We start from the raw sequence: 288,358 nt of genomic DNA, 5'->3' as shown, positions 1-288,358 counted from the left end.
CAATGGGATCCCACCTTATAACTCCTCACATCTTCACTTAAGGCACAAAGTATAGACCCTTAACATTTTGCCAAATAAATAATTGTATTCCAACACTCTACTTTTTGCTCTTATATTCTCATTTCTTCCAGAGCCTCAGTTATCTGAAGCATTTATTCAACTAAAATTTGTTTAAAGTTTTGTAGGACAGAAGAGCATCTCTTTTTTCCTTCTCTCCACAGACTTGTTAAAAGTCATTAACACTTCAGTACAATTTATGAATTAGGGTCCACACGATGCTTAAAATCTATGAATAATGATTTAAAAAGGAAGTGGTGAAAGAAAAAACAAGAGGAAGTCTACCACCAAAACCAAAGTGGACTTAGTATCAGGGGTTTCGTCTATGAGCTTTTCATAAAAAGCATACCTGGAAAAGCTGCAAGAAAGACTGTATTTCACATATTGCATCTGGTTAAGACAAGAGCAATGGGAAAACCATAGTAAAAACTTATCTTTGCAAAGGTGCTTTCTATATATCATCCCATTTAGTCCTCTCAACAACTCCTTATAGAAGGAAAGTCAGAATTATTATTATGATCATCATTTATAATTGAGTTAACTGGCATTCAGAGTTTAAGTGACTGGCTTAAGTTTACATAGCAACCAAGCAATGGTACCAGAACTTCACATAGAGCTAGTGACTCCAAAGGCAATACTCCTTCCGTGACTATACCATCCTGTAGCACAACTACCATCACCTCCGTACCCTCCATGGCCAGAGATGTAACCACAGGTGGACAGAGAGAAACCTGCATTTCCCATGAGGCAACAGCCATTTGAGGATTAACTTCTTAGAGGAAGTTTTCCATTAATTAGCATGCTTTCATCCAACAAACAGATTGAACAGAGCTACCCCAGAGATGCGAGGACTCATTTGTGTGTGGTCTTGAAAAATTTAAACAGTAAAACTCCAGACAGACAAGTGACCATTTTTAACTCCAGTGTGACAGGAAGAGGAATTTTAGGTAGCAAGAAAGAAGAAGAAAATATTGAATAAAGGGCTTCCATAGAAGAGTAGCATTCAGCCCAGGACTTTTCTTTCCCAACAAAAGTCACTACAACACTGGGAAATCAAAGGCACTCATGGGCAGTGATGGTGGACAGGGACAAAGTGATACATCCAGCATTAATATGGATTGTGCAATTAGCAATGAAGAAAACACAAGATCCCTTGGACAAAAAATATGTTTCAGAAACTATGTCTCAACCAAGTTAAGTGGATTTCTTTACCCCAGGAATTCCCAGGAGGAAAATAACTTATGCAGCAATTTAAGATATAGTGAATTCAAGCAATAAAATACAGTCAGTGTCATTTATAACAACTGCAGAGAGAAACAGATCGTTCTGGACAACTAGTTCAGGTATGACAAGTACATGGCTTATTTGCCTTCATTTCTCCCTCCTGCCCCCATGGCAAGCATGGCTAATTAGTCACTGCACTCTGCCACTGATTCCAGATATAGCCCCATAATCTTTAAGACAACACTCCAAAAAGCTGCTACTAGTTAATCATAAATGATCAGCTTTGAAACAAAAAAGTCGGGCATTAACCAGCATGGGATGAAGAAATGGACTAGATATTCTTCAGGGTGCAACAGATGTCCAGGGTCCAGACCAGGAAGACTTGTTAGCTAACTCCCACAGGAGGAGTTAAGGGCCAGGGACCAGATCCCATTTGTCATTGTACCCTCAGCACCTAGCGCAGTGCCTAACATCGTAGACTCTCTATATGTTTGGTGAATCAATGGGTTAACACCAAAATCACATGATAGTGATGGTTTTACATAGTCTGTAGTTACTATATTTGTATATTGGCCATTAGGAAAAATGTATATAATTGTTCCCCTACTATGGATCCAGTTTCTTTCTCAGCTACTCTTTCTGCTATCCTTATAAGGACCCTGATAAAGAACCTCATCCAGTATGCTTTAAAGAAGCACCAGGAACCACAAAGACTATAACACCAACAGCCCTTGGTATGAATTCTGAATCTACATTTATTTGTTATATAACCTTGAGAAAATTACTTAACCTCTCCAAGCCTCAGTGTCTTCAATTGTAAAAAGTGGATAATAATAACTACCTTGTAGTATTGTTATGAGAATTAGGGATTTATTATGCAAAGCACCTAATACAGTTCCTGGATCTTTTTCTACTTATGCCGGTCTCTGTTTCCAAAAGGATTTAAAGTGGTTTAAAAAGTTACCTATTTCTGACTTACTTCACTCTGTATGACAGTCTCTAGATCCATCCACATCTCTACAAATGACCCAATTTCGTTCCTTTTTATGGATGAGTAATAGTCCATTGTATATATGTACCACATCCTCGTCACTCTGTCATACAGAGTGAAATAAGTCGGAAAGAGAAAAACAAATATCGTATATTAACGCATATATGTGGAACCTGGAAATATGGTACAGATGAACTGGTTGCAGGGCAGAAATAGGGACACAGATGTAGAGAACAAACATATGGACACCAAGTGGGGAAAGTGGTGGTGGGGGGATGGTGTGATGAATTGACAGACTGGGATTGACATGTATACACTAATATGTATAAAATAGATAACTAATAAGACCCTGCTGTATAAAAAAAGAAATAAAATTCAAAACTTCAAAAAACAAAGCAAATAGCAACTGAAAAAATATAGATAATAAGAACCTGCTGTATAAAACAATAAATAAAATTCAAGTATTCAGAAAAAGATAACCTAAAACAGTTACCTATGATGAAGTAAATAAATTTAAAATAAAGTGGTGGTGAGGCTGTTCAAGATGGTGAAAGAGTCAGAAGTAGAGATCACCTTCCTCCCCACAAATACATCAGAAATACATCTACATGTGGAACAACTCTTACAGAACACCCACTGAATGCTGGCAGAAGACCTCTGACCTCCCAAAAGGCAAGAAACTCCCCATGTACCTGGGTAGGGCAAAAGAAAAAAGAAAAAACAAAGACAAAAGAATAGGGATAGGACCTGCACCAGTGGGAGGGAGTTGTGAAGGAGGAAAGGTTTCCACAAACTAGGAAGCCCCTTCACTGACAGGGACGGTGGGGGTGGAGGGGAAGCTTCAGAGCCATGGAAGAGAGCGCAGTAACAGGGTGTGCGGAGGGCAAAGCAGAGAGATTCCCGCACAGAGGACTGGTGCCGACCAGCACTCACCAGCCCGAGAGGCTTGTCTGCTCACCCACCAGGGTGGGCAGGGGTTGGGAGCTGAGGCTCAGGCTTCAGTTGGATCCCAGGGAGAGGACTGGGGTTGGCTGCGTGAACACAGCCTGAGGGGGCTAGTGCACCACAGCTAGCCAGGAGGGAGTCTGGGAAAAAGTCTGGAACTGCCTAAGAGGCAAGAGATTTTTCTTGCCTCTTTGTTTCATGGTGCGCAAGAAGAGGGGATTAAGGGCGCCGCCTAAAGGAACTCCAGAGACGGGCATGAGCTGCGGCTATCAGCGCGGACCCCAGAGACGGACATGAGACGCTAAGGCTGCTACTGAAGCCACCAAGAAGCCTTTGTGCAAGCACAGGTCACTTTCCACAACTCCCCTCTCAGAAGCCTGTGCAGCCCGCCACTGCCAGGGTCCCGGGATCCAGGGACAACTTCCCTGGGAGAACGCACGGCACACCTCAGGCTGGTGCAACGTCACGCTGGCCTCTGCCGCCGCAGGCTCACCGCATATCTGTACCCCTCCCTCCTCCCGGCCTGAGTGAGCCAGAGCCCCCTAATTAGCTGCTCCTTTAACCCCGTCCTGTCTGAGCGAAGAACAGATGCCCTCTGGCGACCTACACGCAGAGGTGGGGCCAAATCCAAAGCTGAACCCCAGGAGCTGTGCAAACAAAGAAAACAAAGGGAAATTTCTCCATGAGCCTCAGGAGAAGCAGATTAAATCGCCACAATCAACTTGATGCACCTGCATCTGTGGAATACCTGAATATAAAACGAATCATCCCAAATGGAGGCGGTGGATGGTGGGAGCAACGATAGATATATATTTTTCCTTTTTCTCTTTTTGTGAGTGTGTATGTGTATGCTTCTGTGCGTGATTTTGTCTGTACTGCTTTGCTTTTACCATTTGTCCTAGGGGTCTGTCAGTACATTTTTTTGTTTGTTTTTGTTTCTTTTTTTACTATAGTTTTTAGTGCTTGTTATCATTGGTGGATTTTTTATTTGGTTTGGTTGCTCTCTTCTTTCTTTTTTTTATTACTTAAAAACTTTTTTTTGTTTTTAATAATTATGTTTTATTTTAATAACTTTATTTTATTTTATTTTTTCTTTCTTTCTTTCTTTTTTTCTCCCTTTTATTCTGAGCTGTGTGGATGACAGGGTCTTGGTACTCCGGCCTGGTGTCAGGCCTGTGCCTCTGAGGTGGGAGAGCCAAATTCAGGACACTGGTCCACCAAAGACCTTCCGGCTCCATGTAATATCAAATGGCAAAAGCTCTCCCAGAGATCTCAATCTCAACACCAAGACCCAGCTCCACTCAACGAGCAGCAAACTACAGTGCTACACACCCTATGCCAAACAACTAGCAAGACAGGAACACAACTCCACCCATTAGCAGAGAGGCTGCCTAAAATCATAATAAGGTCACAGACACCCAAAACACACCACCAGATGTGGACCTGCCCACCAGAAAGATAAGATCCATCCTCATCCACCAGAACACAGGCACTAGTCTCCTCTACCAGGAAGCCTACATAACCCACTGAACCAACCTAAGCCACTGGGGGCAGACACCAGAAACAACAGGAACTACGAACCTGCAGCCTGCAAAAAGGAGACCCAAAACACAGTAAGTTAAGCAAAATGAGAAGACAGAGAAATACACAGCAGATGAAGTGCAAGGTAAAAACCAATCAGATCAAACAAATGAAGAGGAAATAGGCAGTCTACCTGAAAAAGAATTCAGAATAATGATAGTAAAGATAACCCAAAATCTTGGAAATAGAATGGAGAAATTACAAGACATGTTTAACAAGGACCTAGAAAAACTGAAGAGCAAATAAATAATGAAAAACAACACAATTCATGAAATTAAAAATACTCTATAAGGAATCAACAGCAGAATAACTGAGGCAGAACAGGTAAGTGACCTGGAAGATAAAATAGTGGAAATAACTACTGCAGAGAAGAATAAAGAAAAAAGAATGAAAAGAATTGAGGACAGTCTCAGAGACCTCTGGGACAACATTAAATACACCAACATTCCTAATTATATGGGTCCCAGAAGAAGAAGAGAAAACTAAAGGGACTGAGAAAATATTTGGAGAGATTATACTTGAAAACTTCCCTAATATAGGAAAGGAAATAGTCAATCAAGTCCAGGAAGCGCAGAGTCCCACAGAGGATAAATCCAAGGAGAAACAGGCCAAGACATATTAATCAGACTATCAAAAATTAAATACAAAGAAAAATATTAAAAGCAGCAAGGGAAAAACAACAAATAACATACAAGGGAATCCCCATAAGGTTAACAGCGGATCTTTCAGCAGAAACTCTGCAAGTCAGAAGGGAGTGGCAGGACTTATTTAAAGTGATGAAGGAAAAAAATCTACAACCAAGATTACTCTATCCAGCAAGGATCTCATTCAGATTTGATGGAGAAATTAAAACCTTTACAGAAAAGCAAAAACTAAGAAAATTCAGCATCACCAAACAGCTTTACAACAAATGCTAAAGGAACATCTCTAGGCAGGAAACATAAGAGAAGTAAATGACTTACAATAATAAACCCAAAACAATTAAGAAAATGGTAATAGGAACATACATATTGATAATTACCTTAAATGAAAATGTATTAAATGCTCCAACCAAAAGACTTAGACTGCCTGAATAGATGGAAAAACAAGACCTGCATATATGCTGTCTACAAGAGATGCACTTGAGACCTAGGGAAACATACAGACTGAAAGTGAGGGGATGGAAAAAGATATTCCAGGCAAATGGAAATCAAAAGAAAGCTGGAGTAGCAATTCTCATATCAGAAAAAATATACTTTAAAATAAAGACTATTACAAGAGACAAAGAAGGACACTACATAATGATCAAGGGATCAATCCAAGAAGAAGATATAATAATTGTAAATATTTATTTTATAGAAGCACCTCAATACATAAGGCAAATGCTAACAGCCATAAAAAGGGAAATTGACAGTAACACAATCATAGTAGGGGAATTTAACACCCCACTTTCACCAATGGACAGATCACCCACAATGAAAATAAATAAGGAAACACAAGCTTTAAATGATACATTAAACAAGATGGACTCAATTGATATTTATAGGACATTCTGTCTAAAAAAAGCAGATTACACTTTCTTCTCAAGTGCTCATGGAACATTCTCCAGGATAGACCATATCTTGGGTCACAAATCAAGCCTTGGTAAATTTAAGAAAATTGAAATCATATTACATATCTTTTCCAACCACAATCCTATAGGCTAGATATCAATTACAGGAAATAATCTGTACAAAATACAAACACATGGAGGCTAAATAATACACGACTAAATAACCAAGAGACCACTGAAGAAATCAAAGAGGAAATCAAAAAATACCTAGAAACAAATGACAATGAAAACACGACAATATAAAACCTATGGGATGCAGCAAAAGCAGTTCTAAGAGGGAAGTTTATAGCAATAAAATCCTACCGTAAGGAACAGGAAACATCTCAAATAAACAACCTAACCTTACATCTAAAGCAATTAGAGAAAGAAGAACAAAAAAACCCCACAGGTAGCAGAAGGAAAGAAATCATAAAGATCATATTGGAAATAAATGAAAAAGAAATGATGGAAACAATAGCAAAGATCAATAAAACTAAAAGCCGGCTCTTTGAGAAGATAAACAAAATTGATAAACCATTAGCCAGACTCAACACGAAAAAAAGGGAGAAGACTTAAATCAATAGAATTAGAAATAAAAAAGGAGAAGTATCAGCTGACACTGCGGAAATACAAAGGATCATGAGAGATCACTACAAGCAACTATATGCCAATAAAATGGACAACCTGGAAGAAATGGACAAATTCTTAGAAAAGCACAACCTTCCGAGACTGAACCAGGAAGAAATAGAAAATATAAACAGACCAATCACAAGCACTGAAATTGAAACTGTGATTAAATACCTTCCAACAAATAGGAACCCAGGACCAGATGGCTTCACAGGCGAATTCTATCAAACATTTAGAGAAGAGCTAAAAACCTATCCTTCTCAAACTCTTCCAAAATATAGCAGAGGGAGGAACACTCCCAAACTCATTCTAGGAGGTCACCATCACCCTGATACCAAAACCAGACAAAGATGTCACAAAAGAAGAAAACTACAGGGGCAAAAACCTCAACAAAATACTAGCAAACAGAATCCAACAGCACATTAAAAGGATCGTACACCATGATCAAGTGGGGTTTATCCCAGGAATGCAAGGATTCTCCAATATACACAAATCAATCAATGTGACATACCATTTTAACAAACTGAACAATAAGACCATATGATCATCTCAATAGATGCAGAAAAAGCTTTCGACATAATTCAACACACATTTATGATTAAAAAAAAACCCTCCAGAAAATAAGACATAGAGGAAACTTACCTCAACATAATAAAGGTCATGTATGACAAACCCACAGCCAATATATCCTCAATGGTGAAAAACTGAAAGCATTTCCACTAAGATCAGGAACAAGACAAGGTTGCCCACTCTCACCACTATTATTCAACATTGTTTTGGAAGTTTTAGCCACAACAATCAGAGAATAAAAAGAAATAAAAGGATTCCAAATTGGAAAAGAAGAAGTAAAGCTGCCACTGTTTGCAGATGACACGATACTATACATAGAGAATCCTAAAAATGCTACCAGAAAACTACTGGAGCTAATCAATGAATTTGGTAAAGTAGCAGGATACAAAATTAATGCACAGAAATCTCTTGCATTCCTATACACTAATGATGAAAAATCTGAAAGAGAAATTAAGGAAACACTCCCATTTACCACTGCAACAAAAAGAATAAAGTACCTAGGAATAAACCTACCTAAGGAGACAAAAGACCTGTATGCAGAAAATTACAAGACACTGATGAAAGAAATTAAAGATGATACAAACAGATGGAGAGATATACCATGTTCTTGGATTGGAAGAATCAACATTGTGAAAATGACTATACTACCCAAAGCAATCTACAGATTCAATGCAATCCCTACCAAACTACCACTAGCATTTTTCACAGAACTAGAACAAAAAATTTCACAATCTGTATGGAAACACAAAAGACCCCGAATAGCAAAAACAATCTTGAGAAAGAAAATCAGAGCTGGAAGAATCAGGCTCCCTGACTTCAGACTATACTACAAAGCTACAGTAATGAAGACAGTATGATACTGGCACAAAAACAGAAATATAGATCAATGGAATAGGATAGAAAGCCCAGAGACAAACCGACAAACTTATGTCACCTTATTTTTGATAAAGGAAGCAAGAATATACCATGGAGAAAAGACAGCCTCTTCAATAAGTGGTGCTGGGAAAACTGGACAGCTACATATAAAAGAATGAAATTAGAACACTCCCTAATACCATACACAAAAGTAAACTCAAAATGGGTTAAAGATTTAAATGTAAGGCCAGACACTATTAAACTCTTAGAGGAAAACATAGGCAGAACACTCTATGACATAAATCACAGCAAGATACTTTTTGACCCACTTCCTAGAGAAATGGAAACAAAAATAAACAAATGGGACCTAATGAACCTGAAAAGATTTTGCACAGCAAAGGAAACCATAAACAAGATGAAAAGACAACCCTCAGAATGGGAGAAAATATTTGCAAATGAAGCAACTGACAAAGGATTAATCTCCAAAATATACAAGCAGCTCATGCAGCTCAATAGCAAAAAACAAACAACCCAATCCAAAAATGGGCAGAAGGCCTAAATAGACATTTCTCCAAAGAAGATATACAGATTGCCAACAAACTCATGAAAGAGTGGTCAACATCATTAATCATTAGAGAAATGCAAATCAGAACTAAAATGAGATATCACCTCACACTGGTCAGAATGGCCATCATCAAAAAATCTACAAAGAATAAGTGCTGGAGAGGGTGTGGATAAAGGCAACCCTCTTGCACTGTTGGTAGGAATGTAAATTGATACAGCCACTATGGCGAACAGTATGGAGGTTCCTTAAAACACTAAAAATAGAACTACCATAGGACCCAGCAGTCCCACTACTTGGCATATACCATGAGAAAACTATAATTCAAAAAGAGTCATGTACCACAATGTTCATTGCAGCTCTATTTACAATAGTCAGGATATGGAAGCAACCTAAGTGTCCATCAACAGATGAATGGATAAAGAAAATGTGGCACATATGTATAATGGAATGTTACACAGCCATAAAAGGCAACGAAATTGAGTTATTTGTAGTGAGATGGATGGACCTAGAGTCTTTTATACAGAGTGAAGTAAGTCAGAAAGAGAAAAACAAATACCGTATTCTAACCCATATATATGAAATCTATTTTAAAAAATGGTCATGAAGAACCTAGGGACAGGATGGGAATAAAGACACATACCTACTAGAGAATGGACTTGAGGACATGGGGAGGGGTAAGGGTAAGCTGTGTCAAAGTGAGAGAGTGGCATATACATATATACACTACCAAATGTAAAACTGAAAGCTTGTGTGAAGCAGCTGCATAGCACAGGGAGATCATTTCGGTGCTTTGTGACCACCTAGAGGGGTGGGATAGGGAGGATGGGAGGGAGATGCCAGAGGGAGGAGATATGGGGATAGATGTATATGTATAGCTGATTCACTTTGTTATAAAGCAGAAACTAACACACCCATCGTAAAGCAATTATACTCCAATAAAGATGTTAAAATAAATAAGTAAAATAAAATAATACGGTAAAAATTTCAAAGCAAAGGGAAAACAGGTATAGTAAAAAACAATAAAAGTAGGAATGTGCCTGCTTGCACACAGTGAGGCATAAAATAAAACATTGGTGTTGGTGGTAACAATCTGTACTAATTATGTTAGTCGTCATTGCTGCTGTCATTATCTTTGCCTGTGGGGTTACAGTCATCCTTCAACTCCCAAGTAGAGACTAGCTCTACTAGATAGTAAACATAACATAAAACCTCAGAAAGTAAAACAGTGTGATACTGGTACACTAATAGACAGACCAATAGAACAAAACAGAATGCATATGAGATTTAGTATATGATAAAGTTGCATGTGTATGTACATAAAGTTTATGATAAAGTTCAGTATATGATAAATTTGCAAAATTTTGAAAACCTCAGATACAGATGTATAAACTAAAGCAATGAGATGTTAAGTAACTTGCCAAGTTCCCACAGCTAGTAAATTATACAACTGTGATTGAATGAAGGCATTCTGATTCCAGAGTCCATTTTATTAACCGCTAAACAATAATATTAAGTTTAAAAAGAAAGTTCAGACAAGTAAATATAATATGCTACCTTTGGGGTAAAAAGGAAGGGAGAAAGAAAAAATTATTTATGTTTGCTTGTGTATGCATTCAAAATTCTGGAAGGACATGAGAAACTAATAGCCATAGTTACATTTGGAGAGCATGGGGATGGGCAGAAGAGAAATGGGGGTTAGGAGAGATATATATATTTATCAATTTATTTTAAAATATATGCATATATATTTGAACTATATGAATGTATAACCTGATTCAAAATTAAATTACAAAAACAGAATGAAATTGCTCACCCTGGGCAAACCTTTTCAGACCCTTTTCCAAACACACTAAGTCCACCCCTCTTCCATGTTCCTCTATCACCTGTGCCTACATTTTTTTCTGACACACATCATGTTGCACTGCCCTAATTTATGCTCCACTTCCCTGCTCACCTAGCCCCCTCAAGCTCTGAACTCTTTGAAGGCAAGGCTCTGTTTCTTTCATTCTTGTATCCCCAGCACATAGTGCAGTCCCTGATGTGTGGCAAGCATGGGGAAGTGAAAGTGGGAAAAGAGAAGAAGGAGGGCAGGCAGACCAGCCAACTTTGTGGCATTAGCACTCTGGAAAGGGGAATCAATGGGGGCCTTCATGTAAAACTGGGAATTTGAAGAGGAAGTGAGGAGAGAGGAAAATACAGCAACCCTTGCAGAAAAGGTGTAGCCTACCCAACTAAGGCAAAGGGGTAAAGGTCACTTTGGGCCAGTGCTAATCAGGGAGGAATGAAGAAGGTGAACTCCAACTAAGGAAGAGATGATAGGTGAGACTGGCCCTGGAAGGGCAGGGAACGGAGAACAAGACTGAGACCCAGAAACGAGTACTCTCAACCACAGGAGGTTCAGCTGAAGACTCCCTAGCCCTCTGATAACTGAAAAGAGGGCAGAGGACACGTGAAAGATTGAGGAGACTGGAGGAGACTCTCAACTTGTATATGCCAACCACACTATGCCAACCACACATTTGATCTGTTGCTTTCTGTTCATTTAAACTCTTTGCATATGCTTACCTGAGGGTTGAAGAGAGATTCAGGGATTGAGTCATGGTTCTATTCTCCCCAGCGGAATAAATCCCAGATTCCATAGGCAGGGGAACTGGCTTACTGCAGTCAGACCATTCCCACTCCTGCAAAACTGGGCTTCTATGGATAACTGTGCATATCCTGATACTATGATCCAGATAAATATTTCATTATTTGATTGTGTTAATCATCAGAACTGCACAGATTCAGTACTCGTTTTTTTTTTGTTTTTTTTTTTTTCTGGCCACACCTTGCAGCTTGCAGGATCTTAGTTCCCCAACCAGGGACTGAACCCAGCCCTGGCAATGAAAGCGTCAAGTTCAAACCACTGGACCGCCAGGTAATTCCCAATAGTCCTTATTTTAGATATAGGCACTGGAAAAGGTAGAAGTGAAGTGAAACAATGTCTGCAATTTGCTTCAAAAAAATAACAAAATAATTTGTAAAATCAGAAGCTTGCATTGTCCAAACAGTAGCCTTTTAGGAAGGGAATGTGTGTTATGCTAAGGATGCTTCCCCTTAGAAGGCAAACCAGTTAAATGAAAAAGTAAACTCCTTCCTAAGTACAGGAAGTGTTTGCAGAAGAAATTTTATTTCATTGCTTCAGCCCTAACTGGTATTAGCAAATACTGCAAAGTAATGAAACAGGTCATTGGGAAGGAACTAGAAATACCCTTTAATGTTATGGGGGGAAAAACCTTAACGTCTTTATTGGAGCATAACTGCTTTACAATGATGTGTTAGTTTCTGCTGTATAACAAAGTGAATCAGTTATACATATACATATATCACCATACCTCCTCCCTCTTGCGTCTCTCTCCCACCCTCCCTATCCCACCCCTCTAGGTGGTCACAAAGCACTGAGCTGATCTCCCTGTGCTATGCGGCTACTTCCCACTAGCTGTTTTACATTTGGTAGTGTATATATGTCCATGCCACTCTCTCACTTTGTCCCAGCTTACCCTTACCCCTCCCCATGTCCTCAAATCCATTCTCTATGTCTACATCTTTATTCCCGTCCTGCCCCTAGTTCTTCAGAACCTTTTTTTTTTTTTAGATTCCATGTATATGTGTTAGTGTAACGGTATTTGTTTTTCTCTTTCTGACTTACTTCACTCTGTATGACATACTCTAGGTCCACCCACCTCACTACAAATAACTCGATTTCGTTTCTTTTTATGGCTGAGTAATATTCCATTGTATATATGTGCCACATCTTCCTTACCCATTCATCTGTTGATGGACACTTAGGTTGCTTCCAAGTCCTGGCTATTGTTAATAGAGCTACAATGAATGTTGTAGTACATGACTCTTTTTGAATTATGAAAACCTGACATCTTAATTATATTCTGCCACCTAGTGACAAAGGAAATTTAACATACTTGCTTAGCCAGGCTCCAAGAGAAGAGAGAACTGACCTCCACCACCTGGAGGCCAGAGCATGGTGTCCCACAAGCGTCTGGTGCACGGCATCCTCTCTGCTTGGGCTCACAGCTCCAGGAGACACTTGCAAATACGTCAACAGCCAAGGGAGCCGTTCAATCTGAGGCTGACAGACTTCACATGGAGCCCAAAGGTCCACCCTCTGCTGTTCAACACGGTCCACTGGCCCCTTTGCTACCTCTTGACAGTTGCCAAAGGTTTCAAGGGAAAACAGCAGAAGACTGAAAAGGCACGCTGAAACTGGCCATTTTCATCCTGAAGTTCCACTGTCAGGAAGGAGAAGTGGAAATACTATTATCTCCTTCCCTTGAATTGCATAACTTTTACTCACAAATCTTTGTGCTCATACAAGATGTGGGCACAAAAACTCCCATTAATTCCGGAATGTAAACTGAAGGAGTGTATGTTTTTTGGCGGTAAACGGGCCTCTCACTGCTGTGGCCTCTCCGGTTGCGGAGCACAGGCTCCAGACACGCAGGCTCGGCGGCCATGGCTCACGGGCCCAGCCGCTCCGCGGCATGTGGGAATCTTCCCGGACCGGGGCACGAATCCGTATCCCCTGCATCGGCAGGCGGACTCTCAACCACTGCGCCACCAGGGAAGCCCGAAGGAGTGTATCTTTTAAAAGGACATTCAGCACACGGCTGTGCACGCAGCTTCTGAGAAGCTTCTTGTCCAGTGAGCTTCGTCCCACAGAAGAGGCGCCCCATAATGCACTGCAAGGCAGGCAGCCGGGTGGGGGCGGGGCCAGGGCCGGAAGTAGAAATGTGGCCCCTCTGGCTGGCTCTGGGACCATAGGGTGTCTGTGCAAGTAACAGAATCTCAGTGTTTTCTCAGAGGTCTTCAGGTTCTGCTGCTATTCCGTTGGCCGTCTCAGTCCATTTGCGGAAGGCCATTGGTGTTACAGCAGTAGCATTTAATAAGGAGCTTGATCCTGTACCGAAACTTTTCATGGACAGGATTAGAGACTATAAATCTATGCAAGCAGCATCTTGAGGACCTTCTTGGCCCAGAGGATCTGCAAAAGCTGGAGAGGGAGCTTTTCTCAGCTTTAACATGTTTAAGGTGAAGTAGACATGAATATGTTCCGTAACTTGAAATCTGAAGATCCCAAATTTGAAAATATCAAAAAGCCCCAGTCCTGAAGAAATAACATAAAATTAATCGTTGCTTATTATGTATGGATTCGTTGTACAACTAATTAGTATCAGACTAAACTTGTAAAAAAAATAGTGCCTCCAAAGTTATTCATCTTGTTTTATTTCTGTCCCCCATCTCACCCCCTCCAAAAGATTTAAAGGACTTAAAGTAAGAACATACATAATGAAATTTCAAATTATAAATTAAAGCAGAAACCAGAACACAAAAGGAGAAACACAACTGAGATACAATTCCACGGTAAGAATCATCTGGGGAGAATTTATTACCAAAATACTATTGATACTCCAGGACCTTGCTGCTCAAATTGTGGTCCCAAGACCACAGCATGGACATCACCTGGGAGCTTTTCAGAACTGCAGAATCTCAGGCCCTACCCCAGACCTGTTGGATCAGAATCTGCCTTTTAACAAGATTCCCAGGTGTATGTATGTAAAGTTTGTGAAGCACTGATCTAGGGTCCCCCCATAAAGACTGAGATTCAGGAGACCTGGAGTAGAGTTTAGGCGCCTGTATGTTTTAAAGCACCCACAGCTGATTCTCATTAGGCTCATTAGGCAAGGTGGGAGTTATTGCTATAGGTGAATATCAAATATAGTTTTCAGCTTCCTAGTATACAAAGTAAAATCAGAAAAAAAGTAAGCATAATTAGTTCCTCAATGGGAAGCCAAGCATTTTAAGAAGTTTTTCCTGTGAGACTTTAAGAATAAAGTACATAATGACCCAGTGGAAAATGTTCTCAATGTCTTCTTTTTGTACCCGTTGTTGCAACAAACAGGATTTGGTTATGTCTTATAAATTAATAAATCTGAAGGTATAGTATCAAAATAAAGCCCCAGTGAAGGCAATTCTAAAATGGGGCTAAGCTAGTAGTCTAAGTCAGAGGTCAGCAAACTTTGTGAACTGCCTTATAAATAGTTTTATTGGAGCACAGCCATCATTCAATTTACATATTGTCTATGAATGCTTTTACACTATAATGGAGGAGATAAGTATTTGCAACAGACCATATTTGCAATATGGTCCACAAAGCCTAAAATATTTACTATCTGCCGTTTATAGAAAAAAGGTTGCCATCCTGTGCTCTATATGCTTACCCCGGGGAGAACACAGCTTTCAGTCTTCCCAAGAACATCACTTCTCCTAGCCGACTTCTGATAGTAATTAGAGATTGTACAGTAATGAAAGCATAAGAATTCATTTTTTGAGTTGGTCGTTGATAAAATGGCACTCAAAAAAAAATTCCACACTTGTTATGTTTTACAATTTCCATGGTATAAATCACACCTCAACCTCAGCACTATTGACATTTTGGGTTAGATAATTCTTTGGGGTTGGGGGGTGTCTTTTGCACAGTAGGATGTTGAACAGCATCCCTGGCTTCTACCCACTAGATGTCAGTATCAACCCCCCAGCTGTGACAACAAAAAATGTCTCTAGAGATTGCCAAGTGTCCCCTAGGGGGCAAAATCACCCTCATTGAGAACCACTGGTGTAATTACTCCTGCTCTGATCAATTTCAAACCACCAACTTGACATCACTGACCATGGATATGAGAAGAGATGTGTACAGTCTCACAAGCCAGTGAGAACCATTTCCAGCATACAACTGCGTGAGAACATACTTGCACAGGTAGTAATGTCCTTGCCTTATTTTAAAAATTGAGGTACCTAGCCAGGATCTCTACCTCAATCAAAAGTTACCCCTTTCCCACAGAGATGAATCTACTGGCAAAATTATTTTTTTCTTCATGAAGTGGTCTGGATCCTGCCACACAAAGTTATGTCCCATAAAGCATGGTTGAGATTATTTTGAAAGAGAAAATATCAAAAGCAGATGTTAACTGTCACCCCAATGCTTATTAAAAACTCTCAATAATATATCAGTGAATCATGTGACTTCCTAGTGGATTTGGCTGAATGAATTAGCCCCAAGAAAACTGAATGGCTGGACTCGTTATATGGACATGGGTCCAGTTTTATTGTGATTATTGGTTTTGTTTTGTTATTTATTTAAATCGATTTTGGGAAATATCTGCTAATGGTAGTGACATTAGCTTTGGAATACTTTGCATCAAAAGCACTGACAGGGCTTCCCTAGTGGCGCAGTGGTTGAGAATCTGCCTGCCAATGCAGGGGACACGAGTTCGAGCCCTGGTCTGGGAGGATCCCACATGCCGCGGAGCAGCTAGGCCCGTGAGCCACAACTACTGAGCCTGCTCATCTGGAGCCTGTGCTCTGCAACAAGAGAGGCCGCGATAGTGAGAGACCTGTGCACAGCGATGAAGAGTGGCCCCCGCTTGCCACAACTAGAGAAAGCCCTCACACAGAAACGAAGACCCAACACAGCAAAAATTAATTAATTAATTAATAAACTCCTATCCCCAACATCTTCTTTAAAAAAAAAAAAAGCACTGACAATGGTTAATTATTCAGAACCAATTACTGAAGTCAATCTTTAGTCATGACACTAAAGCCATATCATCAGCACCCAGGAAGACACTTACCCTCCTGTTCTGGGAGGATAGGCATCCATATTTATCTACAGTTTGAGACTCATTAGGATCTAAGACTATTCCTATCAATTCTGAATTCGTTAGGGGTATTAACATACAGATTTTGTAGAATTAGCCATAATGTATTGTCTGTATTAAGCTCATGATACTTAGAGTGACAGACCAGTTGAAATCAATAATATTATTCTCACCAGATTTCTGCACAATGATCAATGTTACCACCTCTGCAATTTCGTTTCACCTTCCTAGCTGTGGCCTCCCTGGGTTCCCTGGATGATTAAAGAGACCAAGAGCAATTTGGCTCACAGAATCATAAGACTTTTGTCAACTTTGTGATAGCCCCTAGTATCACGTGATTGACAGTGTGACTGATCAAACACATCTCTAAATTCAAGATGCACGTGCATGCACACATATACACACACCACACACATTGAACCATCTACAAATTTGAACTTCACCTCCAGGCTGGAGCTACAACTTTTCAAGGGTCTCATCTGATTGTTTCACCTTCTTGTGGGATCTTGGCCTCTTGTGACATATTGGTAACATCTGCTGACAAGCATCAAAAAGTATCCAGGTAGATTTAGGTGCTCCCAACATCTTCGCCTATAGATATTACTTAGGTATTTGTATCTTCTCCAATAGAGAGCAACAATAAATAAGATAAATGCCAAAATCTATACATCAAATTTGGGAAAACTGAAGAATCCCAGCTTGAATTAGACAATACAACTGCAAAAAATTGAGAAATTCTAATTATCATAAGGTGACCTTTTACAGTGATTTTACATACACACGTAAGATGTAAGAACTATAAATGCACTATAGGTTAGGATATGATTGCAAACGCCCCTTAAGCTGGGTGAGTATAACTCACCTCAAATCCATCGGAAATATCCTTTGAATAGCTTACCTCTAACAAATAATGCAGTAAATATGCCTAAAGCCCATTTGCTCTGCATATAAAATTCTGTCCTGGAAACCCAAACAAGAATTTTCTTTAAAATGAGGCTAGCACAAAGACTAAAGGAAAATACAACAAACCACATAAGTAAAAATGGAATTTTGAGGGCTAGAAGTTTTCCGTTTGTAAAAATCAAATGGCTTCTCTTTTGAGTGTACCTAGATTGAATTGTACTTGAGGAGTTAATGAAAAGTGTTTAATAAGGATCAGAGGTCACAAAGAACAACAGACTTTGAAAATATACAGCAAAATAAAACTTTTATCTAGAGCTTTAAAATGTATTTGAGAGGAATAATTAGCAGATTCTTCCAAAAATGTAGTGCAAGGTCTACGAAACCTGAGGTAGTTGTGAGAATAATTCTTCTAGACATCATTTTAGATTTTTACTTCCACTCTCCCCGTAATTGTGTTCATTATAGATTCTCAAGTCCAAAGTCAAAGTCTTACAGAATTTATAATAATCAATTTTTTGAATGATTGTATCAAGCAGGATAGAATAGGTTTTATGGAGATAACCCCAAAATTTCAGTGACTTAATATTTCTTTCTCACCCACATGACCAAAAGTGGGTTGGTAGGAGGTCTCAGCCACCATAATCACTTAGAAGATAGAAGTTTCATCTCAACGTGTACTTCTACCAACTCCAGAGTAGCAGGAAGAGATCATGCAAATTGCACACAACCTCTTGCAGATTCTGTCTAGAAATGTCCCATGTCACTTCCATTTGCATTCCATTCTTCAAAGGAAATCACATGGCTACATCCAATGTCAAGGGGAGTGATGAGTGAAAGGGGAACTAGAATAATGATAAGCAGCCCTAATGACTACCACAGTGACAAGATGTATTTTAGGAAATAAATGTCATGACTCTTTGAGTCACCTCCTACTACTTCCCCCTTTAGCTATGTAGAATTCTGTGTTTGTATAAGGCAGGCATAAAGACTTTAGATCCCATAAATCCTAATAAACCTCACCAGGAGAACAATTCAAATTGGGCCCCTGTTAAATGTTCTAGGAAATCCAGCACTGAAGTGGAGGGTATTACTCAGGATTCTTTGGGCTCCAAGAGATAGAAATCCAACTCAAACAAGCATGGGCAAAAACGTTAACCAAATTCAAAAAGAGCTAATGACGGACTTCCCTGGTGGTCCAGTGGTTAAGACTCCATGCTTCCAGTGCAGAGGGTGAGGGTTCAATCCCTGGTAGGGGAACTAAGATCCCACATGCCACGTGGTGCAGTCAAAAAAAAAAAAAAAAGAGTTAATGGCATACCAGGCCTCAAAGTGAGACTGGACTTGGGGACTTAAATACTGTTAGTCCTCCCTTGCTGTTTTTCATCTCTGATGCTCTCTGCTTTATCAGCACCTCTTTCTCGAGCCAGCTTCTCCAAGCAAGGGGATGGAGGGGAAATATAACCCTAGGGAGCTCTAGGCTTACAACCAGAAAGGAACTGAGGGCTCCTTCTCACCAGCTCTACTTAGAAAGATCCTAGGGAAACTACTGAAGTTGTGCACAACCAAGTTTGTGATTTTCAAAGATTACTCTGGCTGCTATTAGGAGAATCGGCTGGACAGAAGCAAAAATTCAAGCACCACATGACCTTGCTGGCCAATTCCTTAATAAAATTCTCTCTTCCCTTGATATCTGTGACACAGAAACATTATGGGTCTCTTGTAGAGGCTAAGAAGCCCTTTAGTTTCATTTCTGTTGTTATCACAGATCATCTCTTGGGTTCTTCATGAACTACAGACATTGGGGACAGTAATTCAGCATATTACTATTCTGAGCCTGAGGCCAAAACTCAAGTAGAAAATTTTCACAGACTGATCCTGGGGTATTTCTCCTTTCCATACTTAAATCCTGACCTTATAGTTACAACATGCTTCTCTGCTGAACCTGCTGTTACTAATCTGCTCAAAAACATCCACTGCTTCTTAACATTCATTTATTTCAATAAAAACTTCTCAGGTTCTCCACAATACTGCCGCAATTTACTTTTCCAAGCAGTTTTTTTCCATTTTTACTACCCAAATATAGGTGAACTCCTTTTCACAGAAGACAAAACGTCAGATGTGTACAGAGGAAAATGTGGTAGCCCCCTTCTAGCCAGTTTGGCAGTGAAATGGAGCAGGACCCTATGGTCCTCTTCCCCACCCACCATGTCGTCTGCCTGCCTTTTGTCTGTAGAAAAACTTTAGTCAAAGAATGAATTTAATCAGAGACATGAGAAAATGCAGAAACAAAGAAAAAGCAGTCAAACAGGACAAAATAATATTTTAGTCATTAAGCAAAGTCAAGGACCTTTAGTTCCTCCTCAAGGACCATAGATAATATCCTGAGCCATATCCTTTGAGCTGTTCCGTAGATACAGAAACCCACACCAGATGGAAGAAGTTAACTACATGATGACCAGACTGCAGCCATGACATAATCTGCTCCATCTTGCACAATTCCAAGAACTGGCCTCAAAGAAATAGAAGCAAACCGACCCTGGAACTAAAGGTTAACTGTACTTAAAACAATGAAGATGATGTTGATCAGACCACCTCATGACTAATTGCAAGGTGATTGTCAGAACTGACTGTGCTGTTCTTCACGTGGCCCCCTCCCTATGCCTGTGCACCCCTGAAACTCCCTTTTAAAAGCTCTTACCCAATGATTGTCAGTGGAGAGTCAGCCTTTGGAGAAAAGTTTGCCCTCTCCCCCCTCCCCCAGTTGCTGAGCTCCGAAATAAAGCAAACTTTCCTTTCCACCAACCTCGCCTCGTATTGGCTTTCAAATGGCAAGCAGCCAACCGGACTTTCGGTAACAGCAGGTGTTTTTCCAGTCTCCCTTCGATGCATTTATCCTATATATGTAAGAAAATATGGAAGTCTCGTTCTATAAATATAACAGGAATTATGTAATATGTATTGTTTGGCCAGTTACCAAATACGCTAACACATATGCTATTATTACTTAACATATGCCTTACCTTTCCATTTCAATATGTATAGCTTCCTCATTCTTTTTAAAGACAACTGGTACTCATAAGGTAGATACAGTATGGTAAAGGTCCACAATCCTTTAAATGCAGTTCTAGATTCCAAAACATTCTGAAAACTGAAAGTTTTTGGAAAGTTGGCAGCAAATTCATTTGGTGGTAAAACTTGACCCGAACCGACATGAAGCTTTTTAGAGTCTTTATGTATTTTACTTAATGAATATTCATAATTTTTATTGCAGAAATAATAATGTGTTTGATTAGGGCATGTTGGCCCAGGCTCCACTAGTGATGTTACATAATAAATAACAAATAGTTCTGACATATGAAACATCTACCCCAAGAGTTTCAAATAAATGATTGTGATCCTATAGTATAGGGATTTGGGTCTGTGTGTATGTGTGTTTGCAGTTTCTTAAAAGAGTTTATGAAATATGTAAAACTTACTACTGCTGCTAATTAACATTTACTGCATGTTCATTATATACCATACACTGTTCCAATGTTTTCCCTAAACTAATTAATGCAATCTTCACAACAATACTATAAAGTAAGTATTATTATGATCTCCATTTTACAGATAAGAAAAACTGAGTTCCAGAGAGACTAAGTCATTTGTACAACTTCTACAGTTAGTAATTTACGTAGCCAAAAATGAATCTAAACCAGTTTGGCCCCAGAATTTGTGCATTCAACCCCTTGTGCTATTTTGCCTTTATGCCCTCTGAGAATAATGTAGCAAACACTTAGCCAGATCTTAACATTTTGCCCCATTTGCTTGACGTCGTTTTTTAAAAATGAAACATTACAAATATATTAGAAACCCTTGTATCTCTACCCAATCCCATTCTCCTTCCTTCCAGAGGTAACCACTGTCTTCAATTGCTGTTTATCATTGTATGCATGTTTTTATACTTTTATATAACAACATATAATATTGTTTTACATATTTTAAACTTTCCATATGGTAGGGAGGTGGATGTACCTGAAAAAAAAAAGGCTCATAGGGCTTCAAACTACTAATATTCTATTTCAAACCAGATAGTGACTGTATGTGTTCGTTTCCTTGTCACTCTTTAAACTGCAAATGCATTTGCATTTGGAATTTTATATCTATAATGCTTTTAAATGTTTTTTTAATTCGTATTAATATTAATAATATTGTACTATTAAAAATTATACCCAGTTATTCAATCAAACACTAATCTAGTGTTGCTGGGAAGGTATTCTTTAGATGTGATTACCATCTATAATCGGCTGTCTTTAGTAAAGGACATTATCCTGAATAATCTGGGTGAGTCTTACCCAATCAGTTAAAAAGTTTTGAGAACAGAGCTGAGGTTTCCCTGAGAAAACAATAGATATTTCACCCATGGACTTCAGCATCAGTTCCTGTGCCGGAAGTCCAAGCCTGCCTTTCCTGACAGCCCACCCTGCAAGTCTCAAACTTGCCTAGCAAGCCCCCTCAGTCATGTAAGCCAATATTCCTTGCAATAAAATTTTCTACACACTCATATCCTCCTGATCACATATCCTGCTATATACCCTACTGGTCTGTTTCTCTGGTGGAACCATGACTGACACAGGACAGAAGAAATATTGGAAGATAATGGCCAAAAACTTCCCAAATTTGGTGAAAAACATTAAGTGACAGATCCAAGAATCTCAACAAAACCCAAGTAGGGTAAACAAAAAGAAAACCACACCTAACAGAGTTCAAAGCCAAAGATACAGAAGCACCTTATCAACTCACATTGCTAGGACATACAGAAGAGAATCAGATTTGGAGTGCATTCTGAACTGTCCTGTAGGACTTGGAGTGGCAAGCCCACCTGGAGAGACTTGCAGAAGTCCTAAGGCACTGGTCTAATTTAAATAGTCTAAATCTCTAGAGGTAGTTAGATCCTGAGATAGGTTCAAATCCTGAGAGTCGGTGTCAGGTGCTTCCCCCCACAAGGGAGGAAATTTAGATGTCAAAGGTTTAAATAAAGAAACATACCTTCGGATGGAATCAAGGCTAAGAACTGGTTTTACATGTCAAGATACAATGCACTTTCTACTACTCTCCCCCAGAACTTAACCTACCCATCCAATCACAGAGAAATCTGGACAACTTCTGCTCTCACCCAACACATGCCACCTAAAACCTTACATTGTGGCAAAGAGTAGATAAAGCATGCATTCCCAGTGATCTACTAGTTCAGAAGAGAGAAGAAAAAAATGTGCTAAACCACCATGCTTAGTACCTTTGCCCAAGCTTACCAACCACATAGGTTACTCTCCCTCTCTCAGGAAGAATGAGAAAAGAAATAGAGAGAAATGTTCTACCTTGGTTGTAGAGCAGAAATTTCTTCCCCTGTGTAGAAACATGGGGAGAAATAAATTGGTCTTTTCTCCCAACTAGATTATAAATTTCTTAAAGTCAGAAAACTGACCTTATATAAACTTCTGTGTCTATCACAGTTCCAAGCAGAGAGCTAGACATATAATAGACAGTGAGCAAATATGTATCAGCTTAACCATTCTATATTCAATGTGTGTGCATGTTTTGAAAACTAAATGTAATTTTAATATATTCTAATTTTATATATTATTTGAAGAGTGATCTACAACTTATAAAACATTTATATATACATTATCTCATTAAGTCTTCACAGCAACCAGTATCATGAAGGAGGAGAATGAGGCTCAGAGGGGTGACACAATTTGCTTGAAGTCACACAGCTAATAAGAACCAAAGTCAAGAGTCAAATCCACGTGATCTGACTCTGATCCAATTCCGCCTCCATCATACCATTGCTATTTATTTGTTAAGCATCTTGACGTCCTTTCAGAAGAAAACGATGTTGCCCATGAAGCCCAAGGCAGCAGCTGTATCCCCAGCTGTCAGAAATGCCTCCACCAGGTTTGGCAACAGCTGTCTCAGCTTGACATCTCACTGGGTTGCTGTCAGAGCCCCACCTTGGGGAGTGACAAGTTTAATGAAGAAAAATTCAACCTTCCACCTGAACTCCTAGCTTTGCAAATGCAACTGACATCTGACAAACCTGGAGGCCCTCACTGCAGGGAATGGGGTGACCCCAGCCTCTCAGCTCATCGATTATGTGTTTGGCAGCTTTCTCTGCAATTGGCTGGCAACATGTGTGCCCTCTCCAGATCTTACTTCCTCGTCCCAATGCTCATTTAGATGCAATTCAAACAAACACTTACTGAGTATTTCCTATATGCCAGGTACTGGGGATACATAAAAAGATGAGTAGCACACCATTCCTGCCTTGGGGGCACTCAAAGTGCTACAGAAGACTCAGGAACTTTACATGGCCAGTATTTCTATGGAGAAAATACCTCATTGCCACATTTCTTTTGAAAGAGAAACTCTAATAAGACTGCTTAAAAAATTAAACACCATGTTGACTGTTTCCTTTGGCAAGAACAACAAATTCAGATGTCAGCAAGGATCTCAGAAGGGCAAGGGGGATTCAAGAATGATGGAAGGGGCACTTTGAAATTAGTATATGAGAACCAGAACCACATTTTTTTCATCTTATTAAAATAAGAGAGTGATCAGCATGAGACAAGGCTACATGAAAGCATGTGGTACCTTAGGGGAGAAACAAGCAGGGCCATTTGTTTGGAGGACAGGGTACAGAAGGTGAGATTAGAAGGAGAGGGGTGAAGAGGCTTCAGTATCACACCAACATATTTAGAATATATTCTGAATGGAGCCATAGAAGATTTCTAAGTTGGGATGGGGTTAGCATGATATGATTTAGAATAGCGATGCTAGCACTTAGAGAAACCCACTGGTCAGAACTGAGCCAAAGAGAGAAATAAGATATCTAGTTATGTGATGGGGCAACTATGGAAGGTCTAAACAGAGATGAGGAACCCAGAAGAAGAGGTGGAGAAGGAGAAGTTTTGAGAAGAAATCGCTGAGTTTGGTTTGTGAAGTACATACAACATCCAAGTGAAGACACTTAGTGGACAGACAGAAAGTACAGCCCAGAAACACAGAGCAGGCTCACAGATTAAGCCATGGGAGTGCAGAAGGACCCCCCACACACACACCACCAGGAAGAGAGCGCAGAGAGAAGGAAAACAGGTGAAGGAGAGGACAGGTCCCTTGGGAATCCTAACGTTTGAGAGCCAAGTCAGAAATCAAAAGCAGGAACCCGAGACCAGACGCAGGAGATACAAGGAGACCCAGGAGATCGATAGCAAGGGCAGAGAAGGAAGGGTGAGCCATAGCAGCGAATGTTGCACAGAGATCGTAGAAGATTAGAGCTGAGATGGGACCCCCGGATTCTCTCTGGAAATTGAAAGATCATTAGTTTTAGAAAATAAACAGGAGAGGGAGAGATGAAATAAGATTGGCAAAATGTCAATCATTGTTAAAGCTGGGTCATGAGTACCTGGGTGTTCATTATAATATCTCTACTTGTGTATATGTTCGAAAATTTTTTCCTAATAAAAGATGGAAGATTTAAAAGATACATAAAAATAATAAAATAAGACGTCATTTGCAGCTTCTAAGAACTGGCTTTCAGTTGAATATTGAGTAGCAAATGAGAAACACAGAAGAAGTGCAGCTGGTATCGAATGTCATATTTTGAGCTTTGCTGGCAACGTGATATAATGTTACGGAAGAGCTGGGCCTGGTGCCTATATCATTCACTCAGTGTCACTACAGGAAACAGATGACACTCAAAATAGGGTGGCTCCCCAAGGGCTTAATAAAGGGAGTATTTATGGTGTAAGAGCAGGGTACAGGGAAAGCTCGAGGAATACTGCAGTAACCCTGGTTCCAGGGCCAGTGGGGTGTTGACACCCTTCATCACACCATCTTGGTGGAAAGCAGAGATTAGCATGTGCTTCTCCCAGGCTGTGGGTTGACTGGAGAGCAGCTGGCTCAGCTGGAAGTTCTGCCTCAAGCTGGTGTCCAGCTGGGCTTGGCTTCTCTGCAGATCAAGCTCTGGGCTGTTCCACATGGGTTCATTCTAGGGCCCAGACTGAGGAGGCAGCAGTGCCGAGGGGAAGTTCTTCTCATGGAGATGGCAGAGGCCCAAAAGAGGCACACAGGAACACAAGATGCTTCTAAAGGCCTGGACTTGAAACTGGCATAAACAATTGGTTCCACTCACATTCCATTGACCAAAGCAAGTCACAGAGCCAAGTCCAGGGGCAGGGAGAAATACACCCCTCCTTTTATGAGAGTAACTGCAAAGTCACATCCTGGCAAAGAGAGTGGATACCAGGAGGGACAAAGAATTGGGGCCAATAATTTAATCAATCATATAGCTAGGGTCGAGGAGGGGAGTACTTAGCAGAACTCAGAAAGAATCATGAGACGAGGGCCCCCTTGGGAGAGGCTCCTACCTTCCATCAGAGAGAACCTGAGGAATCCCACAGGGAGGGCACCAGGGGAATAAACATCCTGACCTCCCCAGGTCTCCTGCCTAGGCTTCTCACCGCTGGACCAGCTGGAAGCCAAGAAGCACAGGAGTCCTTTGATGGGGTCCAAACAGGCCCACCTCCCAGGTCAGGGAGGAGTGTGAGGAAGAGTGAGAGTGAGTCTGGAGGGACAAAAAGGGCATCTGTGCACAGCACTGGCCGCTTCTAAAAGAGGACACAGTGAAGGTCGGGGGGAGGCTAGTGGGAGACGCTCTGCACATGAACAAAACCCTCATCTTCCCCCAGTACAGCCCAGGAAAACGAGCAATCTGGGGGCTCAGAAGTTGTAGGAGGTCCTCTGCCACCCTGCACTGCCACCCCGGGCATCTGATCCAGGGGGATGAGCAGGCATCAAGCCCTAAGAAAGAGGTTTTCCCTGCCACAAGACAGAGGCACAGCTGGAGGTGGAAATGGGCAATTAAGACTGATTGTCTGACTCAGCAAAATAATTAGGCTAGGACAGATAATGATAGTCAAGAGGAGGCAAGTTGCTGGTGGCAGGTGAGATCAGGCAATCAGTGTGGAGACTGATTCTTTTTTTTTTTTTTTTTTTTTTTTTTTTTGCGGTATGCGGGCCTCTCACTGTTGTGGCCTCTCCCATTGCGGAGCACAGGCTGCGGACGCGCAGGCTCAGCGGCCATGGCTCACGGGCCCAGCCGCTCCGCGGCATGTGGGATCCTCCCGGACCAGGGCACGAACCCGTGTCTCCTGCATCGGCAGGCGGATTCTCAACCACTGCGCCACCAGGGAAGCCCGAGACTGATTCTTGAAAGGCCCAGAGAAGAGGCTCTGTGTCCAAGGGCTCCAGGGAGACACCTCCCAAAAGGGCACCTTTTACTGGAGCTGACCCTCACTCGCCTGGTGGAACATAGAAAGCTCTGAATGTTTGTGCTGGTTATGTTTCTGGAGACAAATGAATGCCGAATGGAGCCAATGTAATCATAAGAACAATTGACAGCCATTTTCTAAATACAATAGCTGTGTTATTTTATAAGTGAAGAATCCTTAGTATTGGGAGGGGGAAGAAAATGAGTCCCTCAATCTAAGTTCTAGATGTTGTATGTCCAGAGTTCCAAATCAGGGCATACTTGCTTTATTAGACAAAACTTACTTCACAAAAAAATTGAAGTAGTGCCCCAAGCCAGCCCTAGAAAGGCAGGTTGTAGTAATTCAGAGCATGGATTCTGGAGCAAGCTGCCTGGATTCAAAGCCCAGCTCAGCTGCTTGCTCCAACTGTGAACCTGGACAAAAAGACAAGTTACCTAATTCTGTGTCTCAGTTTCTCCATCTGTGAAATGGAGGTGATAATCCGACAACCTAGAGCTGTTGCGAATGTAATGAGTTTATAGATGTGAGCTCTTACTCAAGTGTTGGGCACGTAGTTAGTGCAGTTGGACGATTAACTCTTTTTATTATTGGCACACTCAGGAACCATCCCGTGCCCCAGATACCAACAGCATTCCCTACATCTGCCACTCCACCCTGCGTCACAGGTGGGAGCCTGGGGTAGAGCTTTTCTGCTTCTAATGAGAGCCTAACTCACCTTGATTTCAGCCCAGCTCTGAGCCCCTCTGAGCTAGAAACGCACTCATCACCTAAGGCTGAAACCCAGGGGAAATTTCCTTTCTCGGTTAGAGCTCCCACCATCCCATCCAGCTGCTGACTCAAGGTTGAGGAGAACAATTAGAGGACTGAGAAAGAGGTACTAGCAGCTGGAGGAAATCAGCATTTTAATAACAGACAAAGCAGACCTACAAGAAAGACTTGAGTCCCAGGAAAGGGAGGGTTGGACAAAGACAGCCAGCTCCCCGTGGCAGTGCGTGCGCTTCAGAAGTTGTCAAGTCTCCCTGTCTCCCTGAAGCTTCTGCCCCTGTACTTTTGCAGGCTGGGGTCTCTCCCCTCCCTGTCTCTCTCACTCATTCTTTCTCCTTCACCTTTCCCTCTATCCCTTCTCCCTCAGCTCCCTCTCTCTCCCTTTTTAAAACCTGCTTCCCTAATCCAATAAGACTAGGTCCTTATAAGAAGAGGAAGAGACATCAGGGGTGTGTGTGCACAGAGGTAATGCTACCCAAAAACTGGATTCACCTTCTGGTGGGCGTTGAGCCAAAAGACACAACAAAAGATCAGGAGAAGGAAGGATTTTGTTACTACTTGCAGCCAGTAAGGAGAATATCGGGGATCCTTCCCAAGGAAATGTCTCCCACAATGGCAAATGTGGGAAAGTTTTAAACTAAGAGTACACGCATATTCATGAAGGGGCTTGGGCGGTAGGCAGAGTCCAAGCTTTAGCTGATTGAGGTCACCAGAAAAGGTCAACATCATCCCTTAGGTTCCAGTTATCTGGTGGTGAAGTGCTTCAGGCTAATCTTTATCATTAGAACAGAACTGGGAATCTTTACAACTGATATATTACCTTTGCTATTGTTAACTTCTCTTGCTTGTTCCTGCATTCTTTTGTCTGCTTAAGATGCTTAATTACTGAGATCTGTTCAAGGACAAGCATTGTGGCCAGGCTTAGATCACGAAGTGGCTTAGGCCAAAAATGGCTTATGTCAAGAAAGCCACGCCTGGTTTTCTTTCTTCCGGAGTCCCCTACATTATCTGTTTACAGTAAGGCCAGTGAGAAGGCGGCCGTCTACAAGCCAGGAAGAAAGGTCTCAACAGAAACCAGAAACCAACCCTGCTTGCAACTTTGTTTTGGACTTCCAGCCTCCAGAGCTGTGAGAACATAAAATTCTGTTGTTTGAGCCAAAACAACAACAAACACAAGTGAAAACGTGCTTTGTATTGGTTTTTGGTGTGTTTGGTCCTTGGTTGTCTGTGGATCTGTAGTTCCTAATACACGCAATTTTGTTTTTCCATTCAGTTACAGCACCTGGGATCTATTCCAGCTCTGTCACTAACCCACTGTATGATGTTCAGCAATAATAATAGCAAACACGTATTATGCTTAATGGGTGTCATTGACTCTTCTAAGTGCTTTATGTATAAAATTAACTCATTTAGTTGTCAGGGCAACCCATCAGGTAGGGACTTTTATTATCTTCATCTGTGGTAAATTAGATTACTATCCACCAAATATTTTGGTTTCCCTCTCTGCAGGGCTCTGCCTTATAGCAGACTTAAATATCCCAGCCCTGCCGGACTAAGAGGTGACCATATACAGGATTTTCTTTGGTCAATGAAGTTAGGGCAGAAGTGCCATGTGTCATTTTCAGGAAGAAGCTTTGAATGCCAGTGTGTGCTTTGCCCTGTTCTCTTTTCACTGTGGCATAATGACTGGCAGTGTCCCAAATAGTGGCTGCTCTGTCAGCCTGGGTCTGAGGATGAAAGTGGCGTGGAGCAGAGCCATAGCCAACTCATGAAGGACATGTAGTGAGAACAAGAAGGAACCATTTGTTGTTGTCGGTCATTGAGATTTTTTTGGAGTCATGTGTTATTGCAGCATAACCTAGCCTATCCTGACTGACAATTTCCCATCTTCGGGTTAAGGAAACAGAATCAATTAGAGTGGGTCTGGCAGTCTGGCTCCAGAGTCTGAGCTCCTAACCACTATTTTATATTACCTCCAGGACCCCCAATTCCTGGTTTATGAGGTGGGACACTCTGCATCCTAGTCGAAGACAATGAATGCTGTTTCAGTCTCATTCATTCCATTGGCTGCTTTCTTTTCATCTTTAAACATGTTAGGCATGTGTATTTTAGAGCTGATGCTGGTTAGGTTCAAGGGAACTGGGGAGTTCAGAGTTGCTACTGATGTTCCCATCAGGTTTATAACCAGAGATCCTTCCTCTCCATGTTCCCAGCTCAGGACAACCTGAAGGAGAGAATTCCCAAACCTCTACTTCTCCCTGCCAGGTTTTCTGCCAGGTGGTTTTTTTTTTTTTCGGGGGGGGGGGGTAATGATGATAATAATTGCTATCATTTATTAAGTATTTTCTATGTTCTAACAACTATACAAATATGATTTCTAATTCTTAAAGCCATACTACAAAGCAGGTATAATTCCCATTCTTCTTGAGGAGGAAACTGAAGCTCAGTAACACCAAATAAGGTGCCTAAGGTCACATGTCTACTATGCTTTAGGCTCCTGATTCTACTTCAGAGCCATCTGACACTAAAAGCCTGGGTTATTTCCTACAGGCTGCTTGTTATAGCCAGCACTGCTCCAGATGGCCTTCTGGTGCATTCTCCCATCATTTGTGACCTTGAAGTTATTGGAGTCTTTCAGTATATTCTATGCTCAATAATATTTAAGATGCTTCTGGAGAAGGAAGTAGAGGGGCAGTGAGCTGAATGCTGACAAGTTCCTAGGAAAGCCTTAATGTCACAGAAAAACAAGAGAGACTTGAAAAACAAACTGTCTACGCACCTAGAGGTTTTGTATATAATAAGTGCTGAGGAGTCTTTGATTCAGTGCTTCCTGAGAGCTCAACCAAACCTTAATAAAGCAAACCTCCAAGGGAAGCATCCCAATTAGCCCTATTTTCCAGATGATCAGTCCAGGACCCCTGTCCTATTCCTGTCCCTGATGCTCATCTTGGAACAAAATTATCCCTATTGAGAAGCTATGCACCAAATACCACATGTACAAATAACTGCCTGATTTTTGCAACAGGCTTATGTGGATCCATTGATCGTTACTGTGTTTCAATAAATATTTTTTTCCTGATAATGAGCCAATTTACAATCTAAAGCCAGACATTGTCAGGCCTGGGCTCTTTTTTTAAAAATAAAGTATCATCATAATTATTATTATTTGGTATTGCCATCTGGGTGGCATTTTTAAAAAAAATAAAAGGCTTTCTTGTGTTTCTAGAAACTACTTCTTCTGGAATACTGTGTCCTCAAGACAACCCCTCACAGCATGGCCTCACAAATAGCGAGTCATTGGTGCAGGCTTCTCAGAACACTAACCCCCAAACTGTAATACCTTCTTCTTCACACAGCTGTCTTTTACAGAGCACCTGCACTATGCCAGACCCAATGCCAGATGCTGTGAAGAATGCAGAGCTATACAAGGCATAATCCTGTCCTTAGCACTCAACCTAAAAGGCATTAAACAAAAATTAGTACTATTATGTGATGTTAAAATTTGGAAGCAGTGTAGCGTATTTTACTTTCTAGAGTGAAATCCAGTTCTGTCCACTTTGCCAAGCCTCATTGTCTCCCCACAATCAAGGAAAGAGGTCTTGCTATGAATTGATCAGGTTTATTATTTTGTGGACCATGGTGTCAGGAAGTGGTGCTGTAAGAAGGAAATAAACTAAAATGTTAAGCCCCCCCAGGGCTCTTTCTGGCCTCCCTTTGCAATCTTCTGTCTCCCTAGACTGGAGGCTACTTCCCCTGCAGGAAGGACCTTCTGTTTCCTGGAGTGAAACCAGAGTGGAGCCTATAGGGAAGCCACTTGGCCTATGCAGGCTGGCAAAAATGCTTTACTGTTGTTTCCTACAGTTCCAAAGAGGACATTGGGGTATGATTGTTAAGAAAAATTATCCAAAACATGGTAAGTTTAAGAAAATGCACCTGTCCTTTTAATGTCATACTTAATACTGTTTAACAGACCCATCCAACAATTATTTAATTTCTCATGAGAAGGTACCATTCTATGACATTGCTATTTACTATTAATTAAGGCTCAGGTTCAGTGACATTGCAGTTGACTTGTAGATTTGTAGCTAGCAGAAATGCAAATGATTTCTGACTAGTAGCTACAATAACCCCAAAGGATGTGTTTTTTATTGCCCTGTAGGGCATTAAATCAGTTTTGTATCTAACCCAGTGATCTTATTCTGATGTTCCTTTTTAAAATTGCCTACAATTATCCTGTTCCTCAAATACTCTTTAAAACCAGTTTTACCATCTTACTGGTTCCCTCACTAATGAATAAGTTAAATAAAATCTCTGACATATATTTATTCCATATTTTTAAGAGTCATGTTTTCAACTTTTTAAATTAATATATAATTGATTTACAATATTATATTAGTTTGGGGTATACAACAGAGTGACTCAAAATTTTTATAGATTATACTCCATTTAAAGTTATAAAGTATTGGCTATATTCCCTGTGCTGTACAATATATCCTTGTAGCTTATTTATTTTATACATGGTAGTTTGTACCTCTTGATCCCCTACCCCTGTCTTGCCCCCTCCTCACGTCCCTCTCTCCATGGGCAACTACTAGTTTGTTCTCTATATCTGTGAGTCTGTTTTGTTATATTCAAGCATTTGTTTAATTTTTTAGATTCTACATGTAAGTGATAACATACAGTGTTTGTCCATATCTGTCTGACTTATTTCGCTAAGCATAATACCCTCTAGGTCCATCCATGTTGTCACAAATGGCAAGATTTTCTTTTTTATGGCTGAATAGTATTTCATTGCATATATATACACTACATCTTCTTTTCCTATTCATCTGTTGATGGACACTTAGGTTGCTATTATAAATAACATTGCTATGAACAGTGGGGTGCATGTATCTTTTCAAATTAGTGTTTTCATTTTCTTCAGATATATACCAGGAGTGGAATTGCTGGATCATATGGTCATATGGTAGTTCTATTTTTAGCTTTTTGAGGAAACTCCATACTGTTTTCCGTAGTGACTGTACCAATTCATGTTTTCAACTTTTGAAATTTATACTTTGATAGAGGCCAAAGATCAGTCCAGTGATAGGAAGAATTCCTTTACCTGGCCTTGTCCTCTGGCATTTATGTCCCTTGGCAACCTCAAAGGGGTATGGCTGTGGCAGGAAAGGATTCCAGCTCCTGGCCAAATACCACCCCCAGGTCATAGAATCAAGACCACAAGCAATATATTGTAAAAACAAAACAAAACAAACACATAAGGTTAAAATCAAATTATGTACAACAAAATTTAGATAATAACTTAAAACATAGAATAAATATTCATGAGTTCATATTGATATTAATAAATGATTGAATAAATAAATAAATGGAGAGAAAAGACAATCTCCTGTGCAGAATTCCAAATAAGTACAATATAAAAAGAGTCAATAAAGAGTAACTGTATAATGGAGAAACCTGGAAAACACTAACTCAGCCAGGTGATCTGGATTAACATCAACAGTGAGAGCATACACCCTTGATATGATGTAAAGAAAAGCCCACTTGACCTCTGTGGTCTTCCTCCCCAAAACACATAACCCCAGTCTAATCATGAGAAAACATCAGGTAACTCCCAATTGAGAGACATTCTATAAAATACCTGAACAGTACTCCTCAAAACTTTAAAGTTGATCAAAACCAAGAAAAGTCTGAGAAACTGCCACAACCAAGAGGCTCTTAAGTAGACCTATTAAAGATACTGTGGTATCCTGGATGGGAACCTGAAACAGGTAAAAGGTCCTTAGGGAAAAACTGAGGAAATCTGAACAAACCATGGACTTTAGTTCATAATAGTGTATCAGTACTGGTTTATTAATGTGACAAATGTATCATATGAATGGATGATATTAATCATAGGAAATTCTGGATGTGGGGTATATGGGAACTCTGTATTATCTTCACAGTGTTTCTGTAAATCTAAAAGTATGCTAAAATTAAAAGTTTATTTAAAAATAAATCATAGGGCTTCCCTGGTGGCTCAGTGGTTGAGAATCCGCCTGCCAATGCAGGGGACACGGGTTCGTGCCCTGGTCCGGGAGGAAGATTCCACATGCTACAGAGCGGCTGGGCCCATGAGCCATGGCCGCTGAGCCTGTCCATCCGGAGCCTGTGCTCTGCAACAGGAGAGGCCACAACAGTGAGAGGCCCGCGTACCACAAAAAAATAAAAAATTAAAAATAAAAAATAAAAATAAAAATAAATCATAATACCACATACAGGTTTTTTTTAAAAAAAAAATCAAATTGAATCCCAATTCCCACAGCTTATTGACTGTGACCTTGGATAAGTCACTTAACCTTTCAAGTCTCATCTATAAGAAAATAATATTATCTACCTCACAAGATGGTTATGAGGCTGAAATACAAAAGAACCTGGTTCCATCCACCTTGACTTTAGGTTCTATTAAAATGCATTTGAATGAACCTGGAGCAGAAATGCACTATCATTGGCCTGGAAGCATATCGCCTTTGCACCTTCTTGAAACCCTCTTTAGCAATGCCAGGTGCAGGGCCCACTGAAACCGAGCAGGACCCTGTGGGGTTCCTGGGCGTGGAAGCCTTTCAAATAGTTGCTAATCAGGGAAGGGAGGGTATGCAGAGACAAGGGAGGAGCAGCCAAGAAACAACAGTGCAGGCTTGGGGCAGGGTCCTGGTTCCCCCTCAAGGGATACACATAACAAGATCTTTGAGCTCTTTTTTTTTTTTTAAATAAATGTATTTATTTATGGCTGTGTTGGGTCTTCATTGTGGTGGTGGGCTTCTCATTGCGGTGGCTTCTCTTTCTGCAGAGCATGGGCTCTAGACGGGGAGGCTTCAGTAGTTGTGGCGCACAGGCTTAGTTGCTCCATGGCATGTGGGATCTTCCCAGACCAGGGCTTGAACCCCCGTCCCCTACTGGCAGATGGATTCTTAACCACTGCGCCACCAGGGAAGTCCCTCTTTGAGCTCTTTTACAGAACTAAACCCCCCCCCCAAAATGGAAGATGTTAGCATTCTTCATTCCAGAGAAGGTCACCATTTGATAACCTCCAGAAACTCATCAGGAGACACCCTGAGGCCACATTAAAGGAACCAGAGAAGCTTATCAGGAGCCCACCTGAAGCAGATTAAAGCAGTGCAGGCCCTGCACACACCCTGACCCTTATCAGCAACTCTGCTCTTGAACCATTGCTATAAGACTCCTTGCCAAATCCTCCCAGGTTGGGACACACAGTCTTGAGGGGCACGAGCCCACTGTGTCTTCCTTTGACTGGCAAAACAATAACGCTATTAGTTTCTATTTCACCCAAAACTCTGTCTCTGAGATTCAATTTGACACTGGTGCACAGAGGCCGAGTTTTCGGCATCATCACCCAGCACAAAGCTGAATAAGTGAAACCCCAGCAATTCACAAAATACAGCTCTAGTGCCCCTCCCAGTCTCTGAGTTTCTTGGTCTACTAAGAAGGTCAAAATGTGGTTGAGCTAGCCTGGCTTACAGAGAAGAGCAAAGCCTGAGTGGGTTATGGGGGGAGAGGGTTGTCCTCACTTAGAATAAGCCTGAAGGGATTTGGAAGGTGATTAACTAGGGAGACAACCAAGCTTCTTCCTCCAGGAGCTTTTGTTGGGATGCAGGGTGGGAGGAGTGTCAAACAGCACACATGGGTCTGGAGTTCCAGGGAGCAGGCTGCTGGGTAAAGCGGGGGAGCTCCCAGGCATGCCTCTCTGGACCACAGACTGGACAGGGGGAAGATGTGAATCTTTGATAAGCTGTCCCTTTTCCTTATCCTGTTATTATTAACATGTTATTGTGTGCATTAGGTTTCTCTTTAGGGAACTTTGGAGGTGGTAGAACTGTTCAGCTGGATGTGCTTTACTCTCAAGAGAAGACTCCTGTGCTAGGTTGGCATCAATGTTTCCACGGTCATATTAATCAGGATTGGGACAACGAGATTCTTTCTCAGAAAGGGAAGTTGTACTTACACATTCCTGTTTTACCTGAGATCTACACCAGAGGGCAGTATGGGTGCTCTGTTCTGGAGAAGCCCGTTTTTTCCACGGGTGCCCAGCTGAGTAATGGGTCTTATAGTATTTTCCTGCATAATGAAAGAGGAAGGTAGGTGTATTCATTTTCTATTGCTGTGTAACAAATTAACCCAAACTCAGTAGCTTAAAGCAACACCCATTTGTTAGCTCACAGTTCTGTAGGTCAGAAGTTGATTGCTTTCTCAATCATGGATCAGAGGCAACAGTACAGTGGCTGGCTAGGAGGAGTGATCCAGAAAACTAGGCCATTTCCATTGGAGTCATAAACTTGGTTAGTGAACTCTCTCATGTTACAGCCACTTCAATCAAGGAAAAGAAAAGGACAGGATTCATAGTGCTTGTGAAGAGCCTAAGAGAGCAGCTCAGTTGGGATTTTACTAGATTTACAAACTCTCCTGGGTGTTCCTGAAATCTGACTTTAGATCAAAGTTTCATTTCCTGTGACCAGATAGTTGGGATTGTGTCCAATTTATCAGCACACTGAATTTTTTCTAAGTCTCAAAAAGGAAAAAAACAAAAACAAAACAAAACAAAACACTCCTGATTCTAGAACTTTTCTTCTGTGGTCTAAACCCCCTTGAGGCTGCTCTTTACCTATTCTTTTTTCCAAGCTGAGAAATAATCCCCAAACAGAAAAATGCCAGGTATAAGAAAACATCCTTGGCATTCTTGCCTTTCAAAATTAGAACATCCTAAATGTCCAGTACTAAAGGAATGATCAGTTAAATTATGATCTGCAATGGAGAGAAATGAAATGCAATGGAATACTGTGCAGCCATTTAATGTTTATCTTGAAGGATGTATTGCAGCAAAGAAAAAAAGTTTATGTAATGATAAGTGAAAAAAAGCAAGACAAAAAGTTATATTGTACTGTAATCTACTTATCAGATTGTGTGTCTATACCAGCAGTAAACAGAGGGAAGTGCAAAGTTTGTGTGCCGGATGCACAGTGAGGCCAACAAACCAAAACATCAGAGTTTGGATCAGAGAAATGTTTATTGTAGGGCAAAGTAAGGAGAATGGGTGACTCATGCTCAAAAACCCCGAACTCCCCAGTCCTTTGGGGGTATAGTTTTTATAGGCAAAATCTGGGCAAGGGCTGAAATGTGTGTGACTTTCTTCTGACTGGTTGGTGGTGAGGTAATACGGCGATGCTCCAGGAATCTTATGCTCAACCTGAAATTGCCATCCTCCACCTGGCTGGGAGCCTAAGTTCTGCAGAAGAGCTCAAAGATACGGGTCATGTATATTCCTTGAGGAGAAACCAGGACCCTGCCTCAATGCTGCACTATTGTTTCTTGACTGCTCCTCCCTTGTTTCTGTATTCCCTTCCTTCCAAGGTTAACAACTGTTTGAATCTGTCCTTTGGAACTCAGGGAAGGTCAAGGAGGCTGAATGATGCCTATTTCCTACAGACAAGAAAATGGGGGACATGGAAAGGTTTTGTACCTGGGAGCCCCAAAGAGTTCTGCTCATTTCAGGATGCAGGGGAGTCAGGTCAAGGATAGAACCCTGAAGAACACTGCCATCTATGGCATGTTCCAGGAAGGGGTGCCTTCAAAGGAGACAGAAAAAGTGAAGCAAGAAGAAACCATGAAAAAGAATGAACCAAGAGAGCTTGAGGTCACAGAAGCTAGGAGAAGATGGCACATCCAAGGTGTCAGGCATTTTATATCCATTACTCTACTTAGTTCTCACCCAAAGTGAAAGATCTCATTATAGCTCTTTTGCTATGAGCATTCTTTGAGCAGTTTCAAGAGGAACTTAGCAAGTTGGACAACACCCCACTGAAACGGTGAGATGGGATTTGAGCTGAGATCTCTCCTTAAGCAAAGCTGATGCTCTCTGCTTTACACCAAGCTGCCTCCCTACCCTTTCAGAAATATCTCCTGTGTCCCCCATTTCTTTGATTACAGGAAACAGCTTTCATTCAGCCTCCATCACCTTCCCTGAGTTCCAATGGGCAGATTCAAGCAGTTGTTTATTAGGGAATGGGGGGAGGGATGCAAGACAAGGGAGAAACAACCAGTTAAGAGAAACAATAGTGCAGCCTTGGAGCAAGGTCCTTGTTCCCCATCAACGGACACACACAAAGATATCTTTGAGCTGTTTTGCAGATACTACAAGCCCCTCCAGGTGGGAGAAGTTAACGATGAATGATGGTATGCTGCCCACAAGCACATAGACCCCAGACCAGTTGGAACTTGAAGGTTGATGATGCTGACTCCTACTTACCTCACCACCAACCCATCAGAAGAATGCAAGCCTGTCACTGCCTTGATCTTTATCACCTACCTCTGACCACAAGCCCTGTCTGTAAGACCTCTCCCTATTCCCCAGTGAGGGGGACACAGTTCTTGAGGCACTAGCCTGCTATGTCCCCTCTTTGCCTGGCAAAGAATAAAGGTACTCTCTCTTTCTCCTCCAAAACTTTGTCTCCATATCACATTTTGGCATTGGTGTACAGAGAGCCAAGATTTTGGCATCAGTCATGGTTTAAGAGGGATCAGTCAGTTGTGTTTTCTATTCTGTGTGCAATAGGTTTACACTTCTGATGCAAAGACAGAGGTGGGAGTAGAGGGTGAGCGAATGGACTCCTAGGTGATGGATTATTATGGGGATTGCAAACTCCATTGCCTACAGGACAGGTAAGGTAGAAGCAAAAGCCATGTGGCAAATGGGAGAATGCACACACTGTCTAGAGGAGGCAGGAATATGACCCACAGTTGTCAGATATTTCAGTTTCTTTAGAGGAGCCACAAATCTGTATTTTATCTTTTTCTGTGTAATTTTCCTTTTTTAAAAAAATTTAATTAAATTTATTTATTTATTTATTTTTGGCTGCGTTGGGTCTTCGTTGCTGCGCACAGGCTTTCTCTAATTGCGGTGAGCAGGGGCTACTCTTCATTGCGGTGTGCAGGCTTCTCATTGTGGTGGCTTCTCTTGTTGGGAGCATGGGCTCTAGAGCACAGGCTCAGTAGTTGCAGCACATGGGTTTAGTTGCTCATGGTATGTGGGATCTTCCCAGACCAGGGATCGAACCTGTGTCCCCTGCATTGGTAGGCAGATTCTTAACCACTGCACCACCAGGGAAGTCCCAATTTTCCATTTTTAAATATTAGGACCTAGATAAAAACATTTTTAAACACTATGAAGACTAAATAAATCTGTGGAGTCAATTGGGCCCAGGTTAAGACCACTGACTTAGTGCCTCTGAAGGTAATTTGTCTCCAGGAACTACACCTTGAGTTGTGCTGATTCTATGCAGAGCCATTTGCTAGGCTACAGGAAATCCCTGAGCAGGCCTTGGGTGGAGGCACTTCTCTTTCCATTTCCTTCCCCAGCTGGTCTCATTGGGCCCATCACTCAACTTTCCATGATGAATGCTTTGTTGGTTTCTGTTCCATGGAGTTTAAGGACCATGGAGGGTCTCTCATCACAGCCCTTCTTTTCTAGGAAAATAAATGGCCAACTCCCTGGAGTTGGGGATTTTTTATGCAATGACTTTCCTCTATGAGATTTATTGCAGCAGCTTTGTGAGAGACTTGTAGTAAGTAGTGTTCAGGCTGTAGGTCTTAAATCCTCAATGCCACAGTCATAACTCTCTAGGAAGGAAATGATAGAAGATCACAGTAGCTAATATTGCATTATGATGATACTGTCTCTGCAGAAATGATTGCCATCTTGCTGCTGCTGTCTTACTTAAGAAACGTGAGCTCTTCAAATGTGCTTTGAGATATCTATTCTGGTGGAGCCTTGTGAGATCCAGAAGAACCTGTAAACCAGGGGAAGGAAGCAAACATTTGTTAAATGTCTGTCACTCCCCTTTTCACATATGGGAGACTGAGGCTCAAAGAAATGAAATAATTTTCCCAAGGTCTCTACCTGTAAAACCTCTCTGATTCCAAAGCAGATCTTGTCTACCATCCACACAGAACATATTTTTATATAAGAGGATGTCTAATGAATCAAAGTTGATAGGCATAAATGGTGAAATATTTTTTTATCATTTTTACCTCCACCTATTTCACTTTTAGATTTAATGTACAGTGTATGGGGAGTCCAGAGACAAACAATCTAGATGACATCATGAGGAAACAAGTCAAACAAACCCAGACTGTGGAATAAAGGCAATCATCCCATTCACTTCAAAAAGTCAATCTCGGGGCTTCCCTGGTGGCGCAGTGGTTGAGAGTCCGCCTGCCGATGCAGGCGACGCGGGTTCGTGCCCTGGTCTGGGAAGATCCCACATGACGCGGAGCCGCTGGGCCCGTGAGCCATGGCCGCCGGGCCTGCGCGCCCGGAGCCTGTGCTCTACAAAGGGAGAGGCCACAACAGTGAGAGGCCCGCGTACCGCAAAAAAAAAAAAAGGTCAATCTCATAGTGAAAAATGTCTGGATACTCTTCTGGACTAAGAGACTGAAAGGCAAATTAACAAATGCAATATGTAAACTTAATTGGATGCTAGTTCCAAATGGAACTATATGAGATATTTTGGGAACAACTGAGGAAATGTGAGTATGCACTAGATGGTAGATGATATTAGAGATTATTATTAGTTGTCTTAAGTGTGATATTGTATTGCGGTTATGAGGAAAACAACCTTGTTCTTAGGTTCAAATATGTGCTGAAGTGTTTAGGAGTGAAGTGACATGATGTCTGCCCTTTAATTTCAAATGATTGAGAGAAAAATTATGTGTGTGTATGTGTAAAATATTGACAATTACCGAAGCTAGGTAGTGAGTATATAGGTATTTATTACACTATTCTTTCAACTTTTCTGTACATTTAAGTTTTTTCATAGTATTAAGTGAAAATATACAAATAAAAAAACTGGATTGGATTAAGCTGCCTCAGAATAATGGAGAGGGAGCTGCTCTGAAAAGGGTAAAAGCAGTTTGAAATTCCTTTAGAAGATCAAAACTGTGGACAAACTTACATAGCTTAGATTATGTGTTCATGGGACTTCACTGGAGGTCCAGTGGTTAAGACTCCATGCTTGCGCTGCAGGGGGCATAGGATCAATCCCCGGTCGGGGAAGGAAGATCCTGCATCCTGTGTGGTGCAGCCAAAATATATATATATGTGTTCATTATAGTAAATGTAAAGAATATTTTTAAAAGGATAGGTACGTAATTGCAGCCATGTAAAAATAAGTTTGCAGGTAGACAAGAATTAGAAATGTATCTGTTGGGTTAATGGAACTATAGGTGATCTTTTTTTTTTTTGAAATTACTCTTGCTGTGTCACCTTTTCTATTAACATAATTAACCAAAATTAAGCCCACAGACCAAGATAGAGAAAGGTCACGGCTGTTTGCTATGGTGTGGGGTTACAGATGAATATTTTTCTTTTAAGAATCATACTTCGGGCTTCCCTGGTGGCGCAGTGGTTGAGAGCCCGCCTGACGATGCAGGGGACGCGGGTTCGTGCCCCGGTCCAGGAAGATCCCACATGCCGCGGAGCGGCTGGGCCCGTGAGCCATGGCCGCTGAGCCTGCACATCCGGAGCCTGTGCTCTGCAACGGGAGAGGCCACAACAGTGAGAGGCCCGCATATCACAAAAAGAAAAAACAACAACAACAAAAAAAAAGAATCATACTTGAAGCTCTTTGTAAAAGTGTATTCCGTATTTTTATAAACGGTAAATGCATTAGTTTACTTCATTACTAAAAACAAATCATTGTGGGAGCTCCAGCTCCAAAATTCTAGCATGGTTAAGAAGACTTGGGGAAACTAACCATAAGTGAAAATTAAATAATTAAAAATGCAAAGCAGCTTCGGAAATTTAGAAGTTTTGTTCATGAATGACTGAACAAACAGTTTCATCTATATTATAAGAACAACTGTCCATAAAACAGGGGTCAACCAACACAAGCTGGCCACCTGTCTTTGTAAATAAAGTTTTATTGGAACAAAGCCATGCTTATTGTATTGTCTATGGCTGCTTTAATGATGCATTGGCAAAGGTGAGTGCTTTCAACAGAAACGGTGTGGTTTGCAAAGCCTAAAATACCACTACCTGGTGCTTTATGAAAAAGTTTGCCAAGCCCTAGTCTAAAAGTATATATGTACTATATGAAAAAGGATTAAATAAGAATATGGAAAAATAAAGTTGATTTATTATGGTGGAGGTATTATTGTGATTTTTATTCATAGTTAATAATTTTAAATATTTGTTACAATGCAGTTTGTTCATTAAATAAATATTTTTAAGAAAAAGTAATTGAATGAGACATTACTGTTTTTACAATGCATGAAATTGTGATAGGGAAGCAAATAGCAATACATATCACATAGTTATTAAAGTCTGACATGAAAATTCTAACCCTCAGAGTTGAACCAAAGAAAATAATCAGAAATACAGGAGGAAATTACCAAGATAATTCTCACAAGATTGTTCATAATAATAAAATGTGAAAATAGGGCTTCCCTGGTGGCGCAGTGTTTGAGAATCCGCCTGCCGACTCAGGGGACACGGGTTCGTGCCCCGGTCCGGGAAGATCCCACATGCCGTGGAGCGGCTGGGCCCGTGAGCCATGGCCACTGAGCCTGCGCGTCCGGAGCCTGTGCTCCGCAACGGGAGAGGCCACAACAGTGAGAGGCCTGCGTACCACAAAAAAAAAAAAAAAAAGTGAAAATAATAGGGTAACTATTAAATAAATGATGGTGTCTACATGATGGAATATTACACACTCATAAAAATACTTTTAAAAAAGAATTTATTATTATTTCAAAATCAGAAAAAATAATATAATATTTTTTAAAAGTTGAGGTGTTATCCACTGACGATGGAAAATGTTCATGACATACAGTGAAGTAAAATAAGTTACAGAACATTTAAGAAGATCTACCAACATTATCTATATACACTTATACAGAAAAATGTCTGAAAAGTATAAACTATACCATCAACAGTCATTTAGGAAGTGATAGGTGGGAGGATTTTTTTCTTCCTTTCTAATACAATTCTAGAGCATTTAATTTTTTTCTGAGCATGTATAACAAGAGAAGAAATTATATATGTATATACATCCATCTTTAAAAATAATACTAAAATTTTTTTAATGACCTAGTTAAATGTTATGGAAAGCTGAATACAAAATTACAGAGAAAATATGATCTCAAGTTTAGGAATCAAATGCAGACAAGAATAAAATGTACCAAGAAAATGTCAAAATATTAAGTGTTGCTTCTGGGTGAGGTATCGTGGATGATTCTTGCCTTATCTTTTTATACTTATCTCTTTCTCCCTGATCTTTCTACAATGAACATATATTACTTGGATAATCAGGAAAAAAATTGTAAAGTAAGAATTTGTTAAAATAACTTTTTAAAGGAAAAGAATACTATTATAGCTGTTACCAATCCATATCCCTAGACTTTTGAATCCCTTTATTTCTCTGTCTCTGTCTCTCTCTGTCTCTCTCTCTCTCTCTCACACACACACACACACACACACACACAAACGGTGCACCACACACACACACAAACGGTGCACACAGTAATTCCTGACGGTAGTAATGACTTCTATTATTAAACTCTACCAGGTCCTCCGTTTGTGTTTCACACTTGCTGGCCTCCTTCCCACACAATTCCCCCAAATCTTGTATGTCGCCTGAACTCCACAGGTGAGACAGAAAGGAGGAGGAGGACACGAGCACTTAGGCAAAGCTCCTGACACTATGCAAAGGATAAAATACCCAAGCCCTTACTGTGGCAAACAAGGCACACGTGACCTGCCTCCCCCCGACAACCTCCCCCCAAACTCACACTGCTCTGATCTCATCCTTCACTCTCTCTGTCTCTCTTACATTTCCTTCAGGTTCCTTCTGAAATTTCATCTTACCAGGGACACCTGACTTTGGCCTTCACCAACTCCACTGACTTGGTTTCAGGTCTAATCAAATATGCTTTATGAAACCTGAATAAATTTATCATAAAAATGATAAACCACTGTGCAAGTCAGCTCCCAAGATGGCATCCTGGTAGTCACACCTTTGGAAAGTCCCCTCCCACACTGAATAAGGCTGACCTGTGTGACCATTACGATGCTGCAGACACGAGAGGGGAGCTTCCAAGGCTAGCCATAAAAGGCATTGAGACTTCTGCGTTACTCTCTTGGATCACTTGCTCTGGAGGAAGCCAGCCACCACGCCATGAGGACATTCAAGGAGCCAGACAGGGAGACCCACATAGTGAGGACCTGAGACCTCCTGCCAACAGCCAGCATCAACATGCCTTTTGTGTGTGTAAGCCACCTTGGAAGCAAATTGTCCAGCCCCAGTCAAGCCCTCATATGACTGCAGTCCTGACCAACATCTTGACTATAATTTCATGAATGACCTTGAGCCAGAACTACCCAGCTAAGGTGCTCCTAATTTCCTGACCCACAGATAGATACTATGAGGGATTAAAAAAAAAATCCTTATTGTTGTTTAATCCACTAAGTGTTGGGGGTAGTTTATTACACAGAAATGATAATTAATACGCTCACTAACCTAACTCGTAAGCTCTTTTAATCTATATGGCTCTAATTCCTTCAAGTAACCCCCCCACCGCTCTGACCCACATAAACCAACCCAAACTCAGGCAAAGTAGACCACTGTCCCTGGAACTCATCCAAAGTACCATTCTACACTTGTGGTCCTCTCTTCCTTGCTGTTCCTACTTCCCTGTGTCTCTAAAGCCCACCTGTCTCTACATCTCAGTGAATCACACCCACCTCAGGACTATTATCCTCTTACAGTAGGTTTGGGGCAGATTTCAGCCTCCACTCTCTCCCATAATTCTGTTACTCTCCATCCAGAACCTCACCCTAAAGTCTGGGGTGGAGACATTTCTCATTTTTGCCCCCCACCCTTACCTCAGGATTCAGACAATCGAGGCTGGCCACATGTACCCAGCCCTGCCTGCGGAAGAGGATGGAACCATTTATGTCAGAAGCTTATCTGAATGAGGCTCCCTCAAACTGCTGGGTGGGTAAGATTTTGCAACCCAAAATACTGCTGTGAGAGATGACAGCCACATCTCCATGGAGAAATAATTTCCAGGGGCTTCCCTGGTGGTGCAGTGGTTAAGAATCTCCTACCAACGCAGGGGACAGGGGTTCGAGCCCTGGTCCAGGAATATCCCACATGCCACAGAGCAACGAAGCTCGTGTGCCACAACTACCGAGCCCACGGACCACAACTACTGAAGCTCGCATGCCTAGAGCCCATGCTCTGCAACAAGAGAAACCACCGCAATGAGAAGCCCGCACACTGCAGCGAAGAATATCCCCTGCTCACCTCAACTAGAGAAAGCCTGCACGCTGCAACAAAGACCCAATACAGCCAAAAATAAAATAAATAAATTTATTAAAAATAATAATCATCATCATCATCTCCAGGCCAAGAGGGTCAGTCTTGCCCACTTGCCCTGTTTCATCACTAATGTTCTTTAGTTCTCTCTCAGCACCTTTCTGCCTCTATCAACAATCTCAAGTTTCATCAAGAAACAATCTCAGGATGTATAGTACGAACCCCTAATTCTAAGACACAGCATGTGTGTATATCTGTATGTATGATGTGTACATATGTCTGTATGTATGGGGCATGTATCTGTATATCTCTGTGTGTGTATACTGTATGTGCTGTGTGTTTTGTGTGTGTCTATACACGTGTGTATCTGTATGTGTGTATATCTGCATGTGTGCTTTGTGTGTACATGCTGTGTTTGTATGTATGTTAAATGTACATGTGTGTTCTTCATATCTGTATTATGTTTTGTGTGTGTACCTCTCTGTTATGTGCATGTATGTATGTATGATAGGTATATGTGCTTGTGCACACATCCAGCTTCACCAGCTTGGGATTCATACAATTTCCCTCCACAGAACACCTAAAATACAACAGATGCTTGCTTTTGATAAGTGTACCATAGATGTGTAAGATGGTGGCATTAGGTGAAGCTGGATAAAGCGTACGCAGGGTATACAGGAATGCTTCTGTAAATCTAAAATGTTTAGAAGCTATTGCCTGGATTAGCAGGAAATTTACTCTTCCCCTCTTCCTTAGGTCTAAAACTTCCCAGGGGCATTTATCTTTTGTCCAAGGTACCAACCTGGTTGTGACATCCTCACCAGTGGAGTAGAGTCAGGCATGATGTCTACACAACCACAGCCCAGACCAACAACTCTCTAACTTGCCAAATTGTCATTCCTATTTGCTACGCCTGCAGAGTGATCACCAACAATCTAGATTCCCTTCCAGACTTGTATACTAAAACATTTAAAAGATAAAAATAGGGACTTCGCTGGTGGTCCAGTGGTTAAGAATCTGCCTTCCAATACAGGGGACATGGGTTCCATCCCTGGTTGGGGAGCTAAGATCCCACATGCCATGGGGCAACTAAGCCTGTGTGCTGCAATGAAGAGCCCACGTGCCACAATGAAAGATGCCACAACTAAGACCCAATGCGGCTAAAAATAAATAAATATATTTTCTTTAAAAAGATAAAAATAAAAAATTCTTAGAAAAAGACAGAGGAAGGAAGCAGAAGTTGAAGGGCAAGAAGTAATTTAGGGCAGAACTGCATTTTTAAGGGACCAGGGCAGAAAATGGGTCTTTTGCCTGACTTTGATTGTCCAAAGCTAGGCTGGGTAAAGGTGAGGGCCCAAAGGAGGAGCAGAAAGCTGCTTGCTTAGTGGACTTGGGCCTTAGCTATTCAAATCCTCCCTGAAGCTGTGTGTGTTGCCATGGGCTCAACATTTTACAGATGGCTATTTGGGGTTTAAATATTCTTCCTCCTACCCCCGCCCCACAAGTCAATTAAGATTTCTTCGGAGAATAGTGGGTCTGCCTTGCCCTGCCCTGCCCTTCCCTGCTAGGCTGGAAACAAAGTGCTCAGCTCCTGGGAGGCATGTGGTCCGTCCTTGCTCTCAGCTCACTAAGCAACCTGTTGACGAGCTTATAATTACCAGAACTGTGTGCTGCACAATGAATGCTCTTGGGGATTTTAATGATCGAAGTGAATGAACATGCTTCAACGTTTGGAAACGTGCTTGAGAAGAATAATTGCTTTAAAGTGTTTCATAAATTGTTGCTAGGAAACCATATCAAGATGGGCCTTTTCACTTACAAGTTGAAGTTCAACTGGCAGGAAATTCTTCCATTCAAAACACAGGTAAGCAAACAGAACAATACAAAAAAGAAAGAGAGACAGAGATCTACTAGCTGTCAGAGAAAATCTTTCACCTGAAACAAAATGGAGAACAAGAGGCAGGACAATATTGATGGAAGTGATGGACTTGCATCTCAGCTCATACTAGTTATATGATCTTGGGCAATATATATATATTTTTTGACCTTGCTGAGGGGCTTGCAGGATTTTGGTTCCCTGGCCAGGGATCAAACCTGGGGCCCCCGGCAGTGAGAAAACACAGTCCTAAACACTGGACCACCAGGGAATTCCCTTGGGCAATTCTTTTAATGATTTATTCTCAGTTTCATCAACTGAAAAATAGGGCTATCAATAACTAAAAGCCTGGAGATAAGGAACATATGAAGCTACTCAGCACAGAATTCTCCATATTTTATTTATTTATTTGTACTCATTTGTTCCAAAAGATTTTAAGGTAGCTTACACATTTATTCCCTGTCTTAGTTTCTGTGCCCCCCAAAGCAGCCCTTTACACAAGAAATTGGGAAGAGATGGCTTATTTGGGAAGTAATCTCAGGAAGTTCAAGGGAAACAGTGAAGAATGTAAGACTGGAGAGGGAGAAAAGTCAGTAAAAGGTGCACCAATGAGCAAGAAAGCCCACTATGGATCAATGTCGCTGGGAACCCTCTGAAGGACCATGTAGAACGCATCTCAAAATTCTCCCGCTGAGGATGAGGGGGAAGTCGAGGTATTTATCAATTGATTTTCATCTTTCAGTGGTTGAGGGTTGCTCCCGGGAGCCTTAAATAACCAGCACCTCTGCAATGCCCTGAGCAGTCTGGTAATTTCTGGTGGAGCGAGAAAAAATCTTCAGGAAGAGAAGCAGGGAGCTGCAAGCACGTGAGGTAGGAACCAGCCAGCTCCTAGAACAATCCCCTTCCAGCTCCACCAGTGGGGTGGAGCATCGACAGAATCTGCTACACTTAGGGTTCAACAAGGTAAGATTAACTGATGAAGAAAATGAGGTAAAATAAAAACAGATACTCTGTAAATTTTGCTAAATCTAGCAAAAGATTATTTTTCAGAAAGGCTGGCTGTGATAACTGATAACAATTTTTCTTTTTTCTAGACACAAACTAGCCTGGAACTTGGGCAAGCGTTCCATATTCATGTGGGCAATAAATGGTTGAGCAAATCCTTTATATATGGCATTCCTTCATTGACCAAGGTCTAGGGGATCTGGAACATTCTTATGGGATTCAACTATGGCTAGACTTCAGGCTTCAAACATTAAATTTGAACTTTGGGCACCAAGTTATATTTGGAAATTATATTCCTACTCTGCATGGGTCAGGAAGAAAGTACTACAATTACTTCCCTACCTCTAGCAGTCCATCCCCTGACTGACAGCGGTTTGCCATCTGGATCATTAGCAAGTCAAGCAGGGATCAAATTTGGCACTCCCTAACGTGGAAGAACAAAAGAAGTTCCATGTCATCCTCCGAAGTTTTCTCAGCATGTTTTTTCCCCACCCAGACCTGAGAATATCTTCAGCAGCACCATGATGTCCTGCAGGAATGGAAAGCCATGTTGGCAGCATTGACAGAAAGCAAGGGGATAAGGCAAGGGCAATGCCCCAGGTGGGGACAGAAAAGCTGGCAATCCCCTCCCCCAGAGCCCCAACCTCCAGGTCCATTGCCAGGAAGCAGCAAGATGAGATATGGAAAGGAAAGAAGGAAGGAAGTCAAGAAGGAGGGAAGGGGCTTCCCTGGTGGCGCAGTGGTTAAGAATCTGCCTGCCAATGCAGAGGACATGGGTTCGAGCCCTGATCTGGGAAGATCCCACATGCCGCGGAGCAACTAAGCCCGTGAGCCACAACTACTGAGCCTGCGCGTGTAGAGCCTATGCTCTGCCACAAGAGAAGCCACGACAATGAGAAGCCCGTGCACCGCGATAAAGAGTAGCCCCTGCTCTCCACCACTAGAGAAAGCCTGCAGACAGAAACGAAGACCCAACACAGCCAAAAATAAATAATTTTTTTTTTTAAAGGAGGGGAAAAACAAGCAGGAGAGACACAACCAGACATTATATGCCTCCTGGTGGAAGAATACAACCACACTTATGAAGTAGTCTGGCTAAAAAATTGAGCCTGGGTTTGATCAAGACCCTAGTTTTAACCACCAATGTACAAGAAAGGCATAAGACAGAGCAACATAGGAAATGCCACCACAGGGATGGATGCAAAATCCAGACTGTGAGAAACTCTATAGAACAAACAGCCAGGTTTCAACAAATAAAGAGAAACCTATAGATTAAAAGAAACTTGAAAGGTATACAGGTGACCCTTGACCAATGTGAGAGTTACAGGTTAGGGGCGCTGACGCTTACAGAGTCAAAAATCCACAGTCGGCCCTCCTTGCACGTGTTTCTTCTGTATCTGCTGCTCTCCATCCGCAGATTCAACAAACCTAGGATTCTGTAGCATTATAGTACTTACTATTGAAAATATCTGCCTAAAAGTGGCCCTGCACACTTCAAACCCATCTTTTCTAGGGCCAACTGTATTAATTAATTGCAATATGCAAATCATATTTAAATAATAAGGATGATTTTAATCTTCATTCAAACTATTTTAAAAGTTATGAAGTTATGAGAAAGGACATTTGAATATTGACTGAATATTATGATATTATGAATAATATTATATTGTTAATTACTTAAGTCATGTAATAATGGTATTTTAAAATTTTAAAACTTCTCATCTTTTAAAGATACATAATCAAACATTAATGGTGAAATTATATAAGGTCTGGAATATTCTTTAAAAATATTGAGAGGATATGTATAAAACAGATAACTTATAAGAACCTGCTGTATAAAAAATAAATAAATTAAATTAAATTTTTTTAAAAATTGAGAGAGATTGAGAGTGGGTGGGCGGGCTTGGTCCTGAGCTGATGATGGACATCTGGGGCTTTTAAGCTGTTTTGTCTACTTCTGGGTATGTTTGAGATTCTCCACAATAAAATGGTAAAAATAGAAAACAAAACAACAACAAAACCCAGCAGGGAAGTAGGGTTCCTTCAGGCATGACCAGGAGGCACATGAAATCTCTTTCGGCAGGAAGTGTATTTTAGATCTGGGCATGTGTTCTGCTTGTGAGGAAGCTTTGGTTTTTCAGCTCAGAAAAGGATCAGGGTGAGGTCCAGAGTGAAGGGACAATGCAACTTCTCAGACTGACACGTGATCTTAGGGGATCCAGGTGATTTAGGGGATCCAGCCCCCTGCCAGGTGGCCTTCTGAGGAGACCTTCCTAGGGATTTTCATTAAAATAAGTTTCCTACCCTAAACATGTGAAGTGTCAGGAGTTACTCCTGCAGGCCTGACTACATTCTTTTTTTTTTTGCCGTGTTGGGCAGCTTGTGGGATCTCAGTTCCCTGAGCAGGGCCTGAATATGGGCCACAGCAGTGAAAGCCCGGGATCCTAAGCACTAGGCCACTAGGGAACTCCCCTGACTGCATTCTTGATTATGACTGTAAAGAGGAATTCAGAAAAAAATTTAGAGCCATTTAAGTTTCATTACAGTAGCACTACATCATGAAGCTAAAAAAATTCCCAAGAAACTGGGCTTCCCTGGTGGCGCAGTGGTTGAGAATCCGCCTGCCGATGCAGGAGACACGGGTTCGTGCCCCGATCCGGGAAGATCCCACATGCCGCGGAGCGGCTGGGCCCGTGAGCCATGGCCGCTGCGCCTGCGCGTCCGGAGCCTGTGCTCCGCAACGGGAGAGGCCACAACAGTGAGAGGCCAGCGTACCAAAAAAAAAAAAAAAAAAAAAAAAAAAAAATTCCCAAGAAACTAATATTATAATAATAACCAAAATAATAATGGCAGCTAGCATTGACTGAGAGCTGACTTCAGGCTAGGCACGAAGCTAAACACGTTATATGTATCATTTATCATGACATAGCTCTGATGACTATCTTCATTTCACAGGTAAAGAATGTGAGACAGAGAGATTATGTAACTCACCCAAGTTTGCATAGCTGAGATGCAGCTGAGCCAGAATTCAGACCTGCTATATTAGTTTGCTAGAGCTGCCATAACAAAATGTCACAGACTCAGTGACTTAAACAACAGAAATTAATTTTCTCACAGTTCTGGAGGCTAGAAGTCTGAAAGCAAGGTGTCAGCAGCATTGATTCTTTCCAAGGGCCATGAGGGGAGGGTCTGTTCCAGGCTTCTCTCCTTTCCAGGCAAAGCCTCTTTGATCTTGGAGAACCTCATCTCCTGCCTCAGTCCCCCTGACTCTCAGGCCTCTGCCCTTTGCACAGGCCAACCTCTCTGCCTGGAAGACCTTTCCTCACACATCTGCCTAACTCCTATTTATCTTCCAAAGCTGACAGCAAGAACCACCTCCGTATGGAAGGCTTCCCTACCCTGCCAGATTCTTCTGAGCTTCCTAATGCTGTAGTTTTGCTACTGGACCTAAAGGTCTCTCATCTGGAGAAAGGGGGCAGTGTCTCCATCCCCACAGAATCTCTAACACTGGGCCCGGCATATCACCGTGCTGAGGAAATGTTTGACCATTTGATCCTCAGCCACACTCAAATCCCAGAGCACCGGCAGACCCCAGAGTGGTGATTATTTGCCTGGATTTTGAAAAATCTCTGTGGCCTTGACCCCTAGCCTTTAGAAGTCATTGATTGTTATTGTCTAATCATCCTCTGACTTGTGGCTGCCCAAGCCCTGGGTACCATGGCAATTTCTCCAAGCCCACTCATACCCTCAACCTGTTACAGTATGATAGAATAATCCTCCTATTACCTGCCTCTACCCAGTACTCCTTCTCTATCACCATGGGGAAGGGTAGGACAGTGTGTGTGTATGCTTGTGTGTGTGTGTGTGTGTGTGTGTGTGTGTGTGTGTCTGTGAATGAGAGAGAGAGACAGACAGAGAGAACCAGACTGGCTTAAGCAAAAAAAAGGAATACCTGGGTTTATGAAACTAAAAAACGCAGAAGTAGTGTTCAGCATCAGCCCAGATGCCAAACTCAACCTCTTCACCAATCTCCACAAGATAATCACACATGCTAAACATCTCATTCGTTTAGCATATTTGACCAAAGATCTGTGTATCCCCACAAAGGGTTCCATCGTGCAGCAGACACCTCCGCTGTTGCATTGTGTCTGCACACTCTTCCCTCCACCTCCCTGGCCTCCCCCTTCTCTGCCCTACCCGTTCTCTGCCATCTCTTAGGAGCAACACAATCTGTCTCCTTGTGTCATGCAAAGCAGTTTAGCAGACATCTTTCCTTGATGGACAAGGCCCTTGGGACTTCACCTTCCACCCGGAATGTCATTGCAAAGTATTTCTTCTAATCAAACGGAGAGCTCTCCCTAAGAGGGTTCTGGTGACCAACATTTTCTCTACCTCATTACTCACCAGTCTTCACAGTTCTGCCATTGGCTGTGGATAAAACTTGTATCTCAGGTCCCAAACCAGAAGAGTGCATGATTAACAGAGCAGAGGGCTTACTTATAGGAAAGCATCCCTTGGGCAGGGAGCCTGTCCAATTTACCCCACTGAGTCACCACAGAGCCCAGAACACGCAGAATGGATATCTGATACTGTTTGTGGAATGGAGAGTCATTTGAGTGATTAACCAGCAACTCTCACGAGGCAGGGAAAAGATGATTCACAGCGGCTTGGAGAAAGGCAAGGCCTAGGAGGGCCAGAGGCCAGGCAAGATGTACACAAAGGGAGTCATTTACATTTCCTCCCTTGGGTAGAAGGTGATTTCCTGAACCTAAAATAATGTGTCCATTTCTCTGCATTTGGTGCCTTCTGTAACTACATATTTCCTTTATACCCTTGTTGTTTATTTTGTTATCTGTATTATAATTATATATATCTTTGTTTTTTATTTCATTTGCTTTGGAAATATAAACCCGTTGGAACTATTTCAGGAGAAAATCAAAATGTTCTGAACTGACCCAAACTATTTTGGCCGGTCAGCAACTGCCAGGCTCTTGGGGGTAAATGTCAGTAGCTCTAGTGCACACCGGTGGGTTCCGGCATACATCCTCTACCTTACAACTTCCACACCAGGTGAGGACTCAGACCTAATTCTGCCAAAACTACAAATGTTTACTAGCCAGCAGGTACAAGAAGAGTCCTGTGACTGGTTCTTGAGGCTTTGGGGATCCGTTTACCACAAGCAGCAGACACTACAGGCAATGCAACCACAATCACGTCTCAGGTGGAGTCTGTCCCCTGAGCTTGCTGGAGCTGTATACTCAGCCATGCAGGAGCGGTGGGACTTCTATTTCCTGGTCAACCAAATGCCTTGTTCCAGCACTCATTTTACCTGCTCAAAAATATTTCTAACATTCCTTATAGGAATTAAAAACCAAGGGAGGGTTTCCCTGGTGGCGCAGTGGTTGAGAGCCCGCCTGCCGATGCAGGGGACACGGGTTCGTGCCCCGGTCCGGGAGGATCCCACGTGCCGCGGAGCGGCTGGGCCCGTGAGCCATGGCCGCTGAGCCTGCGCGTCCGGAAACAGCGCTCCGCAACGGGAGAGGCCACAACAGTGAGAGGCCCGCGTACCGCAAAAAAAAAAAAAAAAAACAAAAAATACCAAGGGAGATTTTGATAAGGATATTTGAAGTGTTCCGTAGCCATCTTTGGGGTGTTAATTCCTGGTAAGAGAACTTCAAAAGCTAACTGCCTGTCCCAAGGGTATATATCAGAGTTCATTTGTGCACATATGTATTACAACATGTGTAAAAAGTATTTGTAGAGTAAATGTGATCATTCAGAAGATAACATTAAAAAATAGTGTGTATCCATGATGGGACAGGAGTTGTAGGGTTATAAGGAGAATGTAAAAGGCCCCTTTTGGTAGGGGCAGTAGCAGGAATTCAAGTGGGAGGACTTCAGGGAAAGGGGAAGATGCACAGATGGGCATGGAATCTGGCTGAAGGTTGGTTGATGATCTAGAATTTTCCTCTGTTTAAACATTAAATGACTTGTGTTTTTTTTTTTCATGTTGGAGGCTGTTCCATCCTCCCTGAACTTGAAAGAACTAATTTCAGCCCTCCTTTTACAACTCCCCCTTTTAGAAGGGGCAGTTTATTCTCCTGCTGTCAGCACAAATGTAAAAATTAGAAACACATCTGATTGCACCTGTAGTTACTCACTTGCAGCCCCAATTGGCCATAAGCAGGCTCCAAAAATGGCAAAAGCAGTTGTTGTTGTTTTTTGTTTGTTTGTTTTGTGGTATGTGGGCCTCTCACTGTTGTGGCCTCTCCCGCTGCAGAGCACAGGCTCCGGACGCGCAGGCTCAGCGGCCATGGCTCACGGGCCCGGCCGCTCCGCGGCATGTGGGATCTTCCCAGAATGGGGCACGAACCCGTGTGCCCTGCATCTGCAGGCGGACTCTCAACCACTGTGCCACCAGGGAAGCCCGGCAAAAGCAGTTTAAGCCTGCCTGGGGCACCATTAGGTGCATCCTTACTCACATGAGTAACTTTCATGGTCTCCATGGCTACCTTTTTTTTTTTTTTTTTTTTCGGTATGCGGGCCTCTCACCGTTGTGGCCTCTCCCGTTGCGGAGCACAGGCTCTGGACAGGCTCTGGACGCAGGGTCAGCAGCCATGGCTCACGGGCCCAGCCGCTCCGCGACATGTGGGATCTTCCCGGACCGGAGCACGAACCTGCGTCCCCTGCATCGGCAGGTGGACTCTCAACCACTGCGCCACCAGGTAAGCCCTCCATGCCTACCTTCTGATACTAAATTATCCACCCAACAAGGGAGCACTTGGGCTGAAATCTGACCACACCCCCTCCCATTTTGTGAAAATTGTGTGCTTTTTTTCTAATTACTTCATACAAGTGAATGGGGAATGTTTGCAAATACACACTATTCATGTCAAACCAAAAAGAAATGGTGGTCATCCTGGGTCCTATGTGTTATCTGTTCATCATTTTTTTTTTTTTTTCCGTTTGACAGACAACAAAGCCAAACTAGCTTTTATTTTTCCCTGGAAGAATAACTCACTAGTGGTATCTAGGTGACAATACAATCGTTCATTTGAATATTCTGTACAATAAAGAAGGTTTATTTTATGCCATAGTTACCATTTCCCAACTTGAATATCTGCTACAAATTTTCAGTTGGAGAGCCTTACTGCTTGTTTGAATGGAAATGATTAGATCTTTTTTCCCAGAGGGTTTTAATCTGAAAGGGAAATGGGCCCAGACCTAGGAAGAGAGTTCCTGCTTGGAGAATGATGATCTGTGGAAATGTCATTGAGAAATGTATTCTTAATGAATCACCAGCTTGAGAATGAGATATAAACGTATAATCACATACCAGATCAGAACAGGGTAGAGAGATGCATGTTTTAATTTATATTTATTATATAATTTCAAAATGCTTGATATAACAACAGATTAATCATCCCTTACTAAGTAGCATGTTTCAGATTTACCCATCCCAGAGGTGAGGGTCTAGGACCTATTCATCCCATCTAAGTGTTCAAAAAGTATGGAATAGATGAGTGAACAGCTCATATTTCATCATCTGTCTATTAGCCTCATTTGCCATTTAAAGAGTAGAAAGATTCTATCAGGGATTCTGACCCTAGCAACTTTGGCTAAAGAAGGAAATCTGTCTCTAGAGCAATGCTGTCCATCAGAACTTTCTGTGGTGATATAAATGTACTTTATCTGTGTTGTCCAATCTGGCAGTCACTACCCATATGTGCTTGGAATGAGACTAGAATGACTGAGGAACTGATTTTAAATTTTATTTATTTTCAATTAATTTGAATTTAAGTAGCTACATAAAGCTAGCACCTACCATATTGTACAGTGCAGCTCTTAAGTATATGACTACAGCCAGAAAATGGAATCAACAATGGCTCCTAATATGATTTTTTTTAAATGTGATAAGTGGACAGCAAAGTATTTGAATCCAAAATCCCAGGCCATGGTTTGGGCTTCACCACCTCCTAGCTATATGATCTCCGATAAAACACTTGTTTCCTAGCACAAGTTACCTTTTAAAGGTAGCGTGCTGATGGTAGGGTGGAGATTGGAAAGAAATCAGAGAAGATCACGGTGAGCCAGCTTGTTTTCCTCTTGCTGGATGTGTACGGTCTGTACTAGAGAAGACTGTTCAGGGGAGAACATTGAAGAAGTGAGACAGGAGCTGTTCTTACACAAATTAGGAGCCTCTTGACTACAAGTGGCAGAAAAACCCAACCTAAACCTACCTTAAGCAAAAAGGGATACTATTGGGTCCACATCTTTACTGAGAAATCCAGACCTAGGGCTGGCTTCAGGTAAGTGGATTCAGGTTTCAATTGAAATCATCTAGATTTACTTTCTCTCCAATCTCTTGACTCTGCCTTCCGCTATCTGGTTTCAGCCTTGGGCTTTATATGGTAGCAATATGGCAGCAGCAGGCCAACTCCCTATAAACTCTCAAATCTACCTTCAGTGTAAAGAGTGAGAGTCTCTGCCTTATGTGTCTTGTAAAAATCCTTCATTATGGCTCATTGCCTCTGCAACAACTAACTAGCCATGTCTGAAGTCCATGGTCCCATCTGGAGCTTGGCATTGGCTTAACCTTGCCCAAGCCACAGGGACTGAGAATGAAGGAGGGGGAGCTTCTCAGGGGTAAAGCAGAGTACTTCTAGAGGGAGGGTGAATTGATGCACTGTGGCAGAAAACAATAAATGTCCTTTAGAGTCTTGTTCCCAGGACCTTGAAAGACAAAAACTCTGACCCCTTAATCACAGAAGAAATCAATCCAATTCAATTAAATTTGACTAATTTCAACAAACACACCCTAAGACTACCTGGGAGCCCTCTGCTTCTAAACCCATGCCTGTGGTAGCCATGAAAATGTATTTCAGCCATTTTGGAAATGTATCTGGTCTTCCATCTTTATGCATGATATTGCTTATACAACAGATCAGAGTTAGTATTTTCTACTGGCTGTGCTCCAGGATTTTGTACCCTTTAGGGAGTGTGCTAAGCATGGACAGTAGTTCTTCAGAGATTCAATTTCCACTTGATTGAATTATTTGAGTGGCAGGGGTCCCAAAGGTCATTCATTCATGGTGATACTACTTCTTGGAAACCCCAAACACATTCTGCCAGTTTGCTTTCTTTACTCTCCGCTATGCTAGGGAGAAAAGGAAGAATCAGAGTCGAGTAGCTGTTATTGGTTTATTTATTCATCATATTTATTATGACACTACTATGTGCTAGGAATGGTACTTGGTGCTGAAAGAGCCATTAAAAAGTCAAATATTACAAGAGAGAGTTGCCTGTGAAGAAAGCACTAGCCTTCAAGTCAGAAGACCTCAGTTCAAGTTCTGACTTTGCTAGCAATTATCACTGTGATTTGGAGACAAAGGCCTCATCTGAGAGACTTTGGAAAATCCCTTGAGCTGGAAAACTCTCAGAGGCCATGAAAGGTTAGATCTCCATTAGCATGACTAAGGCTTGCTGCCTGACCTTTGAGAGCTAAAAGAAAAACACTCCCTTCACCCTCAGAATTCAGCACACACACCTCCGGTGGGATTCAAGCTAAGAGGATCAAATTAAAGTAGGAGACACAGAAGGAGCTTTTCATTAACTCTTAGAAATTGTTTCTCTCCTTGGGACCAGCTCATTATGAAAGAATCCCTAGGAGCCGGGCACACCCCTCCTGCAAAGTGGGCTTCAGAGAAAGAAGGGTCTTGCAGAATGAGCAGGAATTTGACAGCTGGAGAGGCATGGTGAAGGACACTCCAAGCCTTTGACAGTCCAGTGGGGCCAGTGGGGCCAGGCAGAACTGGAGCCAGAGGCTGACAGCAGTAGTAGTGATCATTTGTCCCTCTGGAGCCTCAGGCCTGGGAGTGAAGGAGGACTGGCTCCCCAGAGGTGACCACACTTTCCCAGGTTGGTTTTGTGTATCTACAGTCTCAAGTTCTCTGAGTTCCAGAATCCTATATCCAACTGCTTACCTAAGATTTCTGCAAAACCTCCACCCTGCAAGCAAGCTGGAGAAAGAGTTACCCGGTCTCCAGTGTCCTTGGCCTGCCATGCCTTGGATAGAGACTCCACCTATACATGGGTTTTGGTGAAACCGAGCAGGGACCTGTGAGGCTCCTGGGCATGGAGGCCTTTTTGTTCCCTGTTTCTTGTAAGCAGACTAGAGCCTCCATGACCTTCCCTGAGTTCCAAAGGGCAGATTCAAACTGCTCCTAATCAAGGGAGGACCAGCCAAGAAACCACCTGAGGCAAGATTAAAGGGAACAAAAAAAGCTCATCAAGATTAGGAGGCCACCTGAGACCAGATCAAGGGAGTGCAAGCCCCCGCACACACCAGAATCTTGTCAGCAACCCTACCCTTGAACGATTGCTAAGAATCTCTTCATCAAATCCTCCCAGCTTGGGACACGTAGTTTTAGTTTTCCCAAGGGCAGGAGCCTACTGTGTCCCCCTTCGCCTGGCAAAGCAATAAAGCTATTCTTTTCTACTTCACTCAAAACTCTTGTCTCCGAGATTTGAGATTTGATACGGCACCAGTGCAGAGCTTTCGGCCTCACTGGATGGAGGAAGGAAGCCACTCACCTCTCAGCCACACTCCCCAGAGCCGCGGCATGAGAGATGCTGGTGGCCTGCTCCTCCACGTGCCTTGACTGGGAGCTGAGAGGAGAAGGAGCTTCATTTTTCTCCGTGATACCTTCCCAGATCTGAGCTTCTGTCATCAAGCTGTGATGGGAAGCGGGGAGGCAGCAGCTTTGTGCCACAGACTTTTGCCGCTCTGACCAAGATCTACTAAGAGAATTTCTTTAATAAAGGTTTCTTCATTTTGAGACAGGACAGAAAGGGGCAGGACACAAATGCTAGATAATGGAGAAGGGGCTCAGCTGTTGGGATGTGATAAAGACTGGCTGGAACTGGCTGAAACAATGGTGGCTTTGAGAATAGTCCAGTCATTGACATTTAACTCATTATACCGTCATTGTAATAGCAAAAATCACTCCCCCTTATGCCATGACAGTTCCAAGGCAGGCCATAAAAGGCCAAAAAGGGGGTGGTGGTGGCCCAATCCCCACCCTTCCCCAAAATAGCAAGATTATTACTCCCACTTGTTAGCCTATGAGATTACTTAACCCGTAAAAACCTACTCCCCCATGCCTGGGGGCAGCTCTCACTTTCTGAGATGACCCCATGCCCTGGGGCCACTCACATTCTGAGACTGAACCACCTTCAGCCCACGGAATGTGTTTCTCTAAATAAACTTGCTTTCCCTTTACTAAGGCTCGCTCTTCAATGTTTTCCTACACAAAGCCAAAGACCCTCACTTGGTGGTCCGTCCTAAGGACTCCTGTGGGTCCCAGGACATGACATCTCCCTCTCCTGCAACCCTTTACTACATGGCCTTAGGACAATCTCCAGAGATTTTAATGGTTGGTTTATGTATACATATATATAATAAAAAGGTCACTAGTTATGGTTGTTTCCGAGGAGTGGGTCACTGTTCTGCAAGTGGAGCTCCTACAGGTTTTACAGAGGAGTTTTAAGCATTATCAAAACGTTTCCAAGGCTGTTGCCCCAGGATCATGCACCTTTCCCTCCTTCAAATGGAAACCAATTGCTCTTATCTGAGTTTCAGGAGGAAGCTGCAAAGAGAACAAGAACTGGTTAGAACCAACTAGGTCTAAGATGGCAGAAGATTTGACTTCTAGTGGACCTTGAGCCTCATTATATGCTTATTGTAATACATTAGCATGCTAAATGACAGACCCATCAGCGCCATGACAGTTGACAGTTGCCATGACAACTGAAAAGCCCATACAAGGACTGAAAAGGAGTGTTACCTCAGTTCCAGGTCTGAAGCACACCCCTGTTCTTGGATAAGCCAGGAATATTGCTCCCACTCTCTTCAATTCCCTCCTTTGTACCTCCATCCTCCTATATATGTGGTGTCTCCACCAGAATCAAGTTAAGAAGTTAATCTGCGGGGCTTCCCTGGTGGCGCAGTGGTTGGGAGTCCGCCTGCCGATGCAGGGGATGCGGGTTCGTGCCCCGGTCCGGGAGGATCCCACGTGCCGCGGAGCGGCTGGGCCCGTGAGGCCGTGGCCAATGAGCCTGTGCGTCCGGAGCCTGCGCGTCCGGAGCCTGTGCTCCGCGGCGGGAGAGGCCACGGCAGTGAGAGCCCCGCGTACCACACACACACACACACACAAAAAGAAGTTAATCTGCAAACAAGTTCCTGTTTCTCCATTCTTTGGCCATTATAAAGCTTGCCCCGTTTCAGTTTCAGCATCACTCTCGTTATTGGCTATGCAAATCTGAAGAGAAAAAAGAACCTCCCTGGCCAAGACAAGTGGTCTCTGCCCAGGCTAGGACCCAGGCACAGATTCCAGGTGGCCAAATTAGTAACAGAAAGGTTCTTCTGCCTGGATCAAAGGGACATCAGAGTGTAAGCAGAGACGTCAGTGAGGAGATAAAAGGAGTTGCCCAAAAGAGACACGTGGTGATGTGGAGATGGTGAAATGGACAGGGACCATGTCTATCTTTTGTTCATCATTGTAACCCAAGCACCTAGTACACTAGCACATACTCAGTAAATATTTGTTAAATGAGAGAACGAATGAGTGCTCGCAATTTACAGCTTTGGAATTAAATTTATACATTTTCATACTTGCCACCCCTGACTTCTCTTTTATTCTGATTCTGGAATGTGGCAAGACTTGTTTTGTAAAAAACCGTTGAAAAGTTAAAGTAGAAATTCTGGTCTATCACGAAGCCTTTGTTTATACTCATGAGACAAGAAGGGGACAGGGCACAACCTTTAAAAGAATAACAGCCATTGAGGACATGACATAAACTGGTTAAAAACAACTAGGTCCAAGAAGGCAGATGATTGTCTTCCACTTGAACTTGAGCCTCAGTATACGCTCATTGTAATACATCAGCAAGCTAAATGCACACCCCCAGGCACCACGACAGTTCTGAGGTCATTCCATAAGAGTTCAAAAAGTGGGTGATGGCCCAATTCCTGGAAATCCCTGCCCATTACGAAAAATAGTTGGAATAATCCTCCCATTCAGAGGACAGACAGCAGAAGCAAGGAGAACTACAATCCTGCAGCCTGTGAGACAAAAACCACATTCACAGAAAATGAGACAAGATGAAAAGGCAGAGGGCTATGCACCAGATGAAGGAACAAGATAAAACTCCAGAAAAACAACTAAATGAAGTGGAGATCGGCAACCTTCCAGGAAAACAATTCAGAATAATGATAGTGAAGATGATCCACGACCTTGGAAAAAGAATGGAGGCAAAGATCGAGAAGATGCAAGAAATGTTTAACAAAGATCTAGAAGAATAAAAGAACAAACAAACAAAGATGAAAAATACAATAACTGAAATGAAAAATACACTAGAAGGAATCAATATCAGGATAACTGAGGCAGAAGAACGGATAAGTGACCTGGAAGACAGAATGGTGGAATTCACTGCTGCAGAACAGAACAAAGAAAAAGAATGAAAAGAAATGAAGACAGACTAAGAGACCTCTGGGACAACCTTAAGCAAGACAACATTCACATCATAGGGGTCCCAGAAGGAGAAGAGAGAGAAAAAGAACCCAAGAAAATATTTGAAGAGATTATAGCTGAAAACTTCCTTAACATGGAAAGGAAATAGCCACCCAAGTCCAGGAAGCACAGAGAGTCCCATACAGGATAAACCCAAGGAGAAACATGCCAAGGCACATAGTAATCAAATTGGCAAAAATTAAAGACAAAGAAAAATTATTGAAAGCAGCAAGGGAAAAATGACAAATAACATACAAGGGAACTCCCATAAGGTTAACTGCTAATTTCTCAGCAGAAACTCTACAAGCCAGAAGGGAGTATGATGTACTTAAAGTGATGAAAGGGAAGAACCTACAACCAAAATTACTGTACCTGGCAAGGATCTCATCCAGATTCGATGGAGAAATCAAAAGCTTTACAGACCAGCAAAAGCTAAGAGAATTCAGCACCACCAAACCAGCTCTACAACAAATGCTAGAGGAATGTCTATAACTGGGAAACACAAGAGATAAAAAGGACCTACAAAAACAAGCCCAAAACAATCAAGAAAATGGTAATAGGAATATACTTTTTTTTTTTTTTTTTTTTTTTTTTCAGTACGCGGGCCTCTCACTGTTGTGGCCTCTCCCGTTGCGGAGCACAGGCTCCAGACGCGCAGGCTCAGCGGCCACGGCTCACGGGCCCAGCCGCTCTGCGGCACGTGGGATCTTCCCGGACCGGGGCACAAACCCGTGTCCCCTGCATCAGCAGGCGGACTCTCAACCACTGCGCCACCAGGGAAGCCCAGGAATATACATATTGATAATTACCTTAAATGTGAATGGATTAAATGCTCCAACCAAAAGACACAGGCTTACTGAACGGATACAAAAACAAGAACCATATATATGCTGTCTACAAGAGACCCACTTCAGACCTAGGGACACATACAGACTGAAAGTGAAGGGATGGAAAAAGATATTCCATGCAAATGGAAATCAAAACAAAGCTGGAGTAACAATACTCATATCAGATAAAATACTTTAAAATAAAGAATGTTACAAGAGACAAGGAAGGATACTACATAATGATCAAGGGATCAATCCAAGAAGAAGATATAACAATTGTAAATATTTATGCACCCAACATAGGAGAACCCGAATACATAAGGCAACTGCTAACAGCTCTAAAATAGGAAATCAACAGTAACACAATAATAGTGGGGGTCTTTAACACCTCACTTACACCAATGGACAGATCATCCAAACAGAAAATTAATAAGGAAACACAAGTCTTAAATGAAACAATAGACCAGATTGAGTTAATTGATATTTATAGGACATTCCATCAAAAAACAGCAGATTACACTTTCTTCTCAAGTGCGCATGGAACATTCTCCAGGATAGATCACATCTGGGGTCACAAATCAAGCCTCAGTAAATTTTAAAAAATTGAAATCATATCAAGCATCTTTTCTGACCACAATGCTATGAGATTAGAAATGAATTACAGGGAAAAAAACATAAAAACCACAAACACATGGAGGCTAAACAATATGTTACTAAATAACTAAGAGATCACTGAAGAAATCAAAGAGGAAATCAAAAAATACCTAGAGGTGGGCTTCCCTGGTGGTTCAGTGGTTGAGAGTCCGCCTGCCGATGCAGGGGACACGGGTTCGTGCCCCGGTCCGGGAAGATCCCACCTACCGCGGAGCTGCTGGGCCCATGAGCCATGGCCACTGAGCCTGTGTGTCCGGAGCCTGTGCTCCGCAACGGGAGATGCCACAACAGTGAGAAGCCCACATACCGTAACAACAACAACAACAAAATACCTAGAGGCAAATGACAGTGAAAACACCATCCAAAACTTATGGGATGCAGCAAAAGCAATTGTAAGAGGGAAGTTTATAGCTAAATGAGCCTACCTCAAGAAACAAGAAAAATCTCAAAGAAACAATTGAACCTTACATCTAAAGGAACGAGAGGAAGAAGAACAAACAAAACCCAGAGTTAGCAGAAGGAAAGAAATCGTATAAAGCAGAGCAAAAATAAATGAAATAGCAACAAAGAAAACAATAGCAAAGATCAGTAAAACTAAAAGCTGGTTCTATGAGAAGATAAATAAAATTGATAAACCATTAGCCAGACTCATAAAGAAAAAGAGTGAGAAAACTCAAATCAATAAAATTAGAAATGAAAAAGAAGTTACAACACACACTGCAGAAATACAAAGCATCCTAAAAGACTATGACAAGCAACTCTATGCCAATAAAATGGACAACCTGGAAGAAATGGACAAATTCTTAGAAAGGTATAACCATGCAAGACTGAACCAGGAAGAAATAGAAAATATGAACAGACCAATCACAAGTAATGAAATTGAAACTCTGATTAAAAATCTTCCAACAAACAAAAGTCCAGGACCAGATGGCTTCACAGGTGAATTCCATCAAGCATTTAGAGAAGAGCTAACACCCATCCTTCTCAAACTCTTCCAAAAAATTGCAGAGGAAGGAAAACTCCCAAACTCATTCTATGAGGCCACCATCACTCAGATACCAAAAACAGACAAAGATACTACAAAAAAAGAAAATTACAGACCAATATCACCGATGAATATAGATGCAAAAATCCTCAAACAAAATACTAGCAAACATAATCCAACAACACATTAAAAGGGTCATACACCGTGATCAAGTGGGATTTACCCCAGAGATGCAAGGATTCTTCAATATAGGCAAATCAATCAATGTGATACACCATATTAACAAACTGAAGAAGAAAAACCATATGATCATCTCAGTAGATGAAGAAAAGCTTTTGACAAAATTTAACGCCCATTTATGTTAAAAACTCTCCAGAACATGGTCATAGAGGGAATCTACTTCAACATAATAAAAGCCATATAGGACAAACCTACAGAAAACATCATTCTCAATGGTGAAAAACTGAAAGCATTTCCTCTAAGATCAGGAACAAAACAAGGATGTCCACTCTCACCACTATTATTCAACATAGTTTTGGAAGTCCTAGCCACAGCAATCAGAAAAGAAAAAGAAATAAAAGGAATACAAATTGGAATAGAAGAAGTAAAACTGTCACTGTTTGCAGATGACATAATACAATGCATAGAGAATTCTAAAAATGTCACCAGAAAACTACTAGAGCTAATCAATGAATTTGGTAAAGTTGCAGGTTACAAAAGTAATGCACAGAAATCTTGCATTCCTATACACTAATGATGAAAAATATGAAAGAGAAATAAAGGAAACACTCCCATTTACCATTGTAACAAAAAGAATAAAATACCTAGGTATAAACCTACCTAGGGAGACAAAAGACCTGTATGCAGAAAACTATAAGACACTGATGAAAGAAATTAAAGATGATACCAACAGATGGAGAGATATACCATGTTCTTGGATTGGAAGAATCAATATTGTGAAAATGACTATACTACCCAAATCAGTCTACAGATTCAGTGCAATCCCTATCAAATTACCAATGGTGTTTTTTACAGAACTAGAACAAAAAATCTTAAAATTTGTATGGAGACACAAAAGACCCCGAATAGCCAAAGCAGTCTTGAGGGAAAAAAACAGAGCTGGAGGAATCAGACTCCCTGACTTCAGCCTATACTACAAAGCAACAGTAATCAAGCCAATAAGGTACTGGCACAAAAGCAGAAACACAGATCAGTGGAACAAGATAGAAAGCCCAGAGATAAACCCACGCACCTATGGTCAACTAATCTAAGACAAAGGAAGCAAGGATATACAATGGAGAAAAGACAGCCTCTTCAATAAGTGGTGCTGGGGAAACTGGACAGCTACATGTAAAAGAATGAAATTAGAACAGTCCCTAACACCGTACACAAAAATACACTCAAAATGGATTAGAGACCTAAATGTATGACCAGACACTATAAAACTCTTAGAGGAAAACATAGGCAGAACACTCTTTGACATAAATCACAGCAAGATCTTTTTTGATCCACCTCCTAGAGTAAAGGAAATAAAAACAAAAATAAACAAATGGGACCTAATGAAACTTCAAAGCTTTTGCACAGCAAAGGAAACCATAAACAAGACCAAAAGACAACCCTCAAAATGGGAGAAAATATTTGCAAATGAATCAACGGACAAAGGATTAATCTCCAAAATATATAAACAGCTCATGCAGCTCAATATTAAAGAAACAAACAACCCAATCCAAAAATGGGCAGAAGACCTAAATAGACATTTCTCCAAAGAAGACATACAGATGGCCAAGAAGCACATGAAAAGCTGCTCAACATCACTAATTACTAGAGAAATGCAAATCAAAACTCCAGTGAGGTATCACCTCACACCAGTTAGAATGGGCAATCATCAGAAAATCTACAAACAACAAATGCTGGAGAGGGTGTGAAGAAAAGGGAACCCTCTTGTACTGCTGATTGGAATGTAAATTGATACAGCCACTATGGAGAACAGTATGGAGGTTTCTTAAAAAACTAAAAATGGATTTACCATATGACCCAGCAAACCCAGTAGTGGGCATATACCCTGAGAAAACCATAATTCAAAAAGACACATGCACCCCAATATTCATTGCAGCACTATTTACAATAGCCAGGTCATGGAAGGAACCTAAATGCCCATCGAGAAATGAATGGATAAAGAAGTTGTGGTACATATATACAATGGAATATTACTCAGCCATAAAAAGGAAGGAAATTGGGTCATTTGTAGAGACGTGGATGCATCCAGAGACTGTCATACATAGTGAAGTAAGTCGGAAAGAGAAAAACAAATATCGTATATTAACACATGTATGTGGAACCTAGAAAATGGTACAGATGAACCAGTTTGCAAGGCAGAAATTGAGACACAGATGTAGAGAACAAACATATGGACACCAAGCGGGGAACGTGGGGCGTGAGGGGGTGGTGTGAAGAATTGGGAGATTGGGATTGACATGTATACACTGATGAGTATAAAATGGATGACTAATAAGAACCTGTTGTATAAAAAAATAAAGTAAAATTCAAAAAATAAAATAAAATAAGTAAATAAATAAATAAAATGGATAACCAACAAGGACCTACTGTATAGCACAGGGAACTCTGCTCAATATTATGTAACAGCCTAAATGGGAAAAGAATTTGAAAAAGAATGTATATGTATAACTGGATCAGGTTGCTGTACACCTGAAGCTAACACAACATTGTTAATCAATTATACTCCGATTAAAAAAAAATCCACTCATTAGCCTATGAAATTACCCTCCCCTATTAAAGCTGACAACCCCGTACCCTGGTGCCCTCTTGCCTTCTGAGATGGCCCACATTCTGTCTGTGGAGTGTGTTTCTCCCTGAATAAACCTTCTTTCACTTTACTATGGCTCCCTCTTGAATTCTTTCCTGCGTGAAGCCAAGAATCCACACTGAGTGGCTGTCCCAGGAACTTGCCTGTGACCTGGGACGTGACCATCCTCTCCGGCCCCACTTTCTTTCCTGCACCACTCAGATGGCTCATCTCAGCTGAGGCTGCAAAACTTCACAGAAGAGAGGACATTTGATGAGGGTCTTGAAGAGTAACACTGGCAATGCTAGAGGGAAGGGGGGAAATCTCAGACTCTGCTGACTCTTTTTTTTAGAGGAAGGAATCATTTTAAGCAGCAGAAAGCCTCTGGAATATTGGAGCACAAAGGCTCTAGAATTTATAATCCTAGTAAACTTATCTTTGTCATTTCCTCACTGTCCTTAAATGTGAATTAAGGGGGTAAGTGACCTGATCTGCACAGGTCCAGCCAGGTCTAACATTCTAAGAGTCTATACGCACCCATGAATGGAAATCTGCGAGGAATAAATTATGAAGGGAAAATAATGCTCTTCCTACTAGATACTAAACTTGAACTAGGACCAATGCATTTATTTGGAATATACATATGTTGTTTCCCTCTTACCCTTGAACTTCACACACGTGGAACTTTAGCATAGAAGAGAACAGGGAAAATATGGCTTTATTGAGCAAACCATCATTATTTTGGTCATTGGCAGGGATTTTAAAAATTCAGCAACATCTAAATGAATAAACATTAGCCGGATATGCTGCCCTCTTCCTGTACTTGTTAACTTTCTAATGATAATTTGCACTTTCAATTGCTTTTATAAAAAAAATAAATTTATTTATTTTATTTATTTATTTTTGGCTGCTTTGGGTCTTCATTGCTGCACGAGGGCTTTCTCTAGTTGTTGCAAGCGGGGGCTACTCTTTGTTGCAGTGCACCATCTTCTCACTGTGGTGGCTTCTCTTGTTGCAAAGCATGGACTCTAGGCACACGGGCTCAGTAGTTGTGACTCGTGGGCTCTAGAGCGCAGGCTCAGTAATTGTGGCTCACAGGCTTAGTTGCACCGCAGCATGTGGGATCTTCCTGGACCAGGGCTCGAACCCATGTCCCCTGCATTGGCAGGCAGATTCTTAACCACTGCGCCACCAGGGAAGCCCTCAACTGCTTTTTAAACCTGTTTTGGAAGTCAATGAATCCTTTGAAAATCTTAGGAAATTTGTGGGCACCCTCTGACACACACATAACAAAATGCACTTATCTACAAAGTAATGAATGCAACTTGAGAAGGTTCCCCAAACCTTAAGGACCCAGGTTTCCTGAGTGAGATTATGTTGTGACTTGCAATTGATGAGGTACAGGGCAGGCTGTCTCAAGATATACCACTCTGGCACACAGAACTGAAATCAAGCAAGACCCAAAGACTCAGGAAGAACCGTTGAACTCCCCCCTAAGTGCCTAAAAGAATTTAAGAGAGAAGACCTATTCCTGGAAGGAGCTATCACCATAGATAACTATAATAAAGTATGAACTACGTGTGGCCAACAGGGAGGAACCTAGCAAGGCCTACTTATCAAAGTCCTCTCTGTCCCATTGTCTCTACATGGCCCAGCAAACATTTATTTATCAAATACTATTTTCATCTTCCTGTGAATTACCTTATTTCCCTTTGAAGTAAGGAAAGGGAAGACCCCTACCTCATTCTCCTTAGTCCAGAATGACATACATACCTAATCTTACCTTACTGTCTTTGGAATTCATGTTTATGTGAATTCCCCTTTACGTATGTGATAAGTTTGATTTTCTCCTGTTAATCTGCCTTATGTCATTTTCATTGCCAGCAGAAATAACTTAGAGGGTAAAGGGGGGACTATTCCCCTCTCCACGGTTTGCATAGCCAGCAGGATTCAGCTTTACTGGACCCTATTCACATCAAGACAGCTGCCACTAAGAGATCCTGAGAAAACTGACAAAAGCCAGCAGAAGACAAGAATTCTTACCATGTAAGTCAGTCTCCCAGATCTCTGCCCACAGGGTCTGTTGGAAGTGAGAGTGGTAAGAATCCTTTCTCTAGTTTCTAAAATTAGATAAGCAGGAGAAAATATTTGTGCAGCAAGTTCCTTGGATTTAAGCAACTCTGGGCAAATTTGGTAAACTTTTATTTGATTTTTTCTCCTGTTAATCGTCTCATGTCAGTTTAATTCTTAGACCAGCCAGAACTTAGATGGGTAGAGGAAAATTTCTTTCTCCCAACACAATTTACAAAAGGCATTTTAAAATCCTGTTTATCACTTATAACTGTGAGTGAAGCAGTCTCAGCCCCATCTTACATATAAAGAAATTGGACCTTAGAGGAGTTGACTACTCATCCTTTTCCAGGAAGGTAAAAGGAAGCACTGAGGCTGCTTTTTTCCCTAGAGTGTTGATGGCAAGCGTGGGGGAAATCAAAGCCCAGGTCCCATCCAAGAAGGACTCTAAGGAGAAACCTCTTCATCTCAAAGAAAATGGGGCCTCAAAGTATTACACCTCTCTCTGACTTCAGGGGCTATAAGAAAATCGAGTTGTTGCTGAATGAACCCCAGGTCAGGGAGGGAAAGACCAAAAAGTTGTAACAAGTTACACTCAGATTTGCAGCCTACATTCACATCATTGAATTTGCTTGGTCCAAAAAGTTGCAACTTCTGAATTCATTTTATTTTATTTAAAAAATTAATTTATTTATTGAAGTATAGTTGATTTACAATGTTGTTACCTTCAGGTGTACAGCAAAATGACTCAGTTTTATATATATTCATACACATATATCTGTTCTTTTTCAAATTCTTTTCCCATATAGGTTATTACAAAATATTGGGTTCAGTTCCCTGTGCTATACAGTAGTTTATACTTGTGCTATACAGTAGGTTATCCTTTTTGTTTATCCTTGTGTTATACAGTAGGTTATCCTTGTTGTTTATCTATTTACATATAGCAGTGCATATATGTTAATCCCAAGTTCCTAATTTATCCCTTCCCTTCACCCCCGAATTTATTTTTAAATGGTTCCAAATTGTCAACGCCTCTGAGCACCTGGCAAAATCAAATGTATATTCTCCCTAGAGGAAAATACCTCCATCCTAGACCACAAGGGATCCCATATATAATTTTTCAAATGGTGAGCAGCACACAGTCAAATATAATCAAGCACACAAACAAGGCACCATGAGCAAGAACCTTTTAAAACAATAGAACAAATAGACGACATAAAAAGACTTTCACAGATTTCTAACGTCTGAATTATGAGACCCAGGCTAAAAAACAATTATGCCTACTATACTGTTGTTGTTGTTTTAACAGCTGGGTAGAGGTATTAAAAAAAATTCCTGGAGAAAGCTCACTTCCTTTTTTAAAAAAAAATTATTTATTTTATTTATTTATTTTTGGCTACGTTGGGTCTTCGTCGCTGCGCACAGGCTTTCTCTAGTTGTGGTAAGCGGGGACTACTCTTCGTTGTGGTGCGCGGGCTTTTCATTGTGGTGGCTTCTCTTGTTGCGGAGCACAGGCTCTAGGCATGTGGGCTTCAGCAGTTGTGGCTCACAGGCTCAGTACTTGTGGCCCACGGGCTTAGTTGCTCCATGGCATGTGGGATCTTCCCGGATCAGGGCTCAAACCTGTGTCCCTTGTATTGGCAGGTGGATTCTTAACCACTGCGCCATCAGGGAAGCCCGAGAAAGCTCACTTCTGGTTGGAGAAAAGAAAAAATAAGAAACAGGAAACTATTAAAATGCACCTAATATATTTGAAGAAAAAACAAAAAGAATGTCTATGAATAAAAATTGCAATAACCAAAATTAAGTACTCAGTAATAAATTCAATATAATTGAATACAGCATAAATGAACTAGAAATAAGCCAGAAGAAATTACCCAGAATGTCACATGAAAGGTAAAAATATGAAAAATATGAGCATTAAGAGACATGGAGGATAGAAATAAAAGGTCTGATGTATGTTCCATTGAAGCTCCAGAAGAGACAGAATGGTTGATATGCCTCTTATATCTCTTTATTTTTTATTAGAAAATTATTTAAACATACACGAAAGAAAGAAAATAGAGGGAATAGTACTATAAACCCCATATGCCCATCACCCAGATTCCACAATTATCAAGATTTTAACACATTTCTTCATATTCTTTCTTTCTCTTTATGTCTCTCTTTGTTGGTACATTTTTTTCGTGTTTTTTTTTTTTTTTTTTTTTTTTTGCGGTCCGCGGGCCTCTCACTGTTGTGGCCTCTCCCGTTGCAGAGCACAGGCTCCGGATGCGCAGGCTCAGCAGTCATGGCTCACGGGCCCAGCCGCTCCGCGGCATGTGGGATCTTCCCGGACCAGGGCACGAACCGGTGTCCCCTGCATCAGCAGGCGGACTCTCAACCACTGCTCCACCAGGGAAGCCCTGTTGGTACATTTTAAGGCAATTCCCAGAGTTCGTATAATTTTACCCCTAGAGGCAATATTTGAATACTGAGTGGCTGAGAATTTTCCAAAACCAATAAAAGATACCATCCACACAGATTCAAAAACTTCTACCATTCTGAAGCAGGATAAACAAAAAGAAATCCACATCTGAACACTTTGTACAGAAGTTATGGAAGATAAAGACAAAGACAAACTCTGAAAAGCAACCCAGGGATTACATAACTTTCTCAAAGCCATATAGCCTCCTCTAGTTCTAAATTCAGCATCTTTCCTCAATACTACCTTAAGCTTCTATACTCTAAGCCCCTTGCTCAGTCACCATTCAGAGAGGTGATACGTTACATCCTCCTTCAGCACTGGGACCAGAAGAACTAATACCCAGTCTTTACTGGTCTGTTTTTATTTAAGGATTAAGACTAGGCAGAGATTTGAGAGCTCAATGACTTTCTGTCTTCATTTATAGATGAGAAAAGTGAGTCTACAGTGAAGAAATACACTGAGGATCCCACAGCTAACATATTATGCCTGGATATCCAGGAAGCTTATGCTTGTAGTGAAAACTGCTAACCATGTCCAAAATTTCTGGAGAGAGCTTAGCTATGAGGAAGAAATTTTTAAAAGATGGGAAAAAAATATTCCATCTGTTTGGAGAAAGTTAGGCTGTGTAAATATTTCTTTCTTTAATTTCTTAATGAGAGAAAGGAATTGGATGTCTTTTTTAAAAAACAGTTGACACTGTAGAAAAAAAAAAAGGAACAAGCTTGATTTGATGCAAAAGCCATGAGATAACTGGCCCAAAGAAAGTGTGGAGGAAAGAGAAATCCTGGGAATTAGAAAGTAAGTGGGTAACTGTGTACTATTTGGGGAGGAGTGGGTGTGAAACTATGTACCTCAGATTGGGAGTTGAACCCACATGCCAGTACTCAAACCCAGCCAAAACCTTGATTGGGACTTGAACCCACAAGGCTGGGACTTGAACCCGGCCAAAACCCACAGTCTTCCAGCTGAGATCACACACCTGGTTTCAGAACTTAATGAAGCTCAGGTTCTTGATGTCTCATCAAAGAAAGAATTCAGTGAGACAAAGTGCCAGGTAAGAAGTGGATTTATTTAGAGAGAAACACACTCCACAAACAGAGTGTGGGCCATCTCAGAAGGTGAGAAAGGCATGAGGGTATGGGGCTGTCAGTTTTTATAGGGGTGGGTAATTTCATAGGCTAATGAGTGGGAGGAGTATTCCAGCTATTTCAGGAAGGGGTGGGGATTTCCAGGAATTGGGCCACCGCCCACTTTTTGATCCTTATGGTCAGTCTTAGAACTGTCATGGCACCTCTGAGTGTGTCATTTAGCTTGCTGACATGTTACAGTGAGCAGACTGAGGCTCCAGGTCTAGTGGAAGTTGACTTGTCCGCCATCTTGGCCCCGTTTGGTTCTAATCAGTTTATGTCATGTCCTTGGGCTATGTCATTCTTTCAAATGTTGTGCCCTTCCCCCTTCCTGCCTGTTTCATTGGTGGGCACATATTACTTAAATGAGGATCACTGTGTATGAAGAAAGCATTTTAGAAAGCATAAATCATTATTTAGCCTTGCAGTAAATAAATAAAATTATAAAAACATAAAAAGCAGTCAAAGAAGTAAATGAATGCCATCCCCCTGAGAAGGTTAGGAGCAATAAAGAATTGGTAGAATAAAAGCCGCTAACAGCTGAGGATTAAAGGAGATATGAGGGAAGACAACAAAGTGACATTTAATTCCAGCCTAGTACAGGCATTGTTGGAAAGTGTGAGCTGTACAGAACATGTTAATCAAACTTGGTATAAAAGATCAGGATTCAATGATTGACCAGTTGAAGATTCACCAAAAATTTATCAGCATTTTCTAAAGCAACATTTTTTTCAACTTTTTGGAAGTTATACATTCTTATTATAGAAATTTCAGAAAATATTGAAATATATGTACAATAAAATAAGAATCACCAATAGTTCAGTAACAAAGAATTAACCATTGGTGACATATTATTGTTTCCTTCTCATCTTTCTCCCATGTACATAAATATGTGTTTTTAACAGCTATCACTGATAAATGTCCTCAATCATAAGTCTTTGAAAACAATTTTGTTTATTTCCTTTGAATGAATCCCTAGAAGAGAGTTTATAAAGGTATAAAATAACAGAGCTGTTAAGAGATTGGGCTTTTAGTCAAACAGATCTGTATTTGAATCCCAGTTTTGCCACTTATGAGCTTGGGCTTGTAACCTTGGGCTACTTATATAACTTCGCTTCTCTAGGTCTCAACTATTGCTTCTGTTAAAAAAAAAAAAAAAAAAAGAAAACGAAAGAAAAGAAAAGAAAGAAATTTGAAAAAAAAGTGAAAAATGAATCTACTGTCTTAATTCATAGTAAGGATTAGAATAATGGAATGAATGTACATCTCCTGGGATACAGTAAGGGAATCAATAAATGATTGTTATTGTTGTTGTTGTATAACATGACTACAGGGGATTTTATTGCTTTTGTGTGCTTTAAAAAATACTTTTGTATATTTTCTAAATTAAAATGTGTCTATTGTTGTTATTACAGAAGAACATTACTCTTTTTAAAAGATAATGCTACATCTTTAAGTCATATTTCCATGTCTTTGTTTTTCTCTCTCTGCAACACAAAAGTAAGACGCTAGAAATCTTCCTGATTTCAACAGACTTGCATGCTGGGACTTCCCTGGTGGCACAGTGGTTAAGAATCTGCCTGGGGCTTCCCTGGTGGCGCAGTGGTTGAGAATCCGCCTGCCAATGCAAGGGACACGGGTTCGTGCCCCGGTCCGGGAAGATCCCACATGCCGCGGAGCGGCTGGGCCCGTGAGCCATGGCTGCTGAGCCGGTGCGTCCGGAGCCTGTGCTCCGCAACGGGAGAGGCCACAACAGTGAGAGGCCCGCATACCACAAAAAAAAAAAAAAAAAAAGAATCTGCCTGCCAGTGCAGGGGACACGGGTTCAATCCCTGGTCCAGGAAGATCCCACAAGCCGTGGAGCAACTAAGCCCGGGCGCCACAACTACTGAGCCTGCATGCCACACTACTGAAGTCCGTGCACCTAGAGCCCGTGCTCTGCAACAAGAGAAGCCACCGCAATGAGAAGCCTGTGCACTGCAACGAAGAGTAGCCCCTGCTCACTGCAACTATAGAAAGCCTTAGAGCAGCAACGAAGACCCAATGCAGCCAAAAAAATAAATTAATTAAAAAAAAATTTTTTAAAGTATAATATTGTAAAAAGACTTGCGTGCTAAGTATACACTGGAAACTTTGCAGTGGTGTGCCAAGGGTGGGGCAGGGGTAGTGGCTGGCCCTGTTGCAACAATAGAGCATGCACTGTCTGGAGAGAATTTTAAAAACCACTCAAGCCTAGTCTGTCTGCTTTTTATTATCATCATGTGCTCACAATTTTAAACAATGTTGGTGATAAAATGCTCTTCCCTAAAATATCTTTGGTCGGTCTATCTTCTAAATTGCTGAGTTTTAACAATATGTACATATATTATATAATATGTATATATATGTATAATAAACATATACTTATAAATTTATTATATATGTGTATATAATACATATTATATAATATGCATATGTGTCTGTGTATATACATAAACTTCAAATTCTCTTTTTTTTTAGACATGAGTAGTTTCTATTTGTATAACCAATATTAGTATCTTGAAGCACTACCATGTAATTTTGTTTGTGTTCTATGAATCAAATTCATTTATTCATTCATCATTCAAATTGTCTCTTAATCCGCATTGTACTCTACGTGGAAGATAATTCAGAGAACCCCCAGTTATACAGGCCACCCTGATACATGTGGACGCAGCTTCATGGGTTTGCTTCGAGAGTAAGTTCATAATAGCTAGGAATTGTTCAAGTTCACTTAGGGCACTGTTCATGTCTCCAAGCCCTGTGATACAATATATCCCTACATTTAAACAGTAAATATGAATACACAATGATAGCACACTGGTTTTAAAGACAAAGAAACAAAACTGGATTAATTTAATTCAATCAATCTACTGACAATTTGAGTTTTTAATTAAAGTTTAAAACTTTAAACAGCAAAATGTTGAACTGCAAAGTATAATACCTTGTTTAGTAACTGTGTATTTTAGTTCACACAAAATGTACATTTTAGTTCTTAAAAATTAAATTTGTTCTTTTTAATTGTAAATTGTTTTGAAACTAAGGAATAAATTTTAAAAATGAGTATTACTGATAATAATTTTCACATCTACAGGAATGAGTTAAAAATGATCTGTTGCCGGTGTCAAACATGCCAGGTATACACCACTGTAAACTTGCAAAGTTAGATTTTCCTCATTTAATAATCACGGTGCGATGTCACAGATGAGGACACAGGCTCTTAGAGAGCTTATGTAACTTGCACAAGGTTCCATAGCTAGTAATATGCTATGCTGGTTATCAAATCCACATTTGTCTTGACTACAGAGCCCAATACAGCAAGCAGTGTGTCAGGATGTTTGAGTTGCTAACAAGAAAGGGAAAGTAAGAAATAAAAGTTGTTATGCTTCAGGGTCCTTTTGAAAAAGAAACTTGCTTTGGGAAGTTCATTACTTTTGCCATGAACCTTGGAACCAAAAGTTATTAATTATCTCTACCAATACTCTCCTAAACAATCATCCAGGGGACTGAAAGAATCAATGCGCCTTTCCATAGGAAACAATTTACTTTCCTTTCCCAGGAGGAAAGGGCCCAGTAGGTTTCTAAAAAGACATTTTTCCTAACACCTGGTTGCTTTAATAGATGTTTAATTCTTTTTTCTAAGTAACATTAAAATAATATAGAGGACCTATTTTCAGAGTTTAGGAGAGGCTACAATGGTGAACCAAATGAGTTTTCTCAGTAGGTTAATACCTGAAGGCACTGGTGCTTGCTCTACATTAATACGCCTTGACATTTACTTCCTAAAGAGGCTCCAACATTTCCACTGTTTTTAAACGTGAAACTGCTCTCAAGCCACAACTTTTAATTTCACTGTGACATTATCCTTTTCTTTTACCTGAAGTCATGAATGAATTGTGCTTGGCAACACATGAAGGAAATTGCTGATGTCAGGAAAAGGACTGGTAACAGAATCAGAACTTTAATGCTGGAAGTGTTTTCCATCAGGTTACTGAAGGCTTTCCTCTGGCAAAATTTCAACTACAACTTTCAGCGAAAGCTCTTACTATGGAAGGACTTACACCCTAGGAAGGCACTTGCGTGACAGAAAGAGGGACAAGAAGACCATTCGTTGAGAGAGTGTTACAGGTCACGAAGGTCTCATGCTTTTAACTTCACAGTGATTTAATGAGTTTTAGTCACTTCTATTTTACAGATGGGAAACCTGCTCTTAGCAGAGAGGCTAAGGGGCTTGCCCAAGACCTCACAACTAGGAAGTGGCAAAATGGTTAGGCAGACCCACCTGTCACAAGTCCAGGGATCTTCCTACTATGCTATATTTGTTTCCTATGCAATGGCTACTTCTATCCTCCAAATGGCATTATGAAGTGATGAAAGTACAATGGTTGAGACTCCAGAGCCTGGTGGTCCAGTGGGTAAGACTCCACACTCCCAGTGGAGGGGGCCCAGGTTCAATCCCTGGTCAGGGAACTAGATCCTGCATGCATGCTGCAACTAAGAGTCCACATGTCACAGCGAAGATCCTGCATGCAGCAACTAAGACCTGGTGTGGCCTAAATAAATAAATAAATAATTTTTTTTTAAAAAAAAGAAAAGAAAATACAATGGTTAAGAGCATGGGCTTTGGGGTGAGACAGCTTAGATCTGGATGACAATCCTGCCATCTAATAGCTATGGGATGGTGGACAAATTATTACCTTATAAAGCAGTGACAGTAGTGCTTACCAAATATTCCATTTCTTCTCCAGTTCCTCCCTCTTACTGTTATGTGAGACATATGACTAGTACTAGTTAATGAAATGCACCCAGTGCAATGTAAGCCATTTCTGGGCAGAAGCAGTGAAACATCCATGGATAATTATCCAGTTCTTTCTTATCTCTGAGAGATTGAAAGACTTCAAGTTAAACAGGTTGCAGTGACAATACCTTGGAGCCTCTATAAGCCTGGGTACCTGAATGACTATATGGAATAGACGCTACCACTTATCTCTCTCCAGCCAGGCTAATTTTTGTGCCATACAAACTGTGAAGGAGAAATAAACCCTTCTTCTATGAAACCACTTAGATTTGAGGGTAAATTCTGTAGCAGCATAACCCAGTCTATCAAGACTAGTTTTTTCGTACCTCATTTTCCTAAACTCTAAAATAGTGATAACAATTTTGACTTAATAGAATTATTGTGAGGATGAAATGAGACTTTTCAGGCTACACCTGAATACATTGTCAAACTAGCAAGAGGCAGGAGGAAAGAATGGGATGTGTGGCAATCTTGGTGAATCACTGTCTCTCTGTTTTTTCCAAAAATAAAGGAAAGTAGACTGCATGATCTCCAGACTTTCCTTGCCACCAACTAGGATGTTCTGCTATTTCTCACACCTAAATTTCTCTCTAACCTCAGAATTCAGTCATTCAATTGTTTGACCCAAATTTGTTGGTGCCTATTCTGTTGTCAAATGCCATGCTAGGAGCTGGCCTCAGGAGCAGATCTTGTGAAGGGGCAATGTGGATTTTCTCTAAATCCAGACTGAGGACAGGGCATACACTTTCTGGAGATGGTCTGGAGAACCTTAGCAGAGTCTCTCTTTCCTACTTATGAAAAAGCCATAAATGAAACACTCCAGAAGTGAGCGTGGGGAGACTGTGAGAGCTGTAAGACGGCGGCCCTTCGGGAGGGGAACTGCATGTCATTTTTGCTTTAGTACTCTCTTTAAATGTCTTTCTACATCCCTGCAACTAGCTGAGGGGAAGTAAGAGAGCAAAGCTGTCAGACCAGCAGCATCTTAATTATGGAGATTAGAAATATTTTATGCAATTGACACAGCCTCTTCTAAATTACACAGTATTAGGGAAAATGACTCTGTCTAATGCCAATGAGAAAGGAAGAAAGGAGCTCTGAGAAAAAGAACGGGTGGATTCTGACAGTTTGTCCAATAAAATAATAATAGTTGGGGGAAAAAAACTTTAAAAACCAGACTAATGCTACAATTTTCATTGCCTGACACAAAACTCTTTACAGGACTTGAGGGAAGCTGGGAATGATGGTAGCTGAGCTTCCAATTGCTAGTCCAGCCAGACCTCACAGCCTGTCCCCTCCCCTTTTCCTTCATTTTATTCTTCAGCACCACACTAGGAGACAAACTATTGGAACACTTGGGAAGTGAGCGAGTCGGTGGTCAAATCAGGCTTCATTCCCAGGTAGTATATGTCCTTTGCTCAGTGGGAGAAATACCAGTTAGTATCCCCGAAGTGGTACCTTGGTATTCGCAAAAAGTTCAATTACTTCCCATGGCCTAGTAATTTCCTGCCAGGCATAGGAAGATCTGGTTCTGTAAGAACTGAGGCCCATTGAGAGCATCCTGAAGACTGAAGGCTTTGGTAAGAATATGGAGGACTCCTGTCAATCATATTTAGGCATCATTTTGCTGAATTGAGCAGGGGAGTTGATGAGTAGGGCCAACAGCTTTAGCACCCACTGTTTTTATTTAATCTCTCCTTCCTCTAGACCTCCTTGTAAGATATCATCACAGTGATCTTTGTAAAGCAAAAAGATCCCTCTATGGGCTTCCCTGGTGGCGCAGTGGTTGAGAGTCCGCCTGCCGATGCAGGGGACGCGGGTTCGTGCCCCGGTCCGGGAAGATCCCACATGTCGCGGAGTGGCTGGGCCTGTGCGTCAGGGCCCTGTGCTCCACAATGGGAGAGGCCACAGCAGTGAGAGGCCCGCGTACCACAAAAAGCTCCCTTTATTACCTTTTTGCTCCAAATTCCCTGCTCCTTTTGTCTGTAGGAAGTACAAACTCCAAGGCTTATGGGTGCCAGTGGGTAATGTAGATGGGAGAAGCTGACTCCTGTCAGAAGAGACTTGAGAGAGTGTTGAGAACCATAATAAATTGGAGAGCTCCTGGCACTGCTTCCCAGCTTCCCATCCCACATGCTCTCCTTACAATGTGACATTGACATTTCTTCAGTTGGGGGTAGGGTGGTGGTGGCATCTATAGTTTCTTCCCTTGAATCTGAATGGACCTGTGACTATAGCAAAAGTTATGCTATCAGCTGTCTGAGGTTAGGTTATAAAAGGTAATGCAGTGTCAGCCTGGTTCTCTTGGGATGCTCACTCTTGGAACCCAGCCACATGCTGCAAGGCAACCCAGGTCACACGGTAAGTATTCTGGCTGACAGCCAACAGCCAGCATCAGCTATACCAGACATGTGAGTGAGAAGACTTTGAAATGACTCCTGCCCTGTCCACTGTCTGATTGCAACCACGAGAGCTGCCCAAGAGAGAACTGCCTAGCAGAGCCCACTCAGTCCCCAGAACTATGAGAGGTGATCATAAATCATTGTTGTTTTAAGTCACCAAGTTTTAGTTTGGTTTGTGATGCAACAATGGATAGCTGGAACAGCCAACAGATCTCATGTATTTATTTATTTATTTATTTATTGGCTATGCCATGAGACTTGTGGGATTTTAGTTCCCTGACCAGGGATCAAACCCAGACCCTCAGCAGTGACAGCTCAGAGTCCTAACCACTGGACCACCAGGGAATTCCCAGATCTTATTTCTAAACCTGTACTTTCACTTAAGTCATTTTGTGCCTTTGAACCTACCTACTGTTCAAGGACCAGCTCAATACCTTTCCTAAACATTGATTAATAGTGATCTGGGGGCTTCCCTGGTGGTGCAGTGGTTGAGAATCCGCCTGCAGATGCAGGGGACACGGGTTCGTGTCCCGGTCCGGGAAGATCCCACATGCCGCGGAGCAGCTGGGCCTGTGAGCCATGGCCGCTGAGCCTGCGCGTCCGGAGCCTGTGCTCCGCAAAGGGAGAGACCACGACAGTGAGAGGCCCTCATACCAAAAAAAAAAAAAAAAAATATATATATATATATAGTGATCTGTTCTTTCTCCATATTTTCTCCATGATTAGTAGGTCATTTGTGAGGATCCCATCCCCCTGCAGTTATTTTATTCAAATATTCTAATATAGTTTAAACAACAATACCTGCTTTTGTCAAAACTACAAATAATACAGAAAACAATAATTCAGAAAGTTATTCTGTTTTGCTCTCTCTCACTCCAGTTTACCCCCATCCCCTCTCCAAAGGTAACAGCTTTAACAGAGTGGTACATATTCCTCACAACCTCTTCTGCAAACACATACACACACGTACAAACTAGTCATATAAACAGGATTCCATCACAATACTGTTTTATAAACTGCTTTTTCAGTTGATGGCATATTTTAGTTATCTTTCTATCAGTAAACACCAATCTATCTCATGCTTTTTAACAGCTGTATAGTATTTCCTATTATTTAACCAATTGTTTAACTAATATTCTCTTTGTAGAAAGTTAGGTTTTCCCAAACTTTTCCTTATTAAAAACAAGAGTATATTGCTGTTGGATACATTCCTGGGAGAAGAATTGCTGAGATTTTTTTAAAAAGCACCTTTTAAGTTTGGTAAAATTCTTAAATTCTTCTTCAGAAAGAGGTAACTATATTCCCATGAATAGTATATGAGAGTACTGTGACTTTCTCTGACACTGGATATTATCAAGCTTTTAAATCTTTGCCAGTGTTTTAGGTGAGGAATAATAGCTCCTAATTTTTTTAACTTACAGTTTTATTATTAGTGAAGTTGAGCAGCATTTCACATTTTATAAGTCCCTGTATTTCTTTCATTGTAGATTTTGTCTGCTATGCCCTTTGCCCATTTTCTTTTCTTTTTTTTTGGTAGGAGTTTTTTTTAGTATTATGGATAATAAATGTCTTAATCCATTCAGGCTGCTCTAACAAAATACCATAGACTGGGTGGCTTATAAAAAATTTCTGTGAGAAACAGAAATTTGTTTCTCACAGTTCTGGATTTTACAAGAGCAAAAACAGGGTGCTGGCATATCAAGTTTTGGCGAAGGTTCTCTTCTGTGTTACAGATCATAACTGTGTCCTCACATGGTGGAAGGGCTGGAGAGCTTTCTGGAACCTCTTTTATAAGGCACTAATTCCATTCATGAGGGTTCCATCCTCATGAACCCAAGCACATCCCAAAGGCCTATACCTCCTACTATCATCTTTGGGGTTAGGATTTCAACACATGAATTTTGGGGGACACATTCAGACCACAGCAGTAAAACATTTACATAAGGCTTTGCAAGTATTACTTATCTGTTTGTTGGTTGTGTTTATTTACAGAACGTTTTGCATCTAGGAGTTTTAAAAGGGTTATGTAATTGATCCTTTCTTTTACTAAGGTGTTAGGCTAAAGTGTCTTCCAAAGAAAGACACTTTCATACTTCTAGTGTTATATAAGTAAATATTTTTTCATTCCAATTGCTTTATAGAAAAAAAAAGCCAAACATTTTAAAAAAGTAATTGTTCAATGTTTCAGATAACCTTTTCTTTGAGACATTCTAGTAGGCATTTAATTTACAAATCTAAATTTCCAGGAACTCATACTGAGACCATTCATTCGTTGAAGAGATATTTATGACACATTCCTGGGTACCAAGCTCTTTTCTAGGCTTACGGTACACAGTGGGAACTTGTCTAGTGGAGGTAAGAAAAAAAGGGGAATGGGAAAAAACATAATGCAGCAATTTTTTATTACAAACAAAATAACCTGTGGCTTCTGAGCTTATATAGCATGTGGACTCATTCTTCTCATTATATTTAAACATAACATACTCTCATTCTTGGCTTAAATGTCTTTCCACCTCACTAAAATATAAAACGACTTAAGGGTGACAAATGTCCTTCATTCATCTTTGAATCCTTGGCATCTAGCTAGTATCTGGCTCATTATAATGGCTCAAGAACTATATTGTTAAATAAATGGATTTCCCTATTTTACAAATTGTCTCTTTCCTTCTCAAATGAATATTCATAATCCTGCCTTCCTTCTCCTCCTTCCTCACCCATCACTCCAAAATAAAAACGAACACTAGTTTTATGTTAGGTCAGATCCCTGGGACTCATGTTTGCATACATGATACTTAAACATGCTAAGCTCATAAGAGGAACTCAATAAAAACAAATTGAATAAATGAATAACTACAGATTTAAAAGAAATGTCTTTCAGAAAAGTAATAGGGAAGTGCCACACCCCTGTGAACACAAGTTCACAGCAAGTATTTTTAGAGAACTTATATGTTGTCTGATCTTGCAAAGGAAATCCAACTGAAAATAAATAAAAGCCAGAGTTATTAATTAACACTGGAGAAACATCAACTTACAAGTGTGGGCAGGAGCAAAGTTGCACAGGTAAGGAATTATAATTCTCACTGGAGTCTTGCTGGGAACAATGTTGTCTTTTTCTGCCACACGCTTGAGTTCAGGGTAGCTCTTTTCAGGGGCTTCTAACTTCAGGGTTTAACTGGGACGCTGGGATACATTTCAGTCTTCTCAAATAGAGACCTGCTCTTGCATCTCTGGTAATGAATGAACAGTTACAGCCCTTCGTTACAATTAGCTTTCACTTTTGGAGCATTTCCCAGGGGTGATATGCGAATAGCTTGAAGGAGGAGGTTGTGAGTCGGACATGGAAGCTAGGGCTCTGCCGACGCAGCTGTGCTCGTGTGGGATGCGGCTGTGAACACAGTATGTGCTAAAATGTAAATAACACAGCCAAAGCACCAAATGCCATGCTTAAAAAAAATGTTTTAAATAGAGGACTCTTCTGAGCAGTTATAGACATACACACATATGGATGCATTTATATTTCTTTTACCCCCAAACCTGAAATCATGTGAACGATGAGTCGGGCTTTATTAAAATCTCCGGAAAGAGCATTAGTTCAGTGTTTTCCCTTGGTGAGTGACCAGCACCAAACCCTCCATTTGAAGCTGGAAACCCTGGAATTCACATGGCCAATTATGCAATAGTAGACCACTGGGAAGCATTTCTGGCTGGCTCAGCTGGTGATCTGATTTTACCCTGCAGCATCAAGATTGATAGACCTTATAATTTTATCCTGGTTAGTGCAGATGCTGTTCTTACATAAGTTTTTTTTTCTTTTAACACCGCTTTTTCTTAAAAGAAAAAGAAAAACAAACCCAAGTCTTACCCAAGTGGTTTGCCTTGATGACACCTCATGGTGGTTAAGATCAGTACCCTCCTGATCACTAGCTAGTGGAAAAAAATTCCCTTTCAGGATTTCTGAATTTGCTGTAATTTAATTTCATTGAATGCTGTGTGTGCTTGTTTATGAGAAAGAATGAAAAGAAGCAGTAATTTGCCCCCCTCTAAATCATTCCTTTTATGAGGCTTCTTTGGGTAGGGGGAGGGGTGGGAAAGAGACTCATTCTTAGAAGGTACAGAACATCAATTTGGGAGCTGTTAGTTTCTTTCATGTGAACGACAAGGTATAACTTAAAAAAATAACATTCATATGCATATATGGTGCATATATACATAATAGTATATTGACAAAGCACCTAGCAGAACCTTAGAACTCTTAGTTCCATTAACCCTTAAAGGGAAAACTGGAATTCAGATCAGTCAAGCACAGTGGAATGTGCTCCCTTTCAATTATATACACTCATCATCTTTGTCGAGGAAAGAGACCTCCCAAAAAAAGTGAAATGCATTTTTTTTTTCTGAAGCACTGTCACAGTCTGTTACGTATTTATCAGTTTTTGCAGTTCTAATTACAAAATAAGCACTAGCTACTACATAGAATAACTACACTAGCCAAAAAGATTTTTATAATCTGAGAGAAATGCTCCCATATTGACTCTGCTAAGAGAAACAACTACCCTTTCCTTGATTATAAAGAAGGAAGACAGATGGCTTCTTGTTCAAGACTGTAATTTTACTTTCAGCCTCCTCCCTCAGTTAAAAACAAGATGTACTTTGAGGCTTTGAGGGAAAATCTCAAGGGAAAGTTTTTTTATTCCTGGATGCATTGAATAATTCAACAAACATTTGAGAGAGCTGAGAAAGATACAAAGGAGAAAATGCTTTCCCTTGTTCTCAGGGAGTTTACAATCTAATTGTGGATTTTACAGTCAGAATTGGGACCAGAGCCATTAAAGTTTTATTCTTTTCACTTCTATTTAATGGCCTAATGGTTACTGGTAACATACTTAGGATTCACCAGCCCAGTGGTATGGTGGACCCTCTGATCAAATTTGAAGGGAACATAAGGAGAATGCAGAGGAAGAATAATCTCAAGCAGTACTTATTAAGTCCTTACCGTCCTACTAGCTACTTTCAGATAGTATTTAATCTTGACAACAACCCTTCCTGGTCATCCTTATTACCCGTTTTTCACAGACCAGGAGAAAGAGGCAGAAGTGATGCATCCCTGGTCACAGACCTAGGAAATGGTATTGAAACACACCAGCTGGGAATTCTTTGGCCTTTTCTTTGGCTGTCCCTAGGTTCCCATCTTGACTTTCCTTTGCTTAGATTCCCTTTCAAGGCATCTGAAGTTAATTTACTCTGTGCTATTTTTTTCCTCTTAGTCTTTGTATAGTCTTTAAAACTTGCTGTCTTTCATTTGGCAAGTCAGGCCTTCTAGAGTCTCCTTTGCAAATACTCTTTCTGTTTTTCTTCTTTTCTAACTGATTCTGTCTTTAAGACAATCTTTGACAGGATGAAAGGAAACATAAAAAGGTGCCTCATAAGTGGTTCTCTTAATATTAAGCAGGATCTTTAGTTTTATTCCTGCCACATTTTAACTGTTCTCATCTCACACGACTTCGCAAGGACTTGGGTTGTAGACTTCTTGAAGGTGGTGACCGCACCTACTGTAACTTGTTGATACTGCATAGTGTATTCATGTATCAACAGGGACTTGTAAGAGAGCAGAAACTTTGGTTCTTTTGTTCACCTCTTTGTTCCCAGTGCCTGTAAATTACTGGAACTTAGTGTGCCCTCAGTATACATATGTTTTAACATGATGAATTAATACTCGCTTGTTTTTTGTGGACTATTCTGTATAAAAAGTTTTGTTTAGATCCAATATGGCTCTGAATTGACAGACCTGTAGAATTTTTTGCCTTTTCCCTATTTTCGGCCCTTTATAACAATTTCGACCTTGGGTGCGTTCCATTAAGCTCTTGGTGCCCTTCAAGGCTCAGTTTCCACATCAGCAAAATGGGGCGAGTAGCAACAGTTGCTTGTTTCTCCTTGTCTTCAATCACCTACTACTTCTCCAGGGGTTTATTGCGTACGCTTTCCCCTGGATAAAATCAGCCACCTGAGAGGTAAGAAACCAGCGGGGTCCTCGGGTTGCGCGCCTACTAGGGATAGCTAGCAGCTCCACAAGCCTCGCCCGTGCCTCCCAGGTCCGGAAGCAACCCGACCCCATTTCGGCTGCGAGCCTGTCCAGCCCTCCGGCGCCCCAGCCTCAGGCGCCCTCTCGCACCGAGGTAGCGCTCTGCCTCGGTGCCACCGCTAAATGGGCTCGGCACCGCGCAGGTTCCGACGCGCGCCGAAGGGCCCAGCCTCGTTTTGGCCGCAGCCGCCCGGCCGCCCGCGCTGCGCTGCACTGGGGGCGGGGAGTCTGATGGGAGACGCGCGCGGCGCTGAGAAGGCGGCGGCCCGGGAGAGGGAGCCGGAGAGGGACTGGGCGCGGGAGGCCGGAGGCGGGGGACAGGGGGAGGCGCCGCCGCCGCCGCCCGCCCCTTTCCGCTGGGGAGCAGCTGCAGCTGCAGGAGCGGAGCAGGAGCCGCGCAGCCACTACCGCCGCCGCCGGGGGATGTGGCCGGCGCCCTCCCCGAGCCGCTCCGCCTCCTGAGTACCCGCCGCCGCCCGAGCCGCCGCCGCCGCTGCCGCCGCCACCGCCGAGCCGTGCGGAGCCAGGCCGCGCCCTCCCCGGGCGCCCGCCGGCTCGCATGCCGAGGGGCTCCGGGGCGTAGCTGCGCGCCCGGCGCCGCCTCCGGGCTCCTCCGGCCCCGCCATGGGCTGCTGCAGCTCCGCCTCCTCAGCCGCGCAGGTGAGGGGCTCCCGCCTCCCGGCCGCCCGCCCGGATGCCTCCCCGCGCCGTGCCGCGGGCGCCCGCAGCCTCCCTCTACCTGCGAGCGTCCCCTCAACCCACCGTGCACTCCAGAGACCCCCACTCCCGCCTCCCTCTCCCGCCTCCCCCTGTCCCGAAGATGCCCCCGCGCTGACTCCCAGGGCTGCCGATTCGCAGGCGCCTCTGCGCGGCCCCCAGGGCGCCCCTAGCTCTGCCCAGCCCCTTGCCGACTTGGCCGCCTCCTCCCAGTCACACCTGAGCGGCCCGTCCCGCCAGCCCGCAGGTAGAGGCAATAAGGGCGTCTGCTCCCTGTCCCTGGTGGCACCCCCCTTCCCTCGTCTTCCGGGCCTGGCTCCTCTCTTCCTACCTCCTTGGAGTCTTCGCCCTCCCCATCCACAGACTATTTTCCGTGCTCCCTGGAGGAGTACCCCCAGTATGGGCTGTTCACCCCTCTCTTAGATATTCTGTCCCTTTTCTCTTGCCTGCCGCCCCCCGTCCAGGTTCAAGTGTTTAAGCGGATCCCGGAAGCCTTCTACGACCCGCTTCCCCGATTCTAGCCGCTCGCCTTCCACCCCATCCCATCCCCCCTTTGTGCCTTGACCCCGGGCACCGCGGCCTCTTCACACCCCGAGGCCCCTGCGGGAGCGCGGGTATTGGGCTGAGGAGATTGGGCACCTAGTGGGTGACGGGATCGTTACGGAGACTCCCTCTTTGTTGCCAGTGTAACAGGAGGAAGAGGTGCCGAATTTAGTTTTTCTGTGTGCACTGGCTGAATGTTGTCGCTGAGGGCTGAGATGCAGAGATTTCTCCCAGCTTCGACCCTGCCCCCATCCAGATTTCGCTAACCTCCCTCTCTTTTGCCGATCCGAGCCCGTAACCTGGATAGAAATGTTTAGACAACTGTATAAGGATCAAACGTAATAGGACTTGACTGCTGGCCACTAATAACTAAGAGGACCTGTTTGTAAATTACCTAATTTAGTGGATTAGTGAGTGTATTTACAAATACGATAAAAAGCAATCAGGAATACTGCATCAAACTGTCTGGCGGTAGTGTATGAAAAATAGGCTCTGACAACGCCTGGGATGTAATCTCACAGTTTCATTAGTGTGGAATGTAACTGTGGTCTTTGATTTGTTTGTTTTGGGGGGATACAAGGGCTCTTGTTTTTAGAAATAAGGGCTGGTCCGTACTTGGTGAAGAAAAATTCTAGTTTGGAAAAAAAAATTCCTTCAGAGATCTAGCATCTGTGATAATGCCAGAAGTGTTTTGCTGCTTCTAAATGACTATATATAACTCAGTTTTAAATAACCTGCATACTTGTTCTGAAAATCTGAGATCTGTTAGAGAGAAAATGACTAGAATTGCAGATGAATGGAGGACATTTATGTTTTATTAAGTATCCATCCTATTTGTCCACTTCTTTTTTGGGTGTTTGCTTACTCCTTTTTTGATTTTTTTTTCTTTTTGTATTAGGATCATAGTCAGACTGACTGATTTAGTTAGTTAAACCTTCCTGTTCAGTTAGAATAACAGAGAAAAACTATATGTAGTGGTGTTAGGAAGGAGAGGTTGATAGACCACAGTTTTCAGATTAACAGAAAAAGGTGTGGAGTCACACAATACCTTTCAACTGGTTAGAGATTTTTGGGGAGAGGGAGGAATCTAGTTGGGTGCTATTCGTCTAATATTTACTTAAATATTATTTTCACCAAAAAGGTATCTTTCCTGTTGCCTTTCTTTTAAGAATTGGGTTATTTTGCATCCTCTTTTGGGGATGAAATGCTTTTAAGACAGTATTGGATCGTTTATGGATGGCTTGTTCAGTGTTTAATCAATTAAATTTGGAAGGGATGGATGGTGGACCAAAACTCTGCTTAACAGGTCTTGCATTTGACTAGCTCCACATCTTACTTTTCAGAATGCTGTCCCATATATTTTCCTTGCTTCTTCCTCCTCTTGCAGCCACTGTTTCCTTCATGCTGTGTTTTACAGACAAGATGCATGTCATGTACTCCGAAGGGTGCATTTTTTTTTCTGTGGATTCCTATAACCAATCAACAGCTGTCACATGCCTTTAAGTTCAGCTTTAGGGACTTGTAGTGTAAGTGGAGCATTGAGGTTTCGTGCCAAAGAGCTGGTCATCATTTTTTCTTTTTTCCTTATTTAAGATTTTGGCATCATTCTTCATTTGTGAAATGTTACCAATCTGCTGCATTTTAATGCTCCTTTCAGGAGCATCACCGGTTAGGATAATATAGTATCTGTATGAGTTGTGTCGAAACAAAATAGGGATGCAGCTGCACATCTTCTCTAAATGTGACCCTCCACATCACTTTGAACTTCTCTTAGAGGCCTTGATTGTATTTTCAGGCAGAATGTTTCTTTCATCCCTTCTACTGAATTGTAAACTTCTTGAGTATAGGAACTGTTTTTATTTTCCACATGTTTGTATCCATTGCAGTGCCTCACTATACCTTGTACATAATAGTTGCTCAGCAGTAGTCAATGAACGGAATATAGATACACAGATTGGAACATTTGGCTGGCGAGTAACATTTAAAATGAATCCAGCCCCTAACTATGTGCTGTTTTACTTCCATGAGCTGGTTGAGTAATTCCACCACACCACCCTCTTCAAAGCTCAAATTTGAACTAAGTTAAAATTCACCTGCTTTTCCCACATTCCTTCCTATTCTGTCAATGGTACCATCAGTTTGCAAAATTGAGCAGGTTTTTTCTTTTCTCCTGGTGCTCTGCTCAGTGTTTATATTTTAGTTGGAGCAGTGGCTATAACATCTTAAAAGAGCTTCTCTGCAAACTCTAATGATAACCTGCACAGCACATCAAAACAATGTGCTTTGAGGTAATCTGCAGTTCAGCTTAGCTTTTCTCAGTGGTATCGTCAGCATCTTTAAAGCCCTGGCAGGTTTTATCAATGTAAATATAGTGTGTTTCCTCTTTGTAGTAGGAATTCACTTTTGAAATACATATAATTTATTTTCCCTCATAGTCTCTTGCTATGTTGTAGACTCTCATAAAGGAGTTTATTGACTTCCAAACTGCTTCATCTCTTGCAGTCTGTTCTGGTATTATTTTCATTTTCTTGGCAGTGTCTGGTTATCATAATTTGCCATCAAAATAATTATCCTGTTTTTGGCTTTAGATAAAAGAAAAGCATCACATTCTATACTTACTTGTATTTTACTGTTGAAGGAGGAAATTATTGGCAAAATTATTTGTGCAGTATCAGATATGTGTTTCTAAGAATCTTAAGAACTCTTAGATATATTTATAGAACTCAGTTATTTTTTTTATTTGTGGCCACTACAAGTTACTTGCTAATATTAGTAAATGGCCAACACAAGCCAATACATGATAGCCTTTGCCTAAAAATCTCTTTGAAGAGAACATAAAAGTGAGATAGTCATGAGTTTCTTTTTACAGCACTAATCCTCCCTAAGATTCTTAAAATTTATTCCCAACTCTCCATAATTCGTTTGTTCTGTTATAACCTGACATAATTTCTATTCTTGTAATGTTAAACTTCAAAGTTCAGTTGTAAATCTTCAGATTTATGAAATGTTCTTTCAAACCAGTTTGAATGAAGGAGGCTTTTGAAAGATTACTTAGCAAATTGCCCAAAGTCTTTGTCGTTAATGGCTAGATCATCATTTCTCACAGCAACGCTTTGGAGGCCAGGAGATTTCGCAAGTGCTCTGAAGTTCTGTGTCCTTTGGTTCTAACCTTAGAAATTGTGAGAGGGATGGAGGAGAATCTTTCTGGTTGAACAAACTGCGCCTCATATCTTTCTGACTTTAGGAGAGATTGATCTTGTCTCTGGTCTCGTCCCATGTCTTCAAATTGAGAGCTAAGTATTTAACTGTGTTTTTCTAGCTCTCATATCTTGTCTCAGGAGTAATGAAAAACAATCAAGTGGTTCACAAATACTGGTTAACTTTTGAGAATGTTAACTGTTCTTTAACAGAATTTTATTAGTACTGTAGTCTCCTTCTGCTTTGTGAACTTTGAAGTCAGAGGGTAAAAATGAAATTTGAAGAGTGTCCAGCAAAGTAAACCTGCTCTAACTGGAATAAAAAAACAGCATGAAGACAATTTATTTTTTTCTTCTTCTTCTGAATGCTATGCTATTAGCATAGAAGATCCATTCCTCCAAATATGTAAATCAATGTTAATATTAAAATTGGATGGAAAGTAATGTAAAAATGGTGAGACTTTTTGTATACCTATTTTTCACAGCCATTTTCATGTTTTAATTTCTCTAGTACTCTGAAGTTGACTTTACTTCCGTTTTACAGGGGAGGCAGTTGAGACTTGGACATTAGTTGAGACTTGGCTGAAGTCTCAGAGCTACTAAGGGATCAATCCAAACTTTACCCCAGGCCTTTTGAATGTGAGTCCTGTGCATTTCTTTCTACGTTCACATACTTGCGTCCCATTATCATAAATTGCAGTTCATTTTATCTTTAGAAAAGGTCCACTCAATAACATTTTGAATTAAGGAATGTCCAAGTTAAAGTCATGCCTTTTTGAACTTGCTGCAGTTACTAGCTGGAGAACGACATAATATAATACAGCAAAACTAGTCCAGTTAGAAAGTTCCCAGGCTTAACAAATACTACCAAATACTATTTGATGTGTTAATCCTATCATTTAGAAATGTTATTGGCTTGGAGGATATTTATTTATAGAAATATATTCTCTATTCTATTACTGGTAATTGGTTAGTAGCTATATTTACTGTCTCCTTCCTCCCCAAACCACCCCCCCACCCCCCAAAAGAAGAAGTAAATATTTCAATTTCATAATTTGGCTCAGATTTTGGGGGCTCTAGTTTATCTCTATTAGAGATAAACTAGGCCTACTATTTCTCTTTTCTGTTGAGCTAAACTAGTATGTAGAGATAAGAAGTAGTCTAAGGTCAGAGAGATACATTATGAGGTAGCTAGGACTAGAAACCTACTTAGTCGCTTAATCTCTTGAGCTTTCTATAGTTAGTATTAATTCTTAATGTCTTAAGTCTTCTTATCTTTGCAACCTTGGCTCCTCATAGGAAACACTTAGATAACTTGAAAAAACACGGATTCCTGGGTCCTCCTTTCAGAGTTTCTGATGTCATTGGTCCAGGGGTATTTTTTAAAGTTCCCCTGGTGATTTTCATGTTCTGCCAAGGTTAAAACCCACTCTTACATACCCTTTCTTTAGATAATTCCATCTCCTTCTATGGTTTCAGTTACGCTCCATATGCTGACAATTCCCAAACTGAACTACTGAACTGAAATCAATTTTTTCCTGGCTTCTGAGCTATAGATCCCCTGATTACTTAGCACTTCCACTAGAATGTCTTCCACTAGAATGGCAACTCAAACTCAGAATGTCAAAACTGAACTCAAAATTTGTAGGCCACATACACACACATCTTTTTCAGTATTTTTGGTTCACTGAATGATACCAATATCCTGGTGTGGAAACTGGAAACCCGAGGCACATAGGAAACCTGCCTCTCATTATTCCATATCTAGTCACCATATCTTGCCTCTTTTACCTGCTAAACTCCACTACCAACCCCCTAGTTTAAGCTTCTGTCATCTCTGGCCAGAACCTTGCTTCCATATCTCCCCATATTCATTCAGGCTTCCTTCTGATTTTTCTCCACACCGCAGTCTTAGTGATCTCTTTGAAAAAATCCAAAGCTGTGTGGGGATTGTGTCCCCCACCTACCTGAAACCCTTTAATGGTTTCTGACTGCTCTTAGGACAAAGACCAGAATCACTGACCCTAGCCAACAATGCTGCATGGACTGGTCTCCATCTCTCTCCAGCATCACTGTCACTTCATACCATGCTTCTCCTTACTCTTTGTGCTCGCTCCAACCTCACAGATTCTTCAGGAGACTGTACTCTTCTTTTAGAGCTTTTGCACATGCTTTTCACTTGTTTGGAAGGCTCTTTGCTTTTCTCCCTGGCCTTTGGCTGCCTGATACTCATCCTTTAACTTTCAGCCTCAGGGTCACTTGTTTGGAAAAGGCTTCCTTGATCCTTCAGACCAGGCCATGTCTCCTCATTAAATTCTCACAGCCTTATGTATTTTCCCTATGAACACCTAAAGCAATATGCAGTTAATGTCTAGACTAGGACTTGGCAAAACTACAGCCCATGGGCCAAATCTGGCCAGCTACCTGTTTTTGTATGGCTTGCAAGCTAAGAATGCTAAAAATGGTATCTATATATTTAAATGGGTGAAAAAAAATCAAAAGATTTTTACATGAGAAATTTATTTCATATAAATTTGAATTTCATTGTCTGCAAAGAAAGTTTTATTGATACAACCACACACATTCATTTATACATTGTCTATAGCTGCTTTTATGCTACAGTGGCAGAGTTGAGTGGATAGTTGTGACAGAGACCTTATGGCCTGCAAATGTAAATATGTATTCTGTGGCTCTTAGGGAAAATGTTTAACAACCCCTGGTCTAGACTGAGTTGATGAGAGGGACCATGACTGCTTTATTCATTGCTGTTATTGTCTGTGCTTAGTTGGTACCTGGTACCTGGTAGGTGCTCATGAAATATTGGAACAAATTAGTGAATTTGTTCAAATCTCTTTCCTTTCATGGATGGATGTGGATAAACTCCAACTGTAGTGACTCTGATGTTTTAAAATTCAATATAGGGACTTCCCTGGTGGTTCAGTGGTAAAGAATCTGCCTTCCAATGCAGGGGACATGGGTTCGATCCCTTCAGGGAACTAAGATTCCACATGCCGGGGGGCAGCTAAGCCCACATGCCACAACTACTGAGCTCGAGCACCTTAAGGAGAGAGCCCACGTGCTGCAAACTACAGAGCCTATTTGCTCTGGAGCCCATGCGCCGCAACTAGAGAGAGAAAACCTGCACACCGCAACTAGAGGGAAGCCCGCACGCTGCAACAAAGACCCTGTGTGCCACAACTAAGACCTGACACAGCCAAAAAAATAAAAAAAATAATTTTTTTAAAAACGAAAAGTAGTTACTTATAAAAAAAAAAAAATTCAATATAAAAATTTTTTAGGGACTTCCCTGGTGGCGCAGTGGTTAAGAATCCGCCTGCCAATGCAGGGGACACGGGTTCGAGCCCTGGGCCCAGAAGATCCCACATGCCATGGAGCAACTAAGCCCATGTGCCACAACTACTGAGCCTGCACTCTAGAACCCGCGAGTCACAACTACTGAGCCCACATGCCACAACTACTGAAGTCCGTGCGCCTGGAGACCGTGCTCCGCAACAAAGAGAAGCCACTGCAATGAGAAGCCCATGTACCGCAACGAAGAGTAGCCCCTACTTGCCGCAACTAGAGAAAGCCAGCATGCAGAAACAAAGACCCAATACAGCCAAAACTAAATAAATTAAAAACAAAAAGGAAAAAAAAAGCCAAGGGCTTCAGTGTAAAAACAATTTTTTAAAGGACAAATACTTTTTTTTTTTTGACGGTGCCTGGCGGCTTTCACGATCCTAGTTCCCCCACCAGGGATTGAACCCAGGCCCAGGCAGTGAAAGCACCGAGTCCTAACCACTGGACCACCAGGGCATTCCATAAAAGGACAAATACTTTCGAAGAAGATTCTCAACAGAAGTTTTAGCAGCTGTCTTAAGCAGCTTGTCTGTTGCAGGTATACGTCTCCTGTGTGAAGCAAGTGCACTTGTAGAGGTGTAAGTTAGGGGGTGTTTTTTTTCCCCTGATGGACTCCTCTCTGATTTCATATCAGCTGTATAGTAAGATTTACTTAAAAAAACATTTGGTTGATAAACTACTGGAATTAAAAAAAAATAACATTGCTTTTTTTTTTAGCTGCTCTCTATAACATCCTGCAATCAAATATTTAGACATTTATTTAGTAAGGAAACTATTAAAAGCTATTTTTATCCTAATTTTTAAGGTTTCGAGATACGCTGAAGATTGCTGAACAGACGTGTTTGATTTCTGAATACACTTGTATAATGTAAAATAAGGAAAGCAGCAAAAAGATGGAAAAATTGAGAATATATGTTTACTTCAAGATGTTCAAGTAGCAGGGAAGGTATTAAAGTTTACTGTTTTTGGTAGAATTATGATAATGGTAATGATAATGATCTTGTAAGATTTTTCATTATGAATCACTTAAGGATGATTCAGCTTTAAGAAATGAAAAACCTTAAATCTAAATAGCTAATACATGAAGGAAAACTTACTATCTCTTGTAAGTTGAGAGGTAGGGTGGCTTCCAGCTTGGTTAATTCAGTGGCTTGATGATGTCAACAAGGACCTGAGTTGTCTCTTTTTGTCATTTAAGGAAGTTAGTTTTTCCCTCACTTAGCTCCGCTTGTGATCCCAAGATGGATGTGACTCTCACAGACTCATGCCGAGCTGCCGATCTCCAGTGCTTTTTCTTTCAGTAGGAGTTAGGGAGGGCTGCATACTCATCCCTAAACAATCTCTAGCAAGGGGGAGGCAAGGGCACCCTAATTGGCTTAGACTAACCAGGATTTCCCTCTGAGTCAAGTGGAGGGTGGAGCAATACCAGAGCGAAATTAGGACTCCGCCACTAAGGCTTGGGGGTGTTGGGGAGAGTGGTGACTGAGTAGGCAGCCAATGGTATCTGCTACATAGTTTTGTCATTTTCTTCTGCCTATAAAATCACACTTGTATGGTGTTTCCTAACATTTTGCTTATAGCTCCATTATAAAACCTCACAGTTTATAGTTGAAAGTCACAATTATCTTCCTATTTCCCCAGTGCTACTGCTCTAGCCACTGCTGAAGCCCCGTCTTTCTCTTTTCCCCACCCCCACTGCTTTCCCATTCTGAGGCAAGCATAGCTTCTGGATAAAGAAGAGCATTTAAGGTTGGGATAATGGTTAAGTAGGTTATCAGTTTTCCCACAACCAGTGGGACTCAAGAGAACCTTGGGGGTTACTATAACCTCTTCCCTTTCAAGCTCTCAATTTCCTTTTCTACCTCTTCTCACTTCTTTGTGTGTTTATCTCTGTCTGATTGTTACTCAATTTTTCTTTCTTTTTCCCCTCCTTTCCCCTAAAGTTTCCTTTTTCATCCCTTTTCTTTCTACCCCTACCTGATGCACTTAAGGGGCCGAAATACTGAGTGGAATATACTAGCATAGAAAAGGAGAAAGAGAGTGTCTTTTTTGCCTCCTGTTTAGTTTTGGGTTTTTTTGTTTTTTGTTATAGCAATAGTAAAACTGAAGATTTACATCATTATTTAGAATACCTCTGATGTAAAGAGCTCTCACAGTATAAAAATTGTCTCTTTACAGAAGGAGAATTAGTAAACTAATATGTAAATACGTTCAGTCTTGCTAATAATCGAAGCAGATTAAGGGTACATAGACAGCACTTTTGTCTGTAACTTTGGTAAAAGTTAACAGAATAATATTAATTGCTCATGTGGTTTCAACTCAAGTATACTTTATTGATTTGCTGAATAAATGGTACGACCCTCTTGGGACACTGTTTGATGACATACATTGAAAGCCATGAAAAAGTTGACACCCTTTAGTAATCCAAAAGTATAGTAAATGCTAGATGACATTACATGTGGCATTATTTGTAATAGCAAAATAGTTTAATTTTAAACATAATATTGCTGATGTAAAATTTTCTTAATATAAAATTCGGTTGAATTCAGTCTGCTATATGTGTCTCACTTCACCATCCCCAACTAAATGATCCTCCCTTAATGGGTAAGTAGCCTTCTGCCATCCTTTAAAGAAATCCTTTCCCTACTGCTGCTCTAAAAGGATATTAGAATCTGAGAATTAAACACCAACTTGTACTGGCAGGAGTGTGGGCTGTATAGCCAGATCGTATGGCTCTGTCACCAGCTGGGTTATTTGGGCCAAATTCTTTAACATTTTGTGCCTCATTTTCCCCAGCTGTAAAATGGGAACAATAATAAAACCTGTCTCACAGGCTTGTAGCAAACTGTACACCTCATGAAAATATCTTAGACATTATGATATTAATGTAAACTAAGGCTCTTAAGATGTTCTCCTACCCTTTAATACCCCCCTAAAAAAATCCTGTGTTTGGGTTTTGGAAAAGGGACCTCGACTTCCAAAAATTTTAAACTGTGTCTGGAAGATGAGTGTTAAGGGTGAAATGAACAGCAATAAGGAGAGGCTAAATTGGGTGGTTAGGAGTTCAGTGGAGAAGTTAAGAAAGGACGGACTAGTTGGAGAGCGGGCTTCCTGAAAATCATCCTTGATTTGGCTTTGAAGGATGGGTTTAGAAAAATGTGGGAGGATAGACAGATTTTAGTATAAAGCAGGGACAAGAGAGGACATTCCAGTGAAAAGAACAGCTTGAACAAAGGCAAGGAAGCCTTTAACTGACTGCGTGTCCGTTTGGAAAGGAGACGTGGCCAGAATAAAGAGAAATGTAACATGTAGGGAAGACTGCTATTCCAAGGGGAGAGAAATGGGCAGCCCTGGAGGGTTTTTCAGAGCAATGTAAGGAGGAGTAATCGGAGCCTTGCCTATGCCTGAAGTGAGAGAAAGGGAGACAGGCCACCCTGGAAACCATTCAGTAACTCGAACCAACAGTGTAAATGGGAAACAGAAGAGACATTATAGAATTGAAATAGGACAGATTCTCCTGACTTAATCTGGATACGTGGGATAACGGAGAGGGATAAAACCAGTTTAGAATACTGTATAATGGAAGAAGTGTATTATAATAGACAGACATGGGAGTTGGGATGGAGACTAGAATATGGGGAGGGGAAGATGAATTTAATTTTGTGTGAACTGAGTTTGAGATGATATTAATACTCCATGTAGCAATTTCCCATAGGCAGTTGAAGATCCAGAACTGGATTTCAGAAAATGTTCTAAGTCATATGCATAAAGGAGATGCTGTAAGGATGGGTGGTCTCCCAGGGGAAGGAAAGGGCATGGAATATGAGAGCAGACCACTGGGTTTTCCCTGCTTTCATTCCCTAGTTGTCTGCCCTCATAGAATAAATTTCATTTTATTCTTGCAACTCTGAGATGGGTATCAGTGTTAGCCCCATTTTACTGATTAAGAAACTGAGGCTTGGGAATTCCCTGGCAGTCCAGTGGTTAGGACTCAGTGCTTCCACTGCCTGGGGCCCGGGTTCAATCCCTATGGAATTCCCTAAGATTCCACAGTGTGGCCAAAAAAGAAAAAAAAACAAAAACAAAAAAATCCTGTGGCTCCATTTGCTGCAACATGGATGGACCTAGAGATTATCATATTAGGTGAAGTAATCAGAGAAAGACAAATATCATGATATCACTTATATGTGGAATCTAGAAAAAAAGTGATACAAATGAACTTATTTACAAACCAGAAATAGACTCACAGACATAGAAAACAAATTTATGGTTACCAAAGGGGAAAGGGGGAGGGGATAAATTAGGAGTATGGGATTAACATATACACACGACTATAAATAAGATATATTAACAACAAGGACCTACTGTATAGCACAGGGAACTATATTCAATATCTTGTAATAAGCTATAATGGAAAAGGATCTGAAAAAGAATATATATATGTGTTCTGAATCACTTTGCTGTACACCTGAAACTGACATAACATTGTAAATCAACTATACTTCAATTGAAAAAAAAAAAAGAGAAACTGAGGCACAGAAGCTTAGGCAGCTTGCCCCAAGGCCCCCAAAGTAGTGTAAAGCCTGGAGTAGTTCAAAATGTGCGTTTCCTGCTGCACTGCATTCCCTTCCTTCTGCTGTACTGAGAACTATATTTAAATAGTATATTACATGTAGCTTAGATACCACTTTTCTGTCACTGAAATTCAGAGACTGTGTGTACTATTTACTCTGGCTTTAAAGTGCATGTGTGTTTGGGTGGGGTGGGTGTTGGTTTTCAGTCAGTGCACCCTAAACCAGAGGTAAGAATGTAACAATTTGCAGCAGGAGCTGTATAAGTGGTGGTTATAAACTTGAAGACTCCTGGGACCCTTAACTGCTGTGCATTTCCTCCTGGGCCCTTCTGCATTTTCTTCTAAGAACTTAAGTATGAACAAGTCTATAATGGCAGTAAGTTTACTAAAAGTGACTACAATTGTGTCCTTTCCCCGTAACTCAGATTCTCAAGAATACAGTTTTAATAAGGAATATATATTTATATATTTAGTCTTTGGAGACCCATGGCCTCTGAAAGGGTTAATGTAATGGATACTAACATTATTTAATAGTATCAGTAAGGCTCATGAGAGCAGTAAGAAAGGAAAGGGTGAAGAAAATGGCCATGGTGAAGTTGGAAGACTGTGGCACAAGTGATTTGCATGCACATGGGGACCTAATTACAAAGGCAGAGATTTTTACCACTGGAGCAAAGCTGGAGTTTTTTGTTTGTTGGTTTGTTTGTTTGAACTAAACTGCGCTTTAAAACCTCAGTTGTTTTCAAACTGATTTTGCATGTGATTTTGTATTTTCATAAATTCTAAAAACATCAAGTGTTGGAAGACAGTTCTGAAAACATCAAGTTTTAAAGTCTAGCATATTAAATATGTTTCGAAACTAGCCCTACTTTTACAGCAAGAAAAACATTTCGGAATGGACATCGGTGGTAGAAGGAGATTTCAGTTATGAAGGTATGGAAATAATATATTTTAATAAGATACTTCATTTTAAAATTAGATGCAATTCTAGTTTTGGTGATAATTTTGAAAGGTTTATAGTTTAATCTGAGAACGTAAACCAAGACCAAGTGGAAACACACGTTTCTGTTGAGGTAGTGACAAGCAAACAGGGTAGGGAGCCTCCTGGGGGAAAGGAACACTTCCTCATAACCTGCTTCTCACTAGGCTCTCTGCTCTGTAGGTGGTGCTCCACATGCCATCCCATTTATGTAAGAATACTGTAAGCAGGGTTTCCCCAAGTATGTGCTCCTGTAGCACCAGGGCTACAAGATGGTACTCCAAGAAGGGGATCTGAGGTCACAAAAGTTTGGGAAGTTCCTGTGCATTCCATACCCACCCCCACTCCCCCAATTTGTGGAGCCACAGTGCTTATCAGCCTGTTTAAAAGCTTCACAAACCCACACCTGAAACCAGTTTAACTTGGCTTAATTGACCTTCAGTCAATTCATTTGTCCTTAAAATTTATTATTTTTCATTGCATCTTGAGGAACTCTTCTCCTATAGGACACACTTTGAGAAACAGTGCTTGAAATATTCCTTCTCAATTTCCTCAAGTGAGAACAAAAGTGAGTGTGGTAGCAAGAATGTTGTTCGTCAGGTAACCCTTAGTAGGAAGTGCTTAGCAGATTTGAAACTGAGTTTGAGCACATCACAAACTTCAACATGTTCTTTACAGTATTGGCACAATAGTGTCGATAAGTATCAAGTCACTCAAGTATATTAGGAGAATGTAAAAGCCCTTCATGTGAATAATCTCTCAGATGTGTAGTTTGAGATTTCCAAGAAGTTGGGAAGGTTAAGGGTTTACAAAAGGATCCTTCAACTTTGGAACTTCAGAATAGAACTGCTGTGAGGCCAGCTGGGCCAACAGCTAGAGAGGGAACCAGCCATCTGCGCCTGGGGTTTTCTTCTCCTTTTGCCTGGGGTCTGCGATAGAGGCTACGGGGTAGTTGTAGTTATTGCCCAGCATTCCAGATGGACATCTGCAGATGGCATCTGCTCATCGAATGCTATCTTTTGTTAGAGAAAGAATCCAGGACAGAGGTGATATTACAGGGGCTGAGCAAATAATAGATCCCAAATAAATGTCTATTGAATATATGTGGTGGGGGCATGGGGTATTCAGAGACTAGAATTTTAGTTTATGATGCTAATGATTCTTGTCAAAATTACTATTAAAACAAAGGTAACCTGTCAACGGAAGGAAATGGGAATGAACCTGAAAATTAAGCCACTATTTGAAATGTTTTAAGTTAATTCTGGTGATTTTGAACCTGACATTGTTAGCATATGTTCCCACATTATAATGAAGTCTTGGTAAAGACATTAATACTAGCCAGTCAGGAAAAAAAAGAGCACATCATAAGCTAGAGACCAGTGGGCCTCATCAGTCCTGGTCAATAGATTTATAAGAACAGAGGCTTACCTTTCCTGCTGCCACCTGTGCCCCCCTTCTTCTTCTTCCTTTCTTTTTTTTTTTTTTTTTTTTTACTGGCCCACAGTACAGGATGTACAGTGAAAGCTCTTTTGTCCCATCTTCTCATGCCTGTCTGGGAGCAGAGTGGGTAGAGCTACAAATCCTGCTTATTTTGTTCAAAGTGCGGCCAGAAGGGTGAAGAGCAGCCTGCAGCAATGACCCTGGTACTCAGGGGTGAGGGGGAAGGCACTGAAAAGAAGAAAAAAAAATCAAGAATGTTAGTAGAATAAAGAGGAGATTCCAGGCTAGTCGTATGCTTTGGTTCGGTTCAGCATTTATTGACCAGTACGCTGCTTAGGGTCCTAAGTACTGGATTCAACCAAGAAGGAGACTTTCCCTCTAGAAACGTGCTGTCAGTTAACGGAGAGAAGGTGGAGGGGCGTCCACAGAGTGTCCGGGCTAACCTGAGTCTCTGTTTCTTAAGTAGCCCAAAGTCACACAGTTTATGGGGTACACAGTGCTGATAATTTCTTGGTAGATTCTAAACTAAGTTTTAAAACTAAGAACTAGAAATACAAAAGTGTCCTGACGGAACGTAGACATTTTTTAAAGTATGATCCATGTCAGCTCTTAACTGGTAAGGATGGAGTTTAGTAAACTTTGGGATAAATTTATTGTCTCTGTAGTCATGACAGTATTTTATTAGACAGAGTGAAAGAAAAAATACTGGCCTTGAGTAGAAAATAACATAAAGCTTCCCTGAAGCCTGTGGACAAGTCACACTCTTGAGGTGGTCCCGTAAGAAAGATGGGACCTATAATGTGTTTAATATTTTAATTTCCACGTTGAAATGACCAACGTTGAAGCTGAGGTGTGATTTTTTTTTTTTCTTTGATAGCACTAGGTTCCAGGAACTTTATTTAAAGTAGAACAAATCAAGTGTCCCTTTGCTGTTCTCTAATCTCAGGTGGCTCTCTTGCAGCTCATCTGCATCTAGTGACTGAACCACAGGTCTCTGCCCTTTCACTCTGCCAGGAAGCCCAGGTGCTCTTGCCATGGCCCCATGGTCTCTTACCTAACTGGGCACTGTGACCTGTTTAATGTCCCACCGCCACCAAACCACAGGACCCAGAGTGGATTCTTCATTTCTTACCACCCATCACACCATCTGTTTGTTTCTCTTCCAGCTTTCTCCCACTCAGACATGCATTTTCTCTTCTACTCTTTTTTTACATCTCATCTGCTTCCAAAATATTTTTTAAAGTTAATTAATTTATTTATTATTTATCGTTGGCTGCATTAGGTCTTTGTTGCTGCGCGTGGGCTTTCTCCAGTTGCGGCGAGTGGAGACTGCTCTTCATTGCGGTGTGCAGACTTCTCATTGCGGTGGCTTCTCTTGTTGCGGAGCATGGGCTCTAGGCACACCGGCTTCAGTAGTTGCAGCATGCGGGCTCAGTAGTTGCGACTGTCGGGCTCTTGAGCACAGGCTCAGTAGTTGTGACGCACGGGCTTAGTTGCACCATGGCATACGGGATCTTCCCGGATCAGGGCTTGAACACATGTCCCCTGCATTGGCAGGCAGATTCTTAACCGTTGCACCACCAGGGAAGTCCCTGATTTGTAATATATCCTAAGTACCTCAGCTGCTTCACCTACCAGTGTTTCTAGTCCCACTTCAGAAGGTATTAATTCAAAGGAGATGATTACCTGGAATCCTTTTACAGAATCCCCCAGCTGGTGGGGACTTAGAGGCCTATATTCCAGCCTACGAGGGTATGACGTCCACTAAGTGGTTTTAATCAGGCTCTTCTTAAATACCTCTGTCAGCAGAGAACTCACTGCTTCCTGAGACAGTTAACTCTACTTTCAGGTAGTTATGAGAAATTTCTTCTTTGCACAGCTGACCTCACTGTCCATGTAACTTTATTGTTGGTTCTGATTCTGCACCCACTATAGATATATAGAATAACTGAATAGCTGAAGGTAAAACAACTGAAATCAGCCTTAATGTGTGCCAAGTTGCATGTGTGTGTTACATTTAAACTTAAAAACCCTTAGTTTATATAACCATTTTTAAGTGTCATGAGTCCAGATCCTGTACTATTCTATCCCTCCCCTTTTTTTTCTTCTTAGGCTTTGATTTTTTTAAGTTTATTTAACTTTTATTTTTATCAAAGCTGTACATGCATATATTTTTAAAGAGTCAAACATTAGTAGCAGGATTGTTATTTTTTTTAAAGCCTTTCCCCCATTTTCTGCTGTCCTGAGGCTATCACTTTTAACTCTTTGAACTAAATCTTTTGCTATTTCCCTCTGTATCGCTAACATGTTTATATTGCTACCACCTGATTCTTCAGTTTTCAACATTAATTTTGGCCTCCACTACGGAAGATGAAGATTGTGCTCTCTTCCAAATGATTCTTTGCCCTGATTCCATGTACATGCTTCCAGTCCCCCTTTTCCTACTGCAGAGATAATAACAGTTTTGTTTGGATTGATGTTCAGTCTTTCCATTATGACTATGTAAATGCTCTTCACAGCTGAGTCATGTAGTATTTCATCATTCCTCCATAATCCCGAGTTGCTCTTGGAGATGATAATTGTCTTGTGTTGCTGTTTACCTAGTTTTCTGTGTACTTATTGAGGACTAATTGACCTCTACATTCTTTCCTGGTTGTGTGAATTTCTTTGAGTCAGCACAGATGCCTTAGATAACCTTTCAAGTTCAGTTTCCTGAGGAGACCTTTCCTACAGCTCCAATCTGGGCTGGCCACTTCTCAGGCCCCCTTCAAAGTTATCAATTTGAGATCTCTCTTCACATCATACCAAGGATTTCCTTTGTCTTTCTTGTGCTGGTGCCCCGATTATCTGGGACCCATGCACTTAGAAAAAAATTTATAAAAAACTTTTATTTTTGGCTGTGTTGGGTCTTTGTTGCTGCGCACAGGCTTTCTCAGAGTTGCGGCGAGCAGGAGCTACTCTTAGTTGTTGCACGGGCTTCTCATTGTGGTGGCTTCTCTGGCGGAGCCCGGGCTCTAGGTGCGCGGGCTTCAGCAGTAGTGGCATGTGGGCTCAGTAGTTGCGGCACATGGGCCCTAGAGCACACAGGCTTCAGTAGTTGTGGTGTGTGGGCTCAGTAGTTATGGCTTGAGGGCTCTAGAGTGCAGGCTCAGTAGTTGTGGCGCAAGGGCTTAGTTGCTTCGTGGCATGTGGGATCTTCCCAGACTAGGGATCGAACCCATGTCCCCTGCAATGGCAGGCACATTCTTAACCACTGCGCCACCAGGGCAGCCCCTAGAAAACTGTTTTTTTAAAAAACTGGCTATGTAGCTTTCTTTATTTTACAAGTCTGTGTAAGGAAAATGAAGGAAAGGAAGGAAGAAAAAACGGTGAAATGGAATTGGAGGAAGAAAACTTGTATTCTGCCTTCAAACTTGAAGGTCTTGCAAGTTCAAAACATCTGTGTTTGGAATGAGACCAGTGAATCTAGTTAACTTGGTGGATTGAACACAGGCACTTATCTCTGCTCCTTCCTCATACTCCTTGGCAGAGCATAAATACAGACTCAGAACACCAGGAATCTAAGGCCCAGGGATCTCTGAGGGCATGGGTGAGAAGAGAGGCTGAAAAACCACAGAACTGGCTGATAGTCTATAACTGGAGTAAGCAGACCCTCAGATCACTTCCGCAGCTAAGCAGCAAGGTGACAGACACACTGCCCTACAATATTCTATTTTCATGTTTGACACTTAGGTCTAGAATCCATTTTGAGTTCATTTTTGGATAAGGTTTGAGGTATAGGTTGGGATCTTGTTTTTTTGTCTCCATATGGTTGTCTAATTATTCCAGTTTCACAGTTTGGTGAAAAGGTTATACTTTTTCCATTGAATTCCCCTTGTACCTTTTCTAAATATCAACCATATATGTGTGGGTCTCTCTCTTTTTTTTTTTTTTTTGGCTGTGCCGTGTGGCATGTGGGATCTTAGTTTTCTCACCAGGGATTGAACCCATGTCCCCTACATTGGGATCACAGGGGTCTTAACCACTGGACTGTCAAGGAAGTCCCTATTTCTGAACTTTCATTGATCTGTTTGTCTTAACTAATACCACGTGGTCTTGATTATGGTAGCTTTATAGTATATATTGAAATCAGGTGGTGTGAATCTAACTTTTATCTTTTTAAAAAACTATTTTGGCTATTCTAGTTCTTTTGCCTTTCCTTAATACATTTTAAAATCAGTTTATCAATATCAACCCCAAAAAGTCCTGCTGGGATTTTGATTTGGCTTGCATTGAAACTATAGATCAATTAGGAAAGAATTTGTCAAATAATATTGAGTTTTCCAATCTTTGAATGTGGTGTCCTCCATTTATTTAGCCTTTGATTTCTTTCATCATTGTTCCTGTCCTGGTGTTTTCTTTCTTGGTTTATTCCCTTAATTTGGTAAAATACCTCCTTTAGTAGGTTCCTGAGAAAGGATACATGTAATTTTTTTGATACCTTGCATATTTTTATTCTTACTTCGTACATATTTAATATTTGGCTGGTTTTAGAATTCTAGATTGGAAATTATTTCCTCAGAATTTAAAATGAGTTTTTCCTTTGTCTTCTTTCTGCTAGGGTGGCAGTTGAAGTCTGATGCCATTCTGATTCTTGCCTTTTTTTTTTGTATTAAACATGTTTAATTCTCTCTGGAACCATTTAGGATCTTCCTTGTGACCCATGTTCTGACATTTTTCAGTGACGTGCCTTTTGTGGATCTGTTTTAATCCATCATGCTGGACACTGTGGGGTCTTTCAATCTGGAAATTTACATTTTGTAGTTGTGAAATTTCTTCCTCAATTCTTCTTTTATTCCTTCCCATGTTTCCCCTGTTCCTTAACTTTCTTATCTTTTCTTTCATTTCTGAACTCCTTATCTTCTAATCCATATTCAGTCAGGTTTCCTCAATTTATCTTTGTCCTTCTATTACATTTTTATTTCTGCTCTGAGTTCTTAATTTCATATGGTATTTTACATTGTTCTCTTCAATATTCTTTTTTAATTTTTGCACTATCTATCTGTTCTTCTCTCTCTGTGCTATGTGTGTGCACTTGTTTTAAGTTCGGTTCTCTCTGTCTGCATCATCTGTTTCTTCCAACTTAGTTTCTTCTGTTTGTCTCTGCATTCATGTTAAAGATTTTCTTAAATGTCTGGTGATCCTTAGCTGTCTGCTCATTATTTAAGTGTTGGGCTCCAAAAGGTTGCTAAAAAGCACTGTATTCATTTGGGGATGGGATTGTTGACTATGGGGTTGACTGCAGGGTGGTCTGGCTGGCCAGTTTCCTTGGGAAACACCCAGGGTAAGTATCTTTTGGTCTTTTCTCTTAGACTGGTCAGATTTCCCCAAAGAAGTCTCATCTAGCCTCCTGGTGGGTATTAGTCTGGCTGCCAGAGTTCTGGGACCCAAGCAGGGAAAGAACACTGGAGCGGAAGTTGGTCTCAGTATTTACTATGTACACGTGCACTTACTCCTTTTGTTTTCTGCCCCCCTGTCTGCAACTTTCTGGGTAGAGGAGGGACAGTTAGTTGCCTACCTGCACAGAGAGTCTCACAGCTCTTAAACAGCCTTTCATGAATCCTCCCATCTGTAGCTCCACTGTCACCTCTAGTTCCAGAGATATCATATACCACTAATTCCTGAAGTTCGGGGGAATTTTGTGGCATAAATTGGTTTACTTCTTGACTTTTCTCACCTAGGCTCTTGTCTTTATTTACATATCGTATCTGACATGTGCCAACATTGCTGCCACCACCCTTGCCGAGTTAGCATCTTGTGCTTGGTCCTTTCTCCACACAGCAGTCTCAGTGATCAAAAAGCAACTCAGATCCCATCTCTCTGAGCTTAGAGCCCTCCAGTAACTTCCAGCACACTTAAATATGATATCCAGACTTCCTCTCTACCTTTATCCGGTTCTGCCTACCTCTTCTCCCTTCTTACCATTGTTTTAATTCATTATGTTTTGTCCAGTTCCTTGTTTGCAGGCTTGTCCTTGTCAGGCCCTTTCTCTTCTCTGGCTCTACCCTCAGATCTTCCAGACTTGCTCCCTTGGTTCGGAAACAGTCCTTCCAGCCCAGCTGTGTCATTTTTTTTCTTTACTTGGCTCTATTTTTCTTTAAGCTGATCATCACCTGAAATCATTAATGTATTTTTATTGGCTTTCTCCTTCCATAATCTCCATGAGCAGGGATTTGTGTATTTTGTTGATTGCTGTATCCCCAGTGCTATACTAGGGCCCGGCACCTAGGAGATAGATGTTCAGTCAGTGTTTGTTGAATTAATGATGCGTTATAGTATCAGTTTACATTGTTTCTTCTACCCTTCCATTTTTAGTTCAAGACCCTTCTGTTGAGAACTTCTGATGAGATAAGCCAGTTTCTGGGCAAAGGCATTCTTCCAGACTTAATCAGGTGCCCTCTGGTAGAGTTAAGTGCTTAATCTTTGCAGTGTCTTAAGATTGTAAAAAACGAAATTCTGTTCTTTTTTTCTTTTTTGGCTGCATTGGGTCTTCGTTGATGTGCACTGGCTTTCTCTAGTTGCGGGGAGCGGGGGCTACTCTTTGTTGTGGTGCATGGGCTTCTCATTGCGATGGCTTCTCTTGTTGCGGAGCACGGGCTCTAGGTGCATGGGCTTCAGTAGTTGCGGCACATGGGCTCAGTAGTTGTGGCTCACGTGCTCTAGAGCACGGGCTCAGTTGTTGTGGCTTAGCTGCTCCGCGGCATGTGGGATCTTCCCAGACCAGGGATTGAACCCGTGTCCCCCGCATTGGCAGACGGATTCTTAACCACTGCGCTACCAGGGAAGTCCTAAATTCTGTTCTTTGATGCCATCCGTGTAATCAATGGTTAACTTTCCATATACTTCTTAGTCCTGTTGGAATAATAGATGAAAATACCAACTGTGGCTTTAAGGCCTTAGGTTTCATAATCCCTAGATACATTTCTCAGATTTCTGCTGCTGGGTTTTTTGTCACTTTTATTATCCCATAACCTTGACAGCTTTCTCTTACCTCTTGGATTCGTCATTCCAGACCTTGTTAGACTTGTTCATTTTCTCTTGTAGCATGGGGTGATGTTTTTCTAGAAGATTCTGACGAATTTTTAGTCTTATAGTTACCTTCTAGCTCCTCTGGTACAGATTTTGCATTCCTTTCCTTTTTTCTGTTTGTTTCCTGGTATCATTTGTTGTTGTTTTAGTCACCTCCCTTAATTCCAGCTTGGTGTGGGAAAGGCTCTGTGAAGCAAATGGAATGGAATTTGGTCTTGAGGATGAATAATAACCTCAGTAGGAGTAAAGGGACTCTAGCCTGAAGGAATGGCGTGAGCAAAAGCACAGAAGCATACAATGCTTAATATGTTTGGCAAAAGTGGTTTGGAATGACTGGAGTATTGTTTATCTATAGTGTGAGATCTGGCTGGAAGGTAGATTGTGACCTTAAATGTTAGGCTCAGGATTATGGAGAGTCTGTACTCTAGTCTCATGATACTTTTGTATTTCTACTGTAGGAATTATTTTTTTTTCTCTGTGCATACAAATACAGTTCACACCGCTAAAAGACAGGATTGGGTGGGAATACCGACATTGGTGTTAGAGATAAAAGTAGTGAATAAAGCTAATAAAAAACAAAGGATCTATCCACTGGTAAGACTTTGCTTATGCTCATTATAGCAAACTCTTATTCGTGCATTCATTAGATAAACCACTAATTCTCATTTTCCTGCATGTTTTCCTATAAGCAGTATGAAGGTTCTCCTTTCCCACTTTTATTCTGTTTAGCACAATATCCTTTATACCAGCATTAGATTCATAGTTCTCTCTCGACTCTGCCCTCGGTTTATTCATCTGGCATTTGTCCACTGAGCAAGAACTGTACTGGAGGGATACTTTTTGAATGAGCATCTTTACTCTGGCCTCCCTGCTTTTACTTATGATTGTCTCCTGTTTGGAATTTTTCTCCTTTCTGTCCAAATCCTATCCTGATGAGCCAACTCATATTCTTTCCTTTCAAGGAGCCTTTCTTTCTTCCTTCTTCCTTTCTTTCTTTCCTTTCCTTCTTTCTTCCTTCCTTTCTTTTCTTTCTTTCTTCCTTTCCCTCCCTTCCTCCTTCCCTCCCTCCCTCCCTCCCTCCTTCCCTCCCTCCCTCTCTCTCTCTCTCTCTCTCTCTTTCTCTCTTTCTTTCTTTCTTTCTTTCTTTCTGCTCTCCCTCCCTCCCTCCTTCCCTCCTTTCTTTCTTTCTTTCTTTTAAAGGTTACAAACTACAATGCTAATTTTTTTTTTTAATTAAAAAATTTTTTTTGACTGCACCAGGTCTTAGTTGCGGCACCCAGGGTCATCCTTGCTGCGTGCAGGAACTTTAGTTGCAGCATGTGAACTCTTAGTTGTGGCATGTGGGATCTAGTTCCCTGACCAGGGATTGAGCCCGGGCCCCCTGCATTGGGAGTGTGGAGCCTTAGCCACTGGACCACCAGGGAAGTCCCCAAGAAGCCTTCTTCTTGGTCAACGCTGATCATTCCCATCCCTGAATACTTAGCACTTAATCATACACCATCCTGGATCTTGTTATCTAAGTGTTTCACGTCATCTACCTGTAGAAATATTGACCCTTTTTAAAGAGGGTCCTGTCATTCTGGGCATGAAACAAGTTCTCATAAGAAACACCTATCAAAAGTTTACTTTGCTATATAGTGCTATGTGTTTTACACATATTATCATTAGTCTCAATGTTACAGATGAGGAATTAAGGACACATTGTTTAAGTGAGTTGCCCCCAAGGTCAGATAGTAGTTTCTTTTTAGTAGAGCCGGGATTTATAAACAGGTTTGTCGAGCTTCAAAATCTATGTTCTTTGTATTCTGTGAAATTCTTGGTATCTATAGTTCAAACATGTGTGTATGTGAACAACTAGGAGAATTAGTAGAAGTCTAAGTTTCTCTGAACACGATTTCCTTCGTTGATAGACACTTACTCAGTTCTGCTACCCCATGGCATTATCATGAGTCCAAGTTATGAAGAATAGTAATTTAGCTGTTCCTGTTCTCAAAGCTCTTGAATCTAATGGGTAATTTAGACATATATATTGTTTCCTACATATAAGGCAAGATGAAATAAGATCTATAAAAGGAAATTAAACAGGCGTGTGGGTCCATGGAAAAGCTTATCACTTCCACCTGGAGGAATTAGGGATGGTAGTAGAAGTTAGCATTTGTTCTGGGACTTGATGGAATGATAGAAGTTGGCAAGAAGATTTTGTTCAGAGTTTGGACTTTGAAACTTAGAGATTGGGGTCCAAGTTCTTACACTACCACCTATTAGCCAGGTAACCTTAGGAAAATTAACTAAAGCTCTGACTTTTTTTCATTTAGTAGTAGCACTTACCCCTAGGGGTTGGTGAGAAGACTATAGGGAAAAAATGACATGTAAATCTCTTAGCATTTTGCTTCGCATAAAATAAGCACTCAGCAAATGTTAGTTAAAGTAGGTAATTTTATTAACGAGAAAGGCATGAACAGAGGCTTGGAGGAAGCTTGATGGTGGGTATTGAGTTTGTGGAAGGGTTTTTTCTTCTTTAGTCAATAGGTAGAGCCATTAGAGTTTCTGTGATTTTGTTTTGACAGAGAAGTGATGTGTTGTAACCTGAATTTTAGGAAAATAGCTTATAAGAATGGAAACAATAGACTGAAGTGCAGTGGAGGAGTATAGGGAGACTGTTGATGCAGTAGACAAGGGGAGAACTGGTCAGAGTGTACACCATTGCAGATAAGAGGGGACAAAAGCGGAGCAAGAGTGTGAGAGCTTGCAGGATCAGAAGTAGCTTTCTGTTATTTTATCTCAGTATCCCGTGGACTAATACCAAAATGTATTATGCTTATTGTTCAGATTTTAAATCTTTATACGGCCATTGTAAAGAAAAGCTTAAAAGTTAAGATAATCCTTTATAATTCCAGCACATAGAAACAACTATATACTTTAGTTCCCTTCCAAATTTACAACGCCCTTCATATCGCACGTTAGTTGAAATAATGTTTTTTTCTAATCTTCATTGTCACTTCAAGTCTATATAAGTGTGATCGGTTTTGTTATTTTGAGGTGGTTTTCTTTTATGTGTCTTTTATATTTTGTTGTGACAGAGCAATGGAACATTTTTTGTTGTTGTTCAGTGAATCTATTTTTGACAACTTGCATATTGAGAGTAGCTGAAATTCCAGATTTCTGTAACCTTCCTGGATTCTGTATCAATAACTTAATGAAACCATCTTTGTGGCATTGGCTTTTTTTTTTAATAGATCACCCTAAAATGGCTAAAAATTTCTGTTGTGTTTCTAGAGTTTTTAATTCTAGAATTAATTTTAATTTTGAAGTAATTTAATTTATTTATTTATGGCCATACTGCATGGCTTGCAGGATTTCAGTCTCTATTCCCCGACCAGGGATTGAACCCAGACGACAGCAGTGAAAGCACAGAATCCTAACCACTAGGCCACCAGGGAACTCCCTTGAAATAATTTTAGATTTACAGAAGAGTTGCAAAGAGTACGAAATGTTCCTGTATTCCCTTCATCCAGCTTCTCCTAATGTTAACATCTTACATGATATAGTACATTTATCAGAACTAAGAAATTAACATTGGTACAATACCACTAACTAAACTACAGCCTTTATTCAGATTCTCCTAATTTTTCCACAATTGTCCTTTTTTTTTTCTATCCTAGGATTTAATTCCAGATCCCATATTGCATTTAGCCATCATGTTTCCTTAGTTAACTCCTTCAGTCTCTGACAGTTTCTCAGGCAGTCCTTATATTTCATTCCCTACTGAAAAGTAAGCACCTATGTTTTTAAAGTAATGAATTACATAATTTGAAATCCATACATGTGTGGGCCCATGTGAAGTTTAAATTCTTAACAGTAATGAAATACAACAGATCTATAATATGATTTCAAAATTAATCAAAGTCAGTTTGAAAAACAGTTGAATAAACTTGTTAATCCCGAAAGTGCAGTTACAGGCCTGGAGCTACTCGTATAGTGTTCTTGGTCTAATAAGAGGAAAGTGACACTTAAGAAACAACCATATTCTGCAACTCTAGGTGGATAGTGAGGCATATTTCAATTTATTATGACTCTAGGTTTACATCACAGATGGTAGCTCCAGGGTTGATTTCAACACTTTCATGAAAAAGAATAGGTTTTTCACAGCATCAGGGATAGAAAACCGAGTTGAGCCCCTGTGAGAAGTTTTAGGATTGTTCTAAGCTTTGCGAATTCATCTTCAGAATGTCATGAATATTGACTTTTTGTTGGTCAGATTGTGCTTTCAGCTCTTGCATTTTGTTGATGAAAATGTGAGCCATGCCAGTGGGACAAATGCGTGATGATTCAAGCGTATCCCCAAGGGATGACCTTCAAAGGCAACCACAGATACTGACAGCATGATTTCTTTTTAAAATGTGTGAATTTCTTTTGAAATTGATTTATAAGATTCTTCAGTTTTTAAATGCAATGATTTCGTTGAGCGTGGGGCTGATCTGCTGTGGACAGTGAATGCAGTCTCCAGCTGCTTGATTCACATGTCCGGTTTTAGTCAGAACGCTCATATTTCCTTGGTCATGTCAGCAGTGCTTCTGGGTTTTTTTTCCCCCTGCAGTCTCAGTTTTGCTGTGTTCAGAAGTCTTGCCACATCATAGAAGAACAATCTTGTGAGTCGCTGGGGTGTCTGACAAGTCGAACCACTCAAAACCCTTTCATTTCAAGTGTCCTTGATCTGAGGAAGGGGCTCAGTAAATCTCTTGAACAAGTTTTCACAACCTAGCCATATGACTGCATTAAAATAAACTTCTGTGCACTGCTCACCTTCTTCCAAGTATTCCTTGAATTTGTGATGGTGAAGGCCATAACCTGGAGTCATCTTTGTCACCTCCTTCATCACACCATGCAGTGAACCTTATTCAGTCACTCCGCAAGTAGTTACTGAGCGAGAACTATTCTAGGTACTGGGGATGCCGCAGAGAACATCAAGCTTCTTTTTTAGTGGACAGGGCAGGTACAGAAATAAGTAAAATACATAGTTTAGCAGATGAAGATACATTCTGCTATGGAGAAAAGTAAGTTAGGGAAGGGGGATAGGGAGTGTGTGTGTATTTGCAGTTTACGATATGGTGGTCAAGAAAAGCCTCTCTGTGGTGATGATGTTTGAGCAAAAACCTAAAGGAAGTGAGGGGGCAAGCCACCTTGATTACCTAGGAGAGGAGCGTTCTAGGCACAGGGAGCAGCAAGTGCATAAGTCAGGAGATGGAAGCAGGCCTGAGAGGCTGGAGAGGCTGCAAGGCCAGAGTGGTTGGAGCAGTGTGTGGAGGGAAAGGAACAGGTCAGAGGTGGTTGGTGCCAGAGCCACTTGGGTCTTGTAGGCCATTATAAAAACTTTGGCTTTTGCTCTGAGTGAGGTTGGAAGACATCGTGGGCTTTCGAGTGGAGGAATAACGTGATCTGGATTTCTGAGGAAAAAGTCCTCATCTTATTGAAACTGGTGTTGAGGGGACAAGGATAGAAGCAGAGAGAAATCTATTGCAGTAACTCAGGTGAGAGATAGTGGTGGTAGCTGTGGAGAAGTGAGGACACATGGTCAGGTTCTGGACATGGTTAGAAGGTTGAGACAGCAGCATTTCATGACCAATGGGGCATATGGCATGAGGGAGAAAGGCCATAATAAGGCTTTTAGTCTGAACGCCTGAGAAGGTGGAATTACTGTTTACAGAGAAGGGGAAGGCTGTTGGTGGAGCAGGTTGTGCAGGAGAATATCAGGAGTTTGGTGACAGATGCGCATTGTAAATGGGACAGTGGAGCCCGAGTGTGGCCAGCCTCTTCATGTGAATATACTTCAGAAATTTGCACACCCTCTCTCTTCACTGCAGGTACTCCATCTGTGAAAAATGATTTAAACTTTTTAATATTTAACTCAATTATCTTAGATTCCTTGATGGCAGGTACTTCGTGTCTATTAGCTGCCTGGGTTAAAAAAAAAAAAATCTCAAATCTCAAGTAGGCTGCACTGTGATAAGTAGGTTGCATTAGACCCAATGGTTCTAGGAGGAATGCAGATGTTTCTCTGCCACCCCATACAGGTGAACCTGGAAAATATGAGAAAACAAAAACAGCAAGATTAAAACCTCAACAACAATTTAAAAATAAAATAAACTCATGTTGTGCAAATTCAGGTGCTAAAAACATCAGGGCTGATGGCGAAATAGAGTTGGGACAGAACACTTAAAACTAAGGAATTTTGTAACCAAGTATAGTCCTAATAGAAGTACAAAGGGAAACAAACAAACAAACAAACAAACAAAAAGCCCAGCACAGTTTACTGGTGTTTGCATCCAGTATCACAGTCAGAAAAATCTTGTAGCCTTCAACCCTGGAGCTAAATGCCCTCCTCTTTGAGAAGTAGGCCTTGTAGGATATTTCCTTCTATCAGAGACCTTTTCATCAGAATTAAATATCTGGTCCAGGACAGAGCCTTCTTAATTAATCCATTGTTTTAATACAGGGAGCAATGTCTCTGCAGCTTTTTCAGCTGCATTTGCACCTTTGCCACGTAGCTTAAAAGAAGGAAGGTGTAATGGTTTTTTCAAAGCCACTAAATCAGCCATCATTTAAAAGTAAGTCACTTTTGTAGATTTTTAAGCTTTTTTCCCCTGCAGAAGGTCTTACGTTGCTAAAGCTTTCTCTTAATAATCATGAGGAAACTTGAATCTGACTACTTGGAAACATTAACATGCTGGGGAAAATTGCACGTGAGCCAAAGTGACTTATCCATTATATTGACATCATTCATCTGTTTGCCAGTTGTGTGTGAGGTAATGCATGACAAAGAAACACACTTTTTGCAGAACAGACCGTACTACTGACCTAGGATGTCTTATAGCTGACATACACACCAGGACCAAACTCAGACCTACCTCCCTATTGGATAGTCTAGAATTTTTCTGTTTCAAATAGGAAGTTGGTAAGAAAAACCCTAAAATTATCTCAGTGGTACGCTCAAAAAAAATGTGAAAGTTCAAAGTCTCCTCCTTTATAAAGCTATTTTAAAGCTAGAAGGTAAAAACTGCATCTTTGATAAGATCCACTGCCTTGAACCAACAGCCAATATTACACTTGACAGTGACACACTAGAGGATTTTCTCTTTACTTTGGTAGCACATAAGCAAGCCTTCTATCACTATTAGCATCGTTCTAGAAGTTCTGACTGATGCAATAAACCACAAAACAAAAGCAAGTATAATGATCAGAAAGGAGACAACATACAAAAACCAAGAAAATCAACTAAAAATTATTACTAAGGGCTATATTTGGTAAGTATACAAAAATCAGTAGCTTTCCCAAGTATCAACAATAACCAGTTGGAAACATATAATGGGAAAAATATCCCATTCACCTTAGTAACAACTAATACAAAATACTTAGAAATAATCCTAACGAGAAATATGTATGATCAAAATGAAGAAAACTATAAAACTTCTCTTGAGATTTATAAGATAAAACTTGAACTGAAGGACTGTACTTTGTTCCTGGAGGCAAAAAATGGAATATTGACATGATGTCATTTTTTCCCAATTAATTTATAAAGTTAACATGGTCTGAGTTAAAAATACATATATTTTTTGAGGGGCTTGGCAAAGCAGTAAACATAAAGGAGAGACCAATATCAGATATAAAAGCTGTAGCAATCAGTAATGTGTTACGTTTAGCAGAGTGGCAGTGAGTTTAGGTGTTGGAGGGAAAGTATTTGGATTTCAGGTTTGCCACTTACCAGACATGTGACCATAGCTCAGTGACTTAATCTCTCCAGGCATGAGGTTCCTCACCTGTAAAGTGTGAGATTAAATGAGATAATATAAAGAACTGAGCAAATTCTGGTACCTGGAAGTACTCAAAAAATGTTAACTACTATTGTTTTGTTGTTGACACAAGAGTAAAATAGGTCAATGGAAGAGTGTAAATGTAAGAGCGTAGTGTAAACAAGAATTTATTATTTGTTAAAGGAGCCATTTTGAATCAACTATTGATTAGCTATGATATTTAGTTAAAAGGTTTTGGATAACTCATACATCAGAGTTAATTTCATGAATCCATAAACAAGTAGAAGAAAACAATATTTATCAAATAATTGAAGAGTTTAAAAGCAGTGAGGAAAGGTCCAAAGTCAAATTTATTTGGCTATGCAAAAACTAATTTCTATATAGAAGAAAAACTCAAATTAGATGACAAACTGAGGCACAGGTAGTGGTGTACTGGTTAATGTTTAACAATCAGCTCTGCAAGGGAAGAAAGAAAATATCCAGATTTGTCACATTTGCTGATTTCCACCGTATAAATACTCCCACCAGGCTACTAACATGAAGTCAGTGAGCAGGAGTTGGGAAGAGATGTGTTTTGCTGATGCTCGGGAGCTGGTGCATGCTGGCTGCAGCAGCCCATACACAGACGTGCCAGAGCATGCTGAGAAACCACCTGGAGACCAACCCCAGGCCAGAGCACATTTCTGCTTGAAGCTGCCTTCCCCAGGAAGCACACAATAGAGACGGTTGGGAATAAACATCCACTGTATTGTACCATGGAGGGTTTCTTGAGCTGGACTTGCACCAGCATGGGGTGCTGGACCTGCAAAGGATCTCTGGGGTGGAAAGATCCCGGTGGGGTGGTTGGGACCTACTCTAGAAGTAGCCCCGTTGGGGCCAAATCATACAATGGCTGAGGACTAAGGGGAGAGGTGTTACTAGCCAAATGCTTAGCAGAAAAAGAAGAGTTGGAGTAGAGCAGAGGGTGTTTGCCCCTTGATTTCTTCTCCTTCTAAAGCCCATGATAGTATTGGCAGTGGTGCATGTGTTTTGCTGTCTCTGCATATTTATATTCTCATCTCTGTTTTTTATTCTCCCTTTGATACTGTTCAATTACTATGACAGTTTTCATAAGTGAAAGCACAAAAGCTTGTGTCTAGACAGTGATAAGATGACCTAAGTGATATTTATAGTACACCAGCAGGCCAAAGATGGGTCTCATTGTGGCCAAGGAGCCATGGTATTGTCAGGACTAGAAGTGGCAAAGTATGGAGACTTGGAGTCCTATCTCATGTTTGTTAGATGGAGGGATTCTATCAGGGGCTTGCACTTTTATCCCACAATGGATTACTAGCTGGTCGTTTTGTAACCCAGTCTTAAATGTACCATCTTAGAATAGGTTGTTTCTTTGTGATCATATCTGTAGTTCGAATAGAAGATTGGTTTATTATAAGGTCGACTTTGTGTAAAGAAGCAGTATTTAACTGGATTTCAGAGAAGTGCATATCTACTGGAGATGGGAGCAGTGTTGTTAGAAGTTGTATAGTTGTTTGAAGCCTGTGATTGAGAATCATTGCTTTGGGCAGTACAGAAAGAACCAATTGACATAGAGATGGGAATAAAGGTGTGGAGAGAGAGAAAAAAAAGTAGTTACTCTTAAGGGGTTAATAAATAATTAATCTTAAGAGAAAAGTAGCTTTAACAGCCACATAGAGGACTGACTGATGGGAAAGATAGTTTGCCAGGACTGGATACAAACCAGTTAAGATATAAATGACATCTGCCTGAGCTTGAGACTTGGCTTTGGAGGTGGACAAAAATGGTTTCTTATGAGTGGGATATTTTAATGACTCATTGGGCATGGAGATTTACAGATGCTCATGTTTTCAGAGCATTTATTTATTCAAGGTTGGTCCATTAACATTCATTATTCTTGGTTGATTTTTTTTTTTTTAAGAGCAAGTTTAGTATCTGTCATTTATAGGGCTATTAATTTGATGATTCAGTGTTCCTCCTCACTTATTTGGGTGTTTTCTAGTCTTTGTGTGAGTTTACTTTAATTACTTTAGGTCTTTAACTGGTTTTCATTAATTCTTTTTCCCCTGGAAACCTTTGCTGATTGTGAAACCATTGTATCTCAGGATTGGAAGGGACTGCAATAGTCTTCTAATCCAACAGTTAATTTAATGCTTGATTGCCTTGTATTGTTCTTTTCCATTTCAGACTTAAATAACTGATAACTTGATCTTGAGTAGCTGGATCTACCTAGAAGTAGGATTTGGGGGCTTCGTGACAGCATAGCGTTAACAGACCCAGTAGTCATTTGGAGGTAACCAATTGGCCATGCTTTGGGGTGGCTGAGGGCCAGCCCTGAGGCCTCAGGCCTCAGCCAGCCTCCCAACCCCCGGCTGGGGATGGGAATGTAGTTGGATTTAGGATCCAGACTCTAGGGCCAGGCTAAACCTAGGACTCATCCTCCGAGGGCTTTCTCTATGATTCTGATCTATTCATACACAGGGAGAGGGTGTTGGTTGGTGGTAGGATAGAACCAGCCTCTTTTCTTTCAAAGTTAGTTGACTAAGGCCAGTCTGCAGTTCAAGGAGCTGCCTATTTGTAAATTATGCTGAAATGCTGGGAAACATTCTCTAGAAGGATTCTACATTATAGCTCTTTAATATTTTCTGCTTATAGAATTTGAATGCAGGGTCCTTGGTGTGGTTCAGGTTTTACCAGGCTGAACCTGGAAGCTTGGCCAAGTATTGTTTTTATTTTATTTTATTTTATTTTTATTATTTTTTGTGTGTGTGTGGTACGCGGGCCTCTCACGGTTGTGGCCTCTCCCGTTGCGGAGCACAGGCTCCGGACGCGCAGGCTCCGCGGCCATGGCTCACGGGCCTAACCGCTCCGCGGCATGTGGGATCTTTCCGGATCAGGGCACGAACCCGTGTACCCTGCATCGGCAGGCGGACTCTCAACCACTGCGCCACCAGGGAAGCCCAAGTATTGTTTTTAGAATTCACCAAGCCCTGGGACTTTGTAGGCTCAGAAACTTGATTTTGCTAGTACATTAAGAGTAGATCCTTTCGTTAATAGTAGATTCATGTAAACCAAGGTCTTAGGACACGTGCCATCGACTCAGGAGGCTAATTTGTTAAACTGACATACAAACCAGAAGATTTTTGTCAGCTTAGCTAGTATTAAGGTAAAGCCAAATTATTATTTAAGAAGTATCATATTTATTCCTAATAGAAAAGTAGTGTGGTTATTAAAAAATCCAATCCACATATGGACATGTATAAGTAGAGAGTCCTTTCTGACCCCACCTCATGAGATAACAATTGTTCACAGCTTAGTCTGTATATATTCTTCCAGACTCTCTGCATATGCAATAACCTCTATTGCTCCACTGCTTTATTTTCTATAGCTCTGTAGTTATGTTTTATATACACTGCTTGTCAACTTGTGGGAAGCCAGAGGACAGTGAGAAGGTCGCCTAACGTCATGGAATCAGATGAAGGGGAATAGGCTGGATGACTAACGGCACAGCAGCTCAGTATCCTGAATTGTCTATTCAGCATTCTAGAGTCTGCTGCCCTGGTACCCCTTCCCCAAGACAGTTTGGAAGGGCAGTGTCAATGTGCATCTTTTAGACCGTTATTTCTCAGTGTAACTGGCCAATTACTGATCCTGGCACCTAAGAGGTGCTAAATAAATAGTAGCTGTGTGTGTACCTTCCCTGTCTGGTCCCTTTTTTCTGACAAGTACATTCTTTCTGTAGCTGTGTTTATACCACAGTCTAGTTTTTGCCTTGGTGTGTGTGTTCTTTGGTCTCTTCAAAAGATGACTTTTCTGTCTCTACTTGGTCTATTTTACCTTTTATTTCATTTTCTGCAACCTTGTTTCTCTTTTCCCCTTATGCTACCTGCAGAGGAATTGAACTATTACATGAAAATCAGCACTTTATCTAGTAATTCTTGTAACTTCTGATTTCTCAGAAAAATGTTTTCTTTCATCAGATTTCATTGTTACCCAACTCTTTACCTTAGTTAAATTGTTCTGCTTTTATCTTGTCTACCTAATGGAACTGTATTAAAAGTGTTTGTATGGAGTCTATAATGAAAGCAGTAGAACTCCATATGTGAGTGGCCAGAATGACCCCCTTTTTGCATGATTTTTCTTATATATATAACAACTTTATTGAGATGTAATTTATATACCATACAATTTACCCATCTAAAGTGTACTATTCAATGGTTTTGATATGTTCACCGAGGTTTCATCATCACTACAATCAATTTTAGAACATTTTCATCATCCCCCAAAGAAACCCCATAGCCATTAGCAGTCATTCCCCATTTCCCCTTAACTCCCATCCAATCCTAGGCAAACACTAATCTATTTTCTGTTTCTACAGATTTACCTATTCTGGACATTTCATATAAATAGAATTATATAATATGTCCACTTTGGCGTCTTTCACTTATAAAGTTTTCAAGGTTCATCCATGTTGTAGTATTGTATCACTACTTCATTCCTTTTTATTCCAAAATATATATTCCATGCTATGGATCTACCACATTGTATGTATCTGTTCATTAGTTGATGGGCGTTTGTATGTGCTTTCCTAATAGCAAAGTAGCATTTTAAGTATTATTACTCTTGAAATCCAAACAGATGTTATGCAAAATATAGATGGAAATTACAGAAGGCTAGGAGGAAACTGGTTTTATCCACCTGTTAAACACCACTGCAGGTGTGTTCTTCAAATATCAACAGTAATATGTGGACATTTGGACATTATTTTTGAAATCAAAATATAAAATATGTTAATAATATCTTATTCTTGGTTATGTCCTATAATTTTCCTGTAAGAAGAAATATTAACCATGTAAAACATCAGTTTAGATAAAATAAGCCACAGAATCCTTATGATTGCTTAATATTCGATTCTCATTTTTAATTATTTTCTATTATAGATAGTTGATTTCTAATATTTTCTCATAATATCACTATATTGGACATCTCATGTGCAGCTATTTTAATGTTTGAGATGATTTCTTTGGGTTTTTTAAATGTATCACCAAATTACTTTCCAAAGTGTTGAACCAATGTACATTGTGTTCAGTTTCAGCATAGTCTTTTTTTTAATTGAGGTATAGTTGATGTACAATATTAAATAAGTTACAGGTGTACAATATAGTGATTCACACTTTTTAAAGGTTGTACTCCATTTATAGTTATTGTAAAATGTTGGCTGTATTCCCTGTTGTACAATATATACTTTAGCTTATTTTATACCTAACCGTTGGTTCCTCTTAATCCCCTACCCCTATATTGCCCCTTCCCCATCCCTCTCCCCACGGGTAACCACTAGTTTGTTCTCTATATCTGTGAGTCTGCTTCTTTTTTGTTACGTTCACTAGTTTGTTGTATTTTCTTATATTCCACATATAAGTGATATCAGTATCTGTCTTTCTCTGTCTGATTTATTTCATTTAGCATTAATGCCCTCCACGTCCATCCATGTTTTTGCAAATGGCAAGGTTTCATTCTTTTTTATGAGTTTCAGCATAGTCTTAAACAGTGCTACCAGCCTTTACTTCTGAAAGTGTTTTTCAGTGGGAGCATCAATCCTAACCATGAACCCTTATGCTCTGGTTTCCAGAAATGTATTGTGGGAGAGGTTGGAACTGTCTGTATTCACGTCTCCCAGTCAGTGTGTGACCAGATACATTTTGGAGAGTCTCACAATAAGGTCTCAGAGAAGTCCTGCTCAAAAGACTAGATTTCAGTAACTAGCATTTCCCAAACGTAGTTAAATCTGGAATTTATTTTTCTTATAGAACCTACTGACCAACATCTTTGGGGAATGTTATACTTTACAATATCTGTGGGAAAAGGAGCCAGGCTGTGATGCAATAGAATGCTTTTTAAGGAAATGGTCTCATGCAGGAGAGGCAGTGAGGATGTTTGCTCTAACATTATGCTACTTGAATGGTAAAAGACCTCACCTTGTTCATTCATCCATTAAATAAATTTGCTGAGAGCCTATTATGTGCTAGACACTGTTCGTCTACTAGGGATATAGCAGTGAATAAAACCCAGCAAGTCCCTGCCCGAAGTAGGCAGTAAGGTAGGAATAATGGCCATTATATGTTCAGCCACTTAGGGTAAGATTCTAGTTTCATGTGGAATAGGCTTTCACTTGAAGAATATTAAGTACTTACTGATCCCTGATTTAAACAAAAAATAGAAACAATATCCTTACCCTCAAAAAGTTCGTAATCTACTGGGGAAGCAAATAATTATAATGTGAAATAATAATTACGGTGATGGTGGTACCTACATAGTGTGTTCTAGGAACACAAAAGAAAGGAATGTAATCTATATTTTTGTAAATTATTTAACTGTAATAAGTATTTGTTCCCTTGAGAGTTCTTAGGCACTGCCACAGAACTGAACATATATTTATTTCTGTGAACAGTTGCTATGGACTAAAAACTCTTCATTGGCAAAGATGAGATCTAATTTTGATTTAAGACATAAATTTACTCATTTCCACTCACCTATTAGCTATATATATGATCAGTGTAGTCTTCATGTTTCTTCTCCATAAGTCATCGTAGTCTTCATAAGTCAGTTCTTAGCCATTCCATCAAGGAAGGGAAGCAAGATTGGAATGACAGTCCTCTTTTGAGTACCTATGAATTCCTGCTTTAAAAGAAAGGGTTACAGTATAGCAAGAAAAATCAGTAAATCCATTAGCTATATGGAAACTGGCTGTACTGTAGCAGGTTGGAGGTGCAAAGTACAATTCTGATCCATTCAGTCTGCCCTTGGTGTCACCAAGTACTGAAGATGTTCTGACACTTTTAGGATGTGATGGGGGGGAGTGAAGCCCATGAAAACTGTATAATTAGAATAAAACCAAATAGTAATTTTAAATTAAAAACATTGCTTACAGATGATTCAGAAGAAAGGCAAGTTAGAAATACTATTAGAGGATTACAGACAAGGCTTATCTGTATAACTTTGATCGTGTTTCATTGGTCATGGAGGTAAAAGATGCTATTAGCTATGTTGCAGGACAGGAGGAACGTGGCCTCTGCCCAGCATTACTTTTTTTTTTTTGCAGTACGCGGGCCTCTCACTGTTGTGGCCTCTCCCGTTGCGGAGCTCAGGCTCTGGACGCGCAGGCTCAGCGGCCGTGGCTCACGGGCCCAGCGGCTCCGCGTCATGTGGGATCTTCCCAGACCAGGGCACGAACCCGTGTCCCCTGCATCGGCAGGCGGGCTCTCAACCACTGCGCCACCAGGGAAGCCCCTCTGCCCAGTATTTATCATTTGCTTGTGTAAGAAAGACAGCCCCTGAGAAGTCTGATGGAAGAAGGACAACTCTAACAGACCCACAGTTAACTTTTTTTAGGGCATTCAGGGAAAGATTGAAGTCATTGGCAACATATCTCCCATGATCTTTCTGTCACTGTGTAAATACATAACTTAGAGCAGCTCTGGTTGTCATTTCCCCCTTTTTCCTTAAATAGATGAATGTTTGTGATTTAGCATAAAGTTCATGAACTAAGAAAAGCAGTTGGACACAGATGCCTGTATCTTTCCACTCAATGTATCTTATTACCTTTAACTGCCTGTTAAAATCACGGCTCTTATTTTTACCTTTCAAATATGAATTGCCATCACCAAGCTTAGCAAATGAAATGGACTACTTATGGTAACTGTAAGTAGTTATGCACTCCAAATCCTTGAGAGAGCTTTCCCAAAGGACAGGCAATGTCTTTCAAAATCCTATTACAAGATTTTAGTTTCAGGTGCTATGAACAGAAAGTTGAAAGCCTCCATGTTTTATTGCTACCCAACTTCATCAGGTCTGCTAACTCTATTCAAGAGTGTGGCAAAAATGATACACATAAGCTCTTTTATTCTTTTGTTACTACTCTGCACAAATAAAAGTATTTTTGGGAATTTAATGAACCAGTATGTTCTTGGAGGGCGCTTTGAAGATTTGGAGTGTATGACTGTTTGTCTTTAATATTGGAGGTTTTTGTGTAAAACAGATGGGCATGAACAAAATGAAGTCCTCACAGATAGCCCAATGCTTGCGACATATGTACTTAGATCACAAATGTCTGTAGCAGTGACCTTGGAGATGCATTCAGTGACTGCTTTAGAGGCTTTCTAGTTGTGCCATGGAGTAGCTGGGAAATGAAAACTAAAGTAGAGCCGCTGGACAAGGTACTAGGTAAATGACAGGGAGCCTGCAGTTCTTTAGCCCATCAGAAATTCCAATTTACAGCAACTCTGGATGTACGCGACAAGATAGTACTTAACTCAGGATTAGTAGGAATCTCACCAATGACATCAACATGAAAATATTATTCTAGTAGCTTAGTTAAATATAGCCCTGCACTAATTGTGCCAGAAAACAAAGGAAGATATGTTTTCTCTTTTCCAAAACTGAAAGGCTCCTTTCTAACTGGAGCAGCCATAAAATGTAGTACAGAGAAAACTAATGGGTACAAAGTGAGGAAAATGGCTGATTTTTTTTTTTTTTTGGTACGCGGACCTCTCACTGCTGCGGCCTCTCCCGCTGCGGAGCACAGGCTCCGGACGCGCAGGCTCAGCGGCCATGGCTCACGGGCCCAGCCGCTCCACGGCACGTGGGATCCTCCCGGACCGGGGCACGAACCCGCGTCCCCTGCATCGGCAGGCGGACTCAACCACTGCGCCACCAGGGAAGCCCTGATTTTTGTTTTTTTAAACCAACATAATGTTCTGTTTGTTTACTGCTAAACATTTCTGAGTGGAATAATTCTTATTTGGCAGTCAATATTTCCCCATCATAACTAGCAAGAATTTTTAGTATGTTTTGGGCACAAAAACACATTCTATTTTAGACAACAGAGGATCATTTTTTAATGTTTGCTTCAGAAGTTTATGAGGTAATTTCAGTAAATCTTGCAAATGTTTGCTTAATGGTTCCCTATCTCTATTCCTGCAGTACTTTTTACACATCTCTATTTTGGCATCACTCACATTATTAATCCTTAGTTTGCCTCTCTTGCTAAACTATAGCTCTGTAAGGGTAGGGGCTATCGTACATGGCTTTGGATCTCAGGTTCTTTGCGTGGTTCTCAGTATTTATTTGAAGAACCAACAGAATGCTTAAGAGTATTACCTGAAAAATTAAGTAACTTTTTAAAAAAATTTTATTTATTTGTGGCTGTGTTGGGTCTTCGTTTCTGTGCGAGGGCTTTTCTCTAGTTGTGGCAAGTGGGGGCCACTCTTCATCGTGGTGCGCGGGCCTTTCACTATTGTGGCCTCTCTTGTTGTGGAGCACAGGCTCCAGATGCGCAGGCTCAGTAATTGTGGCTCACGGGCCTAGTTGGTCCGCAGCATGTGGGATCTTCCCAGACCAGGGCTCGAACCCGTGTCCCCTGCATTGGCAGGCAGATTCTCAATCACTGTGCCACAAGGGAAGCCCAAAGTAACTTCTTAGTATAACTGACAATACCATTTTTTTTTAGCACATTTCTCATTATTTTCAAACCATGTTTACAAAAATCTGGTGTATCAAGGAAAGACTCAGCATTAGGTAATACTGTTACTAGATTACAATAAGAATCTTTTGGGAATCTTTGTATATCTATCTTAATTAGGAGACAGTCATACAGACAGTATGCAGAGTATAAAAATAGGGCAGGGAGCATTTGATTTTTGCCATTAGGTATCACCTGGATCTTCTGACTTCCTGGATTTTGGACCCTACTTGTTTCCATATTTGAGACCTAGCTGACTCTTTTTGTCTTAACTCTGGATTGTTGCTGTTGCCTCTCTGATCCTTTTATATCTTCCTGATCCAACCAGCCCTGCCTACTTCTATGAACTAGATTCACATCTGCCAGACCTTCTCCTACCTGGCTTGGCCCACCCTGCCAGCCCTATTACTGCTGATGCCCTCCAGTGATGCCTGATTTGACTAACTGATTGTAACATATCACTTGTCAAAATCTTTGTGTGTGACTATTATCTAAAAACACACTTACTCAACAACTGTGTCTTCATTAGGAACAACATGGAAATTAAAAAAAAATTTTTATTTATTTATTATTTTATTTTTGGCTGTGTTGGGTCCTTGCTGCTGCGTGCTGGCTTTCTCCAGCTGTGGTGAGTGGGGCTACTGTTTGCTGCGGTGCGTGGGCCTCCCATTGCAGCGGCCACCCCCGTTGTGGAGCACGGGCTCTAGGCACCTGGCCTTCAGTAGTTATGGCATGTGGGCTCCAGAGCACAGGCTCAGCAGTTGTGGCTCACAGGCTCAGGTGCTCCGCGGCATGTGGGATCCTCCCGGACCAGGGACCGAACCCATGTCCCCTGCACTGGCAGGCCGATTCCCAACCACTGCACCACCTGGGACGTCCCAACATGGAAATTTAAGACAAAACTTTTTATAGGTTTATTTCCTAAAAAAATACACCCCCCTATCATATCAAGTTCACCAGAAGGCCTTGGTTTTAGCTATTAGGGTTTATAGTGAATGTGAAGTCTAGGATATATATAGTTGCCTGTACTATGACTTCTGTAAGATACTATGGAAAAAAAATGTTTTTTAGTCTATGATGTAGAAAGTGTAGGAAGCAATGTGAAGATGTTAAATATTGTTCCTCCCTAACTTTAAGGATATGAATATAATACAAACATAAGGCATACATCAGCTGTGGTCTGACTTAGATTTATTTTTTATGGTCTAATACTAGCATTAAAAATTATAATTCTGCTTTCTAGGTTATTAATCTTGTAGAGTGTGCAAGAAGACTGTAATGTTGTTATACATATATATTTACATGCTTATTTTTTAAGTACTTTATTATCAAAAATTTCAAAACTTCATTTTACAAGTCTTTATTTCTTTGTGTATATCCAAGTTTGTCTCATATCATGTTCTTTCGGCCTGAAGAACATTAACACTTTTTGTACTTCAGGTTTGCTGCTGATAAATTCTCTTAGGTTTTCATTGAAAAAGTCTTCATTTTTTTTTTTTTTTTTTTTTGCGGTACACGGGCCTCTCACTGTTGGGGCCTCTCCTGTTGCAGAGCACAGGCTCCAGACGTGCAGGCTCAGCAGCCATGGCTCACGGGCCTAGTCGCTCGGCGGCATGTGGGATTTTCCCAGACCGGGGCACGAACCCGTGTCCCCTGCATCGGCAGGCGGACTCAACCACTGCGCCACCAGGGAAGCCCAAGTCTTCATTTCTGAGAGACATTTTCTCTGGGTATAGAATTCTGAGTTAATAATGTTTTTGTTTTTCTTTTTAATTCTTTCAGTAATTTAAAGATGTCATTCCATGGTTTTTTGCTTTGCACAGTTTCTGATAAGTTGCTTAATCATTGCTTCTCTGTTTATAGTGTGCCTTTTCCTCCCTCTTGCTGCCATCAAGATGATGTCTTTATATTTGGTTTTCAACATTTTGAATATAGTTTGTGTAGGATGTGTTTGTGTGTGTGTATGCAGGCATGTGTGTGTTGTATTTATCCTGCTTGGGATTCTCTGAGCTTCTTGGATCTGTGCTTTGATTTCTTTTGTTAGTTTTGGAAAATTCTCAGTCGTTATTTCTTTATTCATTCCCTATGCTCCCTTTAATCTTCTTTTGGGATTCCAATTACACATATGTTAGACTGTTTGCTATTATCCTGTAGTTCTTGGATGTTCTGTTCTGGGTTTAAAATTTTCATTCTCTTTTTCTTTGTGTTTCACTTTGGGTAATTTCTATTGACCTATCCTTGAATTTATCGATTCTTTCCTTGGCAGTGTCTAGTCTACTGATGAGCCAGACAAAGGCATTTTTCATCTCTGTTACCATGGTTTTTTATTTTTAGCATCTCTTTCTTATAGTTTCCATCTCTCTACTAGAGTTTGAGGACTCAGGTTTCAGTACTGAATTTTCCACTTACTTTCTTTGAACCTTGATTTTCTCTTACAGAGCAGAAAAACTGGGAATATATAATAACAACTAACAGAATTGTTTTGAAGATCAAAACAATTGATCTTGGGCAAGTCAGGCAAGTCCCTTCCTTTCCTTTCCCTAGGTCACTTAAAGGCTGAGACTCTATGATTACTTTGGTCCTATTTAGTTCCTGAATTGTAAGATTCTGTGAATGGAAAGGGACCTAACATTGATTGACAGACTTTATTAACCTCATGTAGAATTTGAGAAAGGGATAAAAATCACATTTAAAAAGTGCTTTTGCAAAACATTTTACTTTTGCTAGGTCTGTGTGGATTTTAATGGGAAGAAACAGACAGCATTAAATCCAGTTACCACTTGGTTAAGTCTGTTAAAGAATCATTAAATTCTTTCAACTGTTGGGTTTCCTGACTTGCTTGAAAAATTTCATGGCTCATAAAACATCTCTCTTTTTCTCTGTGCCTATAGGATTTTAAATTATTGGGTAGGCTCCCAAATTTTGCAGTGTGAGGAAAAACTAATGGAGGTTTTTTTGCTCTTTACTGACGAGTACAAAATGAATGATATTCTCATCAGATTTGGTTTTGTGGCCACAGACCTGGGTTCAAATACTGGTTGCACAGTTGTGAAACCTTGGTCTGATTACTTATCTTATGAGCCTGAGTTTCCTTAGCTGTGAATTAGGGATGATACATACATTAGAGAACTATTTTGAAGGTAATGTGTATAAACCTTTGGGTATAGTGCCTAGTTAATAGTAATCAATAACTGAAAGCATTAAAAACAGTAGCTAAAATGAAAGATGCCACCAGTAAGTCAAAATTTTAGTAATAGAAGGGGAAAAGGTGAATTTAATATTCTTTCTGTCCTTTTAGTGGAAAGGTCCACGTGGTAAAGGGACATTTTTACAATAGCAAGAAGGTTAACTGAAAAGTGAGTATTGATAAATAAGAATTATAACCAAGATTAGTGCTTACTGTGTGACAGATGCTCACATTTAATCCTCAGAATAGCCTATGAGGTAAGCCGCCCCTCCTGGAGAAGCCTTTCTTTATCTGAGTGAGGTGACTACCTCCTTTTTTTGTATTCTTCTATTCCATGTTGTACTCCGTGACTATTTTTTATAAGTAACCCCTACCCCTTCTCCACTTCTCATCCCTAGTGAAAGGTTTTCTATGTATTTGGCCCAGAAGTGGCCCACAGTAAGTTGACTGTTGAGATATTGAATCTTTGTGTTTTTCTGGTCAAAATGAAATTCTACCTTCTTTATGTTATAGGTAAAAATTTAAGCATTAAAAGCTGAATGTTGGTCTGAAGTGAAAATAGTTGTGGATAAAGAAAATGCTCAATCAGTCTGAGGCTCATCCCCCCGCCCCCTGCCTTCCCCTAATACATACTGTTTGTTAAGATAAACAAATATAGTATTTAAAAGTAGCCATTGCTCTGGAAATCACCTTAGAGTAAATGTAATGAATTTCAAAGATGTGTCCAAATTCTGTGTTTGTAAGTAATTTTACTATCATGGGTATTATTCAAGCTTGAAATTATTTAATACAAAGAAACATTCTTTATTCATACTATGAACAACTGTCTTCCAAAACACAGACCACAATGCATGCATTCTTATTTGAATAACACAGGGAATAATGTCAAATTATTTTTGCAGTTTTTTAGTCATTGCACAAATTTTCACAAAACTGCATTCCTGACCATAGATTTTTAGAGTTGGAAGGAACCTAAGAGATTTAATCTGACTTCTTCCTGCCACTCAGGGAGATGAAGCATTTTATCTAAAGTCATGTAGCTAACTAATGACAGAGCCAAGGAGAGGACAGAGTCCTTTATCCATTTGCCATAGTGTTATAGTCCTCTGGAAAACACTGCCTACTCACTCTTGCTTTTTAATGCTAGTTAAGAGTCTTGGCCTGAGGTTTTTTCCATGACTAACTTGTGCTCTTTTGTTTTCTTATGTGGGTGTCTGGGAACAAGCTGTCAAGGGTGGTGGTTTTTGTTGTTGTTTTGTGAAAAACTAACAGTGTATAAGACACTAAAGGAGGGAAAGGCATTTGTCTGGTTAGCATTTAGGGGTCAGGAAGGAGTGGTTGTAGCTCCAGCGCTTTGCCCTCAATGTCCATAGGCAGGTATTTTAACGTTGAGTTTCATAACCTGGGGTGTGAATTCCGTAAACTTTTAAGAAAATTATGCAACTATGTGCTTATCTCCTAAGAAAAGAATCTGTAGCTTTCATCAGGTTGTCAAAGTTCAAAACTGTTTTAGAAGGAGAGAAAGCTAAGCAAACCTGATTAAGACCTGGGTCCCCACTCTTGAACTCTATGTACTAATTATACTAGAGAGCTCTCTTATCTCCTTACCACACCTTGTGCTGGTGTCCTTTCCTACTGACAAGCCTTCTCCGGATAGCTTCCTGGATCTTGTCATGGAAGCCACTGGAGGCCCCGGCCTTGTTTTTGCAGGAACTTTTCCCATAAGTTTCCCAAGGCTACCTTCTCTCCCTTCTCTGCTTACTGTTTCCAGGAAAAGGTGTGAGGCTCAGGGATTTTTGTTCATTAGAAAGCTCAAGCTTATTTCAGTTACATTCTGGTTAAAGGGAATTTGTGACCTGATTTGAGAACCTAAGACTATAGCTGTATGAAAAAAAAGTGCACTCAATTCCAGTCAATACTTTGCAAGTTAACTTTTAGAATGCCTTTAGTTTTTTAGTTAGGGAATCTTTGTGTTTGATCTAAAAACTCTTTACACTTTCTAAAAACAGGATGAAAATTTGTGGATGGTGGTTTAGGAGTTGCCCAGATCTGTCTGTAAAAGTGTTTTAATTTAGTTTTTTGTTCCTGAATTTTATTAGACTTAGAAGAGTCCATCCCTCAATAGGAATTCATAAGTAATCAGCTTCCTTCCTAGATGAGAACATGTAGAAAGCATGTTCTACATTTTTAAGTCTAGCTCTGGACACACAAAGAAAAAGCTACCACCAAGATTGATGTTGGAAGAATCTGTTTGTTTATTAATTTAAAAAAGCCCTTACTGAGTATATACCATGAACCCTCAAGCATCATGTTAGACGCTGGGAAATGAGAAGTGGTCTCTTCCCTTGCAAAGCTCATGCTCTGCTAGGGGCATAGCTCAGTCCATAATAATTCAGCATGCTAACTGTTCTAATAGAGGTACCAAAACAGCATTGGAATCAGTCCTGGCCAGGAAGAGAGGTGGGTGTTAGGGTAAAATTCACAGAAAGGTGAACCTTTGAGTTCAATAGGAATTTGTCAGGAAAAGAAGGGATCTAGGTATCGATGGCATGTTTGCACCTTCCTAACTTTAACTAAAATTCACATTTACCACTCTCTTTGTGTTTTCAATTAGAGCTCCAAACGAGAATGGAAGCCACTGGAGGACCGTAGCTGCACAGACATACCGTGGCTGCTGCTTTTTATCCTGTTCTGCATTGGGATGGTAAGAAACTCACAGATCCTCAGAACCTGAACTCATGATCAGAGGAGATGATGGGGAGTTAGTTTAAAGAGGGAACTTGTTATTTATTTATTTATTTATTTATATTTGTAAATAAATAAATAACCCCTCTTGAATTGCTTATACATGGAAGTCCTAGGATACCATTGAAGCAGGTTATTTTTCCCCATACCAATACCCCAAGGTATTTATTTGGTACCCCTTGACTTTTTTTTTTTTTTTTTGGTTTGCATGAAAACTGTGATCAAAATTAAGGAATAATTGAAACTCTATCTCTTTGACTAGCCCATTTCAGAAAGCCAGGTCATTTGACCAAAATATCCGTGAACTATGATCTTGATGGGGTGGTGAGCAGAGCAGTGGTCATGGAGTCGAGTCCTGAGTATTTATCCAACCCAGTCACACAAACCTGATGGTTATCTTTGTGCCATTCAGTTTCCTTTCAGGGACTTGGTGTTCTTTTCTATAAAATTAGAGGTTTTGCTAGATGATATCTACAATGCTTCCAGTTCTGACATTTTTTAGTTGTTCCTAGAAGGAGGCTGGTTTCTCCCTGCTTCTTCCTCCTTCGACCCATACTAGGCTTCTGCTACCTGCTGTGTCTACTGTAATAAGTGGCATCTCTCAGTCAGAGGTCACGGGAGCTGGTGATTTTCCGATGGGTGTGGAGGATGGAGGAGCAGAGTGCAAAGTGCTGGGGCTGTGCTTACTCAGATTGCGTCCCTGCTCTACCCTGCAGGAGTTTCCACATGGTGTTCAGGGACTTTAGTGTCACTGCCAGTGTGCTGGGCTGGAAAAAAGGTAGAAAGCAGCTGTGTTAGAGCTAGCCGATATTTCGAGCTAGCAAGGACTTAGAAATCCTCATCTGGAGCATCACCCTCATTATATACGTTAAGAACATCAGACCCCAGAGACGATAATGACCATCCCAAGGCCACACTGTTAGTGAAAGGCAGAGTTGGGAACAGAGCCCAGGACTCTTTACCTTCCAGGCCAGTGCTCTTTTCTGCCACTTAGTTTCCTCTCCCTCGAGGGGATCAGGGGATCGGGCAGACAGTACTGTTCTCTCTTTCCTTAGGCTTTGCAGCTGAGAACACAATTATGCCACCTCAGGCACCCTTTTTTTTCACTCAAGTGTGAGTGTATTTAACCTCCTTTTTCCCATACCTTTGTGTGTGTTTTTTTTTTTTTTTTTTTTTTTAGGAATCTTGTTATTTTTTATTTATTACTACTTTTTAGGTAATCTTATTCTGCGTCTCTCTGCGGCTGCCCACCTTGAGAATGTCATTTGAGAAGCACAGAACAACCCTATTCATGGCTAATGGGCATAAGTGTAGGCACCAGTCCAGCTCCTGAATCAAGGAAAAGAAAGCAGTGAACTCTGATGAGATATAATAAATCCAGTAAAATAAAGAGTGCTAGTTTTAAAGATAATAGACGGCTCAGTTTCATCAAATCTAGGCTATTTAGAAAACATCAAAATACCCATTTCCTAACTTAGGACTTGTAAGATGTTGTTCAAGAGTCTACTTAGTTTAATGGAGTAGCAACTGAAATGCAGCATCAGAGTGTGGAGAACGTTCTTTGCTAACAGAACTAGTCCACAACCTCTCCCCACTCCTGAATTTCACCCTGGGACAAAAAGCAGCTGACCTTTCAAAATTATGTTTATAAAAATATGTACCTGCCACCCGAGGTGCTTTTGATTTTCTGTGCTAAAATAGCTCAGGAAAGTGCAATCATTAATGTTAATAGGCTGATTTGGGAGTGACCAGAGTGTAAGGAACTATTTGTTTACTGAACCGTTGTAATGCAATGGTAATTAATATAATGTTAATTTCAGTGTGATGTTAATTAAGACCCACTGTGTGTACTTTTAAATGCAGGCATAGCATTATGTTTTGGAATGATTCTTTCTATGGATTACCATCTTGGAGCTGAGCTAACATCAAATTTTGCCATGTGGAAACTGGAGAAATCTCAAAGTTCTGTTGCACACCTTACTGGCACAACAATAGACCAAAGTTTTTTTTTTTGGTCTTCTGAGTATGTGCTTTGTATATTTTTAAAAAGTTGTATTTTGTTTTTGCCTTTGGATTTCATTCTATAGTACCTTTAAGAGAAACATTCAACAAATATTTTCTGAGGATCATCATGGGCTTGATGCTTTCATATATGTATTTATCTCACTAAATTCTCCTAGTTACACTATGAAATGGGTTTTATCCCCAGTTTACAGGCAAAGTGTAGTGAGATTAAGTATTAGCTTATCTAAGAATATACTGCTGCCCATGAAAGGCAAAATAGAATAGGAACCGGAACTTTCTGCCTATATTCTTTTCACCTAGTGGCCCAGTTGCTTCTGCTTTTATAGTCAATCTTTGCAGCCCATTACTCAAACCATATCTTACTCACTGCCCTTACTTGCAGTTCTTTGCTCACTCCTTGGTCTCTACTCTGTAGTTCTGAAACATTTTAAGATCTTGTCATCTTTCACTCATCTTCACCATTAAATCTTTTTATTTACACATGTTCATCTCATCATAAATACTTGTACTTTTCTTTTATTTCTTCCCTTACTTTTAAGGTTTTCCCATGCTTGAATTGTCTAGAACTTAGGGTATTTTTCAAAGTAAATTGCTATCAGCCTTTGTGAGAGCTGTCGTCTTCCAGATTCGAACTTATTCAATATTTTGAAATTATTGGACATATGCTTAGCCTGTTCTAAAAAATTACATGTAGCATTGTACTTCTAAATTTCTATTTTCCATTAAGATAGTAAATAAGTGGTTCTTAACACTAGCTGCATATTGGAATTAGCTGGTATTAGAATAAAAATACTCATTCCTGGGCCCCACCCCAGTGAATCTGATTTAATCTGTGATTCTAACGTTCAGCCAGTGTTGAGACCCACTGTTGTAGGCACTGATAAACTACTGAAGAGTTTTAAGCAAGAAATGATATGGCTGGGTTTAGAAACATGGCCCTGGTAGCCAAAGTAAATGTAAAGTCATTGTAAAGAGGGAAGAGATTTCAGGCCACCAGTTCAGAGGCTGATGCAACCGTTCAGATGAGTCTAAATAAGAGGTGAAAAATCTGAAATAAGGAAATAGTAAAGGAGAGGAGAGAGATTGAAGGAGTGGGATCAATAATATTTGGTGTCACCAGTGTTGCGGGCAAGTGGGAAACAGATAAAGGATGACTAAGAGATTCTTGTGTTATGGGTTCCGGGTAAGCTTTTTCAGCTCAAATCCTACTCCAGCTCCTTGTAGGTTCCAAACCACAGTTTCTGTGCACATGAAGGAATAAGAGTGGGATGGATAAACAAAGTACTACTTTGTTAGTAGCCAAGCAGTCACTTGGTTATGCCCAGTAAAGAATTCCTTGGTAAACATGACCTGTGGAACGAAGCTTGGCCCACATGGACTCAAGGTTCTTCCCACCTTGAATAGTGTGACTTAATACTGTCCCAAGTAGAGGTATATGTGACAAGAAGAAAGAAAAGAGATCCACCTGGACCAAATCTGCCCAGATCATCTTACCTCAAAAGTCAGGAAAAAGAGGAGTCTGGATGGTCCTAACAGGAGTACGTACCTTGGAAAATAGAAGACATAGATACCTCCTACAACTTACCCCTGATAATTATTGCTGCTTTAATTTTCACAACTGCTCAGTGAAGTAGATACTATTGTTATCATCATTCCCACTTTACAGATAAGGAGGCACAGAGATATGTTGAATAACTTGTCTAAGATTACACAGTGGAGGCAGCATTGAACCCAGGGGAGAAGAGGAAGAAGGCAAGGCCTCAAGAGATAGTCCCTTCTTTGTTGCCCAGAACTGGGAACAACAAAAGAAGCTGCTGTTAAGAACATGGACCTGTAGGACACAGTAACCTCACCTGCCAGTTAAATGTGGTCTAGTCAATATTTCAGACTCTGAGTAAAGAGTTTAGCATTCCTGCTTCCTCTGGTGCAGAGTTCGGACGCTAGAGTCCTCTCACTCCATATCCTAGCTGTGCAGTCTAATCAGGAATGGTGCTGCTAACGGAGATAGGGCATATGCAGGAAGGGGAAGTGGTTTGGGGAAATGTGGAAGGAGGTGAGTTGTGGACATGTACAGTGTGTGGGTAGGGATAAGCAGTTGGAAATACAGAGCTGGAATTTTGGAGAATGATCTGGACTAGAGCTGGATTTAGGAACCATTATAGGTTTGCATAGGTCATCCCTGCAGACTGCTTTCAAGGACCTTTTTTATTTTATAGCCTTAGTCTAGTTCTTAGAGCATAGTGTTTCTACCTCATTAACTATTGTGGAGTATGCAGCACAAAGTGAAAGACTCAAAGACTCACTGCAGTGTCTCGTCACCTGTGTGATGGGCTGTGCTTTGGCAGGATGATAGAATAGAAAAAGAACAGCATGCCAAAAATTACCTTAAGGTCACCTGATCCAAATGACTACCTACTTTCTGTTAAATCTTTTGGTTTTTCTTTTTTTTTAATCATTGTGGTAAAATATACATAACTTAAAATTTATTATTTTAACTATTTTTAAATGTACAGTTCAGTTAAATCCATTTACTTTTAATCTACATCCCCTCCTGCCCCTTCCCCACTCAGTCATTATAGTGGATCAAAAGGGCCTATACTTCTCCCTGGAAGTATACCCTGAAAAAATTTACTCTGTATGTACTTTCCCTTAGAATCATAACATTTTGGAAGTGGAAAGGGCTTTTGAGATTAATCTAGTCCATTCTTAGTGACAGGTAAGGAGACTGAGGCTCAGAGAATTTAAAGTGACTTGTCTGGGATCATGAGTATTTGCAAAAGAGCTGGGTTCAGTCCTCAGGACATATTCTTTGTCTGTGTTTCCTTTTTCATTGCTCGAGCTGCCCATGAAACTGAACCTCTCTGATTTTGCTCCCTCATGCCCCATTATTTTTTTCTTTTGAGAACACTTCCGTTCTTTCAGGGTGAACTTTACATATTATAACCCTTTGTACCTTGCATGGCATCTTGTGTTTTTATGTGCTCAATAAATGCTTATTGAGTGGATATCTCCTAGACTTCCAACCATTCTTGTTTTTTTCCTCTTTCCTCTTTCTTAGAGTAATTGTATCCTATTAAACTTTAAAGAAATCCAGAAATCTGGCAGATTGGCAAAGCTTTTAACTTTGTTTTTGAAATTTGCTTGCATAAGTATTAGTTCTGCATCAGACATTCTAATTCTATCCCATCTGCTGGGTCCTAATAGCCCCCTTGTCTCAGGGTTCTCAGAACAGGAGGAAGAGAAGCCAAGTGTTACTCTGAAGTCTGACAAATTAGTTATTAGCAGACTGATTCCAAGTGTTGAGATAAGAGAGGAAGTCTTTGAGAAAAAAGCCTGGATATATTTTCATTAATCCCCGGGAGAAGGCTGTAAGTCTGAAGTCTTTTTCCCCCATCTTTTTATCTTGAAGCATAATGTCATATTCATACCCCATCCCCACCCCTCATGCATGTTTTGTTGACTTTTTTTTTTCTTCAGAGAGAAACTAAGGCCTCTGCCTTGCTCAGTTGCATGGTAAATGCTCCATGTGTGAAATTCAAACATGCTTGTGAAATAAAATATGTCCCTTTTTTTGACTGATAGTGAATGAAACTAAGGCAAAACTCTTAACTTAAGTTGAACTAAACCTTGTGATGTGAAGGGGAAATGAGTACAGTTCATTAATTAGCAAATTGTCTTTCTCTGACGTAGGCAATAGGTACTTATTAGTTGCCAGATCTTGCCTGTGATCTACCATCCCTGTATCCCTTTATCTGATTTGAGTCACCTCCTGTTTGTTATTAGATTTGTCTGCCCCTTCTCTCTCTCTTCAAATAGCAGTTCTGAAAGCACTTCAATAGCTTAGTCATTTTAAGATTTTAGCCATGATTCTCTTCCTTACTAATAGGCTTACTTTCTCTCTAGTGATTGGTCCCTACTATAGATGTATAAAAGCTTTCCTCATCCCCCTTATCATTTGCTTAGTTAATGTGATTTTCTTCTGTTGAGTATGGCCCCCATCCGCCTCACGGAGCCATTAAATTATTGAGTGCATTCTGTAAAATTTCTCTCAGCCTATTTTAATTTCATGTACCACATTTTTTCTCATTTGAAACTGTATTGCTTCCTGCATTTGGATTTCACATTTTTTTAAAAAGGAGATTGTCTTTTTAATTATATTTGGCCTAGTTCTCCATTGTCACTACTTGTACCATATGGGAAGTCTCTGGAATAACTGTCTTGGTTTCTTTCTATCTCATTAGCTTCCTATTCTCCTTCCTTCTCTGCTGCAGCTTTGCACCCTCTCCACTCTAATGCTTTGGGAAGCTACTAAGAAGTTTAAATGGCCTATGTGAAAATATGTTAGTGTCCCATTTACCATATATATGTAACATTTATATATATATATATATATATATATATATTTTTTTTTTTTTTTTTTTTTTTTTTTTTTTGTGGTACGCGGGTCTCTCACTGTTGTGGCTCTCCCGTTGCAGAGCACAGGCTCCGGACACGCGGGCTCAGCAGCCATGGCTCACGGGCCCAGCCGCTTGGCGGCATGTGGGATCTTCCCAGACTGGGGCACGAACCCATGTCCCCTGCATCGGCAGGCGGATTCTCAACCACTGTGCCACCAGGGAAGCCCAACATTTATAATTTATACTCTGCCTACATCCCAGAGGGATATGAGGTGACTTATGATTTAAAAAAAAAACAACACAAGCACACACACATGCACAAAAACCACATGTCCAACAGTATTGTTAAAAATAGTCATAAAGGGAAATCAGAAGCTATTTAAGGCAATCTGTAACACAAAGTACTTATCAAACATAAGAAGAAAATTTGTATAAAAAGTGAAAGAAGAACATAACCTTTTAATTGTGCAAGGGCTTTCCTATTTTAGACTAGTAGTGAAAGAAGACTGTAATTGTGGTCTGAATGTTTCTGTGTCATAACAAAATGACTGACAATTTTTCTCACTTCCCCTGACCCCTTAGAAAGTCTTGTCTGAAATAGAGAACTGAAGGGGTTTTTGGTTTGTCCCCAATTACTGTTGTCAACCTCTTTAGTCTGACTTTCTCACTAACAGGCACCATATATTGATCACCTGCCATGTACCAGACCAGCTAGAAGTTAGAGATGCATTATCTCATTTAGTCTTCATCATTATGCTGTGAAACAGTTGATATTACTTTGTGTCAGACATGAGGAGGAAACATCTAAGTAGGTAACTGGATCAAAATTATACAGGTAGTAAGTGGTAGAATGAGGGTTTGAATCCAGAACTTTCTGGATTCCCTTCCTATTACTCTGTGATCCTTCTTGTTAAAGAGCTGTATTGGAAAAGTTAGCCATGAAACCTCCAATATTTACCTCCACCTCCAGTTTTGTTTAGTGTAGGGCTTCCTAACTTGAAGTTCAAGGATATGCTTAAAATGGCATGCTGGGAGAGCGGACCCCAGAGAGCCCCAAGCTGTGCCATCGCTGCCGCCGGCCTAGTTACCATCACAGCCCTGGAGGAGCTGCAGCTGCCGCAGGGGGCCCCAGTCACCGTCGCCGCAACCAGGCCGAGACCCGGCAGCCGCCCGCCGCCCTCAGCGCTGCCGGCACCGCGCCCTGCACGACGGGCGGGCGGCGGCGCAGGGCGCGGCAGCCCGGGCGGCCTCACATCGGCGGCGGGGACAACAAAATCATCTCAGCGAAGGTTTGGGGAACAGTAAAATGGTTCAATGTAAGAAACGGGTAAGGCTTCATCAACGGGAATGACACCAAGGAAGATGTATTTGTACGCCAGACTGCCGTAAAGAAGAAGAACCCCAGGAAGTACCTTCGCAGCGTAGGAGACGGAGAGACTGGAGTTTGATGTCGTTGAAGGAGAAGAGGACGCGGAGGCAGCAAATGTTACAGGCCCTGGTGGAGTTCCAGCGCAAGGCAGTAAATATGCAGCAGAACCGTAACCATTATAGACGCTGTCCACGTCGCAGGGGTCCTCCCCGCAATTACCAGCAGAATTACCAAGTCATTGAGAGCGGGGAAAAGGATGAGGGATCGGAGAGTGCTCCCGAAGGCCAGGCCCAACAGCGGCGGCCCTACCGCAGGCGAAGGTGCCCACCTTACTGCGTGCGCAGACCCTATGGACGTCGACCACCGTATTCCAACCCTCCTGTGCAGGGAGAGGTGATGTAGGGTGCTGACAACCAGGGTGCAGGGGAACAAGGTAGACCACTGAGACAGAATATGTATCGGGGTTATAGACCACGATTCCGCAGGGGCCCTCCTCGCCAGAGACAGCCCGGAGAGGACGGCAATGAAGAAGATAAAGAAAATCAAGGACATGAGACCCAAGGTCAGCAGCCACCTCAACGTCGGTACCGCCGCAACTTCAACTACCGACGCAGACGCCCAGAAAACCCTAAACCACAAGGTGGCGAAGAGACAAAAGCAGCCGATGATCCACCAGCTGAGAATTCATCCGCTCATCTGCTCCCAAGGCTGAGCAGGGCGGGGCTGAGTAAATGCCAGTTTGCCATCTCTATGGTCATCTGGTTTAGTCATCCAACAAGAAGAAATGAATACGAAATTCCAGCAATAAGCAGTGAACAAAAGATTGGAGCTGAAGACCTTAAGTGCTTGCTTTTTGCCTGTTGACCAGATAACTAGAGCTATCTGCATTATCTATGCATCATGAGGTTTTTATTATTTTTACCTAAAGACGTATCTTTTTTGGTAATGAGAAACGTGGTTTTTTTTTTTTTTTTTTAAAAAAAAACCCTGGTTTTTCTCAATACACCTTTAAAGGTTTTTAAATTGTTTCATATCTGGTCAAGTTGAGATTTTTAAGAACCTCATTTTTAATTTGTAGTAAGAGTTTACAGCTTGATTTTTTCAAAAAAGTCAGCAAACTGCAAGAACCTGTTAATAAAGGTCTTAAACTTTCTTTTAAAAAATGGCATGCTGATTTGCACATGTATATGTATGTTGGGGAGTATACATATTTTTCTCATATCTTAGTATTGGCTTGAAGTTCTGAGGTGGGACTAATTGCCCTGCAGTCTCCTTGGAGGAGTCAGGAGAGAGGGAGAGGGAAACCAGGGTGAGGGCGAATGAGTGAATACTGACCAGCCTATGCCTAACTCCAGTGCTAGCAGTTAGCTGTGCTTTGAGGCAGAAGGGTACTAACATGTACAGAGACAGACACTTTACATTATTATCTTAGGTACTTGTCACAGCAACCTTAGTGGTAAGTGGTTTTAGCCCCAACTTAGAGATGGGTAAAGTGAGGCATGGAGAATCAAGCAAGTTTTGTCCAAGGTCACCTGAGTAGAAAATGGATTCATCAGTATTCCACAGATCAGTGCAAGTTTATCTGACTCCAAAGCCCATGGTCTTTCCCTTACAATATGTTCTCATTTCTAGCGACTGTAATAGCCAACATTTACTGAGCTCTTACTATGTGCCAAACAAGATTCTTACCCCCTTACTGGATTGTTTCATTTAATCCTTACAGCAGCCTTAAGAGCGACACTCATTATCTTCATTTTACAGGTGAGTAGATTGAGGCACAGAGAATTAAAATAACTTAGCAAAAGAATCTGAGGGTGAGAGGGTAGCAAATCAGGCATAGCCTCTGCTCCAAGTCCACTTTCTTACAAAGCGTAGTTTCAAGACGTTTTTACTAGGTAGACCTACACTCTCTACGCTTCCCACTTCATGTTCCTTACCTGCACGATAAACATAGAGGAGCTATTTAGAAAAAAGAGTTTGTTTGCCTTTTTAGGAAAGTAGGTTTAAGGGGGAAATCCTTTGAGGCATTGCATGTGAGTACAGTATTTACCAGTGTAGACCTGAGCTCTAGCAGGGCTACTTAGGTAAGTACTACTCATGATACTTGGCTATGATGAGTGAAACAGTGATCATCTCTATCTTCATTCGTCACTTTAATAAAGAAAACAAAAAACTCAGCCTTTTTAATGACCGTGTTGCAAGAATATTTCTTAACCCCCGTCCTTTCTCCCAATTCAGTCAGTTTATTAGTAGTGACTCACCTTATTTCCTGTTCTTATGCCCAGTAGCCTGCAGTTGAGTGTAGGGTTTTATTGCTTTGCTTTGGTCAGTGCATCCTCAATTTAGCAAGCATGATGCCATTCTGAAGGAAGTAGTATTTGCCTTTGGCACTGTGGCGAAGCATATTCCCATGAAATGAAGTGACCTTTGCGGCACACGGACCCAGTGCCTCACTCTCCTTGAGTCTCCAGTATTCAGAGCTTGGCGGTGCTTCATGGTATAATTCTTTGGCTTGTATACAACTTTACTGCAGGAAGGGAACAGAAGTGTTGTGTGTACTGAAGTGATAGTAATTCAAAACCCACATACCTATTGTTCTTTGAATTTTTGTCTTTCATCTGTTGCTGTTGTTCATTTAACAGAACTCTTTTACAACCAAATAAAACTAAAGAATGAAGAAACCTGGGTCTGAGTCTATGCTCTGATCTTTACTAGCTTCTATGGCCTTGGGCAACTTATTTATGCTCTCTGGGCCTCAGTTTCCCCATCATCAAGATTAGAGAAAATGTATGGTAAGCATCTGATACAGATCCTGGCATTGAGCAGATAGATGTTCAATACAGAGAAGCTGCTATTATTATTATAAAATGCAAAGACAATCTGATGATGTAAAAGCTTGAGATTTGTTATTGTAGTAAATTGTGTTACCCTGTGGACTGCTTTGTATATAGCTTATGTGAAATCCAAGGAAAACAGTGAAATAGTGTTTGCAAAAGGAAAGATAGCTCTTTGTTCCCTTCAAGGGACAAAAGCAGCTCATTATTGTATCAAGTCGTGACTGTTGCTATTGAAATGGTTTATTTGTATGTTTTTTTCTGTTTTTTTCCCCTAGGGATTTATTTGTGGCTTTTCAGTAGCAACAGGTGCAGCAGCAAGACTAGTGTCAGGATACGACAGCTATGGAAATATCTGTGGGCAGAAAAATGCAAAGTTGGAAGCAATACCAAACAGTGGCATGGACCACACCCACCGGAAGTGAGTAGACTGGCTGAATGGTGAACACTGTAAACTTTGAAGGGGAGGGGGCATCCTGCTTTTCGTGCTGTTATAAAGATAATATCTTATGGAATATTATTTTTATATGCTTCCTGTTGATGTTTTTAATTTTGTTTTCAACTGTCCACTTCAATCATTTCTGGTTTTGGTCTATAAATACATTTTCCAGGAAACAAAATTAGGTACCATGTTAAAATGGGCTACCTTGAGGTTTTAATGAGTAAATGCGTGATTTGAGAGGGTTACTCTTGTACTCTGTTTTCCGACTCACCTTTAGGCTGTACACTAAGTTTTAACACAGAAAATAATATAATGTTTTTCTTCCTAAGAGTGTACTTGATGGAAGACAGAGGGATAATGGATTTTGACACATTAAAGTTACAGTGAAGCATTTTGTGCTGCTTCATTTATAAGTACACATTGATTTCCAATTTTATAAGAGATCTATTTTCTTTGTCAGACTTTGAAATTTCTTTTGGGTTCTCCAGGTTCAGCTTTTGGATTTCATGAAATTCCTGACTTAATCGCCTCTTTTCTTCAAAAGAGCTATTTTTTCATTTTTAATGTCTATGGGGAAAATATATTTCATCAAACATTTTATGTATGATAGTATGTTTGTTCAAACTGTGTATTTATGCCCCATCAAACTTTATTAGATAGGTCTAATAAATAAATACAGGTCTTCAGAATTAACCGAATTAATTTTAAGGTAACAGCTTAACCACTTCCATTAATGAACTTTATAGGAAAAGGCTAAAGCGGATAAAAACATTTTTTTAGACTGTAGTTCTACTATATTTGGGGGATATAATAACTATATTTATTGTTAGATAAATCTGTTGGTTAAATCTGGGCCCCTACTTGAGTAGAAGATTCATTTGATAAATGCAAAGACTTGAAAAAAATCCAAATAGTTCATCATATCTTAGAGATATTCCTCCATTTAATGAAGGAATAATGCAGTTCAAATAAGTAATTCTAAGTAATGATAATGAATACTTGTATAGTATGCCATAGTCAAAAAGTATATAATACCAACCTGTGGGGTAGGTGTAGCAGAGGCTTGGAGAGATTGAAATGACTTCCCCAAAAGTCTGGTGGGCAGTGGATGTCCAAGACAGACCATGGGCTTTTCTCTTGATAGGTACCTGCATCCCTTAACAGAAGAAGTGAAAATTGGACTCTTAGAGCATAATTTGGAGAATTGTTTCATTTGTCCTTCTTTTTGATTGCTTCATGAAATTAACACAAATTTTAGGCTTTGTGTTATTTGTTGTAGCAAATCTACCCATACTTCTTATTTTGAAATAATTTTAGACTCATAGAGAAGTTACAAAAATGGTACAGAGTTCTGCATTATATATATATTTTTGAAGGTAGCGTCAAATATTTGTAACTCTTTAGTGCTGTTGACATGTACCAAACATAAAATATTACCATTTAGATAATTGAGGAGACAGGAGGAAAAGGACTCTACTTCCTCAGGTCTACTGTTGAGAGGAGGTCATGATCTTTCTTATGGCTCCCTTTTTAACTTGCTGATAACTCCAAGCATATTCTTACCATAAAGTTTGTGTAACTGTCACTTCATCCTTAAGCTTATGGAGGTTCATTTGGTCAGTTTTTAATTTCACATCCTCGGATTATTCCATGTACATTTTGGCCTCTTGCAAAGAAAGCCTGCTTATTTTTCCGAAAAAGTGGTTCCCTTTCCTTGAATGCTTAGCACAGTTGAGACACATTCATGGATAGCTGTAGGGTAGTGTCCCAAGTATAGCTATGCCTTAACTCATGTATATATGTTTAAAATTTATTTTTGATCTCTACTTCTTCTCTGCATATGAACGCTTTAGCGCTGAGCCATCTAAGTATTTCTATCTATAAGTAGTAATTTTTTAAATAAATGAATGGTATTGTTTTGAACGTATCTTTCTCAGGTAAGTCTATACTATTTGGATTTGAGAGGAGGTAGAAAATCTTTGTGTTTGTTACCTATACGCCGTCCTTTTTTTTTTTTTTTATTGCCAAATGCATTGGTTTCCTCCTTTTTCACACATACATCTTTGGCTTTATTATGAATACCATGCCCTTCCATTCCTACAGAAATTTTTATACCTGTTTTGTCTGCTGTTACCTCAACTTGACCTTGATCATTTTCTCCCATCCCTTATCCTCAGCCCCTAGTTCCTTGTACTTACTAGAACCTCCGTACATAGTTATTGATAAGTTAATGAATGAATCCTCTAAAATCTTGAATACAGCTCTTTCTTGCCTTCATGAATATTGTTTCCTCTATCAGAAAAAAAAATCCTCTTATTCTTCATGTGGCTAAATTCTATTCATCCTTCAGCTCTCAGTATAAATGTTACTTCCCAGAAAGGTCTTTTGTAAGCTCATAATTTGTCTCATTTTATCCTATAATATGTGTAATTATACATTTATTTTGTGATTATTTGTTAAATGTTGGTCTCTTCTAAGTTCCATGAAAGCAGAGGTGAGGTCTGTTTTGTTCACTGCTGTATCCTCAGTACCTGGAATATAGTAGGCCCTCAATTAAACATTTGTTGACTGAGTAAATAAATTTATTTATTTTTTTGAATATGTTCTCAAAGTGAATTACTGAGTCTGAGGATCTGAATATTTTAAGATTATTAATGCATATCACTAAGTGCCTTTCCATACAGTCTGTTCCTTTTACATTCCCACCAACAAAGTGTCTGAGATTGCTTTATCTTTGCTAGTGTTATTAGTTTTTGTACTAATCTGATCAACCACAAAGTGGTGTTTTATAGTTTTAATTTGCATGTCTTTGATTATTTATGAGTGTGAAACCCCCCCTGGTGCTGCCCTCCCCCACACCCACCAATGTTTGTTGGCCTCTCATGAAGACTGTTGTGCCAACATATCTATTCTTGGTCTTCTTATCTCTAATCTTCTCTATCCTTTATACTGTGATAGGATTAAGTTCTTTGAAGCACTTTTTACTGTCATTTCCCTGCTCTAGAACCTTTCCTTTTGTGTGATTACCTACAGTATTGAAAATGAGCCCACTTAGCCCTACCGTGACCTAGACCCAATGTACCTCTTCAGTCTTAGCTCACTGTTTCTCAGTGTAGCGATACTATTGTCCATAGTATTCAGTTTATTCTACCTCTGTGCTGTCCCTCTACCTCTCTGCCAATCTGAATTCTTGAAAGAATGTGGGTCTCATACCCTCTCTATGGAATATTTCAAAGCTAACTTTATCCCAGAACTTTATGCTTGGATTTCTGTTTCCTTTAAGTTGTTCTCTAATTATACTGTGCTTCTTATTTGCTTGTATTAATGATCAGTTGCTAGGTAACAATATTTCCATAAACTTAGTGGCTTACGACAGGAGACATTATGTCACAGTTCCTGTGGGTCAGGAATCTGGATTTGCCTTAGCTGGACTCCTGCTTCAGAGTCTCTCAGAAGGCTGCAATCAAGGTGTTGGTCAGAGCTGGCATTCTACTGGGGAAGTTCCCCTTCCAAGCTCAGGTGGTTGTTTCAGCACATCCCCCTTGAGGATTGTTAGACTGAGAGCCTTAGCTCTTTACTGGCTGTCAGCCAGAGGCCACCTTCATTGCATGCTACGTGGGCCTCTCCACATGGCAGCTTACTTCAAAGCCAACGAGGAGGGAGTCAATACAGAGAGTCTGCTAGCAAGTTGGAAGTTACAGTCTTATGTAATGTAACTATGCAAGTAAGATCCTGTCACCTTTGCCATATTCTGCTGGTTAGAAACAAGTCACAGGTCCCACCCAAACTTAAAGGGAGCGGTCTGAATTATAGGAGGTAGGGATAATTAGGGCATCTTAGAGTCTCAGTGCCACATTGCCCAACTCTGTCTCCCTGGAGCACCATGTTTTGTATGACTTCCAAATTTCAGAAACCAAGAGTTGTGTCATAAGGGCTTATTGAATTGCAATAAAATAGGAAGGAGGTAAGTCAAGAGAGTCATGGGAAGGGAAATGTCTTTGACCTGTTCTAACCAGAAAATTTAAGATACTGAGACGACTGTAAGAATTCTATAGTAGTAAAGAAAAGTCTGTTTATTTTTTTAATCATTCTAATTATAATGTGTTCTTTTTCTGCAAATAATATTTACTGTAGTAATAAAGATGTATAGGAACATGGCAGACAATATTTTATGAGATACTGGAAGGCCTCAACTTCAAGTGGATTATATTCCCAAAGTTGATTTTTAAGTCAGTTGCTTGAGATGTATAAAACTTTTCTGCATAGAAACAATGCTGTAAATAAAGTTCTGACGCTAGGTCAACGTAGAAAAGCTCATTTATCTTAGAACCATAAAGTGCCAGAGATGAAAGGCATCTTGAAGATTATCTAATAGGTAACCTCCTTAAAGCATTGCATCAAATATTTGTGAGTGCCACCTAAGGCCCGGAGAAGAAAATGACTTGTATTTATAGCTGAGCTATGGTATTGATGTTACTGTAGAGCATGGGTGTGGCTTATAGCCATTTTTTTTTGGTAGTGGGGATTGGGATGGTAATAATATATTTTGAACTCTGATTGGCAGTTCCAAAAACATATCTCTTCTGCCACATTCTAGATTGCCAATCATTTTCAAAACCATAAAGCTAGTCTTAGGGCTTCCCTGGTGGCACAGTGGTTAGGAATCTGCCTGCCAATGCAGGGGACATGGGTTTGAGCCCTGGTCCAGGAAGATCCCACATGATGGGGAGCAACTAAGCCTGTGCGCCACAACTACTGAGCCTGTGCTCTAGAGCCTGCGAGCCACAACTACTGAACCCATGTGCCACAACTACTGAAGCCCATGTGCCTAGAGCCCGTGCTCCACAACAAGAGAAGTCACTGCAATGAGAAGCCTGCGCACCTCAACGAAGAGTAGGCCCCACTCACTGCAACTAGAGAAAGCCAGCATGCAGCAATGAAGACCCAACACAGCCAAAAATAAATAAATTTTTTAAAAAACAAAAAATAAATAAAATAAAGTTAGTCTTAGACTGTATGTGTCAATTTTTAGACAGAGAATCATTATTATTATAGAAATTGTTCCCAGAAAAGAAGCCCCATCTATTTTTATTTTATTTAAAATTTATATTTATTTATTTATTTTTACAGTAGGTCCTTGTTGGTTATCTTTTAAATATAGCAGTGTGTACATGTCAATCCCAAACTCCTAATCTATTCCTCCCTCCTTCCTTCCCCCCTGGTAACCATAAGTTCATTCTCTAAGTCTGTGAATCTGTTTCTGTTTTGTAAATAAGTTCATTTGTATAATTTTTTTTTAGATTCCGCATATAAGTGATATCATATGACATTTGTCTTTCTCAGTCTGACTTACTTCACTTAATATGATAATCTCCAAGTCCATCCGTGTTGCTGCAAATGGCATTATTTCATTCTTTATATGGCTGAGTAGTATTCCATTGTGTATATATATATATATATATACCACATCTTCTTTATCCATTCGTCTGTCGATGGACATTTAGGTTGCTTCCATGTCTTGGCTATTGTAAACAGTACTGCAGTGAACATTGGGGCACATGTATCCTTTTGAACTATGTTTTTCTCTAGATATATGCCCAGGAGTGGGATTGCTGGATCATATGGCAACTCTATTTTTAGTTTTTTAAGGAACCTCCATACTGTTCTCCATAGTGACTGTACCAATTTACATTCCCACTAACCATGTAGAGGGTTACCTTTTCTCCACACCCTCTCCAGCATTTATTGTTTGTAGATTTTTTGGTGATGGCCATTCTGACTGGTGTGAGGTGATATTATAGTTTTGATTTGTAAATCATCAAATTATTTATCAAATCTCTGCTTTATCCTTATCAATTTGGATAAAGCAGAAATGCTTCTAGTTCTAAGATACCTGAATTAGTGTATATGAGAACTACATGGGGGCAAAGCATCTAGCTCTGTTGACCCCTGGTAAGACGATTGGAGGAGGGGAGGTACTGTGTTTCCTCCATGGTTAGTCCCTTTTTCTGGTTGCTTGGGATGGGAGAGGCTAAGTTAAGGTGGCAGTGGCTCTTAGTATACATAGACTATCATAAAGCCGGGTGAGGGTATGTAGGGAACTGCTTTTAATCATTTTGATATAGGCATTATATTATTAATAGAACTCTGTTCTCCATTCTGCAAACAATCCTAACACACAGCTTAGTGTCCACTTTCTTTGTTGCTCTAAGAAATTTTCTCAGCTTATCTCACTTATCAATATTGATCTTTCTGCAGAGGTTCTGAAGGTACCTTTAATATGCAAATTTTTTTGTGTTTTTTTTTTTTTTTAACAAATCTAGTGTTCTTCTTTATCTTTTTGGCTTTTCTCTAAGGAAGCCATTAAAGTCCCAATCACTGATAAAGGCTCTGTGGCCCTAAAATGCCTCTCAGATTTCAGATAAATCAGTGTCAACAAGATGTACAGGAAGTAGTGGTCTGAGGAGGTTGATGGCATGCATGTGTGAGTAAAATCCATAGGGGGCATTTTATTTGAGACCTTTTTCAGTTACCTTCATAATCTTTAGCAGGGTATCTAGTGTGAGTTTTACTTCTTTTCTTTAACTGTCTCATTCCCCAGAAATCCACAGCTTAGAATGTTTGTGCTAGAAGGGCCCTTGAGATCACTGAGCCCCTTCATTTTATAGGTGAAGAAACTGGGGTCTAGGAGACATCAGTGACTTGACAAAGACAATGATACTAGGACTAGCTCTCCATTCTCCATGCTTAGTATAGTGCTCTTTGCATTATATGCTATACTGTCTCTGGTAAGCTACACAGTGATTCTAGTTTCTCACCTTTTTCGCTTTTGGGGCATCTCCCTTCCAACATTTAAAGATGAAAGAAACTTTTAGTAGAACATGCAAAGAAGAAAGGGCAGGTTATATAAATCAATAAAGTTATGACTAAAGAAACTGCGTAAGGAACCAAAGCACCTGTACAATCTCTGAAGCCTTTGAATAATTTGGAGGTGATCTTGTGTGTTTCTTTCTCTGTAAGATAAAGAATATGAGTTTTAATGATGAAATGCATTATTCTCATTTCACATTTGTATATTTTTACCATTTGTATGTGTTAAATATTCATTGAAAAACGTGTAGCTTAAAACTGGCAATGTTACTTTCTTAGTAAGATCATTAATTGTTTAATAGGCAATAGTCTTGTTTTAAAGAAACTGTCTATTTTTATAATCTCTACATGGATACAGAATAGGACTTCAGGGACTTCCCTGGTTAAGACTCCACGCTTGCAGTGCAGGGGCCTGGGTTTGATCACTGGTCAGGGAACTAGATCCCGCATGCTGCAACTAAGACCTGGCATAGCCAAATAAATAAATAAATAAATAAAATATTTTAAAAACAAAAAAAAGAATAGGACTTTAGTGGCTACTGAATCTCAGAATTCTGTAGGTTTAGTGTCTGGTTCAGTCTATCCCATGATTGCTAATTACCTTATTAACTTTTTTCCACTGGTTTCTTTTTTTAAAAATTGAAGTATAATTGATGTACATAAAGCTTATTAACTTTTATGATGTCTTATTTATTATTTAGGGGGTTGGTAGTGATATTATACCCATATGAAGAATGTGTTCACATTTTAAACTACTCATGACCAGATTGCCAAGCTTTCTGGGCCTATACTATGCCATATAACCATATATTTTAGGAAGAACTTAAAAAAATAAATTAGTTATCATATAAAACATAGACCTCTTTTGAAGACTTTTAAAAGAGTTATCAAATCTTGTTGACTATGCATACCTGTCTCTGTTTGAAAAAAAAGAAAGACTAGAAAAGTAAAGATAAAATTTGCTAGAATATTCACTTTGAGGATCCTTTTATCAGCTATTTACAGTTCTTCATGTTTACATCACTAGGGCTTATTCCTCTTCCTCCCAATGACTTAAAGCAAATTATTGCCTACTGAATGACTATCCTTCACGATTCTTTAAAATTCTGTTTATTATTTTATTTAGTCATCAGCAAACATTTATTGAAAATCTACTGTGTGCTAAAAACCTCTATTAAGAATAACAAAATAGGAAACAACCTAAATGACTGAAAAAAGAGGTTTGCTTTAATTAATTAATTCATTCATGAATTATATTTCTTGCCATCTTCTTTGGGTTAGGCATTGGAGATTATACTCCTGAGAAAAATAGGCACACTCTTTTTTTTTTTTTTTTTTTTGTGGTATGCGGGCCTCTCACTGTTGTGGCCTCTCCCGCCGCGGAGCACAGGCGCCGGACGCACAGGCCCAGCGGCCATGGCTCACGGGCCCAGCCGCTCCGCAGCATGTGGGATCTTCCCGGACCCGGGCACGAACCCGTGTCCCCTGCATTGGCAGGCGGACTTTCAACCACTGTGCCACCAGGGAAGCCCAGGCACACTCTTTTATCTCATGGAAATTACAATCTGGTGGAGAAAACAGAACTTAATAATATCATCATACAATCACAAATGTTATTACAGCTGTCAAAAGTGTTATGAAGGGCGAGATATAAGGGCACCAGAGTGGTTATAACAGGAGGACCTGGCCCAGTCTGAATACTATGGAATGGTAAAAATGATGGTTTAGAATTACATCCATTGACGTGGAATATCCACATAACATTATTAAGGGGAAAATAAAGTTATAAATTAGTATATATAGTGTGATTTTTATTTATATATATGAAAAATACATGTACATAATAAAGTATAGAATGACATGAAAATATTAACAGTGTGGTTAACTGTTGAATTATGGGTCATTTAAATTTTCTTTTATGCTTCTTTTTTTCCTAAGTTTTCTACCATCAGTGTATATTATTTGGGCAATGAAAAAAAATTAGAGTTTAAAAAAAAGGAATTCACAGTCCCTGTCCTTGAAGAGCTTGCGTTCTAGTGAAGAAGACAAACTACACAGATAAACTATGACAGTGCAGTGTGGGGCATCCTTTAAAAGTGTTGTATATTGAAAGCTGGGTGACTCCAGTTTCCTGGGTTCCTAACTGCAGGCTGGTGGGGACAGGAAAAAAAAGGCAATTTGGTGGTAGCACTGGGAGCACTATTGTGTTCAGTTCTACTGCTTCTTTAACAAATTGCCACAAACTAAGTGCCTTAAAACAACAAAGTTTTGTAAATCAGAATTCTGGGCACAGCATGGCTCAGCTGGTTCCCTGCTCCAGGTTTCACAGGGCTGACATCAGAGGGTTGGCAGGGCTGTGTTCCTTACTAGAGGCTCTGGGGAATGAATCTTCTTCCAAGTTCATTCAGGCTGTTGGCAGAGTTCAGTTCCATGTGGCTGTAGGATGAACTTCCATTTCCTTGCTGGCTATCAGCCAGGGGTCATTCTCAGCTTCTAGAGGTAACCTGTGTATTCTGTAGCCTATATATTCTGTGGCTTATGGTCTCTTTCCTTCAACAACAGTGGGTCAAATCCTTCTCAGGCTTCAATGTTTTTGACCTCCCCTTCTTTACGGTTGCCTCTTAGTTCTAGATTGTCCATGTGGTTTAGAGAATCTCTCAGCCAATGACTCGGGGTTCAGGAACAGAGTCATTCAAAGTAGGGTTTATTTAGAGCCCCAGTTAGGTGAGTTGGGGGTTCAGAGCAGAACTTGCATTCTAGCAGGGGAAAAATCAAATAAAGTAGATCTGTGGAAGGAGGGCACACATAGTGATGATGGTGCAGGAGGGAGCTGATGATGGGGTGGTCATGTGGGTTCTTGGGCCAAGAGGCGGCTCCAAGAGCCCACCTGTAGTGAGGAGGAGATTCCAATTAGAATGCTAAACTTGGTTCTTGTTGGCTGAAGAACATCATCTACAGGTTGGAGTTCTGCAGGCCAGCCTAAAGCCTGATGAAAACTGGTGCACACAGTAAGGAGCTCCCAACTCTGTCTTGTGGAGTTGTAGAAACTTAGGAGAACAGAAGTAGCACATTTATCCGTTGTGCTGGGTTTTACGGAGTGTCCCGGGTATTCTTCAGAGCAGCCCAGTAGATATATGCTCATTCCCACACTTAGGGATAAGTTTGAACAAATGGAGATACTTTGAGCCTTTGTTGAGTTTGCCTTTGCTTTGAGGGAAAGCACTCTCCTCTGTGCCCTCCTGTCAAATACTCTCTGACTGCAACATTAACCTACCACCTGTCCTAGTTTGGCTTGACACAGAAAAGAGCAGCCTAGATAGATACTTCACTTGAACTTACATTTGTGGACTCATTTGCCCACAAATTTACAAGCATTTGGAAACAGTAATATTTATGATGTTCTATGGAAACTTACTGTATTATTTATGCAATGTTTTCCTTATTTTTCATTTTTCTCGTGGCAGTTGTGAAAATGATAGTTAAATTTTCAGAAAGCAGATTTATGATGGCATCTTTGGAAAATAGTTTTTCTCATTTCATGATTACACCCTCTTTATGCTAAGTTTTTAAAACACTTTTTACGAAGTAAGGTCTGTATTGCTAGTGAAATTCTTCCTTTAGGAAAATACTTGCTCTGGATAATACTGCTAGCAATTTGAAAGAAGAGATCCAACTGCATGCCATAGGAAATTCAGGACTTGAAAGTCAAATGTTGAGGAGATTCTAAATAAAGAAGTAAAAAGCCACTCAACAGAATTAGATGATAGGCCTACACCTAGGCAAGGGAGGGATGATTGGTTTCTCTGTGTTACCTGCCTAGGTTGTATACTTGACATATCTAAGTTAAACAACTGATTGCACATCCTCAACCCAGAGTCTTACTACTTGGGTTGGTTCCAGGTTAACCAGACAGCTGTAAAAGTTCTTTGTTATTTTGTCATTGTACATAAGCGTATGGATATGACCTTTGTAATATACTTTAGGTTATTATGAGCCACTTCAACTATGAGTTTTATAGTCATCAATTTGCAACCTTCTTATGTTTATCTGGATGTGAGATTTGAGGGCAACTGAGAAGTTAGAGGGTATACAGTCCACACATGACCACACTCACTTCTGATACCAAATGCAAGTTCACGGGTCCACAAGACCACCCTTAGTTTCAGTAATTTTCCAGAAGCCATCACAGAACTTACTGAAGTCCATTACACTCACAGTTACAGTTTATTACAAGGAAAAGCAAACAGATGTAAGGAGATGCTAACAAGAGAAGCTGTACTGTTGTTCTCTCCCCCTGGAGTCAGGGCATGTTACTTGCTTGGCATTGATGTGTGATAAGATGCATGGAGTATTGCCACCTGGGAAGCTCAGCCAAGCGTCAGCATTCAGAATTTTTATTAGGGCTCCATTATGCAAGCATGATTCATTACCCATGTGGCTGACTCAGTCTCAGCCCCTTCTGGTCAGGCTAATACCATATGATCCAAAACTCCTGGTCTATATGACATTGCTGATCTTTCTAAGGGTGGTCAACTTCCCCCCTAAATCCTATCTGGTGAGGCCCACCTCCAACCTTCACATTGTTGACTACCTGCCATAACCTAAATCCCCAGGCAAATAAAGACACTCCTACAAAGTTTAGAGATTAACTCCCAAAAGCCCAGGGCAAAGTCCAGACCTCTTTCTGAGTAGGTTAAATTTGTTACTACCCACTGGGACTCTTTAGATTAAGTTGGATTTTGTAAACTGCATTTTCAAGATGAAATTTAAAATATCTTATAGTCTTATTGAGGTGTAACTTACTTATAATAATTTGTCCATTTTTAAGTGTACAGTTTTGGTAACTATACAGTCATGTGCTCCCCATCATAATCCATACTTCTTTTACCCCCAGAAAATTACCTCATGCTCATTTGCAGTCAATCCATGCCCCATCCTTGTCCCCAAATAACCACTGATCTGCTTTCTGTCAGTATAGTTTTGCCTTTTCTAGAATTTCATATATATACATGGAGTCATACAGTGTGTAGTATTTTCTCACTTTTTTTCACATAGCATAATATCATCCATGTTGTTAAATATATCAGTAGTTTGTTCCTTTTAAATTCCTGAGTAGTAGTATTTCATTGTGTGTATATATCACGTTTTATCTGGTCACCAGTTTTTGGATGTGTGTGTGTGTGTTTCCCACGCTTAACATTTTTCTCTATTGTGAATAACACCGCTTTGAAAATGTGTGTATATGATGTTGTATGAAGGTCTGTTTCATTACCCTTGGGTAGATACCTAAGATTGGGATTGCCAAGTCATACGGTGAGGTTATGTTTAACTTTATAAGATATTACCAAACTGTTTTGCATTCCCACTAGGAAAGGAGGAGAGTTACAGCTGCTCCATCTCCTCACTAACATTTCATATTATCAGGCTTTTTAATCTTAACTATTCTAGTACATGTGTAGTGGTATCTTAATGTGGTTTTAATTTTCATATGTCTAGTGACTGATGTTGTTGAGCATCTTAAGTGCTAGTTGACCATCCATGTATCTTCTTTTGCAAAGTATTTAAGTCATTTACACATTTTAAAATAAATTGGTTTGTTTGTTTTAATAAGTTATGAGTTCTTTATGTGTACTAGATAAAAGACCTTTGTCAGGCATGTTCTATAAATATTTCTCTAATATGAGGTTTTCCTTTTCATTTTCTTGATGGTATCTTTTGACAAATGAAAGTTTTTAATTTTGATGAAGTTTAATTTATCCATGAGATAAATTTTTAAAACATCACACAAAAATGTGTCTTTTTAATGGTTCATGCCTTTTGTGTTCTAAGAAATCATTGCTGTACCCCAAAGTCACAAAGATTTTTTTGTTTTCTTCCGGAAGTTTTTTTATTTAGCACTTATGTTTAATGTTTGTGTACAGTGCGAAGAGGTCAAGGTTTGTTTGTTTTTCCCATATAAAAATCTAGTTATTTCCACAGCATTTATTGAAAAGGTTATCTTCCCCATTGAATTACCTTGGCACTTCTGTCAGAAATAGATTTCATTTTAAGTCTGAGGGCATGAGGGAAGTTTATGGAGTTTATAGAAGTGGCAGGTACCAGTGTTATGGAGAAATAGTCTATTTAAAATTAAACATAATAAGGATGTCACCTTTTTTATAGTATTATTTTAAGTAAATAGTTGCAACAAATCATATAAAAGAGATAAGTGAAATGTGTGTAGATCAATAGAGAGAAAAATAATTCTATTTGTCAATGACAAGAGACTGTATCCTGAATGTTTAGGAGATTCAATAAAAACATGTCTTGAAATGAGATGCTTAAATCATGGGTTATAAAAATATGCCTAACTGAATTCAGTCATTTATTTTGTCAGTAGACAAAACGTAATGAAAAAGATAATACTTGTTTTATTAAAAAATCTAACAAGATATAGGGCCAAATACAGAGAATTATAATACTTCAATAGGAAAAAAACACAAAATAGTAAGAGAAATATAGTCTACTCCTGGTTGAGTGGTCTTAATATGATGAAGACGACAATACTAACAAAGTTAATTTATAGATTTAATATAATACTAGTTAAGATCCCAATAGGATGTTGAATTGAATTTGAGTGATCGTATAAATCACACAGTAAAGGAGCAGGCAAGAACTTCAGGGGGCAAATGTTTTTAAAAATTATTCTTGTTCATAAAATTATTTGAGAGGGTTAGAATTAGGTGCATATATTTTAAGATAATTAAATGAAGATAAAGATCAGGAGATGTACCATGAAAGTAGAGAAAAGATTAGACCAACAATCTAGGTTAAGTGTGGTTACTGAAGTTGTTCATCAAATTAACTGTGAACTTTCTGGCTTTGAAGGCAGAAAAGGGAAACTCATAGGTTTTACCAGAAGTTGCAATTCAAAGGGCTTTAGTCAGACAATGTTAGTCAGGTGGCCTAGGAATAAGACAACAGGGAATGTTGGACACTTTGAACTTTATATATGTGTGCCCATATGAAGGAGGGGAGGTAGTGGCTGATTGGTTCTAGCTGACTCTTAGCATGTGGGTACATGGGCCCAGTGATACTAATTTTTCAAGAGAAGCCAGAAATTTATAGGCACGCTTATGACCTAATCACCTCCCACAGGCCCCTATACCTCCTAATACCATCACCATTGGGGGTTAGAATTCAACATGTGAATTTTGGGGAGACACATTCAGACCATAGCACCTATCATCTACTGATTTTTATTTTATTTATTTTACTTAATTTACTTAATTTATTTATCTTTGGCTGCATTGGGTTTTTGTCGCTGAGCGCGCGCTTTCTCTAATTGCAGTGAGCGGAGGCTACTCTTACTTGCAGTGTGCGGGCTTCTCGTTGCAGTGGCTTCTCTCATTGTGGAGCACGGGCTCTAGGTGCGCGGGCTTCAGTAGTTGTGGCACATGGGCTCAGTAGTTGTGGCTCACGAGCTATAGAGTGCAAGCTCAGTAGTTGTGGCACACGGGCTTAGTTGCTCTGCAGCATGTGGGATCTTCCTGGACCAGGGCTTGAACCCATGTCACCTGCATTGGCAGGTGGATTCTTTTTTTTTTTTTTTTTTTTGCGGTATGCGGGCCTCTCACTGTTGTGGCCTCTCCCGTTGCGGAGCACAGGCTCCGGACGCACAGGCCCAGCAGCCATGGCTCACGGGCTTAGTTGCTCCGCGGCATGTGGGATCCTCCCGGACCAGGGCACGAACCCGTGTCTCCTGCATCGGCAGGCGGATTCTCAACCACTGCGCCACCAGGGAAGCCCTGGCAGGTGGATTCTTAACCACTGCACTGCCAGGGAAGCCCTACTGATCTTTAAATACTGGCAATTAGTGTACTGGCCAGACAAAATGTGTAGCGGGGAGGGCTTACTCATTGTCTGAGTAAGGGTTATGTGTATATAGTTGTCATTATCTAATTAAGGATTGTGTAGCTTAGAGAGGAACAAAGGGAGTTTTGCCATTCAAGACCAAAACCTATTCCAAAGTATATTAACAAGACTACCTGAGTGTGTTTATAATAGTGATGGAAACAAAATAGAAATATTAGAAATAAACTCATAGTGGTTTAATATATGAGAAAAGCGATCAGTGTTTAATAAAAAAAACATTGTTGAATGATAATATGGAGAAAACTGCATTTAGCTCTATCTTAATCTCATACCATGTGGAATAAATCCCAGATGAGTTAAATATTTTTAAACAAACATTATGTACTTACCTTTGTTATGGAGAGATCATTTATACATTGTTGAAGTGATAAAGAAATAAAATAGTACCAAGGTAGGCATGTTTGATTATCAAAAATTTTGATTCTCTGATATAAAGAAAAAATCAATGCAGTGAGAATAGTATTTGTAGTTTTTCTCTGATAGGTAAGATTTTCCATGAAATTGGGATGTATCTGTAAGTAGGCAGGTAACCAGTTATGGTTTACACTGTAACCAAGGATGGTTTGCACTAGAGAGAAAAACATGAATATGTTTGGCTTAAATATCTTCATTTGTAAAGTGAAGATAATAGTAGTACCTACTTCCTAGGGTGTTTTGGAGGAATGAGTATGATAAATGATGTCTACTCCTTTGCACATTGCCTGGAACCATAAATGTTAACTGCTATTTATTATAATCATCTTCATTATTACCATTTTCCAAAACAAGTTTCAAAGTTATTTATCAAAGCTTTTAACCCAGTTGGGGAAAACACAGTTATTTTAACCAACCTTACATTTGTGTAGTTTACCAAGCACTTTCACATCTTCTATCTCACTGATTCTCACCCTAGACGTGGGAACTGTTTTAATTTCTTCCCAGTGGGGGTTTTCAGGATTCACTGTTCTGTAGTCACAGCTTCATCTTCATCATCACCCTTAAATCAGTTCAACCTGATTCAAGAATTCCCCATTCTGACCACAGCCTTCTCTCCTTCCAGCTTGGGTGTTCTTCTTTGCCCACTGGAATCATTCTTTCACTTCTAGTCCTTTGACTCCTGTACTTTCTAAACACTCTTCCTTCACTACTTTTATCCTTATTTTTTCTTCTAATATAGTTTTTTCATAATGTTGTGATAGTATCTAGTACCTTTCTCTGCCTTACTCTGTCTTTCTCAAAGATTAAAAAGAATTCTGTGATGGGCAAAGGATTTGAATGGATATGTCTCCATAGAGGAGAGATCAATGACCAATAAGCACATGAAAAGATGCTCAACATCATTTGTCATCAAGGAAATGCAAATCAAAACCACAGTGAGTTACCACTTCACATCCACTAGAATAGTTATAATAAAAAAGACATACAGTTAAATGTTGGCAAGAATGTGGAAAAATTGGATCCCTCTTACATTGCTGGTGGGAACAAAAAAGGTACAGCTACTCTGGGAAATAGTCTGGCAGTTCCTCAAAATATTAAACATGGAGTTACCATATGACCTAGCAATTCCACTCCTTGGTAACTACCCAAAAGAAATAAAAACATATGTCCACACAAAGACTTGTATACAGGTATCCATAGCAGCATTATTCATAATAGCCAAAAAGGGAAAACAACACAAATGTGCACCAGCTGATGAATGGATAAATAAAATGTGGTATATCCATACAAAGGAATATTATTTAGCTATCAAAAGGCATGAAGTACAGATGTATGCTACAACATGGACAAACCTCAAAAACACTGTGCTAAGTCAAAGAAGCCAACTACAAAAGACCACATATTACATGATTACATTCATATGAAATGTTCAGAATAGGCAAATCTATGAAATGAAAATAGATTAGTGGTTGCCTAGGACTGGGGGTTAGGGAGTGTGGGGGGATTGGAAGTGACTGCTAATGGATATAAGGTTTCTTTTGAGGGTGACAGTGTTCTAAAATTAGATTGTGGTGATGGATGAACAACTTGGTAAAATGCACTTTAAAACATTGAATTGAATTGTACAGTTTACAGGTGAATTTTATGGTAAGCAAATTATATCTCAATAAAGCTTAAAACTAAAAAGAAAAATAAATTTCTGGCCTTTGGCTCTTAGCAGATAGGATTTATTTTGAGTACTGGAACATGATGATTTTGAGAATCATCCCTTTGTGTAGTGTTGACCATGAACTTGGGTTTAGGGATATTCTTTTAGTTAACTAGATTAAATAGAAAACTTTTTCTTGTAGCTCTTATGAAATATTTTTAAAAGGCTGTTTTAATTTGCTTTCTGTCTTAGTTTAGTATAAGGAACACAATATGATATCTGACTCTTGGTTACCATTCTTGCAATTGTTTCTCCCTTTAATGGACAAGTATAAGGAGGAGACAGACACTGTAGCTAAACGGGAGAATCATTTTTTCCCCATGGTTTCCAATTCCATGCCTTTGTTTTGCAATGTTGGTACCTCTTTTGGCTCTTTGCTCATCTTACTTTACTCTTAGTTTTAATCTCTTTGGGGGCTTTTGACAATCTGTTCAAAACTATGAACTATGAAGTCTCTCTTCAGAAAACTACACGTGAACTTGTACCAAATTTTGCTTACAATTTCAGGAGGGTCACAGATTTCACTTAGGATAAGAATCTTTACCCCATACACTCACTTTAGTGATCTCAAGCACTCCTAGGGGTGAGGTTATCATTTATATGCTGATAATTCCAAAATCTCTGTCTATTGTACAGATTTCTCTGCTAGAACACTACAGCCAACTGTCTAGGTCCACTCGGACACCCCACAGATGCCCTGACTCAAATTGTCTAAAGCTGGAACATGGTCTTTTTTCCTCCTTACTGTCCTCCTCCTCCTGAGTTCTCTGTCTTACTGAACAGAACAAGAGCCCAAACCAAGGATGCCTTAGCTGCCCTGGCCTAAATCAGATGCTAAGCATCCTTCTTAATTTCTTCCTTTCCTTCTCTATATATAGTCATCGGGTTTTCTTAATTAAGCCTATGTGCTCTTGAAATCTCCTTTTCATTGCCTTTCTTACCCTAGTCCAAGTCATCCTTTCTTGGTAGAGATTCAGTAGCCTCCTGACCAGTCTCCTTACTTTCTCTCTTGCTCATCTTTAATTCAGTCTCCCCATGGCAGCTGATGAACTCTCAATGACTTCCTAGTGTCTTTAGAATGAACTCCAAACTTTCTGACATCTTTAATACCACTTGCAAGGCCCTATGTGATCTAGTTCTAGCTGGCCAGTCCAGCCATCTGGCTCTTGCATCACTGTCCATATCAACCATCCCGACCTTTTCCATTTTCTCAGTAATGCCATGCTGTCTCTCACCTCATAAGCCTTTACGTGCTCTCTTCCCTCCCTGCTCCCACCCCTCTTCCTCTACACCTTGCTAACTCTTACTCACTCTTTAGGTTCTGGCTGTAGATTTTCTTTCTTCTGGACTCCTATTCTGACTCTCCATTCATAGGGCCCTTTGTTGCATCATCTGCTATCCTCTTTTCTCCGTTAAAGCATTTACACACAGCTTTGTCATTGCCTCCCTACTCTCTGGGCTATAAATGCTGGGAAGGGAGACACGGGCTTGCGTTGGTCTTATTTTTCACTGTATCACTAGTGCTTATTTAGCCCTGCACCTGGCAAAGTGTTCAGTAAATTTCTGTTGAATGAATGAGAGTTGTCTCTTTTTACCTAAAATATCTTCTTCCTTACTTTCCCTCTACTCTTGCCACACTTGGTAAAATCTTACACACTTACCACCCATTTATTCAACAAATAAGAATGAAGCTCTTTTCTTATTCCAAGCACTATTTTAGACACTGAGCATATAGTGATGAATTAAACAGTTAAATATCTCTGCCTTCTGGGAGCTAATACTCTACCAATGGAGAAAGATAATAAACAGATAAATAAGTAAAATATACATTGTCTTACTGAGTGTAAGTGTTGAGGAGAAACAAGGCAAGAAAGATGGATAAGGTGCATCAGAGTAGAGAGACGGCATTTTAGATAGGGTGGTCAGGGAAGGCTTCTTTGAGAAAGTGACTTTTAAGTGAAGGCTCGAAGCCAAGTGGAGGAGCTAACAATAGCCATGCTGCTATCTGAGCAAAGAACATTCCAGGCAGACAGAGGTGCAAAGGCCTCATGTGAGAGTGTGCCGGGCTGTTTGAGGACAGACTGGAGTCCCAGGGGGAGTGAGGTCAGGGAGGTATTTATTCTCTGAATATCAGTTGCTGCCTCAATCCTGTCCCTGGGCTTCCTCCATAGTTTTAAGTTTTTCCCAGCTCTCAGTGCTCTGAGTTTCCCAGGAAGGACTCTGAAAATTTCTCTTCTTAGCAGTGACCTGTGAATCAAGGGCCGTGGTGGTGCTGGTGTAGAAAGCTGCCGTGCTGGTGAGGGTTCAGGTGCTTCTTTGGAGGTTGGTGAGGTGCATGCTTAGGCGTTTCTTTAACGAGAACTAGCTCTTTCTCAGGATGGTTTCACCATTTTCTCATTGGGATTGCGGGGGCAGTGGGACACCACTGTCATAGCCTCATGTGTTGGGCTCCCCACAGTTCACCTCAGTCCTTTTCTGTTCTCTCGTCTGTCTTCGTGGAGTCTCGGGGGCTTTATAAAAATTGTACAACTCTGTCATACACTATTGGGAGTTACAAATTTGAAGTCCAGTGGCTGCTCTCAGCTTGTTTCTCTCTCTCCCCTTAGTTTTGTCCCAGTCAAGTTGTAGTTAATTATGTGTTGCACTTAGTTGTGTTGGGCTAGGTTGGGTTTCACCGACATTAGTGTGCTGGCCCGGTAGCGCTATTCTTGTATAACACAGCTCTTCGTGGGGTAATTGGGTCCCACCCCGGCTGGGGTGACTGGATTTGCCGTGCTGGCACCCCGCACAGGAAGTAAGAAGCCTCCTCTGGGCGGAATTCCTCTGTGAGTGGAGTACAGACCCAGGGTTCTCTGCAGTCTATATTTAGCAGTAGCAGAAGCCTCTGCTAGGCTGTCGTGTTTTCCTTTTGGTGTGACTCACTAATGGCAGCATACTCTGTGGAAAGGGGCTATAAATTGTAAATTGATATGAGGTAATAATTGGGGAAATGATCAGACTCCATTTTTATTCCCCTCTGGGGAAAACACGTGTCAGGAATCACTAAAGCAGAAGGCGGCGGAGGGATTTTTCAGCCGGCTTTCCAGTTTTAGTGCTGCAGGGCTTCCATCCTGATTAGAGAGGAGAGAAGCCAAATTTGGCAGGAGGCGGCCAGCAGACCCAGTATCTGCTTGCCACCTTTTGCTCCAAAAAGCCTTGCTGCAGGGAGTTGCCATGGCAGCGAGAGGCAATTTAATGGCAAAGGCTCATCTCTGGGGCGGCGCGCTGCTGGTACTGTAGCCTTCCCCTCGCTGGCCTTCAACCCAAGAGGCTGGTTATACTAGGGCATCACTGTGTCGTGGCCATTTGAAAGCAAGTTGTCTAATGGAGTAGAATTGAAAGTTGCTCCCAAGTCTAGGGATGGCTATTTCTTCCAGCGCCTGCCTCTCCTTGGAGCATAGCCCTTTGATGTCCCATCCTGTAGTCCACTTTCTCAAGTTATTTGCTATTCCTTAAATATGCTCTTTCATGCTTCTGTGCTTTTACATATGTAGTTTCCTCTGCCTAGAATGCTCCCTTCCCCATCTGTCTGGAAAATTCCTACTCACTTTCAAAATGTGGCTTAGCTACTACCTCCTGCTCTGTAATGCTTCCTCTAACCCCATATCCTCTGCGGAATTACACTGCTTCCTCTGCCATCCAAACCCTGCCGCATATCATGTGATTTTGAGATGACTGTATTTTTCTTTTCTTCTCTAGTTACTTGCATTCAAGAATTGTTTTTTTGGTTCTTTTTGTGTGTGAATTTTTAAAAAATTTTTATTTGTTTATTTATTTTTTGGCTGCATTGGGTCTTCTGGGCTGAGCACAGGCTTTCTCTAGTTGCAGCGAGTGGGGGCTACTCTTTGTTACGGTGCACAGGCTTCTTGTTGCGGTGGCTTCTCTTGTTGTGGAGCACAGGCTCTAGGTGCACAGGCTTCAGTAGTTGTGGCACGGGGGCTCAGTAGCTGTGGTACGCGGGCTCTAGAGCGCAGGCTCAGTAGTTGTGGCACACAGGCTTAGTTGCTCCCCGGCATGTGGGATCTTCCCAGATCAGGGCTTGAACCTGTGTCCCCTACATTGGCAGGCGGATTCTTAACCACTGCGCCACCAGGGAAGTCCCTGTTTTTTTGTGAATTTCATATCCCCAGGACCTAGCCCAGGAGTGGGCACATAGTAAACACTTATAATGTTTGTTGAATGAATGAATTGTTTTCATATCAACCTATTTAATCCTTGTCATGGGGGTGTTGCATACCACGTAGCGGACAACACTGTCATGTCCAAGTAGGGGTTCATCTGTTCTGGGATTCCCAGAGGATTGACCCATCTTAATTCACTGAATTGATTGCTCTGTAACTCATTTTCCATTGCATGTATTCTCACTTTCCAATTTGAATTGGAATAGCAGTGGTGGAAAGAGCAACCCTTGGTTGGGAGTCCGTCTCCCCAGGGCTCGTGTCTGTGTAGCCTTTGGTTAGTTGCCCAGCTTGTAAGCCTCAGTTCTCTCTGTTGAATTAGGATGTGTGAGGACAGCGCCGACATGCTTTGTGGCCCAAAGTAAGTTCTTGGTAAATCTTACTGTTTTTTACCTTGCCCTATCTTCCATGAGGAAAGTGACAGCAAAATAGAAGTTTAAACTAGGTTTGAACCTTCTCTGGCACCTTTATCTGCATCAGATTGTTCACTGTTCATCTTTTTGGCTCTGAGCATAGCTTTGAAAGTCACCCCTTTCTGTGCCTCTTGTCACTTTTCTTGAGCTTCCCTGTGTTAGTGCCCCTCCCTTTGCCTCATAGCCCTGTTTTCATCTTTGGTGCATCTGTCCCCTTGAGTTCACTGTGTAGATAGATATTTCATTTAGATATCTCTCCTTTCCTCCCCTTTTGGGGATACCTTGCTATTGCATTTCAAGAATTTCAGTTTTGGGCTTCCCTGGTGGTGCAGTGTTTGAGAGTCCGCCTGCCGATGCAGGGGACGCAGGTTTGTGCCCCTGTTCGGGAGGATCCTACATGCCGCGGAGTGGCTGGGCCCGTGAGCCATGGCCGCTGAGCGTGCACGTCCAGAGCCTGTGCTCTGCAATGGGAGAGGCCACAACAGTGAGAGGCCCGTGTACCACAAAAAAAAAAAAAAAAAAAAAAAGAATTTCAGTTTTAAATGAATTTATCTTTTTCTCTCCATCGATAATTCCCAGAAACCACTTCGACCATAATATATATTTATCTGTCTTAACTGCTATCCTCTCTAATGTTTGCATTACAGTTTGGTTTGAACATTTTTCTCCCTTCCCCTAACTTTTTAAGTTCAAAGCTCGCTTCGGTTGCTTTATGATTCTCTTTGCAAATGTGTACTTCTCAGGATCATGCTGTGTGCGTGTTGTATAGGCCAGTGCCTGCAGGTGTCTGGGCTGTTTCATTTGTGGAGTATTTTTCTCTTGGTGCTTCTCTTCTCTCATTCCCACTTTTGCTATTTTAGTCATTCTAGTTCCTCTAAAGAATGGGAAGCTTATATCAAGCTGTTTTTAAGTTATTACTAGGTCTAGTAAAAGATTCACTGAGGATAGCAATGAAAATTTGCTTTAAACTTAGGTTTATAAATTATCTGTGACAGTGGTTCTCTGCCCTGAAAGGATGGGGCATAGGAGCCAAGGCGTGTAATTAGAGTTGCCTAAGATGCTTTCTCAAAATTCATCTGCCCCATCCCTTTCCCATCCATTTGCCTGGTGGCAGAGTGGAAGTAGGATGTTTTAAGAAATCTTTCTAGAATATTTTATAGCTTTTTACCCAGTATCTGTTGCCTCCTCTCAGTTAAAAAAACACTCATCTGTTGATTTGTTATTAAAATCTGCCAATGCCATGATTATTTGAGAGTTGGTTATTTGTTTCATTTCAAAAAAATAAAATTGCCACATATAGTTCATTTTGTTTGAAGTGAAAACTGAAACTAATCTAAGGATTTATTTACTAGGCTAAGGGCATTTTCAAATCAAAAGGCAAGCAAGTGCAGTTTTAATGAATCCTAAATTTGTCTGTTTAATAGAAGCACTTTTCCTACTCTGTAAATATTCAGTTAAATACCAATTAGTTAAAATATAATTACTTATAGACATGTTGCCATGGATTGGATGAATTTCAGAATGCTGGAAACAATATTCAGAGTTAATATAGAACAGTTAAAATTATTAATTGTATTTGTGGGAAATATTTTAAGAATAGAGCCGATTGGAAATAGAGTGAAACTCAGAATCAGAAGGACTAGGTTTGATTTCATAACTCTGACACCTACCTACTAGCTCTCTTAGGCCATGTAGTTAGTCCCTACTACAAAACTGAGTTCATCTCTGTTTTGTCCTCTGTGGAAGGTTAAGACCTCCATCTCATAAAGTTGTTGTGAGGATCAAATAAAGTCATTAGTGTGACAGTTCCCAGCACCCAGACATTCAGTAAATGTTGATAGAATCTAAATCTAAGGCCTACAAATTATTTTAAACATTGTGTGTGTCCACAGGTGTGGACACATGTACATTTGTGGACATGTGTATGTATATGTGTGGACATATGATGTATATATGATGTGTGGACATCATATACATTTGAATATGGGAAATGTGTAGGGAATTAAGTTTATTGTGTTCTTAGACTGTGGAGTTGGGTGACTTTTGAGTTTAATGACGTGTATGTATATGAGTGTAATTCCTGAAGATACCACTTAAAGTTATTTTTGTAGTTCTATTGAAGCAGATTCTTCTGAACCATATACACAGGGTAAAAAAATGTGCAGTGTTTTACAGTATTATAGTCATTGTAGAATTCTTCTTTCCCTCTTAATATTGTTTGCCTTGTGCTAGAACAGTTCTGGAGACCTGCTTAGTTCTTATCAAGGCTAATGCCCTAACAGTCATGACTACACCTACACAGATTTTTTCCTCCAAATAAAAGCTAAACACTAATATTATAGTCCTGTTTTATGTCCATATCAGAAGGTGTTGAATTTAGTGCCTTACTGTGAAATGTAAATTTTGTGAAAGGCAAGTCAGTTTCTTTTCTTTTCTTTTTTAAAAATTATTTATTTATTTATTTATTTATTTTTGGCTGTGTTGGATCTTCATTTCTGTTTGAGGGCTTTCTCTAGTTGTGGCAAGCGGGGGCACTCTTTATCACGGTGTGCGGGCCTCTCACTATCGCAGCCTCTCTTGTTGAGGAGCACAGGCTCCAGACACACAGGCTCAGTAGTTGTGGCTCACAGGCCCAGTTGCTCCGCGGCATGTGGGATCTTCCCAGACCAGGGCTCGAACCCGTGTCCCCTGCACTGGCAGGCGGATTCTCAACCACTGTGCCACCAGGGAAGCCCAAGTCAGTTTCTTAATGATGTAAATCACTGAGTATATACTGCCTGTTAGATGTTTTATGTACATTGTCAATAGCATCACAACAAATAAAGTAGGTGGTATGCAGTTTTACAGGTAAGGAAACTGAGGCTCAGAAGGATAAATATATTCCCCAAGGCCAGAGGACTATTAAGAAAGAGAATCAGAAAGCAAGCTCAGATTGGTCTGACCCAGGTGTGGTATAAGGCAGCTGCCCAGTCACTAGTATAAATCAAGGAAGTGTGCTTTAAGATACAAAAAAAGGGGAACTAAAGTGAGGGCACTCCTGGCCTTGGAGGGGGCAGAAGCTTGCAGGACAATCAGACAAGACATCTGTTCTCAGGAAGCTGTAAAAGGCACTGTCATTGATCCAGCCCAGGACCAGCTCTCTGCAAGACCCTGGAAACCTCTGGCTTTCTCTCCTTTTCCCCAAGCATGTTTTTTGTTTTTTTTTAAACTGTCATGAGATTCTCCAGATACTTCTTAAGGTGTTGCTCATCACAGTTAACTCCTGTACCCCGCCCCAGTTCTGCTGTCCACACCCTTCCCACTCCAAGCACATATCTAGAAACACACACAGGATTGTTATGAAGATCAATGAGTTAATATGTATAAAGGGTTTAATACAGTGTCCGGTACATAGTAAGTACTCAATAAATGTTGGCTACCATTATTTTCATTGTTAATAGTATTATTATTAGTGGTGGTGGTGGTAAATGATTCAGTGGTTCTAGGACACCTTCCTCAAAGACCACCATGTTCCCTGCCTAGTGGCTGGCTTGAGCGGTTCATTGTACAAGATCCCAGGCATGGGCATGCCCACTAAGATGCGCAGGATAGATGGAGGGAGAGTTAGTAAGGGAATGATTGTTTCCACACAAAGGGTACCAGAAAGTTTTCTCTGTGCCCTAGATCCTTTGTTATCAGTGAATCCACTTCCAAACCACATCTTCCTGCCTGACTTCTTTCCTTTCCTTTTATCTACGTAGAACATTAATGGTATTGGAGTCACTAACAGAGTTACAAAAAATTCATTTTTTTTAGTTTGGTGGTTTGTAGCTTATACTTGGCCTGCATGCTGGGTTCCTGGTCCCCAGCTCCATTGAAGTGTTCAGTGGTTACTCCACCTGTAAAGGCCTTCCTGGTCTGTCATAGCCACCACTCCCAACTTTTTATTTTCTGTTTAATTTTTTCCCTGATATCCCTTTATATGATCCATCTGAGCACATATATTGACTTTATCTTTTTGCTTTTCCGTTTTCTCACCTAATTCTTGTATTCAGTTATATTTCCTGATTTGAATCGTATTTTGTAAAGGAACAGAGTTTAACAGTGTGAGAAAGGTATTGGAAGATACATTATTTTATGAAACTTTCCATGGACCCAGTAGAGTAGAACCCAGGGCTTGAGGTTCTTTAACTCTTATCTTGGGAGAAAGTATCCCTACTTGTACCCTCTTCCTGGATCAATAATATTAGACTTTGTTTATCTCAGTTAAGAGTGTTTGGCTCTTACCTTCTCTTTGGGTGAATGATAACATCTGCAACCTTTGTCATCTCTTCTACCTTATAACATTAAAAAAATGTTTTAGTGTAATTTCTAATTAATTTTCTCTTTCCTAAAATATAAATGTACAGGAAACCAAAGGATAATTTAGGATTTGGGGAGTTTTTTTCTTTTTTAAATTTTATTTATTTTTGGCTGCATTGGGTCTTCGTTGCTGTGCTCAGGCTTTCTGTAGTTGCGGTGAGCGGGGGCTACTCTTCGTTGCGGTGCACGGGCTTCTCACTGCAGTGGCTTCTCTTGTTGTGGAGCACAGGCTCTAGGCATGCGGGCTTCACTAGTTGTGGCGTGTGGGCTCAGTAGTTGTGGCTCATGAGCTCTAGAGCACAGGCTCAGTAGTTGTGGTGCACGGGCTTAGTTGCTCTGCAGCATGTGGGATCTTCCCGGACCAGGGATCGAACCCATGTCCCCTGCATTGGCAGGCGGATTCTTAACCACGGCGCCACCAGGGAAGCCCCTTGGGGAGTATTTTGTTTATATGAAATGGACATTTTTAGAAAACAACATTTATTATTATAGTCATCTCAACTCAAAAGTAATTGGCACTCATTCTAGAAAGTAAGAATTCTTTTTTTTAACATCTTTATTGGAGTATAATTGCTTTACAGTGTTGTGTTAGTTCTGCTGTATAACAAAATGAATCAGCTATATGCATACGTATATCCCCATATCCCCTCCATCTTGCATGTCCCTCCCACCCTCCTTATCCTACCCTCTAGGTGGTCGCAAAGCACAGAGCTGATCTCCCTGTGCTATGCAGCTGCTTCCCACTAGCTATCTGTTTTACATTTGGTAGTGTATATGTGTCAGTGCTACTCTCTCACTTCATCCCAGCTTACCCTTCCCGCTTCCTGTGTCCTCAAGTCCATTCTTTAGTTCTGTGTCTTTATTCCTGTCCTGCCCCTAAAAGTAGAAGAAAAAAATTAAAATCACTTTATTCTAACATCCAGAGATGACTGTAGTTGAACTGGTGGTGTATTTTCCTCTAGTCTATATTCAACTTTATATATTAAATTTTATACAATTTTATAATGCATTTTTATAATTATATATTCATTAGCTCAAGTTTATATGTCCTTTTATCAGGTTTTTTTTACTAACACCAGAACATTCAGATGAATCAATGAAACAAAATAGAGAACATAAACCCATATCCTCTAGTGTAGAAGAGTGACAACATGCTATGAACAGGAAATAATATTTTTAAAATAGCACTAGGATAATCGGTTAATTACTTAGAAAATTAAAATAACATCTTTTCTCTCTTTTCTGTACACCAAATTGTATCTATAAAACATTTGATATGAGAATGGGGAGCTACTTTTTGAAGCATAAAAAAGTAGTGAACTAATTACAAAAATAAAACAGAAAAGATTTGATGACAAAAATAGAAAACTATTTCAAAGTGACAGTTGGCAAATCATGAAAATACTTGTATCAGCCTTAACAAAAATTTATTACCCTTAATATACAAAGTTTTTATGATTCAGCAAGTAGCAGAACACCTCAATTTTATTTTTTTTTGAACACCTCAATTTTAAAAACAAGCAAAAGATACAAAAAAATTTGAAAATACAAATGAACAATATATGAAGTAATGTTCAAACTCATCAAAAACGCAACTAAAACAGAAGATATTATTTTTTACCCATTAATTTTTTTTTTTTTTTTTTTTTTTTTTTTGGCCCTGCTGCATACCTTGTTGGGATCTTAGTTCCTTGACCAGGGATTGAACCTGGGCTCTCGGCAGTGAAAGTGCAGTGTCCTAACCACTGGACTACCAGGGAATTCCTTTTTTTTTTTCTTTTCTTAATTGAAGTGTAATTGACATACAACACAATGTTAATTCCAGGTGCACAGCATAGTGACTTGATATTTCTATATATTACAAAATGAACACCATGATAAGTAGTTACCATCTATCACCTGTACAAAGATATTACAATAATATTAACTCTGTTCCCCATGCTGTATGTTTTGTTCCTGTGACTCATTTATTTTGTAACTGCAAGTTTGTACCTTTTAATCTCCCTCACCTATCTCACCCATCCCCCACCTCCCCCAGCCCCTCTGGAAAGCACATGTTTGTTCCCTGTATCTATGAGTCTGTTTCTGTTTTGTTATGTTTGTTCAATTGTTTTGTTTCGTAGATTCCACATATGGAATCATATGTGTATTTGTCTTTCACTCTGACTTATTTCACTTAGCATAGTACTCTCTAGGTCCATCTATGTTGTCACAGCTGGCAAGATTTCATTCTTTTTTATGGTTGAGTAATATTCCATTATACATACATGTATATAACACATCTTTTTTATCCATTTATCCATCAATGGGCACTTAGGTTGCTTCCATATCTTGGCTACTGTGAATAATGCTGCAAATGAACATAGGGGTGCATATACCTTTTTGAATTAAGTGTTTTATTAGTTTTCTTTGGAAAAATACTCAGAAGTGGAATTGCAGGATCGTATGATAGCTCTATTTTTAATTTTTTTAGGAACATCAGTACTATTTTCCATTGTGGCTGTACCAATTTATATTCCCAATAACTGTACATGAGGGTTCCCTTTTCTCCACATCCTTGCCAACACTTACTACTTGTCATTTTGAGGATAGCCATTTTGACAGGTGTGAGGTGATATCTTATGGTTTTGGTTTGCATCTCACTGATGATTAGTGATGTTGAGCATCTTTTCATATCCCTGTTGGCCATCTGTATGTCTTCTTGGGAAATTGTCTGTTCAGGTCCTCTTCCTATTTTTTAATTGGGTTGTTTGTTTTTTCTGATGTTGAGTTATATAAGTTTTTTGTATATTTTGGATATTAACTCCTTATTGGACATATCACTTGCAAATATCTTCTGCCATTCAGTAGGCAGCCTTTTCATTTTTTTGATAGTTCCTTTGCCGTGTAAAAGCTTTTTCGTTTGATGTAGTCCCATTTGTTTATTTTTGTTTTTGTTTCCCTTGAGGAGACAGATCCAAAAAATTTGCTAAGACCAATGTCTAATAGCATTTTTTAAACATCTTTATTGGAGTATAATTGCTTTACAATGGTGTGTTAGTTTCTGCTTTATAACAAAGTGAATCAGTTATACATATACATATGTTCCCATATCTCTTCCCTCTTGCATCTCCCTCCCTCCCACCCTCCCTATCCCACCCCTCTAGGTGGTCACAAAGCACTGAGCTGATCTCCCTGTGCTATGCTGCTGCTTCCCACTAGCTATCTGTTTTACGTTTGGTAGTGTATATATGTCCATGCCACTCTCTCACTTTACCTGTGTTATCTTCTAGGAGTTTTATGGTGTCAGATCTTACATTTAATCTTTAATCCATTTTGAGTTTATTTTTGTATATGGTATGAGAAAGTAGTCCAGTTTGATTCTTTAGCATGTGGCTGGCTGGTTTTCCTAACACCGTTTATTGAAGAGGCTGTCTTTTCCCCAGTGTATATTCTTGTCTTCTTTGTCATAGATTAACTGATCATAAGTGCATGGGTTAACTTCTGGGCTCTATGTTTTGTTCCATTTTTCTGTTTGTCTGTTTTTGTGCAAGTACCACACTGTTTTGACTACTGTAGCTTTGTAGTACAGTTTGCAAGGAGGGAGCATGATACCTCCAGCTTGTTCTTCTTTCTCAGATTGTTTTGCCTATTTGTGGCCTTCTGTGTTTCCATACAAATTTTAGAATTATTTGTTGTAATTCTATGAAAAATGCCATTGATATTTTGAAAGGGATTGCATTGACTCTGTGGATTGTGTTGGGGAGTATGGTAATTTTAACAGTATGAATTCTTCCAGTCCATGAGTATGGTGTATCTTTCCATTTGTGTCATCTTCAGTTTCTTTCATCAGTGTCTTAGAGTTTTCTGAGTGTAGGTTTCTAACCTCCTTGGGTTAGATTTATTCCTAGGCCTTTTCTTTGTTTTTGATGCAATTGTAAATGAGATGTTTTCTTAATTTCTCATTGTGATAGTTTGTTGTTAGTATATAGAAACATAACAGATTTCTGTATATTAATTTTCTTATCCTGCAACTTTACTGAATTCATTGATGAGTTCTAATATTGATAGTTTTTGGTGGCGTCTTTAGGATTTTCTGTATATAGTATCAAGTCATCTGATATCAGTGATAGTTTTACTTCTTCTTTTACAATTTAGATTCCTTTTATTTCTTTTTCTTGTCTGATTTCTGTAGCTAGGCCTTCCAATACTGTGTTGAATAAAGTGGCAAGAGTGGGCACCCTTGTCTTATTCCTGATTTTAGAGGAAATGCTTTCAGCTTTTCACCTTTGAGTATGATGTTAACTGTGGGCTTGTCATTTATGGCCTTTATTATATTGAGGTATATTCCTTCTATGCCCACTTTGTTAACAGTTTTTATCACAAATGGATGGTGAACTTTGCCAAAAGTTTTTTTCCACATCTATTGAGATGACCATGTGATTTTTATTTTTCAGTTTGTTAATGTAGTGTATCACATTGATTGATTTAGAGATGTTAATCATCCTTGCATCCCTGGAATAAATGCCATTTGATCATAGTGTATGATCCTTTTAACATCTTATATTCGGTTTGCTGATGTTTTGTTGAGAATTTTTGCATCTATGTTCATCGGTGATATTGGTCTGTAATTTTCTTTTCCTTTGACGTCTTTGTCTAGTTTTGGTATCAGGGTGATGCTGGCCTCATAGAATGAGTTTGGAAGCATTCCTTCCATTTCAATTTTTTGGTATAGTTTGAGAAGGATAGGTGTTAATTCTTCTTTAAGTGTTTGGTAGAATTCACCTGTGAAGCTCTCTGGTCCTGGACTTTGGTTTGTTGGGAGTTTTTTGATTACTGATTCAATTTCCTTACTGGTAATCAGTGTATACATATTTTCTGTTTCTTCCTGATTCAGTCTTGGAAGATCATATGTTTCTAGGAATTTATTAATTTCTTCTAGGTTGTCCATTTTGTTGGCATATAATTGTTCATAGTAATCTCTTGTGACGCTTTGAATTTCTGTGGTGTTGGTTGTAACTTCTCTTTCATTTCTGATTTTCTCTATTTGGGCCTTCTCTTTGTCTCTTGATGAGTCTGGCTAAAGGCTTATCAATTTTGTTTGTCTTTTCAAAAAACCGACTCTTAGTTTCATTGATCTTTTCTGTCATTTTTTGGTCACTATTTCATTTTATTTTTGCTCTGGTCTTTATTATTTCTTTCCTTTTATTAACTTTGGGTTTTGTTTGTTCTTCTTTTCCCAGTTCCTTTAGATGTATGGTTAGGTTTTTTATTTGAGATTTTTCTTGTTTCCTGAGGTAAACTTGATCACTATAAACTTTCCTCCTAGAACTGCTTTTGCTGCATGTCATAGATTTTGCATTGTTGTATTTCTGTTCTCTTTTGTCTCCAGGTATTTTTTGATTTCCTCTGTGATTTCTTTAGTGACCCATTGCTTGTTTAGTAGCATATTGTTTACCCTTCACATGTTTGTGGCTTTTGCAGTTTTTTTCCTTATAGTTGATTTCAACCAACTATGGTCTCATATCATTGAGGTCAGAAAAGATGCTTCATGTGATTTCAGTATTCTTAAATTTATTGCGATTTGTTTTGTGGCCTAGGATGTGATCTATACTGGACAGTGTTCTATGAGCACTTGAAAAGAATGTGTATTCTGCTGCTTTGGATGGGGTGTTCTCTATATATCAATTAAGTCCATCTGATTTAATGTGTCATTTAAGGTCAGTGTTTCCTTATTGATTTTCTGTCCATTAATGTAAGTGGGGTGTTAAAGTCCCCTACTATTCTTGTGTTAATAATACAATCAGCAATTAACAATTAATAATACAAGAAACTGTGTCAGTTTCTCCCTTTGTCTGCTAATATTTGCTTTATGTGTTTAAGTGCTCCTGTGTTGGGTACATATGTATTTACAATTGTTATATCTGCTTCTTGGATCAATCCCTTGGTCATTATATGATATGCTTCTTTGTTTCTTGTTACAGTCTTTGTTTTAAAGTATATTTTCTCTGTTCTAAGTATTGCTACCCCAGCTTCTGTTTTGTTTCCACTTGTATAGGATACCTTTTTCCATCCCCCCCCACTTTCAGTCTGTATCTGTCTTTAGATCTGAAGTGTGTCTCTTGTAGGCAGCATATAGATGGGTTTCATTTTTTTATTGATTCAGCCACTCTGTCTTTTGATTAGAGAATTTAGTCCATTCACATTTAAACAATTATTAATAGGTGTGTACTTATTCCCATTTTGTTAATTGTTTTCTGGTTGTTTTTGTAGTTCTGTTTTGTTCCTTTCTTCTTCGTTTGCTGTCTTCCCTTGTGATTTGATGACTATCTTTAGTGTTATGTTTGGATTCCTTTCTCTTTTTTGTGTATCTATTATAGATCATTGATTTGTGGTTATTTTGAGGTTCATATATAACAACTTATATTTATACATGATTATTTTAAGTTGATAATCTCTTAAGTTCAAAGACATTCTAACAGGAGGGGGCAATTTTAACACCCTCTTTCCCCTGCAATGTTTAATGTTTTTGGTGGATGGACGTGGGTCCTGGCGTGGCTGACAGTGGGTTCCAGGGGCTCCAGGGCTAATGTCAGTCTGCTGGTGGGCAGGGCTGGTTCCCAGCATGGGTGGCTGCAAAGTTTGGTGAGTCCTGGGGCGGGTGCTAGCCTGCTGGTGGATAAGCCTGTGTCCCAGCATAGCTTACAGTAGGTCTTGGCCCACTGGTGAGTGGGAGTAGGTCCTGGGGTAGCTCTCCATGGTGCCTGGGGCTGGTGTTGGCCCACTGGATGGTGAGATTGGGTCCCTCCATGGCTGGCTGCTTGTCCTGGGTAGGGGGGTGTCCTGTGCCTGGGATAACCAGCTGGTGGGCGGGTAAGCCCCTGGTGCTGATAGATTAGAGGGAGGACTCCAAAATGGCTCTTGTCAGCACCAGTGTCCTTGTGGTAGAACAAGTTCCCCAAAATGGCTGTGACCAACAATCATGTCCCCAGGTGGGTTGAAATTGCTTCCTACCTGTCTAGGAGGCTCTCCCAAGATCAGCAAGTGGGTCTGACCCAGACTCATTTCAAATTAACTATATCTGTGCTGGGTTTTGGAGCATGTGAGATTTTGTGTGTGTCCTTTAAGAGTGGAGTCTCTGTTTCCTACTGCCCTCAGACTCTCCAGTGTGCAAACCCTGCTGACCTTCAAAGTCAGATGTTCTGGAGGCTTGTCTTCCTGGTTCAGGGTCCCAGGGCTGGGGGCCCATATGGGGCACAGATCCCTCTCTCCATGGGGAGAGCCTCTGCAATTGTGATTATCCTCCCATTTGTGGGTTGTCTACCCAGAGGTGTGGATCTATCTTGTACCATGTCTCCACCCAACTATTCATCTAATTGTGATTCCTTCTTTATATCTTTAGTTGTGGGAAATCTTTTCTGCTAGTCTTCAGATCATTCTCATCAATAGTTGCTCCTGTAATTTTGGTGTGCCCAGAGGAGGAGATAAGCTCAGGGTCTTCCTACTCAGCCATCTTGGCTACACCTTGTATATATCAATATATGTTCATTTTTATAATGATATACTTTATATATGATTATGTATTCATTAAAGTTTATGTTTAAATTATAATTCATGTTATATAACAGTATTTCAGTAATTTGGGGGATACAACTTTGTCAAAAAAATAAAACTGAAGTTAGTTATTTTTAAAAAAACTAAAATAGACAATTTTGATTATAAAATATACATTGCAAAATTTTAAATATTAGAAAAATAGATCATGAAAAATATGAGTCCGTATTTCCTCCATCCCCACTGTTAACAGTATATTTATAAGCAATTATTTTTTAAAAAATTCATGTTTGATTAGATTTGTGAAATGTTTGTTCCTCTATGATTAAATTTGTGAAGGGGAAATGAGATGTTCTTTGCTCTTAGGTTTATTCAAATATGCAGTGAACCAGACTGTATTTTGTGAAATAATATCTCAATATTTTTCTTCATGCTTTAGGTACGTATTCTTTTTGGATCCATGCAATCTGGACTTGATAAACCGGAAGATCAAGTCTGTAGCACTGTGTGTAGCAGCATGTCCAAGACAAGAACTGAAAACCCTAAGTGATGTTCAGAAGTTTGCAGAGATAAATGGTGAGACAGTAGGCCATCCAAGTCTACAGTCCAGTCACTGTTAAATATTGTGTTTGCCTTTCAATATAAATTTGTCCTAGCATTAAATAAATCATCAAAGAACCTTAGAAAGAAAAAGAGAAGTGAAGGTGCTTTTGGACTTCCTTGATATAAATTATTATAGTCACCTAGGGAACTTGTTGAAACTCCAGATTCCTAGGCCCCACCCAGGGAAATTCTGACTGTGTAGGTCTTTGGGCTCTGGAAATTTGTATTTTTTACAAATGTTCCAGGTGATTTTGATGTAGCCTGTTTGAGTATTTGGGAATTATTAGACTACTCTATGGGAAATTTGTGGGTTTTTCCCCCTCTTCCTAAGTATAGGTTAAAAGTATTTCAATTAGTTTATTTCATTTTTACCCCTGGCTGCATTATATGTCTATGATAGGAAATTTGAAAAGTTCTGGAAAAAGTAAATGAAGTAAAAAGGAAAATTCCAGCATTTTTCAAATTTTGTGTTTTCCTTTTTTAATTAGACATTATGTCTTAACCATTTTTCGAAGAAATAAGTTTTGAGAAACTGAGGTTAAACATATGGGAATTCCCTGAGAAAACAAGCATAGTCAATTTCCTGAACTCTAGCTCTCTTCTCTTGGGTTGCTAATCTCCAGATCCTATCCTCAGCTCCATATGATTCCCAGCATTTATCTTCAGAGAATTTTTTTTTTTAACCTCTCTTCGTGGAGGTCTGCATAGTGATAGTCCTTCAAGCCTGTATTTTTCCATGGGGTTACACGTTTGTATTTTGTGTATAAGGATCCTCAGAGCTGCCTCAGTCCTGCCCAAACTCACAGGCTAGTTCTAGCCTTGGAGCAAGGGCTGACTCAGGCATCTACCTGGTGTAACTTCTGGCTGGGTGGAGAAACACCCCAGGGACATAACTATATACATACCAGCATGGCTCCAGAGTGTTTCAGATGGGGGTGCTAACCTTCTGAAGGCAGAAGGACTGCAGCTTTTCAGACTGTCAGTATTCCTGTCCCATTGCTACATGCCCTCCACATAAGATAGTAGGATGAACATGGGATTGATTTGGATCTGGATTCTACTTCTGCTTCTGTCACTGATGGGCTGTATAATGAGGGACAGGAGGTATAGCCTCTCTGAGCCTAGATTTCCTCAACTGAAAAAAGGTGGATTTAGAATAATGCCCCTCTCTTAGGTTGGTGTGAGGATTAAATGAGATGATGCATGAAGAATACTGGGCACTTGGTGGGCATTGAATAGAGAGGTACCAACTATTCTTTAAGATCTCATTTTCTAGTCCCACATGCTATCCTCACATGTGTTGATTTGCTGAGTCTAGTACCAGAACTATCAGCTCTGTCATTATCAGGTTTCAGGGATGGATGAGTTATTCCTTAAGTGTTTTCCTAAAATATTAGACAATGTGAGCATATGTAATGTACTCTGAGAAATGGTATCACTGAGTGGTTAATAGTAGAGACTCTGGAACTAGATAATCTGGGTTCAAATGTTGCTCCTTCTACTTAATATCTGTGAGACCCTGGGCAAGTTACTTAATCTCTCCATGCCTCAATTTCCCCATCTATGAAATAGGGATAATATTTTTACCTAAAGTACCTCATAGAGTTGTTATGAGGAATTAATACATGAAAAAATCATTAGAACAATGTTTGGCTAATATAAGTTGTTAAAAAAAAGTGTGGGCTACTGCTGTTACATCATCATCATCATCATCATCATTATTATTATTATTCTACCAATGAAATGTAATACTCTTCCTGTCTCCAGTCTCTAACTTCTAGTGCCCTTACATACTGCTGCCATATTAATATTCCTAGAGCTTCAATCATGTTAATCTCTTATTAAGAAATCAGTGGTAATAAAATAAAGTAAAAGTCTATATGTCTTACCTGGCATTCAAAACTATGATCTAGTATTGAACTAACTTCTAACAAGTTCTCTTGGATGTACCAGATGTGTCTTGGTCCCTTGAACCTGACATATCATCTGGAAGGCCAGAAAAGAGCTAGTTCCTTGTTGGCTGTATTGCCTGCTCTGATGATCCACTGGGGAGAAATGCTCCATGCTGCCCTGCTTTTATGCTTTGTTTCCAGGCCCCTATCCTGGGTGAATATGATACCGAGTATGGCCTTAATAGGCCCTGATAAGAAGCCCCTTCTGGTGAGTTTTGCAGCTTTGTATTACCCATAGTATCTTGCACAAAGTGGGTGTTCAGGAGTATTAATGAATAAACATTATTTCAGAAAACAGACCTCTTAGATTGGTGCCTAGTAACAAAGGCACCCTTAGGCTTTTGAGGCAGCTGTTTGCAAACTAAGTTAACAGATTAGACATTTTAAAAGATAATAATAATGGCAGCATCAAAAGGCATGGCAATGGAGGATGGAGAAGATAATAATTTTAAAAAGCAAATAGAAAACTATAAAATTGTAATAGAGAGAGAGCCTTTGGTGTAGGGGCCTAAACACTTTAATTTTAACAGCAACCCTAAGTTGAAATTTCTGAATTTCTCAAAAGAATCTATATTGTTTTTTGGATTGGTGACTTAAAACTGGAGGTACAAATTGATTTGGAAGGAGCAGATAATTTTTATTGTTATCTGTGTCCATTTGTTGTTACAGCTATATTTCTGTTAGAAAATACACAGTTCTTTGACCTCAAATATATAGGTCTCAGTCATTAATTTCAGAGAGGTATATCTTTAAAAGATAATTTAGGTTTAAGTGGGAACTTTCCAAATCTGGAAGAGAATTGTTAAACGTCCATGAAAGAACCCTAATGCATGAGAAAACTGCAAAGCTTCAAAAAGGAAATATAAGGGAAAGTTTCCTGATATTGGATTTGGCAATAATTTCTTGGATGTGAACCAAAAGCACAGGCAACAAAAGAAAATGTAGATAAATTGAACTCATCAAAATTTTAAACTTCTGTGAGTCAAACACAATCAACAGAGTGAAAGGCAACCCATGGAATGGGAGAAAATGTTTGCAAATCTTTGTATCTGGTAAGGGGTTAATATCCAGAATATATAAAGAACTCTACAACTCAACAGCAAGTAGACACCTACAACCTAATTTAAAAATGGGCAAAGGACTTGAGTAGACATTTCTCCAACAAAGATATATGAATGGCCAATAATGATATGAAAAGATGCTGAACATCACTAATCATAAGGGAAATGCAGATTAAAACCACAGTGAGATACCACCTCACACCCATTGGGATGGCTACAATAAAAATTAAAAAATAGAATGTAACAAGTGTTGGTGAGGATATGGAGAAATTGGAATCCTTGTGCACTGTTGGTTGGAATATAAAATGGTGTGTCTGCTATGGAAAACCTTATGAGGTCCCTCAAAAATTAAAAAATGGAATTACCAAGAGGATTTCTAGGGCAGTGAAAATACTTTGTATGATACTATAATAATGGATACATGTCATTATACATTTGTCCATGCCCATAGAATGTACAGCACCAAGAATGACCCCTAATGTAAACTGTGGACTTTGGGTGATTATCATTGGTCCTTGTAGTTTTATCAGTTGTATCAAACATACCACTCTGGGGCGAGAATGTTGATAATGGTGGAGGCTGTGCATATGTGGGGGTATGAGGTATACAGGAAATCTTGTACCTTTTTCTCAGTTTTGCTGTGAACCTAAAACTGCTCAAAAAAAAATTAAGTCTTAGGAAAAAAAATAGATTGCTATATGACCCAGAAATCCCACTTTTAGAAGAAATGACAACAGGATTTCAAAGAGATATTTTCACACTCATGTTCATTGCAGCATTATTCTGCCAAGAGGTAGAAGCAACCTAAATGTCCATTGATGGATGAATGGATAAAGAAAATGTGGTATATATCAATACACACAATGGAATATTAGTCAGTCTTAAAAAATAAGGAAATCCTGTCATATACTATAACAGGATGAACCTTGAGGATATTATGCTAGGTGAAGTAAGCCAGTCACAAAAAGACAAACACTGCATGATTACACTTATATGAGGTATCTAAAGTAGTCAGATTCTTTAAAGGTAGAATGGTGGTTGCCAGGGGCTGGGGGGGGAAGGGGAAATGGGAAGATGGTGTTCAATGGGTATAGAGTTTCAGTGTTGCAAGGTGAAAAAATTCTGGAGATGAGTTGCACAACAATATACATATAGGTAAGACTGCCATACACTTTAAAAAATGCTTAAGATGGTACGTTTTATGTTATGTGTTTTTACCACAACTTTTTAAAATAGAATGAAATTCTGACCCATGCTACAATATGGTTGGACTTTGAAGATATTATGTTAAATGAAATAAGCCAGACACAGAAGGACAAATGTTGTATGATTCCCCTTATATGAGATACTTAGAGAAGTCAAATTCACAGAGACGGAAAGTGGAATGGTCATTTCCAGGGGCTATGGGGAGAGACTAATGGGAAGTTACTGTTTTATATATAAAGAGTTTCAATTTTGCAAGATGAAGAGTTCTGGAGATGGATTATGGTGATTGTTGCACAACAGTGTGAAGGTACTTAGTGCAACTGAACTGTACACTTAGAAATGGTTAAGATAGTAAATTTTTTGTTATGTGTATTGTACCACAATTTAAAAGTTCATGAAAGAGAAGGATCCTGTTTGGGGTAGTAAATTTTTTTTCTTTAATTAATTAATTTATTTTTGGCTGCATTGGGTCTTCTCTGCTGTGCATGGGCTTTCTCTACTTGCGGTGAGCAGGGGCTACTCTTCGTTGTGGTGGTGTGAGAGCTTCTCATTGCAGTGGCTTCTCTTGTTGCGAAGCATGGGTTCTAGGTGTGCAGGCTTCAGTAGTTGTGGCGTGCATGCTCAGTAGTTGTGGAGCATGGGCTTAGTTCTCCGTGGCATGTGGGAACTTCATCGACCAGGGCTCGAACCTGTGTCCCCTGCATTGGCAAGCAGATTCTCAACCACTGTGTCACCAGGGAAGTCCCTGGGGTAGTAACTTTTTAAATGATAATTTTAAACCTTATTTTAAAATGCAAGGTAAAATAACATTTTTCTTGCCAGAATGAAAAGATAATATAAATCCTTTCCAGAGTTTTAAGTTTCCATGACAACGTTTGAAGGTACTTTTTAGCACTTAACCATCCATTCATGTGAACTTTTATTACCTTTACAAACTATTTAAAATCTTTATAAGGAAAAGCTCTTAGTTCCTGTAGTAATATAAGAAATGCATTTATTAGACAAATAATATTTCCTCAATTCTGTGTCTCTTTTGGACAAGAAAGAGGAGATGTTTTCTTGGACACTTAAGTTCGTGGAATGCTTCTGTCAAATATGTCTGACTAGAATAGAAAGCTTGGAAGAAATAGCTGGAAATTAGATTAGTTATGTGAAGATGCTGCTATTTTACAAGGAGCTTTAAAAGACAGGCAGAAGATTTCAGATGAATATAAAAGTATAAGTTTTAGTACATGAATTGAGTGGTAGGTGTATAAATGTGCATTTTATTATTTTGGTTCGTAGTTTATATAGACACAAATCATAAATATATGATGCTAGAGAATAAAACAATTTAACAATTGCCTTTAAAAAATTAGAGTTGCCAAATACCATAAGGACTCAATATTAAACTTCTTTGGTTCTTTGTTTATCATCTTGCTGCTGTGGTGCATGCGTTTCCTGGGGGCAGGATCATGCTCTATTCATCTCTGAATATCTAAGCCCTAATATAGGACCTCACATAGCAACTATTCATGTTTTTTGAAAGAATAATAGACTGAATTTCCCTCTTCATCTCTATTGCCACTTAATAATTTCTCATTCTCTTAACATACTAACCTTTGCTCAATTCTGTATCCATGTGAGTTGCCACCAGCAGGCAAGTTGTTTAGCTTCAGTCTAACTAGAATTGCTGTGAAATCAGTTCTTTTCATTCATCTCCAAATAATTCATCTTATTCATTCATTTATCTCTCTTATACATACTCTCCAAGGATTATTCAAGCCTTTTATTCTCTTAAGCTCTCTTGTTCTTCCTCTTTCCTAACCTTATGCCCTACAGAGGAAACTAAAACCATCTGGTGAGAGCTCCCATCTGAGTTCTTATTTTCAGCAGAGCATGAACCCAGCAATGTTTCTTCCCTCCGGTTTCTGATGAAGAAGTTTCTTTCCTTCTTTATTATCATTATTTTTGAAAACTCAATAATGTATACGTTGTAGGGGGGAAAGGAATCACCCTCCCTCTGAAACTAACTCCAGCTTTACATGAGACTTTCATCTCAGCCCAGCCAGACCATGACAGGTGGTAAAGGGAAGGGAAGATAATGCCTGCTCAGATGTTCTTCCCCTTCCTCTCCCCCTTCCCTAATTCTGGCCCTACCACCACCTCTGGCCTGTAGTCCACCCTTCACTTTATTCCACTGTCTCCATTGTTCAGCATGGGCATCTGAGTCTGAATAGGTAAATCAGACTTAAGCCCTGCGTTTTGTTTCAACATACCATTTATTGGTACCTACTTCGTGTCATGCACTGGGGCAGATGCTTTACATGTCATTTTATTCTTTCCACATGCAGTCTAAATTCTAAACAAAAGTTTAGAAATGAGAATAACCTGTAGGTTGGGGGCTGGCTGCATGTTCTCAGTTGGTGCTAATATTTTACATGGAATTCCTTATTTTCTTTTGTATTACTCTTACCAAACTGTTGTATCAATATTTATTTTGTTTTCCCTAACACAGTAGTAAGATGACAGAATTCTTATTTTCCTTTTGTCTGTGTCCCATTTATAGCACTTCTATTTAAGAGTGCTTCTTCAGTGTACTGTATTTTGTATAAATCCTGAGAGCTTTATGACCTGCCAATTGGACCATGTTCACATTTTGAGTAGAGACATGCAGCTTGGTGCTTTCTCAGTGATCAATGCTGAAAATCATGAAAGATTATGTGATCCATTTGTATAAGATTTACGAATACTAACAAGCCTTTTGGTTAACGTTATCTGGTTGGTAAGTGTAGAGTTAGTATGAATGGATGATCAGATTATTACCCTCTTTTTTTACCTGGCAGTAACACTATAACTTAAACCACAGACAGTATGTATTCTTTTTGGCCACAGTGAATCGAAGGATTGGTCTTGATATAATTTATAAATGAATGAAATATACAACCATAGCAACTGATTTAATTGCCTCCAAGTCAGAGACCAGCAAGGGAAACTTGATTGTTGAAAAGGGGAGGAAAAAATCCTTAAATTTAGTAATGCAATTTTAACTAATTCCTTTATTCAACAAATAACTAATTATGTGCCAGAGAGACAAAAGCAAGGTACAGTCTTCCCCATGTTTAAGAAGCTTGCATTAGAGTAGGCAGTCGAACTTCTCTTTGTCCTCCACAATACCTAGTAGAAGTCTTGTACATAGATGACCAACGTTAATTCACTCAGCAAATATTTCTTGTGTGCCTACTATGTGCCAATAGTGATTGACAGGTGATGTCATATCTCCAGCTGGTTAGTGGTGCTTCTTGGGAATTGCAAATATGTCCATCCTTTTCACTGGTTACTAGAATTGGAAAATTGTCTTGTTTTCTTCTGGCATATAAATATATAATGCTTTCCTAATTAGAGAGAAAGGGGTTAAATTCATTAAACTTCTCATAGCAATGTAATTTGTTTTTCTTAATGAAAACTGTTCTGCATCAAAAGATTTTCTTTTTAATTTTATTGATTGATTGATTGTTGGCTGCATTGGGTCTTTGTTGCTGCGTGCAGGCTTTCTCTAGTTGAGGCAAGGTGGGGCTGCTCTTTGTTGCAGTGCATGGGCTTCTCATTGCAGTGGCTTCTCCCATTGTGGAGCACGGGTTCTAAGCACACGGGCTTCAGTAGTTGTGGCACATGGGCTTAGTTGCTCTGCGGCATGTGGGATCTTCCCGGACCAGGGCTTGAACCCGTGTCCCCTGCATCGGCAGGTGGACTCTCAACCACTGCACCACCAGGGAAGCCCAGGAGACATTTTTGGTTGTCACAGCTGGGTGAGAGGTTACAGGGAGGCTGCTGGCATCAAGTGGATAGAGACCAGGGATGCTGCTAAACATCCTGCAAATGCACATGACAGCCCCACACAACCAAGAATTGCCCAAGAATTGTATTAATACCATGGTTTAGAAATCCTCTTTCAGATCGTGTACTTTGTAGTCAATGTTGAAAAGCATATATCATTATATATAACATGTAACACCAAAATATAAGAGATTAAAAGTAGTTATTTCTGTCTGTTTTATTTAGCAGATGGCTTTTGAGTGCTGTCTGTATGCCAGGAGATAGGAGTTCCAGATATTTTGAAGGCATAAGGTCCCAGTTCTCAAAGACCTCACATTCTAAAGATAGAGATGATATATAAACTAAAACATTATAAAATAATATGCTAAGTTTTATAATAGAGCTAAGAAGTAAATAGATTTGTTTGGGTGCATCAGAGAAGACTTGACAGAGGAGGTAAAGCTTGAGTAGTTTGTAGAAATTCTGCTCAAACTTGGAACACTCATTCAGATGCTAGTTAGGAAAGGACAGCCCAAGCAGAGGGAACAGCATGTGGAAAAGCCTGGAAGTTTGTGAAACAGCAAGAATTATAAGTAGTTTATTATGCTTAAATGAGGCTGGAGTTTTAGGAAGAGACCTGCCTTAGGAGGGCCTTGAAGCCAAGGAGTTTGGAATTTTCCTGAGGGCAGGGATGTAATACAACTAATGCCCAGTTTACAGAAATCATTCTGAAGGTTTTACACAGGATGGAGTTAAGAAACCCTCTGAGAGAATAGTTTAACTGACCCAATAAGAGATCATGATGGTCTGAAGTAACACAGAAAGATCTGATTGTTGGGACTTGGTATCTTGAATGTCTTGAATAGTTTGGGAAGACGTAGATGGAAGATGTAGTTTAAGAAGATATAGGATGACTTCCGCACTTCATCTTGGGGATTTTATGGGTGATGGAGCCATTAACCAAGGTAGAATTAACACAGGAGGAGACAGCAGATTTAGAGAGTGGGTGATGGAAAAAAACGTTTTCAAACATGTTATCTTTGCAGTATCTGTGGACCATATGTTTTTTGCCCAGGAGCTTATTGAATACGTGTCTGATTATGATTATTAGAAAAGACACAGAAGAAGCATTGTAGCCTACGAGTAAAGAATTCTGTTTCTTAGTTTGCCAGTGATTGCTTAAAAGGCCTTGGAAGTATGACTTATTTTTTTCATCTGAATGTTTGGAGCATGGCGATGGAAACATACCTCTTAGGGGTGTTGTTATAAGTGATATTGAGCTAAAGAATAAATAATTGACTATTAAAAGGCATTTGATATATTGTAGTAGTTAAACATTCTGGGGACTATAGCAACCGTTTACCAAGATAAATGTTTATATACCCAAGTTAGGTTCCTAAGATCACTCATTCTAATGGCCTTTGAATAACACTGGCTGAATTGCGTGGATTGCCTCTGGTGTGGTTTAGATAAGCTTTTTTTTTTTTTTTTTGCGGTACGCGGGCCTCTCACTGTTGTGGCCTCTCCTGTTGCGGAGCACAGGCTCTGGATGCGCAGGCTCAGCGGCCATGGCTCACGGGCCTAGCTGCTCCGCGGCATGTGGGATCTTCCCGGACCAGGGCACGAACCCGCGTCCCCTGCATCGGCAGGCAGACTCTCAACCACTGCGCCACCAGGGAAGCCCTAGATAAGCTTTTGTTTTTTGTTTTAGACTTTTCATTACTCTAGCATGGTTTTTCCCTGCTTTTTGCATTAGAAGAAAAACGTTGTCTTGCTGTTTATAACCAAACATCGTATGTTTATACTTCTACTATTAAAAATAAATAAAATAGATACAACCTTAAAAGAGTTCACTAAAAATGCATTACCGGGCTTCCCTGGTGGCGCAGTGGTTGAGAATCCGCCTGCCGATGCAGGGGACACGGGTTCGTGCCCCGGTCCGGGAAGATCCCACATGCCGCGGAGTGGCTGGGCCCGTGAGCCATGGCCACTGAGCCTGCGCGTCCGGAGCCTGTGCTCCGCAACGGGAAAGGCCACAACAGTGAGAGGCCCGCGTACCGCAAAAAAACAAAAAACAAAAAAAAAAAACAACAACAACAAAAAAAAATGCATTACCTAATAATCATGAAAAGAAAAACAATTGTAAAACATTGGCCATTTCTGGGTTGTTTTAATGTTCTTCATTGAGGCTTCTCTGTCCATGAACCCTTTGAGCAGGAAGCAATATAAGGTTTCTTCTGATTGTTACTACTAACACATTGTAAAGATCTTTTTTCTTTAATCTATTTAGTACAGGATCTATTTAGTACTGCCCTCTGTCCCAGAATACCATAAGCGATAAGGCTATTATCCTTTCATTGAACATTGTCCTGAGAAAGTCTTTATAAAATTGAACTCTGTTGCACCTGCTGACCTCCTTTTTTAAATGAAAAAAGGGTGGGGATGGAGGTTATGTTCACTGAGTTCAGATGGAGCAGTGCGTTTGACAGCACTGACACAATATGCTTTAATTAGGGCCTTTTATATTGTGCAAATCAATTCCATCTTGGACTCTGAAAGAAGTAAGTTGACAATTCAGATCAGGAAGTTGATGTTCACGTTGGGTGCTATGCAGTTATTGGCACAGTTGCTATTTTTTCATGAGCAATTCTATAATAGGACTCCCAGTTATTTTAGAATTAATCTAAGATGTTTGCTTGCCATTGCTGTCATATTTTCTCTAAAATTGCTATAAATAGTATCTAGTTGCATTATCTTTAAACACAAAAGCCTAATTTTAGAAGAGTTAGATGCATAATATTCATGTTTAACTTAAAAAAAAGAAAGTCATTAAAATGGAAGAGAATGATCAAAAACAATTTCAGAAACTTAGTTTTCTATTGAGTCTATCTTAAGAGCTGAAGAAACTTGAAGAACAGTGCCATGTAACTTTCAAGTATCTCTTTAAAAATATTTTACACACGGGGCTTCCCTGGTGGCGCAGTGGTTGAGAGTCCACCTGCCGATGAAAGGGACACGGGTTCGTGCCCCGCTCCGGGAAGATCCCACATGCTGTGGACCGGCTCGACCCGTGAGCCATGGCCACAGAGCCTGCGCTTCCGGAGCCTGTGCTTCGCAACGGGAGAGGCCACAACAGTGAGAGGCCCGCGTACCGCAAAAAAAAAAAAAAAAAAAAAAAATTTTACACTGTCAAATTACTTGAATTATTTTTATATAAAGTAGATGCTACATGTATTTATGTAAATGTGCTCTTAAGACCCACGTATTCAAACACTTAGCAAGTTGGTTGCTGGTTTAGGGGCAGCATTACTGAATTAAATGCAGGTTTGTGGCTTTCTAAAAGTGCTTTTGATTGAAAGGACCAGATATAAATGAAACAAATCTCCCAATTTTGTTGTCCCAACAAATCTTTTTTTCTATATTCCCTTCTAGTTCTTTCTCACATCCTCACATGATGTTTCCATAATTAATCCAATGTTAACTACCTTCACATTATAATTTAAACATTTTCCATGGTGATACAGTGCAAAATCTCATTATTGCTATAATATAAATGCAAAGCTATTCTATTTGTATTTAATAATGAAGTATTTGACCAAATTAGTAACCTTGTAAGTACTTCAATTAATGAAATACAAACAGTTTACGTGATATAATGTAGTAGGTCTCAGCAAAATTAGAACTAAAGCCTAGATCTCCTTAGTTAACAATATCTGTTGTACAATGAATCTTACAGTATTCTAGTTGCTATGTTATAAAATTAGCAGGTCAGTTAAATAAGACTTATCAAAGATAGGGTGTACTGTATCCATTTGAATTTTATGTATTATTTAGATATATATTAGCCATATAGTCAGAGAATAACTGACCTAGGACTGAATTTAAGCTGTTTTAAACTATCTGAAAACAGGGAATCCTTTGATCAATTTATTTATTTTATCAATTAATTCAGTTTATTTACAGTTACTGTTTCCTGCCTTTTAAATAAGGAAAAAGTAATATATTATCTGAATGCATATGTGCTATATGCAATGATTTTAAATATTTAGTAATGGTTAGCATCAGAAGGAGAGATGGCATATGTAGTTGAAGATGGGTTTTGTAGTCAAAGAGATCTAGGGTTTAACCCCAGCATTACTGGCTTAGCAGCTGTGTCACCCTGAACAAGTTATTTACCTTGTCTCTTAGCCTCTATTTTCTCCTCCATCAAGTGGGCTTAAAAAGGCCTGCCTAGGGCTTCCCTGGTGGCGCAGTGGTTGAGAATCCGCCTGCCGATGCAGGAGACACGGGTTCGTGCCCTGGTCCGGGAGGATCCCACATGCCGCGGAGCGACTGAGCCCGTGAGCCATGGCCGCTAGGCCTGCGCGTCCGGAGCCTGTGCTCCGCAACGGGAGAGGCCACAACAGTGAGAGGCCCGCATACCGCAAAAAAAAAAAAAAAAAAAAAAAAAAGGCCTGCCTAATGGAGTTATAGTAAATGATATAATTTATATATATGATGAGAGGAGAGGCTCACCCCACTGCATAATAGGAGGAAAGGCCAGGTCCTCCTCTATCTATCCCAGCCCTCCTCTTGGTGTGGAGAAGAGAACCAGCCTCAGGAAGGGGCTGCTTTCAGTCTAACCCTCAGAAGCACTGGGGCTGGCAAAAACTCTTGGTTTCTTCAAGAGGATATTTTTATCATGTTTCTTTGGTTCTGTTGTTTGAAGACCTTCCTAGACACAGTTTGGTCAGTTACAATGAAAAGTTGACTCTTTATTTTTAAAAAAATATGTGTATATGTATGTCATCTTGTATAGGGCCTGATGTATGGCACTCAATAAAAGTAGCTCTAGTACTTATTGTTATTACCCTTAATATTATTAATTCAAATTTGTATATAAGTTACCAGAGAAAAATCTGTTTCAAATGATTGAGAATTGATACTATAGACCAAATCAGACTTTTATTAATTCTATAATGTTTGAAAGTTGTATATGTGGAGTGAATATTAACCTATAAAGTAAAATTAAAGTGAATTAGTACAAGAATTTATTCGGACTCTGTTCTACTAGCTAACATATAGCTTTTCTTTCAACAGGCTCAGCGCTATGCAGCTACAACCTAAAGCCTTCTGAATATACTACATCATCAAAAGCTTCTGTTCTTTGCCCCAAACTACCTGTTCCAGCGAGGTAAATTTTACTGTATTTTGTTAACTTGTGACTTCTGTTTTTGTAGGTAGATTTTAAGCTGTATGTTTTTCTGAAAAAAGAGTCACTTGATGATACTGTTGCCTAGTTTCAGTACTTTTACAACAAAATTTTAAAAGTAGTAATAGAAATGACATTGTGGATTTCACATCATTTTAAAACACACACAAACACACAGGCAAACAACTTTTCTCATTCTCAGATATTTTAAATTTCTTTTGGTGGCTCACTTTTTTTTCCTCTTAACTCCATAGTTTTTAAGTATACAAAGCTGCTGAATCATTATAAAACCCACAACAAAATTGGAAGCCAAGTCTCACACTCTCCGAAGATTCTTTGAAGTTGGTCATACTTACTGGTATTATTTTAAAATTTTCTTTGTAAGTTTAAAAAATATGCCAGTGATTATTCTCCATAGTTTATTTCAGGCTATATATCCTTTAGGTACATTCTCTATAGTAAGCTGTTTGTCTTAATCAACAAACATTTATTGTTAAGTACCTGCTACATGTAATGGGTGCAAGGATGAAACAAGTAATGTTCTTTGTTTGGAAGGATCTCACAGTATTTTTTTTTTTTTTTTTTTTTTGTGGTACGCGGGCCTCTCACTGCTGTGGCCTCTCCCATTGCGGGGCACAGGCTCCGGACGCTCAGGCTCAGCGGCCATGGCTCATGGGCCCAGCCGCTCCGCGGCATGTGGGATCTTCCCGGACCGGGGCACGAACCCGTGTCCCCTGCATCGGCAGGTGGACTCTCAACCACTGCGCCACCAGGGAAGCCCTTCACAGTAGTTTTAAGTAAAGCGAATTTTAAAATTATAAATTGATTTTTTTTTAAAAAGGAAATAAATTCTCAAGCATTGTGGAATATATCCTCAGAATTAGGTATATAGTTTTTGGAGCATGTCTGATCTTGAGAACCTTAGCATATATCACTAACCATGTATGACATGAGTATTTCCCAAGAGTATTGAATCAAAACCACTTTTTACTGTATCTCAGTATGTTATAGCAAGCTATTAGTTAAAATTCTTATCTTATGTCTCCTTTCCTTCAACTTGCTTTGGGTGTTACTTGTGCTTTATTAACTTGAATTTGAAATTTTCTGTTGAAAAGTCGACAAAGGATGTATCAGTTTAATTGATTTCCAGCTCTTTTAGTCCTGTCAAGTTGCTATTGAAATTAAAATTTAAAGCCTACAGACATAAAAATAATGGGACTGTTTTAAAAGATACTAAGTAGGAGGGACCTACAAATTATGGGCTTAGACCAGTAGGCAGGGAAACTCCATTCATGAAAATTGAGAATATTAGGGAGGCTGAGACAGTAAAGAAAGGAGGTTCTTTGAATAGAGAAAATTATCAATGTAAAAACAAGAAAAGCTCTGTTCTCTGTTCAACTGCTAAAGCCTATTTTAAATGCATCCTTTGAGTATAGAGTCACTATTTTAAGGCGTAAGTATATTATAAAAGGATAACCAGAAAGCCGTGGTATGAGAATGAGGTTTGCTCTGCTCTAGCGTAATATGGGTGGGCAGTTCATACTGAAAATCCTCCGGCACCTCTGACCTCTGACTCTGCCATGTTGAGGACTGCCTGTTCCTGGTTATACTGGGTGATCCAGTCTTGGCTGCACACTCGTGGACATCTCACATACAGCATCCTAAGGGTATTCACTAGGAGACAAAACATAGCATGAGGGGCTTGGGTTTTAGAGATGGACAGCCTCGGCTTCTAACAAGGTTATCCACTAATGTTTTAGTAATCCAAGATGCAATGATGAACTTAAACCATGTGAAAACCGGCTATATACTATATTTATACTGTATTTAAAGATCCTCACATTTTACTTTTCTTAGTAGTTCACAGTCTGTCACTTTTGTCTGAACTCACATTGTTGGAAGGTAAAAGAGAAGCAACAGTTGATAGATGGAAGGCAAATCAAGATCTTGTAAATATCATCATCTGGTATTTGGCAAAGTGAAAGGATCAAAACACGAGAATAAATTTGTTTTAATAAAAAACTTAGAGCACTACCCTGTTTCACACACAGTATTAGATTAGATACCAAATCTCCAAAGATGAGTAAGATCTAGTCTCTGTCCTTAAGAAACTCTGTCCTTAAAGAGAGTAGGGACTATGCTTTGATGGACTTTTCTATATGCACCAGAAGACCAGCACTAGGCAAACCTGTGATGCAGGCAGATGGCCCTCAGCATCTTTTATGTCTCCTTTGCTGTCCCTCTGAGAGCACAGCAGTGGGACAGAAAGAACTGAACTTTGAGTCCAGATAGGCCTGGGGCTGAATTCTGTGCTACCACTTTCTATTTGTCAGCTTAAGCAAGTGTGTTAAGCCCTCAGTAAACCAAGTTTTCTCATGTGTAAAATGGGAATATCAATGCCTCTCCCATGGAATTATTATAAGAATTAAGTAAGATAATATGTGTTAAATATTCGTTATTGTGCTTGGCATTTGGCTTAGGGACTGTTATTTGTCTCAACTTCTAGAGCCTTCCAACCTTCCTGGGTACCCAGGAACCTTCTGCTGCTGAAGGTGCCTGTTTTTAAAGAAAAGCAGTTGTAAACTAATTTGCAATAAAACATTAGTGCCACATAATTGCCAAATGGTTACTATTCCTAAGAGCTTTTGAATTTTAAAAGCAAATGCCTAGAAAGGGCCATATTGTATCCAAATTCAGAACTCTACTGGTGACATGCTAAACATAGTAGCAACAGGGAGTCTAGCCAGCCCTTATACTTACAGTGCTTAAAGGTTTGGGTATAGCTAGAAAAAAATTGCAATACTAGAAACAGATTTCATAAGTTCAGTTTATTCATCAAACATTTATTTTGGTACTTCCAGATGCCAGAAAGGATACTTGGTGTTGAGGAATTAACATGATATGGAAATAAGAAAATAATAGCCAAGAAAAAAATATTATCTATCTACATTTTTTTAAGTGAAGGATTCAAGGTGAATTAACATTTATAAATCATCTATTGGATGCCAAGTACCATATTATGTTTCTCATGTGTACTATCTCACTTAACCCTCACAAAAGCCTATAAGGATATTGTCCCTAATTTATAGATGAGGAAATAGAAGATAAGAGGTTACATGGGTTGCCCAAGGCCACACAACTAATTGTTGGGAATCAGAATTTGAATCTAAGATCTTGTAAAGTCTATACCACAGTTAGTTTGAAGGGAAAAAAGGGAGTATAGGAATGAAGGAGGAGAGAAAAGGAATAAAATGAAATGTGTGAAAATCACTGCACATTGCCATTAGATTCTTGATTCCTTACTTTCTGCCTTTGCTGTGCTACAGAGATCTTGCCAAAACCCTTTATTTTTATTCTTTCTTAAATAAAACGTTTAATTAGAAGTCTTGTGTAATTGCTTATTTATAACCTGAAGTTTTAAAATAATTGTGTGAAGTGCAAACTCCTATCTTCTCTTACAAAGGCATATGGACAAGATATTAGGCATTGTTTGTCATCATACTTTGAGGGAGCTCATTAACTGTGATAGTCTGGACTTAAAGGCAAATGGGCAATATGTTTGCCAAGGTAAGATACAATTTTCCTATGAGTGGCTAATTTTAAAAAAATCTTTAAAAGACTCATAAATTCATTTTGTTTTTGTTGACTAATGTTTCAATAAAGTGAAACAGCATCAGTTCCTAATGGGACAGCACTGACTTCTTAAAGATTCAATATTTTGTAGGCTTCAAAAGGTAGAAAAACTGACTGTAAATAGAATACTTTATGCTTGTTCTCTTAATTAAGAAGCACAGAGTGTGTCATTTAGGTTAGACACTAAAGTAGAAGTGATCTCATATACTAGGTTCTCAGAAGGGTTATTTTCTGAGAGGTATATGAAATCAGGTAACATCTTAAATTCATCATATCACATGGGATTTAAATGGTAAAATATAAGATAAACCATTTCAATGCCATGATTACTAAAATTTTTTAAAATAATAAAATAAAATAATTCAAGCAAAATAATTCATGACCAGTCAAGTTGTTTCTGTTTGGGAAAGAGTCGAGAAAAAGAATGACAAGGGAATCTAGTACTTTTTACTTTAAAGTTAAGTATTTAATTTCATTTTTGCTGTTGTGTCCAAATATTATCTTCAGTTTTGTTTGCCTTCTATTTGTTTTTCCTTACCACTAAGAGCAACTTTTGACCATTTTGACCATCAGCTAAACAGTGTAGTTAATCAGCTTGTGCTATTTTTATACCTTTAAATTTAGAGCTGTCAGGTTTGTTTAACTGACATAGATTGAATTAAAAGGCAAGGGACTGTTATTTTATTCCAGTTCTTTGAAAGATACTTGTACAAGTACTCTTTCTAATTGGCCAAGTGTTTATATACAGTATACAAATGACTTGAAAGCGTAAGTTCAAAACTGATATTACTCAGCTTTTCCTCTTAAATACAAATGAAGGATTATAATTTTAAGACTATAATCCTTCCCTTTTCAAATCAGCTATCCTCATTGTAAGTATGAAAAGCAGAAAAATACTAAAGCTACTGGGCATCCTGCTTCTACTAATTTAGAATCATTGATTTATGGGTGGACATTATTATTATTATTAATGTGAAAAGACTTCTAGAGGACTTACTTCTACCCTTTCAGCTAACAGAAGGAGGGACTGAGAAAGAGAGATGAAGTGACCTGTGTAATGTTAGGAGAATCACCCAGGGCTTTTGAACCCCCATCCAGTTTTCTTTTCTTTTTTTTTTTTTTTGCGGTATGCGGGCCTCTCACTGTTGTGGCCTCTCCCATTGCGGAGCACAGGCTCCGGACGCGCAGGCTCAGCGGCCATGGCTCACGGGCTTAGTTGCTCCGCGGCATGTGGGATCTTCCCGGGCCAGGGCACGAACCCGTGTCTCCTGCATCGGCAGGCGGATTCTCAACCACTGTGCCACCAGGGAAGCCCCAGTTTTCTTTTCTTTATCACAAGTTCCACTCTCTTTTGGAAATGATGTATATTTCTCTCTGAGTATAAAAATACATCAACATCCTGTTAGGATATAGGAGATTTAAGTGGAGCCATCTCTGGACAGAGGATAAAGTTTACAGTTATGTGACAGGAAAAAGGAAACAGGGGAGCAGGACCCAAAAAATTGTTTAAAATCATTAGTAAAACAACGTTTGGTCAAAAAATATTGAGTCACATACCTGTAATTCAAGCATTACTCAGAATGCTCTGGCTTTCTGCACTTTGTGACAAAATATCAAATCTTTGGTATTATCTTTCACCAACACCATTTTGGAGGTGTATACAAATATACCCACACATCACAAGAGGCAATTTTTAAAAAATGAACATGCATGTCATCATCATCTTTGGATACATTTTACTTTAGAGCATAACTAAGGTAAGGCTAGATCTTTAAAATTATTTTATTGCTCCATGAAGTTTAATGTCACGGAAGATGTTGCTTATTCTTACTCCCAACGGTGCTCATGTATCAACATTTAAGGAAAATCAATATATTCTTACTTGAAAAGAAATATTCTAATTGTTTTTTGAGGAAGGAAACAAAGGTAGTGTTTTGCTTTGGGTTATACAAAGTTGCTATGCTGAGATTAGAAACCTTGGGATTTTATTTGGTATTCAACCATGTAATCTAATTCACTAATTTGACCAAAATACAGTGCCAGTCAAGAATGAGAACACACTTATTTCAGTCCAGTCAAAAGTGTTATGTTAGACTGTGACTGATAGTCCTACAAATAATTCTGACAATGTGGGATTCATGTTAGTAATGACTAAATTTTAACAATGCACACGTAAATGTGTGTTTGTGCATAGGCGCATGTATGGGCTCTTTTAGAATCCAAATAAGTCACAACTGAGGGCATGTTCATAGAGCTTTGCTTAAAATCTCTCATTGATTAGTGCATACATGTTCTCAGAAGCTAAAATAGAACCATGTTATAACAAGCTATATTTATGTCACGGTTTATACATAGCTATATATATTGTTTATACATAGCTATATTGTTCCTTCACAAGTGAAAGCTGCAGTCAGTATAAACCTGATATCATTGATTCCCTCTTTTTTTGGACACAAATAATCTCAGAATAATAATAACATACAAAAAGAAAAGAAAATGGCCCAGAATCCCATGACCCTAACAAATCAGAGATTTTTCATTTCTTTATATTTTTTCCTGTTCTCATTCTTATGTATATATCTTTTATACAGAGATGTAATCATCACATTAGATATCAATTTTGGTTTATTTTTCCTTGTACTATTAAATCATAAGTTCTTCCATACATTAGTATTCAAAGTTATTGTTTCAAACAGCTGCATATTATGCTGTATGTTGATGTCTTGGTATGACTACTTTTTTTAAGCTTGTGCCCCAAATACCTTTCTTAATCTAAGGTTTTGTATGCTGTTCTGAGAGAAGAAATACTCTATTAATGGTGGCATGTTTCAAGAAAAAGTATGTTTGTTTTTATTTTTAGATAGCTTATGGCAAAAGTTCATTTTCACTTCAATGAAGTATATGTTTGTAAGTTTTGCTATCTGCCCCTTGATTGATAGATGTGTAGGCTGAGGAGTTTAAGTGTTTGGTTTTGCTTTTAGTAGTTGTGTATGTGTGTATGTGTGTGCATATGTGTGTGTGTTTCTTTTCAGAAGGGGAGGGTAATGTCTTCTGTTGGAATATGCACTCCACCCTCTTTGATAAGGCTTGTGGTAAGATGTACATCATGCCCCATGACAGTCATCTTCATAGCATTAAGCTCACAGCTCTTAGCTCCCATATGATGTGTGGAGGGTGGACTGTATTGCAGTCATATTCACCTTTCATTTGTGTGTTTGATGTGGCATTTATATTAAGTAGGAGTAATTTTTTTTCTGATTTTTTTTTTCTTGTGTCACCAGTGCACCTATTCCATTCTTCCATCGCTGTGCTCCTGTGAACATTTCCTGCTATGCCAAGTTTGCAGAGGCCCTGATCACCTTTGTCAGTGACAATAGTGTCTTACACAGGCTGATTAGTGGAGTAATGACCAGCAAAGAAATTATATTGGGACTTTGCTTGTTATCACTAGGTAATTGTTTTTCTCATTATTAGCTATTGCATAGTACTGCAGTAGAAGACTGTTCTTTTAACCAAAATATGAATACTGCTGGGGATACTTGTAAATTGTTCAACTTCCCATAGCCAACATATTTGTTTCAGAATATATATAGTTATAAATAGATACATATTTTAAAAAGAATATAATATATCTGAAACTCATTTCCCTTCTTTTTCTCTCATTGGAGAAAACTGGTGTATTCCCAAACTTTGATTAAAAGTCTATAATAACCTTTAATATGATAATAGGAGGTTTCTATTATCAGCATCCCTTTGTTTTTAGTTTTGATTCCAAAAGGCTTACTTGCTTATAAAAAGAGGCTACATATTCTCTTTTATATTTCCATCAAAGAGCATAGATTTCTGATATATTATGTTTGGATTATATAATTTTTTTCATTGCTACAATTAATATCTGTATTGCTTGAAAAAGTAGGAAATCTCCACTTGTTAGCCATTTAGTTTTTTGGTCAATAAATAGATAATAAAACAAATAAAAGCAAATAAATGTTATTTTCAAGATGTAAATTCCCTATATTATCCTAGAACTATATGTAGCCATATCAGAATTTATAGACTTTTTTAGTTGGGAGAAGTAAACTGTAGTGGGAACCAAACAACTATTTTGTTATATAAGTAAAATGAGTGTTTATGCCTGTTAACACCAATTATAGTCATTGAGAAGTCTAGCTATATTTCTGTCTTGTCATTAGAGAGTATTTTCTTTTTGCGTAGGTAGTACTTGACTCAGTTGAAATAATGCTGTCCATATGAAAAGCTATTTCTGTGATATTTGAAACGCTCCCATCTGTTTTTGGTTCCTGTACATTTATTGCAAATGTGAGTACCTTAATAATGTTATCTAGTCACAGATCCCAACCATTTATTTGGCTTTGCAAATGGTCCAAGGAAACTTGATTATTAGTCTAGCTTTATATAAAAATTTTTTGATTTCTGAAATAGTTGAATACTTGAACCAAGAAAAAAAAATCCAAACCTAAAAATAGTGTTAATAATGTTGTTAAGCCATTGGAATTCCATTTTTTATTAGAATGGTTTTCTTTTGAGGTTTAAGATCTTTATTCATTTGTTTGTGAAATGGGACTTTAGATAATTAAAGATGAACAAATTATGATTTCAGAAATGAGTTTCCCCATGCAAGGGTTAAATCTTCTCAGTTTCTTTTGAGATTTTCACTCAAGATTTTGGAATGTTGGAATTTAGCTTGGGGTGGGTAGAGGAGTTGGTTAAATAACTCAAACTAAGCTTTGCTCCTTTTTTGAAGAGCTTCTTAGTCAGGACCCCTGACCTCAGTTGAGAAGTAATGTCAGAGGAATTTTGGCTTCAGTAGTTTTCAGGATATTATTCTGTCGGGTCAGACCATCTCTTGGAGTTTTAGAGGAGAAACAACTAGAAAAAGATAATATACCATCGGGCTTGTTGACCGAACATCAGAGAAGTTGGTCCTGAAATGCATAGGTGACTCAAGGCAGTGTAGCACCTAATTTAACTGATCTCTGTCTACATGTGGTAATTTTTCCGGTCACCAACATGGCATGTCATTCTCTACACTTTGTGTGTTGGCATCTATGTTTGCATGTGAGTTCTGATGTTTTCCTGTGGCAAATCCACAACAGTTCTGTCATGTTTTTGAGTCACCATATGCATTTGCATGTATTCTTTTCTGTCATTTATAAACCCAGTTAGGTGCCTTTGGTTTTAATGATGCTGTTCAAGTGGTACAAGTACCAAAGTCAAAGTACAAAAGCAGCCAGTTTCCTTTCTCACCTAAATTGGAGTCATGAATTTGTCAATAGCAACAAATTATTTCCCCAGGAGAAAACAATTGAAAGAGTTTCTCTTTATATTTTCTAAAGTTTTCAAATGATATTCTGTGTGTTCTTTATCTTCCCTGCAGTTCTGTCCATGATTCTGATGGTGATAATCAGGTATATATCAAGAATACTTGTGTGGATCTTAACATTTCTGCTCATCCTGGGTTCACTTGGTAAGCTGCTTATTCCTTTGTTTTTTAGTAATTAGAATTGAGAGTTAAAGTTTGCCTTTAACAATCCCTCAGTTCAGAACTATTTTGGTTATCTTAAATAATTTTCCTCTTGTAAGGCCTGTGAATTCATTGATAAAATATAAAGACAGGTGAGTGGATTACATTTAAGTTAGTTCACTGTGAGATCACTAAATCAAATAAAATGGGAAGGTCAGTGGCTTTAGGAATAAGAGCAAGTGAGATATTTTTAAAAGGGGACTAACGTTTTTCTGTCAATATCAGTTTGAGGGGGAGAGTACAATTGAAAACAAAGGAATTGAGCCTCTGTTCTGCTCCTGCTTTTGAATTTTCACTTGATTCTTCCAGTGCTCCCTGCCTGGCAAGTGAAGGGACCCTTTCTTTTTATCTTGCGCTTTTTTAAGGCCTGAATCAGCCATTCTAAGGTGTTGAAATTCTTTCTGGTTGAAAAGTGTTCCTGGCAGGATAACTGTCGGGGGTGTGTGTACGTGTGTGTGTTTAAAATTTTGTTACTCATTTTTCTGTCTATTGACATTCTATTTTGTTTTTATTTTAGTGTTTCTAATGAAACCTTCTGGGTTTTCTGTGTTTATTGTCTTAAAAAAAAATTTCCCCCTCCCAGTTATAAATGTCATACCTACTCATGGTATCTAACTACTTCCATGGTAGAAAATAGAAATATAGGAAAGAAAATAAAAGTTTTATTTCACATGCTACATCTTCTCTTTAAAGAGTATTTACTTTTGCCTTTAAAAATGTCATAATTATAGGGACCCACCTTCAGTTCACCAGTGTTAGCATTTGGAATCCAGACCTTGATATTCATATATATATATATGTATGCATGTGTGTGTGTGTGTATATGTATATAGTATAAAAACGTTTTAACCCAGTATGAAACTCTTTCAGTAGGAGAATTTGCCACCATTACGTTTACCTTATGTTTGGTCTTACTGATGTCATCTGTTTTATGTTTTCCTTAAATTTATGCTTCCTTATTTTGTTTTTCCTATCTTTGCTGTATGGAATTGTGTTTTCTTTGGTTATTTTCACCCTTGCTTTGGATGGTATAATTTTATTTTCACTTCTTCAGTTGGTAACCTATACATTTTCAGAAAATATTCTTCAGTCTAGAATTCTATAATTATTAAAGGCTGAAATGAAACAATATTTGTTGAGGTCCCCCCCCACTTTAAATTTAACATAAACTTTCCTTCCTGTCTAATCCTACTCTCTTCTTACCACTCGCACTTTTTAGCTCTTGTTAAATATTCTGAGTGTTCATATTCAGGTTATTTTTAAACTTAAAATATTATTTGTTGTACTATATCTTTTCAAAGAATTTTGCTTACCTTTGCCTTGAGAAGTTTCATAATTATATTTAAGTTTATTTAAGTTCTCCTGTCCTGACTTTAGTGAGAACTACTGGTCCTGTTTTTATTTTTATTTAATTTTTATTTTATATTGGAGTATAGTTGATTTACAATATTGTGTTAGTTTCAGGTGTACAGCAAAGTGATTCAGTTATACTGGTCCTGTTTTTATAAAAGTTCATTCTTTTTTTTTTTTTTATGCGGTACACGGGCCTGTCACTGTTGTGGCTTCTCCCGTTGCGGAGCACAGGCCCCAGACGTGCAGGCTCAGCAGCCATGGCTGGGGAATCTTTTTCAACTTTGAAAAGTTTACTTTATTTCTATACTTCTTTATTGTTTCCATCCTGGTGGTTTTCTCTTTAAGATCCTTGTTACTCTCCTGCTATCATCTTCTAAATTATCATTTTAATCCTTTTGTCATTTTCTTTACATTCAGGAAGAACTCTTCAAGTTTATCTACCATATCACTGATTTTGGTTTTTTGGTGTCAGTCTGTACTTGACTACTTAATTTCGTTATTCCAATTTCATCTTATTTGTAGGTCTTCCTTCTCTCAGCCATCTTCCTTTTCATTTCAGTTTGTAGCCTTCAAATCTAATTCTGTGTTTAGATGATGTCTTAGTCAGTTTGGGCTGCTGTAACAAAGTACCACAGACTGGATGCCTTATAAACAACAAACATTTATTTCTCACGGTCCTGGAGGCTGGGGAGTCTAAGATCAAGGCACCATCAGATTTGGCATCTGGTGAGGGCCAACTTCCTGTTTCCGGCCATCGGATTGCTGTGTCCTCACATAGCAGAAGGGAGAAGGAGCTTTCTGGGGTCTCTTTTATAAGGGCACTAATCCCATTCATGAGGGCTCCACATTTATGGCCCCATCATCTTCTAAAGGCCCCACCTCCAAATACACCATATTGGGGATTAGGCTTTCAGTAGATGGGTTTTGGGGAGACACAGCATTCAGTTCGTAACACATGGATAGCTTTATAATAAAAGTAGATTTGAATCCCAGCTCTCCCACTTACCAAGTATGTGACATTTGGCATGCTGCTGAAATTTCCAAAATTTCAATTTCATCATTTGCAAAGTGGAGCTAATAATACCCACTTAATAGCATTGTGTTTAAATGTGGTTGCATCTATTTGTGCTAATTCCTGGCACAAGTTTAAATGTTTAATTAATGAAATCTACTGTGGATGTTATGAACAATGCCCTTGATGTCATCATTATTATCTCATTCTGTTTTCCTTGAACTTCAGGCTTTCTCTCAACTTTTTATTTCTGTTTGTAGAGAACGTATTTTATTCCATTTTTTTGAGGATATTAAACAGTTTTCCAGACAATTTTCTTGTACCTTCAAGATTCCAAAATGGAAGTAGCCTTTCCCTTTCTCTGAAATATTCTTCATAGATTCCTGGTTGTTTTGGTCTGTTTAATCATCTTCCATAGAAGAAAAATTCATGCTTAATATTTGCCAACAGGTAGTTGGAATTTCCCTTTGACACTATCCACTCTTGATTTGAGTGCACATGGAGGTCGGGATGATTTGCATAGATCTCAGCCCAGTTGCTTCTCTCCCAGGCATTCGTCTCATCCACCTATACATACACATCTCTACTCTGAATCTTCCATTTCCTAACCATGGCCAACAAGGCCTTGCAGTATGATCTGGTGCCCAGCTCCCTCTCTGCACACATCTCTTACTGCTTTCCCCATTGCTCATTGCTGTAGCTATAGTGGCCTCCTCTTTTCTTGCCTGCCAGGCATGGCCCATATCAGCATCTTAGAACTTGCTGTTTCCTCTTGCCTGGAACACTCTTAGATAGTTTCATAGATTGCTTTCTCCCTGTCTTTGATTCTTTTGCTCAAATATCATCTCACCCCAGTGAGGCCTTGCTTATATAAAATTGTAATGCTTTCCCAGCCCTAGCACTTTCTATCCCTTACTGGCAGCTTTTTTCTTAGATTTAATATACTCTATTTTCACTTGTTTCCTTGGTTTTTTTTGTTTTCCCATTACTATGTACACTGCATGAGAGTTGATGTTGGTTTTTCACCACTCTATCCCCAGCCCCTAGAACAGTAGGTGCTGTAGGCACTCAAAGTGTTTGTCGAATGGATTGAATGAAGGTGTCCAATGCAGCTCTCTTATATGGAGGCGGGTCTGCCTCCCTCTTCAATCTAGACCCCAGAATCTCTGAACCAGTCATGGAGATAAAAATTCCCATCCCTAGTGTCCACCGCTATCCAGCTATCAAAGATTTCCTACCTTTGGTGGGAACTACTCGTTTGATCTTCATTTATTCATAGTACAAATAATTTCATCAACTGCATGAATGTATCCTCACTAGGCACTGGGGTTACTTACTGTACAACAGAGAAGATCTTTGCCTTCCTCAGCTTCCTTGCTGATTTCTGTAACCCTTACTTGTTTCCCACAGGCTCCTTAGTTTAAACAGGCACTGAGACTCTCTTCGTGACCAGTTCCTCTCAGGGGTATCTGTCCTTGCTGGCTCTCTCTTAGCTTCAGAGTTGATAATAAATACAGTTAAAGGAAGTTTATTTGATACAGTGAGAGATTTGTAAGTGCCTAATGTGCAAGATGTAAGTGAAGTCATTGGAGTTCCCCTTATGCTGGCAAAAAGTTACAGCCACGTGCCTCCCAGCCAAATGGATTGTTGCTGTGTCAGTCCATGCTGATGTATAGGAAGGGTCCAGAAAATTGAGGATTTATGTTACACATTTTCTTGTGCCAATTATTGCAAAAACAATTGGTTTTTTTTTGTCTCCAGGTGGCACAGGTGTATTATGGTGGCTATACGCAAAGCAAAGAAAGTCTCCCAAAGAAACAGTTATCCCTGAACAGCTTCAGGTAGCTGAAGACAATCTTCGGGCCCTCCTCATCTATGCCATTTCAGCTACAGTGTTCACAGTGAGTACAGGCCTTGGTGTATCTTTCAGGTTTATGTTTTTATTTATAGATCATTAATGAAGCAGAAACTCACGCTTAGCCATTACATGCCTAACCATGATCCCTATTGGATAACATCTCTGCCCCACAGTGTATGACATACTCAGAAGGCTTCAGAAGGCTCCCCTAAATGATGAGTGCTATTTTATGTGACATTTTGTGCTGTACTGCCTGCTTTTGGAGAGGGAATTTCCACCTAGAATATTAATTATCATTTTCTAGTAAGAACATACATCTTATTGTCATGAGATAGTGTAATTATTTTTAAAAAACTGTTCTCTTTACTATTGAAAAGTCTATTAAGAAATAGGCTACCGGGGCTTCCCTGGTGGCGCAGTGGTTGGGAGTCCGCCTGCCGATGCAGGGGACACGGGTTCGTGCCCCAGTCTGGGAAGATCCCACATGCCGCGGAGCGGCTGGGCCCGTGAGCCATGGCCACTGGGCCTGCGCGTCCGGAGCCTGTGCTTCGCAATGGGAGAGGCCACAACAGTGAGAGGCCTGCGTACCACACACACAAAAAAAGAAATAGGCTACCTAGTGTCATTCCATCTACTTATTCACTAATTATTTTCGCATTTTTCCCTTTTAAACTTTTAACAACATCATTTTAAAAAGAGAGGTGAACTTCACTAACTAGTATAATTATTATAATAATTGTAGTAAAATTATTCAGTAACATGTGGTTCAATAATCTATATTTATATCTTTGGTTCATCTCCTTCTCCTCTCTGAAAAAAGGGGAAAAAAAAAATCTCAGTCCACTTCTTGGAGCAATCCCAAGCTTTCCATTGAGCATTAGAAACTAAAAATAAAGCCATCGTAAAACCATTGGTGCCAAAAGATTTTTGTTTGCTATCATTGTACAAATATTTATTAATCATCTTTTATGTACAGTTCTCTGTGCCAGGTGCCAGGGCAGAGTGGGGAGTGACAAAGGATAAATTTGACATGGACCCTGCTTGTAAGGTGCTCTTGGTCCAACAAGAGAGATGAGGTATAAGTTCTCTGTGCTTTTGTGGTCATAGCATATCGTCTTTTCCCCTATTTTCAGAGTGGCAAGCATGTATCTATTTAAATAAATTAAGAGTCCCATCCTGATGACAAACAACACGTTTTGATTCATAACGAGTGGAAAAAGGGAAAGTAGAAGACTTAATACACCTAGGATGTATTAATAAATTGAGAAACTCTTTTATGTTTAGCTTTAAAAGACATTTTCAAAATATAATGAAAAATAAGGGCTGCAAGAGAGATACAGACTGTTAAAGTGTTATTGGGATTCAGAGAATTATACATCCCCATTTTGGAATGAAGGATTATGTTAAGAATTTTCCACCGTTGTTCAGTTTCTGTTTTTACTGCTTAAAACAGTAGCTGGAATCTTTCCATCTGTTCTCTCCTACAGGTTATCTTGTTCTTCATAATGTTAGTCATGCGCAAACGGGTTGCTCTCACCATCGCCTTGTTCCACGTGGCTGGCAAGGTCTTCATTCACTTGCCACTGCTAGTCTTCCAACCCTTTTGGACTTTCTTTGCTCTTGTCCTGTTTTGGGTGTATTGGATCATGACACTTCTCTTTCTTGGCACTACCGGTAAGAAGACATGTTACTGCTTTCTTTTAGTAATGAAACTGATTTGCATTAAAATACTTTAAAACATCAGAGAGATATAATTCTTAAGACATTTATAGACTAAGGTCTAACAACCATCAGAACTAGCAATGGTTATGGCTCTTCAATAACATATTCCCCGTTCATGATTTTTAGAACATCCCAGCAAAGTAAGTCTAAACCAGGTAGGGCCTGAAATCATATCCAGTTTCAAGATGGTTATGGATTTGAAGTAAGTTCCTGTACTGACTCAGACATTTGGATTCATTTCTAAGATGAACTAATGAATGCAGTGCTCCTCTGGAATTGCCTCAAACTCCAGTTATAGCCAAAGATCAACTTGCTTCCTTGGGACTTTCTAGTTTGGAAATGACCTGAACCTGTGTAGAGCTATTAGTGATACAGTTCACAGTTAGACTCTCAGACTTGCTTGTAGCCATACTTAATATCAAAGGTTATGTATGTCTAAATGGAATTAATTATGAGGAATGGTATAAGGATAGTAAGCTTATATGTAACTTCTTTGGCCATTCAGCACACCATCACCAATTGAAAATAATATTAATTTCTGTACTTTGCTAATAATTTAGGTCTATAATTATTGGACAGGTAATACCTCTAAAAAAAATTGAAGTGTTTGAAAACTCATGCCTACATTAAATAACTGATAATGTGGTAAGAACTATATTCAGGGACTTCCCTGTTGGTCCAGTGGCTAAGACTCTGAGCTCCCAATGCAGGGGGCCCAGGTTCGATCCCTGATCAGAGAACTAGATCCCTCAACTAAAGATCCTGCACGCAGCAACGAAGATCCTATGTGCCGTAATTAAGACCCAGTGCAGCCAAACAGATAAATAAATAAATATTTTTTAAAAAACTATATTCAAATAAAACAACTTTTAAAAGCTATATATGATGCCTTTGAGGAAAACAAATGCTTAATTGTACAGAGTTTGTCTTTACAAGTTCTTAAGTGATAATTACTTTTGTCCCTTAATGTACTAGCACTGTGATCATGAAGTCAGTGGTTTGGGGATAGGGATATATTGTTGGAAATTAGATTAATCTCTTAGATTTAATAGCCATACTTATTGGTTTATGCTTTATGTGCTTCTTCTTTCCTTCTTTGATATTTTCCTAGGCAGCGCTGTTCAGAATGACCAAGGCTTTGTGGAGTTCAGAGTTTCTGGGCCTCTGCAATACATGTGGTGGTACCATGTGGTGGGCCTGATTTGGATCAGTGAATTTATTCTAGCCTGTCAACAGATGACTGTGGCAGGAGCTGTGGTAACATACTATTTTACTAGGTGAGAATTTATACTTGTCAGAAAAATTAACTTGTAACTACATGGATGGTCCCAGAGGGTATTATGCTAAGTGAAATAAGTCAGGAAGAGAAAGATAATAACCTTGTATAGTGACCGATGATAACTAGACTTATTGTGGTGATCATTTTGTAATGTATAGAAATATTGAATCACTATGTTGTACACCCAGAACTAACATAGTGTTGTAGCTCAATTATACTTCAATTAAAAAAAGAAAGAAAGAAAGAAAACCTAAGATCATCTAAGTGATTGTGTCTAAAGGAAATGGAACTGAGACCGGTAAGAGTTCCATTTCTTTAAAAAGTAATTGGAAGTGAATATAACAAAATGTGTAGTTGCTCTTTCTGTGAGGTAGGAAAATGGGAGGTTATTATTTTATTCTTTATACTCTTCTGTAGCTTTCTCAAAAAATTAATTAGAACCGCAGGTCATGCTACACTTAAATTACATTTAGCAGAAGAACAAATCTTGTAATAGTGTCTTATGTACTTTTGCTTTATATAAACGTCCATCAAAGTATAACAAGTCTTTTTAATTTGTATGGATCAGAACAAGTATTGTGACTTCCTTTCCTAACTTCATAGCTGAATATACACTACAATAGGCCTTATAGTTTTCTATTATAATGAGGTGCCAGGTCTAACATCTTTTTAAGTTCCATTATCTGATTCTACAATTAACCCCATCACTATTTACTAATAAGAGCTTTCAAAGCACAGTTTTATTTAACTTAAAGTATTACAGCATAAGAACCCCGTGAAACCACCATAAAGAAATGAAACATTAATTTTACATGGTACATCTGTAGCATTTATATTACTTTGCCATTTGTCATAGAGCTAGAATAAGAAAAATGAACTAATTTTTCACTCTTTTGGACTCTAAACCATTTCTGTGTTTCCATCTTGGTCTTTTATACAGGGATAAAAGGAATTTGCCATTTACACCTATTTTGGCATCAGTGAATCGCCTTATTCGTTATCACCTTGGTACTGTGGCGAAAGGATCTTTCATTATCACATTAGTCAAAATTCCACGAATGATCCTTATGTACATTCACAGTCAGCTCAAAGGAAAGGTAAGGAAAAACCCTTTTCTGGACTTTCTGTGGGCGAATTCAAGAACTTCAGTTCTGCATGTAGCAAAGTTCCCAGCAATATTAAATCCAAGTGCAAATGTTTTTTCAAAGTCCTTGCCTAGTAGAATCTAATTTTTTCCCTTTGTCTCCCACTCTTGCACTCTGTACTTTCCCCAAATGTCCTGTGCTTCTCTTCCTCTGTGTGGACTCAACACGCTTTCTTCCTTGGAACCTCCTTCTGTCCTTGACTGCAGAAATACTATGCATTTCTACATAGCTTAGCTCAAATGCCCCCTCTTCCTAGAAGCCTCCCCTGAGTCCTCTCACCTCCCCAAGTGATGTCTTCTCTCTCTCTTCTCCACTCTCATAGCACTAGTATCTGTATCATATTCTGATTCTAATTGTTGTTATGTTTAGCGCTTTTTTTTCTCCTATTAGATTATAAGTTCCTTGTTGGTCTTATATACCTTATATCTTGTATGCAGTAGGTACTAAGTAAATGTTGAATTGAGCTGATTAAAAATAATTCAGCCATTACATTTTGAGCAAAAAAAGGGTGAATGTGGAGGCTTTGAAGCATAGGTTGTGATTTTTCTTAATTTTTATTTTTCTAAAATTTAGAATATTCTATATGATATGGTTTGATTCCTTGGTCTTTAATTATTTCCATTTTTCATTCTTTCCAGGAAAATGCTTGTGCTCGATGTGTGCTGAAATCTTGCATTTGTTGCCTTTGGTGTCTTGAAAAGTGCCTAAATTATTTAAATCAGGTAAAATGTTTTTTTGGTTTTTATTTTTTGTTTTTAATTGTCATATCCTTTCTATGTTTCTTTTTTTAAAATTGGGGTATAGTTGTTTTACAACGTTGTGTTAATTTCTACTGTACAGCGGAGTTCCCTGTGCTATACAGCAGGTCCTTATTAGTTATCTGTTTTATACATATTAGTGTATATATGCCAATCCCAATCTCCCAATTCATCCCCCACCAGGCCCCGAGGTAAAATGTTTTAAAAATACATTTAACATTCACTTTCAAAGATAGCTTCATTGTTTCTTCTTCCAATATAAAGTTATTGAGCTTAAGTGAAAGATGTTTTGTTTTTCTCATGGTGTTATACATTGTGCCTTCATCAAGTATAACTGTTTCAATCATATTCTTGTTTTTAAACATAATATATGTTCTTACCAAGGCTTATTATTAATTGATTGCAGTACATTGATAAAATATCATTAGGGTCCATCTTTCAGGAAAGACATTTATCTCTTATCCCTTAATTCACATCCTTTCATCTTTGATTTTCTCTGAGAATCTGTCTACTCTAGCCATAGTTCTTTAATTCTTTTAATGCTTTTTGAAAGCTTTAGTGAAAAGCTGTTGTGACACTTGCTCCTTTTTGTAACTGTCTACTATTGTTCAAAACTAGCATGCTCTGTATGCCATGGGTTTTTTTTTTTCGTTTTTGTTTTTTGTCTAACTGCTGAAGACTATGATACTGGCCTGGAAAATATTATCAAAGGAAGTGCTATTTCTAAGGTCAAATGGAGGGATTGATACTTATGGGGTAACAGTTCTTAGCAGAGTGGGTCTTTCTGTATCTGAGCATGTAGGACTCTCTTTGTGAAGTACTCTGTTCCTCTGGGTTGTTTGTTTTTTTTTTTTTTTTTTTTTAACCACTTTTCTCCAGTCACTGAAAATCAATTCTAATGTACTGATGCCCTCATCTAATAGACCAAAGATAAAAATTGACTTTCTCACCATTTACATTTAAGTGATTGCAGGGTAGCATTGCACTTTCCATTCACTCACGGGTAGTCAAAGGGCAGGAGTCCTATGGTGATGGTGTTGAGCTTGCCTGGAGTTTGCTTTATTTGAGTTTTATGATTAATATGATAAAGTAGGTATGACATTTCATTAGCAAAATACATTCTTGTAGCTCATCATACTCTACGGATGTAAAGCATTTGGAAGGTTATTATTAAAATAATTAGTAACAACTACAACATTCTGAAAAATGATGTCCTTTAAAATTTGGTTTGGGACCAAGTCATCTTCATCAAAAAAGTTGATGGATGCACTAAAGACAATCATCATTACATTTTGTATCTGTCTCTAAATACTTTATTCTCAGAGATATGTGCTAACCTCAGCTCTCTGTTTTCAGTTCCCACAGGCACCTTTTGCTCTCGCAGTTTCCAAAATGTGCAGGGAATAACTTCCTTCCAATGCTTGACTAACTCCTACTGATCCTTAATGATTCTGCCAGAGCATCACCTCTAAGGAACTTTCCCTCATTACCCCAGCCTCTCCTCTGACTTTCCACAGCACCAGTTCATACCTCTGTGAAAACACTAAGAACACTATATGGGAGCTGTATGTTCACTTCTTCATCTCATCCTTTAGACTTTTACATCCTTAAAGGCAAGATCTTATATTTGTCTCTCCAGAAACTATCACAGTGCCTAGTATACAGTAGGTGGTCTTTAAATGTTTTCTGAATGAATGATTAGTTAATCAATGAATATTTGGACTAAAAAAGACTGAGACAGTGATAAAACTCTAAGAATCTCAAAAAGGATATGTGCAGTTATACTACAGGAAGAAAACCAATCACATCATGTCAAGATGGTCAGTAACCAGGTGCAAACATCCAAAGTTTTCAGCTCATTCCAAGCTAAACATTAGTCAGCAGTTTAGTCCCAGCAGTCCTGAGATGTATATCCAAACTACAAGTTGGTCTTTCTTTTACAGGTTTTGTCCATTTTGCATCCTCATTAGGTAGGCATGATGTCTGAAGATTCAAGGGAAGCATCAAAATAGTAGTAAATCAAATATGGGAGCAGAGGTTTAGGGAGAGTGATTCTGAACTCATACCTGGTAGTTCTCTTTGGGAATATGAAGCGTTGTGATATGGGAACTGGTTACCACTGGAGCTTCATGTCTCTTGTTTTCATAGGAATTTTATTTGAAATGAGGTCAACATATTGAAGACATTAGAATACTTCCTGCCATGACAGGTTAAGCATAAGTACCAGTTACCAGTGGAATTTTTAAACCCTTGTTCCTGTGAAATGTTTCAGAGCTGGATGGGCACCCATCTGTTTGAAGTGTTTAAGATGATAGGGGTCACGGTGGTACTGAATAAATGAGCTCCAGAGACTTTTCTAAACTTTGAGCAAACAGGATATAAGAGTATGATCTACTAGTGCAAGAAGGGACATTTTTAGTGCTATCACACACATTCAGCAGTTGTAAGCTTAGTGCTCTGCTAGAGATGAAGCCATAGCTGGCACCAAGATGGAGTCGACCCACACCTTTCGTTTTGTCTCCTGTATTTTATTTATCATTGCTTTCTGAAAATGAAGTTCCTTTTCCCATACACATAGGATTGAGCCCACACTTTTATAGCCTTGTTGGAGAAGGTACAGTGGATAATTGGGGGGAGGCCCAATAAAGAGAGCCCAGATGTTGAAGACGTGTTTCAATCCCCAGCAGTGTAACTGTTTGGCAAGCTCAGTGAAAGCTCTGAGTCTCAGTTTTCTTCTTCAGTAAGTTGAGAAAAATATACCTGTCCTCACAGGCTTTAGGTTAGGTTGAAATATAATGCAGATAAATCAGCTCTTACACTGTCTAACTCTTGGTAGATACCTAGTAAGTGTTGTTATCGCTCTCCCTCCACCGCATTTTATTTTTTTATAAAGAACTCCCTATGTTTTACTCTAAGATAACAGAGCTATGACAAAGAAAATTCAAAAGGTAGTTCTACAGATGAATCTATTTTCTCTAAAAATAAATGTAATGTAAGATACTGAAGAGTTTGGAAAACCAAGACAAGAACAAAACATCACCCATGATCTCACCATGCTAACATAACACTTTTTTTACCGGCCAAACGGCAATTCCTCTGTCCTGGACCTCCCGAAGGAGAGAACTCAGTCGAGAGTCATAGAGCAGTTTTAAGCAGCAAAAGTTTTATTAAGCAAAGTGAGAATATACTCCCAAGAGAGAGAAGGGGAGCAGGCCGTCTGGAAACCAGAAACAGCCCGCAATGGGCATAGGGCTGGTTTTTCAGAGTGGTGGAAAGTCCCTCCTTGTGTCATTTGACTGCCGAGGTGATTGACAGCTTTAGGTTATATGACTTTTCTCTTTGTGCGCAGGCACTTACCCACAGGCACCCAAGCAAAACCCCGGGGGACATGGGCAAAAACCGCAATGCTAATTTATTATAAATACGGCATAATGAACCCCGGGTTTTACTCTGAGGCACCTTTTCGGTCTTGGTGGGCCTGCGTCAACCTGTGCTGGGGGGTTCGTCTTGTTTGGTCTCCATAAGGCTGGAATCCTAGCGGTCCTTGACCGCAAAAAGGGAAGATCCCTGGGCATGTTCTGATCGCCCGTATCCAGGTCGGGAAGGGAAAGAGGACCCCGTCCAGGACAGGGCGAGAAGCTGCTCGTGTCTAACTACCTACCACTTTCATTAAAATACTTATCATTAGCTTTGAGAAAAAGTTTGCAGTATTTCACTTCAATTAATGTCTGATAAGCTCTAAACCTCATATGTAAAATGGGCCTAATAAGAGTATCTGTAGTGAGACTTCCCTGGTGGCACAGTGGTTAAGAATCCGCCTGCCAGTGCAGAGGACACGGGTTTGAGCCCTGGTCTGGGAAGATCCCACAGGCCACGGAGCAACTAAGCCCATGTGCCACAACTACTGAGCCTGTGCTCTAGAGCCCGCGAGCCACAACTACTGAGCCCGCATGCTGCAACTGCTGAAGCCCGCGCGCCTAGAGCCCGTGCTCCACAGCAGGAGAAGCCACCGCAGTGAGAAGCCCGCACACCGCAACGAAGAGTAGCCCCCACTCACCACAACTACAGAAAGCCCGTGCGCAGCAACAAAGACCCAACGCAGCCCCCAAAATAAATAAATTAATTAAATAAATTTAAAGAACAAAAGAGTATCTGTAGTGCCTGTTACTGTGAGGATGAAGAGAGTCTACAGTGCTCTAAGCATGTGCTCAGTGAGTGGTGAATCTTACTCTATAGTACTGTCCACAGTTAATTTCTTTTACATTTTTATAATGTGCAGTAGTTATATTTTTTATTTTCTCTTGTCAGTTCTGTTCAACTTTTCTTTCATGGTTTCTTACTTGGCTTTTATACTTAGAAAAGTTTTCCCCACCTCAAGATCAAATAATTATTCTAGCAATTTTTTCTTATAGTCCTTTAGAGATTCCCCTTTTTTTTAAGGGGAAAAAAAAATTTAGTTTATCTGGGATTTAATCAGTTGTCCCAGGACCAGTTAGTGATGAATCTATCCTTTCTTCTGCTGTGAAATGTCAATTTGATCGTGTATTAAACTCTTACATATCATACTTGAGTCTGTCTTTGGGCTTTCTTTTCTGACCTGTTCTTCTACTGGCACTGTTTGTTTGTTTTTAATTTAAAAAAAATTTTGAAATATAGTTGATGTGCAGTATTGTATAAGTTACAGGTGTACAGTACTGGAATATTTAATTATACTTCATTATATATCTCAAGTATCCTGTGATGCAAATCTCTCATTCTTATTTTTCAAAGATTTCTTGTCAAGTCACCTGTTTATTCTCTGAGGTTATCTTTAGAGTATTCAATAGAATAAATACATTGAAGGCATAATACTAATTATAATGCCAGCTAACACTTACTGAGCACTTACCATGTGCCATGCACTGTGGCTCACGCTTCACATGCAGAGTCTCTCAGTTGGAGTTCTGTTTTGTGTAGTACTCTCTGGAAATGGTTTACAATGAGTTAGTTAATGTCCCTTTGCATCATTTTCCTCCTATCCTTTCTTCTGCTGTCAACTCCTGATGTCAGCATGCAACCCACAGTCAAAAGCCTGGAGCAGGACTGGACAACACAAACCCCTGCAGAGCCAGTTGAAGTCTGTTACATCACTTCTGTAAGTGAGTGCAGCAGCCAGGGTCTAAAGCAATAGGGAACAGTAGAGAGTGGTCAACTGAGGAGCTTATTTTCCATCCAAAGAGGGCCATCACTACTTAGCTGTGGGGTACTGTTTGCCATATGAGAATTTATAGACAGTTTCTAACTCTTCCAGTTTTCTAAGAGAAGCCAGAATTCTGGATGTTTGCATTTTATCTCCTGCTATTAAAATGTTGACAACTAATAAAGAAAAGAATAACTGAGTGAGCCAAAGCAAACACGGTGTTGTCTTTGGACCGCACAATGTCAGTTGCCCATAGGCCACCAGTTTGTTGCCACTGCCTTAGAGGATGTAGAGGAGTGTTTACATGGAGGCAGGGTAGACCAGAGTCATTGTGCAGCTCACTATGAAATTCCATAATCCCAAACCATGCTTCAATGCTAAACAGTGTGGAAAAAACAGCTGACTTCAAAAAAAGAGCTTTAGATTTTTTAAATAAGCTATTAAATATTTACAGCATAGTTGCTAGAGTTTTGCAGATAAACAGAGTGAACTGTGAACTGCTCTTTGTTTCTGCAGGTGCTTATCTTAAAGTGACAGGAAAGTTATGGTACATCTAATCTAACCTATAGAATTCACTTTAGGTAGAAAGATTGTTACAACTAGAATCTGTTACATTTGGGCATTGGATTACTCAGGCCTTGATTTACTTTGACTCCACTTGAAGATAGTACATTTAACACTGGAGGGTATCTGCTCTCTGGCTGATAAGCTCTTAAGATTATAAAGCTTTTCTCTACATAGTATGAGTGGAAGTTATTTTTTGAGCACCTACTTAAATCCTTGATAGTATACAAAGCACTTCATATATATTATCACTTTCTCTACACAACTCTGAAAGGAAGGCACATTTCCTCTGTTATACATGAGAAAATTGAGCCTGGAACCTTGTGGCAGATCACATGACCTAGAGGTGGAGGAAGTTTTCTAATCTAAGTTTACCTAGATCTTAACATGACAATGCACAATGTCCTACAGTTGACCCTTGAACAACATAGTTTTAAATTGTGTGGGTCCATCACAGATGAACTTCTCGCCCATCTGGCGAGAGGAATTTCATTTTAAAAGGAGGAGGAGAGAGGCTAATGATGGGGAGGCACATGCATTAGTCTACCAAGCAAGGGACAGGGCTTTTTCGAGGGAGTGGGGTGCCACCCCCTTTTTATCCCGTTTTGGTCCTTAATGTACAGTACTGGCATGGGTAGGTGTGTCGTTTAATATGCTAATGTACTAAAATAAACATATAATGAAAAACAAGTTGTGCAGGTCCACTTATATGCAAATTTTAAAAAATAACTACTACAGTACTGCACAATTCACTGTTGGTTGAATCCATGGATGCTGGAACCACAGAAAACATAGACTATAAAGTTATATGCGGATCTTCGACTGTGAGGGGCACTTGACACCCCAGCCCCTGCGTTGATCAAGGGCCGACTGCATATACATTTTTGTGAAACTTTAAAGTATAGTTTATTATAGAGAATATGCAAACATCTCAAAGTTTCATGTTTCATGCTGTAAACTAAGATAAAGTGATGGTTTTAAAGACAGTCTATTTAAATTAAGATTTGCAACGTATTTTTAATTCTTTTGCCCCTTAAAATAATATTTGCAACCAAACTGAATGAAATGTATAGATTGGACTTTGTGCCCCTTCCATTCCCTCACCCAAAATAAGAAAGGGATCATTTTACTTACATTTCCCTTATTTAATGTATAATGATCCACAAAGTTGTACATAACTGTTCCCCTTTTCTTACCATTGCTGTCTAGCTTGCCCCTATTAGGTGAGTTATTATGTAAAGATTTTAAACTTTAAGAGAATTTCTAGGTCCTTCAGTGAACAAAGAAAGAATGTATAAAAATGTAGAAGCTGTTCTCTGACCGGTGGCCAGGCAGGCCTGGATTACCTGCCCGGCGATCCTCTGCCCTAACATATTTTCTTCCACATGACCAGTACTTTTTCACAAAAATGCACACACCAGGGACCACTTGGACTAACAGGCATCCTTTTAAAAAGATTCCTGGATGGTGATCATCTTTTATCTTGCTTCTGAGAATTGAATAGTCTCTAAGCCTGGGTCCTGCCTGAGCAGATGTTGTGCACAGGCTAAATGTTAATCATTATGCCTGTCTGTGGGCAGTTTGGCCCAAGATCAGGAAGGTGGTCTGGGAAGCAGGTGGGTGGGCTCTAAAAATCTTAACTAAGTGGTCTACAGAAAGCTCAGAGAACAGTTATTAGGGAAAGCTACAAAGGACTCAGAATCTCTTGAGAACCTTAGCATGAATCCTTTAGACTAAGAGGTATAGAAGCAGAGGGAAATTTCAATGGCCTGGTGTGATCTTTAGCACATTATTCTTCCTGAAGAGGCCATCTTGACCTTTGTGTACCACATGCCACTCATCTTCCTGCCTTGAGAGAGGGAAAAAGTTTATAAAATATCCACCTACTTTTTTCAGTTAGGTTGAATATGAAGGAGTTACACAGATCTGTAGGAATATTGCCAAGAAGCCTAAACTTCTATGAGCATATCCAACCCTGAACTGAGGAGTGGAGAAAAGAAATCATTGCTGCCTCCTTTCATGTCTACAAATAGCCTTTTGCTCTAAAAGTAGATGGACTGGGTGGAACTGGGTGGAGGAGAGAAGAAAGAAGCAGCAGAGGAAGAATAATTGTCAAATCAACTGAAGCTTCTGAAAATTAATGAGAGCAAAAAAAATTTTTGTAGTTTAGTTTTGAAGTGTTGGGTCTGCTCCTAGACTCAGCTGATCTGATGGTAACAGAGAAGAGAGATTGGAGGTGTGTGGAACCTCTCTTGCTTCTGTCTCTTCTTTCAAGGAAAGTTATGTTCAAACTGGAAAGGGGAGAACAGCGTAGTTAAGAGTTGTTGGTCCTCACTGAGGGGGTGGGATTTAAGACAACACCTAGCTGATTTAAATAGGTCATCCAATATCCTTGATTCTAGATATTATAATGATGCTTTTTTATATCAGCATTAATAATATATATGTATATATATGTGTATACATATATATAGTATGTATATAGTTAATATGGTAGGGTATTTCCCTCTGAAGACCTTTTATTAAATAACTGGCTTATTAGCCTCTGGATCATATCTTAGAATAGGGGACATAAGTTTTTCTTTTCAGGGAAATTGTATCTCAGATCACCAAGGACATTTGTCAATTGTTGAACTGAAGAATTATAGTAAAAAATGCTACAAGTCTGGAAGTTGTGGAAAAAGGTACTAATAGACTGGAAATGAGCAAATGTGGTTTGTATTTCGAAAGGGATGAGAAGGTGTGTTCCCTAGACTGTAAGTGAGGTTGGTATTGATTCTTGGCGTTACTCTAGAGCTGGGGTCAGCAAAGTTTTTCTGCAAAGGACCAGACAGTGAATATGTTTGGCTTTGTGGGCCATATAGTCCCTGCCACAATTGCTCAGTTCTGCCATCATAACATGAAAACAGCCAAAACAGTTTGTAAACAAATGAACATGGCTGTTTTCCAATAAAACTTATGTACAGAAGTACAGATTTAGCCCACAGGTGGTAGTTTGAAAACCTCTGCTCTATAATAAATTGTTAAATAGGGTTTTTTCATGAGTACGTAGGGAACTGGTGAGAACTGGGAACTAATCTGGGTTCTATGAGAACAGATCAGGCTTGGGAAGTTCTTTATCATTTTTCAGCCAAGTTACTGTTATACAAAATCAAAAGTATAGTTTATTTCAATGTCATGAGGCCTTTGGCAGAATGTTTCAAAAGAAGCTTTGTAGAAGATGAAAACTGTGAACCACTGCAGTTAGGTGCCTGCTGCCTTTTAACTGATAGGAAACACTGGCAGATGACAGTATAAGTGAACAAGCAGCAAATGAATGCTGCCAGGACAATTTAATAGTATGATTTCCTTAAAATGTTGCATATATTAGCTTTCAAGATAAGAAGACCTGCAAACATGATATAGTAATATATTGTGATGTTATGCCAATTTGTATGATGGAATTTCATATATCAAAATCATACTATATTTCTCAAAGAGCAACATAATTTCTTGCTGCTCCTTTACTGAAAAAAGGTTATGAACGACAAGTAGTGACCTACTCAGTACAGTACTCTCTCCTTGGCCCTGAAAAGTTCTGCATTTTTAACCAATAAAATTAAGCATATAATGGCAAGCTAAATTTTTGATAACTCAAACTTCATCTTCATACCAGTTTCTTAATAACTAACACGCATACAGTTGGAACATTCATAAATTAACGACTATCTCTCCTGGGCTCAATGTTTAAAACTTTTCAGACAACACAGTGTAAAGTAAGCTCTTTGTGTCCTGCAGTTTTCCAACAACTTCCATATTTTGGACTCACCAACAATTTCTTAAGTCAGCACAAAACCAAAAATTTCTCAGGACTGTAAGATTTTCTTTTTTTTTTTTTTTTGTCAAAAGGAAATTATTATTAAAATGATGAAAAATACCAAATCCATAAATCACGAAATGTGTATACATAAATATATATACATCATTGTATTTTTTTTCACATTTTTTTCATTCAAACAGAAAGTCACAAAAATTATAATCATCCTCATCAGTTCACTCAGTCCCATGTAATTTTTTTTTCATCTTGATCTTTTGTTAGCACTTTTATGAATTCATCAGTTTTCCATTAGATTTCTGAAAATGCTAATTCATTCCGTTCAGCAGTACAGTCAGTTACCAGAAACCTGTACTTGTCAGAGTCTTTTCCATGAATTCCTTGAAGATGAAGCCCTCTTATAGGAACATTTTTGCAAAAGCATCAGAGTACACCCAGAACTGTATGTAAATGACAAAAGACTTAAAAATGACCACGGTTAAAGGTTTGATGAAACTTCATAATAATGCAGTTGACAAGAAAATTTAGTTATTTCTGAGATATACATTTTAAAGTAATAACTAGAATTATGACTTATTATACCAGAACATATAAGATTTTTAGGAATCTCATGTAATGTCTGAAACATTTATATTAACATATTTCCATACAAATAACCCAAAGAAAGTTTAGTATTAACTTTTTGGGGTTTTTTGAATTTAATTTAATTTATTTTTTTATACAGCAGGTTTATATTAGTCATCAATTTTATACACATCAGTGTATACATGTCAATCCCAATCGCCCAATTCATCACACCCCCATCCCCACCCCCACGTGGAGTTCCCCCCTTGGTGTCCATACATTTGTTCTCTACATCTGTGTGTCAACTTCTGCCCTGCAAACTGGTTCATCTGTACCGTTTTTCTAGGTTCCACATACATGTGTTAATATACGATATTTGTTTTTCTCTTTCTGACTTAGAGAGTCTCTAGATCCATCCATGTCTCAACAAACGACTCAATTTGGTTCCTTTTTATGGCTGAGTAATATTCCATTGTATATGTGTACCACAACTTCTTTATCCATTCGTCTGTCAATGGGCATTTAGGTTGCTTCCATGACATGGCTATTGTAAATAGTGCTGCAATGAACATTGGGGTGCACGTGTCTTTTTGAACTATGGTTTTCTCAGGGTATATGCCCAGAAGTGGGATTGCTGGATCATATGGTAATCCTATTTTTAGTTTTTTAAGGAACCTCCATACTGTTCTCCATAGTGGCTGTATCAATTTACATTCCCACCAACAGTGCAAGAAGGTTCCCTTTTCTCCACACCCTCTCCAGCATTTGTTGTTTGTAGATTTTCTGATGATGCCCATTCTAACTGGTGTGAGGTGATACCTCATTGGAGTTTTGATTTGCATTTCTCTAGTAATTAGTGATGTTGAGCAGCTTTTCATGTGCTTCTTGGCCATCTGTATGTCTTCTTTCGAGAAATGTCTATTTAGGTCTTCTGCCCATTTTTGGATTGGGTTGTTTGTTTCTTTAATATTGAGCTGCATGAGCTGTTTATATATTTTAGAGATTAATCCTTTGTCCGTTGATTCATTTGCAAATATTTTCTCCCATTCTGAGGGTTGTCTTTTGGTCTTGTTTATGGTATCCTTTGCTGTGCAAAAGCTTTGAAGTTTCATTAGGTCCCATTTGTTTATTTTTCTTTTTATTTCCATTACTCTAGGAGGTGGTTCAAAAATGATCTTGCTGTGATTTATGTCAAAGAGTGTTCTTCCTATGTTTTCCTCTAAGAGTTTTATAGTGTCTGGTCTTACATTTAGGTCTCAAATCCATTTTGAGTTTATTTTTGTGTATGGTGTTAGGGACTGTTCTAATTTCATTCTTTTATATGTAGCTGTCCAGTTTCCCCAGCACCACTTATTGAAGAGACTGTCTTTGTATATCCTTGCCTCCTTTGTCATAGATTAGTTGACCATAGGTGTTTGGGTTTATCTCTGGGCTTTCTATCTTGTTCCATTGATCTATGTTTCTGTTTTTGTGCCAGTACCATATTGTCTGTCTTTTTAAAAAAAATTTTATTTATTTATTTATTTTTGGCTGTGTTGGGTCTTCATTTCTGTGCATGGGCTTTCTCTAGCTGTGGTGAGTGGGGGCCACTCTTCATCATGTTGCACAGGCCTCTCACTGTCGCGGCCTCTCTTGTTGCAGAGCACAAGCTCCAGATGCGCAGGTTCAGTAGTTGTGGCTGACAGGCCTAGTTGCTCCGTTGCATGTGGGATCTTCCCAGACCAGGGCTCCAACCCTTGTCCCCTGCATTGGCAGGCAGATTCTCAACCACTGCACCACCAGGGAAGCCCTACCATATTGTCTTGATTATTGTAGCTTTATAGTATAGTCTGAAGTCAGGGAGTCTGATTCCTCCATCTCCTTTTTTTTCCCCTCAAGACTGCTTTGACTGTTCACGGTCTTTTGTGTCTCCATACAAATTTTAAGAATATTTCTTCTGGTTCCTTAAAAAAAATGCCATTGGTAATTTGATAGAGATTGCATTGAATCTGTAGATTGCTTTGGGTAGTATAGTCATTTTCACAATATTGATTCTTCCAATGCAAGAACATGGTATATCTCTCCATATGTTGGTATCATCTTTAATTTCTTTCAGCAGTGTCTTATAGTTTTCTGTATACAGGTATTTTGTCTCCCTAGGTAGGTTTATTCCTAGGTATTTTATTCTTTTTGTTGCAATGGTAAATGGGAGTGTTTCCTTAATTTCTCTTTCAGAGTTTTCATCATTAGTGTGTAGGAATGCAAGAGATTCCTGTGCATTAATTTTGTATCCTGCAACTTTACCAAATTCATTGATTAGCTCTAGTAGTTTTCTGGTGGCATTTTTAGGATTCTCTATGTATAGTATCATGTCATCTGCAAACAGTGACAGTTTTACTTCTTCTTTTCTAATTTGGATTCCTTTTATTTCTTTTTCTTCTCTGATTGCCATGGCTGGGGCTTCCAAAACTATGTTGAATAATAGTGGTGAGAGTGGGCAACCCTATCTTGTTCCTGATCTTAGTGAAATGCTTTCAGTTTTTCAACATTGAGAATGATGTTTGCTGTGGGTTTGTCATATATGGCCCTTATTTTGTTGAGGTAGGTTCCCTCTATGCCCATTTTCTGGACAGTTTTTATGATAAATGGGTGTTGAATTTTGTCAAAAGCTTTTCTTCATCTACTGAGATGATCATATGGTTTTTCTTCTTCAGTTTTTGTCAAAAGCTTTTTTGGCATCTATTGAGATGATTATGTGGTTTTTATTCTTCAATTTGTTAATGTGGTGTATCACATTGACTGATTTGCATATATTGAAGAATCCTTGCATCCCTGGGGTAAATCCCACTTGATCTTGGTATATGATCCTTTTAATGTGTTGTTGGATTCTGTTTGCTAGTATTTTGTTGAGGATTTTTGCATCTATATTCATCAGTGATATTGGTCTGTAATTTTCTTTTTTTTTGTAGTATCTTTTTCTGGTTTTGGTATCAGGTTGAGGGTAGCCTCATAGAATGAGTTTGGAAGCATTCCTTCCTCTGCAATTTTTTGGAAGAGTTTAAGAAGAATGGGTGTTAGCTTTTCTCTAAATGTTTGTTAGAATTCACCTGTGAAGCCATCTGGTCCTGAACTTTTGTTTCTTGGAAGATTTTTAATCACAGTTTCAATTTCATTCCTTGTGATTGGTCTGTTCCTATTTTCTATTTCTTCCTGGTTCAGTCTTGGAAGGTTATACCATTCTAAGAATTTGTCCATTTCTTCCAGGTTGCCCATTTTGTTGGCATAGAGTTGTTTATAGTAGTCTCTTAGGATGCTTTGTATTTCTGCTGTGTCTGTTGTACCTTTCCGTTTTCATTTCTAATTTTATTAATTTGAGTCCTCGCCCTCTTTTCCTTGATGAGTCTGGCTAATGGTTTATCAATTTTGTTTATCTTCTCAAAGAACCAACTTTTAGTTTTCTTGATCTTTGCTATTGTTTTCTTTGTCTCTATTTCATTTATTTCTTCTCTGATCTTTATTATTTCTTTCCTTCTGCTAACTTTGGGTTTTGTTTGTTCTTCTTTCTCTAGTTCCTTTAGGTGTAAGGTTCGATAGTTTATTTGAGATTTTTCTTGTTTCTTGAGGTAGACTTGTATAGCTATAAACTTCCCACTTAGAACTGCTTTTGCTGCATCCCTTAGGTTTTGGATCATCGTGTTTTCATTGTCATTTGTCTCTAAGTACTTTTTGATTTCCTCTCTGATTTCTTCAGTGATCTCTTGGTTATTTAGTAACGTATTGTTTAGCCTCCATGTGTTTGTGTTTTTTACGTTTTTTTACCCGTAATTCATTTCTAATCTGATAGCATTATGGTCAGAAAAGATGCTTGAAATAATTTCAGTTTTTTTTAACTTACTGAGGCTTGATTTGTGACCCAAGATGTGATCTATCCTGGAGAATGTTCCGTGCACACTTGAGAAGAAAGTGTAACCTGCTGTTTTTTGATGGAATGTCCTATAAATATCAATTAAATCTATCTGGTCTTTTGTGTCATTTAAGGCTTGTATTTCCTTATTAATTTCCTGTTTAGATGATCTGTCCTTTGGTGTAAGTGTGGTGTTAAAGTTCCCCACTATTATTGTGTTACTGTCGATTTCCTTTTTTAGAGCTGTTACCAATTGTCTTATGTATGGAGGTGCTCCTATGTTGGGTGCATATTTATTTATAATTGTTATATCTTCTTCTTGGATTGATCCCTGATCATTATGTAGTGTCCTTCCTTGTCTCTTGTAACATTCTTTATTTTAAAGTCTATTTTATTCGATATGAGTATTGCTACTCTAGCTTTCTTTTGATTTCCATTTGCATGGAATATCTTTTTCCATCTCCTCACTTTCAGTCTATATGTGTCCCTAGGTTTGAAGTGGGTCTCTTGTACACAGCATATATATGGGTCTTGATTTTGCATCCATTCAGCAAGTCTGTGTCTTTTGGTTAGAGCATTTAATCCATTCACATTTAAGGTAATTATCGATATGTATGTTCCTATGACCATTTTCTTAATTGTTTTGGGTTTGTTTTTGTAGGTCCTTTTCTTCTCTTGTGTTTCCCACTTAGAGAAGTTCCTTTAGCATTTTTTGTAGAGCTGGTTTGGTGGTGCTGAATTCTCTTAGCTTTTGCTTGTGTAAAGCTTTTGATTTCTCCATCAAATCTGAATGAGATCCTTGCTGGGTAGAGTAATCTTGGTTGTAGGTTCTTCCCTTTCATCACTTTAAGTATACCATGCCACTCCCTTCTGGCTTGTAGAGTTTCTGCTGAGAAATCAGCTGTTAACCTTATGGGAGTTCCCTTGTATGTAATTTGTCATTTTTCCCTTGCTGCTTTCAATAATTTTTCTTTGTCTTTAATTTTTGCCAGTTTGATTACTATGTGTCTCCGTGTGTTTCTCCTTGTGTTTGTCTTGTATGGGACTCACTGTGCTTCCTGGAGTGGCTATTTCCTTTCCCATGTTAGGGAAATTTTCGACTATAATGTCTTCAAATATTTTCTCGGGTCCTTTCTCTCTCTATTCTCCTCCTGGGACCACTATAATGCAAATGTTGTTGCATTTAATGTTGTCCCAGAGGTCTCTGAGACTGTCCTCAGTTGTTTTCATTCCTTTTTCTTTATTCTGCTCTGCAGTAGTTATTTCTACTATTTTATCTTCCAGGTCACTTATCCGTTCTTATGCCTCAGTTATTCTGCTATTGATTCCTTCTAGTGTATTTTTCATTTCAGTTATCATATTGTTCATCTCTGTTTCTTTGTTCTTTAATTCTTCTAGGTCTTTGTTAAACATTTCTTGCATCTTCTCAATCTTTGCCTCCATTCTTTTTCCGAGGTCATGGATCATCTTCACTATCATTATTCTGAATTGTTTTTCTGGAAGGTTGCCTGTTTCCACTTCATTTAGTTGTTTTTCTGGAGTTTTATCTTGTTCTTCATTGGGCACATAGCCCTCTGCCTTTTCATCTTGTCTATCTTTCTGTGAATGTGGTTTTTGTTCCTCGGGCCACAGGATTGTACTTCTTCTTGCTTCTGCTGTCTGCCCTCTGGTGGATGAGGCTATTTAAGAGACTTATATAAGTTTCCTGATGGGAGGGACTGGTGGTGGGTAGAGCTGACTGTTGCTCTGGTGGGCAGAGCTCAGTAAAACTTTAATCCTCTTGACTGTTGATAGGTGGGGCTGGGTTCCTTCCCTCTTGGTTAGAACCCTAAGTTTTATTTACAAAGTATGTATACGTTCCCTTCTAAGACTCAGACATATTTCATGTTATGTTACTTATTCACATTTCCCAGAAAATGCTAATGCTTTTCTAGAATGCAGTGTAAAAAAGAAGGAAAAAGTCTGAGTGGTCAAAGAAAACATGGGGCAGCAGAAGCAGGTATGACTTAATAAAAGTATGTCAGCTGGGGACTCAGTACTACAAGGGACAGAAAACCAACTCATTCTGGCCTAAAAAAGAGCAAGAGTGAGAAGGGGATGAGGGGGAGTGGAGAAGGGAGAGATTCTTAGCAATTTATTAGCTTCAATAACTAAGAAGTCCAGAATCTGGCTAGTTCCTAATCATGCAAACATTGTCACCCAATGCGAGTACCTGGTTCCTCTCTCTGGTCTGACTTCCATTATGTTGGCAAAACAGCCATGGCAATTTGTACCCTCACAACTTGCTGTCCAGAAAAATGAGAGAGCTGCTCTGTCAGGAACACCTATGGAAGAGAAAGGAAACTTCTTATTATCCCTCCGGAAGCCCCAGGGAACATCTTTTAGTTTCATAGGCTCTGATTAGTTTATGTACCAATCCCTGAATCAGTCGTTATAGGTAGACCATGTTGATTGGCTTACATCAACCAAGACCCACCCCAAGAGCTGGAGGTAGTGTCAGTCTCACTCAGACTCCAAGAGAATGGGGAAGGTCTGTTTTCTTCAAGGGGATTTAGGATCCTGCCCCAGGAGGGAGGGGTATAAGATGGGCAACAAACAGCTGTCTATTGCAAGAACTATGAGATAAGACAGCATAGAAGAAAGTACCAAGGAGGAGGTGTTCCAGATAAAACAGCACAGCAATCTGATTCCTTTGTGTGTGTGTGTGTGTGTGTGCGCGCGTGCGCAGCTTTTAAAGCATCACTGAAGTGGTAATAATGCATCACTGATATGCATGGTAATGAACCCAAGATATCTAGGAAAGTTTAAATTATGGTTTGATTTACTAATATGTGGAAGAAGTTAATGGATATTGGAAAGGTTTATGTGTGTTTTAATAAATATCAATGTTTTTAAAGGACCTAAACTAGGCCAAATGAGAAGCTCTTGTTACCATATCAGGTTTTTTTTTAATGTCTCATATTTCCTTGTGCTTAATCTAAATCTGTACCTCACCAAAACTGTGGGTTTAACTGTGAAATAGTTTTACAAACTATGCTTTAACTATGTTTGGTTTAAATCTTAAAGATTGCATTTACTGATGAAATATTGTTTTTGCTTTTGTCCAGAATGCATACACAGCCACAGCTATCAACAGCACCAACTTCTGCACCTCAGCAAAGGATGCCTTTGTCATTCTTGTGGAGAATGCTTTGCGAGTAGCTGCCATCAACACAGTGGGGGATTTCATGTTATTCCTAGGCAAGGTAATAAGACCAAGTATATTATCTGAGACAGACAGTAAATTTTTGCATATGCATATAGTTGCTCTTTAATTTCAAAAATATATGTAGCCCACAAAAAAACTACAAGTCACATAATATACAGCAAGCACTTACGAAACCCTTAATATGTGTCAAGCACTGTTCTAAGTACTTTACATGTATTTTGCTCATTTAATCCTGATAATAAATTTGTAAAGGAAGTACTGTTATTATCTTCATGTTACAGATGGAGAAACTGAGGCACGGAGCAGTTAAGTCATTTGCCCATTACATATTTTGAATTAAGAAACAGTTCGTGTAGTGGTTAGGGGCACTGCATCTGGAGCCTGACTGCCTGGATTTAAATCCTGGCCTGACTAGCTGTGTGACCTGAGGCAGTGTATATAACCACTCTGTGCCTCGGTTTGTCCATTTGTGAAATTGGGGTAATAATAGTGCCAAACCCCTAAAACTGTGAGGGTTAGACTGATTAATACATGTAGGGTACCTAAGATAGTGCTTGACACATTGCAAGTTCTTGATGAATATTAGCAGTCATCGTTACTATATATAAACCCCTTAAAATAGAGCTGTTAGGGAGTGAGACCTAACTGTCCTCAAAAGTGTTTTTCTATTCTGTGCTATTAAAATCTGCAAAATATTAGATAACATTATAACTGAGAACTCACTTTATCTTTGTATCTATATTTCAAACCATAAAATACTCAGAAAATTTGAAAAATTGAGTTAAGAAAATGGCACCACCACTATAACCTAATAACTTATTTTTATATTCCCTCCCTGTGTTTTTTTCACAGGCTTATATTTCTATAGTATAACAATCCTAGTATACATAGCTATTTCTTCTGCTATTTTCACTTCATATTCTATCATATACATTTTTTGTATTACTTTGATAATCTTCATAATTACTCATTATCATGATGGCCACTGTTCCATCAAATGCTATTTTCTTACTGCTGATCACTTAAGTTACTCCAACCACTGTGCCTTTAAAATGTTTTTGAAAGGGAATTAAATATTTGATGTAGAAAGGCATTGATTAGCACTGTGTAATGTAGTTTTAAGTTCTTAGGCAATTGTCATCTAAAAAGAATTATAAAACCATACAGATAATTATTTTGAAAATTTGTAATTAAACGTACATTATGACTCCTGGATTTGTTTTTGTCATGTTTTAACAATAAGAGGAAAATTTTTATAGTAAAAATTGAATGAGTTAATTCATGTTAACGAATGAGTACAGGTCTGACCCTGTCAGTAACCATTGCTATTATTTATGTGCTTTAAGACTAACTCAGGAAGCCTTCAGATTTTTTGTTCAGTTTTTATATATTTATAATTGGCCCCTACTGCTAAGAAAGATATGAAGCAACTTAAAATAAAAACATATATAATGCAGAGCAATTAAAATAAAAGAGAAATAAGAAGACATATAAAGAATAAGGGAGAAAATTATACCAAGTGGCAACATTTGATCACGATGATGATTTTAGTAACTCTGATGGAGACACTTGCTGGGTACCAGGTACTGAGGGCAGTGCTTTATGTGAAGTGTTATATTTGGTCCTCCCCTGTAAGGAGACCTACTACTATTATCTACATTTTACAGCAAAGGAAACCAAAGTTTAGAGAGCTAAGTAGGTTGTCCAAATTTAGAAAACTCGAATGTGGCAGAGCTGGAGTTCAGACTCAGGTCTGTCTGACTTCAAAGTTTTTAATCACTGTGTGCTATAATTGCCTCAACTGACATTAATTTTGTCCCTGGGCCTTTTTTTTTTTTTTTCCCCTAAAGCCTTTTGATTCTGATGATGGTAAACTACTGGAGATAAGTCTAAATACAGCATTGCTTATAGTAGTGACTAATTGTAAACAATCTACTGCCTGACAGTAAAGGTTGGAAATAATAATTAACAGACTATTCACCTCTTAAACCCTGTTTTTTTATTTTATTTTTTTAACTTTTTAAATTTTTTTTGGCCACGCCATGTGGCTTGTAGGATCTTAGTTCCCCAACCAGGGATTGAACCCGGGCCCATGGCAGTGAAAACGCCAAGTCCTAACCACTGGACCACCAAGGAATTCCCTAAACCATGTTTTTTATTGAGTTCATAATGTGGTAATGTGTATAATAAGTGGAAAAGCTGAGTAAAACTATTAGACCATCACAGAACCATTTTTAAATGTGCATAAAAATGTGTGTAAGAAAGAGAAAGAAAATTAATATCTCAAAATATTTTTAATAACGATTGCTTTGGGATATTGAAAATGAGTGATTCCAAGCACCTCCCCCCACTTTATCATATAATGGTAAAGTTTCTATGATATGATAGAAACTTGGATAAAGTTGATAAACTTTATGATATAATAAAGTTTCTATATTAAGTATGCATTTCTTTTATAATGGAAAAATATATACAAGATAAAATACAGTGTTTTAAAATTGGCTTTGACTTTTTCAGCAACCTAGTGACCTGTCAGAATTTTTTCTTTAGGTTTATCATAACCTTTTAGTCATTCAACAAGTATTTATAAAGTGCCTACTGGTAATGTACTAGGGGCTATTTTGGGTGCTTCTTATATACTAGTCAATAAAGATAATTGAAAATCTGGTAGAAAAGGAAGTTTTGTATCCCTTTTTTCACTTCGTGTTATATTATGAGCATTTCTCATTTTATTAAAAATGGCTATATAGTTGTGGTATCATTTATTTAACAAAGCCTCTGGGTTTTTTTGGTTTTTTTACAGTTGAACTTTTCTCAACTTTTTACTATTATAAAGTAAAACTTTTGTATACCAGTTCTTGCCCACATTAATATTTATTTCCTGAGGCCAGAATCCTAGAAGTGGAATTAATGAGTTCAAATACATAATAGGATTTTTGATACATATTTAAAAGTTGCTTTCCAGAAAAATAATTTTGAATAACATAATATTTCTAACGTTGTAAAAACAAGACTTTTAAAACCATGAAAGGTAAACACTTTTTAAATTGAGAAATCAAAAAAGGAGAAAGATAGAGGAAAAAACAACTTCTGGGTTTCCAACATACTAAGATAAATTCTTGTTTTCCATTTCCAAAAATATAGTTCTGATCACAGAATACAATAAATCTTTTAAAGAGTTTCTTTCATTACAAGTAATGAATTTAATGGCTACTAGTATGCAGAAATAGTTTTTGATCAGATAGTTCAACTAGGTAGAACATAAACATTATGAAAGTGTCAGGAACAAACTACTAGTATATGGAACAACTTGGATGAATCTTGAGGGAATTATGCTGAGTGAAAAATGCCAATTCCAGAAGATGAAGTGCTGTATGATTCCATTTATATCACATTCTTGAAATGACAATATTATATCAATAGAAATGGAGACCATATAGGTGGTCACCCAGTTAGTGATAGGGGAGGGGGGAAGTAGGAATATCTATAAAAGGTTAAAGCGAAGGATGCTTGTAGTGATGGAAATGTTCTGTATCTTTGTCGTATCAGTATGAATATCTGGGTTGTGATTTTGTACTATAATTTTGCAAGGTGTTACCATTGAAGGGAACCGGGTAATGGGTACATGGAATCGTTCTGTTACTTTTTATAACTGCACGTGAATTCATAATATCTCAAAATTTTAAATTTAATTTTCAAAACCTTGATTTTAGAAAGAAAACAAAAGACAGTGTCATGTATCCCATTTCTATGAAACCCCAATGATTTTATGGAATGGTAAATTAGATTTGGAAGAGACCTTAGCTCCTCTAGTTTAGTGGCTTGCGACCTATGATCACTGGCCTCAGAGATTAAGAATAGTGATTTAGGGCTTCCCTGGTGGCGCAGTGGTTGAGAGTCCGCCTGCCGATGCAGGGGACGCGGGTTCGTGCCCTGGTCCGGGAAGATCCCACGTGCCGCGGAGCGGCTGGGCCCGTGAGCCGTGGCCGCTGAGCCTGCACGTCCGGAGCCTGTGCTCCGCGACAGGAGAGGCCACAACAGTGAGAGGCCCGCGTACCGCAAAAAAAAAAAAAAAAAAAAAAAAAAGAATAGTGATTTAGAAGCTTTTTAAACATTTTAAAGTCTAATAGGTATTGCATTTTAAGTCTAATAAATATTGCATACTGCATATTTATTGCCAATAAAACTATACCAAAAAAATCCCCCAAATCTTGTTTCTTTGCTTCTGTTTGAAATTATTTTACCTCTATTTGATAATACTTTTTATGACAATTAGATGTTCTAGCTGACAATCTGGCTTCAATTATCAAAAATGAAAATATGAGTTATTTGTTGATGCTATTTTGTTGGTAAACAAAATCTTTCAAAACATGGGTTCCATGAGGGAAAAGGGCATCATAAATGCAAGATTTATGATGACAATAAAAAAAAAGAAAGAACCTAAGTTTGCCAGTCACTCTGATAAATGATTTCAGAATGCTTATTTTAACAATTACAGGATGTGTGTCCTATTGTGTCTCTCTTAAAGATGGAAAAACAGTCTCAGAAAAGTTAAGTGAACTTGCTTAGAGTCACAAAACTAAGAAGTTCTAACTCTGATTCAGTCCTACATCTTTCTGACTCCAAAACCAGCATCCTTTTCTTCCTTCTTCTCACATCCTACTCTGTATATGAATCTCTTCTACTGCATCACAAATAATTTATCCTCTATAACAAGAGTGTCTAAACCTTTAAAATCAAACATCCTATTACCAAAAAATAATTTGAGCACATTTCCCCAATATATTTACATTTATTTATTAATGACATATGTATAGCTTTCACTAATATATGCTTTATAAAGTGTAAATTTTTAAATGTATGAGAAATACAAATAGAAGTCCCAGGTGATTGTCTTGAACCTTCTCTTGGCTATGTGTACTCTACCATGGAGATCAGTGATATAGAGCAGTACTCCTTATAGACTGTGGACTTTCTAAGAATCACCTCGGGGGTTCTTTGAAAATGAATATTGCTGAGCTTCATATTAAATCAAACCAATCAGATTCTCTGGGAGCAGGACCCAGGAATCTGCATTATTCACAAACTCCCCAAGGGATTCCCAGCCCCTCTAATAGTTTGAGAAGCACTAATGTATCCTCTGCTTGAATGAGTGCATGATACCCTTTCATTATATTGGGTAGTAATTATTACATTTCTTTGACTTTTTAAGCTAAATGTCACTAGTTTTTGAAGTTGGTTCTCATGTGACAGTATTCTACCTTAACAGTTTTTGTCTCAGCATCTATTGTCTGAGCCGCATCTTCTGCCTGTAATTGACTTTAACATTTCAAATGTGGTTTAACTTTTACTGGCATAGAGAGAGTGTAAAGCAGCTGAGTTCTCCCATAGGGTGGATGTAAAAACATTGAAGAAGAGTATAAGAAATAACTCATCCTATGTCATGAAGAGATTAGTGGTAGGACGGGAATAAAACACAGACCTACTGGAGCATGGACTTGAGGATATGGGGAGGGGGAAGGGTAAGCGGTGATGATGTGAGAGAGTAGCAGGGACATATACACACTACCAAATGTAAATTAGATAGCTAGTGGGAAGCTGCCGCATAGCACAGGGAGTTCACCTCTGTGCTTTGTGACCACCTAGAGGGGTGGAATAGGGAGGGTGGGAGGGAGGGTGATGCAAGAGGGAAGAGATATGGGAACATATGTATATGTATAACTGATTCACTTTGTTGTAAAGGAGAAACTAACACACTATTGTAAAACAGTTATACTCAAATAAAGATGTTAAAAAAAAAAGAAAGAAATAACTCATCCTAAAATTGAAACAGAAGAGTGAAAAAAAAATGGACCTAATTAGCTATTTGTGGACATCACCCCAGAAAATAAGTCACTGTGAGAGAAGGTTCATAGGTATATTGCCACAAAAAATGATAGGAGGGGAGCAGACCCAGATTTGCTCCCTAAAATCATCTGAGAGAGGGATCAATTTATATCCTCTAATGCATTATAATTCCTGGTTAAGATAATGGTGAATGAGAGATGTTTTGGTGTTGATAAATAGTGAGGGAAAGGCAAAAGAAGAATTCTCAGTCTGCCTGTCCTCAGCACTGGGCAAGGAAAGGCTGCTGTGGTTCTAGATAACTCTTTCTTTTCCTTTGTTATTTAAAGCTTGATGCTAGGCCAGGTAAAGGGCTGGGGCGGAGTGTGGCTAGATTCAGTGTAATCTGTTACGGTGATACATCAGTATCCAAGTATTTGCTGAATTTTTACCTGGAAAGAGTACTGGTGTTGGCATCCTAAGACCATTTTTTGAATGGTATCTGCTCTTTATTCTACTCCGTGGCCTTGGGCAGATCAGCTAGCCCCTCTAAGCATGTTTCCCAGTTTATAAAATGAGGGTGATAATGTTTGCCATAAGCCATTCATAGAGTTATTGAAAAACTGAAATTAAAAATATTAAAAGGATCACAGAAAATTTAAAGTGCTGCATGTACAGTGTTGAAGCATCAGAGTAGGTGGTTCTTGACAGTAGGCAAATGGCTATTTCTTTTATTTTTACAGCATGAGTGTGTTTGGCAACCTCTTTCTCCACAAATAGTCCAAATTAACACTTCATGGCAAATCATACTAAATTTACCACATATTCTATGTGAAATAAAATATGAAACAAAGAAAAAGCTCTTAGAGATGTTTGTTGCAGCATTATTTATATCTGTCTCCAAGTATAGGAGAATGGTTAAATAAGTTTTAAATCACCCATAAAATGTAAATATGTAGCTGAATACATATTTATGAAACATGATATATAAATATTAATGAAGAGCTTTTAATGATATGTTTATATAAAACTATTTCATATATGTAAAAATGGGGCTTCCCTGGTGGCACAGTGGTTGAGAGTCCGCCTGCCGATGCAGGGGACATGGGTTCATGCCCCGGTCTGGGAAGATCCCACATGCCGCGGAGCGGCTGGGCCCGTGAGCCATGGCTGCTGAGCCTGCGCTTCTGGAGCCTGTGCTCTGCAACGGGAGAGGCTACAACAGTGAGAGGCCTGCGTACCGCAAAAAAAAAAAAAAAAATGCTTAGAAAAAATACATAGCAATACCCTGAAATGTCAGTAATTTTCTTCTGAGTGCTAACAGTGTGTATAATTTTTTTCTAATATATGTATATATTTATCTTAAAAATTGCCACAGATGCTAAATAAGTGAAGTCTTAGGAAACAAGCACAACATTTGGAAAACTTGATTATTTTTAGTGTCAACAAGGATGATATTTATGTTATATGATGTACGTGTATATGGGTATTTGTGGATTATGCTTTCTAATTTGAGGTCGCATGGACTCATGCAACCATCATTTATAAATGGTAAAGTCTGCAAATGATGAAGAAATGGTGGTTTTCTGCAGGAGGTTATTAAATGGGATCTTTGTTCTCTCTGCTTCAGGTGCTGATAGTCTGCAGCACAGGTTTGGCTGGGATTATGCTGCTCAACTACCAGCAAGATTACACAGTATGGGTGCTGCCTCTGATCATCGTCTGCCTCTTTGCTTTCCTAGTCGCTCATTGCTTCCTGTCCATTTACGAAATGGTAGTGGATGTATTATTCTTGTGTTTTGCCATTGATACAAAATACAATGATGGGAGCCCAGGCAGAGAATTTTATATGGATAAAGTGCTGATGGTAAGTACCTCAAATGCCCTCTACTGCTTTAAGGATAAAAATACTAATATAAATATTTTGTAGACCATTCTCTGTATTTAATGCCCATTATATGAAACTGAGTAATTCAGAATTAAACCTTCAGCACCCGTGAATGAGGTTAGTCTTGGGGAAATCAGGGAAGAAGATCCTCTTGGCATGAACGAGGCCATTTCAAATCTACCTAGCTAGAGCAGTTTCCCATTAATAGTCCTGAGTTCACACTATTCCATACTGCTCTCTCCGTCTCTCCAGGTAGATACACTTTTTTTTTTTTTTTTTTTTGTGGTATGCAGGCCTCACTGTTGTGGCCTCTCCCGTCGTGGAGCACAGGCTCTGGACGCTCAGGCTCAGCGGCCATGGCTCACGGGCCCAGCCACTCCGTGGCATGTGGGATCTTCCCAGACCGGGGCACGAACCCGTGTCCCCTGCATCGGCAGGCGGACCCTCAACCACTGCGCCACCAGGGAAGCCCCAGTTAGATACACTTGAATTGACTTTTTTAGCCCTTGAACTGGAACATTGGACAGCTGGTGTTCTAAGTGCCTTTTACTGAATCAGAGCTCAAAGACAAAAAGTTTTATTTCCCAGGTTGTAGTGCCTATCTGTATTTCTCCATCTACTACCTTTCCAAGTATTACTGCTGTCAGCCCTGTTAAAACTCATTATACTAAGTATGCCAGGCCAAAATGAAGGAGTTTTGTAATGAATACAGATTATCAGACCCATGACTGGTAGATGGTATTGTTTTCCATTAGTCAAGATCTGAACCTTTACACAGATATTATATTCAATTAATTACATTCAGATTCTTTATAGTTACGTAGCCTCTGCAGCCTCCCTATATTAGAACCTCAATTAAACTTTAAAAAAAATTTAAAAACCATTCTAAAATGGTTTAAATACTAGTATCAATGTCAAATGCTGCCCAATTAAAGATGTGTTTTAATAAAGCTGTAAAATATTCCTGTCTCAAGAATGGATAATATTTAACATTAAACATTAGACCTTGAAATAACAAACCATCTTCCAGAAACATGGTTTATCCAGTTAAATCTAAAATAAATGTATTAATAAATAAGCTAGATTCTTTTTCTTTTTTTTTTTTTTTTCCAATTTCGAAAATTCCAAGTGATTCAACTGACCTATTTGGTACTCATTATCTCTTTTACTGAGAACATTACCAGCTACATTTTGGACATTTTCATAATCTCAATTATAATCCTAACATTATTTTCATAATGGAATTTGACCTAGAAGCATCGCATCTCTCTTGTGATTAAGGCATTTAGGAGGAGAGGTTTGTTTTCGTTTTTTAAGCCACTGAAGAAAAGCAGAGTAAAAAATATAGTTTTTATTATTTTAGTTTTGCTCTATAAGAATGATGAGGATATTGAACGAGGAAGTGCTCCATAAACTTTGACAGGATAGAAATGTTTCCTTCAGGGCATAATCCCATTTTAACTACTATCCACTGGTTCTGGTTGTTACTCCCTGTCTTCCTGCTTTATGGAGTAATTTCAAGGCCAGATAGACATTTTTTTTTTCAAATAGCTTATTTATGGCTTGGTAAAAACAGTATACTATACTTAGTAGTATCAATGCTTTCTTACCTTCTAGGGTTATTTTAAAGAGGAGGCTTATAGTGTAAAATGTTGTTGCTTTTCCATTTAACCTTGATATGGAAAAAGTAACACAACAAATAAAACAATATTCTAAGTGTGGAAAAATAGTCTTTTCTAAAAAATGAAAGGTATTTTCTCTTTCAGATAGAACTAACATCTCTTTGAGCCTAAGTGAGATTGTCACAAGGAATACTGGGAAAAAAAGATTTTATATCAACAGATTGCATCCCCACAAATTTAGCTGCTCTTGTGTGTGGTACCAAATATTACTTATTGCTATGTTTTTAGGCCATCCATTTACCATTACTGAGTCAAAAATGTAAATATTCTTTAGAAATCATCTACCAACTGAAGTCTGAAAGGACCTAAGAATTTATGTAATTTGGTCCCTGTTTTGCAGGAGTTTGTGGAAAACAGTAGGAAAGCAATGAAAGAAGCTGGTAAGGGAGGTGTTGCTGATGCCAGAGAGCTAAAACCGATGGTAGGTGGAGATGAGGAGGTGGCCGCCCTCCAAGAATTTCACTTTCACTTCCTCTCTCTCTCTCTCTTCACTGACTGCACTTCTTCAGGAGAAGCTTTTGTGATCTGTGTCACGCAGGACGTGCTGCTCTTTCTGTTTGTGTGTTTACCCATCACTTGGATGGCAGAATTCTTGTCACAACTGAGACCACCTTCTGTAAAAGTAAGCTGAAAGGAACAGTGTTCATGGCGGGGCAGGGGATATTTTTGTCCCTGAGGTGAACTTGCAGCTTCCATTTTTTTCTTTTTAACTGTCAGTGTTTAGTTTTCATGGGACTGAACATTTGGTTGTGCACTTGAACTGACGGTTTGATACTTATTTTAGAAGTGATGATAGCAATTCCTTTCAACTTGCTGAAATTCATATTCCCCCCTTCTTTTAATATTGGTTTGTTTATGTTGCTGTCTTTTCCCCTTTGCTGACTTTTTCTTCTGTTGCCTGGATTGTACTTTCTTTGTTTCTTAAGCTATTTTTCAGTAGCAAACAAGGCTATTTCCGTCAACACCCACATTCCCACTAAATAAGACAATCTGGTCTTCTCCAGCCTCAGCTTAATTGTGAGAAAGATAAATTACCTCTGGTCAGTGATATATATAACCACTCTCCTTTCATTTGAAAAAAGCAACTTAAAGTTAACCAGTGTAAGAAAATTCTGAGATTTTCCCGTATATATTCTCACCACTGCATAACGACAGATGTCTTTAGCTATATTGGTCTAATTACCGCTTGTGTTACAAGTGTATTATTCTTAAATAGCATGTTTATTTCAGAATATTATATAATTGCCTACATCCTTAAACACTTAATTTTAAAGCAATGTGCCTTCTATTTCCATATAATGTCCAAATAAAGGAGAGGTGAGGACTCTCATTTCTTTCTCCTTTATACTTTAATAAATGGTTTGATTTATAGGTGTCCAACTTAAGAAATATGTAGTATAAAACAAGCCCATTTAAGTATGTAAGAATAAAGGAACTGGCTTCATTGTGGGGGTGGGAGGGTGGTATATGCATATGCAAAATAACTGCGTATTCAACCTACATTAAAGCCTCAACAGAATGTTTAGATATAAACTCTTCTCTGTAACCCCATCCAGTGCCTATTTTGGTGTTGCTCTTAATAGCATTGATGATGATAAAGTCAAAACTTCAATGTTTATATTCCCAAGGCACAGATCACTCTAATCATAAGTAAGAGCATGTAGAATGGCCATGTAACTCTTATTTTTAAGTGTGCATCAGACAGAACTGGATAAACAAGGAAGGGGCGCTAATCACCAATCCCTCCTGTCAGGTTCCTTGCCTCCCTGCCCTTTCTTTCTGCATCCCTCTTACTTCATGTGGGCTGAGGGGTACCACAGTGAAAATTCTGCCAACCCTAAGATAGCCTGGAAAAATGAGGAAGGTTTCCTTCTTGCCGCTGCTTGGTTGCCCTAATTGTTCAGAAAATAAGGTTTCAAACCTAAAACTTTTAAAAGACATATAGAATCTTAAAATGTGAACCACCCCCCCCCTTTCTGTCTTTCCAGTGGTTGAAGCGTACATTAAATCACTCTTCAGTAACAAGCATTTAAAGAAAGGGAGAAATAATTAGAGGTTTAGGACTAGCTACTTCGACCATGAATTGGCATGTATTTCTGTATTATTCTTGAGGGAAAGATAGCTGAATTGTGGTAGACCAGAGTGCAAATATACCTTCTCGTACCTAAACCCCTGATTCATAGGTATTAATAGTAGGAGAATGGCCTAGGTTATGTGGCATTTTATCAGAAGCCAAAAATGTAGAAATTTTTCCCCCTAATATTACTTTCAGCTTTAAATTAATGTCCCTTAATTCAAACACCGCATTAAGATCTTCATTCCACTTTTACTTTTATTTTATGTTGTTCGTTGCTTGCAGATTAATGGCAAAGCCCTCTGCTGTGTCCCAAAATACATCTTCTATGTGCATTGTTTTTCTGGTGCTTTGGACATTGTAGCATTTGATCTCTAAGAAGGACGTTTTAAGTGGTTCAGAAAGTCCCCATGAGAGATGTGTGAATTGTTGCTCACAGGATAGTTAAGTCTTTCAAGCATATCAGTACCTCTAAATCTGCTCTCTTTCGAAGTATGCATGATAAGAGTTGACCCGTAATACCACCACCATCTTGTGTGTGTCCCTAAAGAAGTACCTGAGAAACTCCCTCCTAAAGTTTGGGGATTGGTAGAATTTATGATTGCTTATTTGTATTTGCTTGGTTTAATTCACATGTTATTCACATAGATGAAAGTTCTGTTAACAGAGCGTCATAACTATTTTGCTGCATCTGTAGAAACACTGCTGTTCAAGTTCACTGTCTGTCTCCTTAATGGGATAGTTTAATATGGGTTTTTCTTAAGTCTATAATATAATGTTCAGAAAATGAGGTTTACATTTTTACTTTTGACAGGGCATCACTAAACTAAACATAAGTACTTCCAGTTTTCCTCTTAGACTTTTTTTTGAGAGAGCCTCACTAGTTAAGGAAACTTTGAAGGTTTGTAAGGTCTTTCTATAAATCTTTGAAAATTATTTTAGAAAAATTTACCAAATGTGATGTAGAGGTTTAAGAAAGAGACATCTGGCCATCTCCTCGCTATCATATAGGAAAAACTTACAGAGAAATTGGAGGAAAAAACCTGGGCGCTATAGCAACATAGACTAGAGGTGAATTCTCTGCATATCTCAAAGATGACCCAGAGGGAAGTGTGACTTTCAACAGTCACAGGAATTTCAGCCCCTGGAATTTAGGTTTGGGGGAGAAGGATTCTCAATCCATTTTGCTTTATTGCTGTTTGTGACCATCTGTGTATTTGTAACATCATTCATGATCTCCTTTTAATGGTAATTGTCTAAGATTATACTCTGTATGACTTTGTTTTCTAGGCTTCGGGAGCAAGTTCTGCTTGAACCTAGCCGACCGTTATGGAACCCATTGACATTCCAAAACAATATATACACATAACTATGTATTTGTGTGTGTGGGTGTGTGTATATATGTATATGTATGTGTGTATATATATGTATATGTATATACACACACACACATAATCAGCCAAAATCAGAGAACAGGAACAGGGATTTAATACCTTTTTTATGCTTATTTTTGTCAAACATGTACTCCTTTCATACGGGTGGCTTTTACAAGGCAACTGCCGTCATTTAATGTTTTCAATTGTAATTGTCTTAATGGAAATGTTAAGATTCATATCTGATTAACATTTTTAATAACTTAGAGGAGATTTTAACTTTAGTTATTTAAATTAGGCAAAATTATTGTACCGAATTCTCTGTCTAAAGTTTATTCAGGGGTGATTTCCCTGATGTGTGCATAAAATCAAGACCTTATTTTACTGATGCATAAGTCCTAGTGGGATGAGACTAGGCATATGCTTTCAGGTAAATAAGGAGTTACTCCATTCAGTTTTCCCCAATCAAAGAAGCCATGTCATTTTCCTTTTAGAAACATACAAGTGGACCCAATATGGGAATTTTCGTAATAGCTCATGCATTTGTCAGCCAACATTAAAAAGTAACCAACTCCTCAGGTATTTGTAGTTTACCCTAATGCTTCTATAAGAGAGTAGGTAAAAAAGGAAAGGGTAGATAATCTTTCTTATGCAAACTTTTCTCTTATATTTTGTCTTTCTTTCATTTTGACGTTAGTAGCATCCTCCACACATTTGTGTGCCTGATTTGAAAGGAAGCTGGGGTACCCAGCAAGTTTAGCCTTTAAGTTTCTGTGTATAGGTTTGCAGACTAAGTAATGCTGGAAGGAATAAAAAAGGGAGAGAAACGTGAAACACAAAGCATTGAAAATTCCGGTACTTGGGCTTCTGCTTCAGAGGAACTTCAGTGGCTTAGGGCTAAATGGCCATTTTATTCAAATGTTTGCTATAAAATCTGAAAACATACTGGCAGGTGCTCCTCTCCTTGGCAATTCATTAAGTGTCCAGAATTCTACAATGTTTAACTGAAGAATTGGTTAATGTTTTGATCCTCAAGTGTTGAACGTTCTTTGTGTTCGGGGATGGGTTTTGGGTTTTGGGGGGTTTTTTAATTCCTGAAGCTTACCAGATATGAATGGCTAATATTTCATTGTTCTGCTTATTGTAATGGTGAATGCTTTAAGAAAAAAAAGTGTAATTTGCTAAGAATAATTCATGATCTGTTTATGCGATAACTCCTTTTTGTTACAATTTTTTTAAAAAAAGCTATTTTTGTTAATGTAAAGTAAATATTTCAGAGCAGATTTTTTAAACTTATTGCACTAAATATAGGCTCTGTACAAAAAAAAAAAAAAAAAAAGCCTCAGCATTTTATCATTCAGTGGAAGGAGAATCTTTTGAAAGAAAGCATTGCCTCCTACCAGAATTAGACAGTGAATTAGACCGGTATTATGGAAATGTGTACAATTAATGTCACTAGGGCTTAATAAGCAGCTGTTTGCTAATGTGCTTCCTTTCAAAGGGTTGGACCTTTAAATTGCTGCAAAAGGTAAATTGTATTTTTTTTTAAGTATCCGTGTTCTTTACTCTAGCTAGGCTAAAATTTGCTAAATGCCTTGGTTTCTTTTCAAAGCTCATGTAATATTTCTGATTTTTCAGAATATTTGCAATAACAGTCCGGAATTTTTTTTTTTTTTTAAAGAAACAGGAGCTCATGTCTTGGCAAGATCACAGAAAACAATATTGTGAGAGTAGCTATTTTGAAACAATAATTCTCCAGAAGTTAACATTCTAACATGTGATGTCACTAAATGATATCATTGTACTCTTTTATATCATTTGAAATGGAATAAATATAATTATGGAACTAACAATTATCCCAATAGGTGAGAGAGCAAATCATGTAAGAAAATTCAGACTACCTTCTGTTTCATAGCCACACAGATTGTGGACATTAAGAAACATTGGGAACTAAATTTAGGATTGGCAAAAGTATGGAAGATGGGTATCAAAACAGAAGACATTACGGGAGCTCCTTATCTTAGGAGGTGTCCCTCCAAAGGGACCTGGTGGAATTCTTGAATTTGGAAATTAGATTCCACTCACTTGGACATCCCAGCACCATGGACTCTTGCTGCAGGGTCCCTGTTCCATATGCTCGCAATCTCAGCTGTTTGGAAGCCACCAGGAATGCTTTCTAATTATCATTTGCAACTAGAACTGTAATCAGAAAGAAATTTTGTATTTTTGTATAACTTGATTGTGTGCCATTTTATATAACAGGTCCTGTTTTACAAATAAATTTTGTTTTACTAACATTGTGTTTAGAAATTACGATCTATGTGTAACCATGTCATTTGAGTTCCAAATTAATTGCCAGACTGTTTCCCCTAAGTGAATATGTGTGCCATATAGGTAGATATATGCAGATATACATATATATTACACAGACACACACACAGAGATATTTGACTTATAGACTATCACTCTCTCATGAGCTTCATTCGTTGATGCATTTCAGAGAGCCTCACAGAGGCTTTTAGCGATATTTGAAGGTTTTGAGGCTATGTTTGGATAGACCTGCTGCCGCTGTCATTCTTTGTGAGCCGTTCTTCAGCTGGCCCTGGGCTGCCTTATTTCTATTCTCTCACTGCCTCCATCTCTGCCCAAGTGAGAATAGATGAAGGCCAAAAATTATCTGTGAAATGTGGTTACCTGAATACTTTTATCAACCACTGACTCTGTGTGGTGGGTATTGTCTTTTGTCTGCGGTGGATCTTCAAAATTGTGTTCAGGACGCCTACTTCCAGAGTTAGCATCCGCGGTTGTCAGTGGTGATCACAGTGAGAAAAGAATCGTGATCGTTGCTGCCATTGGAAAATTAAGGTTCTGGTGCCTGATTTAGACTTTCTAGGTTCCTGCCTCAAGAGTAACCTCTGCTGTATATGATATGGAAGGGAAAAGGTTATATTTCAGTATAAATCCAAGAGACCCATCTTCTGTGGGAGGCTTACCAGTACGTTAGGTAAACATTAGGAATTTAGCTAGAGCGCTGAGATTGTGTAATCTCTGCACGGACGAGCACAGCTCAAAGCAGGCTCTTTCTTTAAACCATTTAATGCAATGTTTAATGTTTAAAGATCAATGCTTATATCCTATCCTATAGCATAGTTAAGTCCTAAGTTACTGCAATGTAAGTAACTTAACTGTGTGTTGGTTCCTAAACTTTTTGCATAATGGTTGAGGAGGGGGCTTTCACTGAGTCTATTTAAAAATTAAGCTGGAAATACGTTTTTCCTTTGTAGAGATGCTCCCTTACTCTAATTTTGTCTTTTTTTCAGCCAAGGGCGTTAAGCTGCCAGTTCCCAATACCACTGACCTCGGTATCTGCCAAGGGCTCCCTTATCTTCCCAGGGCAGTTTCAGGATTTCACGCCAGTACCAGGTGGTGAGGAGGTGACCCCTTTTATAGCAGTCCTGAGCCCCTTGAAACCAGAGTAATGCTCCTCCCACCCTCTCCCTTAAAACAGCTACGGAAACTACAGGCACCAAATATGTGTGAGGCCATGTTAGTGCCCTCAAGACCCCCAACCATTTCCACCAGGCACCACTAATAGCTAATAAAGGCCATTTCAAGAGGTCTCCTGGCCTTCAAAGTAGAATTCTGGGGTCAGTTCTAAAACCAGAGCTGCCAATTACGGTGACCTGTACATTTTATTTTATCTTTCATCAGTAACCTCACTTGAATTTTTGAAGTTTCCAATAATAGCCTTTAACACAGCCTCTAAGAAGTTTCCTTCAGAAAGGTCTTTAAAAGTTTTCACCTTTCAATAAGTTCTCTGCTGCGTTTTTACTGCTACTTAAAAAAACAAAAACAAAATCCTCAGACTCTGGAGGCTTATCAGTGCACCTGCCACAGTTAATCTCTGTATTCTTTTCATATATTCCATCTGATAGATAAAAGTGCACTATAATGGCTTGCCTAGAGTTTTTAAGATGTGGTCTGTGAACACATATTGGAAAATTGAGGGTTCGTAAGTAAATGCATAAAGCAGAGCTTTGTGTATTATATAATCACAGTGCAGAATGCCTTTTGCTTTAAATGCATATTCATGTATCTCTGTGTACTAAGGAATACATGTTAGCCCATTTGAAGAGCAGGCACTCTTCATATACAGTGGCTACTTTCAGAATAAGCTTATCTTTTTAATGACACATAGCCCAAATTGTGAAAAAGCAGGATGCTTGAATGTGCCAAGAGAAAATATAAAGCTAGCAAACTTAGAAAACAAAATAAAAAACTAAACATGTTGTACACACCAAAAAATTTTAAATAGCACACTTTCCCCCATTCACATTTCATAAATTTGAGGCAAATTCTTATTCTCCAAGTTTCAATTTAAGAGGCAATTTTTAATCCAAGATTTAAATCTTTGAATATATCTTTCTTATAAAAAAACTTCAATGCAGCATTTTTAAACTTGAGAATTTCTGTGGAAAACCTTTCTTTTCTATGGAAATACTATAGTACCCTTTCTTCCACCCCATCTCCTTGATTTTTATATGTGTAAAAAAAAGACGAATGATACTTCCATTTCAGTATCACATGAACAGCTATCACTTTTCTAAATTAAATGAGCAGGATTTAAGTTGGATATTTTTTAAAGGAATTCATTAGTAAACTTGTGGAAAAGATATGCAATTGTTAGGGACCCAAATATTAGGCTATTTTCTTCAGTTTTGGTACTCAGTTTTACAATATAAATGATTTCCTGAGGAATAAACATTCTAGACCAGGGAATTCAGAATAGTAAAGCTTTCAGGTTACTCATGGTCTAGTCAAGATCTAGCTGAACATGAAAACGTTGTAATTTCCAAATGTTTCAGAAATCTTTCACTTTTATTTGCTAAGACCCGAATTTAGTATTTGATATTCAAAAGCAGGTTCTTAATCTTTTGAGGGGACCAAGGGCCCCTCTGAGAGGCTTATGGAAGCAATGAACTACCTTTCTCTCAAAGTCACATAGCCTACTTAGGAACATTTAAAATACTAATAGAATTTCAGGATCCTCAGACTGCCAGCCTCCACCCTGCCCCCATCCCTTCAGGGCCTAACGAACGCAAATCAGAGGCTGCCCTAAAGTTGGTTTGATAATGTCTTTTGAAATAAAGTAATGATTAGGCCTCCACTGAAGATACTTTTAAGATGGTACTTACCAATTTCAGACCTGGAATCGTTTTTTTTTTTAAATTGAAGTATAGTTGATTTACAGTGTGTTTAATTTCTGCTGTACAGTAAAGTGATTCAGTTATATATATCTACTTTTTAAAATATTCTTTTCCATTTTGGTTTATCATAGGATACTGAATATAGTGCTCTGTGCTATACAGTAGGACCTTGTCATCTGGAATCCTTTTTATAACTTGAAAACTTTTAGTACCAGCTTTGAAAATCAAAACCACACTAATCTGAATGAAAAACAGGACAACATTGAATCTTCAAGACAGTAAGATTTCTTTCCTTGGAGGTGTGAGGATGTATGTGTCCTACGATGAATTTTTGGCAAGGTACCAAATTATTTGCAATGGACAAGAAAATCCAAGAAGAAATGAATAGGGAATCCCTGTAATTATCCATCTACCAAAACACTAGATTCTTTATTATTGTCACTCAGCTATGACATCTGTAGCATAGTGTTATCAGTTGGATCACTGTCTAAAAATATATCTCCGTCAACACGACCAAGAACATTTGAAGATGGTGATAAATTAGCAAACTTACCATAGTCCATAGTTGACAAAAAATTTTAGTGGAAAGTTGGAGGAGCAGGTGCTGGGGGGACAAACTCAAGAGTTATTTTTTTCTCCTTCATAAATCAGCGAGGTGTTCCCTCCTGTTTTGAGTGTTTTTCGGTCACTGCTAGGGCAGCCTTGGACCACTGCCCATGGGACTGTGCCTCCACTCCCCCCATCCACATCACCTTCCTTCTTTAGGGAGCATGTGGGTTACTTCACATTTACACCTTACTGTTAGCTAAGCTTGCTGCAACTATATGGAGTGTCCTCTGGGCCCTTGAAAAAGCAGGCAGACATCCTTAAAGAAATTTGATGTTTTTTGAGATTTGATTCCATGGGGTCATGACCTATATAGTCAGACATCAAACTATTACCTACATTTTCAAGCTGAAGAAAGCAGTGGAAATGTCCTAATTGGCTGGTGAAGAAAATAGAAAAGTCAGCTCTCCTCCCCACCCCCCAACCCCAGAAGAGCTCTCTATTGAACCTTCCACAGTAGCAAAGGAAGAGACCACAGGTAGAAGTTCCCATATTGGGTGGAAAAGGGCCCAAGTCTGGTGTTAAGTATCTATATTTGATAATGTCTTTTTGTCATAGAAGTGTATGACCTAAAGGAAATGTCCTGACTTTCACATAGGAATCTGATCTACCTATCCCATCAGCTAGGAAATTAGCTTGAGTTAGTTATTTTTTGAGGAATAATGTGTTAAACCATTCTATGTGAGTAAAGTAAGCATTGAAAAGAAGACTTGAGGGACTTCCCTGGCGGTCCAGTGGTTAAGATTCCATGCTTTCCAATGCAGGGGTCACGTGGGTTCGATCCCTGGTCAGGAAACTAAGAACCCACAGGCTGCACAGTGCGGCCAAAAATAAATAAAAAGAAAAAAAACAACAAGAAAGAAAAGACTTGAGAAATGAATGGACACAGGACTGGAGTGAACGTCCTACCAGCATCCTGCAGACCATTCTACCTGCCACTAGAAAATGTGAGCACTTCCTTCATTTACCACATGGATCATTAAGCCAGGATTGTTTTCAAAAATTGTATGAGGTGATTCATAGGAATGAAGCAACACTAGGATGGCTTTGCGACTGATGATTGGAGACAGAGACTACTGAGTAAATTTTCCCCTTCCTCTGGGTTCTAGCAGTGTTCGCCCAGAATTTTTGGCCCTCTTGTTTTGGCTAGTTTTGATTTTCAAAGACATCATGGGGGGAAGTTACCTTTCTTCTACTATATTGCCTTAGTGCTACTAGATTATGTTGCTGTTGAGGTTCTCTTGATTTTGTCCATGCTATAAAAGGGTACTGGGAGCTCCATAATGAAGTTTCAGTTACACTGTCTCAGAATATTCTTTTTTTTTTTTTTTTGCGGTACGCGGGCCTCTCCCGTCGCGGAGCACAGGCTCCGGACGCGCAGGCTCAGCGGCCATGGCTCACGGGCCCAGCCGCTCCGCGGCACGTGGGATCCTCCCGGACCGGGGCACGAACCCGCGTCCCCTGCATCGGCAGGCGGACCCTCAACCACTGCGCCACCAGGGAAGCCCTCAGAATATTCTTGACCATTGAATGCACTTCTAATAGATGTGGTACCCAGTGAAATAAATTCAGGAGGTTGTTAGCTGATCTGATTTGCTACAACTAACACAAGAGTGGGGAGAAAAGTGTAGAGGGCACCTAACAAAATGACAGGGGCTCTGGGAAAACAAGCAAAGACAAAAGCATATCTTCTGAAGACCAAAGGTCCAACTTTAAGTACTTTCTGGCACAGTCTTCCTGAACTCCTGAGTTTAGAATAGGCTCCTAGCAGCCAAGTTTGAAAGATCAGTCGATGCAGAGGGACCTGCTCTTCATCTCTCAGGCTCTGAGCCTAACATCCCATCCAGTCAGATCTCATCCAGTGTATGGGGTGATTTGAACAGAAAATGCCCACCAATGTGTTTCAGCATCTCACTGCTGTGAAATCCAGCATGAGAAGTCTTTTGTGATGCCACATATTTCTCAATCTGAGGCCTTTTTTGTCTTTTTGGTTTTGTTTTGTTTTGCTATTTGCATCCTATTTCACAATGTCAAAATGAATTTTTGTATCACGTCCGGTCTTTGTCCATTACAAACTATGGGATCATGGTTAAGTCTTCCATGAATTCCCTGGTTCGGGATCTTTTACCTTAGCATTATTTTGAGTTTTTTCCTTATTATTACTTCTTTATTACAGTGTCACTACACTGTATTCAGGTGGGGAAACAAACATGTAGGTGCTTGAACATGCCCCGCAGACATGGTCATAGCCCTGTAGTATTTGTGACTGTCATTATTGACACAGTGCAGACTTTACAGAGTGTTGTGCTCTCAGAGGACTTAAAAAATATGTATATTAAGCAATTAAGTTTCTGGAGTTATCAAATCTTGCTGGGAAATTAACTTCCAAGAGCTCTGAATTGGATGGAATTCCATCTGGCTTCAGAGTACAATGAGTCTGTATGAAATGGAGCTTTGAAATGTTTTCCTTGTGCAGAAATATGAACTAGAAAAAAAGTGCTGATCTAATGCTAAGTTTTCTGTGTACTGACTCAGTTACCAGAATTATAATGAAAACTGTATTTTAGTCTAACAAATGTATAGAATTTTTTTATGTAATAAATAAAATTTTATAGGAAAGAATGTCATTGTCTACTGTGTCGTAGCACTTTCCCATGTCCAGGGTGGTGATGAATAGTGTAGGGGAGGGAAAATAATTGTCCCCTCCACCTTTCTGAGTTCTTAGCTGAGCCTCTGTAATAGAAGACACATTAACAAGAGAAAAACACACAGAAGTTTATTAACATGTATACCTCAGATATACATGTGAGATACCCAGGAAAAATGAGTAACTCCTCTAAGTGGCTTAGAATTCAAATTTAAATACCATCTTAATAGGGAAAGGTGAGAGAGGATATAGGCCTCTTAGGGGAGAGTAAATGATTTTTAGGAAAGATGAATGGGACCTTAGAGGAGTAGCTGGGCGGCATGATAGCTTATGGCAGAGTGTGTCTGGGTGTGGTGTCAACTTCTAGGCTCTTCTCCTATGATAAGAGTCAATCTCCCCTTGTTGATGAAACTCCTGAGAAGGGGATTTATGACATTTGAGTTCTTTTTGGAGAATCTGTCTAGGGAGATAAGGAGAGTTCAAAGAATACCTCACCCACATTTGCTATTTTTCAAGTGCCTTCAGCTCACCGTAATACAACAATGTGGCGTTTTTTGAGGTGGCATGTCCTGAACTCCTGCAGTCATATTTGGGGGTGGCATATTCTGCTATGCTGCAATAGAAAGTGATTGTGGGCAACATCTGGTTTTCAGATTAGGTCAATATGCTGCAAGGGTGCCCTGGAATTGGCCAGCTATTTCTTTCCAGCATCTTTCAGCATGTTCTAGGATCCTTGAAGTATGAAACATAAATGTACTAACTAAAACCTAATTTCCAAAGTACAAAGTTCATCCACTGCCCAGCCAGGCTTGCTAGCTGGAGTCTGAGTCACTCTGTGAATGCTAAGGTTGCAACTGAATTCAATCATCAGGCAGAGAGGGAAAGCCTGTTAGATAACATTCACCATGGAAATCACTCATTGTGCTTGGTACAGTGCCCTGCACATAAATTGAAGCCTGGATCTGTGCTAAGTTGCTGAGTTGGTGAAACTGTGGTGTGCCATAATTTAGGCAGTAAATTATGGAAAACTCAAGCTTGTTGATTTTTCAACAAGCTTGAAAAGTTTGGAAAAATCAAGCTTATTTAAAACTAATCCTATTTTAAATGATATTGGGGACTAAAAAAGGGGTGTTCTTAAGTGGAAGACCTTTTGAAATACCAATAAATCTCTCCCAATTTGTTTTTTAATTTTGGATTTTTCTTGAGAAGCTGCTGTACAGACTGCTTTTCATTAGCAAATGTGAGTAATGCCCAGATCATAGCCCTAGTTATTTATCTATACCAGCTTGCCCAAAGAAGTTGTTAGAGAACATTTGTGAGGAGTCTTCAGACACTACAGGTGTTTGAGATACTAAAGAATGTTAACCAATCCGGACTGTTAATTCTTTTTGGAGGCGTGGCCCTGATGCAAATGTCCACAATTTCTTGTTCCATAGACCACTTACTGATTAAAGAGCCTGTGAAAAGCCTCGCATCTCCTAAAAGGTACCCAGATATTCTTTTTCTGTTTGGCTATGAAAAGTATAATCTGTATTCAATCTCAAATTTTAGACAATAAAGAAAAATCCAGAGGGTCTATTTTAAGAGGCATACCGCTTGTGCACTTTAGGATAATATATAAGTTGTGATTGAAATTTCAGCTTCAGATAGTGCTCAAAGCTCCTAGAGGTGTCGAAAGCTTCAGAAAGAAGCCAGCATCCTAATGAGGCCCTCTGGCCTCCTATTTTTGACCAGGTGTTGTGGAAGTAACCCACAAGGCCAGGCCTCTTCACATTATTGTTAATTTTTTTCAGCTGTTGTAAGTAGCAGTGAAGGTAAGGAATACTTTGTGCCTTTAATTTGATATTGTGCCTCCTTTAGTGTCCAAATCCTGAGAAAAATAATTTTAGAAGATATACCTAGGTTACATACAGGAGTCCAGAAAAAGCAAAGCTAAGCTATTAGACCACTTCCTGGGCTTATCAGCAATTTCGATAGAAGTCTTAGAGCTCTCTAGGTAGTTATAAGCTCCCTGGCCAGTTATGTCAGACCAGAGAGGCGACAGTAAGGAATTGCCTTTAAGGCAAAACGAAAGGGCTTTCAGTCAACCAAACTCATACTATAACCTCAACTTGGAGAAAGGATATTAGGGGTTTGTGTTTGGTCTATTCTCTCTGCCAGAAGGGATTCTCCCAACTTACAACAAGAAACAATTTTAACACAAAAATTTAAAAAAAAATTTTTTTTAAAGCAGGCATGTGAAAATTGAGAAAAGGAGATTAACTGTATAAGAAACCCTAGGCTGCACATAAAACTAAACTCCAAGTTTTCTGTCAGTCCCACGAAGAGGAAATCAAGAAAGGTACATAGTTTTATTTATTTATTTTTTTAACATCTTTATTGGAGTATAACTGTTTTACAATGGTGTGTTAGTTTCTGCTTTATAACAAAGTGAATCAGTTATACATATACATATGTTCCCATATCTCTTCCCTCTTGCGTCTCCCTCCCTCCCACCCTCCCTATCCCACTCCTCTAGGTGGTCACAAAGCACAGAGCTGATCTCCCTGTGCTATGCGGCTGCTTCCCTCTAGCTATCTATTTTACATTTGGTAGTGTGTATATGTCCATGCCACTCTCTCACATCGTCACAGCTTACCCTTCCCCCTCCCCATATCCTCAGGTCCATGTTTTAGTAGGTCTGTGTTTTATTCCCGTCCTACCACTAATCTCTTCATGACATTTTTTGTTTCTTAGATTCCATATATATGTGTTAGCATACGGTATTTGTTTTTCTCCTTCTGACTTACTTCACTCTGTATGACAGATTCCAGGTCTATCCACCACATTACAAATAACTCAGTTTCATTTCTTTTTATGGCTCAGTAATATTCCATTGTATATATGTGCCACATCTTCTTTATCCATTCGTCTGTTGATGGACTTAGGTTGCTTCCATGTCCTGGCTATTGTAAATAGAGCTGCAATGAACATTTTGGTACATGACTCTTTTTGAATTATGGTTTTCTCACGGTATATGCCCAGTATTGGGATGGCGGGGTCATATGGTAGTTCTATTTTTAGTTTTTTAAGGAACCTCTATACTGTTCTCCACAGTGGCTGTATCACTTTACATTCCCACCAACAGTGCAAGAGTGTTCCCTTTTCTCCACACCCTCTCCAGAATTTATTGTTTGTAGATTTTTTGATGATGGCCATTCTGACTGGTGTGAGGTGATACCTCATTGTAGTTTTGATTTGCATTTCTCTAATGATTAATGATGTTGAGCATTCTTTCATGTGTCTGTTGGCAATCTGTATATCTTCTTTGGAGAAATGTCTATTTAGGTCTTCTGCCCATTTTTGGATTGGGTTGTTTATTTTTGGTACATAGTTTTAAATGCCCAATAAAAGGAAACATTAAATAGTACTTCAGCAGGAGGGGCTGGGCAGGCATTAAAAATGTTGTAATCTTTAAAGACTTGAAATAATGTCTACAATATAGTCAGTGAAAAAGGGGATAAAGCAATATTTATAGCATGATCTCATTTATGTAAAAATCAATACTTTTATAAATTTTTAAATGACTGAAGGTATAATACATGCTCTCTTAACCAAGTCTGTGGGCACTGGTAGCTGATCGGTTAATTGAAAAATTTGGTTAAGGAGGAGAATCTTTATAAATGAAATGTTTGTTAAAACTACAACAAGTAAATAATCATTGGCCAAACTTTGGCATAGGTATTAGTTCTATTTATGACTCTTACAGTCCTCTGAAGTTGTCTATTGTCTTTTTTTTTTGGCAGCATTAAACATGCCAATAATGTAACCACCAAAAAATGTAAAAATGTGAAATACTGGTTTCTTTAAAGTGGATCAAGAATTTAGAGAAACTAAATAATGAAACAAGCTGAGTATAGACTCCTAGATTTTTATTTCTTTCCAATGTTTATAATTCTCATGTACACATAATTTGAGTAATATTTTTAGTATCTTATCTTTATAGAGTCTTTCCAAAGCATTCAACTTACTGTTCTTAGAAATTACTCTCTTCATACTCATTGTTTTTATCAATATACATAATATTTAAATAATCATACCATTTGAATAACCACTGCACCTGGCATAACATGTTGGAATAAACGCACCTCACTCTTGCTAAGCACAGTCCGCTGATGCTGAGAACAGTGCATAGGCCGCCCTCCTGGACGATTCAGCCTGCTATGGACATCAGCCAGTACATTCTACCGAGGACTAGAGGTGTCAGTTAATCTGGCAAGATGGTTAAGTGGAAGTCAACTACCACTCTTGTTACGTCATAATGATAATTATAGTTATCTCTGGGATATGGCATTAGGGTAATTTAATTTTTTCTTTGCTTATCTGTATGTTTAAAATATTCCTGTATTCTTTTTTTTTTTTTTTTTTTTGAAGTAAGCTCTATAGTTTTTGTTGTTGTTGTTTGTTTGTTTGTGGTACGCGGGCCTCTCACTGTTGTGGCCTCTCCTGTTGTGGAGCACAGGCTCCGGACGTGCAGGCTCAGCGGCCATGGCTTATGGGCCCAGCCGCTCCGCGGCATGTGGGATCTTCCCAGACCGGGACACGAACCCATGTCCCCTGCATCAGCAGGCGGACTCTCAACCACTGCGCCGCCAGGGAAGCCCAACTCTATAGTTTTTTAACATGAAAAAATATAGTTAAGTTAAAAAGCAAATATCCAGGTAAGTATAATAAGATGACAGCAACTAAACCGGAGTGATAATAGGCCAATAGGGTAGAAGAGAAATTCCCCAGAACAAATTCTATTATTTATAAGAATTTAATAAGAGCTAAGGCTACACCTCAAAATGAATAAGAAAGGAAAGAATTCATTTAATAAACAGTGTTTAGGACAATTGGCTTTCAGTTTGAGAACAAATCTAAGTCAAATCCAAATGGAATAAGGAATTTTTTTTTTAATTAGACAGAGGAAGGAGTGGGAAGGACTTAATAAATGTAGAAGAATTGGGGTGGGAGAGGGGGAAACATCAGGCTGGTGGAAGTTGGTGAGATCCACGTCTCATACTCTGGAAACTGTTATGAGTGAGGCCCGTTTCGCGCTCGTTCACTAAGTGTGTCTACAGCAGTGTGCTAAGCGTGTCCAAGTCTGATCAACAATCATTTCCTGAGACCTGCTCTGGTCAGTAGGATTTATATTCTGGGGACTCTGGTAACTTCACTCCCTGATCTGAAGTAGCTCACGGCCTAATGAGGGAGACAGACAGCAGTGAAGGAGCACATAGGGAGGTGCTGGGTTATTAGGAGAAGCCGTCTGAGCTGTGTCCTGATGGATGAGCGGGAATGAGCCAGATGATGAGAGGGCAGGAGGGAGGAAGGGAGAAGATTCTACCCAGAGGAATAGCACGGGCCATCATAGCGACACGAGGACACCTCAGTCGTTTAGAAAATCCAGAGCCAAGAATGCGTGGATGGGCAGCAAGAGGTGACCCCGGAGAGGATATGGGAGTTTTGCGTGTTCGTTCAGACCTAGAGCCGACGGGAGACTTGGGACAGAGAGGGAAGGGGGAAGGGGAAGATCCCAGTGGGAAATTCACAGACCCGGTGACTAATTAGATCTGGGGGGAAGGGAAGAGGAATCGTGGAGGTGTACGCTCAGTGTGGGGTATGCCATTTCTTTCTTTTTGTTTTTTTTTTTTTTTTGCCGTACGCGGGCCTCTCTCTCCCGGTTGTGGCCTCTCCTGTTGTGGAGCACAGCCTGTGGATGCGCAGGCTCAGCGGCCATGGCTCACGGGCCCAGCCGCTCCGCGGCATGTGGGATCTTCCCGGACCGGGGCACGAACCCGCGTCTCCTGCATCGGTAGGCGGACTCTCAACCACTGCGCCACCAGGGAAGCCCGCCATTTCTTCATTTAAAGATAGGGACTTGCTCCAGATGGTCAAGTTCAACCCGGCTCTGAGTCTCTAATTCACTGAATATTGGAAATGTTTACCTTTTCTTCTCAGTGCCGTCTGATGCAAAATCTCTGTAATGATAAGAAGGAGCCATTTGGAGAAGAGTTTGAGGGCCTGAAAATATTTCTCTGTGTCAACAACATTTTTTTCCACTCCCTCATGAAGGAAATCTACCTAATTTCTGGTTTTCATTTAAGAGACCCCAACCTAACAATGGTTTGTACAGCTAAAGTAACTGCAGACAAACTCTTTCTCAATGGCTGTAACTCTGCTCTTCTGCATTGTCACCTTAACAATCTGTGTGCTTCTCTGCTAACAAGAAATACATACAATGTATTTTTAGCATATATAATTACATATTTATGCTCCACTTTTTTCAAAAAAGGCTTATGTACAGTAAGATTATTAAAATAAAAATAGAAAAGCAAAGACATAAACAGGAAGAAACAAATATGCTAGACTCTAGGACTAATATACTTACAGGACAATGAAGCATTAAATACTTTGAGTGTCCTAGCAACCTAAAGAGAAAGAACACTAAGATTTATATAGAATGTTATCCTTTGATGGAAGAAGGTATATGCATTCTTCAGGTTACTGTGAAAACAAAAATAATCTGCGTATGGCTCTCGAACGGGGCTTGGGGAGCTGAGTTGGTAAAGTCCAAGCATATAACTTCCTGATTCTTTAACTGAATTTGTTACCTCATCCTTAGGTAGATCCACTTCTGTTAGGACTTATAGGACATGTTCGTAAATATAAATAAAACAGAAAAGTAGTCTTTATTCCAAAGACATTTATGAAGTCTTATATTCACTAAGGATACAGAAATGAGAGAACTAGTCTTTGCCTTCCAAAACCTCATGGTCTGTTTAGGAAGGCAAAGGGGTAAGCAGATGATTGTATTCTAGTGTACCACCTGCTCTGAGCGTTCACGTTAACTCAGGAGTAACACAGAGACTGCCCGAAGTGGGGAGGGGCAGGGACACAGGGCTGTGGCAAAGAAGCCTTTTGGGAAAGGGAGGTAGTGTTCCCAGCGGAGGGAACAGCATGTGTGGGGAAATTATGTGTCTGTGACTCTAGGGTGTGGGGACATGAAACTGGAGAAGTCAGCAGGTATCAGACACTCTTGAAGTGTCTTTGGGCCATACTAAGGGACTTGATTTCATGCTGAAGAAAATGGGGACTCACTGCAGGACTTTTAGCAAGGGAGTGCTGTATGATATTTGCATTTTAGGAGGAAAAAATCACTGTGACAGCAGTGGGGGAAACTTAACCTGATAAAGCGTGTTTACCAAATACTCACAGCTAACATTGTACTCAATAGTGAAAGACTGAAAGCTTTTCCCCCAAGATCAATAAGAAGCATGCCTCTCTTGCCATTGCTATTCAGTATTGTACTGAGAGTTCTAGCCAGGGTAACTAGGTAAGAAAAAGAAATGAAAGACACCCAAATCAGAAAGAAATAAAATCTCTCTCCTCAGATGACATTACCTTATAGGTAGAAAATCATGAGCAATTCATACAGACACACACAAGTAGACTTAATAAACGATTTAAGCATTGTTGTGGGATACAAGATCCACACACAAAAATCAGTTTTATTTCTATGCACTAGCAATGAACAATCCAAAAAGGAAATGAAGAAAACAATTCCATTCACAAGGGCATCAAAAAGAATAAAGTACCGAGAAATAAATTCAACCAAGGAGGTACAAGACCTTTACATTGAAAGCTACAAAATACCATTGAAAGAAATGAGCAAAGATGTAAGTAAATCAGAAGACACACATTCATGGATTGGAAGAGCAAATATTGTTAGAATGGTAATACTACGCAAAGTGATCTACAGATTCAGTGCAATCACTTTCAAAATCCTAATCGTCTTTTTTTTTTGGTAGAAATGGAAATGGTGATTCAAAAATTCATATGGAATTGCAAGGAAGTCCATATAGCCAAAACAATTGTGAAAAAGAAGAAAAAATTGGAGAGCTACCATTTCCTGACCTCAAAACTTACTAAAAAGTTATGGCAATCAAAACAATGGGGTAGGGCTTCCCTGGTGGCTCAGTGGTTGGGAGTCTGCCTGCCGATGCAGGGGACGCGGGTTCGTGCCCGGTCCGGGAGGATCCCACGTGCCGCGGAGTGGCTGGGCCCGTGGGCCATGGCCGCTGGATCTGCACGTCCGGAGCCTGCGCTCCGCGGCCGGAGAGGCCGCAGCAGTGGGATGCCCACGTACCGCAAAAAAAAAAAAAAAAAAAAAAAAAAAAAAAAAAAATGGGGTAGTGACATACAGATAGATATCAAAATCAATAGTAGAATAGAAAGAATTAAAAGGACAGAAATAAAAGTGTGTGTCTGTTGTCAACAGATTTTTCAACAAGATTGCTAAGACTATTCAACGAGGAAAGAATAGCCTTTTCAATAAATGATGCTTGTACAACTTGATATCTACATGCAAAAAAAGACATTGGACCCCTACCTCACATCATATACAAAAGTTAACTAAAAATGGATCAAAGACCTAAATACAAGAGCTAAAACTATAAACCTCTTAGAAGAAAACATAGAGGTGAATCTTCATGACCTTGGATTTGGCAATAACTTCTCGGGTATGACACCAAAACACAAGCAACAAAAGAAAATAGGACTTCATCAAAATTAAAATATTTTTGCTTCAAAGGATACTATTTTTTAAAGTATGAGAAGGCAACTCACAGAATGGGAGAAAATATTTGTGGATCATATATCTGATAAGGGTCTAGTATCCAGAATATATAAAGAACTCTAACACTCAACAGCAAAGATAAACAAACCAAAGGCCTTGAACTCTCCTATATACAGCCCTCCATACTGCCATGATGTGTTTGCTGGGCTTGCTCTCCTGTCTTTTAGGTCATATCTCTCATTTTTCTTCAGCATAAGCCTGGTTCTGGGAGCTGATCCTGTTTATCTAAGTTACAAAGGACAAGACTCTTAGGAGCTAAGCAGACCTGAGCAGGTATACTGGTGGAATAGTCATTAATTGAAGGACCAAGCCCAAGTCTTGCTAATTAATTTCAACCCAAAGGAAGTTCCAGTAGAGGAGGCCAAGTCCAGATGTGAGTAAACAAAAAATCCCAAAACAGCAGTTGCCAAAATAAGACAGAAGTTTACATCTCTCACACATTGCCCAAAGGCAATGCATTATAGTGATTAATTAGGAACATGAGCTCCAATTCAAGCACACTTGTATCCCTTTTGAACTATATGACCTTGGGCTTCAGACTCTCTAGGCCTCTGTTTTCCCACCTATGTATAATGTAGTATAATTATACATAATTATACTATTTAATTGTATAATAATTATGTATTATTAATAATAATCATTATTAATAATATAATAGTGCCCAACTTCCCCACAAGCATCTGAGTTCAAGGCATGCTCTGTATGAATTGACAGCAGCCTGTTTCAGTTCAGGGGAGTTATAATATAAGAGTGCCCAACTTAACAATGTTTTTGTGATGATTAACTACATTATTACACGTAAAATGCACAGGGCAGTGGCTGGCACATAGTAAATGCTCAATAAATATTATATCATTATCGTTTTTTTTGCCTTCGTCTTGGATAGTTTAATGTTTTTACCACTGATGTGGATGCAGAATGGAAGGAGTGGCCAAGACTATAGGTTGTCTCCCAATATCTTTTCACTTAATCTTGGATGACAACAGTCACCTGGTTTTTAAATGGATATATAGCCATCCTGAACAAAGACTGCATTTCCCAGCTCCCCCTTGCAGCTAAATTGTGACCATGTGACTCAGTTCTGGCCAGTGGCATGTAGTGGAAATGACATGTAACTATCAGGAAATGTCTTTAAAAGGAAGGGCCATTACTCCTTCCTCAATTTCCTTTTCCCTGCCAGCTGGAATTCAGATGTGGTGGCTAGAGGTTCAGCAGCCATTCTGGACAACAAGGTGACCTTGACACTGGAGGACATGCATGATGGAACAACAAAACAGAAGGTGCCTGCGTCCCCGACACTTCGGCACATCATGTCAACTTGCCTAACAACTTCCAGACTTTTGAATTAATTTCTGTCTTATGTTAGCAGCTATCATTTGGGTTTTTTTTTTTCATTACAGCTGAACACAATCCTAACTAATACCAAAGATACAGCATATTTTAAGGTGACTTAGAGCTAAAAATGCTAGATATATAGTCCATGGGGTAATAATCAGAGCTCAGGAGCAATGGACTAAATCTGATAGCATGGCGGATGGAGGTTAGCAGTGATAATGTAAAGTGCTTCCTTGGGTCCATAAAAGCAGACTTGCAATGGCTAAATGAGGTTGATATGGCCTGGGGGGGGGGGTCTTCTGAATGGATGCCTTATAAAGGAGATGGTGGGGTGCCTGTCACAAGGTAAGTACTCAGTGATGTGTGCCCCCCTTGGCCCTACCCCTTCCCCGCAAGCATCTGAGTTCAAGGCGTGCTCTGTATGAATTGACAGCAGGCTGTTTCAGTTCAGGGGATTTCAGGCTCTGTTAATAATAGTATGGTGTACAGCAGGAGGAAGGAGATGACTCTGCATTACTTTTTATAGGTCAGGCCGCACCTGGAATATAAACAAATGGGAGTGTTTTCAGAGACAAGCCTGGAAAAGACATCACCTGGAAAAGAGACATCTTGGGATGGGGGAAAGGAAAGGAAATGATTGTTGTGTGCAAACATCTGAAGGGATGTTACAGAAAAAAATAAGTTTCTAAAATCCTGTCGTAAGCCCCTAAAGGGTTCTAATGGTTAGAAAGACAGATTTCATCAGTCAGTTAGCATATCAGTCACCTGATATTACTCTCAGGCTGTGGCAGTGACTGCTAATCGCCCTACCCAAAATCTGTCCCAGGCTTCTTCCTCGTGGATATAACCCAGATATTGTTCTGGTCACCAGCTAAAATACCCACCGTCCCATACTTCCTTGAAGTTTGAGATGGCCGTGTGACAGAGTCGTGGCTAAGAAGGCCACGGCTTCTCTCACTTGAGCTGTCCTCTGGGCTTCCGGTTACATAAGAAGAATTAAGTCCTGCCTTGTTTAAGGCACTGGATCAGGTTTCTGGTCAATGCAGCTGAGATGCCATCCTAATCCAGGAACCCTGCTCTGTTCTAGGAGGGGAAAGCCTTTCTTGTGGAAAAAAAACAAAACAAAACTAGCTTTTCCTGCTTATCAGACAGGATGTGAGGTAGGAAGTGCTAAAAACTGGAACAGTACCAAGACGGGCTGAGCTCCAGGGAGGCAGTGATCCTCTTGACCCACAGAGGAATAGAATGCATGCAGAGGCTGTAGGGCACTTCTGCAGCTGCGATGTTATAAAGCAGTATTGAGTGTGGAGTGAAAGGTCGGATTTAATGACCTTTAAAGTCCTTTCTAGAACAAAAACTTTTCTGATGGTCAGAAAGTTAAAAATAGGTGAACTCTTGAATAGTAAGTTTTGGTCACTGAACAGATGGTGTTTTTCAGCTGTAGCCTGAAAAACTATAGTGGGATATGCAATTTTCATTACAGTTTCTAAGAAAGAGCTCTCCCTCAACTCCCCCGAGGTAACCATATCATGGTAATTTAAAATTTCTAATGGAATTTTAGTTTATGTTTTATTTATAGTAATGTAATTTATCCCACTGTTTACTACCAGGATTTTTATTTATCTTGGACTTACAAAGTTAACGTGGCAGTGAAACATACTCAGCAGAATTTTGACTTTCAGATACACATGGATTTATTATTTTTCTATTTTTGTCTGTGTTTTTAAAGCCATGGATTTATTATTTTTGTCTGTGTTTGAAAGAATAAATCTTGGTAACAAGATTCCTTCCTAACTATATCATTGGAATGTTTATATCCTATAAAATAACCATTAGGGATCAATTTAGAGGCAGAATTTCTGTAAACATGGCAGTGTTCTTTATGTGAAAGGGGGGCTTTTTCCCCTATCGTGGTGGAAGCCAGATTCTTTGATGGGGGTGAACATAAGAAAGGATAGGCTGAGTCTTTACTGGATTCTATGATTGATCCCTTGATGGGGATCTCCAGGCTGAGAGAGGAAGATGAGCTGCGTGACTTTGTGAAGGTGCCCAGTGGTGACTGGCAGGCTGTAAGGACTCAGTAGGTGTTTGACAAATGAGTGAACAAATGAGTCCCCTTCCAGCCTGTCTCTGAGTTGAGGCTGTGAAATGACATTGTACAGTCTATGTAGGTGCAGATCAGTGTTTCTCAAAGAGCTTCACAATGGGAGGTTGGAGGGAGAAGATGGTGCTTAAGATGAAAATTACCCCCGGGCTCCACTCCAGACCTACTGAAGCAGAATCTCCACAGTTGCAGCTCAGGAATCTGCATTTTAGCATCACCCCCCCCCGCGCCCCCCGACCCCCGCTGCCCCCGAGTGATTCTCCTGTATAATACACTTTGAGAACTGCAGGTGTGTATACTGACTGTTCCAGCTGAAGCTTCCACAGAGGGATAGGATCTTAGGAGGCAGCAGGAATTCCACCTGGAGCAGGATTTGGGTGATCGGCCTCAAGAAGGCAGCCATAGCAAACGTGCTTGTCTCTGACGACACCTCCTGGTTGAGAGTAACAATTAGCAAAGGCTCAACCCCTCAAACTATTGATACACAGGTATTTTCTCTTAAGGGGCCCAGATACTGAAGGTGCTGCATTTTAGTGTCTGAATTCTAACAGCTATGTTTAATATACCCAAAGCCCCAGGTATCTAGGGGATATGCTTTTATATTTGTATCTTCTTTTCACTAGCTTCAAGTAGAATCAATATATATTTGAATATTATCCTTCAATTATCTTACATATTTCTTAGAACAAATATTCTTATTTCACATTTACTTGAAACATTACCAACTCTTGGATTTCCTCTGAAAGGATTTACTGAACTCTTCGGCTGGGGAACTTATTCTTTGTGGTTGTTTTAGAGGAAAAGTGAGAAGCCAGCTTTTATCTCTCATTGATGACTCCAGGCCAGATTAAAAAAAAATTGTTTCATGATATCTTGGTTCCTTCTTTTTACTGAGCACCTACTTATGCCAGCCACCCTCTCAGAGAACTCGGGGCTCAGGGATGGAGAGGGCACAGATGTGGTCCCTACAGTGGAAGTGTGTGTGATGTGGAGAAGCAGTGAGAGGAAGGGATGGAGTCAAGGAAGAAGGTGAGATGTGGGAAAGGTTCATTCTTCCAGATCCTACATGGACATTACCAGGTCCTAAGCTCCCAGAAGAGAGACTGGTATGTGCTGAAACACAGAGGTATGAAATGGCATTCGGGGTGAATGTCACAGGAAAGGGGTAACCTCCAAATAATTTGCCCTTATAAAGTGTGAGGCTGGAAGTCAGTGACAGGTGATGGGGCCAAGGAGTCAGGCCAAACCTCCCCCACTTGCCAAGGTTAGATTTCACCCTGTAGGTTGTGACTAACCACTGAAGAGCTTAAATTTAAGATGTGCTTTTTATCAGATTGTTTATTCCATTGGAATAGCAATACACAAAGCAGAGCACCTCCTTTTTATCTGATGGTCGACAAATTTAACTGAGTCCAAATTCCTGATTAAAGTTCTCTGGTGGTCCAGTGGTTAAGATTCCACGCTCTCAGTGCAGGGGCCTGGGTTCAATCCCTCGTCAGGGATTGAACTAGATCCCACATGCCACAACTAAGACCCAGTGCAGCCAAATAAATAATATTTTTTTAAAAATTGTATCTAGTAGTTGAGAATTTCATGCATATTCAACACAAAAAAAACCCCCAGTCCATTTGAAATGACTTTTAGCATTCTGGTAATTAGATTTGGCTTGTGTGCTATAACAGAAGTTTGCGGGGTGGGGGGTGGGGGTGGGGGGGTTTGTTTGTTTCTTTGTTTGTTTAGTGTAGCTATTAGTCAGAGCAGGCTCTCCATGCCTTTTATTTTGGAGCTTCTGCACTGCCTCCTCTTCCTGTGCTAACAGGGCCCCATACGCAGCAGTACCCATCACACAGACCCCATGAAAACCCCACAGGTGTCCTTAACAGGGCCAAAAACTGAGCTCTGGTTTATATTCAGAGCCTGAGGCACAAAATAAACCAATTCATTATTTTGTGCACAATTTTTCCCCTTGAACATATAATAAGTGATAATGGATATATTTGCATGTTGCTTTTGACAACAGGAGGAGGTGCTTACCTTGGGGCCATACTACACAATCAAGAAAGATGGACAAACACAATCTCTTTGTTTCTTCCACCTCCCTTCTGCTTGGTCTTCAGCCATGCCATGCATAGCCTTAGCCACTTGGCATAGTCTAGAGGAAAAAAGCATGGAATTTGAAATCCAAAGGACTAGAATTTGAATCTTGTCCTTCCCTGCCCCACCTCCCACCCCATTATGTTGGCAAGTCACTTAACTTTTCCTCTTTCTCAACCTGGCAAAGGGAGCTAATAATACCTTCTCTTGAGGATTGAGTGAGAAAAAATATGTATAGAATACCTGAGAGCAGTGCCCAACACACAGCAGGACCTTAGTAAATGTTAGCTTTCCCCCCTTTCTTTTCTATTCTTCCCTTGATAACAGTGAGTCATCAAAAGACCAGGAAGCACACAGCCTTCAGACTGCAACAGCGGTAAGTGGCCATGAGTTCCTGCTGTTCTGTGGTGTTCTATGGAGTTTACCTCTGAAACGGGTTAATTAAATTAGAGACCTTTTCTTAGCTTACAGATTTTCTGTCCCAATCTCTCTGTCTAGAGGTTAGGACTCGGCGCGTTCACTGCCACTGCCCGGGTTCAGGGAACTGAGATTCCGCAAGCTGCACGGGGTGGCCAAAATTAAAAACAAAAGCAAAACAAAAGGATTTTGAGCTCTTTCAAGTATGGAGTCTGACCGGTCATTAACCAGCCACCCACCCTCCTTGCAGTTCCAAGAGGAATCCAGTTCTGTCAATATTTGCTCACCACAGGACTTGGACCACAACCCTGATGTGATGCCCGAAAGAAGACAGGCTCTCCTGACCTGTGGGCGGGGCTGCCCCCATCTGCACAGATAAGCAGACTAGTGCCTGACTGGTCCGACCCCAAATCAGGAGAGGGTCTCTTAGCCACTCATGCTGAAGTATGAGTTTCCTATTGGTAGATATTACCTAACAGACGAAGCTTTCTTAATCATCGGCCAAGTCAACAGCCTAAAGAACATTATCCTCAAAGATCTGGTCCAAAGGTAATCTTTGAGTTAAAGAGACAGTATTTCAGGGACAGTTCCCATCGTGCATATTCTGTTCTGTTGTACTCATCTACTCTTAATGTCCTGGAAATGCCAAGAAATTGGCAAATTGTGACTAAACGCAGTATGGCAGTGAACATGACGGTCAAAGTAGAGCCAAATGACAAAAGATTGAAAAGCCACCAAAGAAAAAGACCCACAAGCTGAAGAACCCTTGTGTTAGCATAGAAACTTTTGGTGAGAAACATGCTAGTTTGCACAGCTTTTGTACTTTGAATAGCGCTGGTATAAATGTCTGCCCAAGGGTGGCTGCAAGACAGAGCTGGTGACTGATGTGGGGAGATAATGATGATGATGAAACATTACCCTGCTTTATTTGTACTTCAAGGAGTTTTAAAATCTGATTTAAAAAAAATTTTTATTGAGGCATAGTTCATTTATAATGTGTTAATTTCTGCTGTACAGCAAAGTGACTCAGTTATGCATATATATATATGTCCTTCATATCCTTTCCATTATGGTTTATCACAGGATATTGAATATAGTTCCCTGTGCTATACAGTAGGGCCTTGTTGTTTATCCATCCTGTACATAATAGTTTGCATCTGTTAATCCCAACTCCCAGTCCTTCCCTTCCCTATCTCCTCTTCCCCTTGGCAACCACAAGTCTATTCTCTATGTCTGTGAGTCTGTTTCTGTTTCATAGATATGTTCACTTGTGTCGTATTTTAGATTCCAGTTATGAGTAATATCATATGGTATTTGTCTTTCTCTTTCTGACTTACTTCGTTTAGTATGATGATCTCTAGGTTCATCTATTTTGCTGCAAATGGCATTATTTCATTCTTTTTATGGCTGAGTAGTATTCCATTGTATATATGTACCACATCTTCTTTATCCATTCGTCTGTCAGTGGACATTTAGGTTGTTTCCATGACTTGGCTGTTGTAAATAGTGCTGCAATGAATATAAGGGTGTGTGTACCTTTTTGAATTATAGTTTTGTCTGGGTATATGGTCAGGAGTGGAATTGCTGAATCATATGGCAACTCTATTTTTAGTGTTTTGACGAACCTGTACACTGTTTTCCATAGTGGCTACACGAACTTACATTCCCACCAACAGAGTAAGAGGGTTCTCTTTTCTCCACACGCTTTCCACCATTTATTATTTGTAGACTTTTTAATGATGGCCATTCTGATCGGTGTGAAGTGGTACCTCACTGGAGTTTTGATTTGCATTTCTCTAATTATTAGTGATGTTGAGCATCTTTTCATGTGCCAGTTGGCCATCTGTATGACTTCTTTGGAGAAATATCTGTTTAAGTCTTTTGTCCATTTTTCTATTGGGTTGTACTTGAGGATTTTAAAGTATGTTCAAAGTAATTTTTTAACATCTTTATTGGAGTATAATTTCTTTACAGTGGTGTGTTAGTTTCTGCTTTATAACAAAGTGAATCAGGTATACATACACATATGTTCCCATATCTCTTGCCTCTTGCGTCTCCCTCCCTCCCACCCTCCCTATCCCACCCCTCTAGGTGGTCATAAACCACTGAGCTGATCTCCCTGTGTTATGTGGCTGCTCCCCACTAGCTATCAATTTTACGTTTGGTAGTGTATATATGTCCATGCCACTCTCTCACTTTGTCCCAGCTTACTCTTCCCCCTCCCCATGTCCTCAAGTCCATTCTCTAGTAGGTCTGTGTCTTTATTCCCATCTTGCCCCTAGGTTCTTCATAACCTTTTTTTTCCTCTTAGATTCCATATATATGTGTTAGCATACAGTATTTCTTTTTCTCTTTCTGACTTACTTCACTCTGTATGACAGACTCTAGATCCATCCACCTCACTACAAATAACTCAATTTCATTTCTTTTTATGGCTGACTAACATTCCACTGTGTATATGTACCACATCTTCTTTATCCATTCATCCGATGATGGACACTTAGGTTGCTTCCATGTCCTGGCTATTGTAAATAGAGCTGCAATGAACATTTTGGTACATGACTCTTTTTGAATTATGGTTTTCTCAGGGTATATGCCCAGTAGTGGGATGGCAGGGGCGTATGGTAGTTCTATATTTAGTTTTTTAAGGAACCTCCATACTGTTCTCCATAGTGGCTGTATCAATTTACATTCCCACCAACAGTGCAAGAGTGTTCCCTTTTTTCCACACCCTCTCCAGTATTTATTGTTTCTAGAATTTTTGATGATGGCCATTCTGACTGGTGTGACATGATACCTCATTGTAGTTTTGAGTTGCATTTCTTTAATGATTAATGATGTTGAGCACTCCTTCGTGTGTTTGTTGGCAATCTGTATATCTTCTTTGGAGAAAGGTCTATTTAGGTCTCCTGCCCATTTTTGGATTGGGTTGTTTGTTTTTTTGATATTGAGCTGCATGAGCTGCTTGTAAATTTTGGAGATTAATCCTTTGTCAGTTGCTTCATTTGAAAATATTTTCTCCCATTCTGAGGGTTGTCTTCTGGTCTTGTTTATGGTTTCCTTTTCTGTGCAGAAGCTTTTAAGTTTCATTAGGTCCCATTTGTTTATTTTTGTTTTTGTTTCCATTTCTCTAGGAGGTGGGTAAAAAAGGATCTTGCTGTGATTTATGTCATAGAGTGTTCTGCCTATGTTTTCTTCTAAGAGTTTGATAGTGTCTGGCCTTACATTTAGGTCTTTAATCCATTTTGAGTTTATTTTTATGTATGGTGTTAGGGAGTGTTCTAATTTCATACTTTTACATGTACCTGTCCAGTTTTCCCAGCACCACTTATTGAAGAGGCTGTCTTTTCTCCACTGTATATTCTTGCCTCCTTTATCAAAGATAAGGTGACCATATGTGCATGGGTTTATCTCTGGGCTTTCTATCCTGTTCCATTGATCTATATTTCTGTTTTTGTGCCAGTAACATACTGTCTTGATTACTGTAGCTTTGTAGTATACTCTGAAGTCAGGGAGCATGATTCCTCCAGCTCCATTTTTCATTCTCAAGATTGCTTTTGCTATTCAGGGTCTTTTGTGTTTCCATACAAATTGTGAAATTTTTTGTTCTAGTTCTGTGAAAAATGACAGTGGTAGTTTGATAGGGATTGCATTAAATCTGTAGATTGCTTTGGGTAGTAGAGTCAGTTTCACAATGTTGATTCTTCCAATCCAAGAACATGGCATATCTCTCCATCTATTTGTATCATCTTTAATTTCTTTCATCAGTGTCTGATAGTTTTCTGCATACAAGTCTTTTGTCTCCTTAGGTAGGTTTATTCCTAGGTACTTTATTCTTTTTGCTGCAGTGGTAAAGGGGAGTGTTTCCTTAATTTCTCTTTCAGATTTTTCATCATTAGTGTATAGGAATGCAAGAGATTTCTGTGCATTAATTTTGTATCCTGCTACTTTACCAAATTCATTGATTAGCTCCAGTAGTTTTCTGGTAGCATTTTTAGGATTCTCTATGTATAGTATCATGTCATCTGCAAACAGTGGCAGCTTTACTTCTTCTTTTCTGATTTGGATTCCTTTTATTTCTTTTTCTTCTCTGATTGCTGTGGCTAAAACTTCCAAAACAATGTTGAATAAGAGTGGTGAGAGTGGGCAACCTTGTCTTGTTCCTGATCTTAGTGGAAATGGTTTGTTTTTCACCATTGAGAATGATGTTGGCTGCAGGTTTGTCATATATGGCCTTTATTATGTTGAGGAAAGTTCCCTCTATGCCTACTTTCTGGAGGGTTTTTATCATAAATCGGTGTTGAATTTTGTCAAAAGCTTTCTCTGCATCTATTGAGATGATCATACGGTTTTTCTCCTTCAATTTGTTAATATGGTGTATCACATTGATTGATTGGCATATATTGAAGAATCCTTGCATTCCTGGAATAAACCCCACTTGATTGTAGTGTATGAGCCTTTCAATGTGCTGTTGGATTCTGTTTGCTAGTATTTTGTTGAGGATTTTTGCATCTATGTTCATCAGTGATATTGGCCTCTAGTTTTCTTTCTTTGTGACATCTTTGTCTGGTGTTGGTATCAGGGTGATGGTGGCCTTGTAGAATGAGTTTTGGAGTGTTCCTCCCTGTGCTATGTTTTGGAAGAGTTTGAGAAGGATAGGTGTTAGCCCTTCTCTAAATGTTTGATAGAATTCTCCTGTGAAGCCATCTGGCCCTGGGCTTTTGTTTGTTGGAAGATTTTTAATCACAGTTTCAATTTCAGTGCTTGTAATAGGTCCGTTCATATTTTCTATTTCTTCTTGGTTCAGTCTCAGCAGGTTGTGCATTTCTAAGAGTTTGTCCATTTCTTCCAGATTGTCCATTTTATTGGCATAGAGTTGCCTGTAGTAATCTCTCATGATCCTTTGTATTTCTACAGTGTCAGTTGTTACTTCTCCTTTTTCATTTCAAATTCTATTGATTTGAGTCTTCTCCCTTCTTTTCTTGATGAGTCTGGCTAATGGTTTATCAATTTTGTTTATCTTCTCAAAGAACCAGCTTTTAGTTTTATTGATCTTTGCTATCATTTCCTTCATTTCTTTTTCATTTATTTCTGATCTGATCTTTATGATTTCTTTCCTTCTGCTAACTTTGGGGATTTTTGTTCTTCTTTCTCTAATTGCTTTAGGTGCAAGGTTAGATTGTTTATTTGAGATGTTTGTTGTTTCTTAAGGTAGGATTGTATTGCTATAAACTTCCCTCTTAGAACTGCTTTTTCTGGATCCCATAGGTTATGGGTCGTTGTGTCTTCATTGTTATTTGTTTCTAGGTATTTTTTTATTTCCTCTTTGATTTCTTCAGTGATCACTTCGTTATGAAGTAGTGTATTGTTTAGCATCCATGTGGTTGTTATTTTTACAGATCTTTTCCTGTAATTGATATCTAGTCTCATAGCATTGTGGTCAGAAAAGATACGTGATATGATTTCAATTTTCTTAAATTTACCAAGGCTTGATTTGTGACCCAAGAGATGATCTATACTGGAGAATGTTCCATGATCACTTGAGAAGAATGTGTATTCTGTTGTTTTTGGATGGAATGTCCTATAAATATCGATTAAGTCCATCTTGTTTAATGTATCATTTAAAGCTTGTGTTTCCTTATTGATTTTCATTTTGGATGATCTGTCCATTGGTGAAAGTGGGATGTTAATGTTCGCTACTGTGATTGTGTTACTGTCGATTTCCCCTTTATGGCTGCTAGTATTTGCCTTATGTATTGAGGTGCTCCTATGTTGGGTGCATAAATATTTACAATTGTTATATCTTCTTCATGGATCGATCCCTTGATCATTATGTAGTGTCCTTCTTTGTCTCTTGTAATAGTTTTTATTTTAAAGTCTATTTTGTCTGATATGAGAATTGCTACTCCAGCTTTCTTCTGATTTCCATTTGCATGGAATATCTTTTTCCATCCCCTCATTTTCAGTCTGTATGTGTCCCTAGGTCTGAAGTGGGTCTCTTGTAGACAGCGTATATATAGATCTTGTTTTTGTCTCCATTCAGCGAGTCTGTGTCTCCTGGTGGGAGCATTTAATCCATTTACATTTAAGGTAATTATCAATAGGTATGTTCCTATTCCCATTTTCTTAATTGTTTTGGACTTGTTATTGTAGGTATTTTCCTTCTCTTGTGCTTCCTGCCTAGAGAAGTTCCTTCAGCATTTGTTGTAAAGCTGGTTTGGTGGTGCTGAACTCTCTCGGCTTTTGCTTGTCTGTAAAGGTTTTAATTTCTCCATCAAATCTGAATGAGATCCTTGCTGGATAGAGTAATCTTGGTTGTAGATTTTTTTGCTTCATCACTTTAAATAAGTCCTGCCACTCCCTTCTGACTTGCAGAGTTTCTGCTGAAAGATCAGCTGTTAACCTTATGAGGATTCCCTTGTGTGTTATTTGTTGTTTTTCCCTTGCTGCTTTTAATATTTTTCTTTGTATTTAATTTTTGACAGTTTGATTATTATGTGTCTTGGCATGTTTATCCTTGGGTTTATCCTGTATGGGACTCTCTGTGCTTCCTGGACTTGATTAACTATTTCCGTTCCCATATTAGGGTAGTTTTCAACTATAAACTGTATAAATATTTTCTCAGTCCTTTTTTTTTTCTCTTCTTCTTCTGGGACCCCTCTAATTCGAATGTTGGTGTGTTTAATGTTGTCCCAGAGGTCTCTGAGACTGTCCTCAGTTGTTTTCATTCTTTTTTCTTTATTCTGCTCTGCAGTAGTTATTTCCACTATTTTATCTTCCAGGTCACTTATCCGTTCTTCTGCCTCAGTAATTCTGCTATTGATCCCTTCTAGAGAATTTTTAATTTCATTTATTGTGCTGTTCATCATTGTTTGTTTGCTCTTTCGTTCTTCTACGTCCTTGTTAAACGTTTCTTGTATTTTCTCTATTCTATTTCCAAGATGTTGGGTCATGTTTGCTATCATTATTCTGAATTTTTTTTCATGTAGACTGCCTATTTCCTCTTCATGTATTAGGTCTGGTGGTTTTTTACCTTGCTCCTTCATCTGCTGTGTGTTTTTCTGTCTTCTCATTTTGCTTAAGTTACTGTGTTTCACAGGCTGCAGGTTCATAATTCCCGTTGTTTTTAGTGTCTGTCCCCAGTGGCTAAGGTTGGTTCAGTGGGTTGTGTAGGCTTCCTGGTGGAGAGGACTAGTGCCTGTGTTCTGGTGGATGAGGCTGTATCTTGTCTTTGTGGTGGGCAGCTCCACGTCCGATGGTGTGTTTTGGGGTGTCTGTGGCCTTATTATGATTTTAGGCAGCCTCTCTGCTAATGGATGGGGCTGTGTTCCTGTCTTGCTAGTTGTTTGGCATAGGGTGTCCAGCACTGTAGCTTGCTGGTTGTTGAATGAAGCTGGGTCTTGGTGTTGAGATGGAGATCTCTGGGAGATTTTCACCATTTGATATTACGTGGATGTGGGAGATCTCTTGTGGACCAGTGTCCTGAAGTTGGCTCTCCCACCTCAGAGGTACAGCACTGACTCCTGGCTGGAGCACCAAGAGCCTTTCATCCCCATGGCTCAGAATAAAAGGGAGAAAAAATGGAAAGAAAGAGGATAAAATAAAATAAAGTAAAATAAAGTTAATAAAATAAAAAATAATTATTAAGAAAAATAATTTTTTAAGTAAAAAAAAGCAGACGGACACAACCCTTGGACAAATGGTGAAAGCAAAGCTATACAGACAAATCACACAGAGAAGCATACACATACACACCCACAAAAAGAGAAAAATGGGAAAAAATAATATATCTTTTCTCCCAAAGTCCACCTCCTCAATTTGGGGTGATTAGTTATCTATTCAGGTATTCCACAGATGCAGGGTACATCAAGTTGATTGTGGAGATTTAATCCACTGCTCCTGAGGCTGCTGGGAGAGATTTCCCTTTCTCTTCTTCGCACAGCTTCCGGGGTTCAGCTTTGGATTTGGCCCCGCCTCTGCGTGTAGGTCGCCTGAGTGCGTCTGTTCTTCGCGCAGACAGGACGGGGTTAAAGGAGCAGCTGATTCGGGGGCTCTGGCTCACTCAGGCCGGGGGGAGGGAGGGGTACGGATGCGGGGCGACCCTGTGGCGGCAGAGGCCTGCGTGACGCTGCACCAGCCTGAGGCGTGACGTGCGTTCTCCCGGGGAAGTTGCCTCTGGATCCCGGGACCCTGTCAGTGGTGGGCTGCACAAGCTCCCAGGAGGGGAGGTGTGGAGAGTGACCTGTGCTTGCACACAGGCTTCTTGGTGGCGGCAGCAGCGGCCTTAGCATCTCATGCCCGTCTCTGGGGTCCATGCTGTTAGCCGCGGCTCGCACCCATTTCTGGAGCTCTTTTACGCAGCACTCTGAATCCCCTCTCCTCGCGCACCAGGAAAAGGAGCGAAGAAAAACTCTCTTCCCTCTTCGGTAGGTCCAGACTTTTCTCCGGACTCCCTCCCGGCAAGCTGTGGTGCACGAGCCCCTTCAGGCTGTGTTCCCGCAGCCAACCCCAGTCCTGTCCCTGTGATCCAACCGACCGAAGCCTGAGCCTCAGCTCCCAGCCCTCGCCCGTACTGGCGGGTGAGCAGACAAGTCTCTCGGGCTGGTGAGTGCTGGTCGGCACCGATCCTCTGCGCGGGAATCTCTCCGCTTTGCCCTCCGCACCCTTGTAGCTACGCTCTCCTCTGCGGCTCTGAAGCTTCACCCCTCCGCCATCCGCTGTCTCCTCCCGCGAAGGGGCTTCCTAGTGTGTGGAAACCTTTCCTCCTTCACAGCTCCCTCCCACTGGTGCGGGTCCGGTCCCTATTCTTTGTCTCTGTTTTTTCTTTTTTCTTTTGCCCTACCCAGGTACGTGGGGAGTTTCTTGCCTTTCGGGAGGTCTGAGGTCTTCTGCCAGCGTTCAGTAGGTGTTCTATAGGAGCAGTTCCACGTGTAGATGTATTTCTGATGTATTTGTGGGGAGGAAGGTGATCTCCACGTCTTACTCTTCCACCATCTTGAAGCTCTTCCCAAAGTAATTTTTATTTTGCTTTTAATAAGCTCAAAAAGTAAGAAAGAAAATTGTATCTGCATTGTAGTTTTAAAAAGGGAATATCAGGAAATACACAAGTCAGGAGAAAAAGCCTTTGGACAGGTGATCTGTCCCAATCTGGGATTTAGAAGACTTGAACATCCTATACTGCCGGAAGCTTCCTGATTGCTCTGGATCTCCTAACTTGCAGGTACAGCCAATCGCTAATTATTAGTAGAAGTTAATTTAGTAATTCCTATCTTCCAACTGGTTCAGAATCCTCTTAGAAGGCATCGTGTTCCCATGCTGGCTGCCTTGATGGTTAGAGAGCAGCGTCTGCTGCCTTGAACCTTCCACACGCTCCCTGCTCTGTCTTCTGGAACAGCTGGTGCCTGTGTTATTTGACAGCCTTTCTATCATTTTATCAGAGGTCTCTGTTGTCTGCCATTATTTAGGACAAATGCTGCCTTTGCCAGAGCCCTTCCCATCCAGAATCCCCTGATCCTGGTGGAATATGCCCTGTTGCCTGCAGTACCTCCAACATTTTGGCAAGATGAGAGGGGAGAGACTAAATGCCCTATTTTACTCCTTGTTAGATTCCTAGGAAGAGGGAGGAAGTTAAAGCACTTGGTTAAATAAAAGTCATGGTTGTCTGTAACTTTTATTGTTTAAGAAATGTTGGCCTCCTATTGGGATTCAAAAATTAAAGTTATCACAACATTCTTTAATTTGTCCTGTAGACATGTGTGCACGGTGGGGTATGAGAGAGAGAATTAGAAAACTCTTTCCTTCCCCTGAAGAGCACATACTCCTTTTTTAGACATCTCTTTCTTTTCTTCCAAAGTGAGGAAGTCTGCAAAGTGCCAGAATGTTGAGTTGATTATAGTCAGTGCAATGCTTGTTTGAGTAGGATGGTCTAGATTGATCTGCTGCTGTTGTGTTGCTTCAGTATCCTACTGAGAAAAGGATTGCAAGAGCCCATTCAGAAAGACACATATATAGCATAATTTTGGTAAATAAAAAATGTTCAGCAAATGTGGAATAAACTAATAAATATCTAGAGTTCCAAAGATTTAACCACATCGTATATTTTTAAAAAGCAGTTGCTAATTCTTTTAAAAATCATTTTACTCTATTTTTCATTACAAAACAATACCTGGAAATGGTTCCTCTGGCTTTCAAATAGATGGTCTGATTAATAAAATGCGTTAATATTTTATAACTCAGATGTGGTATGATGGTGTACACTGTTTCAGAAACAGCCACCACTTACTAAACACTAAGTGAAAGCTACTATGGGCTTTAGGTGCATTATCTCCTTAAATGCTTACAAGAATCATGAGACTAGAATGTTGTTTCCATTTTAAAGATGTGAACACAATGACTCAGAGACTTAGGTAGCTTACTAGAGGCCAAAGAGCCTCTAGCAAGTTACTTAAGTAAGTAAGTGTTAGAGCTCTGGATTACAGGGATTTTCTAATAGCCCATGTTTAAAAAGAGAGCAGTGGTACTCATGATCAAGACTTGTGTTAGGTTCACAATACTCCAGGAATCTCCTTTTAATTCCTTGGACACATAGGTCCACTGTCATTATTTTCCAGCCTTTCAAGGGGCCTAAGTCTCCAATGACTGGTAATAAATATGGTGTTATATGTGCTGAATGAAGTCTTTCACTAAGTGCCAGTTCAGAAAAGATATTGTTGTTGGGTTGGACACTCCTTTCTGAATTACAACAATAAGGAAGTCCACCGGTGCCTGTTTTAACTCAAGGTCATAGTTAAATCTAGCCACTCAGGTGTTCAAATCAAGTAGTATGGGATATACTCTCAGATCAAGACATTGGGGGTTGGCCCTAGTGTGCACAAAGAGGCCTCATTCTGGGAACTCCCGCCCTGACCTCTGGTCTCCTCCATCCTTCTCTATCAGCTCCCAGAAGACAGACCCCTGGCTAGGGCAACCCTGCCTCAAAGCCTGGAGAAGTGATGTGGCCATTGGCTGAAGTGTAAAATTTGCATAATACTTTTAAAGCTCATTGGAAAAGGATACCCTCTAAGTTACAATTCTTTGGGGGAGAGCCTGGTCTCAGTGTCCTATTCGCAGTCTGCTCAAAGGTAAACATTTTTTTCTTCCAAATTCTTAGAGTGGCATCACCAACCTAAATGAAGAAGGAATTTTAACTAATTTGGCCTGCTATCCAGAGAGAAAGAAGTTTGTGGGTGGGGTATCTAAGTCATCCAATTCAAAACTCTAGCATCTTCTATAGCTCTTCCTCTCCCAGTCACCTCGCAGCCCCCAACAAGGAACAAAGCTAGATTTATCTCAGGCCCTGTGTGGGATATAGTAGGTACTTGATAAAAGTTTAGTTATTGAATGGACAAAGGAAAAGTGGTAAGGAGAAAAGGAAAGAAAAAAAGGGAGCGTACTGAGAACCTCAGTATTCAAAATATACCCTGATATTAACAGTGTGAGGAAACAGCTCTTTTAGAACTTATTTGGCAATGTGTATTAAAAATCTAAAGAATGTGCACATCCTTTAACCCAAAAATTGAGTGTTTAGAAATTAAGGATGTGTGAAAAGATTTTGCCGTAAACCAGAGTACTGTTCTTAGTTATAAGATATTGCAACCAACCTAAATATCCAAATATAGGGAATCAGGTCAACGAATTACGTTACACCTACACCTGTTCTTCCCGGGTCTTTCTCCTCTCAGAAAATGGCACCACTGTTAAACCAGTTGCTCAAGCTGGAAACCTAGAATCATTTTAAAATTTCCCTCCTTCTCTTTCAACTTGTCATTCCGAGTCCTACCATTTTCTAAAATATACAGGGTATCGTCTTGTAGATATATTAACTTAAGCAGGTAATAGATGCCATCAAGCCCAAAAGCCAATATATAAGGAAGGTTGAATGCTTTCAAGGGTTTATTCACCACTGATACGGAAAGATGTATCCTCTGCACGTTCCTGGGAGATGACTAGGAAAAAGAAAGAGCTATGAATGGCATTGTTTAAGTAGCCAGGTAAGTGGGCATTGATGACTCTACAAATATCATGAAAGATGAAATTAATCTGAGAGCCATGGACAAGGAAGAATTAGAAAATAGTGATATAGGACTTTACATATAAAACATATATACAGTACTATATGGATAATTTAAGAGGTTTTTTAAAGTTAATTTTGACTGGATGGGATCAGTACCACCTTAAGATCCTGAGCATCAGGGTCCTCACCCTTGCCCTCTTCCCTCTGGACCCCTTCCACAGGGCAAGAAGTCAACCCAAAGCCCACTTCCTCCCCCTGAGACCACAAAGGACCCCAGAACTCCCTCCTCAAACAAGGCCTGCATGGCTCTCTTCTCCAGGTACTTCCTCCTAAGGAATTTTTTTCCACCTCAGCGCCTTCAAATACACTGCTCTCTCTGCCTAGAACTTTCTTTCTCAGTTATCACGTGACAGATTCTTCGTCCTTCAAGTCCAAATTTTTTCCCTCAGGCAGACCTTCTGCAACCAACTTATGTACCCCTATTTTTGTCTCCTAGTATACATTTTTTTCCTTCATGGCATTTCATCACAAATTAGGCTTCTATATTTCTTTTTTCTTTTTTTTTTTTTTTGTGGTTCGCGGGCCTCTCACTGTTGTGGCCTCTCCCGTTGCGGAGTGCAGGCTCCGGACGCGCAGGCTCAGCGGCCATGGCTCACGGGCCCAGCCGCTCCGCGGCATGTGGGATCTTCCCGGACCCGGGCACGAACCCTTGTCCCCTGCATTGGCAGGTGGACTCTCAACCACTGCGCCACCAGGGAAGCCCTATATTTCTTTTTCTTGTTTATTTGTTTAATGCCAGTTTCCCCCTCATCAAATTGTAAACACCACGCTCATAATGTGTATATCAGAAGTTAGCACTGCATAGTACATCTATGCAATTAAGTAATCTATCAATAGATAATGGAATACTATTTAGTCAACAAAAATAATGTTTTCTATGGATATTACTGGCATAGAAAATTGCACATGATAGAATTTTAAATGAAAAAAAGGTCATATAGTAATATAATCCCGTTTTTGTTTTTATAAATGTGAATGTATGCTAATGTACGTTTACATATATATGTGTGTGTGTGTTTAAAAACTCTGCAAGGTGTAACAGTGGTTATCTGGGTTGGAAAATTGTGTCTGTAGTTTATTTTCTTAATTTTGCTTAACTTTTAAAATACTGATTGTGTATTACCTTCATAAGAACATATTTTAATTTTTATAAATAAATAAATACCTCATATCTACCTGTAAAGAAACTATCGCAGTAAACTGACGTTTTACCTGGAAGCAGTCTAGATGTCCAGCATTAAGGGAATGTTGAAGCACTGTATGGCATGTCTGTTCAACAAAATGCTAGGCAGCCATTAAAAATCATTGTGATGAATGTCACAGCATGGAAAATCCTAATTATATAATATTAACTTAGAAATGAGTAGAAAATGGGATGAAATAATAGAAATAATTTTTAAGTGATGTCATTGCTTTCAAGTGACAAAATTCTGATTTTTTGTTTGTTCGCCAAATGTCCTAGAACATCACTTTCTACAGTTAACTTTCTTACTTTTAAAGGAAGTATGTGCTTGAACAATTTATGTATGATCTCACCTTGTTACATGTTATTTTCACAAGAATATTTGTGAGAATATTTGTGAATATTTAAGAATATTTGTGTAATTTAGTCTTTCTATACCAACTATGTAAAAAAAAAAAAAAAAAAAGACTCAAATCTCCTCGGATATGTAATGCATTACTAATTCCACAAGGTGGCAATGTCATATTATTAAGCAGCTTTAGAGAATTTGCTCGGGTTATGTCGTGCATTGCATTATTCCTAACATTTTTCCTCATGTTTGATCTTGATTTACATTGACATTTACATTCCTTTAAGGTCCCAGGATTGTAATATCTTTTATGTTTTTTTATTTTTTTTTTTATTTTTTTTTTTGCGGTACGCGGGCCTCTCACCGCCGTGGCCTCTCATGTTGCGGAGCACAGGCTCCGGACGCGCAGGCTCAGTGGCCACGGCTCACGGGCCCAGCCGCTCCGCGGCATGTGGGATCTTCCCGGACCGGGGCACGAACCCGTGTCCCCTGCATCGGCAGGCGGACTCTCAACCACTGCACCGCCAGGGAAGCCCATGTTTTTTTATTTTTAAATTAGAAATTAAATAACTTCCTTGGCCGGGAAAAAATTCCTCTGCCTTCACTACTACTTTGCTTCCTAAATCTTTTCCATTTTAAAAAATAACAATCAAATAATAACAACTGCTGTTTCCTGAAAGTCTTTTTATGAGTGACGCATCGTGTTGGGTCTTTATATACATTTCCCCATTTATTCTTTTTTTTAAAACATCTTTATTGGAGTATAATTGCTTTACAATGGTGTGTTAGTTTCTGCTGTATAACAAAGTGAATCAATTATACATATACATATGTCCCCATATCTCCTGCCTCTTGCGTCTCCCACCCATCCTCCCTATCTCACCCCTCTAGGTGGTCACAGTGCACCGAGGTGATCTCTCTGTGCTATGCGGCTGCTTCCCACTAGCTGTCTATTTTATATTTGGTAGTGTATATATGTCCATGCCACTCTCTCACTTCATCCAAGCTTACCCTTCGCCTTCCCCATGTCCTCAAGTCCATTCTCTACATCTGCGTCTTTATTCCTGTCCTGTCCCTAGGTTCTTCAGAACCTTTTTATTTTTTTGATTCCATATATATGTGTTAGCATATGGTATTTGTTTTTCTCTTTCTGACTTACTTCACTCTGTATGACAGACTCTAGCTCCATCCACCTCACTACAAATAACTCAATTTTGTTTCTTTTTATGAGTAATATTCCATTGTATATATGTGCCACATCTTCTTTATCCATTCATCTCTCAATGGACTCTTAGGTTGCTTCCATGTCCTGGCTATTTGTAAATAGAGCTGCAATGAACATTGTGGTACATGACTCTTTTTGAATTATGGTTTTCTCAGGGTATATGCCCAGTAGTGGGATTGCTGGGTCATATGGTAGTTCTATTTTTATTTTTTTAAGGAACCTCTTTACTGTTCTCCACAGTGGCTGTATCAATTTACATTCCCACCAAAAGTGCAAGAGGGTTCCCTTTTCTCCACATCCTCTCCAACATTTATTGTTTATAGATAGTTTGATGATGGCCATTCTGACTGGTGTGAGGTGATACCTCATTGTAGTTTTGATTTGCATTTCTCTACTTATTAGTGAAGTTGAGCATTCTTTCATATCTTTGTGGCAATCTGTATATCTTCTTTGGAGAAATCTCTGTTTAGGTCTTCTGCCCATTTTTGGATTGAGCTGTTTGTTTTTTTGATATTGAGCTGCATGACCTGCTTGTATATTTTGGAGATTAATCCTTTGTCAGTCGCTTCATTTGCAAATATTTTCTCCCATTCTAAGGGTTGTCTTTTCATCTTGTTTATGGTTTCCTTTGCTGTGCAAAAGCTTTGAAGTTTCATTAGGTCCCATTTATTTATTTTTGTTTTTATTTCCATTTCTCTAGGAGGTGGGTCAAAAGAGGATCTAGCTGTGATTTATTTCAGAGTGTTCTGCCTATGTTTTCCTCTAAGAGTTTGATAGTATCTGGCCTTATATTTAGGTCTTCAATCCAGTTTGAGTTTATTTTTGTGTATGGTGTTAGGGACTGTTCTAATTTCATTCTTTTACGTGTGGCTGTCCAGTTTTCCCAGCACCACTTAATGAAGAGGCTGTCTTTTCTCCATTGTAAATTCTTGCCTCCTTTATCAAAAATAAGGTGACCATATGTGCGTGGGTTTATCTCTGGGCTTTCTATCTTGTTCCACTGATCTATATTTCTTTTTTTTGTTCCAGTGCCATAGTGTCTTGATTACTGTAGCTTTGTAGCATGATCCGAAGTCTGGGAGCCTGATTCCTCCAGCTCCATTTTTCTTTCTCAAGATTGCTTTGGCTATTCGGGGTCTTTTGTGTTTCCATACAAATTGTGAAATTTTTTGTTCTAGTTCTGTGAAAAATGCCATTGGTAGTTTGATAGGGATTGCACTGAATCTCTGGATTGCTTTGGGTAGTACAGGCATTTTCACAATGTTGATTCTTCCGATCCAAGAACATGGTATAAAACTCCATCTGTTTGTATCGTCTTTAATTTCTTTCATCAGTTTCTTATAATTTTCTGCATATAGGTCTTTTGTCTCCTTAGGTAGGTTTATTCCTAGGTATTTTATTCTTTTTGTTGCAATGGTAAATGGGAGTGTTTCCTTAATTTCTCTTTCAGATTTTTCATCACTAGTGTATAGGAATGTCAGAGATTTCTGTGCATTAATTTTGTATACTGGTACTTTACCAAATTAATTGGTTAACTCTAGTAGTTTTCTGGTAGTATCTTTAGGATTCTTTATGTATAGTATCATGTCATCTGCAAACAGTGACAGCTTTACTTCTTCTTTTCCAATTTGGATTCCTTTCTTTTCTGATTACTGTGGCTAAAACTTCCAAAACTATGTTGAATTATAGTGGTGAGAGTGGACAACCTTGTCTTGTTCCTGATCTTAGTGGAAATGGTTTCAGTTTTTCACCATTGAGAACAATGTTGGCTGTGAGTTTGTCATATATGGCCTTTTTTATGTGGAGGTAAGTTCCCTCTATGCCTACTTTCTGCAGGATTATTATCATAATTGGGTGTTGAATTGTGTAGAAAGCTTTTCCTGAATCTATTGAGATGATCATATGGCTTTTCTCCTTCAGTTTGTTAATATGGTATATCACATTAATTGATTTGCATATAATGAAGAATCCTTGCATTCCTGGGATAAACCCCACTTGAACATGGTGTATGATCTTTTAATGTGCTGTTGGATTCTGTTTGCTAGTATTTTGTTGAGGATTTTTGCATCTATATTCATCATTGATATTGGTCTCTAATTTTCTTTTTTTGCAGTATCTTTGTCTGATTTGGTATCAGGATGATGGTGGCCTCATAGAATGAGTTTGGGAGTGTTCCTTCCTCTGCAACTTTTTGGAAGAGTTTGAGAAGGATAGGTGTTAGCTCTCCTCTAAATGTTTGATAGAATTCACTGTGAAGCCATCTGGTCCTGGACTTCTGTTTGCTGGAAATTTTAAATCATTTTTCTGTATAATACGTTTTATCCTTTGACATAAAATCACTTACCAACTGTTTACTATCTGCCAAAAAGGCCTCTGCAATTTTAATTAGAAGACTATTAGGTATATAAATTAATTTGGAGAAAATAATTTTTTAAATAATTCTTCCCATGCAGAACTTTGATTTTATCTCATTTTTGTTTAAATCTTCTTTCGTGTCTCTTTATGTGTCTGTGTTTGTGTGCTTTAACTACAGTTCTTATCATGTGGGGCTAAATAATTTCTTACTTAAGTTTTTTTATAGTTCTTTTCTCTTTTTTTATTGAGATATAATTTACATATCATAAAATTTTCCAATTTAGTGTACTGTTCGTGGTTTTTAGCATAGTCACAAAGTTGTGCAACAATGACTATGATCTAACTCCAGAGCATTTTCCTCATCCCCAAAAGAAACCCCATACCTTTTAGCAGTCAATACCTCTTCCCCTTACTCAGCACCAGGCAACCACCAATCTACTTTTTTTTCTCTATGGATTTGCCTGTTCTGGATATTTCATGTAAATGGAATCATACAATATGTAGACTCTTTTGTCTCACTTCTTTCACTTAGCATAATGTTTTAGAGGTTTAACCAAGTTGTAGCATATACCAGCACTTGACTCCTTTTTATGACTGAATAATATTCCATTGTATAATATACCACGTATTGTTTATTCATTCATCAGTTGATGGATATTTAGGTTGTTCTCACCTTTTAACTATTATGAATAATGCTGCTATGAACATTTGTGTACGAGTTTTTGTGTGGATATACGTTTTCAATTATCTTAAGTATATACCTTGGAATGGAATTGCTAGGTCATGTGGTAACTGTGTTTAACTTTTTGAGGAACTGCCAAACCATATTACACAGCAGCTGCACCATTTTACTTTCCCAGCAGCTATGTACGAAAGTTCCAATTTCTCCATCTTTGCCAATATGTGTTATTTTCTATCTTTTTGATTGTAGCCATCCTAGTGGGTGTGAAGTGGTATCTCATTTTGATTTTGCTTTGCATTTTCCTAATGACTAATGATTTTAAGCACCTTTCCATATATTTATTGGCCATTTGTATATCTTCTTAAGAGAAATGTCTATTCAGGTGCTTTGCCCATTTTTTAATTGGATAGTTTGTCTTTTTGTTGTTGAGCATAAAATTTCTTTCCATACTATGGATACCAGATCCTTACCAGATATCTGATTTGCAAATATTTTCTCCCACTCTGTGGGTTGTTTTCTTCTCTTTCTTATAGTGTCCTTTAAAGCATAAAAGTGTTTAATTTTGATGAAGTCCAATTATGTATTTTTTCTTTGGTTGCTTGTTCTTTTCTTGTCATATATAAGAAACTATTACCTAGGTTGTAAAGATTTAGTCTTTCTTTTTCTTCTGAGAATTTTATAGTTTTAGCTTATATATTTAGATCTTTCATCTATTTTTAGTTAATTTTGTGCATGGTGTAGGGTATGTGTTCAACTTTCTTCATTTGTATGTGGGTATCCAGTTGTCCCTTTACTCTTTGTTGAAAGATGATTCTTTCCCCATGAAATGGTCTTGGCATTCTTATCAAGGCCAAAATTAATTGACTATGGATGTATGGGTTTACTGCTGGACTTGCAGATCTATTCCATTGGAATGTATGTCTTTGCTGAGTTTTTGATGAATACCGGAGTGAAATGAGTACATTTTGTTCTCTAACAAGTACCTGGAATATAGTTGAACGCTGGCCCATGCTTCTTACCTGTTGCCTGGCATGGGTAAGAGACTGACATCTCCTCTAAGAATAAGGGTCATAAGAGGGACACACACCTGAAAAGATGGTGGAACTCTAGTGTGCTTAGAGACAAATGGACAAATTTGGCCCAAATTCCAGCCCATATAGTGTGGTTAAAAGAATTTGAAGCCTTGTCAGTTTTAGGCAAATATAATTTCATACACTCATCTCAGCATCCTCAAATTCATCTGGTAAATATTTGTTGAGCCCCTCCTCTGTACCATGCACGATAAGCAGCTTTGATTTGAGGCCTTTTATTTCTGGCCTACCTCCAACATAAACTATTTGCAAAGTTACCAAAAACAGTACGTTGACTGTATGAGATTATCTTCTTTTGGTCAAAAACAGTTGAATGGTGGCTCTAGTTTGTGAACAGTTGATTATAGCCCTTCTCTTTGTCAATAATTAGCTAGTAGGCCAACTGCAGTATCGGTTCAGGCCACTCCTTATTAAAGGTAATAAAATCTTATCATTTGTGTATAATAAAATGCTTGTCTTTCTGTTCCACTTTGTTGAAGATGGGGGCACAGGAATATTCAGGATTGCATAAAACATCCAAAATGATATCAGATTATTAACAAGTGATGTATAAAGAAAAGGGCAGAGACAATGATTCCCTGGGCCTGGAACTTTGTCCATCTGTCTTTAGAGATCAAAGTTTTGCTGCAGTATGGTCTGCTAGAACAACCAAAGACTGATCCCTCTCTTCCTCTTTGCTGTTGCCAGAGATCCTGTAGTAGCATAACGTAGTTTGTGTCTGGTAATGTTTAATCTTGATGACAGCTGGAAGAAGAATCATCATCCCGAACCCTGGAGCAAAGATGGTTTTCTGCTCAGCATAAGTTTTATTACAGTACATTAAAGTGAACTCAGAAAGACGGACCAGACTTTTAAATGAAATCATTCCTTTTTAAGTTGTTTAAAATTGAGCCTTCCATTGGACATTATAAAAATCAAAAACTTCTGTTTGTTAAAAGACAGCATTAAAAGAGAGAAAAGGTAAACCACAGACTGGAAAAATATTTGCAAAACACACTTAAAAATGGACTCACCTAAAATGTATAAAGAACTTCTGCAAATCAGTAAGATAAAGACAGTTGACCCAAATGGGTAAAAGACTTGAATAGGCACATCACAAAAGAGGATAGTCTAATGTCCAACGAGCATATAAAATGACACTTAACATCTTTAGTTATTGGGGACATGCAAATTAAAACCACAATGATATATGACTACCCACCCACCAGAATGGCTAAAATTCCAGGTGTTGATGTTGACTAGGTTGTGGAGCAATTGGAACTCTCATACACTGCTTGTGGGAAAATAAATCAGTACAAGCACACTGGAAACTTGTTTGGCTGTATGATTAAAGCTAAAAATAAATATATGTCCTAAGATCTGGCAAGTCCACTCCTGGTTATGTACCCGACAGAAATGCATGCACATGTGCACCAAAAGACGAGTTCAGTGATGTTCATGGAAGGATTATTTGTAAGAGCCTCAAACTGGAAACACCTGAAGTTTCCACAACAGTTGAATGGATTAATAAATTGTGGTATATTCATATGATGGCAAACTGCACAGAAATGAAAAATAATGAACTACAGCTAACTTGAAACGGTATGAATAAATCTCACAGATATAATGTTGAGCAGAAAGCTAGACACAAAAGAATACACACAGTGTGATTTAATGGTTAAATCAAGATTAAGAACAGGCAAAACTAATCTATGGTAAAAGATATTAGAATAGTGGTTACTTTAGGGAGTGCTTTGACTGGAAGGGGTCATGAGGGAGTCTTCTTGGGTGCTGGAAATAGTCTATATGTCAATCTAGATGGTGTTACATGGATACATACATGTGTAAAAATTCATTAGTCATGTAAGATTTGTGCACTTTATTGTATTTAAGTTATAATTAAATTTTTAACGGTATGCTAAAAAAATTATTTTTTCCAGACACCATCCTCTATTCTGTGAAGTCAGGCCCCTTTTCATCCCCAGCAGACAATTAGGGGGGAATCTCTGAAGAGGGTAAAACAGGACGTAGGTTGGCATCAGAAGCAGGGAGCCATAGTAAAATTAGGGGGTTAAGTGGAAGTCTACATACTGAAAGTAGAGGACCTGAGGCCTCCTTCCCCCCTGAGCTCCCAGAAATCTAGCAACTAGGCCTTCACCAACCAAGCATAAGATTGGAAGATTATTCTCTGGGGAATCTGACTAGGCCAAGGGAAAATACCTAAAGATGTTGACACCCATAGTTCTCCAACTAAATGGCCCAGCGAGATGACCCTGTAGTAGAGCTCTTCTATTCCAAAATCTACCCACAAATAAAAAGCTTCCAATTAGTTTTTAGTGCCCCATTCTTTTTTTTCGTTTTTTAAATTGAAGTATAGTCGATTTACAATGTTGTGTTAGTTTCTGTTGTACAGCAAGGTGATTCAGTTATATATATATTGTATATTCTTTTTCAGATTCTTTTCCATTATAGATTATTACAAGATATTGAATATAGTTAGTGCCCCATTCTTAAATAAGAATTACCAGACCCCTGAGGCAAGTCTCTACCATGAAAGACAGAGACCAAAACAAAGAGAAAACAACAACAACAAAATGACTTGTAGGAAACAGACTGTAAGATGCAACAACACTTTTTAAAAAAATTACTAAATTAAGATACATAATAGAGAAGATTGTATTCATTAAAAAGTTTGGTTATTTAAAAGAGGAAGATTCAGGGAAAAGAGGTTGGGGGAGGAACAGAGGGTGGGAGAGAGGGAGAGAAAGAGAGAAGGGAAGGGGAGAAATATTATACATAGAAAAAGGATCAAGAATCAGAACAACATGGCTTTCTCAAGAGAGCACTGAGAGCTAAAAGAAAATGAAAAGACAATCTCAAAATTCAGAGGGAAAATGATTTCTACTGTAGAACTCTATAATCTATACAAACTATGAAATAAATGTGAGGGTAGAATAAAGACATTTCAAATACACAAGGGATTTACATGGAATCATACCAATCACCATCAAAGAAAACTGATCACTCAATGTTTTCTACGTAAAAAAGAGAAAATAATCATAATAAACTGTTTATTTCATGGAGGTAGAGTGAGAAAAATTAACAAGTCAAAAGAAGGCATGATGAAATTGGAAAAATAATAATAATATATGAGTAAAAATTTGAAACCATTTGAATTTACTTTTTATTCAACAAATATGTACTGAGTGTCTACTTTTTGCCAGCATTGTTTTAAACGCTGAGGGTACAGATGTGACGAAAACAGAAGTCTTTGCCCTCATAGAGCACATTAGGGAAATGTTTAAATAATAATTATACAACTGCTTAATGAAATGTTATGTAACCATTGAAAAATTACATGAATACCAGAAACACAGGAAATGTGTATAAAATAATGCAAGGTGAAAGGAACACATGCTGTGGACAAAGACAAAAGGGAAGTCATAAACCTGAAAACAGGTAAGTGAGGATGGCAGAATTACAAATTAATTTTTCTTTTTTCAAAATTCCCTTTAATTTTATATTGGGTTTTTTAACAGACAAGGGAAACATCAAAAGAGTTTTTAAATAAAAGTGATAAAAATCCTATGTTGCCTATTTAAAATTCTATGCCAAGTATTTCATTTGGAAAGCATTGTTGTTACTTTTCAAATATTTTTGTTATCTGAAATCTTTATAGCTATTAGACCTTAGCAGGATGCTAAAGGATATTGTACTTAAATTCAGGTTCCATTTAAGAAATTTTTCTAGGAAGTGGTATTATCTCTCTTCCTTAAGAGAGAGAATGGGAAATTACCCACTCCTGATGGGAAAAACATGGCCACTTGGGTAAATGTTATCATGAACTTTTTATTTCTACTCCAGCTATGCAGAGAAAGATGAGGGTGTTGGAAAGAATGCAGATCCAGTGTCAAATCGGTGGCTAGAAAGCGCCATTAAACATTGTCTGTTAATTAGCTCCATGAGCTAATGAGCTCTGTGAGTGGGGTAGGTAGACTCCCTATAACTGAATGAGAGAAGTCTCTGCCTGTTTAAGGGCAGTTGATACCATAGTTTTCCATACAGGACACTAATATTCCTGGCCCATGTGGGAATAGTACAGTGGTGATGTTTCTGAGGTACTTTCCACAGGTGGTAGTGAAAGCCCATTTTACCACCATGTGTTTTACCACCATGTCAAACAAGAGATTTCAGGAATCTCCATTTGAGTTACTGTGTAGAGAATTCCCTTATATCGTATATGAAGCAAAGCTTTCTTGGACCAGCTAATTAGATGTAGTCTTGGACATGAAATCTGGGAAGACTGTTCTGGGTTCCCAAGGGATCTGACACAAAGAAAACTCAGGATAAACATTCTAATCAGGCCTGGGGATGAGTTAGATGCTGTGAGTTTTTTCATGTTCAAGGGTAGTAGGAAAGATATTGCAGCTAAGTGTCATATAAAATCTTATTCAGTTAGACTATACACTTTGTTTACATTTGGCTTTTAAAATAACATTCTAAAATTTAAAAATAGGAGGAAAGCTAACTGTAATGTGGTCTCCTGGATGGAATCATGGAATAGAAAAGGACATTAGGGGAAATTAATGACATACGAATAAAGTATGGAGTTTAGTTAATAACTATGTACCAGTGTGGCTTCATTAATTGTGACAAATGTACCATAGTGATGTAAGATGTTAAAAATAGGGGAAACTGGGTGTGGAGAATATGGAAACTCTTTATCTTTGCAACTTTTCTGTAAACCTAAATCTATTCTAAAATTTAAGTTTATTTAAATTAAAAAATATATAGGAGGAAAGAACTATTATCTCAATCTCAGACAAATCACAATTTTGGCATAAGCCTAGTGTTCAGGCCACATGACTAAAACTGAGCATCAACCACTATCGGGTATCAGTTGAATCCCAGGTTCTGTTATTTTCAGCGACAGGGAAAAACGTTGAAACTGCAAATCAAAATACATAAAAATCAGAAAATATGAAACTGGTAAGACAGCAAAGTTTAGATTTGCGTTGTGGAAAATAGGAAGCCATTGTAATTTCCTGAGTGAGGAGGTGATGTAGTGAGAGTGACAGTTGAGGGATTTATTCTGTGAGCAGTTTGCAAAATGGGTTGAAGTTGGGGAGAAGTTGAGGCAGGGGATCAGCAAAGAGGCGACAACTGGTATGGAAAACAAATCTTAAGACTAAAGCCCTAAAATGGAGCTTATGGCAAAGGTTTCAAGCAATGTTATTCTTAGGGCCACATACAATCTGTTTTAGGCACCTGGGGACAAGCAGAGCCTACTGTGGAGACAGCTGTATCAGCCGATCTTAGTTTGCCTGGTTCCATTAGATACTTGAGTCATAGAACTACTTTCCTTGTCCCAGGTCCAGGCTCTCCTGGTGTCTTGTCAAGACTGTACCTTGTCACCTCTGCTTGTCCTATAGCGGCCCAGTGCTTGTTTGATAGTCAAACTTGAGTCAATGCTTCTTTTTATTTTTAACCCATCCTAATGGGTTTTTTAAAACTTATCTGGAAATGATTTCAAACTTACAGAAAAGCTGCAAGAATGAGAATGGTACACTGAACACCATAGACTCTTGTTACACCTATTGTTAAACATTTCTCCCTCTCTCTCTCTCTCTGTCTCTCTCTCTCTATATATATATACATATATATATATGTATGCACATCTAATATTTTTTAACTACTTGAGAACAATTTGCATACAGCATGGCCCTTTAGTCCTAACTACTTCATTGTATATTTCCTAAGAATTAGGATATTCTGTTCCTTGAATTGAACTGAACTACGGGAACACCCATCATCCTGGTCTGACCTCTCCCACCGCTGAATCATGGGAGTGAAAAATCCACAGTTTTATTTGAATTTGGGGTTTGGGTCTTTGTACCACAGAATCAGATTTTTCAGCTTAGTTTTGAATTTGATTCATTATGTGTTTGACTCAGTTGCTCAGCTATTCTGAAAACATCTTTGTGAGTGAGTAATACTGATACCAAATAATGACAAACACTAACCTAGTATTCATTACAAAGTGTCAGGCACTGTTCTAAGCACTGTCTACTTAGTAATGCGTTTAATCCTCACAAAAACCTTAAAGGAACTTACCGTGATTATCTTCATTTTATAATGGGGAAATGTAGGCATAGAAGTTGAATAACTTGCCCAGAAATGAACAACTGATAAGGGGGCAAAATCAGGATGAACCCAGGCTCTCAGATCTCAGATCTCTCTCTTGCCTGTTAACCTAAGTGTGTGTGTGTGTGTGTGTGTGTGTGTGTGTGTGTGTGTGTGTTTAGCCTTCTTACATTTCACAGTGTCTTCTCTAAAGATGATCCCACACTATTTCTTGTTATTGATTGCTTCTCATTGTGTCGTGTTCCCCTAGGAGAGATGCATTCATTTTCTTGTTGTGTTTATTTTTCAGCTGAGGGGAAGGTGACTGGTCCCATGAGCCCGGAAGAATGAACTCAGAGGAGGCTGTTTACACGAGGCTCTCCCGCTCACCAGCTGTTGAGAGTCTGTGGATGAAGAGCAGGATCTTATTACTTCAATGGAAGCCTGGGACCATGTTCCCAACCACCAACCCACCAAGAGGATTTGGTACAGTGGGGGTGCCTAATAAATGATTCATCAGAAGCAGTTGATACAAATGTAGTGTTGCCTTCTTATCTAGCCTTGCGTGTGTTTAATGATCTCACTGCCTCTCACTCCAGTGCCGGTACTGACCTGAAGGCTGGATCCACAGTGGAATTCTCTTGGTGCAGGCTGGGTCTGTCCTGTTTGACAGCTATTTATAGAGCCAGTGTGGGTTAGTAACTATTTCTTGAGTGCCAGTTCCATGCCAATTGTTAGGCAAGGTGCTTTACAAATATTTAATCCTCACAAAAACCCTGTGAGGTTGAACCTATTACCTCCATTTTGCCCATGAGCAAATGGAGGCTCAGAGAGGTTGTGCGCTGTGTATAAGGTCACACAGTTGGCAGAGGCAGGGCTCAGATTGAGATGAAATCCGAAGCCCCTCCACTTTAACACGCTGCTTTGCCCATCACTGCTCCAGAGATCGCTAGCCCACCGTATCATCACTGGCATCCCTCTTATCAATAGAGGTGGGGATGGCAGTGTATGTGATGGGGAGTGTCTGAAAGGGAGGATCAGGGAGCTTTAGAGGCACTGAAAAATCACAGAATTACTCTCTAAGAAAAATAACTCAATGATCTTTTAGATCAGAAGTTGATAAACTGTGGCCTATGAGTCAAATCAGCCCCCAACCTCTTTGTGTAAGTCAAGTTTTATGGGAGCACAGCCACACCCAGTCCTTTATGTACTGCCTAAGGCGGCTTCCTCTCCACAATGGCCGAGATGCAGAGTTGTGACAGAGGCCACGTGGCTCTCAAAGCCTAAAATATTGACTCTCTGGGCCTTTCTAGAAAAAGTTTGCTGACACCTGTTTTAGATGACTTAGGAAGAGAGCCAATAGTTTTTATTAAGGCCAATTCATTATTTTTTTTCATTTGACTGAAAAAACGACTTAAAGATTCCTACTGCTACGGCCGTCACTGGTGGTGGTGGAGTGCGGCACGGGGGTGGGGCTGTGGGGATCCAACCAGGGGAGGCTGAGGAGAAGGGGGGACGTCTGGGCCTCTGGGTCCCCACTCAGCTCCTGCCCCCAGCCTCTTCCCACTCATGTCCTTCCGATTTCCCCTGCCAAATCAAGTTTCCTAAAAATAACTCTGCTCATAAACTTGTAAGTGGCTTCCCACTTACAAAGTGCTCAAATTCCAACCCCCCAGCTGGGAATTTAGAGACCAAAACAATCTGACCCCTATGAATCTCTCTCTCCGCCCGTCTTATTCTTTTTTTAATCATGAGGAAGTCACGCCCAGTTTGGGTTTATATTTCAAAGCCAATGTACTTGTCTGTGATTCACTTTTATGTAAGCAGAAAAGTAAACATGTAATAGTTGTAGGTGATAATAGGAAACCAGGCTGATCTTTCTCATATGTGATGTATTGGTTCTTCACCTAAGCTAAAAGTTATATAAACAGGGACTTCCCTGGCGGTCCAGTGGTTAAGACTTCGTGTTTCCACTGCATGGGACTCAGGTTCGATCCCTGGTGGGGGAACTAGGATCCCACATGCCCAGCAGCGCAACAAAAACAAAAAGTTATAAACAAAAGAGAAGTTTATAAATGTTTCAGTCACTCTCCAGTTGTGTTTAGAAAAAACTATTCCAGCTAAGGTTTTTGTTCTGTTTTTAAATTGTATTATCATAAGCTCTCTCCCACGTTGCTGTGTATTTTTCATAAAGATAATTTTTCATGGATGAGAATATTTCATCTCCTATATGTTCTAGAATTTTCCTAATACTGCCCGGGGATTTGGGCATTAAAAGGTTGCTGTTTTCATTTGTTTCAACTCCTATCTCCATTGCCTCTAGTTATTCTTCTCCTTCTTTTTCACCTTTGCTCAGGCTGTTTTCTTGGCTTGGGAAGGATCCTATTGTCCTTTCCTGTCTAAGTCCTGTCACCTTCCCCCTTCAATCTCCGATCGCTAGGAGAGAGTTCACATTGACCTTTAGAATGAGGGATGGATTTCAAGAGACTCACTTCCCTAGAAGGTGCTGACATGGTAACATCTGAACTTGACTGCAATGGCACTGCAGTATCAAAGGGCTCAGAAACCATTATTTCCTGGTGCTGTACTCAAGAGTGGTTTATTTTAGAAAAGAATAATAGATAGCAGACATATATTATGTACTTTCCATATGTCAGGCATTATCGTAAGCACTGTAT

General features: G+C 39.5%; 1 protein-coding gene, 1 non-coding gene and 1 pseudogene across 4 annotated transcripts; 2 read left to right on the top strand and 1 right to left on the bottom strand.

The window, feature by feature from the left end:
- The first annotated feature begins 86,219 nt into the window (after positions 1–86,219).
- Positions 86,220–286,216, top strand: SLC44A1 (solute carrier family 44 member 1). Of its 3 annotated transcripts, none has more exons than XM_059072104.2 (16): positions 86,220–86,378; positions 130,737–130,826; positions 141,771–141,913; positions 175,787–175,923; positions 189,044–189,137; positions 196,070–196,239; positions 198,187–198,276; positions 202,460–202,599; positions 204,044–204,230; positions 205,390–205,555; positions 206,498–206,654; positions 207,341–207,424; positions 224,572–224,709; positions 232,126–232,362; positions 234,406–234,486; positions 285,991–286,216. In XM_059072104.2, exons 1-16 carry the CDS (start codon positions 86,343–86,345, stop codon positions 286,003–286,005), a joined length of 1,965 nt encoding a protein of 654 aa, XP_058928087.1. In that variant the 5' UTR covers positions 86,220–86,342; the 3' UTR covers positions 286,006–286,216. The 3 variants fall into 3 exon arrangements, with proteins under 3 accessions (XP_058928087.1, XP_058928086.1, XP_058928089.1); XM_059072103.2 differs by lacking the exon at positions 285,991–286,216 and adding an exon at positions 237,430–239,809 and having other exon boundaries at positions 86,229–86,378; XM_059072106.2 differs by lacking the exon at positions 285,991–286,216 and having other exon boundaries at positions 86,229–86,378; positions 234,406–234,783.
- Positions 138,310–139,389, top strand: LOC131761380 (Y-box-binding protein 1 pseudogene; annotated as a pseudogene).
- On the bottom strand, positions 169,502–169,574 carry TRNAE-UUC (transfer RNA glutamic acid (anticodon UUC)). Its single transcript has one exon. It is a non-coding gene; the product is annotated as a tRNA-Glu (tRNA).
- Positions 286,217–288,358: the final 2,142 nt, after the last annotated feature.

Source organism: Kogia breviceps, chromosome 8 (genome assembly GCF_026419965.1).
Source record: "Kogia breviceps isolate mKogBre1 chromosome 8, mKogBre1 haplotype 1, whole genome shotgun sequence".
NCBI lineage: Eukaryota > Metazoa > Chordata > Mammalia > Artiodactyla > Physeteridae > Kogia > Kogia breviceps.
This window is presented reverse-complemented; position numbering and strand designations above follow the sequence as displayed.

Excerpts from the sequence above, each read along its gene's own strand:
- SLC44A1 (XM_059072106.2), top strand. The coding sequence starts at position 86,343 with ATGGGCTGCTGCAGCTCCGCCTCCTCAGCCGCGCAG. Across the intron at positions 130,827-141,770 it reads TCCTGTTCTGCATTGGGATG|GGATTTATTTGTGGCTTTTC; the intron begins GTAAGAAACTCA and ends TTTTTCCCCTAG. Across the intron at positions 189,138-196,069 it reads AAACTACCTGTTCCAGCGAG|TGCACCTATTCCATTCTTCC; the intron begins GTAAATTTTACT and ends TTGTGTCACCAG.